Source organism: Gymnodraco acuticeps, unplaced genomic scaffold (genome assembly GCF_902827175.1).
Source record: "Gymnodraco acuticeps unplaced genomic scaffold, fGymAcu1.1, whole genome shotgun sequence".
Taxonomy (NCBI): Eukaryota; Metazoa; Chordata; class Actinopteri; order Perciformes; family Bathydraconidae; genus Gymnodraco; species Gymnodraco acuticeps.
Window position 1 is genome coordinate 3954582 of NW_022991219.1, and position 240684 is coordinate 4195265.

Consider the following 240684-nt stretch of genomic DNA (forward strand, 5'->3'; position numbering starts at 1 on the left):
AGGTTTAGGGGAAACACTCAAATTTAAAACATATAATCAATAAATGGGGGGAAATTTCTTGTGCCCATAATGGGCAGCATTAATATATACCCACATGCCAGCTAAGGTCAGAAGAGCTTTATTTAACAGCTGGTCTTATGTCTGTGACCCCTCCTGTTGTAAATTGATAAGCCTGAAACATGCACTTGTCAAGGTTCAGAGGCAAATTTTGCAAATATGGCAGTAGCCATCGATCATCTTAAGATAAGATATACTTTATTGATCCCAAGTTGGAAACATCAGCATGTGTAACAGTTAAATATGCAGTGGTGTTTATTTGTAAATCATTTAGTATAATCACACAAATTCTGTGTTTTATATTTAATAATTATGTGTTCTTTATTGATTGAATATTCAATACCTGACAAGGTCGGAGATGAACAACTTGGGTCACAGGTTCCTCAACAGTGCATTACAAGACATCTATCAATATGTGTGTATACCTCCACCATTAAACTGTTGTATTCTGCACATTTCTTATACTATCTACATACATCTTATAAGAGTATAATACATATGTATAATATCAGTTAAAATAAGAGCTTAAACATACAGTAGTTAACATTGCAGGAAAGCAATAAATTAGTACTTTGTCAGGCTTAATATGTATACCCCCAAAGCTTTTTTCTTATTCAAAATATTACCTTAAGTATTCTTTAATGTTTAAATAAAGCCTTATTAGTTTGTCTGTCTGTGTCTCCTATTAATATCTAATAATACAAATAATAAATGTCAATAACGTGCTTTAACCACCAGGGGCCTATACTACGAAGCTGGTTCAACCTAACCTGGATATGTTTGAGTTAGCCGGTTGGCCTAATCCAAAACATACGCGCTCTCGCTAAACTGTACTACGACGCTGGTTATCAAGTGGATCGCTCAAGCCAGTCGTTTCCTATCTAGTTAGGTGCGCGTTCACAAGAAAGGGGTGGTATCTGGAGCATTCGACCAATCACAAACATGGAGAAGCGTACTGACAGCGCAGCGTCATACTTCCTGAATGAAAAGTGAACTTTAATACTAGTCAAAAATGAAGAAGTTAAACTTTAAACATCCATGACTTAAACACTTTATCCAGGATCAAAGCCACATAGCTGCACCTGCAAGGTGAATACAGCTGGTAACAGAACAAGTGTTTGAATGCGTACATTAACAGGTTTATGATATCACTGCCACGTCCAAGACACGATCTGACTTTAATTACATTTGACTCGAGTGTTTCGTCAACTTAATGCAGGGGTGCCCAACCAGTCGATCGCGATCGACCGGTCGATCGCGGGGAGATTCCCAGTCGATCGCGAGATGTGTCTAAAAATAGAACAACAATATTCTGTTTTATCGTTAATGTCCTATAACATAATCTTCCTGTGCCAGAATAATGCACTTGAACGCATCAAAGCTTTGTGATTGGCCGCCCTGACCACATGTGTCGGGGCGTGGCTAGTGGACAGTGCACTAATTCGCTAACGTTGTCCGTATCAACAGGAGTGACAGTCCGCACACAAACAAGACCGCAATTATGGCAGAAGCAAAACATATATAATTTTCACTCCGAGTGGGAGGATGATTATTTTTGTATCTATTCCAATTCAAAGTCCATCTGTCTCATCTGCAATGCGAGCGTAGCTTTATCGAAGAAGGGTAATTTAGGAGCGGCATTTCAAAACAGTGCACAAATGTTACGAGACGGAATTCCCTCCTAATTCTGCCCTACGCTCCCAAAAGGGGAGGGGCCTGAGAGCACAGCTAAATGCACAGCAGTCCATTTTCACCAGGCCCAACAACAAGAGCAAGGCTGCTACCAGAGCATCTTATCTTTCCAAGACTGCGAAGTTGTGAAAGAAGCATTCCTGGAGGCTGCCGATGCGCTTTTTGGGGGACAGTAAAAATAACAGTAACATTTCAACAGGTTTTTGATATAATAAAAACTCAAGTTAGATACCGTTATTAATCAGCTGTAAGTTTTAGTTTGTTTGAACTCTTCATTATAATTATTGTACAAAATGGTATAAGAATGCAAACTTAAATTGATTATAGTCTATTATCAATTCAGGTTAAGAAACTAGTGTTGCTTGCATCCTATTTTAAAGGCATTTATTTTTATAATCTACTAAAATGCAACAAAAAAATTGTTTTTATTGCACTTTGGCAGCAGATTCCTGTGTAGCTTCAGATCTGAGTTGTCTTATTAGTAAGCCTAATTTATACTTTTGTAGCAACACTATTTTTATATAATGCCTAATAAAGGGTTCAGAGTATTTTCTTTTTTTCCTGTGGCATGTGGCAGCACTGTTCAATGTTTCTTGAAAACATTACCCACGTGACGTGTGAATAAACACCAACTGTGTATCAACAACACTGTTGTGTAACTTCAGTTAAATACTTGTATGTGTGTAGATTAGAAAGAGGTAAGATAAAGGCATTATTTTATGAAGTATTAATCGTACGAAGGTCAGTTTTATACAAGTAGAAGTGTGTATTTACCTGATAGTAGGCTGTCAGTAATGGCTACGCCTCTCTATTTGGTCTGGTAGATCTCGGCAGGCAGACTGGCAACTTTAAAAGTAGCTCTTGGTTCAAAAAAGGTTGGGCACCCCTGACTTAATGTGTTGCTTAAAATAATACTTCTGCATACAGTATGTGACACTGTGAGTGTTGCACGGCCAGATACGGCTCAGCTGACTCAGATAAGAAAATATATGATATATTATGATGTGATATGCCGCGGACTGTACTTAATGTTACTCTGATCCGGTTACTTATGTTGTGGCAGATATTTAAGTAAGCTTTCTTAACGCTAATGTTATAATAGTCAGATTGCTCTGAAGATGGGAGGTGATATTCTATTAATGTTCACGTTCACACAGTCGGTGATTTTTGCCGGCCGTCTTTCCTGCAACGGCAGCTTTTCTGTATTTCCTTTCTCCTGTAATATGACTTAATCGCTTTAAACTCCGCACACTGAGCTCTGATTGGTCAGCAGGCAGTGCTTTCACTGAGTTGAGCTCTTAGCCTGCAACCTAACCTGGTCCCGACCAGGTTAGCCGCTAAACATAAGTTACCATGGAGATCTAGCCTGCTAAAAACAGAACCAGCTTCTTAGGACCGGAAACTTTAAAACATCGATGAAGACGTGGGGCTTGGCGGACAGTGCGGCATGCGAGTGCGGTGACCCTGAGCAGACCGCTGTCCATATAATCACCATCTGCCCCTTATATAGACCATCCTCGGAAGCCGGCCTCTTCGACCTAGGACCAGAGATGCGGGCATGGCTCCACGACACCGAGTTGGACCTCTAACGTTACACGAAAGAAGGACCGGAAAGCCGGAGTTTTCCCTGAATTTAGCCGGCTAAGCGAAAATCCTGCTTCGTAGTATACCCCCCTGGTGTCCCTTTCTATCAGCTTTGCACCGTTATGGTGTAAATATATACCAATATACCGATTGGATCAAATACAAAAGTCAGCCGAATTAGTATTGATACTGCAAGGAGACTTATATTGTGAAGAGAAATTGAAGATTTTGTTTAATCGCTGATATATTTATGATCCACGTCACATATTCAGTTTAGGCGGCAGTTCTTCCTGTTTGTCTAGAAGTCTTCTCATCAGGGCGCTATAAATAGCGAACTATGGCAGATATGTAATATTTAATGTAGCCGAACCGTGTATTACAATGCCGTTATGTGATGACCTCCAAAGAGAAAAGCAAGCAAACTCGGAATAAAGTATTATTTTATTTTTTTTAAATGTTTTCAAATTTCACCTCAACAGGAAGTCCGGTTAACTAAAATGTCCGTGCGGAACAATACCCATAGATCCGTGGGTGAATAATGTCAATCACCACATTACACACATCCCTTCACATTTTAATTTACATTAAAGTATTTCGTGAGGCCTTCTAAAATGTTTTTAAATATAATTAGGGTTGTAGTAGTGTGTAAAGTGTGTTGCGTTGCCTGGCAACGCAAACGCACAACGGCACGTCCATTAATTCCACAACCACACACATGGATTAACATCGATTTAATACATTAATGTAGCCTTTGTTTCTGCTAAAAGAGGTGTCGACCAGCTGGGGCAACAAGAAAATCGGCGAAATCGAGTGTGACTATTACAAAAATAAATAATTATTATATTAATATTGTAGCGTCTCGCTACAGGGACACAGGGAGGCTTAGTTCGTCCTTTATCCGGGAGTTTATTGCACAGATCACAGGTTACTGTTGGCCATAACCACACCAAAACAATCTACTAACCCTGTCGTATTCCCACACTCCGTCACGTCTCCCGCTAGCTCTCCCCTCGCTTCCCGCGTCCCCCCTCCCAGGAACCCTCTTCCAGCCCCAACCAACCAGACAACACTCTCCCACCCAAACCCACAGCTACAGGTCACAAGAACCGTCCATCAAAACAGTGGCACGTTCACTGACACTCTGTAAAATGCAAACAAACTCTGAACAACAAACACATCAAACATCAACATTATAACCAGTCCGTTACAATATTGACAATAACAACCGACCGTCGGGGAGCGTTCTCATGGCGTCTATTATCAACGCTATGGGAGGTCTATGGAGGTCTATGGGACGCCCTGCCCGTCAACAACTGACGCGCAAGGGGTACCCTGTACGTAATAAAGTGACGGGGAGGGGCCCTGACCGTCCGTCAACATGTGACGGGTTGGGAGTGAGAACGTGTTGTTTTAAAACATAGTCATTGTCCATGCCGGTTTCAGTTGGATTATTTGTCACAGTTGCTCCGATCAGATCGATCTCCTCCATTTAGTAGATTATTTACGATTTTTGAATCCACATAAAGACATCGGCAAAATCCGGCTTACTTTGAGCATGTGTTTTAAACAGTTTAATCCCTTTGTGAATTGTTTCCACTTCCGCGCTGTCCTTTAATTTCTTCATACAGCGGGAATCCAAATTAATTAATCCTGAGTCCAATAACCATCAAAGTCACTCCAATAGTGCTTCTTAACTACGCTTTCATCCTCCTTTAACAACATACTTAATTTCATCAGTTTGTGACAGAAGTTGTAGCATTTTTGAGACTTTTAAACTTTAATTACCGCTGTTGCGCCCCCCCCACCCAAACCCCCCCCCCCCCCCCCCCTTGTGTGTGTGTGTGTGTGGGGGGGGGTGCAACTTCCAACAGGAGTCAGTTGGAGGGGCTCTTGGGAAAAAAGGTTGGGAACCACTGATCTAGAGAATTCGAACGGCACTTATCATGGCTGCCACTGAGGTACTTCCGGGTCACACATTTACCGACACAAACATTTTTATCATCTGTTGTAGACCCAAATAAATTTAATTAAATAAAGGGGACCTATCATGCAAAATGCACTTTGTGATGTCTTTTATACATAAATATGTGTCCCCGGTGCGTCGGGGAACTCACGCAGCGTCAGAAAATAAAACCCTCTCTTTTTTCCTCCGTACCCAAATCTTTTAAAAAACGGGTGTACAGCGAGCGGATAGATATTCCATCCGAACTGACGTCAAAATTGGCGGCGAACCCACAGAAAGTTCCTATCAGAAACAATGCCTGACATGTTTTGGACGTAATCTCGTCTTTGTTTACATTAGCAAGCCTCGCTAACACTCAGAGCTAACCTGTACTGTAAAGTACATGTGTTTAAAAAGCAGGAAATATAAAAAGGAACTCACCTTGTGATAAACCTGCAAGAGAAAAGGCATTTGAGCTCCATACTGTTTCAGAAATAATCCTTGATGTGGTTTAAACGGGATGGCGTTTTATCACAACCAAATGTAACTTTATCTCCGGTAGAATTCTGATCAGGCATTAGCTCCGCCTCCTCTTCTTTCTTTTTGTTCAAGCTAAGGACCCAAAATCTGCGTTTCTCTAACAGGGCTTCAAAAGAGGGGTTTGAGCAGTATGAGGCATGGCTACAATGGGTGAACTGTTTGGTATTTTGAAAAAAAAACTTCACAGACATGTTTTATATAGGTATGGCCCTACAATATATATTTCAAATATAGCATGATAGGTCCACTTTAAATAAGAACTCATTCTCAAAAAAGATAAACGCCATTCTTAAAATGTATAAACGAACAATAGTTTGATTAATATTGATTAGAGTGCACAATATAAATAAAATAATATAGAAAAAGAGATATGTTATCTATCAAAACCCAGTTAGATTAACAGTCATTGGATTGCACACTTTGTTTGTTTGTGTGGATATGTAGCAAATTAACATTTTAATAGCACTTAATGACTGACTGAATGGAAATGACAAAATGTACCGGAGGGTGGTCTGGTGGTTCCTCGATTATCGCTCCTCCGTTATCGCTCCTCGATCCTCGATCCTCGATCCTCGATCCTCGATCCTCGGTCCTCGGTCCTCCGGCACAAATAAGGCCACTGGGACGGACGCTACTCAAGCTGGCGCAGACAAATCAACTTCCGGTGATACAGAGACCGAGGAGCGAGGAAATGAAAAATAACCGAAGTGAGACGCAGCCCTATTGTCTTTTCCTAACCACTATTCCTTAACCTCTGCAAGAAAAGTCACAGGGTTAAAGAAAGATGATAGGAGAATTCAACGGATCTTAGGAAAAGACTGCCGTGCTCTGAGAATCTGACTGCACTTAAACTATCTGATGTAATTATGATGAGCCAGCGGTTGATATTAATGTGCGTCTGCCATGGCAAACAACAATTGTCTATATAGTGGACTACATATGAATTCCAATTGATTTAGAAAATATTTTTAAATAAAAACAATTGTATGCAAGATGTGCATAACTTGTTAGGCCTATACATCTGATCTATCAATGTGTATATCACTATTCAATCATGTTTAGAAAACCCCACACAACTTTATTTTATTTAATATAGTGTTGAACGTTCAAAACAAAGCATCTTGGCAAGTTACGGCATAAGTTGTAACATGCTCAATAAGCACCATAACTCACATGCTACCCATTAGTTGTAATGTGTGTATGTGTCCTTATAATAAATCCAATAGTTTTGATTGTTCAAAAGTGTCATCATGTGATTTATTTGGGTCAGTGGTGGAATTTTGTTAGCCCCATAGGGCCGTCTAAAGGAGGGGCTTAACAATCAAAAGTCAAATTCAACATTGTTAGGCTTGCATACAGTGCAGTCAACTGTACTTAGATGAATAATGTATATATCTATAAAGCGAAGCTAGCAGTGCATGGTCTCAGGGTTAAAAAACAGGAAAAGCTTTTTGGCAATCAACTCTGTTGCATCACTCTACTAAAAACAAGATAACACATTTTCTACTTTACCTAAGCAATAAGGTATCACACTGTATCTTCCGGAAAGTGCAGAACATTTGATAACAGACACTTTACTTTGCATCATCGTAAAGGAAATACAGCAATCTTACCTAGCGCTTTTTGAGCTGTTTCCGACCTCAAGATCTACAGTATAGTACTGACACATTTCCTGTGTCTTTCAAGTCTTGCCCAAAGCCTGCTTTTAGAGCAATGACTTAAACTGAATGTTTTTCGTTTGGATGTTTATGAAACCAGTCATCAGTAAACATAACTTATCTCTTAGATACAAATCTGAAACTTAAGTGTCAGATCTCCATCCTGTTAACTTTTAAACAAGACCTAAATCCTACAATTAGACTTTGTACACAAAGGGGACCTATCATGCAAAATGCACTTTTTGATGTATTTTATACATATGTGTCCCCAGTGTGTCAGGGAACTCACAGTGTCCGAAAATCAACCCAGTCTCACGGCATTTCGTGTTCACCAACACGATTTTTAATCTATTGATTCGTGTTCACCAACACGATTTGCCCCTTTTTTTCGTGTTGCACAGCACGATTTTAAAAGCAATGTATTTCTACTGCCTGCAGCACGTATTTTTCTTCGGTCGGGTCGAGGAACACCGGAAGCTGTGTGGTTCATAAAAACATGTTCTTACTCAATATCAAGCCACAGTTATTGCTTTTATTTGAAATCGTATAATTTCGGACTTTTGTTGCCGTCTGTGAGGAAAATAAATGGGGCTCAGAGCCTCAGAATACTGAAATCTGTATTTTTTAAATCTTTTTTTCCTTCTAATTTGTTATTCTTTTCAAAATAACACACTGTTATTTACTCACCAATAACACACAATTATCCTTGCTTTTATTTATTGGTTTAATTCCATAATCTCGGGCTTTTTTGGCGTCCATCAGGAACTGAATTTCAAAATAAAACTAACCGGAAACAGACGTAGGCATTTCGAGCGATTACCCAAGATCCTCAGCTATGGTTTTAAGCTCGCTTATTGGATGTTTTAGCCGCAATGCATGCTGGTATTTGGTGTTTATATGATATGAAATCCGGAAAACATTTTAAAAGAATAAAATAATACTTAATTCCGAGCGCTCTTGCTTTTCTCTTTGAAAGTCATCACATAACGGCATTGTAATACACGGTTCGGCTGCATTGTATATTACAGATCTGCCGTAGTTCTTTATTTATAGAGCCCTGATGAGAAGACCGTTGGAAAAACTGAGAAAATGCCGCCGAAACTGAATACTTGACGTGGATCATAAATATATTCAACAATTAAACAACATCTTCAATTTCTCTTCACACAATACGTCTCCTTGCAGTATCAACACTAATTCGGCTGACTTTTGCATTTGATCTAATTCACAGATAGGTTATATTTACACCATAACGGTGCACAGCTGATATAAAAGGACTGTAGTTTTTAAAGATATTACTGATTTTCTTTGAATGTAAGAATGTAAATACTGAGTCTGAAATAGTATAGCAATATGCTGTAAAATTATGTGAAAGCATGCATAAAACTACACATTTTCAGATGTTGTACGAAAACAAAAGTGTCCTACACTAATAATACAAAGTTATTATGGCTGTGTGTACCTTGTGTGCACCGCCTAGTGGTTAAAGCACGTTATTTAATTATTGTGTTTTATTTGATTTAAAAAATATTAAGAGTACATACTTTCATAGGGGGAAAGTATAAATATAGAATATAACAAATCAAGAAGATACTACAAGTGATCTCTACAATAAAACAGTTTAGTGCAGAATGTACAAAGATATTAATAGGAGGTGGTGCAAAACAGAAAAACGAATTAACCTTTATTTAAACATTAAATAACAGATTAAGGTCTTCTTTTAAATAAGAAAAAAACTTTGGGGGTATCTATCTACAGATAAATATTAAGCCTGACAAAGTACTTAACGTCTAATATATTGCTTTCCTGCAATGTTAACTATGTTGAAGCACTTATTTTAACTGATATTATACATATGCATTATACTCTTATGTATGTAGATAGAATAAGAAATGTGCAGAATATGACAGTTTAATGGTGGAGGTACACACATATTGATAGATGTTTTGTAATGCACTGTTGAGGAACCTGTGACCCAAGTGTTTCATTCATTGCATAACTACACCGTAGTTGTGTATATGATATGTCAATACACCTTTGAAAATCTTGAAAGGGATGTGCAAAATAGCCATAATATACAGTCTTTAATTAACTATTAGTAGAGAATAACGAGTAATGAATATACTTTATTACCCGTTTCCATTCATGTCAATTGCAGATACATGTTTAGTCTTCTCAAGCACCAACTATCAAATATCTCTCCTGATTGTTGGCACTTGACAATCACCTTACCTGAATTTTACTCAGGTGTAACTAAAGTCTGATTTAAGGGTTGTTTATATTTCACATAATTAATCAGAATCTGCAAAGTAACTCAAATAAATGCAGTGGAGTAAAAATACCAGGTTAACCTCTGAATTGTAGTGGAGTAGAATTACAAAGTAACAATGAGCTGTCATGTGGGTATTAATGCTGCGCATTATGGACACAAGCGATTTTCACCCACTTATTAATTATATGTTTTACATTTGATAACACCAATGTGTTTAATACTGGCAACTTCTAATTGTGGGAAAAACGAAAACGTTCAGTAGAGACGTCCCATAGAACATTTTGCGAAACACAATAGCCAGCATGTGTAGTTCTGGGGGGGCGTTCGATTCCAGTTTTGGATAGTCTGGCGTGGTTTCGTTCCATTTCACACAGCTGTTTGACGCTCTGCGTAACTTTACGGGGACTGTAGTCCTAAACGATAGCTGGGGATTATGGGTAGTGTAGTGTCTTCGGCCATCCTAAACTCAGAAATGTTGACAATCGCAATGATGCTCGAAATGTCCCTTATAGGCCTCCGTCTGTTTCCGGTTATTTTTATTTTGAAATTCAGTTCCTGATGAACGCCAAAAAAGCCCGAGATTATGGAATTAAACCAATAAATAAAAGCAAGGATAATTGTGTGTTATTGGTGAGTAAATAACAGTGTGTTATTTTGAAAATAATATCGAATTAGAAGGAAAAAAATATAAAAAAATACAGATTTCAGTATCCTGAGGCTCTGAGCCCCATTTATTTTCCTCACAGACGGCAACAAAAGTCCGAAATTATACGATTTCAAATAAAAGCAATAACTGTGGCTTGATATTGAATAAGAACATGTTTTTATGAACCACACAGCTTCCGGTCTTCCTCGACCCGACCGGAGAAAAAGACGTGCTGCAGGCAGTAGAAATACATTGCTTTTAAAATCGTGCTGTGCAACACGAAAAAAAGGGGCAAATCGTGTTGGTGAACACGAATCAATAGATTAAAAATCGTGTTGGTGAACACGACATGCCGTGAGACTGGGTTGCCGAAAATACAACCCTCTCTCTTTTCCTCCATGCGCAAATCTCTAAAAACGGGGGTAGAACGGAGCTGATCCATATTTGCTGCCGATATGACGTCATATTGGAAATGTTGGCTGGCTTTACACATACGGCCCTATCAGAAACGTCGCTATCAGAACCAATGCCCGACTGTTTTGGACGTAATATGGTCTTTGTTTACAATAGCAAGCATTGCTAACACTCAGAGCTAACCTGTGCTGGAGAGAGTATGTGTAAAGAAGCAGGATATAAAAAGGTACGCACATTGTGGTAAACCCGCAAGAGAAAAAGCATTTGAGCTCCATACTGTTTCAGAAATAATTCTTGATGTGGTTTTGAACATGATATGGCATTTAATCACGGCAGTGTTTAGCTGACAATCTTTTCTTTTTTTTAAAGCTTTATACCGAGAATCAGCACTTTAGTAACAGGAAGTGAAATAGAGGGATATGAGTTATGGCTAGAATCAAGCCCCCAGGAAGTGCGCCAGACTCTGACGCAAACATTTGTTGTGTCCAAACGGCGGTACTACAATTTCCGTATCAGTCCGTGACGTCACCCGGCCCAGAAAGACTTTTTCCCATTGACTAACATGGGTAAAGAGACGTCTGTTAATCAGCGGATAATTTTTTAAAGGTCCCATGTCATGGCCATTTCTACTGATCATAATTCCATTGTTGAGGTCTACTAGAATAGATTTACATTGTGCAATTTTCCAAACTCACATTGGTTTCTCATACAGCATCTCTGTGTAATATGTGTATTCACTCTCTGTCCTACACGCCTTGTTGGAGCTCCTGCCCCCCCCCCCCCTCCCTGTGTGCCCAGTGTGCTCTGATTGGTCAGCTCGCCCACTCTGTTCTGATGAGTCCACCACCGTTACAGCGGTACATCAGTGATTATGTGTTACAATGGCGTTAGCAACCAGAAAAGGACACCAGTAATGACAAACAGATGAGAATGCTGCATGGGGTCTGGGTGCCGTGTTGGCGGGACGTTGCGCGGCTCGCTGCTGTGAGGAGCGGACAGTGTGAGCTGGGTTACTGGTGTCATTTCCTGGTTGCTGCGTGGGGTCTGCGAGACAGCGAGACATCGCGAATGGACGCGGGAAGGGTGGGTGCTGAGGGGGCTGCAGCACCCCCATCTGCGAGGCTCCACTAGCACCCGCACCCCCAAATGCGGCGCACCTACAGTGTAAGTGCGCCACAGTTTTGCCGCTGCGAGGCTCCACTAGCACCCCCCTGCCCAGCGCATCACAGTTTCGCCGCTGAGAGAGTGTGTGTGTGAGGAGCTCCACGGATTTGTCCATTTGGACCAATGGGTCCATTTGGGTATGGTCACGTCACTGTACCCAGCAAGAAAAAAATGGAAAAAGACAAATCTACAACGAGGCGTTCTGGGGCAGCATAGGCAGGTATTTTCTGTGTTAGAGTTTTACTCGCTACAGGGTGTGCTTTGAGGGTTTGTGACTTTGCAGACGGTTTACATGCATAACAAGCTATAACACACAAGGGGACGGGTAATAACCGGACAAGCATGATATGGGACCTTTAAACTAAATAAACTACCCAGTATGAACTATTGTATAGCTGTATTATTAGAATCATTAGGTCTTTAAAGTTGTAAAATGCACTAAAAGCCGAATCTAGATTTATCTTTTCTCTCCATTCATTCTAGTGAGCCGAGTGGGAGCTCGGGGGGCGGAGCTTAAGGGGCGCATGCTCTGTGAGTGCACATACGGGTTCTTCTGCTCTGACAGCCAGGCATGACGGGTAATCTGTGATGTTTCGCTCTCTCAAAAGTTGGGCCATTTTGCCTTCATGTGCCAATGAGCAGCTCTCATAGGAAAGAACGAGATCCCGCCTCCGACGCTGTATCCAGTTCTTATTATACATCCATGGCTAGAATGGGTGATCTGTTTGGTATTTTGAGCAAAACACTTAATAGACATGTTTTTTATATATTTAAAAAATATCTGAGACCTATGCTATTGCTTAAAAATAGCATGATAGGTGACCTTTAAGTATATCAAAGTTGTGCTGAATCAGACTCTGGATCAATGGTTATTGGCCATTTTAAGTGTAACATGTTGCTATAGTGCCACCTAGTGTGGACATGTCGTATACATTTGCAGGATATTTGAGGGCAACTGTTATCTATTGCCAGTTAAAATTGAACATTGATTGATGTGTATTTCCACCTGATTTTGTCAAATACACCACATAATAATTTGATGTGAGAATATTATGTGTATCGTATATATTATATACATTACAACAACTATTATGTCAGTTGAATACATTATCTAGGCACAAATGTATGTTGAGAATTTCACGGCAATTAGCATTCAAAAATATATAATTGATGGAAGCATTTCAGGACTGAAGTGGTGGATGACTGGCCGACCCTCCTGATGTTGCAATCCCCAGAGCTGCTAGAATGGCAGAAAACGATTATGGCCTTAAAATATTTCATATTCCAACAAATGTGCAGTTAAAAGTTGAAGAATAAATTATGTATTTCTCACTATAGTATTAAGTTGGTAAATGAAAACCACTTGTGCAAAATACATTTCCATTGACAGGGTTTCACGAAAGTGGTAAAAAGAGAGAACAGACCGGTCAAAGCTGGCAACCCAATATTTTTTCTTGAATGATAAAGCATTAATAAATGTTTCAACCACCAAAACATCTATTTAGGTCTGCTTCATTGTGGTAAGTGGTAGCCCTGTAAATGTTTTACATTGCATTCCCTTCTAAATAAGGGATCCCCACCTCATTAACCTTACTGTGTTTTGCTCAAGTCATGCACTCTTGTGGTATAATGAGTTTGCTGTTTAATCAGTAACATTAGGCTGATTTAAATTTACTAATGATCCTTTTTTAAATTACTTTAGACTAGACTGAAAACATAAAATATAGAATTTAATTGTGTGGGGGGCTTGGGCATATATTAGTTGATAAGTCTGTAAAAGTGAGAAAAACAATAATATTCTCCAATGTATCTCTGAATAATCTCAAGGAACCTCTTTGGTTAGGCCGCCTCCCACTTTAAAACCTCTGTTGTAATATCTGATTACTGCAGTTTTAGATATGGCAGTTGTGCTTGCTATTCCATATCCACTAGATGGCAGCATGTCTATTCAACACCACTGTGTCAGTGAACCCCTGTGGGGAAAGACTACTCCCCCCTGAACAGCCGCAGAGAGCTGATGAGGCTCAGCTGATGTCTCTCAGGAGAGCTAGGGCAAGTCACCTGAAGCAAAACTTCAAAAGCCAAGAAAAGTGTGCCAATCTCTGTCCCTTTATACGTTTGACTCTTAGTGTTTTTATCTAGTGGTAAAACACACGTATACAGCAGTTTGTGTGCAGGCATGTATGTGGTACAATTCATGGACGTGCATAGCATGTGAGACATTTCTATGCATGGTGATGGATGGGAGCATTCATATGCAATACTATGTATGCATTATTGAGAATAAAAGGGTGAAGAGAGAAAGAAATGGCAGCCATGAGTGTGTGTGACAGTTGGGATGGACAGTTAAACAGAGACACATTACAAAGGAGCTCTTTGGGACAGACTGAACGTTTAGGCCCTTTGTTAATTATTGAAGCAACATTTGCTGTTGTGCTTCAGTCAGCAATGTGTCACTTTACTTCCCTGCCCCCCTCACGCACATAAACACAAACAAAGCAACAAAGATATGAGGCAATTTGTCAAAATAGATGCTATTGTTTTGTGTATTGTTTGTCTTATTCGGCCACACACACAACTGAACTGGATGAAGGGGTTAGAATACGAATGATTAATGGACAAATTAAGTTTAAAAAGTCACTTTTCACTGAGAAACTTTGATTTACAATAGATGTGTACAGACTATTAATGATGTTCTTTGGCACTGTGGACTGATAAAGCAGATAGATTTCAAAAGAGAGTGAAATGGCTCAGTTTTTGACTTACCTTACATGACATCACGTCATGGACAAGACATACTCTGTCAGATAAGCTGACTTCACACCTATGCATTTTGCTCTTTGCTCGCTGCTAGGACGTGGAGCCTTGCAGCGAAACAGCTAGTTCATTTATTTTCTATGGTTTGCTTCCCTGCTAACCGCTTCCTCCAACCGCCATCTGATTAAACTGAGTAAAGCAGTAAACAAGGTCAAAGTGGAAAAACCTTGAACTTTGAGCACAATGGTCAGTAGTTAATTGAATTATTTTTTTGGCACAGAGCCGTTTTACCGCTGGTTGGTAAATCAGCTACATAGTGTTGTAGATATTTGTATAAGGGATTCTTCTCTTTAATATAATAGAACTACATGGCACTCGGATTGTGAGGCTCAAAACGCCCCCAAAAAGTTGATTTGAAAAACTAATTAGCAATGTACAGAAATCATGACCCGGTCACTAAAGAGAATTTGAAGACCTTGTTGTAAGCAGTTTCATGTAGAGACTACTTTCTGTCTACCAAACTATTCCCTACAACTGTATCCCTTTGCAGAAGGAAGAGTGCATCTTCTCAACTAGCTAATATTACTGTTAAGTGGAGGAGGACACCTCTAATGTTCTTACATCTCACGCTGTCACAAACACAAGCCTCAAGTCCAAGCAACTACTTCCATAATGGAAAACTGGAGAAATGGCAGAAATCTCTTTGCCAATATCTCCAACGGTCTGCACCTTAGTCCAAAGTAATTAGCTCGATACACTGCACTAGAGGTCCATTTAAAGTGTTAAAATCTTTATTCTACCTTGTAAATGTCTCTAAAAGATGATCATTTGTGTAATTGAATTTTTCAAATGATTGCCCTTTAATTGTTTTCATTTTGTTTTTCATTTTGTCTGAGATGTTGCAAATGTATTTAGCCAATATCACCTGTGCAGTGTGTCGTGCTGTGTGAAAAACCTGATACTCATCGTTTCCGTTTATTTTTCTCTGTGGTCAGTTTTTGCATGCTGGTGCAGCATGTTCTATGATCTTTTCTTAGCCCCGCTCTCTGGGCCAGAGGCAGCTTTTATTCAGGTGGAAAATGGAGGTTAGACATAACTGGACATGGAGCGGGATGGGGATGGGGACATTGTGCCTGTTGGTGATTCTCAGTGGAAGTAGGTCAAAGGTAGGTCAGCTACTCCACTCACTGCGAGACCATCCAGTTGGCATTATCAAGAGTTATGATCCCTGTTTGTGAGATATGGCGGGGAGGAGGTCAGTTCATCATCCTTGGGATTTGATTGGATACACAAGATGTATACATTCATCCTCAGACGGGATGCTCGGTCGCAGCAGGGCCTGTTGGATCAGATCATATGTTGGTTTCACCCATCTATCACTTTTCCAAAAGTAGACCAGCAGCAGAAGCTAATTCTCATGTTGACAGGGGCCTGCATGTTGTAAATCAAAAGGCTTTAGAATAATTTATCACAGCATCTGTATTGTATTTACGTGTGTGTGTGTTGCGTGTGTGTGCGTGTGTGTGTGTGTGTGTGTGTGTGTGGTGTGTGTGTGTGTGTGTGTGTGTGTGTGTGTGTGTGTGTGTGTGTGTGTGTGTGTGTGTGTGTGTTTGTTAAGGGGGCATTAAGACAGAAGGAGATCTTATTTATGTGTCTCTCATTTCTGAGCATGGGATGAAGGTTTACTAGTGAACTTATAACTGTAATCACGACAGCAGGCTGTTTCATTTTCTAGGTAGTACTTAGCGTGATGAGTGTTTTCAAGGCAAGATTGTGGGTAACACAATACTAGGTATTATAGTGCCTGTATGGAATCAAAAAGGGCTGTTTGAGTTTCCTCTGTATCATTATCTCCTCTTCCTGTCTCAAAGAAACCTACATGAACAATACCCAGGAAAACAACTGAGAACTTTGAATAATAAATCAAGTGTATTGATCAAAGCATGCATTGTCCTGAGCCCTGAAATCAAATCCAGTTGTTTTCATTTTTGAAATTCATCACAGTATGTTATAACTGGTGCATACTCAGCTTTGAAATATTCACCAGACATGTAATTTATTTACCAAATTAATAATCCTAAAAGGCAGGATCTATTACCAGTGATGATGGCTTTATTATGACATAATGTATGGCTTCTGCCCAAAAACATTTGTGTCATGCAGTTAACACTTTAACAATGTTCAGTTATTCCATTGAGATGGCAGTCAATCGCTTATTCGCTGTCTTTTTCAATGGTTGGAAGAGAGGGTCGATGACACTTACTTGCATATACCATTGTGAAGTATGTATTGTAGGATTTGACTTCATATGCTGAGCAGATACTGTAAACCAGTCATATTTAAATAATAAATAAAGTTAGTTTCTAATAAAACAAGATTATAATCTACAAAATATTTTAGCCACCACGTGAATATCTCTTGCTAGCTTGATGCTACGTTTCCTGGGTCAAGATGTCTACAATTTTTTTATTAAATGGTGCATTTATTCTGATAACAAAGCTCAGAATGAGGTTTAAATAATAAACCAGCAACTATCCTGATATGTTTGTATATACAACACTGCATTTTAGCTATCATATCTTAGCTTAGCTTAACATAAAGACAAGGGGGAAGCAACCAGCCTTAAACCATCAGGAAGTAAAACAATCAAACAATCCTACCAGCACCACTGAAGCTCAGTTAATAATGTTACATCTTGTTTGTTTTATATATAGAAAAAAATCATATACATCCACATCCATTTAGCTATTAAAGGTGGGGTAGGTAAGTTTGAGAAACCGGCTCGAGATACACTTTTTGTTATATTCCATGGAATGTTCTTAACATCCCGATAGCAATGAATATTTTAATACAACATTTCAACTGTGGAAGCCGTAGTACTGTAAAAAGCACGACCAATCATTTTAGCCGGCCCGGCTCTCGTGCCCTCATTGGTCATGTGCGCGTTCGTGTGTGTTGGAGGAGGGGCTCTGTAAGGGAGTGGCAGATTTTTTCCGCTGTGTATTTTCAAATTCTAGCGCACTCGAGCTGGTTTCTCCAAAATGACCTACCCCACCTTTAAAGTTAAATATTAAATATTGTGTCTGCGAGTTATTGAGTTTTTAGAAATACATTTTATACAACTCAGTTAGTATTACAGATGAGAAAAATACTTAAATATGTATTTAAAATAAGTAAAAAATAATAAAGGCAGAGTTTGTGGAACTAACAGTATGGAGTAGACGGATAGGAAGATTTAGACAAAACATCCATATCAACTTACAGTGTGAAACTGATGGAGACAAAAACAGATTCCTTGTCTCCCCAGCTGACCTTGGTGGCAGCCGAGCTGTGACTTGAGGGCAGAAACCCAAATAACCCGGCTATGAAAATAAAAATCAATGCAGGAAGCTGATATGTTGCCAGAAGGTAGTCCTCCAAGGTCAACAGCCCTGGCCGGCTGTATCACATTCAGCTTTCCACCCAGTCGCACAAATGTAGACAAACAAAAGACATTTGAAGAAAAATGCCCACAACAATATTCACTCCACCTCACAACAGCTTGTTCAAGCGAAATAAGTGAAAAAAGGGTGAATCCATTTGGTGCTCATGTTCGGACAAGAATAAAACAGTAGAATGCATATTTTACAGTTTTTTAAAGTGTAATGATGTAAAAAATCAACAAAAAAAATTCAGATATTAAACCAAGGTTTAGAAGCTTAACATTTAAGTCAGTGCTGGTTAGTAAGTCTTTATACAGTAAGTGGTACTGACTCTAATCTTAGATCAATGCTTGCTGGTGAGTGTCTTTTTTGAAAATAGTACAGTGATAAAATGCATTAAATGAGATTAAGCATGTTTGTTTTCATGTATTATCTAAAAAAAATGCATTCAATTAGATATAAACCCAATTAGACGTGATTGGTTTGTGTTGATATTTTTCAGTGTGAAGGTAAGAAATAAATGTAGCCATCAGTTTATTAAATGTCATTATATTTGGAAATACCTCAGTCACTGATGTCCAGAGACAACCACAAATGGTAACTCCCAATCTTCTGTAATTTAATCAACAAGCCACAGGTTAGGGACCTCCAAACACGTCTTTGTCCGAAATCAATCAATAATGTATACAGTGCTATGGGTAATTATTGGAGTGGAAAGAAAAAATACTGTCTTGGCATTACAATACCTTTAACTTGTAATGTGACATGTGCAACTCGTATACTGTTCATGCACAGATGTAACTGATCAAATTAAGGATGGCTCAATGTTGTGTATTGCTGCTTCAGATTCAGGATATATTATTATGCGTGCTTGTCAGTCTAATAGAAAAGAGCCTCTGTTAATGTCATAAATAACCTGTGCTTTTACCTACTAGGCTGTGAAGATGTCTACATGATTTGGCTGCATTCAGGAGGTTTTTTTTTTTTCAAACCACCCTCAGCAGTCAAATTAATTGATCCTACTGAATAGTATAATTGTTCAATACACATATATGTATTATAGTTATTCTTTTTTAAAACCTGTCCATGAAATGGTAATCATTGTTCATTTAACTGCTGACTGTTAAAAATAACAGTGTGTTTACAGGTGTACAGTTTCTCGCAATATTTATGTATTAGTCCCAGTTCATGTTGGTCTGTGCAGTCTGTATACTGTGCGTCTTTCACTTGCTATTTACTTCGGTAGGTAAATAGCCGATGGCTGTGTAACATTCATGAGAGATTTTCCAGACGTAGGTTGACACGCTCAGCTGCACAAATGTAGTGAGTTCATATCAGTGGCAACACCATAGTGTTGTGACATTATTAATTTCTACTAAGGTGTGCAAGGACGGAATGTACTGTATTCTTAAGGTAAATATTACATTGCATAAACAGGCTGCATAGCAGTTGTGCTGAAATGACTATGTTTATAAGTGTGATCTTTATAGTGTACGTACGGTGTCTAACTGTGGGACTGACCAGTATGTGTAAACTTACAAAAATAGACACATGGCTTCCCATCCATCATTTTATCACCCAACAAAGTTCAATGCAGAGATAAAGGACGAACCAGTTTCATGACTGACTGTACTAGCGCACATGTAGCAAAGCTGCTATTAATGGTATTAGCTCCCTTTAAGAGCATTGTTTTCTGTCAAGTCAGAATGCTCACTGATGTCAAGTCTAAATGTACTAACAAGAATAGAATAGAATAGAATAGTTTAATGTCATTATACATGTACAATGAGATAAATGCTTCTCCCTTTCAAGGATGCCATCAAAACAAAAACAAAACATCATAACATAAGACAACAAAATACACGCAGCATACATACTTAGGAATAAGGGATAAAGGAATAAAGAATAAAGTGCAGTAATTATTTCCAGGAGTATAAAAATAAAATCTGTAATGTAATAAATAATAATAGTGTTGTATTTATAATAATAATAGTAATGATATATATGTATATGTACAGAGTCACATTGATTCACATGTCAGGTGTTAAGAGCAATGATGGCTCTTGGGAAAAAACTGAACAAGAACAATTTTACTTCCATAGCTCAGTTGACCAAAGACCCATTACATAAACGAGGCAACGTTACCTGTTTATGTGCAAAAAGGACTTACAGCAGACATTTTGACTCGTCAAAGAAGGAAAAGCAGAGGTGTTCCAAATAACACTAACCAGCAAGTACAATACTTGCAAATTGAAATCGAACCAACTAAATGGAATTAAGCCATAAGCTACCTTATTTACAGCTGTGGTTTTACTAATCAACACTTAAAAATGTCTCTGTAATTAAGGCTTATTCACTGCTAGATGCAACGTTCACAACACAACGTGACATTCACTAGTCCACATAAAAGTAGGCGGGGGCCAGAAGATTGTTGACTATAGTGAAAATCTGCTGTAGAAAGTTTTCAACCTTCCTAAATTCTCCCACACCACTCCGCTCCTCCGCTCCCTTCACTGGCTTCCGGTAACTGCTAGAATCCACTTCAAGACACTGGTACTTGCTTACCGTGCTGCGAATGGATCTGGCCCTTCCTACATCCAGGACATGGTTATAAACCGTACACCCCAGCGCGTGCACTACGCTCTGCATCAGCCAAACGACTCGTTGCGCCCTCGCTGCGAGGGGGACCCAAGTTCCCATCGGCGAAAACACGTGGGTTTGCTATCCTGGCTCCAAGATGGTGGAATGAGCTCCCCATTGACATCAGGACGGCAGATAGCTTGCACATCTTCCGGCGCAAACTGAAAACTCATCTCTTTCGACTCCACTTCGAGCGTTAGAACGATTAACGAAGCACTTTTATACTAATAAAGGACTGGCTTACCTAAAGCCAGTTGAGTAGCACTTGAAATGTTTGGCTCTATGAAACCTGATATACTTATATGATTCTGTTTTCTTCAAGGTTGTGTCTTCCTGGTCGAATGTACTTATTGTAAGTCGCTTTGGACAAAAGCGTCAGCTAAATGCAATGTAATGTAATAATGTAATGTAATGTAATGTAAGCTAACCATTAGTTAAGTCGCAATAGCTCACCACATACTATTCCATTCAATTAAAAATGGGAAAATTAAGCATAATGAGTTATCAAACTTGTGAGCTTAGCTCAGACAAGTAATTCAGCTGCATGTACCACATACTACTGACTCATGACTAATACAAACCATTGCTTTTAGTTGAAAATGTGTTTTACTGTGACAGAGGAGTTCACATAAAAAGGAATGTGCTGCACAGTAAATGTATATTGAATTTTGCAGCTCTACGTCTCCCAAAAGGTCAGAACTGTAGAGACAGCTTGGTCACCAGAGTTTAACTCTTCATGGGACATTCGTGCGATTAATTTCGCTTCCTGAAGCAGTTCGTCTCATCATGCCGACTCCATTCGAAAGGAATTTATTTTACTGCATGATTGCACTGTTTTAAATCATAGCGTGTCCAGGCCTAAGAGTGCCTCAAGCTGATTGAACTCGTTATGGTACATTTGGACCAGCTGGTCTCAACTCATCGCCCAACTAACTGATCAGAGCGTTAAGCTGGTCATACTATCAGGTAAAAAAAAAGCTATACTCGGAGTAAGGTAGAGCAGCATCGTAAAATGAATAAACCTCCAGCAGGAGAGACCCTTCAAAAAAGAGTAACTTACATGAAAATAATGAAAATACTGTCCTGTGGAGTTTTGCGTTCTGTTGGAAAAGGCATGATAGCCAAACAATACAATTGTTTCAGTTTCAGCATGTAGCAATGATAAACATAAGAAAACCATTTGATAAAGATATGCCTGTTGTTCAACAAAACGTATACTTTACATGGCATAGTAATTGTCATTGCTTATCATTTAAATCCTTAGTTGCGAGGATTACAAAAAACGATATCCTCTTACTGTACTTTGTGTGCTTTTTTCCTAGATTGTTTATGGGTTATTTGGTGAGTTTATCTACCGTATTACCGTATTATCCCTCAGAAGGACATGCTAATCTTCTCATGGATGAAAGACTTTAGAAGTTGACTATGTAATGTAAACAATAATGGCGTCCTCCTCTTCAGAGCTTTAACTCTCCTTTGCTTTTTAGAGCCTCTCGTCCATTAGATGCACCCTTACATCAGTGTGTTGGTACGTTGGTGTCATTTGCTACAAAGAGAATACATTAAACGGATCACAACAGCGTCTTAAATAACCGAGATATACATTTTTAAGTAGAGACATTGCTGCATTACAGACCTTTTGGGGCACTTTGGACACAGCAAGCGGAGTTCCGTCTCATTCTACAGAAAAACATGTTTCCCCCTTGTTTTCCTTGTCTTAGATTTCAGTCATCTTGATTAACCATTTTGTTTTATTACTCCATCTTTGACTACTATCCCTTGAGCAGTTCCATTGACGTTGAAAGAGCCTCCTTTCATTTGGTGAATTGGTAGCAATTAGTTCTTAGTCACCCAAAAAATCAATCAGTTTAACAGTATCATGCTCTGTTTTAATAACCTGCTTTGCTTTGCTTTTGCTTTGCCTGTCGTTTCTTCATGTCGGAGAAATTAACTCAACAGCACACTTCCTAAACGTCTAAGAGGAAACTTGTCGCCTTGAAACATAATGAGAGAAATCTTCAATCCCTTATTATTTTTGTAATTACTGGAGGCCAGTTTAAAGGTCCAATGTCATGCTTTTCCGGTTATTACCCGTCCCCTTGTGTGTTATGTAGCTTGTTCTGCATGTAAACGGTCTGCAAAGTCACAAACCCTCAAAGTACACCCTGTAGCGAGTAAAACTCTAACACAGAAAATACCTGTCTATGCTGCCCTTCCGGGGCATACTGACGTAACACTAGACCAAATGGAGTAATTGGTCCAAATGGACCAATCCGCGGAGCTCCGCACACACACACACACACACACACACACACACACACACCCATACCATGTATACATCACTTCAGGGGACATTACATTGACTTACATGCATTTCCTGGAGACTTATCCTAACCTTAACCATAAACAACACATGCCTAACCCTAACCCTTACCCTTAACCTTACCCTAACCCTAATCCTAAACCTAACCAAGTCTTCACCCTAAAATTAATGATTCCCCTCATGGGGTCCTCCAATTTGTCCCCATAAGGGAGGCGAGTCCCCACACGTGACTGTGTAAACAGATGTAGGTCCCCACAAGTATAGTAATGTTAGGCACAAACACACACACACACACACACACACACACACACACACACACACACACACACACACACATATAGCCTTATATTTTCTCAGCCGCGGTGCTCCGCGGAGCTCCGTAAGCACACACACTCAGGCTGTGAGTGTGTGTGTGTGCTCAGGATGAGCTCCGCGGTGTCTCGATGTCTCGCAGACCCCACGCAGCAACCAGGAACGACATCAGTAATCCAGCTCACACTGTCCGCTCCTCACAGCAGCGAGCCCCGCAACGTTCCGCCAACACGGCACCCAGACCACACGCAGCATTCTCATCTGTTTGTCATTACTGGTGTCATTTTCTGGTTGCTAACAAACACCATTGTAACACATAAACACTGATGTTCCGCTGTAACGGTGGTGATCTATTCTAGTAGACCTCAACAATGGACCTTTAAGTTTAAATTAAGTAATTAATTGGGGCAAGGTTTAAGGAACGTGAAGGAAACAGAACATATGGGATTTAGAAGTTGGACCGAGCAATCTGGGTGAAGGGAGTCAATAATTTGTTGCTGCTGGAGTTCCAAGTAGATTTCAGTAAAAACACTTCCATCAGAAACATCCTTGAAAGTTTGCTCTCCCGACAGGCATTTCATACCTTAACATGTTCATATGTAAGGCTGTTTGTTGACATATTTATCATGCCCCAAGAACGTGTGCCAATCATACATGCCCCGCTGAAACTACTGGAATGTTTGGCCAGAGAGCAGGCAAGGAAGAGATTATAAAAGCACTCTACTTGACATTTCTTTGGAGTGGCTTAATAGACAGCAAGTGACAGAGTGCCATTTATATTTTAGAGCACGTACATTGGAGTTTAAGAGACTGTCCCAATTACGTTGCTCAGTTTTTCCGATGTTCTACGTTTAAGGTCAGAGGGAGAGAGTGAGTGATTGTTAAACACACTGATTAAGCCCATGCAGCACTGGAGTGGTCGCAGCTGTCAGAGGAAAATAAGACAAGACATTTTTCTGCAGTCTCATTTCAAAGGAATATTGTATAATCTTTCTGTATTCCTGCTGTGTGTGTCTGTGTCTAGAAGTTTACGATTATGGTGCAATGGCTTCATTTGCATGAGTAATGATCTTAATTTAAACAAGAGAACACTACATCTATGTGTCCCTTTTGTTTGCAAAATGTAAGTGAGAGAGATTGCTATTATGCAACACAACACACACTGAATTCTGGCTGCCAGCTTGACAACTTGCTGAGGTCCAGGACATCAGCACTCAGCTCTTTTCAGCGAGCTCGCTCCCTTAATTACCATACAAAGGTCAAGACAGACAGACCCTGAATACGCTTATCTGCTGGGATCATTGGACGCTGCACAGGTGAGCAGTCCAAGCGGACGATCCATCATAGGCCACATGGGACCCCCTCTGCCCGGAGCATCAACCCGCCTGCCAGCCTGCCACGTCACTGCCATAAACCCTGATTCTACAGAAATGGCTGTTCGGGTTGAGAGAGAGACGTCACTCCTTCAGTCAGCAGTGAGTAACGATTTCTCCCTTAGTGTCCTGATTTATATCAGCGTGTTAGCTTGTCACTTGAAGGGCATTACATTTGCGATCAGTAGACAGCCAGCAGATATATGGTAATGGACCAACATTAGCAGGAGAGTGCCAGCAACTGTGCCATGTAGTCTTAAAACAAATGTGGCTCTGAAATGCACTTGCAGTGTGTTGACGTTCACTGCATTCCAGGAGTTATAGTGTGGTTTAGTGTACATGTAATTTCCAGTGTACCTATCAAACAGATTTCACCTGAAAAAGCTTTGAAATAGCTGAGTGCTGGCTCTGCAGTATTTTGGGACGGACTTCCTATAGGCTGTAGTGACAGTGTGTCGACAGGATCCAAATGCAGACATGCCATTGGCCTATTTAAGGAAACAGAATTGCTTAATTAACTAAATAATAGCTTAAGGGCAGCTAAAGGAGGGTAAACCCCAACTGCGGCATAATTAAAAAGTAAAGACCAAACAATATATTCACCTATAGGATGTCAGTATAGTCACCATGCCAGGAAACAAATTCCTTATTTTGTCCTCCTTTTTCTCTCTTTTAAAACTACTCACTATGGAGTCGCTATGAAATAAGTCCATAAACCCAGAAAACACCAAGCATTTTACCACTTCCGCTTTCCTTGTATTGGAAGTCAATGTTGTTTGAACATGTTTGTGATTAAAAGCCTGAAATAAGACAAACTTACGAGATGTTCATGTTTTTTTCTACAATATGAAATCTGTCACTAAATAGTCCTCTCGTGAAATGGCGTTTGTTAACAAGTGACTGAATTAAACTATTCAACTTCATCACGCCAACACTAGTTCGCCTTTGGCTTGGCGGTGTTTAGTTTATACAGCATCCTGCTGATTTGATTTGATTGTGTTATTAACAAAATGTTAATATGTGGAGAATATCTTGTTGAACAAAAGGTGTTAAATATCATTAAGGTGTGTAGGCCACAAAGCTTTATTTTCTAAAGTATACCGAAATCCAATGGGGAAATCCCATTTAGTTTTGGGGAGGGAACCCTTGCGACGCTAACGTCTGGTTAGGCCAACACAACTCACTTGCATCCCGAACACAATAACTGTCATTTTTCAAATTGGATTGACATGCATTGAGTACATTTTTTTAAGCTAACTCAATAATTCTGCTCCACGAGACAGGGTAAAGCGCTGCAGTTAGCAATTTATGAACAGGACCGGATAACTGGCTAACGTGACCTACAGGCTAGCACAACACGTGAACAGTGTTATTTGGACCAGCACTCATTGAACTTTGCTTATTTTTGTCATGATGTAAGTAAGGTGTTGGGTTGTTTAAATAATTCATGACTGTGAAGAGTATGTGGACCCAATTGTAAAGGTGAATTATAGCCCACTTTAAACAGAAAAGCTGGTTTAAAGCATTCGACTTTGATGCCATTCGTTGTACAACAGTATGTGATGTGTTTACAGACAATAAGATACAAAGGTCAGCATCTTTGTCAGCAGCTAAGGTCACATCCCTTGAGAGATGTTTTTCAACTACACAGAATGAACAAAACGTTGTTATTGTGACTCAGCTCTGCGTTCAGATGCTGTCCCCGCTGCATGTAAATGTGACTGCCTCCGTCACCCTGACTGACATTCTGATTCAGCAAGACCTCTGGACTGCCGCTGGATGATGCAGTCATATCCACACCGGAGAATAACAGATGAGATTTCTGTTTGCTTTAGTTCCAGGGGAAACTACTGCTTTACATACACATATTTTTACCATAGGCACAATTATATGTAAATTATGAGTCATTTAGTGACTAAGTGTGGTGTCACTGTTTAATACATATTGGATCAAGCTTTCAGGTAAAACGGCACACATTTTTTTACATCCCTGGCAGTACATGATACCCAAGGTCAAATAGCTCAAAGTGAAACATTTCTAATGAAGCTGTGTATTAGAAAACCCTGTCAAAATGAAGAACATTTGAACTGCAAATTAGAAATGTCAAAGAAAAAACTGTGTGAAGAATAAGAATGAGGTTCTTAGCCTACTGCAGCTGTTAATTCATGCATTAATGTACATCGTTTGAGCTAAATAAAGTGATGCCACATCTCATCTGCCCTGAACACCCCCCGGACATAAAACCACTATAGAGTGAAGCTGAAACACACAGTCTGTCTGTACGTCTCCATGGATGTACGGGGAGACTCTCAGAGGGTTAACTGACCTGACTGCTGGACTATGATTCACACTCTGCTGGGTCAAGGGCCCACATGCAATGGCGCAGAACTGTCCTCGGGCGAAGCGCCCGCAAAGCACATATTGTGTATGTGTGTGTGTGTTTGTTTCACGAAACATTTGCATGTGTCACATTTGTTATGTTAATGTTTTTTTGATGAGATATACTTCCCATTCTTCTTTATTAAGGTAAAAAGCAATCGTTCAACTGCAACAACATGTGCACACTGTCTCACACACACACTCACGATGATATTCCCAAAGTGGACCATAAACCATAAAGCAAGGATGTAGCTTTATTTTTTTCTGATGAGCACACAATATTGTTCTCCCTGGAGTGATGAGCTCATGTGATTTACCTGTTCATAGACCTGCTTTGGGAGTCAGCCTCTAAAATCTTCCGAGTTCTTGGAGGTTATAATATGATGATTGCATGGCAAAAACTCCTGGGAGACGCACAGAGACAATGGCTTTCCAATTGATGGCTTTGACTTTTTTATTTGATGATCTGTTGCTCACTCTGAGAGAGAATCAGGGACAGCCTGGAGAGCAAATGGAAAAAAAGAGAACACAAAAGGTGAACAGAAGACACAGTAAGGTGATAGAGAAGGAGAGGAAAGGAAAGGGGGGAATAAAGGATAATATATGGTCCCAATGTGGCTCAGATATCCATTATGAGTGCCGTAGCGAATGGCCGGTCCCTGGCTGTGACACTCGGGTGGAGCCGGGCTGATTGAGCTGATCGTCCAGACTGCTGCTGCCAGCAGTGCAACACTAACCTGAGAAAATTACATCTAAACACAGCAGTGTTTCACACCAAGGGTTAGTGCCGCCCTGCCACTCAACTTTATTTGTCTTCTTTCGTGATTCCCTGTCAGAAAATGCTCATTAAGAGTATTTATGACAATACGCCATTTCATTGAAGAGAAAACAAACAGAAACGTTGACTAAAAGATGTGACGTACAGTATTATACTTTTTTGAATTTAATCCCATTGGAAGGCTTATTAAGCATGCCACCTTTAAGCATACTTTGCTTGTAATGTCAGCACAATTGAAGCTTTTTGAATGAAATAAAAACCCAACTCGCAGTTGGACACTTGTATGGGATTAGTTTTGTATCATAAAGATAAAGCAACACTTTCTCAGAATAAAGCAAAACTATGAGTTTAAAAGAATAGAAAACTGAGTCAAGCAAAATAAAATACATTTCAAAAATAAAAATATAAGTTGCAAACAAATCATTTGTGTAATCATGTAAACTATAAGTCTTTTTTCTTTGTTTTAACATAGGTTTTTGTTTGCAGTTCTTGTTTTTTTCTTTTTCAATGATCAGACTTTTGCTCTCGCTGCAGCTCTCTCTTTTGCGCTCCTTCACTTTTTGTTTGAGATTCTGACACAAACCTCCCAGGTGGGCGGGACTTTCAGGGGTGCGTCCCCATTGGCTACTCAATTTTTGAGTGACTGCCCAGTCCTCCAGCGATTGTACAGTGCAGGCAGCTGAGTGTGGATAAAACACCCCCAGAAGAACCAGCATTTCAATTATTACAATACTACAAGTGAACATATATGTAAGTATTGATCATTTGTGTTGTTTGTGCTGTACTTTACGGTCTGTTTCTTTATTGTGTTAAGTGAGAAGTAAAGCTGTGCTATGAAAGTTAGCTTTTGCTAACTTTAGATCAGGGGTGGGCAAACTTTTTGGCTCGGGGGCCACTATGAGTTTTAAATTTGACAGACGGGACGGGCCAGTAGCAGATCGGTAAAAAAATATTTAGCTGTCCACTCCTCATTATACACTCGGCACTCAATGTTGACTTTTCTTTGGTCCACTCATTGTTACAGATGCAGGTTCAAAGGTGAATTATGTTCAAAGGTGAATTATTGCGTCATTGCGTCATCGTTTGCGTCATGACGTAACCGTTTACGTGCCTTCTTATGACCCACACAGCGTTTTACGTCGCTGATTTTCCCCGCAACACCGCTCACAACAACATCAATAGAGGACTGCGTCGGGTAGTTTTTAATTATACGAAGCCAGATTAAATTAAAGAACTACTTCTCCAACCTTGTACCTTTCTCCAGAGTGCCGTGGTGTATTGTTTATTAATGTGGTTCAGCTGCATTACCGCCCGCTGCAGTGCTGCTCGGCTACCGGAGTTTATTCTCCCGTTAACTCGCGGTAGCGGCCGCTGTAAAGTTTTCATTGTCTGACCGTCACACAAGCAGCTGATAAATATCCCCAATCCCCATAAGTGAATGTGTTTTAGTCTGAAAGCTGTTTGGCATCACAACGCTGTTATGAAAGTTTCTCTGGCATTCTACAGGTGATGTTAGCTAATCAGACTATCTTACTTGTTGCTATCATATTGTGGCATAAGACGTTTTCTACACGCATATTTTACTGGCGTAGTTTTCGTTATGATTTTACTTGTGATGGCCACATGTAGCCCATGTATTGATTCCATCCGATAGTTGCAATAATACAAAACAAAAGGAAAACATCTGCCTCTTCACAATGGTCAATAACAGTGAACGGATGGTCATTAAAGTAAGGTAAAATAAACAGAATCACACTAAGCCTGGTTAGTGTTGCCTGACTTTATATAGGCATAAGTGTGTGGTCGCGTTCTAGTCACTTTTCTCAGCGCTACTGCTTGTTACAACTTGTATTCGCCGATCTTGCCGGGTTGCCGAGTGGGGCCAGCTGAGAGAATAGACCAGACTCCAGCAAAGGTAAATTGTGTCTAGAGTGCGCCATCTAGTGGGATCAACTGAAATGCCGGGTATTGCAGGATAAAGGCAAAATTAATGCGGTTTTTACTATAATTTGGAAAATGTTGTACCAATATTCGGCGGGCCGGATTCAAAAGCCCAACGGGCCGTATATGGCCCGCGGGGCCTTAGTTTGCCCATGCCTGCTTTAGATCCATAACAATCAGTATAACAATGCAAGTAAGTAGTAACTAAGTAGCCTAACAGTTAGCTACATAGCTAGCAGTGAGTGAGCGTTCAGACACCGGCGCACACACTCAAACGGACGCGTGTGCCTGACTATCAACAGGCTTTCATGATTCCGTTTAGATATGCAAGTATAAGCCATGATAGCTTATTTTATTAACACACTAATTTGATATGAAAATCAATGGAGGCTGAGTTAACTTTGTAGGAAAACCTACCGTCCATGATGCCCCTGAGCTGTGTTTTATTTGTTAACTTCATATTTGTCATTTCCTAAAACATTTATGTTCCTCTCATATTAACAGTGTGGATCATTGAGACAGCGTGGCGTCCAGAGTCTTATCCCGTTTTCCCACTTCCTCTGAGGGGACAGGACGGAGGGGGGGCATGAAGAAAGAACTGCACCAGCTTCATCCACGCTGGTGTTACTGTTATCACTGGCTCAGTGTCATTTCATTTGACCAAATGTCTTTACATATACATTTAATAGATTGTATTATTATCCACCTTTTTATTTTATGTCCTTTTATTTAAAACATTCTTTGAGACTTCATCTTCTGGTTCAAATTTCAATAAATGTAATTTGTATAATCACTCTTTAGTCTTTATTCTACATGAAAATGTTAGATATTCCATTCAAATCTGTTGATTATTCATATCTTCCTCAGGCTAGGAATAGTATGTAGAGTTGTTAATGCTAAATGTATATATTTTTCTCACAGGATATAGAATGAGACAACACTGTTGTTATCCATTGTGTATGAATGCTTCAGCTCTTCAGACCAACATAGTAAGATGTGAGCATGTTCCTAATTGTCTTGGTATGCAGCCTAGGTCTGGTCTGTTTAATAAACCAAATCTGTCACTTTTATATTGTAGAATTTGTAAAATTAAAGCAGTCTTTAATTGTTTGTCCTAAACCTAGCCATATATGCTTTTGAAATGTAACATGTCTTTGAAAAAATAACAGTATACAGTAGGGCTGAACGATATACCGTGTCATGGCGATAACCGCGATATTCACACCGCAGGGACGTGCGGTTTTATTCATTTAAAAAAAAAAAAATGCTTACGCACTTTAGCACAGAATTCAAAATAAAGATACCCTTATTACTTATCGAAACTGCACATACAATATATCCGATTAAAGCTGAGACTCCACAGATTATTTAAGTATAGTATCTAAGCGATCCGATCTCGCGAAAGGGGAAGCAAACACAGACATCACAACACGTACCTTTTACGGAGCTTTTACGGGAGATTGTCTCACCGTAGCTGTCAATCTGATCAAACGACGTGTTCAATAGCATTAAAACGAGAAAAAACGCGGCTGAATCGGTTGATCCATAGGTTAATAATGTATCTGAGTAGCCAATGGGGACGCACCCCTGAAAGTCCCGCCCACCTGGGATGTTTGTGTCAAAATCGAAAACAAAAAATGAGGGAGCGCAAACGAGAAGAGCTGCAGAGAGAGCAAAAGTCTGATCATTGAGAAACAAGAAACAAGAACTGCAAACAAAAACCTATGTTAAAACAAAGAAAAAATACTTATAGTTGACATGATTACACAAATGATTTGTTTGCAACTTATAGTTTTATTTTTGAAATTTGTTTTTTTTCTTTTAAACTCATAGTTTTGCTTTATTCTGAGAAAGTGTTGCTAAATGAGTCAGATGCTTACATTAAAGGGGACCTATCATGCAAAGTGCACTTTTTGATGTCTTTTATACATAAATATGTGTGTCAGCGTCAGAAAATAAAACCCTCTCTCTTTTCCTCCGTACCCAAATCTCTAAAAACGGGGCTACAACGGAGCTGATACAGATTTGCCATCCGCTATGACATTTTTTATGTCATAGCGGATGGCACCCACGTGGTGGACCCACGGCCCTATCAGAAAGTTGCTATCAGAAACAATGCCCGACGTGTTTTGGACGTAATATGGCCTTTGTTTACATTAGCAAGGATCGCTAACACTCAGAGCTAACCTGTACTGTAGAGCAGGGTTGCCAACTCTCACGCATCTGGCGTGTGACACACGCTTTCACTCTCACGCTCTCACGCTGCCCAAACTATTCTCACGCCAAAAACAAGACGAACCGGCGATCGCTTTTGGTTGGTAATTTACAATGTTGAGTTGACAGCTGCTCAAGCTCTCTATCTGCTCCGTCCCCACCCCCACCACTCTTAACAACGTTAACAGAGACAGACAGCAGAGCAGTGGGAGCCGGTTGGTCAATCCCGACCCGTATTGCGCATGCGCAGATCTAAGATCCAAGATCCAGTAGAAATGATAAAAAGTAAAAGTCTGCTGCTAATTGTTCTACTGGGCCAAAATAGAGTCAAAGAGTATATGAGAGTGAGAGTGCGTTAATTAATATATTTGGCAGTTTGGAGTAAGTCTGTAGATTTGTTTGTGTGTGTTTCATGTATAGGCCTCTCACGATAATTAATTTTGTTGGATACATTTTCCCGGAAATTATTGCGATAAACGATAATATTGTCGGCACCGTTGTATGACCATTTTAGACCACTGACATAATGATAATATATAATAATAATTCAAGTACATCCTTTCAAACTGCTAGTCACATCCTCATGTAAATGGCAATTTATCGAGGTCATAAAAGTTATGGAGTTCATTTTTATTTATCGTACAATGAGTCAATTAATCGCTTATCGCGACAGGCACACAATAAAACAGTGGAAACAAACATGTGTTTGACTTTCATTAGTGAATGAAACGTTGTGCCCTTTATAGTCTGTGTCCAATATTGTGTATTTGTATATATTGTATATATATCATATGCTAAGGTCCCGCTACAGACACAATAGCAGTCATTTAGTGCGCATACAGTATGTGTAATTAAACCCATGATATCAAAATCTCACTCCAGCCAGGTACCCAAAGTTGGCAACCCTGCTGTAGAGCACATGTGTAAAGAAGCAGTAAATAAAAAGGAACTCACCTTGTGGTAAACCAGCAACAGAGAAAGCCTTTGAGCTCCATACTGTTTCAGAAATAATCCTTGATAATCCATGATATGGCGTTTCATCACCGCAGTATTTAGTTTAGACAGTAGCTGCCCGTCCCGCATGAGCTCAGCCCCCTCCTCCTCCTATTTTTATTTTTATTTTTATTTTTTTAAAGCTTTATTCCCCGAATCAGAACTTTTGCAACAGGAACTGAAATAGAGGGATATGAGGCATGGCTAGAATGGGTGATCTGTTAGGTATTTTGAGCAAAAAACTTCATAGACATGTTTTTTATATATTTTTATATATCTGAGACCTATGCTATTGCCTAAAAATAGCATGATAGGTCCACTTTAAGCTTCAGATGGGGCAGCAGTCTCCTGGGTGAAAGTCATGTAATTCTATGAACGTTCTGTCCATTCCCTTGTAAGAACTCTTCTAACACCTGTTTTAAACATCTTGTTTGCCAGGCAAAAAGTGCTCAGTGATGACCAGTAAATGACTTTGAAATCTGGGGAACCCTTTAATTTTCTCTCTGTTTGTCTCTTGCTTGTCTGCCAACACCAGCTTTACAATTTTGGTTTGGATGACTGTTTTCTGTCTACATTCAAAATTATCGCCTTAGCCTGGCTAAGGAGTGGCCCTCTACTGCTCTTACCGAGGATTGCCTCTTTCCTTCTTTTTCCCTATCTTTACATCCCTGGCAGTACATGATACCCAAGGTCAGGTTCCCTCTGCTCCGACTACGTCGATCACACAGCACTGCTATAATTATCAGCTTGCACAGCAGCAGCCAACCTCTGTTCATGCTCATTCTGTCTGGTGCAGTTTAGATAATCCCATGGCAGAGCATTATACAACATAATGTAAGCTTTCTGCTGTGCAACGTTCAGCCATTTATCCATCTTGTGGATTTAACAAATAAAGCCAAAGTCAGTGTTATGTGGTTTATGCTTTGGGCTGTATTTCTGGGACTTACAGTTTTACGACATTAAATATGTCACTAAATATTCCACTTGTGAATGTTCGAAGCTTCATTGTCTCTTTAAAACGGAGGATGCTAACAAGTTCGCTTATAGCCTAACGTTAGCTATTTCCTTTTAGCGAGTGTATATAAACACTTAAAATATCATCAACTCTTATTTAACATAAAGGTGTGTTGGCCACAAAGCTTATTTTCTGCAAAATATCTAAATCCGGTGGGAAAAATCCCATTGCTTTTTGTTGAGGGACCCCTTAGGAAGCTAATTTACGTTTTTGTGCAAAAATATGTTATCACTGCACCACTCTATAAGTTAACCCATTTGATCTTAAAATGTCAATGCAGGAAGTAAGGAATGAAAGGATGGGTGTCCTGTTTTTTACACATATTTTCTAACGAAAATATATCCTCTCCACCAAGTGTTTTTGTTGCCTTAGCTTAGCCATACCTCGGCCTAGTTTATTTTCCTCGCTTTGCGTACCTTAATTGCGACGCACAGATATTGGACAGCTCCTCTCTTGCAAAGAGTGTTGGAATATGTACGGTGGCTTTTGTTGACCTCCAAAAATGATGTGCTGTTATAGTGGTCCTTTCTGAGGTACTGTAGAAACATGGCGGTGCAGCATGGCTTCCGTGATGAAGACCCGCTCCTATGTAAAAGGGCTCATTCTTAGCAAATGAAAACACAACAGCTCTTGGCCTCAGGTGGTTAAAATAAATAGGAAAAACATAGTATTACTTCAGTCAGACAACTCACGTGTTCCTTAATATGTTTATTATAGCAGCATATAGTTTGAGTTTGGCGTCTAGGCTCGGGCCTCATCACACAGACTTACAAAGAACATTGAGTGATGATTTGATAACTATCCCCGAGCCTACAGGTGGAAGCTGGGGTGGAAGCTGGGGTGGAGCTGGGGTGGTGGTGGGTCAGGCAAGTAGCAGCAACATTAAACACAGCAGCAGGAACATAAACATGACCGCAGCAATAGCAAGTGAACACAGCAGTGGCAGCAGCAGCACAGCGAGGCAGAGGCAGGAAGACCTGGCAGCTTAAATAGAGCGGCATGTTTAGGAGAATGTGTTTGGTTGGTTGTAAGAGGGACGAGGTGCGTCACGTGTTAATGTATCATTGGTGCTCGAGTTGACTGCCTGAACTAGCTCGCAGGCTTCGCCCCATATATTGTATTTTATTACTTCCAATAAAACCGCCTAAATCGATAGTTACGGCTTTAACTACGGTTCTATGAGTCCCGGATGACCGCCAGAGGCGGTGCTTTAAGCACTGGATATGTCCATCGCGCGCATGCACAGCTCGAGTACCAATAACAACAAAGTCACCTGTGACCCACGTGACACCGGCTATATCAGCCGGTGTCGTCAGAGGATCTGTTCCCAGAATATTCTCGTGAGCACACAAGAATTCTGAGTGACAGGGAACTCTGGCGGTCATCCGGGACTCATAGAACCGTAGTTACAGCCGTAACTATCGTTCTATTTCGTCCCTACTGACCGCCAGAGGCGGTGCTTTAAGCACTGGATGACTTATACCAACAATGTCATGAAGAATCCAAGCCCTTGCTCACCACTGGAAACAGCGGAGCTCGGCAAAAGGACCACGCCCCAAGAATGGGGAGTGGCGACATTGACCTGATGACAACTGGAGAATGTGCCAGAAGACGCACACGACGCCGCGGCGCAGATGGTCTCCAGGGGCACCACCCTCAGGGCAGCCCAAGATGTTGAGATGCTCCTTGTAGAGTGGCATCTCAGCCTGATCGCAGGGGGCGGCCACTGGCCCCGTAAGCCTGTGAGATGGTATCGACAACCCAGTGGGGCAGCCACTGGTTAGAGGGCATAACCTCCTTTAGTGCCGCCAGGGCAAAATCAAGAGTTGCTCCTACTGCCGTATACAGGCAGTAGCCTTGATATACGCCCTTTGGGCACAGCAACTTCAACGTGCCGTACTCCTGAATGTCAAAGCGTGCCAGCTGGGTAGGCTGATTGAAGTGGGTTTGTGGAAGGACCCCGGGCAGGAATGCCACATTTGCCCAAAGGGCAACGCCTGAGAGTCCCACCTCGGGCATGTATTGTTTATGGAGAGGACATGCAACTCCCCGACTCGCTTCCCTGAGGCTATGGCAAGCAGAAATGCTGCCTTCGTGGGCAGCCACCTAAGCCCCACCTGGGCCAGGGGCTCGAAGGGAGGAGATGATCGGGCATCCGGCAGCAGGGGCAGGTCCCAAGCCGGAGCCCTCGGGGTGCTAGGGGGACGCTGCCGTAAAGCCCCTCTCATAAAGAGGGACACCGACCTGTGGCAACCCACCGTGGCGCCGTCGACCCGAACATGTCGGGCAGAAATCGCAGCCACATAAATTCAGAGTGGAGTGAGAACGTCCACTATCTAGAAGGGACTGTTGTCTAAGCAACAACGTACATGCTGTCCCCAAGGAACACGCACATTCTTGTCCCCCAGTTGGGGTAGAAAGTGCGTGAGTGCAAGCTGCACAGCCCGAAGCTCTAGCACGTTGACCTGGCGCGCACTCTCCTGGGCAGACCGCTGACCCTGAACGGTCCTGCCCTGCCGCACTGCACCCCACCCTGAGAGACATGCACCTATGGTGATGGTCTCCTGGCGGGATGGGATGGCGCCCATGGGCACGCCCACTAGGAGATAGGCCCTGCCCCTCCAGCGTGACAGAGAGTGGAGGCAATGCTGCGACACCCTGACTTCCCTGTGCCTGTGCCACTTGGCGTCCAAGTGAAGGCTGTTCAGCCACATCTGCATGGGGCGCAACGACAGCGGGCCTAAGGGCCCAGCGGCCGAGGCAGCTGCCAGTCTGCCCAAGGGCCGGAGGAACTGAATATAAGGCACCATCTTGCCCGGCCCACGTGGAAGTAGGCATCCCTCAAGTCCACGGTTGAGAACCACTCCACCTGTGCATATGCAGTGGTCAGCATATAGAATGGCAGCACCTTCGGGAATCTGTTGATTCCTCTGAGGTCCAAGATCGGGCGAAATCCGCCGACTTTCGTGCTCACGAGAAAGTACGCCGAGTAGAACCCCCTGGGCTAAGCAGAGGGTCTTACTGGCTTGATTGCGTCCTTGGACAGAAGGACGGCCAACTCTTGGGCCAGAGCTAGGGCCCCTGCCGGATCGCTGACAACTGTCAATTAGACCCAGCCGAAGGCTAGGGGCCGTAGCTGCGGTCCGTACTCCTGGGTTAAGGTGAAAACCACCCAAGGGACGGAAGTACAGACCGCCCAGTAACTGAGCTGCTGCTGGGAAAGCAGCCGACGACCGCCCCCGGGATTTCAGGGCCCAGCCCCCCGGGCCCCTGGAGCCTCTTGGGGGGCGCCGGTAAGGCTCTGGGGCACGAGGCCGCCTGGAAGGCGGGCGACCTGGGGCACGAAAGTCATTGGGTCGCGCCGCTAAGACCTCTGCAGACCACCCCTGTAATCCGGCGGCTGAGTGCGGCTGCTAGAGCGGCCCCTGGGCCTGCTGGGAGTGGGCACATATCTGCGAAGACCCGAGAGCTGCTGCCTGGTCTGCCTAGCTTGGGCGGCACGCTCCAGTGGCTCCAGGGCAGCTGACCTAAACAGCTTCCCTGGCTCGACTGGTACGCTACGGAGGACTCTCCTACATGCCTCCGTTAGTGGTGACTGGGCCAGCGAAACCTGGCGACGAGTCTGTACCAGCGACAAGGCGTCCTCATACAGAGGTGCGTCAACCGAAGGAGGTGCGTCAGCCGAAGGAGGTGCACCAACCGAAGGAGTTGCGCCAACCGAAGGAGGGGCGTCAACCGAAGGGGGGGGGGGGGGGGGGGGGACAGGCGGCCCGCTAGCAGCCCCTACACCGGGCCCAGGCTGAAGAGCTAAGAGGCGACTTCATCATGCCTCTATCGGCAGCTAGCCGATCCACTTTAGAGGACAGCCTGTTTCTAGTCCTATTGGGGGGGAGCACACATAGCCATCGCTCCCTCAAGTCGCCGGAAACGGCCGAATTGATCTGGAGGAGGATGTGACAAGGAGAGGTGTCTGTTGGCTGCTGCCCAGACGTTCCACCTCAGTGATTCTAGCCACTCTGAGCGCCCGAGGCATGCAGCTACAGCTCATGCAGGCGTTTACCGTGAGAACCTCCCTCAGATGCTCACATTTCGTCCCCACTGACCGCCAGAGGCGGCCGAGGCAGGAGGGGCAGCGGTCGTGGCCGTCCTCGGGCTCAAAAGAAGCCACACAGGCGCTACATGAATGAGCCATTCTGTAGGTAGCCAGATGCAGCGTAGCCGGGAGCGGGTGCGGGAACAAAGCCTTCACCAGCTACCTGCTTAATGGAAAGAGTAGAGCGTTGCTGCTACTCGCCGAACAGAAAGAGGGATGTAATTACACCCACGTTACCGGCAGAGGGAGCGGGAGCGAGAGCACTGCCTTCACCTGGCTGGATTAATAAACACGGCAGTTCAGCGTCTACCAGGAGCGGGGGCGAGAACACTGCCGGCTGAGTTAGAGACGAATGCCAGATGCAGCATAACCGGGAGCGGGTGCGGGAACACAGCCTTCACCAGCTACCTGCTTAACTGAAAAACAGGGCAGTTCAGCGCCTACCAGGAGCGGGGGCGAGAAAACTGCCTTCACTGGTTGTTTCAGAGACGAATGCCAGATGCAGCGTAACCGAAGCGGGTGCGGGAACACAGCCTTCACCAGCTACCTGCTTAACGGAGAAACAAGGCAGTTCCGCGTCTACCAGGAGCGGGGGCGAGAACACTGCCTTCACTGGTTGAGTTAGAGACGAATGCCAGATGCAGCGTAACCGGGAGCGGGTGCGGGAACACAGCCTTCACCAGCTACCTGCTTAACAGAAAAACAAGGCAGTTCAGCGCCTACCAGGAGCGGGGGCGAGAACACTGCCTTCACTGGTTGAGTTAGAGACAAATGCCAGATGCAGCATAACCAGGAGCGGGTGCGGAAACACAGCCTTCACCAGCTACCTGCTTAACGGAAAAACGAGGCAGTTCAGCGTCTACCAGGAGCGGGGGCGAGAACACTGCCTTCACTGGTTGAGTTAGAGACGAATGCCAGATGCAGCGTAACCGGGAGCGGGTGCGGGAACACAGCCTTCACCGGCTACCTGCTTAACGGAAAAGCGAGGCAGTTCAGCGTCTACCAGGAGCGGGGGCGAGAACACTGCCTTCACTGTTTGAGTTAGAGACGAATGCCAGATGCAGCGTAACCGGGAGCGGGAACACAGCCTTCACCAGCTACCTGCTGAACGGGAAGAGTAGAGCGGTGCTACTACTCAGCGAACAGAAAAAGGGATGTACTGTAGCTACATCCGCATTACCGGTAGAGGCAGCGGGAGCGAGAGCACTGCCTTCACCTAGTTGGGTAGAATAAAGAAGCTTAACAGTACACGCAAGACGTTAGCCGAGCAGCTGCTGCTAACGATCAAGCGAGATCAAGTCAAATAACACACATGTTTAAGACCAGATAACTAGCTTCTAAAGAAGAGAACAGCACAGAGCCGTAGTTACAGCAGTAACCATGGCCAGTGCTCACACGGCATATAACCATAGTTACATTAGTAACTATGGCCAGTACTTACACGGCTTAGAACCGTAGTTACAGTCGTAACTATGGCCAGAACTTACACAGCATAGAGCCGTAGTTACAGTAGTAACTCTGGCCAGTACTTGCACGGCTTGGAACCGTAGTTACAGTAGTAACTATGGCCAGTACTTACATGGCTTGGAACCGTAGTTACAGTAGTAACTATGACCAGTACTTACACAGCATAGAGCCGTTTACGGTATTGACTATGGCCAGTACTTGCACGGCTTGGAACCGTAGTTACAGTAGTAACAATGGCCAGTACTTACGGCTTAAAACCGTAGTTACAGTAGTAACTATGGCCAGTACTTACACAGCATAGAGCCGTAGTTACGGTATTGACTATGGCCAGTACTTACACGGGTTGGAACCGTAGTTAGTGTAGTAATTATGGCCAGTACTTACGGCTTAGAACCTTAGTTACAGTAGTAACTGTGGCCGGTGCCAAAAAGTGTCAGCCAAACGGCTGCCCACTAGATAATATAATATTGGGAGGATGAAATCCTCCTTAATGGCCACACATGCAGAGCACACAGCACACAGTGAAGATTGTTCTCTGCATATCGTCCGAGTGCTAGGAGTCCAGTACTAGGAGCAGTAAATACAACGATATAGCGCTACTGCAACCATACCATGCGTTTACCGGGAGCGGGAGCGAGTTAAATAATGAAGCTTAACAGTACATGCAAGGTGTTAGCCAAGCGGCTGCTGCTAACAATCAAGCAACCAAGTCAGAACACAATGTTAAGACCAGATAATTAGCTTCTAAGAAAGAGAACAGCCCACATAGAACCGTAGGCCATGGTTACAGTAGTAACCGCACATGCGGAGCACACAGCACCCGCAGTGAAGATGTTCTCTGCATATCATCCGAGTGCTAAGAGTCTAGTACTAGGAGCAGTAATAGTTCATAGTTAAGCTTAACAGCAAGGTGTTAGCCAAGCGGCTGCTGCTAACAATCAAGCGACCAAGTCAGAACACAAATGTTAAGACCAGATAATAGCTTCTAAGAAATAGAAAGTACTTACCTTACTTTCTGCATCTAAACGAAAAACGGGTTTAAAATATGACACTCTGGGCTTTCCATACTAAATTGAATGAGGGACACAGCCAAAGCTGGGACTCAAATGCTAATGATAGCTCGGGCACAACGCCACAAGCAGAACTTTCAAAAGAGCATAAGGGCAACTTTGTGGGAGAGGAAGCGGGAACACTGTCGTCACCAGAAAGTCTAAGCCAACAAAAAATAAGACAGCAATCAGGACAACTTGGCTGGGAGAGGGTGCGGGGACACAGCCATCACCAGCAACAAGCTGACACCAACCTGTCTGTCGAGGCTCTGCACAGCCGGCCACAGCTCCTGGAGGACGCGTTAACGACCCGTAGCTCCGACTGTCAGTCACGAAGCTGCATGCGGCCAGCTGCTTGCAGAGCAATCCCTCAGATCAAACGTTCAAACCTGAACGCTGTAGGCTACAAACATGTAGCCACGGTACCCTCACGCAGCGAGAAGATGAAAGGAACAGATCCTCTGACGACACCGGCTGATATAGCCGGTGTCACGTGGGTCACAGGTGACTTTGTTGTTATTGGTACTCGAGCTGCGCATGCGCGCGATGGACATATCCAGTGCTTAAAGCACCGCCTCTGGCGGTCAGTAGGGACGAAATAGAACCTTCACACTGGGCCTTTAAATTCACTTTTATTTTTTGATCTATGTAAAATACATTGAATTAACAGCTCCCAACAACCGCTACAGCAACCAGTCCAAACAGATCAGATGTCACTTTTATTTGATAAGCGTGAACACAAAGGGCTGCATTAAATCAGCCAAAGAAAAGCGTGAAATATAATATATGTATTTTATCAGCAACTGTAGGGTTTAAACACTTTCTATTTGGGTTATTTTTTGACTTGAATGACATTTCATATATTTCGAACCCATGATGTTGATTTGGCTCCTGCTGGATTTGGACATAAATGTCAAGGACTGTCTTTCATCCTGGTCAGTGGCATTCAATGGCAGAGCTCGGTGAGCGGGGAGCCAGAGGTGGGAGCAGGCCCCTCCGCCCCGCCTCCCCCAGTCTGTCTGTCTCTTGTTTTATTTGTGTAATATGTGTTTTGGCCTTGGTCCAGAGCAGGGAAGTGCAGCAATAATAGGATTATGAGTGAGACCCAAACTTCATCACCTGTCTTCTGCAGTGCCAGGGGAGATAAATTGATGAGGTGATATATGGTTTGATATGACAAGGGGAGCACAGTTGCACGTGAGAAAATGATATTAATCCAGTTTATTAGGGAGATTTAAATAAATTGCGCATAACCGTCCAGGCCTTTGGTGCTGCTACAGGGATATTAACACTGTTTGATGAGTGTGTGTGTGTGTGTGTGTGTGTGTGGTGTGTGTGGTGTGTGTGTGTGTGTGTGTGTGTGTGTGTGTGTGTGTGTGTGTGTGTGTGTGTGTGTGTGTGTGTGTGTGTGTGTGTGTGTGTGTGTGTGTGTGTCAGTCAACCCGGTATCACGGCAAGACGTGAACATGTGACGATTTACCATGCTGGGAGACGTGAAGATGTCACGATTTCGTCCCTTCAAACGTGACAGTTACACGGTATTATTAACATGGCCCAAATACCCGGAAATGCCAAGCAAATGCTGTACCACGACGGTCGGTTGTTATTGTCAATATTAATATAATAATGATTTATTTTTGAATAGTCACACTCGATTTAGCCGATGTTCTTGTTGCCCCAGCTGATCGACATCTCTTTTAGCAGAAACAAAGGCTACATTAATGTATTGAATCGATGTTAATTCATGTGTGTGGTTGTGGAATTAACGGACATGACGTTGTGCGATTGTGTTGCCAGGCAACAACTTGGCTTCATGTTAATTTACAAACTCTTCAACTAGAACCGTAGTTATATTTAAAAACATTTTAGAAGGCCTCACGAAATACTTTAATGTAAATTTAAATGTGAAGGACTCTGTGTATAACAAAATCCTTCATAAACAATACCGGAAACAGACGTAGGCAAGATCCTCAGCTCGGTGATTGGATGGTTTAGTTTACAAATAAAATAATACTTTATTCCAAGTGTGCTTGCTTTTCTCTTTGAAAGTCATCACATAACGGCATTGTAATACACGGTTCGGCTGCATTAAATATTACATATCTGCCGTAGTTCTCTATTTATAGAGCCCTGCTGAGAAGACTTCTAGACAAACAGGAAGAACTGTCGCCAAAACTGAAAACGTGACGTGGATCATAAATATATAACACTTATATATTTGGTCCCAAATTTCAATTCCCACCAGCCAACCACATAAATCTCTAAGAATGGTAACTATACCACAATGGGACCACTGCATTCCCAAAAGTGGACATTGTGTTTATTTGTGAGGACAGCAACATTCTAATTTCACTCAATGTTTAAGCATAATCTTTCTGGCTCGAAAAATACCTTGAAGAAGTACGTCTTCCGGGAGTACATACATACCTAACATGCTCTCTCTCAATAACAAGCGATCATAACATCCGATGTGAAAAGCTTTAGGTTGGTGCAAATGTGGAAGCAAAAATACTTTTTTCGTAGTAAAAACTAGCCGAGTTACTAAAGCCTCCTTTGGGTAAACAAAACATACAAATGACAAATTAAATACAGAGGTAATGAACTATAAGGTGTGTTTTTAGCGAAGCTTTAATTGCCAATTGTTGGAAATGGGTTAAAGGAGGAACAAGACAGCAGTTTTTTTGTTCTTTTAAACTTTGTGAGCAGATACTAGTTTCCAAGCACCTACACATAATGTATGGAGGTGTTAGCGCCACCTGATGATTGCCTTCAAAATCTATTTCTACCTTTGCCTTCTGTGCAACACAAGGTGACACCCCCAGTACATTATTCCTTAGTAGAGGATTTCAACACTTCACCTATTCTCACTGGGGTGGTTTCTTTCTTTTTAAAACCACAGGTTTAAACAATCTAAGAGGGAAGTGAAAACAAAACCACATTGTATGAAAAAAAAATCCCTAGTAATCCATGCTGCATATGCTTGTGTGTATTTGGTTTGCACCTCTCAGTGGTTCATGTAGGCTACAGTAAGCAAATACAACCATCTGCCAAAAACTATTACCTGATTCTAAGATCCCACTCATTCACAGATCTGACATTGCCTTTGAGGAGAAAGGGACCTGACATGCGACTTTGCATCTTAGCGAGGGTTACTGGCTGGTATGGTGGAGGGTACAGCATCTCCGCGTGCCCGTCAGAGGGGCCGTGTTTGTGTGCGTGTCAGAACCGATCGCTGTGTTGCAGCTCTGGAGAATGCACAATGTTTCCTCTATGTAACTGTTAGCACTGCATGGCTGCACTGTATAAGAATAGAGATACATAGGAATGGAATGCTGGGAAAGGGAATCCAAGAAGAAGAAAAATACTGGAAGAACATTAACATTAACAGAGACACAAGACACAACAAGGAGACAACTGGTGAGAAGGACATTCCCTCACCAGAATCTGAAATTCTGGTCCTCTTTTTTCACATGGAAAATATATAAATTCCATTTCCTTATCTTATGCTTTGAAGAACATGATTTCCATGCATGTATGGAATCAGCATGCTCCAACATGATATGTCACTCTTTGATGTTTCCTGGTTACTGCTGGGTATTTTCCTGGGCATTGCTCCTAAAGGACTGATATGCTCATACTGTTTGGCAACAGGATACTTTTAGCCTATTTCTACTTGGGCTGAAGCCATTTCTAACATACTGTAATGTGGAAACATTTTGCAAAATAATGTTAAATGGTTAGTGCTGACACATGTTTTTCAATGACTGTATAACAGGGGGGGAGTGTTGTGGATTAATTTCTAATCGAACTGGACCGTATTCTTTTGGTGGAGCTGCTCTACCACCTCAGGGTTGAGGCCAATCTCTCTTGCCTTTAATCAGCCTTCTACCTCAAAACACCATATTCTTTTCTATTGGTCATTCATTTTGCGCGAATTCACTCTCGTCCACCGGAGCAAAAATCAATACAGTCCGAGCCGAGCTCAGTGGGTGGACAGAAAATGGCTGTTTCTAGCTGTTTCTCTCTTGCACCTTTGTGACCTACAGTATGATGATGTTGGAAAAAGGAACAAGTTCTGCAGTCACAACTGCTCCTTGTTATCAACCTTTTCTACAGATTTCAGTTGCTTTAAACTTTCCAAGACTATAACCCGTCTAATTCATGGCACAATCCTAGAGCAAAGCAAGACAGCAGAGTAAAAATAACCTTTTCTGTAGTGACTGAACACAGCTGTTATTTCATGTACATCCCATTTTAGCTGTAATTAACTGAATATCTCTGGGTTTTGGACTGAAAAATAGATATTTAAACACATCACGTTGGACTGTTACAAACGGATTATTTGATAATGTAATTGTTAGTTGCAGCCTTAACAGTATCTAAAAGGCATTACGTTTAGCTGTAAAATGCTCACTGAAACATGCTCTCATTAAGCGTGACCTCTCTGTCAGTATAAGGCAGTGTTGTGTTGTGTTGTAATGAGAGCTGGCTATGGGCTGAGGATGAGGAGAGGAAGAGATCAGGACACTGTGTCTCAGACACAAAGGGCAGTGGTGGACTGACTCAGTACAACCCACAAAAATGTGACATATTTTCTTATCGGCTAATAGGCAGAGCAACAAAAAAACATTAAAGAACACCATTTTTACATTTGTCTAAACATTTCAGTTTTATTTAGTCATCTACTATAACAGGAGGAGGAATAAACACAAATACAAATTATATTATAAACACATTGTTTATTCCAATAGGCCATTATTCTAACTCTTTAATTAAGAATTCAAAATCCAATCTTGTCCTTTACAATCTTTAGTTATTTTAGTGCAAAACATATCAAAATAACAAGAAATGTTTTGTGGCTTTGTGTGCATCCAGTTGCAATATAACTTACAAGATCAATACAGGTATATGATTACAACACAGATACAATAGATGGCAAGGAAAGGTCCACATTTTGAGGCATGTACTTATTGCTTTTTCTGTCTCTCTCCTGAATGTTGGTGTCTAAAGCGACATTCAGCCGAAAGTTCGCTTTTCTGAGTCACTGCTATAATTCCCTGTTAAACCTCAACAGACTATTGAGCTTTGGAGGAGTTTATACTCAGATTTGTTTACCTATTCTGCACAATAAAGAACATAGGTCTTAATCCTGGCAATATTGTTTCTTTTTAAATTCTGTGTTCAAAGCTGCAACATCTACTATCTACTATATGGTTACAGGAGTTTTTCATCAATCATCTTTGACAGCTCAGCTCTACAAACCTCATGCCTTCTTTTAATGAATACAATTTTTTTTAACATTAAGTTTTACTGAAATTGTGTTTTTTACATTTAACAATGATTGAGCTTTTAGCTAAAATCATTAAAGCTGCAGTTGACAAACTCCCTCTCCCCTTATTATAGGTCCTAATATAGCTGTCATCAGTAAATACCGCTCATAAATGTAACCTGACCGCTGAGTTGACCTTTTTGCTTTCTCAATCTGTTGGCATTCTAATTATCCCAGAATCCCCATTTCAAGCAACGAGACAATTGAGACAGTTTTTGTTTTGCAGTATCACCAAAAACATCCTTCCCCCCCTTCACTCCGCGCTCATCAATTGCTGTTTAGTAGGCTACAGCAGGTAATAGGATGTGATGGTACTGCCTTCAGCAGGTGGTGGAGGATGGGGAGAGTCAAGGTTGCCCGAGAGCAATGTCAGAACCCTGATTGAAGCAGACAGGCTATCTAGATGTGCCCCTCAACACAACCTGATCTATGATTGGTCAAGACTGGCTGGATGGCTTTTGCAGATGGGGGCTTCCTCCTCTAATTGTCACCAAGAGGACAACATCCTCCTCAGTAACTACAAACATCCCATGAGAAGACACACAGTAAGACATTAGAGATCAAAACAAATGTTGTTTTGAGAACAACATTACCCTGAACATCCCCAGATAGAAGGTATCGGTATCATTTTAACTGCATTTAAAATAATATCAACCTGTATTTACAGTGCCTATATACTGTATATATGCTGGGTTTGACAGAGATGTACATACAAACACAAGCAATTTGAGCAAACACAAAATACAAATAATAAAAAATACTCTTTTTCATAAAAAAATTCAAGAGACAGAATATTCATTAGCTCAATCTCTCTCTGGATCAGACACTGGCAACAAAAATACAATCAGTCTGCCTTAATTGAGTCCCAGCCTACACATGTGTAGTACCTTTGCAGATTTTTTAAATAGTATTTAATAAAATAGTATTGATACAGACTATGATGGTTCTGGATGACGTGAACTAGAAAGACAGTTTATAAAAAAAATGAAGAGCACCAAAACTAGATCTGTGAGGAACACCATAATGGTCCCTTCTGGAAATAGTTAACATTTTTATTGAAGTCCATCGATCATTATTTAAGGTTTACTGAATCCTGAATCATTTTTTACAGCCGTGTGTGTATACAGCAGTCCTAATTTATTTCTCTTACACTTCACGTGCTCCACCAGCAGGAACCATGTATTATCAGTGCAGATGTAAAGCTTAAGGTTATATGTAAATGAATGCATTATAAGGTCAAGCATCATCCTCATGAGAGAGAAGCAAGTCTCATGGGTCTTTAATGTTTAGGAGAAATCTTCCAAATTGGATCTGGAGTGTAATTATCAAGCTTTACCATAATTTTTCCAAAGACAGCATCGTACATTAGTTTATATGTTCATGTCATCAGTATATACTGTACAGTGTTTCTAGACTATGGAGTCTGCAACATTTCGCCAATAATTTCTCTGCAGCTCTCAAGCTGCAAAGTGTTCTTATTTTAAAATGCAGTCTCAAATGTGTGCCAAAAGCAGACAGTAGGTGTATATCATTTCAATAAATCTGAGTGAAGGAGACAAATTCACAGCTCTCTATCACGACTCTGATGGATACAGAGGAGGAGGCAGAGAGCACTCAGAGGTCTATCTGCAAGCCCTTTAACTCACCGGCTGTCTGCACTGTAGGTGTGGTGATGCTGCAGGAAGAATACACACACAGCAAAAAAGGCGACTGCAAAACACACATTCACACGCATATTTATGCAGACAGGGTGTGTATATTGTACATCAATGCTTTGTTAAGCCCATAGCTAACACACACACACACACACACACACACACACACACACACACACACACACACACACACACACACACACACACACACACACACACACACACACACACACATATTCTAACACAGTCAGCTTGGAGGCTAGGGCTGAAATGGTTCCCTCTGGATGACAGAGAAAATGATCTGTGGGCTATCAGGGTAGGGAGAAGATAAGACGATGTCAGGAAGTGTTATATATTGTATTATGGGGGAGCCATGCTGACTAAGAAACTTAAAATGTTATCAATGACTTGATACTTTTTACTACTTAAAAAATGAATGCCATTAATTATTTCAAGCAAAAAGTAATTAGTTGTTACATCTCTAACATTTATCAGCAGTGCCGTTAAAGGTGCCTTTAAATAACCATAACCTTCATGTGACAGCCTCTGGGTTTAACAGGTGAGGAAATTATACATTAATGTTTAACAAGCCTATGATTCTGAGGTATTTTCTGATCATCACCAACTAGCGTAGCACCACCAATCTTTAGAGATCAGCTAGAGTTAGCTCAGCTATGATTTCATCCTTGACTAAGACTTACAATGAGACAGAAAAATCCATGAAAGGTTTGTGACGTAATAACTTTTTTGCAAATAGATATAGCTGCTAAACGATGTACCTTATAAACCGGGGGCTGACATGTTCCCGCCGATTAATCAAAATGTCCCCTATGACAAAAGCAATTACCTTCTTACTTTCGTTTGATGGGTTAGCACTCATTACCTTTGTTGGCCTGTTTGGTTGGTTTGTTGCAGGAGGGGTTTGCATATGTATTCCTGCATATTATACAGGGTTCTTACACCTTTTCCAAAGTCAAATTCAAGCACTTTTCAAGCATTTTCAAGGTGCATTTTCCAGCTTTTCAAGCATCTTACAGCTGTTGTAAATTACATATTTATATACACATACTCAAATGATTATTTCCCTACCTCACATTAAATCAGATGTTCTTTATGCTATAAACAAACAAATGTGTGTTTCATAATAGCATTCTACTTGAGGATGAAAAATTAAAGAAAAAAAAACTAAGTTTAATATTTCAAAATGAGTGACCCATCTGTATGTCCCATATAACCTGTCTGAGCCAATATAAAACAATCAGCCAAATAACTTTTCAATACATTATTGATTACTATTTTTGAGGTACTTTTAGGTTGGCAGTAAACACAAGTCAGAGGTACATGGTGTACTTCTACTCCACTACAGTTCAGAGGTACATGGTGTACTTCTACTCCTCTACAGTTTAGAGGTACATGGTGTTCTTCTACTCCACTACAGTTCAGAGGTACATGGTGTACTTCTACTCCTCTACAGTTTAGAGGTACATGGTGTACTTCTACTCCTCTACAGTTCAGAGGTACATGGTGTACTTCTACTCCTCTACAGTTTAGAGGTACATGGTGTTCTTCTACTCCACTACAGTTCAGAGGTACATGGTGTACTTTTCCTCCACTAAATATTTAATACCTTTAGTCAGGGCTCGACATTATAAATGGCCCACTGGCCCGGAAGCATTATTTAGACACCCCGGGCCAGCATAACGTACTTTCCACTTGCCAGCTCGGGCCACTAAAAATATTGTTTAAAAAAAAATGTTTCCTGTGGTATTGGTATTTTAACTAGCAATTTTGTTAAATTGTTTCGTTTATTAACGCCACAACATAGCGTTTCGTGAGTCGCTTGTCGTTGTTGGGTGAAAAGCAAACAGCTGTTTGCTGCGGAGCGCAGCGTGAGCAGGCTCCCGTGAGCGGGAGCGCGCTCCTTCACTACAGACTATCGCGCCACCTAACCATTCGCCAAAATGTTTTTAATACCAGCGGTAACCGGCCAAGCGCCGGGCAAAAAACTATCTTCAAATAAAAGAAAGTCACCGGAGGAGTTAAAGGAGAGTGACAGGGAGCATGAGAAGAAGAGGGAGAGAAAGTTTCAGCTTGATCAATGGATTTGGCTTCTAGTGGTGCAGTGATGCGTCCTAAAACCCTTTTATAATCTATCGTTTAGATTTATGATTAGAAAATTATAAAAGTAGGGTAGACATGTGGAGATTATCCGGCTGAACAAAACGTGCATTTATCAAACAGGTTTGTTTTCCACAGACCTTATTTCCAGCTATTTTCCAAAACCCTGTGGAGAAATCCCATTGCTCTTTTGTCGAGGGAACCAGCAGCTTACTTCCTGGTTTTAGGATGCGTCACTGCACCACTCTATATGATGCCAATACAAACAAGGTCTTCTGTCGGCTCTGTACATCAATGCCGACCTATGCTGACAAGTAAGTGAAGAGTAGACAATATAAAGGTATTGGCTATAGGGAAATGTCCCAGCAGTTTAGGATAATGAAGGATCTAATCTAATATAGCCATTACATTTTCTAACTCCTAATGACAGGAAGGCAGAAAGTGCATTATACAAATAATAATACTCATAATAATAGCACACATTTTTTAACAATGACCACAATATCATTATTTTAATAAACCAAATATGAACAATTGAGGAAAATGAGGAAGAACTGATTGTTCAAATGTTGTAGTACAAGTAGTTGTAAGGGAAACTTCTGTAGCAATGGAAAGTCAGGACTCAGAGAGACACGGGACGAGCAGGAGTTCTGATGTCAAACACTGGCAGTTTATTGCAAGCGTCGGCCGGAGAATTCATATCACAAATCACAGCAGCAGAAAGTTCTGACTGCACCGGTGGGTTGCCATGTCAATTCTGAATCCCTTCTCATCTTGGCAGACCTTTAATTCGCTTCACTCAGTCAATTCACATATTGGGGGAAGGTGTAGTGACCACCTGGAGGTACTGAATTACTTTATGGCTCTTGTGATCGAGAGTTGACCGGTCATAAAACTCATAATGTCAGTAATAGGTGAAACTTCCCATTCCTTAAGACAGATAACAGACATCGGCTTCTTCGTAAACGTCAACAGGCCGAAAGGTCAGATATCTTAAGTAAAGACAAAATTAATCCCTCACAGTAGTAATGTAGTTAGTGCATAAATTACTATTGCAACAAATGTGTTGATTTTCTTCATTATAAGTCGATTTTTTTTTTTGGATTAATGCTCCGGGCCAGTGGTTACAATGGTGGGGCCAGTGACAATACAATTCCACCGGCCCGGAGGGCCAGTGGCTTTTTACCCTTAATGTCTACTCCTGCCTTTAGTTACTTCACAGATGTGGATGAATGATGTGAAATTTAACCAATTATTGAATCAGACTTTAGTTCCACCTGGAGTAAATTCACAAGCTACCCTGCAGTATACAAAGTCATTCAAACTAGCTGCACCTTTACCAGCTTTGAGAACACTTTCATGATCAATCATTAGAAAACATATCATATATATATTATTCTGAAATGGACCAATCTGCACAATGAATACTTTTACTGTCGCTACTTTCACTATATTTTGATGAGAATACTTTCCTACTTTTACTTGAGGAACATTTTGAATGCAGGACTTTTACTGTGACAGAGTATTCCTACACTCTGGTACTTCTACTTTTGCTAAGTACAAGATCTGAGTACTTATAATTTCACTACAAGATCTGAGTACTTGTACTTTTACTCAAGTACAAGATCTGAGTACTTATTCCACCTCTGGTAGTGTATTAGTCTGAATTGTAGCCACAAAATCACGCAGAGCTGCATAAAAATAGCCTCACAATGGTAACAAGTGGAAAATAATATTTACAAATGTGTACAATGATTTGTAGGTAATGCTGACTACTCAAGACACCTGACTTACTGTATACATCTGCAAAGGAAGACTGTGTTCATTCTACAATTACATGGGATTAAAGCCAAATGTAGTTTTACTTGTATAATACTTCAATTTTATATAAAAGACAGTTTGTTTTCATCTGTTTTCAAATAAACAAATTGGCTTTCAGAATATTAAACATGTTTCGGCAAATTCAGATGATAAATACAACTTTGAAGCTTCTGCATAATTACAAGCAGAGAACGGACTAATGTAACATCACAGCAAGCAAGAGATCCTATTAATATCTAATAATAAAATAATACAATTCAATAACGTGCTTTGACCACCAGGTGTCCCTTTCTATCAGCTCTGCACGGTTATGGTGTAAATACAGCCTATCTACCAATTGGATCAAATATAAAAGTCAGCCGAATTAGTGTTGATACTGCAAGGAGACGTATTGTGTGAAAATAAATGTAAGATGCTGTTTAATTGCTTATATATTTATGATCCACGTCACGTTTTCAGTTTTGGCGGCAGTTCTCCTGTTTGTCTAGAAGTCTTCTCAGCAGGGCTCTATAAATAGAGAATTACGGCAGATATGACATATTTAATGCAGCCGAACCGTGTATTACAAAGCCGTTATGTGATGACTTTCAAAGAGAAAAGCAAGCACACTCGGAATAAAGTATTATTGTATTTTTAAAAAAACGTTTTCAGATTTCACATCACATAAACACCAAATCCCAGCATGCATTGCGGATAACCATCCAATCATCGAGCTGAGGATCTGGCCTACGTCTGTTTCCGGTTTCGTTTAATGACCGATGTATTTTGTTATACACACATTCCTTCACATTTACATTTTAATGTGCATTAAAGTATTTCGTGAGGCCTTCTAACATGTTTTTAAATATAACTACAGTTGTAGTTGAATAGTTTGTAAATTAACATGAACCGAAGCTGTTGCTTGGTAACTCAATCGCACAACGTCACGTCCGTTAATTCCACATCCACACGCACGGATTAACATCGATTTAATACATTAATGTAGCCTTTGTTTCTGCTAAAAGAGGTGTCGACCAGCTGGGGCAACAAGAAAATCGCTGTAATTGAGTGTGAATATGAAAAAATAAATCATTACGTCGGGGTAGCATTTGCTTGGTATTTCCGGTTATTTCTCCACTGGTTAACATGGGTTAACAATACCGTGTAGCTGTCACGTTTGAAGGGGACGAAACCGTGACATCTTCACGTCTCCCAGCATGGTAAATCGTCACATGTTCACGTCTTGCTGTGATACCGGGTTGTTCTTGTGAGTGTTTCCCCGGTACACAAACACACACACAAACACACACACACACACACACACACACACACACACGCGAGCTTCCCCCAGACCAGTAATACAAACGAAAATGTGTCTTCGGGTCAATGTGACTGATTTCGAGAGAGCAAGTCACATTTGGTTTAGGCACGAAACATACTACCAGTAGAAATACATTGCTTTCAAAATCGCTCTGTGTCGAATCAATAGATTATATTTCGTGACTATACTGTAACACGAAATGCCGTGAGTGCTTCATCCTCTGAACACCACAGGATGGCGACTGTAACGCACATAACATAGGTTACGCTCCTCTGAAATGATTGTCCCCTGCAATTATTATTATCCCTCAATCGAGTTCGCTATTCAGCTCGCTAACGTTAGCTTAAACAAACATAACATGCAACGTTAGCCTAATCTAAAATGCTCTACTACGGCGTACCTTTCATGTGGCTCGTCAGCGCAGACTCTCGCATCGTTATTTTTGCAAACTTTGCAGGAGGCTACTCGTGGGCTTAACCCTCGTCTTAGCCATGGCTTGTATTTGTCTTCTGCTAGCCAACGCTCGTTGAAACTGCAACCTCCTGGCACACTGTCATCTATCACTCTCATCAGAATGCCCAGGTCACACGTAACACAAACACTTGCAGGTCGCACGCATAGCGCGGGAAGGCCGCAGCGGAGCTGTTTTATGTAGAAGCGAAGCAATTCTTTTCTTTTAATCTAAAAAGCGAACTATTCAGTCAGACAGCAATTTATTGTAAAAGTAAAGCATTTACATTTTCAAGCACTTTATCTCAATTTCAAGCACCATTCCCAAAATTCAAGCACTTTCCCAACCTTGAAAACACCACGTCAAATTTCAAGCATTTTCAAGGATTTCAAGCACCCGTACGAACCCTGATTATACTTCCCACCTGTTCGTGGAGTGAAGAAGTTGTGGATGTGGAATTTTTGATTTCGGAAAGTATGGTTATTTCTGGATACAGGACCCCTGATATGTCTGTAGAAGGTGTGAAAGAGGAGGAGATTCCCGAAAGTATTGGACAGTTCAACACACAGTTCTGATAGTAAGTATTCTCTATACAATTATTTCTCCTGTGTAAAAATCTTAGAATTAGTACATTTGATACGAGAAGGCATGTTTGTGTTTGCAAATGAGGGAACATGCTGAGTACAAAAAACCCTGTGGACGGGAAAGAAGTCTTTGTTTTCAATTTGGTTTCTAATGTATTATAATATGATATCATATCCCCCCATTGCCTATAGCAACACAAACATCATCAGGGGTAATCATGTCAGCCCAATTCATTGACTCTATCAATGATTCACCAATAAGTGGCATGTTATGACCCAGCTTTAGGGCTAAATGGATACCAAGAAAATTAAACCAGGTCCCGGAGGAATCCAGGCCTGTGATAAACTAATGGAAATCAATCGGGGTCTCTCATTAAAGCGATAATCCACTATGCTGGCTGAGGTTGCATTGATTGGAAAACAGTGTGAGTGACAGCCATGCTAACCTCAGGGGCCGTTAGCGATGAGTCATGGACAGTGGGACTGTTGGAGCACCCTCTGTGTCACTTGTCATATCCTGGGTCCTCACTTTGATCCGGCGGGACACTGGGGGCCACATGTCGTGACACTGTTGGAATATCCGCATGATGACTGGATTCACCCTCTTATTTACCTCACTCTGTATTCACTGCAAGTAATTTCATAGTGTGAGCAGGGTAAGGGACTTTTATACATGTATACAGCTCGTAGAAAAACACCTATACTTTTGATCTATTGCCACATCGGCCCCAGTCTCTCTGCCATCTCTTCTCCCTCCATCTGTGTGAAAGCTTGAGGACACCGATCTCTCCACCCACGGTTTACTCTGAGAAAGTTGCTTCCGCCCACCTATGGGAACACTTTCTCTCAGTAAGATATTGAACACAACTCCCCAAAGTCATGACAATATTGGCTCATCACCTGTGTGTGTTGTTTAATTTCCCTTTCATAAAGCTAAATGGAATTCCTTTCGGTGAGGAAAATATTTGTTCACCTTTGGAGCATTTGTGTGTGCATTTGTGTGTGTTTACTGTCATTGCCCACTGGTCATCCATATTGTGCCCTGTGGGTGTATAAACATAGTGATGAGTGGGGGAGGAAAGCCAAGTAAAGGTGCAGCAGGTCAGGTGGAGGCGCCACACTGACATAAAGCTTAGCAGCGGCAAACAAAAACCAAGAAAATATGTAGATTTGCTCTGTCAATGCCAAACTTCTTTCTTGGAACTTTTTTTAATGCAAAAGTTGGCAAAAGTCCAAAACAAAAACACAAGACAAACAACTTCCTATTTTAAGCAGCAGCACATTAACAAGCAGTGAGCTGTGTCAGTGTTCAGGCCTAATCAGTGCACAAAAGCATTTATCGAAGCAGACCTAAATGTTCTCCTCTTAGCCAAATGAAACCAGCCATTGATTTCTCCTCCTGGATAGTGACTAACTACCTGAGGGCCGATGTTATTGCTGAGCCAATGTGTAAAGTTTGCTTTTAACTGTTGCTGTTTGTATTGAGCAGCTTACGATTTACAGTACTTGGCAGGATGTGTGTTTACTGTGTTCACAACAAACTGACCTCAAAATGTTTCCCTCTTACAGTTAGGACGTGACGGATGTGTGGTTACTTTTAACATCAAGGTTCCAAAGATCCATAGTCATTTATATTCCATGCAATTGGTTCTTGAAATGGTAATGGTTGTGAGTTGTTTTTGGTGATTACTACACTGAACAAAAATATAAACGCAACACTTTTGTTTTTGCTCCCATTTTTCATGAGATGAACTCAAAGATCTAAAACATTTTCTATATACACAAAATAACCATTTCTCTCAAATATTGTTCACAAATCTGAAAAAATCTGTGATAGTGAGCACTTCTCCTTTGCCGAGATAATCCGTCCCACCTCACAGGTGTGTGGCATATCAAGATGCTGATTAGACAGCATGATTATTGCACAGGTGTGCCTTAGAATGGCCACAATAAAAGGCCACTCTGAGACGTGCATTTTTGCTTTATTGGGGGTTTCTGGGGGGGTCCGAAAACCAGTCAGTATCTGGTGTGAGGGGTAGGGGTAGGGTTAGGGTTAGGGTAATGTTGTGAATCGAGTGGCCTGTGTTCGTCGTCCATAACATACGCCTGCCCAGACCATAACCCCACCACCACCATGGGCCACTCGATTCACAACATTACCCTAACCCTAACCCTAACCCTACCCCTACCCCTCACACCAGATACTGACTGGTTTTCGGACAAATAATATACAAAGTTACAAAGCTTCCTGTACTGAATATCATAGTCTATTGCCTTAATCAATATAGTCAACTCTAAAATACCACATATATGCATTGGCATGATAATATTATTGTGACAAGTGGGGTATTCACCTGGTGTTTCCAGAAGATAGACGTAGATGCTGCCAAAATCGACCGAAGGCCACTTTCGAGAGTCGTTTTTCCATACATCTGCAGGCAGTCTGTAAGGGCAATCCGACAACCCACACAGCTCTAGTTTACGCTGGTAACGACCTAGAGCACACCCCTCAAGTCCAGAGATGTAATCCGAAGACATGCAGCGATTTCTTCGGTCGTTAATTCAGAAAAAAAACCTACAGGTGATGCTAGCCCTACTGCATACCCTTCTATATGGAAAGAAGAACAATATGAACAGTTCAAACAGAAAAATGAATGGATGTATGCTCACAATGGAAGGCTAGGCTGTACCCCATGCCATGATGTGAAGGATCTGGGTGTCATGGCATCCCGTGGTGTTAATATTGCTATTCAGTGGGCTGATGGAAAGATAATCCCAGCTGGTCAATCAAGGGATGTCCAGCTTTCATCACTGCGCGAAAAAATCTGTGAGCACAAGAACTCTGCAGCACATAATGAAGCAGTCAAGATTCTTCAGACAACAAAGAAAGATATTCTTCTGAACATGAACGCGAGTAGTCAGGAGTCTGTGTTTGAGTCTACTGCCAAGGTATTCATGACAGCCTATTATGTGGCCAAGAACAACAAGCATTTCACAGACTTTGAGAGTCTGATTGACCTGCAGCATGCAAATTCTGCTGATTTAGGGCATGTTTTGCATAGCAAAACTGTCTGTGTTGACATAATTGAGCATGTGTCATGACAGATGAAAAAGGAACTTCTAAAAAAGATAATAGAGACCAAGAGCAAAATCACAGTATTGGCTGATGAGTCAACCAGTGTTGGGCACAAATCAACACTAATTGTGTTCCTGAAGGCTAGTGTTGATGGAGACATGGAGCCCATTGCCTTTCCATTGGAACTGGTTGAGCTGGATAGTATGTCTGCTGCTCATATCAAGGAACAGATTATGGGTTGCTTGCTTAAAAATGGCAATATGAAAGAAAGACTCTTCACAACCACAGCAAACAGAGCACAGGCCAGTGTTGCAGCCAAACGAAAAGAGGCTTATAACAGCCTTATCAATCAAATGGCAGTCCTCAACCCTGACAACTGGGACCATGACAATCCTCGATTTGGAGATAATGAGATGAGGGCTTTGTGTGATGTCCTCATTTCATTTCATTTCAAACATCCTACATGTGAACCAACAAGAGGCCCATCTTGGATTCACAGAATACAAGGCCAGTGGAGGAAGAAACATTCCCAACAAAATGAAGAAGTTGCTCATTGCAGTGGACACACTGTCTCCAAGCAATGCTAACTATGAACGGGGGTTCAGCACAATGAACAACATCATAACTGAGTATAGGAGCAAACTTACAACAACAAATGCAGCAAATCTCCTCTTCATCAGCTCTGTGGGACCACCATGCAGACAGTGGGATCCACTACCTTATGTGAAGACCTGGCTGGGCAAAGGAAGAAGAGCAGCCCACTCAACAAGCTGCATGGCTCGCCGGTACACAAAAGAGGAGAGCTACTTCAGCCCTCTGTGGAAAATGTGGAAAAGTGTGTAGTTTACCTCCCTCAACATGCCTTGCTAATGGTCTGTTAAGTTTTGACACAAGTTGTATGCACAATTGAAAATAAATAATTGACTATACATATTGTCAAGTGTTTCTAATTTCTACCCCATAAAGGCATTAAAAATGTGAAGTTTGTGTTCAGGGATGCATGAAGCTGGTGGCGGGAGGAGAACAATATGAACCAATGAAGGTCGGGGTAGCATTATAGTACCTGCAAGAAATTCAAACCACTTTCACCCCTGGGTAAAACTGACTATGGATAAGCACTTTATACAATCCTGCTTCAAACAAAACAAACTATCCCTTCAATAGAAATCCATTAAGTAAACACATTTAAGAAAAATAAAGTGTCATCCTCAAGGTTACACTCGACGGAAAGTCAGAGGTTTACAAAAGTCAGGAGGATTAATCCTTTAATGAACAGTAAACACAAATGTCTGCACAAAAGGTCCTTGCCATACCCATGATAGTTGATCAGGTATTTCAGTCCAGACCTGTTTTTCCCTGAAGTTTTTTTTGTCTGTAATAGAAATGACAATGACCATAATTATAGTTTACCCTCAGCAGGTACATGCAGAGAATGTGCAGGAGCCAAAATCCACAAAAGTGAACCTGGGCGATTTGTGTTATTAATTAAATGAATAGATGCCTGTAATGACTGCTTTTGTCTCAGTGTTTCTTCAACTTTTTAACTCTAGCAGAGCTAGTGTTATGGCTGTCGAATTGAGCACCCCCTCTGTAACTTTGGCCAGGATTGTCATAATCTCACCAAAATCACACTGGTGTTAGTTATTCCACTTTAGTTTAAGAAGATGTAAGCATTTCACTCTGAGCCTATCAGGCCAAATATGAACCCTTCAGAGAGAACCACCATTGGATTGAAGTGTTGCCATGTCTGCATGCCTGGCTATTTGCGATCCCTTTTAAATAGTTGTACATATTGGTAATACATTCCCACACTTCCAGCCGCCCATAGGTGAGCCTAACAAACCCAAAGAGCTTTACAGTATTTGGAAGAGCTTCTCCATAGACAACATTAAAACTGCTGTGGTGCGTTTTAGAACCATTCTTTCAAGTTCAGTTGATTTCCACATTACTAGCAAAAGGTGTACATTCTAACTAGTTAGTTGGAACATTTTAAGCTTCTAAATAGTTGCATAGACCTTACTTGCCAAATACTTGTCAAGAAATTCCTGATCATTTTATTAATTTAAAATAAATATGAACAGTATATTTATTGTTTGGCCACATACCTATTGTCTTCCCGTAACTAACACATCACTCTGTGTCTGATCCTCAGTTTGCATACTACTGGAACACTGACATTACATAAAATAATCTCTCTGAGCATTGGAGATCCATGTAGAGGCAAAGAGAAAGAGAGATACCGTGTCAGTGGTTTTGTGTCTTCCTTCACCACCAGTAATCACCCTGATCCCAAAGGCCCAGTGGCTCTTAGCGGCTGCCCCGGCAGGTGCCTGTCAGAATAGTCTTATTAAAGGGTTCGGTGTTGTGCATTCCCCAGGTCCCCATGCGAGGGGTGGGGGTTAGCAGGTGAAGAGACACTTATCCTTTAAGCTAAGGTAGGGAGTTGGTTAGGCAGAAAGGGGGTTAGACCATTGGCAAATAAACAATTGTTAAGCCAGCAAGAGTGAAGTGTACCCAACACATCATTGCATTAACTTCTCCTAGCAAGCCAGAATAGTAAGCCAGCCTTCTACAAAATAAGGGGTTGAATATAGTGTAAGGCAGCAATCCAAAAAAGGAAGGAAGCAAAGGAGACAGGCAGGGACCAAAACAAAAATTCTAGAGGCAGGTGTAGAAGAAGGTAAGGCAATGTCGACTGTTTGTCCGTTGACTTGTCATCCTAACTCTGGCGTGTATGTATGTGTGTGTTAGGAGAAAGGGTGGTGGGTGCACTGAGGTGGCAGCTGCATAACAACACATGAGGGAAATCACTGTCAGAAAGCTGGAGATGTGTGTCAGCCCGGACCCCAGAGGATGACCAGTCGGATTAGCGGCGCTGCATCGTGTTGTTTCCTTCTCTGGTGCGTGTGGGTGTGGACATGTGAGTGGCAGCAGTGTTTTAGTGTGTCTCGTCCCAAATTATCCTCAAGTGCATTGGAGATCACGCACATGTGTAAGCTCACGGGGAAAACAGATCTATATTTGTTTGCCGTTTGTTTGTCTTGTGAATAATTGTTCACAAACATCACACATGAGCAGAAGGAGAAATAGGCTTAGTGGCTTCATCCATACCTTCTACTTTGCTGCAGTATGGATGTTTGCTTTCAGTACAGCAATCTTCCCCATCTTTCAGGACATTATGCCTAGTCACTACAGTATGTCTGTCAACACACTGTTTAACCTTGTGCTGACCTTCCTGTTGCTGCTGCTGCTGCAGAGCAACAGGCATCTTTTTGTATTTTACTTGGTGTAAAGTCTGTAAGGAAGGTTTGTTCTTTATACAGTAGGGCAGCAAGTATTTCAATATATTAATAATTAATTAGTTCATGACTACATTTGGAAATAAAAGAGGAAAACATGGGTAAATAAAACATTTGGAATTAGGGAAAAGTAAATGAAAGAAATATACAGACTTCCAATTATTGTAACTTCTATGTTTTCTTTGAAAGGGCCCCTAATATGATTTTATGGCTTTTTTATGTAGAATATTATATAGGTTTCTGTGCATGTACATTGTGAATGCAAAGGCTCCCACCCCAAAAAGTTGGAATTTCCACCATTGAACATTTGGTTTCTATGACGTTATATTCAGCCTTTGTTTGGATGGATAAGCTAAGCTCTTTTGTACCCATGAAAATAATTTCCAGCCAAGTTCCTGCTCTAAAAGAAGCCTAAATTACTCTTGTGACCTGCCTGAGCCCACTTTCATAGATAATTCTCTTTACGTAATCATCTTAACATGATTAATAGACTGTGAGAGCCATCTAAGAGGTGACTTTTGTTAACCTTTTATGGGTATTTCCCTTTAGAGGAGCTATAAGAGGCTTGGCTATTGTCTGTTTCACCATCAGGGCCAACACAGTCTGCCAGAGTTGATATACTTCTGTGACGTATCGCCTCTCTCAAGGGGAGGGAAATGAAGTCCATAAACTCAGACAGATTTCCCAGTAAGCACATGAAGAGAGCATAGATAGTTTATTATCCTCAAGAGGAAGTCATTTTCTGCCACAGGCAGGTTCACGTTACTTCTCCCCCTACTAAAGGGAAATTGTTTACAAAATACAAACATAGTTGATGAAGACACAAACACCATCGGTCATTCAACAGATTTACACCCAAAACACAACAGAGAAATATATTCATGCACATGAAATACACTGTGGTACATCAATACAAGCACACGCAGGTACACAAGAAAGCCCATTCACAATACTGCGCACATGTGCACATGCACACCCCCAGACAGAGCGGCAGGTATCCAGTAACAGAGCAGGACTGGATAGTAAGTACTGCTGCAGAGGCCATTTGACACCTCCTCTATTGAGATTCAGTCGCAGTGCTCTGGCTGCATACTAAATCACTCTCTCAGGCTGCTGAATGCATTTCAACAAAATTCTTCTGAAAAGATCACAAATAGATTTCTTTAGGACTCGCTAACATTATCATTCACCTGTGCTATTTCATATATTCCTCCCTGTAAACTGTTTCTTTTACAACACAGGATCTTCTTAGACTTTACAGGGGAACAAAACCACAACAGTCTGAAAAATGTCTTAATGGACTGAGAGCCTTTTTTTCCAACATACTTTTATCCCAAAACGAGACCCCATTGCACCAAAAATATACACTCTATCTGCAAAAAAGGGAAGCACATGGCTAATTATTATGCGGTATAATGACATTTGATCTTAAAAGTCATGTATAGGCATAAACATATCTTTTTTTATTATATGAATAAACGCTCTGAGATTCCTGGTTCAGATTTTGCAAACAAATCAAGGCTTGCTAGATCTTTATTCAGTGTTGGCTCTGCACTGAAATAAAGTATGGAGAAAGATTTGGCTGTGCGATGTTAGTCAGCGACCAGCAATTTATTTTATTTCTAAGGAGCTGGTTGTTGGCTTGAAGAGGACCAAGGCACATGCAGGAGACTCGTTTCTATCCGAGGGGTCAGTGTAGACATTGTGGAGTAGTATACAATAAGTACTTGGGAGTGTATATTGACAACAAACTTGACTAGTTTAAAAATATTGAAGCCACTGAAGGGTGCCGGACACGCTGACGGTGTCAGAAAAGAGGATGCTGTCCAATTTACGGAACATCTAATATAATGTCTCCCACCCAATCCATGACACCTTTAACCTGTTAAGCCCCCAAGGAGTAGCTTCAGTAAAAGACTCATTCTACCAAGATGCACCATAGAGCAGCACAGGGAGTCCTTCCTGCCTGTGGCCATCAGACTATCTCCTCCCTCGGAGCATCAGGCACTCTGAGTCAGTATGATGGCACTTTTATTGAACATTTCACTTCATTTTTGTGTTAACTCAGATATTGGAATAAAATGATTGATAAAACAACCTAACTAGTGATGATGCAGAGGTTAATAGGTTGGCAAAATGTTTATTTTACCGCAGACTTGCCTTTGTGAGATAAACTTTTTTGTGAGAACGTTTAATTTGTGTACGTGTGTGTGTGTTCCTGCTGCTTCTCTGATGTCATCACCATCCCCCCCCCCCCCCCCACAGTGCGGGGCTGCATGCCTCTTGACATACCCATTCTGCCTGAGGACTGTCAGCGGGACATTGTGTTCCTTTTTCACACAGGAGGGCTGATGAAAAGGGAGACCCCCTACTGTACGTGTGCAGCCAGTCAACAAATATAACATTAAAGTTTAAGTAGAAGTAAGTAACTCTGATATTGTGCATTAATCTCATGGTGTTTATATATCAGGTTAAAAACTAAATTCCATAAAGGATAGAAACCTAATCTATATAGTGAAGTCAATCTGTCTGTATATTGTTCATGTGATGGAGACCATTTAAGGTTTTTAAGTGTTTATTAAAGAGCCTGTGACACGAGTTTCTCCCATCATCCAAACCCATCAATTTGAGTAAATATTGTCCCCTTGAAAACCGTTACTGAACTGATTTTGGATATTTGTACTTTGATAACCATTAATTTGCCCTTCAATGTTGACCATATTCTGGATCTTCTCGGGGATTCTTCAAGTCCCGCCAAATTATGTGTGACGTCATTGCGGGCACAGCGCTCCAGCTGCACCGTTCAGGATCACAGCATCTGCATGTAAACGCACGATGGCGCACACAGCAGCAAGCTCAGACAGCGATGACAGTTTAATTTTGAACGTGTCTGAGAGCTCATATGAGGCTGAAGGATCGGTTTATGTTGTATCTGTTAGAAGTTTAGGAATTAGGTGCGTCAATATGGGCGATCATACGGTCATGTAGCCAGTGGTGGACTGGGACTAAAAATCATCCCGGGACTCTCGACCGGCCCACTTCGGTACCGCTAGTAAATTGTCAACGGGGGGAGTGGGGGATGTGCTAGTGACTTATCCGACCGGCCCACTTTGGTACCGGCCCATCGGGATTCGTCCCGATGGCCAGTCCGCCACTGCACCCAGCCCAGTCCACGTAAACTGTCAACGGGGGGAGCCTCGCTGCGGGGAAACGGTGGACCTAGTGTCCCGATCGGAGTGGGAATAATAATAATAATCCGTGCATTTTATCCATTAATTTCCCCAACATTGTGGTAAAAAAAACACACGTTTAATCCATGTTGGTGTACAACTACAAAAAGCATCGGTTTGTTTTCTCATCAGGAAATGCAGACCGGCTCAAACAAACGATTTTCAAATCATCATCCTCACGATCATTTAATCTATCATATGTTCGCCGAATTGACATGAAAGCACTAATAAATGTAGTTTCATCCACTTGAGTTTACAACTACAAAAATAATCGATTTGTTTTTATATCACATCCTACGGGAGGAAATTCAGCAGCTCTCACTACCAATTTTTAATCCTAATGTAATCATCATCTTCACCACGATCATTTATGTTTATGTTCGCCGAATTGACATGAAAGCACTGACAAATATGAATATACTGTAGTCAACTTCATTACAACGTTATTAACGTGCCTAAACTCAGTAATTCACCATTTCTACGCATGACAACACACTTTGTCCGTGTTTGGCTCTCTCGCCGCACAGTGAAGCGTTCCCGCATTGACGTTACTTCCGGCTTCCCCCAAAACTTCAAAATGAGTCGAAGGAATTTCCCCGCGATGTTCGAAATTATTGATATTTATCGGAACGGTATCGCACCTTCTTTTTTAAACTGACGGTTCGAGATTACTAGTAGCCCAATATTTCATTGCACAACAGTTGTTGGGAGGCTGTCACAGGCTCTTTAAGTGTTGCTATTTATGTACAGTATGTACCTACGGTGGCCAACAGGTGCAAACGCACGTCAGCGGCCTAAAACACTTCCATTAGGAGAAACGCGCTTCAGAAACGATGCAAATATAAAAACTAGCGCTGTCAAGTTAACGCGTTAATAATGCGTTAACGCAAAAAAAAATTAACGCCACAAATTATTTTAACGCGATTAACGCATGTGTATTTTTTTTCCTCGCCCGCTACGTAGTTTCAGAGCGCATCGAGTTTAAAATACATTCTACAAGCTGATGCTGACAGCCCCGCTCCTGCCGTCCGCTTGTGGCAGACCACACTTCCACGCTCACCGGCAGGCACCGACTGGCCATCGGGAGGACCGGGAGGGTGTGTGTATGTGTGGCACGAGCGAGCGAGAGAGAGACCTTACGTGCATTGTTGTTGTTAGCATCTGGCGCTAGCTAGCTGCGCTAACGGATATAAGGAGCTGTTTAAATGAAAACAGAGGAGCGCTCTATCCACACAACTGCGCCGAGCACTTGACTTTATGCAGGAAGCCAGACAGTGGGACATTGTATGAAAAGTCAGCACACTCAGCACGGATAGTGCGCAACATGATTGCAGCGTCCAGGCAGCTCCCGTTCGAGCATATGCCTTGAGTTGCACATAGCTCCAACGATCCATCACACACACACACACACACACACATGCACACACACACACACATGCACACACACACACACACACACACACACACACACACACACTTTGTATTGTATTATTGTATGAGAGGTTCCAGGTTGAATTGAGGCGAATATTTGTAATGTTCAGAGGTTGTTGTGTTTAATATTCATGAGAATATTTGTCATTGTTCAAATGATAATAAACATTAGCATAAAGCATATTTGTCCACTCATATGTTGATAAGAGTATTAAAAACTTGAAAAATATTTCTCTAAGGTACATTTAGAACAGATCAAAAATGTGCGATTAATTTGCGATTAATCGCGATTAACTATGGACAATCATGCGATTAATCGCGATTAAATATTTGAATCGACTGACAGCCCTAATAAAAACACAAAAGCCAAAACACATCCAAATGAAGAAATATCTTGACCAACTTGAGAACACATGCGCAGCATTTAGAAAACCTTCACAAACTTGCACAGGTTTACTCAAAGCTCTGCATTCTTGACGTGTGGGGATTATAAGGCCAACACTGTTAGCATGTTTCATAATTATAAGTGTTTTGTAAGTGTATTTCAAATGACTATAGCTTACACCATGTAACTTACAGCAGATCTGCAATAATATCGTTAGGAATCATACAAACACATTGTTAAAATAAGCCGATTAAACTTGCGTTCAAGGTACATTTCCAGTGAGAGTGATAGTTGGCCAACTTTATAATCCCCGTCCATCAACAAGCGCTCCGGTCCGAGCTATTTGCCCCACTTTTTAATGTCCCTGTTTCCATGTTTTGAGCTTCTTCCGGCGTTTTTTATTCAAGCGTTTTGTTTATACAGTCGAGTATCGAGTTGTTGTTGGTATACTGTACTGTATGTGGATTTTTTTGTTACTTCAGTGTATTTCTCCTAATGGAAATGTTTTGGGCTATTGTAACGCTTTGGCACCTGTTGGCCACCGTATGTCCCTGCCGAGGGACTGTTGATAAAAGCTAATTCTGGCATAAATCATGTCTTCTCTCTTTAGAGATTGATGAATTTGAATGCAGTCCATTTATTTATAGAAAAATGCTATTTAAAATGTTAATCTATATATTAATGTATGCAAACAAATATCTGTTTCACAACATATCATTTGTCAGTAGAATGATAGATTGAAGATTCAACCACAAATTGGGATTACACATTACCATAAATACCAAATAATGTATTTATTTTTAAAACAAGGAAAGAGTTTCATTACCATGATAAGATGTGACTTATTTCCCTGCCTGCTGATTTCAGATAATTGTGTTTGTTCCCTCTCCTCCTCTCCTCCTCTCCTCCTCTCCCCTCTTCCTCTCCAATGGGTTGTTTGCCTGATTGATATAAAATGCATTGCTTTTTAATCTTTAATTCTCATTAAACCAAAGGCCCGTATAACGGCTAGCAAATTCAAAATCGTCATCAATTATCTCTCCAGACCTCTCATTAGAGATTCTGGCCACAGTTTGTTGCTGCTGTCCCCGGCAGGACGCTTGCAGCTCCGCCTCCACTAATAAGCAGAAAAGTGCAAAGTCATAGAGAGGGGGGAGAGGGAGCCACACTATTCCTCTCTTTTTCTCTCTTTTGATCATTTTTATATTTCCCTCAGTTGGTGGTAAAGCTGTTACATTACACAGGCAAAGAGAAGGTCATGAGATGATGGCAGTTATAAGCTATTAAGATTATTCAGTCCCCAAATTGAACTCTTTACTGCGGACATAGCCCCAAACCCATCTGCTGTAGATCTCTCAGATATTTGATTTTAAATCATGTTGTTGCGGCTTCTAAGGATGAATCATTAACAACAGTTGATCATTTAATAAATATTCAATTGTTGCTTCCAAAAAAAAAATGTTTTCTGAGATTAACCGGAAGAAAATAGTCGTCTGAGTGAATTGAATAATCTTTTTAGTTGAATCACAATGATTTCCAGACACTGTGTCCGAAAAACCAACTCCTAAGTGTGAGAGTTTTGTAGAAGGCAGATATGCCAACTAATCATCCATTAACTCACAGTCATTCCGAATGGCAATAAATTATCAGATGAATAGTATACATCAGCTGTCGGCGATTTCCTCTGCAGACATTCACTGACTTTCAAAAGGAGACAAGCGACCAGTGTTGGACCTTTCATCCAAGATGGATTGGGAACGTTTTGCCTTGATTTTTTTATCCCAGTGCTGGAGAGTCCTCTAAGAATGTCGATTAGAGTCGCTACTTTGTGTGTTGAATGAAGGAAACACACACATTTATGCTTTCTCCATCCTTTCCACACACACACACACACACACACACACACACACACACACACACACACACACACACACACACACACACACACACACACACACACACACACACACACACACACACACACACACACACACACACACACACACACACACACACACACACACACACACACACACACACACACACACACACACACACTACATTGCGTTTGCCAAGCCCAGTCAACAGGACCCCAGGGGACCAGGACTGGGAGAACCAGATTCAATCAGGCTATTGATTTAAGGGTGTGTGTGTGTGTCACACTCACCACCATGTCAAGGCCCACTTTTGTCTAAAACAGCCCTACAAGTACTTCTATTTAAAGGACTATCAGCAGCTCCAGTGCGGCTGCAGCTGGAGAGCTCTCTCGTCTTCAGCGGCGCCGCGTCCTCCAGCAAAGTCCTCCAGGATACGGCGTGAGGTAAACTAAGGCTGACACGCTTCATGTCCGGGCTTTGCTGAATATCAGCATAACTGCAAAACATCTCAGCGAGGGCCTCATTTACAAAAGTCCACCGTTGTGTCATTGGCACTAAAGGGGACGTGCGGACAAACGTAAAGAGACAGCTGGGTTTCTGAACCTGAGGTATTGGTATTGTGCAGCCTGTCCTCCTCCAAAAAACGACCAAATAGGTTGATTGTTCAGCAGCTTACTGCAACCTATAGTCACGTTTTAAAGTTTAGCACCTCTAGTGGTCGTGTAAGAAACAACAATTTGCGGCATATGCTCCCGTTGATTGCAAACGCTCCGGAGGGTCGTATATTCACAAATAACCCTCTCTGGAAAATCCTAAATTGTAGAATAGTTTGGCCATTAAAATGCTTTTGATTAGATTTCTAGCGAGAAGTGTATATTGTACTTTTAGAATCCACGTCCAGTGGATGTGTAGGATCTATAGTATGATAGATATTACGAAGATGATTTGAGGTCTTGTCAGGAGAACGTTAATATACTACGTCTTTCCCCACAGCGTGCATGTAAAGTTGGCGTCAACCCTCACGGGGTGAAAACAGTATTTCCGGTCTCGAAGTTTTCATAGTAAAACCGGAAGTATTCCCCTCACTGTCAAATAATTTTACAGTGATATCTGCCTTACTCATCCACTAAAAAACATCAGTTTATCCTTAATAATTACACAACATTGATTGGTTTAAATTGTGTACAATGCTTTTGTGTTTTTAACCTTCGATTCGGAGAAACAAATAGTTTTTCGGGAGTTTGGGATGGCCGAAGACACTACACTACCCATAATCCTCAGCTATCGTTTGGGACTACAACATCCGCTTTGCTTGACAAACCCCGTGATTAGCTCTGTGATTGGATGTTGGAGTGGCAGTGCGCCAAGGTTACGCCGAGCGTCAAACAGCTATATGAAATGGAATGAAACCACGGCAGACTATCCAAAACTGGACTCGAACGGGTCCACCCCAACCCCCCCCCAGAACTACACATGCTGGCTATTGTTCTATGGCACGTCTCTACTGGGAATTGTAGTTTTAAAAGACGTTTTCATATTTCCCATAATTAGAAGTTGCCAGTATTAAACTGTGTCCACTGGTGTTATCAAATTTAAAACATATAATTAATAAATGGGGGAAAATTGCCATAATGAGCCGCATTGATATATACCCACATGACAGCTAAGGTCAGAAGAGCTTTATTTAACAGCTGGTCTTATGTCTGTGACCCCTCCTGTTGTTAATTGATAAGCCTGAAACATGCACTTGCCAAGGTTCAGAGGCAGATTTTGCAAATATGGCAGTAGCCATCGATCATCTTAAGATAAGATAAGATATACTTTATTGATCCCAAGTAGGGAAATGTTTTTGTTACAGCAGCATGTACAACATGCAATTGATATATACTTTGTTCTACTCCACTACAGGTTAACTACTAGGTTAACCTGGTATATTTACGCGAACACTACATTTATTTTAGTTACTTTGCAGATTCTGATTAATGATGTGAAATATAAACAACCCTTAAATCAGACTTTAGTTACACCTGAGTAAAATTCAGGGAAGGTGATTGTCAAGTGCCAAAAATAAACTATGCAATATATTAGACGTTAAGTACTTTGTCAGGCTTAATATTTATCTGTAGATAGCCCCAACGTTTTTTTTTTATTCAAAAGAAGACCTTAACTTAAACTATACTTTAATGTTTAAATAAAGCCTTATTAGTTTGTCTGTTTTGCACATCCTCCTATTAATATCTTCTGACGTCCTGCACTAGCTGTTTTATTGTAGAGATCACTACAGTATCTTCTTGATATTTTCTATTCTATATTTCTATCATTGACCTTCTACTTCCCCCCTATTTTGTATGTAGGCTACTCTTAATATTTAAATGTTTTCATCAAATATAACATGAAAAAATTCAATAACATGCTTTAACCACTAGCACTACTAGAGCTGACGCCGACCATGCAGAGGAATTAAACCACTTCTTTGCCCGATTTGAGGCTAGCAGACTCCCCCACTTTTCTACTCTGCCCCTGTCCCTGCAAACTACCAGCTCCATACCACCTCCACTCTCAAAGAACATCAGGTGAAGCAGACGCTGAGGTCTGTGAATCCTGGAAAAGCCGCAGGACCCGATGGAGTACTCGGCAAAGTACTCAAAGCTTGTTCTGACCAGCTTTCAGGGGCCCTGACCAGGATATTCAACCTGTCCCTGTCACAAGCTTGCATTCCATCCTGTCTGAAGACGGCTACCATCATTCCTGTCCCCAAAAACACACCTGTCAGAGAGCTCAACGACTACAGGCCCATAGCCCTAACATCGGCGGTGATGAAATGTTTCGAAAGACTGATAGCCGACTACATCAAAGCCAGCCTCCCACCCTTCCTCGACCCTCATCAGTTTGCCTACAGAGCTAACAGATCCACGGATGATGCCATCACCACGGTCCTTCACACAGCTGTGAGCCACCTAGAAGTCCCAGGCAACTATATCAGGATGCTGTTTCTCGATTTTAGCTCAGCTTTTAACACCAGCATATCTGACATACTAGTGGAAAAACTGTCAAGCCTAGGTTTCCCCCCCATCATATGCGCCTGGATAAACAATTTCCTTACAGACCGTCCTCAGACAGTGAACATAGGCCCTTATTGCTCCTCCACCCGCACCCTCAGCACTGCCTCCCCGCAGGGCTGCGTGCTGAGACCTCTACTCTACACACACGACTGCTCTCCCATTCACCCCTCCAACTCCATTATAACATTTGCATATGACACCACTGTGGTCGGTCAAATATATAAGGGAGACGACGAGTCGGCATACAGAGACGAGATCCTGAAGCTGTCAGCGTGGTGTTCAGCAAACAACCTATATCTGAACACAAGCAAAACAAAATAAATCATCATAGACTTCAGAAAACACCGTCCAGAACCCGCCCCCCTTCACCTCAATGGAGAGAGAGTGGAGAGGGTCTCCACCTTTAAGTTCCTGGGGGTTCACATTTCGGAGAGCCTCAGCTGGACCGCACACACCACTGCAGCAGTTAAGAAGGCCCAGCAGCGACTACACTTCCCGAGGCTGCTTCGGAGAAACAGACTGAACAAGAAGCTGCTGGTGTCCTTCTACCGGGCGACCATCGAGAGCGTGCTGTCATACTCCATCTCTGTGTGGTATGCTGGATGTTCAGCTGCAGACAAGAAAGCCCTGCAGAAAGTGATTAGGATGGCAGAGAAAACCGTCGACTGCCCCCTGCCCTCTCTGGAACACATCTCCACCTCCCACTGCCTCAGCAGAGCAAACTAAATAACAAAGGACAGCTCTCACCCAGGTCACAGACTGTTCTCTCTCCTGCCTTAGAAGATACAGGAGCTTCAAATCATGGAAAAACAGTTTCTACCCCTCGGCCGTCAGGCTGCTCAACCACCACACGTAATGCAATAACCGTAATCAAAATCAGATGCTGTTGGTACCTGTACTTGTGGTTAAATATGTAAATTGTAATCCCTGTACATTTTGCTGTATGATGTCCTTTTGTTGTTCTGTTGTTTATGTTTTTATGTCTTCTTGTGGAACCTACTGCTGCAGGTCTTCCTTGAAAAAGAGATCATTGATCTCAATGGGATTTTACCTGGATAAATAAAGGTTTTGAATTGAATCATCTCCACACATATACACACTTTGAATGCACTTTAAAAATTACAAACTATTTTTATATCAATATTTAACTATTTATTCCCCTTGTATGATTGCTTATGTTGTCTGTCCTACAGCCGTGTTTTTAATGTTATGTATGTCTAGTTTTTGCACACTGGAACAGAGTTGCACCCTGAATCTCATTGTACTTTTTGTATAATGACAATAAAAGGCTTTAACTTAACTTTAACTAGGCGGTGTGGGTTAAAAAACGGTCAAGTTTACAGTGTTAACACAATCAATTATAGTTTATGAAGATGTTACAAATAACACACATTATAAAACGGACAAGTCAAATCAAGCAATCTGATTGGTTCTTAGACGTGATATAATGAGCGTATATCACGGGTAGAATTGTAGTTACTTTTCACAACAAGTCAGTATCCCTCCGCGTCTGAGAAAAGCTACAACCGTTACAACTGTTACATTACGTCCGTTACGTAACTAACTAACTAACTAACTAACAAAGCTTAAGATGGAAACATGTAAGGGATAATGTGCAGCAAGGACTTATTGACCGTTGAACTTCTTAAGCCCCGAGCCTGTTTTTCAGGTCTCAGGCTTGAAAATGACATTCCCAGAACAAATGACCATATCTTCCCTTCTAAAAGGGTTAAATTAATAATATTTTTTCTCAAAGCAAGGTTACACCTGTGAGTTGGATGTAGTAGTGTCAGAATCAATATAGATGTTTTTATTTTAAAGTAAATTCAGATTGAACACAGTAAAAAAAAATTAATTATTGTGTCCGTCCAAAAAAAAAAAATTACTTATAGTGAAAACCACCCTTGAATGATGGGATGGTAGACTAAAAGCTTTAGGAATCCAAACTAAAACATATAATAAGTACCCTGTATCAAGATTGATGCAAAACAAGTGAAATTTGACCTTTTTAGAGAGATTTAGCAAAAAAAAAACACTTCTGGGGTCATTTGGGTGGATTTTCCATATCTCTGGCCCCCCTTGCTCGATTTTGCTGATTGACATCTCTTTCTAACCGTCAGAGCCAATGGAATCGAGTGGAACTCCCACATACTCCTTATTTGGTAATGTGTGTGTGTGTGTGAGACTGCCGCATAGCCAAGACTGGAAGCTGCGATAACTCTGGTGGCTACCATTAGCAGGTAACTTTTACTCTCCGATGTTTACATAAAAATTGAATTATGGATTATAAATTAAAAACAATATTACCCAGAAACATTATCAACCTATGGATTAACCGATTCAGCCGCGTTTTTTCTCGTTTTAATGCCATTGAACCAGTCTTTTGATCAGATTGACAGCTACGGTGAGACGATCTCCCGTAAAAGCTCCGTAAAGGTACGTGTTGTGATGTCTGTGTTTGCTTCCCCTGTCGCAAGTTCAGATCACTCAGTGATGATACTATACCTAAATAATCTGTGGAACCTCAGCTTTAATCGGATATCTTGTATGTGCAGCTACGATAAGTAATAAGGGTATCTTTTATCTTGAGTTCTGTGCCAAAGTGCGTTAGCATTTTTCGCTCAGGGGTCATTTATATGCTTCTTATGAGACTTGTGTTTTGTTTTGGTAAAAATGGTTTGTATCGTCAGTTAGCTGAGATTATTCCCGTTAATCTGGTATAACACATTAATAGGTTTTAAAGATTAAGATCCCCTGAGACACAGTGTCGTGAAAAAAAAATTAAAAGTACCCGCCGGCTTAGCAGGACGCTCCAACCCAGTCTCATGGCATTTCGTGTTCACCAACACGATTTTCCCCTTTTTTTCGTGTTGCACAGCACGATTTTAAAAGCAATGTATTTCTACTGGTAATGTGTTTCGTGCCTGCAGCACGTCTTTTTCTCCGGTCGGGTCGTGGAAGACCGGAAGCTGTGTCGTTCATAAAAACATGTTCTTACTCAATATCAAGCCACAATTATTGCTTTTATTTTAAATCGTATAATTTCTGACTTTTGTTGCCGTCTGTGAGGAAAATAAATGGGACTCAGAGCCTCAGGATACTGAAATCTGTATTTTTTAAATCTTTTTTTCCTTCTAATTTATTATTCTTTTCTAAATAACACACTGTTATTCACTCATCAATAACACACAATTATCATTGCTTTTATTTATTGGTTTAATTCCATAATCTCGGGCTTTTTTGGCGTCCGTCAGGAACTGAATTTCAAAATGAAAATAACCGGAAACAGACGTAGGCATTTCGAGCGATTACCCAAGATCCTCAGCTATGGTTTAAGCTCGCTGATTGGATGTTTTAGCCGCAATGCATGCTGGGATTTGGTGTTTATATGATATGAAATCCGGAAAACATTTTAAAAGAATAAAATAATACTTAATTCCGAGTGTTCTTGCTTTTCTCTTTGAAAGTCATCCCATAACGGCATTGTAATACACGGTTCGGCTGCATTACATATTACAGATCTGCCGTAGTTCTTTATTTATAGAGCCCTGATGAGAAGACCTTTGGAAAAACTGAAGAAATGCAGCCGAAACTGAATACTTGACGTGGATCATAAATATATCAACAATTAAATAACATCTTCAATTTCTCTTCACACAATACGTCTCCTTGCAGTATCAACACTAATTCGGATGACTTTTACATTTGATCTAATTCATAGATAGGTTATATTTACACCATAACGGTGCACAGCTGATATAAAAGGACTTGTAGTTTTTAAAGATATTACTGATTTTCTTTGAATATAAGAATGTAAATACTGAGTCTGAAATAGTATAGCAATATGCTGTAAAATTATGTGAAAGCATGAAAGCATGTACACATCTTCAGATGTTGTACATACATTAGTGTCCTACACTAATAATACAAAGTTATTATGGCTGTGTGTACCTTGTGTGCACCGCCTAGTGGTTCAAGCACATTATTGAATTGTTGTTTTTATGTGTTATATTTGATTACAAAAATATTAAGAGTACATACTTTCATAGGGGGAAAGTAGAAGGTCAATGATAGAAATATAGAATATAAAAAATCAAGAAGATACTATAAGTGATCTCTACAACAGTTTAGTGCAGGACGTACAAAGATAGTAATAGGAGGAGGTGCAAAACAGAAAAACAAATTAACCTTTATTTAAACATTAAATAATACTTTAGATTAAGGTCTTCTTTTAAATAAGAAAACAACTTTGGGGGTATCTATCTACAGATAAATATTAAGCCTGACAAAGTACTTAACGTCTAATATATTGCTTTCCTGCAATGTTAACTATGTTGAAGCACTTATTTTAACTGATATTATACATATGAATTATACTCTTATGTATGTAGATAGTATAATAAATGTGCAGAATTTGACAGTTTAATGGTGGAGTATACACACATATTGATAGATGTCTTTTAATGCACTGTTGAGGAACCTGTGACCGAAGATTTTCATTCATTGCATACACCGTAGTTGTGTATATGATATGTCAATAAACCTTTGAAAATCTTGAAATCTTGAAAGGGATGTGCAAAATAGCCATAATATACAGTCTTTAATTAACTATTAGTAGAGAATAATGAGTAATGAATATACTTTATTACTCGTTTCCATTCATTTCAATTGCAGATAAATGTTTAGTCTTCTCAAGCACCAACTATCAAATATCTCTCCTGATTGTTGGCACTTGACAATCACCTTACCTGAATTTTACTCAGGTGTAACTAAAGTCTGATTTAAGGGTTGTTTATATTTCACATCATTAATCAGAATCTGCAAAGTAACTCAAATAAATGTAGTGGAGTAAAAATACCAGGTTAACCTCTGAATTGTAGTGGAGTAGAATTACAAAGTAACAATGAGCTGTCATGTGGGTATTAATGCTGCGCATTATGGACACAAGCAATTTTCACCCACTTATTAATTATATGTTTTACATTTGATAACACCAATGTGTTTAATACTGGCAACTTCTAATTGTGGGAAAAACGAAAACGTTCAGTAGAGACGTCCCATAGAACATTTTGCGAAACACAATAGCCAGCATGTGTAGTTCTGGGGGGGCGTTCGATTCCAGTTTTGGATAGTCTGGCGTGGTTTCGTTGCATTTCAAACAGCTGTTTGACGCTCGGCGTAACCTTGGCGCACTGCCACTCCAACATCCAATCCCAGAGCTTGAAGATTAATCACGGGGACTGTAGTCCTAAACGATAGCTGGGGATTATGGGTAGTGTAGTGTCTTCGGCCATCCTAAACTCCTAGAGGCCTACGTCTGTTTCCGGTAAAACACAATATAAACACTAAATCCCAGCATGCATTGCGGCTAAAACTTCCAATCAGCGAGCTTAAACCATAGCTGAGGATCTTGGGTAATCGCTCGAAATGCCTACATCTGTTTCCGGTTATTTTTATTTTTAAATTCAGTTCCTGACGGACGCCAAAAAAGCCCGAGATTATGGAATCAAACCAATAAATAAAAGCAAGAATAATTGTGTGTTATTGGTGAGTAAATAAAAGTGTGTTATTTTGAAAAGAATAACAAATTAGAAGGAAAAAAAGATTGAAAAAATACAGATTTCAGTATCCTGAGGCTCTGAGCCCCATTTATTTTCCTCACAGACGGCAACAAAAGTCAGAAATTATACGATTTAAAATAAAAGCAATAATTGTGGCTTGATATTGAGTAAGAACATGTTTTTATGAACCACACAGCTTCCGGTCTTCCACGACCCGACTGGAGAAAAATACGTGCTGCAGGCACGAAACACATTACCAGTAGAAATACATTGCTTTTAAAATCGTGCTGTGCAACACGAAAAAAAGGGGGAAATCGTGTTGGTGAACACGAATCAATAGATTAAAAATCGTGTTGGTGAACACGAAATGCCATGAGACTGGGTTGGATGCTCACATCTGCAGAAAGAAGTCCGGTCGATTTAACTGTATACAGTTGGGCTGAAAAGCAAACTGCAAGCAGTTTGCTTTTCAAACTGGGACAAGAAAACAGTGGAGAAGTAACGGGGCAGAAACCCTCCTTTTTTTACGCAAAGGTCATAGGCGGCGCGTGAGGCTCAGGTTTGGGAAGACTATAACTTTTTTTACCTGACGCTGCCCGCCTCCGGCGTCTATAGAAAAGAGATCAACTCAGTGTGCGGAGTTTAAATCTCTCAAGTCATATTACAGGATAAAGGAAATACAGTTTAAACTGCCGTATGCAGAGAAGACGCCGACGTGTCGCACTTATCATTCATATCATATCATCGATCATATAATATCATAATATATCATATATTTCCTTATCTGAGTCAGCTTCTCCAGCCGTATCTGGCCGTGCAACACTCACAGTGTCACATACTGTATGCAGAAGTATTATTTTAAGCAACACATTATGTTGACGAAACACTCGAGTCAAATGTAATTAAAGTCAGATCCACTCGTGTCTTAGATGGGGCAGTGATATCATAAAACTATACGCTTTCAAACACTCGGTAGGCCTAGTTATTTTTTAACCAGTTGTTCTGCATTCACCTTGCAGGTGCAACTCTGTGGCTTGTATCCTGGATTATATGTTTAAATCATGGATGTTTAAAGCTCATATTTGTCTAATATTAGTTTACTTTTCATTAATGAAGTATGACGCTGCGCTGTCAGTACACTTGTCCCTGTTTGTGATTGGTCAAATGTAGCTAACCCCGCCCCCGTGAACGCGCTCTCAGCTGGTGAGAGAAACCCTGGCTTGATTTACCGAGTTGATAACCAGCGTCGTAGGACCGCTTAGCGAGATCTTCTGTGTTAGTTTGTTGTTGTTAGTTTTGTTTGTTACTCAAACATATCCAGGGTATGTTGAACTGGCTTCGTAGTACAGGGCACAGGTGGCTAGCAGCGCTAATGTTAAAGACACAGACATTATTATATTTGTATGTTACCAGGATGCAGTGACACAAATATTTGGGAAGGCTTAGCCTTCGCTAGCCTACAGCACCCGCCGCCCCTGGCAAAGGTCCAGACATAGACATCAAACGGCAACACATATTCATTTGCCAGTTACTTTGGCATTAGGGCAGGGATATCTAGATACTTTCCAAGGTTTGACATAATGAATTGTGCTACTTTTAAAGCAAGCAACAATGTTTTCAAATCTGTAATCAAAAAGGTCCGCGAAAATGCTATCGGCCAATCAGATTGCTTGATTTGACTTGTTCGTTTTATAATTAAGCAATAACTCACGACAGGCCGTGGTATATGCTCATTATATCACAGCTAAGGGGCGTGGTTAATAAAGTAACTAGTTACTTTTTTGAGAGCAGTAACTATAACTATTACTAGTTACTTTTTAAAAGTAACTTGCCCAACACTGTCGATCATATAATATCATATATTTCCTTATCTGAGTCAGCTTCTCGAGCCGTATCTGGCTGTGCAACACTTACAGTGTCACATACTGTATGCAGAAGTATTATTTTAAGCAACACATTAGGTTGATGAAACACTCAACTCAAATGTAGCCTAATTAAAGTCAGATCCACTCGTGTCTTAGATGGGGCAGTGATATCATAAAACTGCTCGAGCTTTCAAACACTCGGTAGTTTATTTATTTTTTAACCAGTTGTTCTGTATTCACCTTGCATTATATGTTTAAGTCATGGATGTTTAAAGTTCATATTTGTCTAATATTAGTTTACTTTCCTTAATGAATATGACGCTGCGCTGTCAGTACACTTGTCCCTGTTTTTGATTGGTCAAATGTTGCTAACCCCGCCCCTTTCACGTGAACGCGCTCTCAGCTGGAGAGAGAAACCCTGGCTTGATTTACCGAGTTGATAACCAGCATCGTAGGACCGCTTAGCGAGATCTCGTTTGTTAGTTTGTTGTTGTTAGTTTGTTTGTTACTCAAACATATCCAGGGTCTGTTGAACTGGCTTCGTAGTGCAGGGCACAGGTGGCTAGCAGCGCTAATGTCAAAGACACAGACATTATACATTATATATTTATTTTACCAGGATGTAGTGACACAAATATTTGGGAAGGCTTAGCCTTCCCTAGCCTACAGTACCCGCCGCCCCTGGACGGCATGCAGAGCTACGTGAAGAGCAGGTAGACCAACTGGAAAAGTACCACCATTCAAAAGCTTTCTGATGCGGGTCTTGAAACAAAGCAGAGAAATTATGACCGTTAGTGGCTACTGGAAGCCGTATCTCGGGGACCAGAAAAGTGGAGCAATATTCTCGCCACGCCAAGCAACAGTCTAGTAGCCTACAACCTCAACCTATACAAGTAACCACGTAAACCATTCTACTGATGCTGGACAGTTTTTCAGTGGGTGCACAATAAACGGCAACATACAAATTAATGTAAATAAATAGCCAAATAATGGATCAACGCTCTCTGTCTAATATGTTCGCTAGCTGTTAGTGTTGTTGCATAGCACCTCGCACTATACCACCTCGCACTATGTTTCGTGCAGAAGGCAACGGAGGGACTATTTTATTTTGAACATCATTATTTACTAATAAAAACTATTTAAATTAGAGTGTGTATTTTTCTTTCATATTGCCACACTTGGTAACCGTTTTATAAAAGCAATAGCTCACTTCAGGCCGTGATATACGCTCATTATATCACAGCTAAGGGGGTTGTCTTCAGTGTTGGGTGTAACGCGTTACAAAAGTAACGGAGTTACAGTACTTTTTGCTGTAACAAAGTAATGTAACACATTACTTGTGAAATGTGGGTAATATATTACCCGTTACAATGCTCAGTAACGCAGTTACAACACATTTTAATCCGAAATGAAATGGTGTTTTGTTTTTTAAGAATGTACTAACATAGCGAGACATTCCGACACCAGACAAATTGTGCGGGTAGATTAGTAAACCTGGTGTGTTTACCCTTCAGGCTTCGCGTCGGGATCTTCGGGCCAGTTGAATGTTATGCACCCTCTATTCAAAAAAGAGAACGGAGCGAAAAATACAAACAACAAATTGTGTCAGGTGCGCGTGACCTGCTGCGCTGCGCGTGCATCATTTCCACAGTGCTTCCACAGCAGTGACACACATCTGTGGATAATCATTTATACGAACATGGTTAAAGCAACCATCACTAAACGCCAGCAACACTGCATCTACTGCAGACCGTAGCAACAGGTCAGATGGGGACATCACGTACCCGCCTGTACAGTGGGGTTAGGCGGTCATTTTGCAGCTCGTGGTATACAAATAGACAAGGGCTAGAATATTAATGTAAAAATAGTGCCATATTCTGCCATGCCTGTAAAAATGTTGGGTCAAAAATAATGCATACAATAGCACAGATGCCTTCACCACGAATGGCTACAAAACTATCTGTTACAGCACTTTGGCTCGACCAAAAATCGTTTATAAATGTGCTATATAAATAAAACTTGATTTGATTTGATTTGATCTCATATCCCAAGCTTATCAACGAGCTAATGTTGCAGCTGAAATGTTCTCCAGGTCACAAAGTCAACCTCACATGATGATGTGATACCAGTTTTCAAGCACAGTAAATATTCTCTTCCCAGAGTAGGCCTTTTTCAGTGTTTCTCAAACTTTTTCATACCAAGGACCACTTAACCAATAAAAAAACACTCGCGGACCACCTAACTCCACAAATATCCCAAAACACATCGTTTTTCTAGAACAGATTATAAATCGCCTGGAAATTGTACAAACAAGTGGCAACATGTGTGACGAAGATGTTGCCCTGGGCTTTATCATGCAATAGAAAGTGAAACTTCAGCTCGTTCCATTGAGGATATATTCCCGTGAGTGCGGAAAACTTAAATGTATTTATTTATTTCAAATGTGAAATGTTACCAATATACTCACGGACCACTAGGGGGCGCTCACGGACCACCAGTGGTCCGCGGACCACAGTTTGAGAACTACTGGCTATATGATGGGACCAAGGTGATGATTTAGTAGGCTACATGGTTTTAATAATACTTTTGCTTTTCAATGTTTGCCATTTCAAACCATGAGCTGGTTTAAATAATATTTGCCTTGATTTACAAATATGTTCTCATTTGTTTTATCAGTACAGTTTTGAAGCTTTTGTGCTTTTCTTATCCAGGCGGGGGAGTGCATCTGACGAAGAGATAGGTTGTTGTGCTCTCTATCTCTGTTTCTTATCCTACATTTTCACCCTGGACTAGAGGGAAAGCGTTCTTGGACGCCTTTTCAGCTCTGTTTCTTACTATATTCTTCCTACCCCGTTTACCTTGAACTATTATAGGAGAGTGTGTTGACGTTGACTCGTTGGGCCTTTCCTCCTGTACTTGTTTGTTCCCCAGTTATTTCCTTTAACTGAATCTAGGAGAGGGCATTTAGGCCTCTCTACTTCCTTCTTTTGATTAGTTTAGTTTTTCACCCCCTTTCCCTTGAACTAATTTATACGGGAGAGTGCATTTACGTAGTTACGTTGTGCCTCTCGGCGTATACTTTGACTTTCTGTCTCTTTGGAGAGTGCTAGTAAGTTGGATACGTTGGGCCTTTTCACTGTTGTCCCTCTTAGTATCCCATGTCCCCTTTTTATAATTTGGGTCTTCATAATTTCCACCCCATTCTAAGGGGAAGCATGATGGTTCCTTTTCATTTCAATTTCTGGCTTTGCGTTTCTTCACCTCTTACTCGTTTAATATTTAGGAGAGTGCATTTACGTAGTCACGTTGTGCCTCTCTTCCTCTGTTTCAGGCTGTTCTTTTCATACCCTTGTTTCTCAGAGAAGAGAAGAAATACTATTCTAAAAAGGAGCTGACACATGGTGTCTCTTCACTTGTACACTTGAGGGGTCAGAGTTCATATGATGAGGGATTCCATGAGCGGTATGCGCCAGCCTGTGCCTTGGACTTCTAATATAACTGCTCGGGTCTTGATAGATTGAGTGGGGAAGTTCATGAGATCTTTCTAGAGGGTTATCAAGAATAACTTTTATCCAATGACCTTTCCCCTCTCTGTCTGTGTCTGTGTATTCTCTTGTTCCGATTAACCCAGCCAAATATTTTGCCTTGTTTTGTATCTATATCTACGCCGGGATCCGGAGTCGAGGCTGATCCTCTTGCTGTAGTCCTGTGCCCTGGATCCTCTATCCCGAGTTCTGGATTAAGTCGTGGACTGAACCTGTCTCTGCGGTCCTGCCTTGGGTCTCGTCATGCTGCTTCCCTGATGGCTTCCACAGGATTGTAGCTGACATCCTCGTGGATTCATCTTCTTATTACAGACACATGCATTTCCTAACATTCGGTCTATATGCTGTCAAATGTATTATCTCTTCGATTTACACTCTCTTCTTTGCCATAGTCCACTTTGGACTATAGGAAATATTTCAGGATTACACTTTTAACTTACTTGAAATGTTCTCACTTGCTTGGTTTCAAAACATAACAAATGCCATAATCTGTTCATTGGGGACCATAACATCAATGCTATTTTTCATTGCTGTTGCCGGCCACTATTGCTCATGTACACCTACTACTGCTGCACCCCCTGTAATCTCAGATGCACCTTGAGTCATTTTGTTCTGGAACCGGGCCTGTACATGGCCATATACTAAACAAAATACAGAGCCCATTCCGTGTCCTGTTATTGTTTACTTCCTCTCCGCCTTCTTCTGGTGATTTATCTGACGTCCAGCGCTCCGTCTTTTAACCTATTTTCCTTTCTCTTTCTTGATCCTCCTTAGCAACCTTCATTATAGTACTGTATTAACAACATGTCACATGTTAAGAATTTACAATCAGAATCGAGTATTCAACTAAGCCGTGTAATACAAGTTGTTAGTAGCCGTAATGGCCTACACAGTTGTTATGCTATACCATATTGCCCTTCACTGGATGTATAATGAGCTGCACTAAACTACATTTTAGCATTTAAAATACCTAGCCATTCTTTTGCGGTTATTTTGGTGAAAGTAACTCAAAAGTAACTCAAAAGTAGTGTAACTCATTACATTTCAGAGACAGTAATATTGTAATGTAACTTATTATACTTCCAAAAGAGAGTAATAAGTAATATGTAATATATTACATTTTGGAAGTAACTTGCCCAACACTTGTTGTCTACACGACCACTAGAGGTGCTAAACTTTAAAACGTGACTATAGGTCGTAATAAGCTGCTGAACAATCGACCTATTTGGTCGTATGAGTTGGAGGACTTGTTGGTATTGTGATATGCTCTCTGTTCTTTTAAGACAGCCTGTCTGCTGATATTGTTTCAGAGACAGAACAGTAGCTTGATCCGTTTGTTGTTTTGGAGCCTCCTAACTAAAGCATGTTTTCTGATTAACCCTCACCTCTGTGAGTTTGACCCCAGGCAAGGGCGGTTCTAGGGGGGGGGCAGTGCCCCCCTAACACTGACCTCTGACCCCCCTGTGGCCCCCCTAAAAATGAAAAGTGAAAAAAATGAAAAATGTATGATTTATTACACGATTTATTGAATGACGGAATAGGCGGAACTAACGTTATTCGTCATTCTAGTCGGACCCATTAGAGCGGTGCACTCAGGACCAGTGTTTGGAATAACGCGTTACAAGTAACACGTTACTGTAACGCCGTTATTTTTGACAGTAACTAGTACTCTAACGCATTACTTTTTAAATTCAGTAACTCAGTTACCGTTACTACATGGTGCGTTACTCCGTTACTGCGTTAGTTTTTTTATATAGTCAACAGCCAGGCGAACAGAGATGAGAACTGTACTTAAAGATCAAATGCAAAGCTTTTTGTATAATTGCCAGTACAATCGAAATCATATAGCTACAACACTATCTAAGATATTGCAGTATTAAAATCGGAGATAATATGAGTCTGGCAATGCGCAATATTAATTTTGTTCAACCCCCAACACCAAGTCCGACGATTTATTTTCTCCGCCGCTCCTCCGCAAGATGGCGGCGCGTGACGTCAGATGTGCCAAACATATTTCCACCTGGCTTATCAATCACAGCGGCTTCCGCCGATAGTACAACTAGTTTCGTCTATCATGTCTGATTCTGAGTAGCCTATAGACTAAAAGCTTTAGGAATCCAAACTATAACATATAATAAGTACCCTGTATCAAGATTGATGCAAAACAAGTGAAATTTGACCTTTTTAGAGAGGTTTAGAAAAATGAATTCCAGGCGGACTCACCTCACAAGGACGAGGTGGATGGGAATTTGTTCAATGCCTAACATATTTCCACCCGGCTTATCATGTCTGATTCTGAGTCGGAGGCCACCCAATATCTGGAGTATGTTGTCGACATCCAACCCTATCTCTACGAGCCTCTGATGTCGAAGAGGAAATACAAGGAAACGTCACCTGATATCACCGATGAAAGTGCTGATGGTGATGATTCAAGTTCGCCATCTGAGGAAGAGGCCGAGGGTGCTGAGAATTGGTGTAGATGTGGAAACTGCCAGACCATGCATACAAGCCGAGAAAACAAGTGCTGCCACAACTATGGGAAAGTGAAGGAAGAGATGGGAGAAGAAGTCTGCATCACCGACTGTAGGACGTTCGACATTTTCCGTTATGAGTGGAGGAGCGATGAATGAGCTGCAGATAAACTACAATGCTAACAGTGAATTTGCCCCGAGCGAAAAATGCTAACCTATCACTCCTAGCGCCCTTATTACTTATCCTAGCTCCACATCCAACACATTGTTTATGATCGTAAAGACACAGAATCTAACGGTGCCCACCTCTATAAGCAATAAAACTGCAATTCAGTTATCTGCGTTATCTGCTGTGCTCTGTGCGCTTTGAAATCTAATCAAAAGTTGTTTACCTCAATTATTTGGCGTTTCTGCATCGCCCGGCTCTTTCGTTCTTTCAGTGGTTTCTTGTGCTGAAATATGGAGGGAACGGCTCCGGGTTTCAGCCTCCGACGTGCTATTAATGCTTCTCCACCAACAGACTTCATGATAGCAGGATCAACGTCGTATGCATCACACGCGAAGTGGTCAGAACACAACTTGCTCCATTTTGTCGGTTGCCATCCAACACGATTCACTAACAAAATCCATTTTTTGCGGATGATTTGGTCTTTGGGAAATGCATGTAAAACTCTCCCAGATCCCGCACCGTTCGTACAACAAAAAGCTCAACAATAACCCATGTTAATTCAGTTTTATCTTCGAAAAACATGTGACCGAGACTGCCGAGTCGGGATATTTGGTCCAGAGACTGTTTGGCCACTATTACGTCACGCGCGCGGAGGCTGCTGGGAATTACATGTCAGAAATTCAGACGGCTTTGGGTCGAGTTTTGGATCAATAAAAAGCTTTTTTTTGGGTGTATTATCTCGATTTAATTTTTTTTTAAATACAGGCAGTCTTAAAAACAACATTTCTATAAAAATGTAGCATATTTGGAAGCTTTGCATTTGATCTTTAAGTAAAGTACTTGAGTAAATGTACTTAGATACTTCCTGTGTCACATGCGGAGACGCGCTGTGGGCGTGTTTGTGTTGTTTACTAACAAGACTATCATGGCGGCGGCGGAGCTCAAGTCTAGTTTCTCCACCTGGAGATATTCTCACTATTTCACTTTTGTCGAGCACAAAGAAAAGAACATTTTAGTTAAATGTAAGTTGTGTCTTGGCGGGTCAAAGATCCTATCTACTGCCCAAACCAGTAATTCAAATATCTTAAAACATCTGCAAAAACAACATGCTGGGACGAAGCTAGTAGCTAAGACCACAGAGACTCAGCCGACGCCACTCCACCTCCACCTAAGCAACAGCAGCTGGATTTCAACCAAGGGACTGCTGGCCAGGGAAAAGTCGATAAAGCCATTGCATGGTATGTTGTAGAACACATGCAGGCTATTGCTACAGTGGAGTCACCCGCTTTCATGGAGCTGGTTAGCATGATAGCATGTCCGGACGGCATATGAGACGGACAACTTTTTCCAACTACCTGGAGAAAGAATATACAAAAATGGAAAGCCAGCTAATATCGATGCAATCCAGATTGCATATAATGCATGTCAAGTTGATCAACAGATTGTATTATTCTCCAATGCAATAACAGTACTGAAATGAAGGCTATAAGGGCATTAATGGGAGCCCTTTTTTAAGTAACGAAAACGTTACTTTTCACAGTAACGCATTACTTTTGTGTGTAAATTACTAGTAAAGTAACTGAGTTACTTTTGACATGAAGTAACTAGTAATGGTAACTAGTTACTGGTTTTCAGTAACTAGCACAACACTGCTCAGGACCCATTAGAGCGGTGCACTCACTTTCACTGTCCGGCTGAAGCCACGAAAAACAAACACTTTTCATTTCGGATCATCAGAGGCAGTTGCATCCAAGAAAGACTGATTGAAACCTACGTTTCGAGAGACTACCACGATAATTGAAGGTGAGTTAAACTATTGTATCCGTGTAATTGTAGATGTAAAGTAGAGATGTAACTGTTCATTGCCTTTATTTTTATATAAATATGATATGGTGTTAGTGCAAAAATTGTACTATAACCAGGGCTGCACATAACTGGTGCACAGGTGCGCATGCGCACCTCCGCCAAAAAAAGAGCACCGGGTCATTTGAAACAAAGCGCATTTGCGTACCAACATTGAGAGGGAGAGAGAGAAGAGAAAAGAGAAAATAGATGAGAGAGAGAGAAGAGAGAGAGAGAGAGAAAGATATTTGCGAGTTCCATATGAACCATGATATGAACTCAGGGCCGGCCCGTAGCACTGGCTAGATGTTCGCCTAGGGCGCCAGATCTGGGGCCTCATGTATAACGCCGTGCGTAGGATTCACGTGGGAAGGTTGCTTACGTAGTAGAAATCCGAAAAATAGGTCCATACATTTTCCGCCACTTCCCGATTCACCAAACATTGCGTACCGGCAAGGAAAGTGCGTATGGCACTTCCTACGCCGGTTTCCCTTTATAAATCACAACCGACTCGAAATGCGGTGCAGCTTTTGCGGGCTTCACGTAACGCCCATATTTGCCTATAAATAGTCAAAGAAACGCCCATTCATTCATTATGACTGACTTTATGAAAAAGATCGCAGGAAATGATGACAGAACAGTTAAAAAAGACATCTCACACCGTGTCAGATGTGGGTTATTTTGGGGAGGTGGAGATCAATCATATTGTTTGGTGGATGCAGTTTGAACAGGGGAGCAGCATGGAGGTCGGATCGTTACCAAAATAAATAAATAAATGGCCCGAAAAAGGTTAATGACAAAAACAATACACATAGCCTTCCTCAGGCAGTGTGTTTGTACCGGGGACAGGAGACCCCCCCCTTGATGAGAAACTGTAAGACATGATCGGGGAATCCCTCCGGAGTGGAGTCATGACGACTGGATCTGAATTATGCCTGTGCGTCTCAACCCCCCCCCCCCCCCCCCCCCCCTCAGCAACTCTATATCCACCAGTTAAAGGAAATACAACTAATGTGTTGTGTTATATCAGCTGTACAATTGCCAACATATGGTGTTCTTAGCTTCCATACCTCCTGTGTTTTACGAGCGACTTATCAAGTCTTGGCAAACGGCATAAAACACGATTAAACGTGATAGTATATAAAACCATGCTCGTATCTACAACCTATAGAAATGCAACACGGCGTCAGTTTAAAGTAATGCTGTCCTCCTGCTTACCGCATAATTTATGAGAAAACATTTCATAACATTAACACAACATATTCCAGGTGGTTTTCAATAACATTTCCGTATTTATTTATTTCTCCAAGTTATGTTTTTGTGTGCACTGAGGAGTCTCAAACAGGCGTTTGTTTAATCATTTTAAGATTGGCTTTAATCAATATTTGAAAATGAATTCTTCATGATAAATGAGAGGTAACATTTTATTGATGGTATTATTTCCACATATTTCTCTCCATTCTTCCTTCTGCCAACGGTGTCGCAGTTTCTCGTCTCTCCCGTTTTTTGTGCTTTGTGCGTACGCATGGGTTAGAGTTTGCGTGGAGGACCGCACGTTTTCCCATCAAGTTAGTATTTTATAAATCGCAAACATTGCGTAGAAACTGGCGTACGCCATTTTTTGAGCGTATATCGCTTTATAAATGAGGCCCCTGGGGAGGTGCTGCGCTGGCAGTTCTGGGAGGGAAAAAAACATTTTGACCGTTGGGGCTCATCCTAATTTTCGGCCTTGATATACAAATATTCACAATTAGGCTAAGTAAATGTAACACCCTTTTCACCCCGGTTCCACTTTTCATTTGCCCTGTACGATGGGCGCTGTAAGTGATGAAAATAGGGGATGTTGGCTTATCTGGCGCCCGCAGCTCACAGACAAAATGCGAGGGAGAGAGGGAGGGTGGTACCAGCGCTGTTGTTATTATAATCTGGTGCCGTGCTAGCTGCTCTAACGGAGATAAGAAGAAGATGTTTCTACAATAATGTGGAGGGAGAGTCCTCTCCAGTCAGACTGAGAGGCTGATAAGTTAACTACAGCTCAGTGAGGTAAAGGACTCTTAGTCTAAGTTCAAACGGTTTGGTCACCATTTATGTAAACACATATTTCCAAGGCACTCCTTTGTAATTATTGAGATAAACAGGTTTTAAATCATTCCAATGTATACTATAGGACAGTAACCAAAAATATCCTTTAAAACTGGAGATAAAAAAAAAATGCATAAATAAATAAATGTTAAGGTAAAATAAGATATGAATGAACAACACAAATATAATAAGTTACATTAATTTTGTATTGGCTACGGTAGGCTATTGGTTATGTTCACATACTTATTTGATTACATCCACTTGTCTAAGATGACAACAGAGACTTTCGACCCAAACCCAGCTGTTGACTTGTGGATGCAAGCAGCTAATCGCAGACTCAACCAGAGAGGAAGTAGTAGGCCTACATCATCAGCTACCATGTCTGACAGAGAGGAAGATAATGAGGAGAACAGTCAGGAGGGTAGTGATGACAGCTTGTAGGATTACTGGTCGTGCTAATGTTGTCTTGTGTTCGCCTCTGCATGTGTGTTCTGTGTTCACCTCTGCATGTGTGTTCAGTGCCGTGTGTCTGGCAAATAAAGTCAAGACCCCCTCAAAAGTTACGGTTTATTTCATTTTAAGGATGAGCACCAAGCAACATCTCCAGGTGCTCCTTTGAGAACCAGGGCAAAAAAGTTATGTGCACCCCTGACTATAACTTAAGTTGAAGCTAACAGTAATAACTATAAGATATATCTGAAATAAATAAGTGTACTGAAACAAATACCAATAACTGTATTGCATTGTTTTCTTATGCGCAATTACTTCATACTGTCTAGTTCAGTGGTTCTCAACTGGTGGGTCGCGACCCAAAAGTGGGTCGCGGACCCGTTTCGAGTGGGTCGCGGATGTGTGAGTGAAGAAAAAAAAATTGGGAAAAAAAAAAAAATAGGAATTTTTTTTGGGGAAAAAGTCAAACTTTTATTTTGAAGGCCCGATTTTCTAACGCTGTGCAAGCAGTCGGCGTTGCACTGGAAGTACCGGAGACCATAAACGGTTTTGAAAACTTCTGTCACATACATGTAGTGATCATCTTCCCAATAAAATATCTTTGCTGATGTTTTTTCGAGTCTTCTGGCCAATCAGAATCAAGATTGTTGCCGGAAGTCCCCACGGAGAATAACTTAGCGATAGAACTCTTCTTTATACATCCATGGGTACAACTTCAGATCAAAATGAACACATAATGAAATATGACCCCCGGTTTGATGATTGACAGATCACAGAACAATGGGAGCTATCTACCCTTACCCACAATTTAAAATAAGTCACACAGACTATCTCCTCTTTACTCTTCTCGCAGCAAGATGTCAGAACAAAGTGAAAAACAAACAATGGCATAACATATTATTAATATGTCGGGTAGTAATAGATTTATTTATTTTCTTCTCAGAGTGTACCAGAATGCATAGTTATGTTAGTATTTCTAAAAATCTCCTGGGGGAGAATCCCCCCTGCTGGGGTTGGGTTTTCAGAATGTGTGCCTTTTTATATAGTTCAGCTTTGATTCCATCATCTCATTAAACCTTTTTAAAAAGCATACTTTAGTTCTGTGAAGGGATATATGCACTGTACTTCACTTTTATTAATATTGTATGCTGAAAAGCGTATATATTACAGCACGTTTTTTTTGTTGAATAGATTTGAGTGCTTCAAAATGTTGGGTCGCGATGTATTGACCAAGTAAAAAGTGGGTCCCGAGGCCTGACCAGTTGAGAACCACTGGTCTCGTTCTCTTTTTCGTCCTGCATTTATTGTGCCCCCCTCAGAAAATAACTGGCCCCCCAGGGCCCCCCCCAGTCAAATTGGTCTAGAACCGCCACTGACCCCAGGTAAAGCTAATACTTGACCTGTTAGCATTTATGCAGATGTGACGCTAACTCTAACAGACGTTAGCAAGCGCTATGATTCTTGCCCAACAAGACATCTGTATGGGCGCATAAAACGGAGCGCTACATTTCCTTATTACTACACAACACTGTGTCTGGGTACAAGGGGGTCGGTTGAGTGCCATGATGAATGCTATGCCCCCCAGAATGAGACAGCAATTTATGTATGGAGGAAGGGGAGCAAATGATCTCGTTTTACTAGTGTGCAGGTGGTGTGATAAATCTCAGGCCCCGGTGGCCATTTTAAGAGCAGCTTGGCCTGTTTTGCAGACCCCCCCAGACTATGAAGAGAATCAGGCATCTTTATGAGATTCACATTCCTAGGCACATCTGAGGCTATGTTTATGATGGACCCCACTAATATTCAAAACACAAAAAAAAATGCTCTGACAAATCATTTCCAATGTTCCAACCTTTTAAGGCTGCTTTATTCTCACTACATTTAATGATTTTAAGCCCATAAGGCCCTGCTCTATAATTGTCTAACGTACATGCTGTCATGATATCATAAATAGAGCTGCACAACTCTGCTTATTATCTAAAAAACTCGCCACATCATTCACCACTCTCATTGTCGCAGTGATGGTGCTGTGTTGCTTTCTGAAGCCTGACTGATGTTTAGACAGGATGCCATTTGTACATAAAAACACCTTTACCTGTTCACTCACTAAGCATTCAAGAACCTTAGCCAGAACTGATAATTTAGAGATGGGCCTATAATTATTTAATAAAGTGGCCTCCCCACCTTTTAGTAGAGGCAGGGCATACGCTGACTTCCACAATTTTGGAATTGTGTTTGAGCTGAGGGAGAGGTTAAAAAGAGTAGTGAGAGGTGGAGCAATAAAATCTGCAGCTATCTTTAAAAAGAAAGGCTCTACGTCTACGTTGTCCAGGCCAGCCGGTTTCTTAGGATCTAACTTGGTTAAAGCTTCACGAACAACATCAACAGTAAAAGGAGTAAAACTAAAACGGTTTTCCAAAACACGTTTTTCAGAATCACAGACTGTGGTGTTCACAGAAGCAGAGTTAGTGACAGAATTGGTATTGGTAATCTTTATCAAATATGACCACATCTTCCTTTCATTTATATTCTGTAGGAAGCTGATAAAGATGGTGGCTCAGATTTCCCAATGAAACAGTTGTCAGTTGAAATAAAAATGTCACACACATGAGATACAGCTCAGCCATTTATTTCCAGATGAAGGAACAATGTACTTTGCCCTGCGCACATTGATTCAAAAAGACTAAGGCATGTTACTGTATGTTAGTCCTATTCTCTTGTTTACCTCTTTAGAATGGATACAAAGGGAAATCAATATGCTCTCTGGCAGCTCTGTAAACAGCCTCCATCCGATATTTACTGGTGCTCTTCTCTTGCTACTGTCTCCATCTACCCCACCCGAGTTTAGATTTCTGCCCAGGCCGAGTGACTCTATCACTGAGCCTCCTCTCTGATATATTCCCCCTGTTCATCCCACGGCTATCGCCCATCAGGGTGGCAAGGTCTTTAATCGATGTGGAGCCAAATGGGTCCTGGAAAAGGCCATTTAGCCCGGGCTGTTGGCACTGCTGCTCGGACAAAATGATGAAGCTTCTTGTTGGAGATAAAAGGAGGCAGAGAGGCTAGCAGAGAGTAGGACTAGATAGCAGAAATAATGGTGGATCTGGGAGGGGCCAATGCCTGTATGTATACCATCCGTCTCATATTATTAGAGTTTGGACTATTGCATGCTCAAGATTTCAACTCATGTTTTCACATATTGCTCACATTTAAGTGGTGAGTGCTGTGACACTGTGGTGACACAGCCTCTTCCAAACCAACTCTGAGTTTATCTTGCTCTCTCCTTGATATTTAAATGCTTCTTATTAAGAGAATAATTAGTCTAGTTGCCTCATAGAGTCCTGTTGTGAACCAGGGAATGTTGAATACACCAACGTTTTATATTGGAAATGAACTGTATGCTTCCCCAGCACATAGAAACTACCGGATGCTACTGCAACTTGCATATGTTGGGCAATTTGCACAATAAGCATAAGTTGCGTTTATAAGCATGAATTAGCATTATAGCATATTGTGCTCTCTTTATTCAATGGTCGCATGGTAGTCAAAATCAGTCCACAAGAGTATACAAATATGGCAATTTTCTGGTGAACCACTGTGAATGCACAGGAGTGTAAATCTGAAGGTGAAACAGGATATAGAAGATCGCAATTCTCATCCCACTGTTGTGTTGTAGTTCCTGAAGCCCAAAAGTTATCACCTGAAATAATAGTTGCTAAAGAAGTGAAAAAACGAAGCTAAAATTGAATATATACACCAGTAGTAGAATGTAATCTGGATGAGGAGAGTGATACACTTTCTATTTAGCTTTCACTCATTCTCGTAAAGTCAGACGTCAATAATCTGCAGTTTATTATTGATACCGACGTAGAAACACATTAAAATCACCTATTGTGCAAAATGCACTTTTTGATGTCTTCTATACATACATATACATACATAAAAACACTGAATAAAAGTCAAGCTATATGCTGTATCAGAAACAATGCGTGACGTGTTTTGGAAGAAATATGGTCTGTGTTTACATTAGCAAGCATCGCTAACACTCAAAGTTAACGCTGTACTGGAGTGAATAAGAAGCCGGAGATAAAAGGAACTCACCTTGTTGTAAACCCGCAAGAGAGAACGCGTTTGAGCTCCATACTGTTTCAGAAATAAGCCTACTTCAGAGGCATGTTTTGTATCAACCCAGTCTCACGGCACTTCGTGTTATAGTCACGACATTTAATCTATTGATTCGTGTTCACCAACACGATTTTCCCCTTTTTTTCGTGTCACGCAGAACAATTATTTTAAAAGCAATGTATTTCTATTGGTAGTATGTTTCGTGCCTGCAGCACGTCTTTTTGTCCGTTCGGGTCTTGGAAGACCGGAAGCTGTGGGGTTCATAAAAACATGTTCTTACTCAATATCAAGCCACGATTATTGTTTTTATTTTAAATCGTATAATGTCGGGCTTTTTTTGTCGTCTGTGAGGAAAATAAATGGGGCTCAGAGCCTCAGAATACTGAAATCTGTATTTTTTTCCTTCTAATTTGTTAGTCTTTTCTAAATAACACACTGTTATTTACTCACCAATAACACACAATTATCCTTGTTTTTATTTATTTGTTCAATTCCATAATCTCGGGCTTTTTTGGCGTCCGTCAGGAACTGAATTTCAAAATAAAAATAACCAGAAACAGACGTAGCATCATTGCGATACACAGCCACTGAACTGATTACCCAAGATCCTCAGCTATGGTTTAAGCTCGCTGATTGGATGTTTTAGTTTTTAAAGAAAATAATACTTTATTCAGAGTGTTTTTGCTTTTCTCTTTGAAAGTCATCACATAACGGCATTGTAATACACAGTTCGGCTGCATTACATATTACAGAAATATAGAATATAAAAAATCAAGAAGATACTATAAGATACTACAGTTTAGTGCAGGATGTACCTGTAGATATTAATAGGAGGAGGTGCAAAACAGGAGGTGCAAAACAGAAAAACGAATAACCTTTATTTAAACATTAAATAATACTTTAGATTAAGGTCTTCTTTTAAATAAGAAAAAAGTTTTGGGGGTATCAAAAGATAAATATTAAGCCTGACAAAGTACTTAACGTCTAATATATTGCTTTCCTGCCATGTTAAAGCACTTATTTTAACTGATATACATATGAATTATACTCTTATGTATGTAGATAGTATAAGAAATGTGCAGAATATGACAGTTTAATGGTGGAGGTATACACACATATTGATAGATGTCTTGTAATTCACTGTTGAGGAACATCAGCTGCGACCCAAGTTTTTCATTCATTGCATAACTAAACCATAGTTGTGTATATGATTATGTCAATAAACCTTAGAAAATCTTGAAAGGGATGTGCAAAATAGCCATAATATACAGTCTTTAATTAACTATTAGTAGAGAATAACGAGTAATGAATATACTTTATTACTCGTTTCCATTCATGTCAATTGCAGATAAATGTTTAGTCTTCTCAAGCACCAACTAACTAAAGTCTGATTTAAGGGTTGTTTATATTTCACATAATTAATCAGAATCTGCAAAGTAACTCAAATAAGTGGAGTAAAAATACCAGGTTAACCTCTGAATTGTAGTGGAGTAGAATTACAAAGTAACAATGAGCTGTCATGTGGATTAATGCTGCGCATTATGGACACAAACGATTTTCACCCATTTATTAATTATATGTTTTACATTTGATAACACCAATGTGTTTAATACTGGAAACTTCTAATTGTGGGAAAAACGAAAACGTTCAGTAGACGTCCCATAGAACATTTTGCGAAACACAATAGAGTGGCGAAGTCAAAAAATTATTTCCATGTCAAAAAAGTCAGTTTGTCGTAAAACTGTTGAAATATAAGACTATGAAAAATACGTAACTAGAAAGATCTAATCTATCTATATGGCGCTGGCTAAGATAAGATAACTTTAACAAGATGCCTGTGTGCTTAGTACCAGGTTGGTATCATACCAGCAATGGGTCTTGCTCGTTCTTTCGCTTCCCATCTGATGAAAGGACCAGGAGTGGCTGGATCAAGTTAGCTACCTAGCTAGTAGCTAGCACGTTAGTTAGCATTACAGCCTTGTCGTTTTTATTAGCCTTAATATGAAGTAACATTAAGTAACCCAAATTGTTAAACAGTAAGAGTAGTAGTCATATTTCGTGAACCCTTTGAAGAGTACTGTCACCGGTGTGATCATTCTATAATACACAATTTAAGCCCGGGGGAGAAATGCTAACGCTAGCATCGGCGATCGCCGATCTGTTCTACTTCATGCTATCTGCACAAATGGTTGACATTAAACATTAAAAAGACCAGGCTGTTCAGAGAGAATCAAAGGAAGGCAGGCAGCTTTGCATGACATTCTTCTGGACGTGTTTCAATGTGGTTGTCACTACCCGATCTGCAGCTCTGCCCGATCTGCAGTGCGCATGTGCGAGATGGTCCGCCATATTGGACAACTCCGGACGGCAACCCAAGATGGACACTTGACACAGTGGCTTTTAGCAAAGCTCAAAAATAAAACTCGAGAGAGATGAGTTATTGTTATTACGACGTGACTTCATTATTATTTAACAACTCTTTTTATGGGGTTCTTTTATTTGGGGTTAAGTACATTGTCAGAATAAGTGAGAAATGGATTTAACTTCTGTTAGACAGCTATCATACTGAATACATATTTACTGTGAATGTGTGCAAAAATGTATGGCATATGGCTGTCTAACAGAAGTTACATTCATTTCTCACTTATTCTGACAATGTACTTAACCCCAAATAAAATAACCCAATAAAAAGAGTTGTTAAATAATAGTGAAGTCACGTTGTAATAACAATAACTCATCTCTCTCGAGTTTTCCTTTTGAGCTTTGCCAAAAGCCACTGTGTCAATGTTGTCCTACTTGGGTTGCCGTCCGGAGTTGTCCAATATGGCGGACCATCTCGCACATGCGCACTGCAAATCGGGCAGAGCTGCAGATCGGGTAGTGACAGTGGTGATAGTGAGAGTAGTCAATCGTTTTGTTGACAAGACAGTAGTGACGGCCATCTTGGTGACGTGTGTTGTTCTGCGAGACCAGAGATGTAGTTCATTGAGCGTTTCACACAAACAAATGTGTTACTTCACAGTTTTACGACACATTTTTAATTTTTTACTTGCAAAATTATCTTTTAAATTGACAAACATCTAATGTGTAATTCGTGGCACAATTCAAACGGGATCGAAAGATAATCTTTCTCTCTCCATTGACTTCAATACATAATTTGTTCGAAATAAGGTCCCATGGAGGTCCACCGGAAGGGGAGGGACTTCGCCACTCTATAGCCAGCATGTGTAGTTCTGGGGGGGCGTTTGATTCCAGTTTTGGATAGTCTGGCGTGGTTTTGTTCCATTTCAAACAGCTGTTTGACTTTCGGCGTAACCTTGGCGCACTGCAACTCCAACATCCAATCCCAGAGCTTGAAGATTAATCACGGGGACAGTAGTCCTAAACGATAGCTTGGGATTATGGGTAGTGTAGTGTCTTCGGCCATCCTAAACTCAGAAATGTTTTTCGGATTTCATATCGCATTAACACCATATCCCTACATGCATTGCGGCTAAAACATCCAATCAGCAAGCTTAAACCATAGCTGAGGATCTTGGGTAATCAGTTCAGTGGCTATGTATCGCAATGATGCTCGAAATGTCCCTTATAGGCCTACGTCTGTTTCCGGTACGAAAAAAAGGGGAAAATCGTGTTGGTGAACACGAATCAATAGATTAAATGTCGTGACTATAACACGAAATGCCGTGAGACTGGGTTATTTGTATAGATAAGGCTCTATAATATATTGTTCAAATATAGCATAAAAGGTGAGCTTTAGGGGGGACATTTTCTTTATGTTTATTTGTAGTACAACTGCCAGTGTTAAAACAGATGCGTTACACACATGCATTTCCAAACATTTGGACTACCTATGTTGCAAATGTATTATCTTTTCAATTTACACACGGCATCTATTGCACGTCTGTCCGTCCTGGGAGAGGGATCCCTCCTCTGTTGCTCTCCCTGAGATTTCTCCCATTTTTCCCTTTAAACTGTGGGTTTTCTCCGGAAGTTTTTCCTTGTACGATGTGAGGGTCTAAGGACAGAGGGTGTCGTATTGTCATACTGATATTCTGTACACACTGTGAAGACCACTGAGACAAATGTAACATTTGTGATATTGGGCTATATAAATAAACATTGATTGATTGATTGATTAAGAGGTGTTAGAAATTAAAATCAATGTTGATATGGCATAATTTGAATTAAATACACTATTTAATTTAAATCAGTTTTATTCTGAAAAAACCCGGAAGTTCACACTAACTATTAACTTAACACTTTTATTCTGAAAATTCTTCATTTCCGATTAGCATGTGGCGAAATGCTACGTTTTCAAACCGTGAATTGAAGGTGAAATGACGTGATGTTGTACCCTAAACACACTGGGTTTAACACTCATTTATTGACGCTGAAATCACGTTTATTAGGGAATGTTTAAATAACCACAGACACCAGAATTATGTAATTTAGCAACAGAAAAAGGCAGGAATTGCATTGGACCCGCCCCCCGACGACGACGGCCAATAGGAGAAGACCTCAGATGACAACAGAAAGAGCAAGCCAATAATCTATAGGCTTGTTTGAGGCCCATTCCCAAACCGCCCCCTACACCCTACCCCTCCGTTTGCGCGTTCACGCGGAGGGTCCGCCATATTGAGGGCTGTTCCAAAGCAACGAGTGTGGAGGGGGAGTGGGCTATCAAGCCCTCAAACAGCGAGTCTGCAGCGGTGCTAACTTGAGACCGGTCTCTACCTGACCGGAGTCCCGCTGTGTCTGTCCGTCAGGAAACACGCTGTTTACAAGTAGCCTAGTTCCAGCAAACATCCACTGATAAACTGCGATGTTAACAACCTCATGATGACCTCATATGTTTTTAACTTAGGATCATACCTGTGTTTAGTCTAGAAAAAGGTAAATGTGTGCATTTTATTATAAAGTTGTGTATATTTACAGACCGTTGCAAAAACTAAGAAGCTTATAAACATCAGGTTTAAAACTAAAAGAGCTTTGAAACACAATGAAAGATGTTTGGAGTTTTATTTGAGTTATTCATTTAAACTTTTTGTCTAAGAGATGCTGATTTGAAACCGTTGTTACTGTACCGATCCTGATAGGCTACTCAGGGTGTCACTTAGGCATGGCTGAGGTGCGGGCCTGTGGTTGGTGGAGCGGACGGGGGAGGGCGGGGAGTTGTGACGTAGACAGTGCGATATCTTGTGGTTGGTTTAGGAAATAAGTTAGTGTGCGGTAGAACCCACGAAGTATACTTGACCTGTTATCATCTGTCTTCAACTACTAGTTATTAAAGCCTAATAACTACAAGCCTGTCTCCGACTCATCTTGGGGAACGTTACATTGGTGTCAGAAGTGAACTTTTCGAACAAGGGACGTCTATCCGGACGAGAGTCGTAACTGCGTCACGGAGCTAGCCGGTAAGCTAGCGGGGATGGATAAGTTCAGCAAGATGGGAGTGAAGCAGGAACACAGTAGTGATGAAGAGGAAGATGGAGCATGCGGGTGGTCGAAGGACATGAGAGAGGAGTTCATGAGTGCACGGGAGGTGAGAGAGCGCCTGAGAGAGTCGGCGGTGAGGATGGCTAGAGACGCGGGAATGTCTCCGTCTTCTGCGGCAGTTCGCGCCATTTCCAAGCTGGAGGTAAACAACAATGGCGGCGCCCATCAACCCGCAGCAGCCGCCGCCGGGTCAGTGAAAACACCCAAATTCTCGGGTAAGGCAGACTGGGAGGCTTTCCATGCCCAATTTGAACTGCTTGCTCATGCCGGGGGGTGGTCAGTAGAGACTAAAGCACTACAGCTAGCTTTGTGCCTCACAGAAGAGGCTCTTTCATGTCTGCTACTACTTAGCCCTGTGGACCGACTCAACTATGAAGCGTTAGCGGGGGCTTTGAAGAGGCGGTTTGGACAGTGTTTCCCGCCAGAGCTGCTCCGGAACGAGTTGAGTAACCGCTGTAGAGAGTTTGGAGAGACGCTGCGTGCACTGGCTAACAACGTGGAGAGCCTGACGCGGCGGGCGTATGCACACATGCCACCCGGAGTACAGAGTGAGCTGGCACGTGATCAGTTCATCAGGGCCCTCCGGCCTGCAGACTTGAGGGTCGAGGTACAGCTGCAGCATCCACAGTCCTTACAGGCGGCCTTGGAGATGGCTGTGGAGAGGGAGAACGTGTGGAGTGGAGCTGCTAGGAGCGGCGGAGTGCCGGCGGCGCCGGCGGTGAGGAGCTGCAGGGAGGAGGAGAAGCCTGCATGGGTTACCGAGCTGACAGAGATGATAAGGGCTGTTTCTCTGCAGCCAACACACAGACCAGACACCAGAGTCTGCTGGGAGTATGGTCAGCCAGGACATTTTGCCAGAGACTGCACCAAGGCTCGGCGAACACCAGGGAAACGACGGGGGGCCCGCATAGAGGAGGATATGTGGAACCAAGCCCGAAGACTCCCCAAACAAACCACAGCTTTATTGCCACCGACTCAGACATCCGCGGAGGGAGCCCGACAGCACAGCAGGGGGAGCCAGACTCTACGCCCTCCTGAAAAAGATGACAACACCGGAGTGGAGCCTGTCGTCGCGGTGGGCCGTGCTGTAGGGGACTCCTGCTATGTTCCTGTCGAGGTGGAGGGGGTGCCCTGCGATGCACTGGTGGACACAGGCTCTACAGTAACCCTGGTGAGAGCAGAGGTGTTGCCCAGTGGGACTATGTTCGAGCCGACAGCAGTGCGTCTGCGCACAGTCACCGGAGAGTTGGCGGCTATGAAAGGAAGAGGAGTGCTGTCTGTGTCGGTGGGGGGAGTGGAAGTGCGGCACCCCGTGTGGATAGCGGATGTACAGGACCCGTGCATTCTGGGTTTGGACTTTCTGAAGGCGACGGGCTGCCTCCTGGATCTTCAAGCCGGCACAGTGAGTTTCGGGGGGGGGGGCCTGTAATTACTATGACCCGTGTCCACAACCCTGCTGAGCCTGCGGGGAGACCCCCGACACCCACCGTGAGTACCCTAGACACGGAAGCAAACCCTCCCTCCCTTCCTGTACCCACGGTGACGCCCACTCAGGACAATTCCCCACCTGTCACCCCCGGGCTGCGCCACCCGAGCACAGCCCCCCCCCCCAAGTACCCCAGACGGAGGTAGAAGAGGCTCGGTCTGCAGTATTGGAGGTGTGGAGGAAGAACTGTGGCGGCCTGAATCCCGAGCAGCAGGAGCAATTGGGGCAGCTCCTGCTAGAGTTCCAGAGCAGTTTCGCCATGAAGGAGGAGGAGGTGGGCCGAACGCATCTGGTGGAACACAAGATCGATACGGGGGACTCGCGGCCCATCAGGTGTCGCCCGCGGCGACTCCCCCTGGCTCGTCAGCAGGCTTGCGACGAGGCAGTGCAGAGCATGCTGCAGGCAGACATCATCGAGCCCTCAGACAGCCCCGTGGGCAGCACCGGTAGTCATGGTCCCAAAGAAGACAGGGGGCTGGCGGCTGTGCTCAGACTACAGACTGGTGAACGGGGTCACCAAGAAGGATTCATACCCCCTTCCCCGCATCGATGAGTCCCTGGACCTGGTCGCAGGGTCGTCGTGGTTCTCTTCCTTGGACCTCCGCAGCGGGTATTACCAAGTCCCTCTTGCCCCGGAAGCCAGACCAAAAACGGCTTTCTGCACCGGCCGAGGACTATGGCAGTTCAAGGTCCTCAGTTTTGGGCTGTGTAATGCCCCGGCCACCTTCGTGCGGTTGATGGACAGGGTGCTGTCTGGGATTCCCCGCCAACAGTGTTTGGTTTACCTGGACGACATCTTGGTGCATGGCAGCTCGTTTGAGGCGGCCCTAGGATCGCTAAAAGTGGTGCTGGAGAGGATCAGAGCCGCTGGGTTGAAGCTACATCCAGATAAGTGCCATTTCCTACAGAGAGAGGTCACCTTCCTGGGCCACAAAGTGGGGGGGGAGGGCATCGGCACCCTGCACGAGAAAGTGCAGGCGGTCACAGGCTGGCCAAATCCTCGCAACCAGAAACAGCTGAAGAGTTTCCTGGGCCTGGCCTCGTACTACAGGAAGTTTGTACGGGGTTTTGCCTGCATTGCCGCACCCCTGTTCCAGCTGCTGCAGAAGGACAGGGAGTTCCTGTGGTCTGAACAATGTCAAGCAGCGTTTGATGACCTTCGGCGTGCCCTGAGCGAAGCCCCGGTTCTCGTCCCAGCCAACCCCCGGCTGCCGTTCACCCTGGACACCGACGCTAGCGGCGTTGGGGTAGGCGGAGTGCTATCCCAGACTACACCAGAGGGGGAGCGGGTGGTGGCATACTTCAGCCGGGCGTTCAACAAAGCGGAGCGACGATACTGCGTTACCCGCAGAGAACTTTTGGCAGTGGTGCTGTCCATCAAGCATTTTAAGTACTACCTGTGCGGGCAAGCGTTCACGGTGAGGACGGTTCACTCTGCATTACAGTGGCTCATGACGTTCAAAGAGCCAGAAGGGCAGGTCGCCAGGTGGCTAGAAGAGCTCCAATCGTTCGACTTCAGGGTGGAGCACCGGGCTGGGGTGCGCCACACCAATGCAGACGCCCTCTCCCGGCGGCCGTGTGCCGGCGGCGGATGCCACTACTGCGAGAAGAGAGAGACTCGCGAAAAGGAGCTGCTGGAGGAGGACATCGTCTGTGCGGCAGCGCAGCAAGTGGAGGAGGCTATCTGCAGGGAGCTCCAGACAGTAGATGCGTCAGAGTGGAAGCAACAGCAAGAGCTGGACGCCGTTCTTCATCCTGTACTGCAGTGGGTTGAGTCGCAGCAGCGGCCACCGTGGGAGGAAGTGGCAGCGCTCTCCAAAGCAACAAAGGGGCTGTGGTCTCAGTTTGAGTCTCTACGTCTGTGTCAGGGTGTACTGCAGCGGGCGTGGAAGGAGCCAGCAACGGGGGAGAAGAGGTGGCAAGTGGTGGTTCCTAGGGTCCTGCAAGAGGTCGTACTCAAGGCCATGCATGGCACGGCAGGCTCTGGTCACTTTGGAGTCACTAAGACCCTCCGCCGCCTTCGTCAGGGCTGCTACTGGGGACAGTGCAGGAGGGATGTCGAAGACTTCTGTCGCCGCTGTGATCCGTGTACGGCACGGAAGGGCCCCCCGGGGCGTTCCCATGCTCTGCTGCAACAATCTCCCGTCGGGGACCCGATGGAGAGAGTAGCGGTTGATGTGGTGGGGCCGCTACCCTTGTCAAACAGGGGTAACCGCTACGTTCTCACGGCCATAGACTACTTCACAAAGTGGACAGAGGCGTATGCGCTCCCTGACCAAGAAGCAGAGACAGTCGCGGATGCCTTGGTGTCCGGCATGTTCAGCCGGTTTGGAGTACCGGAGACCCTGCACAGTGACCAGGGGAGGAATTTCGAGTCCCGGGTGTTCGCCTCCGTGTGCTCTCAACTGGGCATTCACAAAACACGCACCTCCCCCCTGCGACCACAGAGCGACGGACTAGTAGAGAGATTTCATCGCACCATGGGACAGCAGCTGGCCATCCTCACGTCGCGGCATCAGCGCGACTGGGACGAGTATCTGCCCCTGGTGCTCATGGCATGTCGGTCTGCAGTCCAGGAGTCATCAGCCTGTTCGCCGGCCCTCCTGTTGCTGGGTAGAGAGCTTCGAACCCCTGCGGTGTTGGCGTTTGGTCGGCCACCAGATTCCCTGGACACGCCTCCTGGTCCTGAGTACGCAAGGAGGCTGCAGGACCGGCTTGAGTCCGCTCATGCCTTTGCCCGCGAGCAGCAGAAAAGTGCTGCGGTGAGACAGAAGCGGAACTACGACATCAGGACCAGAGGGCAGCATTTCCGGGCCGAGGAACTGGTTTGGGTCTACAGCCCACAACGAACGAAAGGCCGGTGCCCAAAGTTGGACAGTCAGTGGGTTGGTCCTTGCCGAGTACTGGAGAGGGTGGGGGAAGTGGTCTACAGGGTGCAGCTGCCACCAAAGGGGAGAAAAGTGGTGCTCCACAGAGACAGGCTGGCTCCGTACAGAGGCGTCGCTTCCCCACAGACCGAAGGAACCTCGGGACACACAGACGTCCCATCGACATCCCTCCGCAGACCCCCCGGCGGACAGAGCAGCAGTCCCCCATCAAGGACTGAGAGTCCCCCCAGTCTTTCGGCGCCTGGGCCAGATCCGGCAACCCCAGCCCCCCTGCCGAGAAGGCAGACACGACCCCCGGGTCGTTTCAGAGACTTTGTGTGGTAGTAAGGTTATAGTGAGACCCCCCAGTTCCTGTAGAGGGCAAGAATGCGCCCTGGTCTCACTGGAAGGGATGGTAGTCCACCCAGCTCTTCCTAGTCAAAGTTCAGTGTGTAGGTGTAGTGTGGGGCTGTGTTTAGTTGTTCCTCGTAGGCGAGGAATTTTGTAGTGGGGGGGTGGACACTATAGAGGGCTGGGATTGTGGTGGGTTTTCTGTGTTTTCAAAGGCTACTGGTTTGGTTGGGGACAGCCAGTGGGGTAGTCCCTGCAGTGAGCTGGAGAGGGTGGGGGGAGTGTTTTGTACTGTGTTTTATATGTTCCTCGTGGGCGAGGAACTTTGTAGTGGGGGGGTAGTGTAGCGATCCTGATAGGCTACTCAGGGTGTCACTTAGGCATCCCCCGTCTCTCTGCCAATCATAGAGCTGCACCGTGATGGTGGCTGAGGTGCGGGCCTGTGGTTGGTGGAGCGGACGGGGGAGGGCGGGGAGTTGTGACGTAGACAGTGCTATATCTTGTGGTTGGTTTAGGAAATAAATTAGTGTGCGGTAGAACCCACGAAGTATACTTGACCTGTTATCATCTGTCTTCAACTACTAGTTATTAAAGCCTAATAACTACAAGCCTGTCTCCGACTCATCTTGGGGAACGTTACATTACATACAGTTACGGCATTTCCTGTTTCTGCCGGAGAGAGGGGAGGCCGTCCCAAAGCTTGCTGCTGTATTTACTCCCTCCATCTGACAGGAGGGAGCCTCGTTGAGCTGCGAGTGTGGCTACAGACGGAGTTCACTCCATCACGGAGGGGTAGGGTCGAGGGAGTGGTTTGGGATTGGGCCTGAGAGACGCGTTGCGGCTCGCCTCGAAAGTAGACGAGAATAGCCGATCGCAGCCGGGGGAGGTCTCAAAAAGCTCGCCTGAAGTCGGACAGCTCGGAGTCGGCTTCGTCTTCTACTTCTCTCGGTTTTTTGGCGGATTGCAAACAGCTTGAAGGTGCATACCGCCACCTCCGGCGTCGGCTTGACTCGGTTTGCATTTATAAAGAATGCACACATGTGTTTAATCGTTAATGTCAGATATGTACTAAGTAAATACATTTGTTCCTGCTCAAGATTAGATTCAACGTTATTGTTATTGCACATATTACAGGTACTGAGACAACGAAATGCAGTTTAGCTTCTAACCAGGAGTGCGACAAGCAGTAAAGTGAAAAGTAATGTACACAATCTACAGAATAAAATATAGAATGAATTGAATGATGAATAAACAGTGAGGGGTATGAATAATAATAATAATAATAATTCATTTATTTTATATAGGCGCCTTTCAAGGCTCTCAAGGTCGCCGTACAAACACATAAAAAACAAGATACACAATACCTAACACCAGCATAAGAAACATAAACAAGACAATGCAACAAATCAAATAAATAAAACAGAGGATACACTAGATATACACAGCAGCCTGAGAGCAGTATGAACAGTGTGTATGAATATGCTAAGATATATAAAGTATGAAAACGGTAAGCAGTGCAAGTATAGTATAAAATATATGGATATTAATTTAATGATGATAAATATTGTGGAACAATGATGAAAAATGGGAATGGATGTGGCGACGTAAAACTGACACAAAACAACAACAAACTTTTGCCGAGCCAATTGGAGAGTTTCATCAACAGCACGGGGTGAAAACCACCAATGAGCGCTCAGCTCGAGATACCAGCGAGTCGTTTCCCATCAAGCATTTCGCTTCCGCAGCCCGTGGAGAGGAACTGCGCCGCCTCGCCGCACCTCGCTCTCAAGGCTGCGGGCGTCTTTGTCCCGCGAGATTTCAACGTCTCATGTAGGCGAGCCTCCAGAGCAAGTCGGACAAAATGACTAACCATGCAACGCACGAGCAAGACGTTGATCGAAATTGCGCAGGTCTGCGCAGGTCTCGCTTGTCTCAAACAAGCCTTATTTCTTCTACCTCCTGACATGGGGAGAGTGTCTCCGCTTGCAATTTCATTTGTACACCACCGCATCTTTTGTGTAATTAAATGCTGTTAACGTTTATAAGCTTCCCTTGACTCTTTTCAGTCTCTCCTGCTCTCAGGGTTCAAGAATTACTTGCAGAGGTTAAAAAAAAACAAGTGTTTGCTGAAAAAAGAAAAAGAAGACCCAAGCTAAAAAGTCTAACTCAGACAGAGATAACACACTATGGTGGGTGAGTGTAAGAATGGAGCATCTGCTGCTGCCCACTGGGCCCCCCAGCTAGAGCGAGCACTCATACAATCAGAACCAGACTGCAGCTGATTCTAATGAGGCTGAGGCCTGCCGGGTAGCAGGACGCCAGTCATGGCTCTCTGATTCTTGTCCCAAAGCTCCTCACACATCCTCCACTGTTTCACACCATCCTTATGGTTTTACACTCTGCAATATTTCCCCCCAGCATTGGTTCTTCAAAGTAGCCACAAATTAACAGACCTGATTAGACTGTCACTGGACAGGAAAATAATTGACATGGATTTATTATTAATACAACTGCAGCATTAATTGCCATTGCCATTAATGATGTCATCCAGTGCTATGTCTCCGTTGCCTCCCTGAGCCACTAGCACGCCTGTAGAATATTAGCATTGTTAAGCTAGTTTTAAAGAAATGTGTTTGTTATCCCGAACCCTAACCGACGGGCAGATTGTTTTGTTTATTGATTGCAGATTTCTCTAGATGGTTTTCAGAAGTGTCCGGCCAGAAGTTAGCAAATGGAGTTAACATCTTGCGGCAATGATGGTAGGTTTAACAAAAGTACAAAATAATGTATTACTTCAACTAAAGTGGCAATCACTGAGTGCAGACTTCTACAAAGGCCAATGGTGCATTTACATTTTCCTCGGATGGTCCCACTTCCTGAGGTGCTAACTCTTTGTTTTTCTACATTGGTGTGTTAATGAGCTTTTAGCCATAATAATAACATGGACACTGCAAAGAACATGTGGGGTTATATATTAAGTGTTAGACAATATGTTATCATCTGTATCTGAGTTCTTCTAACTTGATAGGTGTCATGTGAATGATCATTTTTGCTATTATTCTGACATTACCCGAATGCAGCACAAACGCAATGTTGACGAAAGGGAAACATAATTTGTGTATCGGCCCCCTGATCTACATCTGTCCAAAAATAAACCGTTTTATTTTCTGACCAATGCAGCAGCCTTCTATTCATGTAGATCGGGGCCAGTACGTTTTTTTATCTGTAATCCTGCTGACTGACAGACAGACAGGCTCACTCAAGTGTTGCAATGTATTCCTGACCAGCACCTGCCCTTTTTCCCTTATCCAAACTCCAACTCCTTCAGTCTGTTTGTGTCTCCTTTGTGCCCATTATTCATTCACTCCAACACTTTTTTCTTTTCCGTCTCAGTCTCTCCATCATCAGGAGGGATAAGCCAAAACAAATCTGTTAATAGCCTTTGCCGGGCCGTTGGTCTCATAGGAATGATACCTACTCCCTCTCATTTCAAACGACACTAATGGCATATTGACGTGCGCACAGATTAACAGATTATTGTATTTGTGTGTGGAATGCACACTACTCTCAGTGTATTTTCTAATCCAACTTCAGAGCGTCTTTTATCATTTTGGATCACTCAGAAGAAATCTAAACTTGTCCTTTTGCCCTTAAACTGGTGAAGAATTAGCATGAGCTATACCACCAGCATGCGGGGAGTTTACTATTAAGACCATTTGATTCATTGTGGACTGAATTAGCACATAATCAGCCTGTCCTCCTCCAAAAAACGAACAAATAGGTTTAATAATAGATAGATTATTCAGCAGTTTATTACGACCCATAGTCACGTTTTAAAGTTTAGCACCTCTAGTGGTCGTGTCAGACACAACAATTTGAGGCAATTGCAAATGCTCCGGAGGGTCGTATATTCACAAATAACCCTCTCTGGAAAATCCTAAATTGTAGAATAGTTTGGCCATTAAAATGCTTTTTGATTAGATTTCTAGCGAGAAGTGTATATTGTACTTTTAGAATCAACGTCCAGTGGATGTGTAGGATCTATAGTTTGATAGATATTACGAAGATTATTTGAGGTCTTGCCAGGAGAATGTGTATATACTACGTCTTTCCCCTATTCATTTCAATTGACGGCAACGTCCATGTAAAGTTGGCGTCAACCCTCATGGGGTGAAAACAGTATTTCCGGTCTCGAAATTTTCATAATAAAACCGGAAGTATTCCCCGCACTGTCAAATGATTTCACAGGGATATCTGCACTACTCATCCACGAAAAACATCAGTTTATCCTTGTTAATTACACAACATTGATTGGTTTAAATTGTGTACAATGCTTTTGTGTTTTTAACCTTCAATTCGGAGAAACAAATAGTTGTTTGGGAGTTTAGGATGGCCGAAGACACTACACTACCCATAATCCTCAGCTATCGTTTGGGACTACAACATCCGCTTTGCTTGACAAACCCCGTGATTATTCCTCAAGCTCTGTGATTGGATGTTGGAGTGGCAGTGCGCTAAGGTTACGCCAAGCTTCAGGCAGCTCTTTGAAATGGAATGTAACCACAGCAGACTATCCAAAACTGGATTCGAACTGATTCCATAGATGTGTCTCCCATCACCCAAAACCCCTGACTATTCTCTCAACTCAGTATTTACATTCTTTAATTCAAAGAAAATCAGTAATATCTTTAAAAACTACACGTCCTTTTCTATCCAATCTACCAATTGGATAAAATATAAAAGTCAACCGAATTACTATTGATACTACAAGGAGATGTATTGTGTGAAGAGAAATTGAAGATGTTGTTTAATTGCTGATATATTTATGATCCACGTCACATATTCAGTTTCTGCGGCAGTTCTTCCAGTTTGTCTAGAAGTCTTCTAATCAGGGCTCTATAAATAGAGAACTACGGCAGATGTGTAATACTTAATGCAGCCGATCCGTGTATTACAATGCCGTTATGTGATGACTTTCAAAGAGAAAAGCAAGCACATTCGGAATAAAGTATTATTTTCATTTTTTTTTTTAATGTTTTCGGATTTCACATCGCATGAACACCATATCCCAACGTGCATTGCGGCTAAAACATCCATTCACAGAGCTTCAACCATAGCTGAGGATTATGGGTAGTTCGATGTTTTAGCCTATCAAAACCTCTGAAAAACGAAATGTGTCTCTCAGAATCGAAAGGGAAAAATCTATGGGAAAAACACAAAAGCAGTGTACACAATTTAAACCAATTAATGTTGTGTACTTAACAAGGATAAACTGAGGTTTTAGTGGATGAGTGTGACAACCCCTCCACACCACGTGGGGTGCCGTCTGTTTGTGTGTGTGGTTTGTGGGTGTTTACAGGTTTCGGTGCTGATGAGCTGCACCTGTCGGGGAGGATACCTGCCTGATGGGCTAAACCTGGGGAAAGAATATAGGAGGAGCCCAGCCGGATACGTCTCTCTCACTCCTCTGGGCACTCTCTGCGCCAGTTTCTGGGACCTATTGCTGGTGTCCATTCGGTTGTTTGTGTTTAAGAATAAACTGTTATATTCTTACCTCTCGCCTCGCCTCCCTGCTTTATGTTAAAGCCCAGGAGCCGGGTTGTAACAATGAGTATGGCAGATATCACTGTGAAATCATTTGTCAGTGAGGGGAATACGGTTTTATTATGAAAACTTCAAGACAGGAAATACTGTTTTCACCCGGTGAGGGTTGACGCTAACTTTACATGGACGTGGATTCTAAAAGTACAATATACACTTCCCGCTAGAAATCTAATCAAAAATAATTGTAATTGGCCAAACTATTCTACAATATAGGATTTTCCAGAGAGGGTTATTTGTGAATATACGACCCTCCGGAGCGTTTGCAATTGCCGCAAATTGTTGTTTCTTACACGACCAATAAAGGTGCTAAACTTTCAAAGGTGACTATGGGTCGTAATAAGCTGCTGAACAATCGACCTATTTGGTCGTATGAGTTGGAGGACTTGTTGCACATAATATATTACAAATCTATAAAAACCTAATTCGTAGAGTTTACACGCAGTAATTCAACTATTTAATCTTTTTTTTGTTATGAATGAATACAAATGTATACATTCTATATGTGTAACATTCATGGATGTTAAATCAATTTTCACTTCAATATATCTGCTCTTGCAAACACATCACCTTCGTGAGGGAGCATATTGCAGATGGGTGTTGGGGCTTGGCTATTTTTAAAGCGACAATAAAACCACAGGAAAAAGGGGACTTGTGGGTAATGTCAGTGGTGTAAAGAACAGGAGGGGACAAAGTCATGAAAATATCCCCAAGGAGTCATCTCATCCTTTATTTCAAGCCCCGTAGCTAAACTAATACAGTGAAACGGTCTAAGACGGCCCTTTATTTCTCACCCTCATCTGAGTGTGTGTTTGGGTGTGCTCGTTGTGCATGAGTGCACTCCTGTGCCTGATCATTGTGAGAAGAAGTGCTAAAATGGTGCGCCATTGGTTTAATATTTTGTCCATATATTCCCTCTATGGAGAAGATGAAACTCTGGCACACCACGGAAACAAGATATACTCTGACATCTCATTGAAACATTACATGCACTTTTACGAATGTTTTCTGCCCATTTAATGACTGTTGTCAGTTGTATTTACTACTAATGTAATGTTTCATGAAAGCCAAACTGAACACATTTGTAGGCCATAAGGTGAACATCCAATGTTATGAAAGAGCCACACTTTTGTTGGGTTTCACTGTTAGCTAAGTGAGGTTTAGGTACCAACATATGTGATTATAGGGTTAAGTTTGATACATTTGTGAAGTCACAGAAGTTATGCATTGAACTATCAGGCAATATCCTCCCCTCTACCTCCTTGCTTTAAACACAAAATCTATCATTAAAGGTAAAAATAAAGATTTGGGTAACTAAGAATGCTTACATTTGTTATGTCATGCAACATTCTGCAATTTACGTTAGGGTGGTCCTTAAAATTGAAAGTCGGAAAGTCTAAGCTCCAACCCCCAGAATTCATTCTTGGTCAAGAAAACTCTCCTGGTGAATTTTTTCCTCAATCTGACAACATTTACCCTTCCCTTATTATCAACCTTGAAGTTCAGCCTCAGTTGCAGCACAGTGGCTGATGGTGTGGCAGCCCAGGCCGATGAGGGAGGGGTAAATGTTGTCGGATTGAGAAAAAAATTCACCAGGAGAATTTTCTTGACTAATGGAATGAGGCTAAACTTCAAGGTTGATGAGGGAGTGGTAAATGTTGTTGGAATTTGAATCAAATTCACGAGGAGAGTTTTCCTGACTATCATAACGAATTTTGGTGGTTGGAGCTTAAAATAAATGAATTTGAAAATGTACATGGCACTAAGGACCACCCTAATTTACGTATGTAGTTAACTTAGCTTATGTAGACTACATCAGGTAAAATAACTCAACGTTTACTTTTGGTAACCCACAGGACATGAACTCCATACTCCATGGTTAGAGCTGGCAGCCCTGAAGAGTCCAATGCCCAGTTCATGAGTTTGAATGGTTCACGGAACTGTCAGGCAATGTCCCCCCCTTTTCAAAACTGAATCTATCATTAAAGGCACTCTTTGGCCCAAAACATATCTTAAAAAAAGGCCCCAGGATTTCTTAACCCAGTATTCTTTATTGGTCATTATACCTTCCTACTGTGTTCTCGATATAATTCGTACAGCCACTAGACGTTAACGCCCTCTTCCATTCTTATCGGTGAGAAACCCTTTGAATACATTATAACGTTGTTCTAAACCTACTAATACGCATAGAAGGCTCTTTCTAACTCTTAAATATGACACAGATAGTGACTAATGACGGCTGCCTAATGGGCTGATATCTTTCAAAGCGGTTGTCAAATGCTGAATGTCTGAATTGTATGAGGTAATTCAAACTAATATAAGCCAATCATTAGTCACAGAGACAGTTACCATTATATGAAGCCAACCAAAGCATCTGTCATCTCTTAAGAGTGGAACTTGGACACATTAAGCTGCAGCTTAGCTTTCCAATATTCTTGTAATATTTGGTCAAATGATAATTAAATTGCTTATGTGTGTATGTGCGGCTCGGTTAGAGAGCCTCTTGCTGGCGTCATTGCTCATGTAGAGACAGGCTTCTTTTAATTTGATCTTTGACAAAGATGGATTGGAAGACATAATGTCAGACATTAGAAATTCGCATTTTCTGATGTGTTTTTGCTGCAATATCTGAAAGATCAGCAGGCGATTAAGCAGCAAACTCATCAACTGTAGAGTTATATTTGTATTTATTCATGTTAGCAAACTATGGATAAGCTGAAAATGAGAATAATTTGGGTAAAACTGTGAGCTGGATATGGGGCCTGTTGACATGTGTTTTTGAGGACAAAGGAAGATGGGGGAAGGTGAGAGCATGTCCTGATTTGCATTCAACTTAGAACGAGCTACAGTGGTTGTGATATTAAGGGAGGTCCCTTGGGTTTCTCTGGTGGTTATCAACAGTAGCAGTTAAGTGAATACTGTTCAAACAATACCTGTGTTTGTGTTTTATATTGATTTCTCTGTTTTATCCTTTCATAAATGTAAGGACTACAAATGGCTATAAACATTCTGGGCTGGTTGGAGTAAACAGGGTTTTATTGCTCTGTGGGGGAGGTGTAGGTATGCAGGCCTTGAGACCTTTTGTTGGAAAGTGAGCCTGTTTGGTTTCCTGCTGCGTTGCGTCTCCCAATGAGATGACCTGAAAAGATGACCAGCTGACCTAACACCAAACCCCTCCTTCTTACTCTGGTATATATCCGGTGGATCCCTGGCGTTCGGCCTCTTCTTCACATGCTGCCCTCGGGTGAAAGTAGCTCTGCAGTATGCGGACCAGAGCAGGAGTAAGCCGGCATTACTCCTTAAGCATTGCAATATAACTGTAATATATCATGTTGTATTGTAATGATTGTATTGCATTGTCATATTGCCATTAAAGTAGATTATTGTTAACGGTTACTTTGTAGATATGGATTCCTTCCTGTATTATAACCAGCTTCATAGGAACGCGCGGAGATTTGAAAAGCGGATCAGATATCCCTTCAAATCTCCAACACAACTCAAGGCACTCTTTCCTTTATCAGAGGATATAAATGTGTCCTAGTACAAGGTGCTGTTTGTGCATCCAATACATGTTAAACACCTCCCAGCAGTGCAGTGAATTCAAATCCACTTCTTTCAGTAGCTTTACGTCCAGCTGAGACTCTCTCTGCATGCTCTGTCCTAGTTACAATAGAGTCTGGAAAAAGATGTGGTACCAATAATGATGATGCGGTTTGAATGTGGGTTTTTCTCTGGTGCTCCGGTTGTCTCTTCATTGTAGATATGGAGTGTACACATTCTTACAGGTATGAATATCTGTATGTTGGCACTAGGGATGCACGATAATTATCGGCCCGATAATTATCGGTCCGATATTAGGAATTATGACGTCATCCCGATAAACCCGATACCAGTATTAATAGCCCCGATAATATACAATATATTTTTTGGGTAAAAAAAAAGAAAAAAATACTGCGGTGTGGGTGGATTGGGATGAGGGGCGCTTGTTTTTCACTCGGCTCCTCCCGTTTTGCCAGTACTGTGGTATTAGTGGTTTAGGAAGAGGGGAGTTCTTCACAAATCCAGCGCTCCCTAACTCATGCCTGGCTGTGACGTAAATGGTGTGCGGCCGTGAAGCCAGGACAGTAAACAAACATGTCGTCGGTGGTATGGGCATTCTTTCACACACACATACGGGTTTTGGGCCGAGGGCGACACCGTACTTCCGGTATCAACCATTTCACGCGAGGTGCATACAGAATATCATAGTCGATTGCCTTAATCAATATAGTCAACTCTAAAATACCACATATATGCATTGGCATGATAATATTATTGTGACAAGTGGGGTATTCACCTGGTGTTTCCAGAAGATAAACGTAGATGCAGCCAAAATTGACCGAAGGCCACTTTTGAGGGTCGTAATTCCATACATTGTACATCCAACAACCCACACAGCTCTAGTTTACGCTGGTAACGACCTAGAGCACACCCCTCAAGTCCAGAGATGTAATCCGAAGACATGCAGCGATTTCTTCGGTCGTTAATTCAGAAAAAAAACCTAGTGCGTTCTGCCTTGCTACATAAGCTATCTGTTTATATTAGCATTGCCAGGATTTTTGCACCTCCAGAAAAATGGCGTCTTTATAAAAAAATATATGGCGCGCGTTGCATTGTGGGTAGCTGTGACGTCACTGTGTGTGAAAGAATAGGAGCTATGTGCAACTCAAGGCATATGCTCGAACCGGAGCTGCCTGGACGCTGCAATCATGTTGCGCACTATCCGTGCTGAGTGTGCTGACTTTTCGTACAATGTCCCACTGTCTGGCTTCCTGCATAAAGTCAAGTGTTCGGCGCAGTTTTGGCGAAATGTCGCTCCTCTGTTTTCATTTAAACAGCTCCGTATATCCGTTAGCGCAGCTAGCTAGCACCAGATGCTAACAACAACAATGCACGTAAGGTCTCTCTCTCGCTCGCTCAGGCCACACATACACACACCCTCCCGGTCCTCCAGATGACCAGTCGGTACCTGCCGGTGAGCGTGGAAGTGTGGTCTGCCACAAGCGGGCGGCAGGAGCGGGGCTGTCAGCATCAGCTTGTAGATGGTATTTTAAACTGCTTAAAAATGCGCTCTGAAACTACGGGGCGGCCGAGGAAAAAAAATACACATGCGTTAATCGCGTTAAAATAAATAGTGGCTTACATTTTTTTTTATTATCGGTATCGGTCTTGAGAAGCAGGAAGTTATCGGTATCGGTTTCAAAAAACCAATATCGTGCATCCCTAGTTGGCACACACAATATTGTATTCTGCTCATAGTTATGTTGATTTACACTGCAACACTAGGTAACTATTATCCAGCAGGGGTGGACATTTTACCCAAAGTAATTACGTGTGTGCTCTCTAATCTGCTGTAGTACTGTATATTCTTCTGCATACTTGCCTCTACAAGGTTTTTACTAAATACCATACAATGTGTATGCAATTCTGCTAAATGCAATATGAATCATAATTACATTTCATTATAAAATTATAAAGGAACTTTGCTGCTTTCCAATTTAGCTCTATTGCTGTAAAAAATATATAATTACATTGTAAAAGAACAATGTTGATTTTCCACTGCAACTCCTTTATATTGTTTAGAGAATCTGCTCCTTCCAGGTTATAACTTTGAAAAAAGCATGGCAGAAACAATTATGGGTTGTTGGTCTTTTGAAGCCGCATTGCTGGATTTGTTTGCCCCCTTGAAGGAAACAGCCCATAAACCCAACATTTACATATCATCCCTTTATACTGAGAAACATTATCATTCATTTAGAGTTGTTCTGGGCCCACCTGCTGATGGAAGTCCAAATTACTCCTAGCTCTGTCACTATGTTTTATGAGCAGGAATTAAGGCGGAAGGTAAATAGATGGTCTGCTGTGGAAATGGCTAGCCTTGTTCACAAAATGCTTTTTTGCCAGCTTTAATAAAATGGAAAGATGACATTATTTAACATTGTTCATGTTAGGTCTGCTGCCAATCAACAAATAGAGCATTCAAGTTTAGGTAGAAATAAGTGATCCTGATTTACTGTATTTCAGGTTAAAAAATAAAGAAATCATTGATTTAAAAAAACAAAAAACCTCATTGTTATATAATGAAGTTAATCAGTCTGTATATTGTTATTGTGATATAGATTACATAGTCTATAATATAGATGGACTATGTAATGTTTTAAGTGTTTGTTGGTATTTATGTATTTTTAATCTCTTCTCTTTTGAGAAAAAATATGTTTTTTATGCATAGTCATTGTTTGTTAAAGACTAACAATCACCAACAACCATTAACGGCACTAACAGCAGGAAAAAGGACAAAGCACCACAAAAAGACAATCATTTATTTTGAACACATTCGATGTCGACTATTAACATAGTTACATTAGCTACAACAGAGCAGTCATTAGCTACAGAGTAATTATATCTAAGTGGCTAACACCAAATTACGCTGTTAAAGAAAATGAATGGATAATGATAGACCAAGATATATCACTTCCTTAGAGAAAGACAGTTAGAAATCTTGATTGGTTAGCAAACTCCAAAAAAAAGAAAGAAAATAAAACAGAGAAATACCGCAGTAGAAAAGGAGTCAGACAAGAGGTCACAGAAGCTGGGCAATTCATGTGAGAGGATGGCGTAAGGCTCGATAATCCCAACATTGACATATCGATATATAGAAAATGATTGAGAAATGATAGACCTTTTTGGAAGAAGAGAGTTTGAACACTTGATTGCGTATAGCTCCAAAACAAAATGAAATGAAAACAGCAGTAGAAAGGATTTGGACAAGAGGTCACAGAAGTCGGAGCAGTTTCATGTGGGAGGTTGGCGTCAGGGTCCGGTCTTTTGTTCTCACCCTTGTCTCGATGAGTCAGTCCTGGGTTTCTGTCTCTGAGTTCAGCTCCCACCTCCGCCTGCCTCCGCGGCTGTCACTTCATATCAGCATTGAGTTAATGTTAAAAATCTCACTCCACCATTCCTGACTCTGCTCACCCACTCAGAAGTCAGAGAAAATATAAAAAGAAACAACAAATACAATCAGTGACCGGATCATCATAGATAAGATGAGATCAAAACAAATTAACATGTTGTTTCTAAGGTATAACAGTATAATTATACATCATTGTGTTGTAATGGAGAATCTACAATGGTTCACTGCAGAGAGGATTTTCTGTGGGAAATTCTCCACCTCCAAACAAGCCTGTTTCAGATTGTGCAGTCACATTTGTGTGAAAGGAAAAATCGAATTAACTGTTATACACCAAAATCTCACTGTGAGCCGACAATGTGACAAAACATCTCTGGGGAAATAGGAAGAAAGGAGCCGTTTTTCACTAAACTCTACCACTGATCTGCACCTTTTAAGTTCTCCTTCAGTGGCAGAATGCTCATAGAAAGCAGGCAGTGGCTGATTGCTTAATTAGATGCATTAAATCAGATGGTAATTACACACAGATTGCGACTGCAAATGGAATGAATAGCTTTCTTTGCACATCAATCAACTCATCTGTCCATCAGTTAGCATAATCGAGCCTCTAAAGCCCTTAACACGAGTTAGCGTAGCGCCTCATTGCCTCGGTATGCTTTATTGGTTAGATAGTTTTATTGAACGTCAGACAGTAGTTATACTTCCTGCAGCTTGGCGCCCTACCTAGAAGACAGTAGATGTAACACTTAGTGCAAAAAATACTGTGTGGAAGATCCAGGGCAATTCTTCTCAGGAAGTCTTAATGTGCCAACAACTGGGGGCAGAGCTTTATTACATCTATGGAAATGTTTCCTTTAGGTGCACTGCAAGCTGGATAAACCATACACGGCACCAACACTGCAGAACATTGTAAACATTTTTACTTGTACAGTGAAATATTGATCCAAATTAAACTCAAACTGTGACGGAATTAAGGCCTTTGTACGGTACGAAAATAAATCAAATACAGAGCCAGGAGAAAACACATTGACAGTATTGAGGAGGTGTATGAGAATGGAACTTGGATATATGCTTTATCTCCTCATCCAAGTCACTGTTTTGGTTTCTTGGGAAAAGGTCCAATATAAGGCAATGTCTCTTCAAAGTGTATGCTGCATGTAATGATATTATGATTCTGGGCTTAAATCACAAGTACTTATACTGTATAGCTTCCATATCTGTATATATATAAAATCTGATTAAATATATATTGCATTAGTTAATACACTGCAACACGTGGATATGTAAGTAAAGTTCTGGTTTTGTTTACCCCCAGGCTATGATTTCTTATTTTATTTGACTTACAATGGCCCTAAAACGATGTTGTATATAACCACAAATCACAAATGGAAAAAAAAAGAAAAGAGTATCTCGCAGAGGTGGGAGTAAGTCCTACATGTGCATGTCATGAGCAAGTCTCAAGTCTTGACCTACAAGTATCAAGCAAGTCCCAAGTCACTGTGGTGAGAGTCAAGCAAGTCAAGTCAAGTAATTGATCAGGTCAAGCAAGTCAAGTCAAGTCATACAAAATTCTGATAAATAAGCCCAGTTTCCGCATTTAAATCAGTTAAAAGACAGTGGTTATGAAAATGGATTCAACCCACACTATGATCTTCATTACATACATAGTTAATCATTTGAAATCTAATTTAGACTGATGACAATCATATTAGATTCATATTAAACCTAGAACTGCAGACAATATAGCTAGGACTCAATCAAAAAGTATGTTCAAAAAGGAGGAATTCCAGGTAAGAAAATCATATATCGTATTTGCAATTACACATATTTAATTTAAATGTATGTTAACACTAGAACCGCCAACAGCGTCAGCACCTACATAGATATCATTTTCAAATCATTTGATTTGTTCCTCTTCATAATTTCCTTATAAACTAAGTAGGACGATTTAAAACTCACTTAATTGGGTTAATTTTGAAATTGCTTCAGTTTATCATCATAACAGATCAAAAAGTTCAGATTCATTGTACAATAAATCAAGGAATGATGCACTTCTACAAACAAAAACAACATAATTAAAACATTTAAACAAACTACTAAAAGTAGATGAACTACATTATTCAAAAGTTTACAGTAACTTCTGATAACAACACTGGGAAAATAAACGAGGCATCTCTCTCTCTCTCTCTCTCTCTCTCCTCTCTCTCTCTCTCTCTCTCTCTCTCTCCTCTCTCTCTCTCTCTCTCTCTCTCTCTCTCTCTCTCTCTCTCTCTCTCTCTCTCTCTCGGGGCAGCCCGTCAGTATCAGGGTTAGTCAAAATGAATCCCTTGGCGGTTCTAGTGTTCATTTACCGTTTTGTCTTCTCTTTGCAATGATTAATCGATTTGAAACCAAGTCTAACGTAGCTTAAACTTAACGTTACCTTTCACTGTGGGTTTTGTTGTAGTGACGAATGAAGTTGGATGTTGTGATGGTCGTGTCACTGATCTTTATGCTGCAGACCCTGCATACCGCTGTTCTCTTCTTATTACCGTCATCGACAACATAATCCTTGAATCCAAACTTGACTATTTTTAGAGTAACGCTAGCCGCTGCCATGTTAACTGACACTCCTGCCTACTAGTGGGTTGCCAGGTTTGCGCGCATGGCGCTATAATCACCCAATCACGTTTCGAAAAAACTAAATGTAATTTCTCAATACAAAAACAAACGCAAATATGAGTCTGACTCGAGTCAAATCATGTGACTCGAGTCCCCACCTCTGGTATCTCGTGCGCACAAGAAAGTATCTCATGAGTACGAGAAAGTATCGTGCGCACGAAAAACTAGCCCGTTATCCCGTTTTTTTTTTTTATGTTACCGGTGCGCCATGGAGGAAGTGGAGCACACAGGAGACAACCATTTAATTGCAGACTGTTGTGTTTAAATGGGGAAATGACAGTGCATACATTATTTTAGATATATTTCGAACTCAGACTCCATTTTAAGGACATTTCGGCCAGGGGTGTGTGGTTAAAACGTAGCAGCCTGCGGTCACTCCAGGAGGAAAATTCAAACTAACCTCGCGCACACACTACTGAAAACATCTGGCCTTGCACACACACTACTGAAATACTCTCACATTCACTACTGAACACCTCACACACACACTACTGAAAACATCTGGCCTTGCACACACACTACTGGTAAGACATAGCTTAGTTCTTACAGTGCAGACGCTTTTCTGCTTGCTCTTGCCTCTGCTTACCTTTTTATGCTGTTTTTCTATTTTTCTTTTCTGAAAACTTCGAGCAGCGGCTCCTGGACATTAACCTATCACTGGGACAGTTATTCTTCGTAAATAGACGGAGGGTTTCAGCCATATTTCAATATTTGTATGACGACCTCAGTCTTACAGTAGCGCGGCCTAGCAACAGCTAAAGTCTGGTACTGCATGCTATTTGGCTTAAGCTAGATAGCAGCAAAATGCCTCCGTTCTCTACAGATGACTTCCACAAACTTCTACAGAAGATGGCCGTGTTGGAAATGAAAATGCAACGGTTGGAAGTTAACGTGGAAGTGAATGGACTAGGTTGGAATGACACCACTTTACCAGTGTTGCAAAATAATGGACAAAGGCATGCTAACTCACAGCTAGTTAGCAGCTACAAGGATTCCAAGGAACAGGAGGGCTGTGTACCGGGTAATAAATCTACAAGTGGTAGTCCTCCCTCGAACTCTCTGGGTGCAAGGCCGAAGAGTAAATCATTTCCATGGGATTTGGGAGGACGAACAACAGGCAGAGCCCAGCCATACTTGCCAACCCTCCCGATTTTCGCGGGACACTCCCGATTTCATAGCCCTCTCCCGGTTTCCTCCCGGGGTCATATTTCTCCCGCATTTCTCCCGATTTCTGACAAAATCAGATTTACTCACGACTGTTTCCACTCAGACTTTAATACAGCTACACCATTGTTTGGTGTTTTCTTTGAGAGCTCTATTTCTGTTCACAAAAATGTTCAAAAAGAGGTAACCACAAAGCGATATTTAACTGAAAATACTAGGGAAATGTTTACTCAGAATGTTTCTTCCACACTTGCCCCTGCTAACATCTCAGTAAATGGGCTAGTAGATCATTTTAATTCAAAAATTAAAAATGTTATAGATGCCATTGCTCCAACTAAGATAAAGGAAGTGACTGGGAAGAAAATATCTCCATGGAGAAAGGCCATGACCGTGAGAGCAGAAAAAAGAGAGTGTCGAAAAGCTGAACGTAGGTGGCGAAAAACAAATCTCCAGGTCCACTTTGAAATCTATAAAGAGAGACTTGGCCTTTATAATTTGGAATTGAAAAACGCACGACAGTCTTTCTTCTCTGACATCATTACCAAAAACAAAAACAATGCACGTGCTTTGTTTGCTACCGTCGACAGACTATCTAACCCCCCAGTGTCAGTAGCCTCTGAATTTCTATCCACCAGGGCGTGCAATGATTTTGCCTCCTTCTTCACTGACAAAATTCAGAAAATCAGACAAGCAGTCAGTGCCTCTGCATCAGGTACAGCAAATGTGTTGTCCCTATGTCCACCTAATATCAATTCAAACACCATGACACAATTCCATCAGATTAATGATAAAAACCTAGAGGACATTATTCAACTTCTGAAATCCTCCTCCTGCTGCCTTGATATTATTCCAACAGGATTTTTCAAAGATGTTTTTCGTTGCATGGCCTCAGATCTACTTCATATAGTAAACAAATCTCTTCAATCAGGTATTTTTCCACAGGCCCTGAAAACTGCAGTCATTAAACCACTCTTAAAAAAGAATAATCTAGATGCTTCAGTAATGAACAATTACAGGCCCATATCAAACCTGCCATTTCTAGGTAAAATCATTGAAAAAGTTGTTTTTCAACAGTTGAGTAATTTCTTGCATTTAAATAACTGTTTCGATGTGTTCCAGTCAGGCTTTCGTCCAAACCACAGCACTGAGACTGCTCTTGTAAAGGTCTTCAATGACATCCACTTAAACACAGACAGTGGCAGAACTTCAGTGTTAATATTATTAGATCTCAGTGCTGCGTTTGACACTGTTGACCACAACATATTACTCGACCGACTAGAAAACTGGGTGGGACTTTCAGAAACAGTTCTAAATTGGTTTGAATCCTACTTAAAGGACAGAATAAACGTTGTTTCTATCGGTAAATACACACCTGAGTTGACAAATATGACATGTGGGGTACCTCAAGGCTCCATCTTGGGGCCTCTTCTCTTAGACATCTACATGCTACCACTGGCTCAGATAATGAAAAACAACAAAATAAGTTACCATAGCTATGCAGATGACACACAAATGTACGTAACAATTTCACCAGAACACTATGCTCCAATTCAAACACTGAGTAAGTGCATTGAACAAATCAATGACTGGATGTGTCAGAACTTTCTCCAATTAAACAAAGATAAAACTGAGGTAATGGTTTTTGGAGCCAAGTCAGAACGTATAAAAGTTAGCGCTGAGCTTTAGTCTGCAATGTTCAAAACAACAGATAAAGCCAGAAATCTAGGTGTAGTCGTGGACTCTGACCTGAGTTTCAACAGTCACATTAAAACAGTTACTAAATTAGCCTACTATCACCTAAAGAATATATCTAGGATTAAAAGACTAATGTCACAGCAGGATTTGGAAAAACGTGTCCATGCTTTTATCTTCAGTAGACTCGACTACTAAGACAATGGTGTCTTCACAGGTCTCACTAAAAAATCTATTAGGAAGCTGCAGCTGATTCAGAACGCTGCTGCTCGAGTCCTCACTAACACTAAGAAAGTGGATCACATCACTCCAGTTCTGAAGTCTTTACACTGGCTTCCTGTGTGTCAAAGAATAGATTTCAAAAATACTGCTGCTGGTTTATGAAGCACTGAATGGTTTAGACCCAAAATACATTTCTGACCTCCTGCTAAATTATGCACCATCCAGATCTCTCAGGTCTTCAGGGACTGGTCAGCTTTCTGTCCCCAGAGTCAGAACTAAACATGGTAAAGCAGCGTTCAGTTATTATGCTCCAAATATCTGGAACAAACTCCCAGAAACCTGCAGGTCCGCTGCAACTCTGACTACTTTTAAATCCAGGCTGAAGACTTTTATTTTTGCCGCTGATTTTAATTGAACTATTCATATCTTAGACTGCACTGTAACTTTTATCCATGTACTTTTTCTTTTAATGTTTAATTTAACTATTCATATCTTAGACTGCACTGTAACTTTTATCCATGTATTTTTTCTTTTAATGTTTATTTTATTAGCTTTTCTTTTTAATGACTGATTTTAAATGCCATTTTCTTAATGTCTTTCATTTTTTGTAAAGCACTTTGAATTGCCTTGTGTTGAAAAGTGCTATATAAATCGCCTTGCCTTGCCTTGCCTTGCCTTGCCTTGCCTTGCCTTGCCTTGCCTTGCCTTGCCTTGCCTTGCCTTGCCTTGCCTTGCCTTGCCTGCCTTGCTTGCCTTGCCTTGCCTTGCCTTGCCTTGCCTTGCCTTGCCTTGCCTTGCTTGCCTTGCCTTGCCTTGCCTTGCCTTGCCTTGCCTTGCCTTGCCTTGCCTTGCCTGCCTTGCCTTGCCTTGCCTTGCCTTGCCTTGCCTTGCCTTGCCTGCCTTGCCTTGCCTTGCCTTGCCTTGCCTTGCCTTGCCTTGCCTTGCCTTGCCTTGCCTTGCCTTGCCTGCCTTGCCTTGCCTTGCCTTGCCTTGCTTGCCTTGCCTTGCCTTGCCTTGCCTTGCCTTGCCTTGCCTTGCCTTGCCTTGCCTTGCCTTGCCTTGCCTTGCCTTGCCTTGCCTTGCCTTGCCTTGCCTTGCCTTGCCTTGCCTTGCCTTGCCTTGCCTTGCCTTGCCTTGCCTTGCCTTGCCTTGCCTTGCCTTGCCTTGCCGACTGTGCCTTGCCTTGCCTTGCCTTGCCTGCCTTGCCTTGCCTGCCTTGCCTTGCTTGCCTTGCCTTGGCCTGCCGTGCCTTGCCTTGCCTTGCCTTGCCTTGCCTTGCCTTGCCTTGCCTTGCCTTGCCTTGCCTTGCCTTGCCTTGCCTTTGCCTTGCCTTGCCTTGCCGGGCCTTGCCTTGCCTGCCTTGCCTGCCTTGCCTTGCCTTTGCCCTTGCCTTGCCTTGCCTTGCCATTGCCTTGCCTTGCCTTGCCTTGCCTTGCCCTTGCCTTGCTTTGCCTTGCCTTGCCTTGCTTGCCTTGCCTTGCCTTGCCTTGCCTTGCCTTGCCTTGCCTTGCCTTGCCTTGCCTTGCCTTGCCTTGCCTTGCCTTGCCTTGCCTTGCCTTGCCTTGCCTTGCCTTGCCTTGCCTTGCCTTGCCTTGCCTTGCCTTGCCTTGCCTGCCTTGCCTTGCCTTGCCTTGCCTTGCCTTGCCTTGCCTTGCCTTGCCTTGCCTTGCCTTGCCTTGCCTTGCCTTGCCTTGCCTTGCCTTGCCTTGCCTTGCCTTGCCTTGCCTGCCTTCCCTTGCCTTGCCTTGCCTTGCCTTGCCTTGCCTTGCCTTGCCTTGCCTTGCCTTGCCCTTGCCTTGCCTTGCCTTGCCTTGCCTTGCCTTGCCTTGCCTGCCTTGCCTTGCCTTGCCTTGCCTTGCCTTGCCTTGCCTTGCCTTGCCTTGCCTTGCCTTGCCTTGGCCTTGCCTTGCTGCCTTGCCTTGCCTTGCTTGCCTGCTTGCCTTGCGCTTGCCTTGCCTTGCCTTGCCTTGCCTTGCCTTGCCTTGCCTTGCCTTGCATTGCCTTGCCTTGCCTTGCCTTGCCTTGCCTTGCCTTGCCTGATTTGCCTTGCCTTGCCTTGCCTTCTTGCCTTGCCTTGCCTTGCCTTGCCTGCCTTGCCTTGCCTTGCCTTGCCTTGCCTTGCCTTGCCTTGCCTTGCCTTGCCTTGCCTTGCCTTGCTTGCCTTGCCTTGCCTTGCCTTGCCTTGCCTTGCCTTGCCTTGCCTGCCTTGCCTTGCTTGCCTTGCCTTGCCTTGCCTTGCCTTGCCTTGCCTTGCCTTGCCTGCCTTGCCTTGCCTTGCCTTGCCTTGCCTTGCCTTGCCTTGCCTTGCCTTGCCTTGCCTTGCCTTGCCTTGCCTTGCCTTGCCTTGCCTTGCCTTGCCTTGCCTTGCCTTGCCTTGCCTTGCCTTGCCTTGCCTTGCCTTGCCTTGCCTTGCCTTGCCATGCAATGTTCAAAACAACAGATAAAGCCAGAAATCTAGGTGTAGTCATGGACTCTGACCTGAGTTTCAACAGTCACATTAAAACAGTTACTAAATCAGGCTACTATCACCTAAAGAATATATCTAGGATTAAAAGACTAATGTCACAGCAGGATTTGGAAAAACTTGTCCATGCTTTTATCTTCAGTAGACTGGACTACTGTAATGGTGTCTTTACAGGTCTCACTAAAAAATCTATTAGAAAGCTGCAGCTGATTCAGAACGCCGCTGCTCGAGTCCTCACTAACACTAAGAAAGTGGATCACATCACTCCTGTTCTGAAGTCTTTACACTGGCTTCCTATGTGTCCATCCATCCATCCATCCATCTTCTCCCGCTTATCCGTGGTCGGGTCACGGGGGTAGCAGTTCCAGCAGAGAGCCCCAAACTTTCTTTTCCCTGGTGACATCAACCAGCTCTGACTGGGGGATCACAAGGCGCTCCCAGGCCAGCGAAGAGATATAATCCCTCCACCTGGTCCTAGGTCTACCCCTTGGTCTCTTCCCAGCTGGACGTGCCTGAAACACCTCCCTAGGGAGACGCACAGGTGGCATCCTAACTAGGTGCCCGAACCACCTCAACTGGCTCCTTTCGACGCGAAGGAGGAGCGGCTCAACTCCGAGTCCCTCCCTGATGACCGAACTTCTCACCTTATCCCTAAGGGAGACATCAGCCACCCTGCGGAGAAAACCCATCTCGGCCGCTTGTATCCGCGATCTCGTTCTTTCGGTCATGACCCATCCTTCATGACCATAGGTGAGGGTAGGAACGAAAATGGCCCGGTAGACAGAGAGCTTTGCCTTCTGGCTCAGCTCCCTTTTCGTCACAACGGTGCGGTAAAGCGACTGCAGTACCGCTCCCGCTGCTCCGATTCTCCGGCCCATCTCACGCTCCATTGTTCCCTCACTCGAGAACAAGACCCCGAGATACTTGAACTCCTTCACTTGGGGTAAGGACTCATTCCCTACTTGGAGTGGACAGTCCATCGGTTTCCTGCTGAGAACCATGGCCTCAGATTTGGAGGTGCTGATCCTCATCCCAGCCGCTTCACACTCGGTTGCGAACTGATCCAGTGAGTGCTGAAGGTCGCAGATCGATGAAGCCATTAGAACCACATCATCTGCAAAAAGCAGTGGTGCAATCCTTAGTCCACCAAACTGCAGACCCCCTCCCCCATGACTACGCCTCGAAATCCGATCCATGTATATTACAAACAGGATTGGTGACAAAGCGCAGCCCTGGCGGAGGCCAACCCTCACCGGAAATGGGTCCGACTTACTGCCGAGGACCCGGACACAGCTCTCGCTTTGGGAGTACAGAGATTGGATGGCCCTGAGTAGAGACCCCCTCACCCCATACTCCCGCAGCACCTCCCACAGTAACTCCCTGGGAACTCTGTCATACGCCTTCTCCAAGTCTACAAAACACATGTAGACCGGATAAGCGTACTCCCAGGCCCCCTCCAGGATCCTTGCGAGAGTAAAAAGCTGATCCGTCGTTCCACGACCAGGACGGAATCCGCATTGTTCCTCCTCAATCTGAGGTTCGACAATCGGCCTGACCCTCCTTTCGAGTACCTTAGAGTAAACTTTCCCGGGGAGGCTGAGTAGTGTGATGCCTCTGTAATTGGCACACACCCTCTGATCCCCCTTTTTAAAAAGGGGAACCACCACCCCGGTCTGCCACTCCTTCGGTACTGTTTCCGACTTCCACGCAACGTTGATGAGACGTGTCAACCATGACAGTCCCTCAACACCCAGAGCCTTCAGCATTTCTGGGCGGATCTCATCCACCCCCGGGGCTTTTCCACTGTGGAGTTGTTTGACGACCTCAGTGACCTCCCCCTGGGAGATTGGTGTTGATCCCCCGTCATACTCCAGCTCTGCCTCTAACATAGAGGGCGGAGTTGTCGGGTTCAGGAGTTCCTCAAAGTGTTCCTTCCAACGCCCTAACACTCCATCAGTTGAGGTCAACAACGTCCCATCCTTACTGTACACAGCTTCGATGGTTTCCTGCTTCCGCCTCCTGAGGTGTCGGACAGTTTTCCAGAACAACTTTGGTGCTGCCCGAAAGTCCTTCTCCATGTCTTCTCCGAACTTCTCCCACACCCGCTGCTTTGCCTCGGCCACGGATGAGGCTGCTGCCCTTCGGGCCTGTCGGTACCTTGCAACTGCCTCGGGAGTCCCCCGGGATAACAAATCCCTGAAGGCCTCCTTCTTCAGTCGGACGGCTTCCCTAACCACCGGTGTCCACCAGGAGGTTCGAGGGTTACCGCCCCTTGAGGCACCTAGGACCTTGAGACCACAGCTCCCCGCCGCGGCTTCGGCAATAGAGGCTTTGAACACCGACCACTCTGGTTCAATGTCCCCAACCTCCACAGGAATGCCCGAAAAGCTCCGCCGGAGGTGTGAGTTGAAGGCCTCCTGAACTTGGGCCTCCTCCAGACGTTCCCAGTTCACCCGAACTACACGTTTGGGCTTACCAGGTCTATCCAGAGGCTTCCCCCGCCACTTGACCCAACTCACCACCAGATGGTGATCAGTTGACAACTCCGCCCCTCTCTTTACCCGAGTGTCCAAAACATACGGCCTCAGGTCCGATGATACGATAACGAAATCGATCATGGACCTTCTGCCTAGGGTGCTCTGGTACGACGTACACTTATGAGCATCCTTATGTTCGAACATGGTGTTTGTTATGGCCAATCCATGACTAGCACAGAAGTCCAGTAACAAACCACCACTCCGGTTCAGATCAGGGGGGCCGTTCCTCACAATCACGCCCCTCCATCATTGCCCACATGTGCGTTGAAGTCTCCCAGCAAGATTAAAGAGTCCCCTTCAGGAGCCCCATACAGGACTCTTTCCAGAGTCTCCAAGAAGGCCGTATCCTCTGAACTGCTGTTGGGTGCATAAGCACACACAACAGTCAGAGTTCCCCCCCCCCCATAACCCGCAGGCGTAGGGAGGCGACCCTCTCGTCCACTTGGGTAAACTCCAACAACGAAGCACCCAACCGGGGACTTGTGAGTATCCCCACACCCGCCCGGCGCCTCACACCTTGAGCAACTCCGGAGAAGAATAGAGTCCAACCCCTATCCAGAAGTAAGGTTCCAGAGCCGACGCTGTGCGTAGAGGTGAGCCCAACCTGATCCAACTGGTAACGCTCCACCTCCCGCACAAGCTCCGGCTCCTTCCCCCCCAGAGAGGTCCCCAAAGCCAGCTTCTGTCGCCCGGGTCTGGTCCGTCGAGACCCTCCGCTTTCACTGCCACCCTTCTGGCAGCGCACCCGACCCCATCGCTGTTTCCCGTAGGTGGTGGGCCCGCGGGACGGAGAAGCGGAGGTGTTGCCCACGTTGCCTTTTCGGGCTGGGCCCGGCTGGGCTCCGTGGCAAGCCCGGCCACCAGACGCTCGCCGACGAGTCCTCCTTCTGGGCCTGGCTCCAGAAGGGGACCCCGGGCTTCCTCCGGGCCGGGTATCCTCACTTCTTGTATCGTCTTTCATGAGATCTTTTGAACCAATCTTAGTCTGGCCCCTTGCCTGAGACCAATTTGCCATGGGAGACCCTACCAGGAACACAAGGTTCCAGACAACACAGCCCCCAGGTTCATCAGGGGACACAAACCTCTCTACAACGGTAAGGTGCTGGTTCTTCAGAGAGGTGCTAAAAAGCCCAAGATAATAGAATTAAACGAATAAATAAAAACAAGGATACTTGTGTGTTATTGCTGAGTAAATAACAGTGTGTTATTTAGAAAAGAATAACAAATTAGAAGGAAAAAAATATATTAAAAAATACAGATTTCAGTATTTTGAGGCTCTAAGCCCCATTTATTTTCCTCACAGACGGCAAAAAAAGTCCGACATTATACGATTTCAAATAAAAACAAATAAATAAAAAGATAAAACACTGGCATGTAATTTACGTTAGAATAAATAGAATGGTTTTGAATAATAGATGAGAATAAAATCCACGTCACTTTACAGCCCCACCCACTTTTAGGGAAACCAACGCTGTCATTTGAACGGCGATCATGCCTGAAGCCACAGAGCTCTTCTTTTACTGTCCTTTCTTCTTATAGGAAGTACAGAAATACTAACTGGATTTGTTTTAATGTTTGAGGTGCAATAAACGACACAGCAGCTTTTTGGCATGTTAAAACTATTATTTTCTGCCTCGCTCATGAGAGTAACAGCTGGCGAAATTACAGCCTCGCCTACTGATTTTAATTTAACCATATATCGAGCCCGATTCTTGATTTCAAATGATAAAAATTATATTTATAAATGACTATTATCATTTTATAAGCAAGACAATAAATGGCAAAGATATGTAGAAAATAAACGTATTTCATAACAAACATAACGTGGGAGAAAATACGTTTCTGGCTAAACGTAATTGAGAATGCAGTTTAGTTCTGTGGGAACGTAATTTTTAGGAGACAGCGGCGGGTAGCATTCGCTCGCGATCTCAAGTCGTCTATAACATACGTTTAGCGAGCTATATAGAAGCCTATGGACATCCCGGAAAGTTGAAAATGCACGCTAAGGGCCGCCCCCCCCTTGCGTTGAAAAAACCCGACACAGGGGACCTTGACATAACGTCAACATAGGCCGAATTGGGGGAGAAGATGTGTTGGTGTGTGAGGTTTTCAGTAGTGAATATGAGAGTATTTCAGTAGTATGTGTGTGAGGTTAATTTATAGTTGCATGTGTGAGGTTTTAATTTTCAGTTGTGTATGCGAGGTGTTCACTAGTGAGAGGATTTCAATAGTGTGTGTGTGTGTGAGGTACATTTTTAATGTGTGTGTGAGGTGTTCAGTAGTGAATGTGAGAGTATTTTAGTTGTGTGTGTACAAGGCCAGATGTTTTCAGTAGTGTGTGTGCGAGGTGAGTTTGAATGTTGGCCTACACGGCCCTTCATAGCGGAACGTGTAATTCAGACTCTAAAAGAGCAGCACCAGCGCGCAAAGAGCTTTTACGCACCGCCTACCTTCACAGCTAAAGAGTGACCGCAGGCTGCTACGTTTTAACCACACACACCTACACCAGTGTTGGGTGTAACGTGTTACAAAAGTAACAGAGTTACAGTAATGTATTACTTTTTACTGTAAGTAAATGTAACGCATTACTAATGAAATGTGGGTAATATACTACCCGTTACAATTCTCAGTAACGCAGTTACAACACATTTTAACCCGAAATTAAATGGTGTTTTGTTTTTTAAGAATTCACCAACATCGCGAGACATTCCGACACCAGAGAAACATTGTGCGGGTAGATTAGTAAACCTGCTGTTTACATAAGGGATAATGTGCAGCGAGGCGTCATTATGAGGAAAAGAAGACCCGACAGGCTGATCATGGAGCCCGAGGCGAAGCGGAGGGATCTTCATGAGCCTTAAGGGTGTTCTTTTTGTCAGACCATTTACATGCACACAAATGTATATAATACACTAGATCCCAAAAAGCCTAATAGGGATGTTTGCAGATTTGTCAGGACAAATGCATGGCTGTCTTACAATGCAACCCCAGTGCTGGTTATCAAAAGCCAAATTACATTAACTAGAAAATATTATGTTGTGATGACACCAGCACTACAGTACATGACAGATGAAACACATTAGTGTCCCTGTCTAGAAGGAGCCGTATAAATGTGTCCCCACACACTGAAGTTTGTTTAATAAGCCCCTCCATTCCAGCAAAGATATAGCACGAGTAATGAGAGATCTGTTATCTCTCCGTGGCCATTAGCCTTAGTGTGTGAAGAGGATGTAATTAACTCCTATTGTACTAGAGATGGGTCATTAGCCAAGAGTCTTAGATGCGTGTAGCGTTGACGTTATTTGGTGGTGACCTACATGAGGTGAGACGTTAAACACGCTTTGTTGTGAGACTGCCAGGCTGTGTTGTGACGCAAAGCCTGTGATCACGCTGGAGTTAGGTTTTTTTATGTTCACCTACAGCATGCAGATGAGGCACATTGTTTCTTCATTTCTTATGCGAAATCATTCATCATAAATGTTTTTCTTCTTCCTTCCTGTTCCTTCACTTGGCCTGTCTGACGTGGTTTACATTTCACACCACATGGAGCTTGCTGTGATGCCATACATTTACATAAATGAATGAGGTTATTTCATGTAGGAGACATTTGAGACTTTGCAGTGTTACTGTAAATCATAAAGGGAGGATGTGTTTGTTTGTTTCCGTTATATCTAGATGACCAATCATTGAAAGCCCCATTAAAATCCTTGCTGCTGTGTAAATGTAATAAAACCCCAAACATCCTGGCAGAGCAGCTGAGGCTGAGTATTTTTACAACAAGCCACACGTTGTCAAACAGCTCCCTGAAGCCACATGAGACGTGGTCACAAAGCGATTCAAGCAGCTGTCAAAAGCTGTACCTCGAAAAGGTGCTTTTTGTTTGATTATGGCCAATTGTTATTTTCTTAAATTGTATTGTTTAAAGGTGGGGTAAGTAATTTATTTCAGAAACACTTTTTGTTATATTCCATGGAATGCTCTTAACATCCCGATAGCAATGAATATATGAAATGCTTTGACAATAAATACATAAACAAATTTCATTTGTGGAAGCCGTGGTGCAGTAAAAAGCACGACCAATCATCTGAGCCGGCCCGGCTAAAATAACTGGATGGCCTACCTGCCTGTCAGCTTTCCATCTGTGCACAAACTTATCTCGTGCCCTCATTGGTCATGTGCGCGTTCGTGTGTGTTGGAGGAGGGGCTCTGTGAGGAAGTCTGAAGGAAGAGACAGTTTTTCAAATTATAGCGCACTCGAGCTGGTTTCTCCAAAATGACATACCCCACCTTTAAGTTAATTTAACCAAGAAGTCCCTTGAAATTAAAATGTATTTTCTTTGGAGACTTGTCCAAGACACCACAAAAGTTACAAATTAATGTAAATATAAATACAACAGACAGGGAATTGTTACGACTGGGGCACACACAAAAACGATAGGACCCAAATGCATGACTCCAGACAAAAGATGATTCAAAAAAAGGATTTACTTGTGGTGAAATACAAGGTAATACAAAACTCTCAAATGACTTCACAAAAAGCTAACCTAAATTCACTGTAGCACAGAACACAACTGGCTGACAGGCAACACAAGGGTCGAAACGATCTGGCACTTGGCACAGAGAAAACACAGAATAAATACACACACAAGGGATTCTACAGGTGCAAACAATAAGGGCGGGGCAGGTAATCAGGTCAGTTCACACACTGACAAGGTAGGAGTCGAACTACCTGAAATGAGAGAAGAGATTAACAAAGTAAAACAGGAAATGACAGACAACAAAAAAGGGTTAGCAGACGCGGACTTGACAATATTAACTAAACAGAGAAATAATACTAACAAATCTGACGAGACACAACAACAATCCTCTGAATAGACAAGGAAGAGACTCAATCCAGCTCAAATAAGCAGTTTGATGAAGAACGAAGACATTTTTTTCTGGAAGTAACAGTATACTTTTTAATGATGATAATTTGTGAAGGAGGAATTCAATTGACTTCTGTATTTGTGAACCTATATTGACTTATAGTCTCAGGTTAACTTGACAAACTCAGGACTACCTCTCTCGGTTAAAGGGTAACTCCATTTTATTACAACTTTTAAAGTTTTGCTAGAATTTAGGTCTTTTTTTCTTTCTTATTTGTATTGTTAAGGATGTATTTCTAGTCGGCAATTATAGTATTGCATTCACCAATTACCAAATGCTGAGATCTCTGAACTCAACAACAGTCCGACAAGGTAAGAAACACACAAAATGTAATTCAGTTTCTTTGGGTCAGTTGATGTGTTCGAGAAAAGTAGAGGGGAATTAGCTCAAATGGCTGAACGCTCGCTTAGCATGTGAGAAGCAGCGTGATCAATGCCAGAGGACTTTCAACCCTTTCCTCTCTCAGTCTGAGAAACTGAAACATCTGTGTCTGGTGCGCTCATTTTCAAATCAAGAGGTCAGCAGTTAGGTCCTTGGGCAGTACACTGAACCCCAAATTGTTGGTATAGTCTACACAGTATTGAAGTGTTTGTAGGTTGCTTTGGATAAAAGCTTCAGCTATACATGCAATGTTAAGTAAAAATGTATAGCAGACGGACAGGCGTACTTATCAAAGTCACCTCGCTATTCGAGACGACAGAAGCTGCTTCGGTCTGAAAAATGTACGGAAAGGGTTTCTATTGAAGTTATTATGACATAATTAAAGGTGCCACTAAAGGTTTGCAGCTGGTGTTTGGTGCATATGTCTGCTGGGGGAGTGAAAAAGAGTGATACCTTGACTTTTACCTGAAGGGCACAGATTCCTAGGAAGGCTCCAGGGTGAACACCAAGTACTCTATGAAACTACAATGCCCTGAAGTGCTCTTCACAGAAGGAGGAACACTGAGTTCTGACAAAGCTTTTGTTAAGACTGGTGAGCCACAGGGACTGAGTCAAGTCGAAAAAAACAAGCTTCATTTTTGATGCAGTTGAAGAGAATGCTGTTCCCTTTCAGGCCTTGGAGAAGGGCTCCAGTCTCAAATGTTGAATTTGGATGCTGAAAATGACGACAGCCGATGATAGGATGACAATACATCTCTACTGGGAATGCATCACTCTGGAAGTATAACTCATGTTTATGTTTGTTTGCTTTATATTGCTAAGAATACAAACAGTATGACTGAACCCATGGTTTTCATACTTCCACCAGTACTGACTTTATCCTCGAAGACATTTTTTGGGGGTTTACCTTCACAATATGTGTAATGTTAAGGAGCGGCCAGGGCTTCTATGCTTTCATTTCCCAATTGCTTGTATCCATGGCAGCTGAAATGTTTTCTTCTGCCATTGAACTTTACTTTACTTTTCAGTAAAAGAGTCAATCTGTCAAGGATTGTTGTATTCACTTTGGCCCTTCCATTCATACCCTTAAGTGCCTGTTTCTTTTGTGTTCTTTTTAATGCACTTAATAATATCTATCTCCATTGTCTCTACTCATTATCTCTGTCAGTGACATATGATGTTATAATCTTCTTGTTCAATGATGGATTAATAACATTTTGGTCATAAAACCTTGACAACATATGCCTATTGACGGCTCAAATACAAGTTATTATCTTGAGCAGATTGACAGTAAATACCACCGGAGACCCCACGCTCTGAAGTCGAAGTGTCACTACAGTATATTGGACTTCAGCTGAATGCATTTGCATGTGGAATGTGTGCTGCTGCAGTAGTTCATCTTGTGTTGACAGGTTTTCTCCGGTTGATCGACCGGTCATCTGGGTAGATTACATGTCTGATCTGCACGTTGATAGATTATAGCGACCCTGCAGCCTGAGTATGGTTATCTCCGGCTCTGGTTCTGACTGGTGTCCCGTTGCTCTCGCAGCCGACAGATTTGGTGTGGTGTTTATAGATTTACCCTTGCATCGGCTGGGTATGCAGATGGGGAGAATTGACCTGCTGCGACCTTGGAAGAGTGCCCTGACGGAGGACGACGGCGACCTCGGGATGGGCGGGACGTGCTGCAATGCAGCAGAGCAGATCAGAGGCACTGCATGCTCTCACCCACACACACACACACACACACACACACACACACACACACACACACACACACACACACACACACACACACACACACACACACACACACTCAAACATAAACTGAGGCTGAACAACACAGCACACACTTACTGGACCTTTAAACAGCCAAACGTGTACTGTATAGATGCACACAAATCAATAGTAACACACACACACACACATTGCCTTCTGGATGAGCAGGCGAGGGTGTGTCTTCATCAACCTGCTGCTGTCTGCCTGGCTGAAATACACACACCGCCCACATGACTCCGCATATTTAGCAGCACGTAAACAAGCACGTGCTCCCCCTCATTTACCTCCACACCCCTTAAAAAATTCTCACAACCAGAAAGAAAAGATTCACACACACACAGTTTATAGAGATGTGGAAAGCCTGCTTGTACATAGAAATTATATAAACTGTCCAAATGCAGTTTAACAAAATAGATTATGTATAATAAACACCATCTAATACAGTTAAAAACACTCATAGAGAGTATTACTGCACTATATACAGTAAATGGAATGACACATAGTTTTTTTCTTACTACTGTACATAATCTACCACAACAGCACCAAAAATAACTTTTATTTTCCTCTGCATCTAAGCAACGTCTCCTTATCACACAGGCACACACATATAAATCTTCAATGTTTTTCTTTCTTTCTTTGCACTGCAACAGTCACTGCTTTACAGATAAGGGGATCACTCTTCCCATAGGAGGACAATATACAGCAGTGCCAAGATATCTGATTTAAATAGCAGCACTGCACAGACCCTCATTAAAGAGATTTTCTGAGGAAAAAGAGTAAACCCTAATCACTCTGAGCAATCAGATCAAACCAGATCAGCCTCAGTCAATACTTCAGCCCAGTGGACGACCTAATGCACGTTGGTATTTGCGACGACCTTGTGCTGACATTCATTTATTTCTTGGGGGCGTTCCCATACAGAACCATATCCATAAAAACGACACACGTTACTTCAATACTAACCATGAAAAAGTATGGTGGTGTTGTATATTTCTCCCTTTGTCAACGATCCAATGAAAAGACCAAACCAACAACGTATAGATCCTGCTAACAAGTATTGCCTGCCAAAGCCTGAATCTTACTGCTCTGTGCTGCAGAGCTCTGTTTTTGTGCTTAAACATACAAACAAAAAAGCCACACTTGCACTGCGTTACATGTTCTCTCATTAAAAAGAAACATGGGAACTAGTTCATTTCAAATCAAGCAAATAGACCAAATAAATACCCAATGTGCATTAATCCGCAGCTGGAAATAGTCCCCAATGAATGCGCTAGTTACTCTTGTAGTATTGTTTTCTAAAAACAACAGTGCCCAGCTTTTTACGGAAATGATTCAGTCATTATTTAAAAATAAACACAATATGTATTACCTGTTTGTAAAGATTAACGTATTCATTAGGAATAAATACATTTGGTGCCAGCGAAATGGGTGTGATTGTGGATTTTTAAAGTAAAGAAATTAACTTGCGCATTGATTTTGGTGGAAAATACATTTTCAGCGTTGCCATTTGACCAAATACTAAACACACACACGGTGTGTCGGAAGTCCTTAGTAGCGTAGCAGATGTTGGAGCACAACTGGATTTAGCCTGTTGGTCAGGATGTGAGGGAAGGTGACGGGCGAACAGGAAGTCCCCGTGACTTAACAGGAAATGTTTTCCTGTTTGACTCTATTGTCTCCCAACTGACAGGATGAGACACGGCAACATGTGATGTTTACCATGTGGTGGTCAGGATGTGTTTTTGCTCGAGCTTTAATGTTTAACTTCATCAGAATGTCTTGTTTTTTTAATAGCACTTAGTGAAATTGGTTTATTCTTCAGCACAGATATTGCAACAACTGATAAACAACTTATTCTTCACCTTTTTTTGTCATTGTGGTTGATTTATAGATTTTTTTTATGGGCTTTACACCACTCCAATGAGACCTTTGGCTGCAGGGTCAATGCTGCACGCACTCAAGTCATTTTAGTTCACTGAAATAAAACCTTAAACAAGTGATACACTTTTACATAAAGAAGTCTGTTTATTATTTGATAGATATATCATATGCATTTTCATATAATAGTTCTAATACCAGTAAGTCAAAAAATAATAATCATATTATATTTTATTATATATATAGATATATAGAAAACTAATCCAATAATCTACTTTTTACTTGGACTTTACTTCCTTGTAAAAAACAACATATGTATAATCTTCTCCCCAGCTTCAATATAGCGCTACAAGGGAGTAAAGAAGATAATACAAAAAAGAAAAGTTACACCTGAACATTGCATCTTATAGAACTAGAACATCTGTCAGCAGCTAGTAATGATGACCATCTCGGTTTAAGACACAGGAAGAGGTTTTTTTCTTTTCTTTGCTAGAACATCTTTGACAAATATGCTTTTGTTTTTAAATTCAGTTGAAATGGCTGAAAACGTTAAAGACATTGGCAATCACGTGATCCGCTGTATGTGGAGAGCAAGAGACAGAACATTAGATTACACCAGTCCCATTACACACTCTGAAGATGAAGGAAGGGAGGCAGAGAGCGGATAAACAGGGAGGGGAAATGAATCCGGCAGGGTATAGAAAGTTTCATTTATGTGCTTCTCCACCAATGGTGTAACATTTGTAAACAGAGGGTAGTGGCACATACAGTGCAGTCCTTTACATCTTCTCTCACCCACCCCCAGCGTCTCTCCCCTTTTTTCTGGGTACTGTCCAGGAGGTAGCCACGTCACAGTTGGAAGGGAGAGATATCCACTTTAATCCATTTAGCTGCGGCAGTCTTCGTGAGTTTTACCAACCGTACTAATAGCATTTCCACCAAAACTCCCCCCGTGTCTCTCAAACTCTCGATATGTAGAAATGAAAACATGGAGGCAGTCAGTTTCAGGGCATGGAAGAGGCCATGGAGGACGGACCGTTCTCAGTCCTGGAGGAAGGCGTCCGGCGGTCCTCGTTTCTATCAAGGCCAGAGACGCAGGAGGGCTGGACCACTGTGACCCCCCCTCCGTATGAGGAGCCTAGCTGGTCAGGTGTGGGTCAAGAGGATGCATCAAAGCTGTAGAACAAGAACAAAAATAACATGTGTTTTTAATAATGTGTAACCTTTGTGGGGCCTTATGGAAAGAAGAAGTAGTTAGGTTACCGGTAGAAACAGGATTTCATAGACAGTGAAAATTCATTTTCAATGGCTTGTTATTGATGCTTGGAATAACACAAACATGTCATTACATTTTAGGGTTAGGGTTATCGCGGACTACGAATTGACATAGTCGAATCTGATTGGTTACCTCCTGCCAATAGTTGACTGATTCTAGAATAATGTGCTGCTAGCTTTTCCTCATTGTAATTACAACTTCCTGCTGTTCCCGCCCATTTTCCAACTCAAAGAAGGAAAGCAAAGGGTGAGTCAGTGAGACAAAGGGAACAGCTGGTTATACCCACCTCCCCCTGCTGATTCAAACGAAAAATTGCTCATTAATACAAAATGAATTTAGTGCAATGTGTGTGCTACATTCTTATATGAATAATCTGCTAAAAAATGTATGTTTTGGTTTTACAACGGTAGCCTTTGGGAGTTCCTATCAGGCCTTACTGAGGCTGTCACCAACCTCTCCAACACATATACTGAATTCAACCTTGAAGGCAACATTCAATTCTTACAATAATCCATCAAATGCTAATGGTAATATCTTGTTAAGAAATGGATTTTGCCATTTGCCAAAGGGATCTTTCACAATCTGGCTACCCTATGATACGGTCTTTGATTGTCCCTGAAATATAAAGCATTAGAATATGATTATTTAACCATAAATAAAGCCATCAGTCACAATGTCTCAGACAGATAGATAGATAGATAGATATAGAGCATAAATCATATGAAAGCAAGTGGTTCTAAGTAAATATGATGTACGTCACTGCAGGCTTTTGTGTTGCTTATCAGTGACAGATCCTGGGTCTGTCTCCTCCACAGCAGAGAACCCAGGGACGGCCACGGGCCCCGGCTTTTACTCTGCATTGTTAGCACATCCTTTTTTTGCTTTTCTTCTGAGCTCGCAAATCTACTGACATAAAGTAAACTTTCATCTGCTCCTCACCTGAGTCATTGATATGTTTTTATGAGGCACAGAAGCAACGAGGATGTGAATGAGAAAGAAAAGAAGGAAGACTTCAACCTTAAGGAGAAAGGGTCACCATATATGGGAGAACCACATATATGTGTGTGAATTATGCACATTTGTATGTGCGTGTGTTCTGGCTAGGGGGGGTGCGGCTATGTGCTAGCAGGGAGGTATGTCTTGTCTTGCAGTTATTAAATATTAACACGGCCATCTCGCCCTCCCACTGGGACCTGATTGAAGATGTGGGATGGTGCACGGGGACAGGATTGGGTCACCTCTAGCTCCGTAGTCCCACTGTAGAGCCTCTGTGATTACACTTGGGCCAGAACAAGCTTACGAACACATTACTCATCTGGAGCTGGGACGCTCGGCTAACACAAGGACTGACCCTGCAGTGGCATGGGATCACCACAGAATATAAATCGAGATATTGTGTTGATCACCTAATGATTAGCAGATTATTATTTGTATGGTCCTGACTCAGAGACTTCTTATTGTGATCACAAATACCCTAAAACCCAACTGCTAAATGTAAATATGTTTAAAGATTTTGTATAAAAGAAGAGGTCTGTATGTTAAAATAGAATAATTGGAGCTAATTACAGGATTAGGGCCCCTCGTGGTCATTTTGACAAACACAATGACCTTCAATGGCTGTTCTTCTTCTAAAGACTTTAATTAACGCAAAATTTAAAAAAAGAGACAAAGTCGAGAGAAGTTCTTACCTGTCCCATAGCTTGACATTTCTACAGTTGTTGGTGCAGCAGCCGGCTGATATCAAAGCTGTAACAAAGCAAAACGAAGAGACGAGATGTCAATGTGTTGTTTTGACAGAATAAGAGCGCCTCAATAATCAGAGAACAATGAGAAGATTGATTCTTGATTGAGTAAGAAGCTACAGTCAAGAAGCGATTAGCTAAACTTAGCAAAAAAAAGACTGCAAACACGGGGAAACAGCTAGCATGACTCCGTTTCAAGTTCAGGTACGTGGTATAACTATTTAAACTCTTTATCTTTGTGCCCAGCACTTCTGTAACACAAGCCGGGACCCCCTGATGAATAGCTGAAGAATTTGCCAAATTCTGACATTTCCAAAGACTCAGATGACAGTTTTTAAGGTTTTGCTTGTGAACAGATGAAACGTAAAGTATATATTACGTGTTAATTAGTGAGCTTTAGAGTTACTGTCTGGTGATTTGTTTACTTTGGACAGAGCTGAGATCTGGCTAACTTGGTTTTAGTCTTAATGCTAAGCTAGGCTAATAACAGAGTGGGCTCCATATTTTAATCCAATTGGGTGTTCAATTTGTACCGGGAAGTCCGAATTTCCAATCCGAAATGTCCACTGAAACCCCCCTGAAGTCGGATTTCTGACCCGGACAGTTGGGAGGACCTCACTAAACTATTACATCAATTTAGCTTCTGGCTTATTTGTATGTCATTGGATCAGTTGTACACACAGTACTGTCCAACTTGTATCCATGGATGGGTTGCTACCAATTTTTTACTTGTGTAATGTGTTATCAATTGTTATTGCTAAGAATGAGTGACAAAGCTCAAATCATTTTGTTACAAACTTTACAATTTAGATGCCAGGGAGGAAGAGCTTTTAAAATGCACTGAAAGACAACACTCACTCAGACGGTTCACGGCCTTGTTCTTTAAATGGTGTTGTTTAGAGCAGCATTTACAACTTTTCCACACCCTCGTCTCGTTTGTTTCAATCTCTGCTGCAATGGTGCAAGCGACAGCAACAACCTTCGAAGAAAATGTGAGTCATAATGAACACACACCTACAGGCTGACTGATTTATCTAGACCTTAATCTCAAAGTGTATCAAATTTAAGACGAGGAGATAACATGGAACAATAGCAGGAGACAAATGGGGGCTGAACACGGGAGATCGAATCAGGGCTTTAAAATTGTATTTGCAGTATCAGTGACAAGTGTAAGACATCACACTATCGCTATAAACATTATTATCCTTAAACACAAGACAGGCTATGGACTCTATCTTGACATCTGGACCAAAAACTCTCGTGCTGCTTTAAATCAACTTGCCAAGAAAAATGTCAAAGTAAATGGTGTTAATCTAAAGCTGTTTTAAAGTATAGGATACACAGTATTGGCCCTCAAACTTACTGTGAGGTTCTGTTCAGAGCTTGGTACAGTTAAACGGTCGAAAAATGCCTTTGCCTTAAGCAGTGCAAGCTCTAAAAGGAAAATGTTATCCCTTTATACCTCCTTTGTCCTTCAAAACAATTCTATTATCCCCCCCCCATGCTTGATAATGCTTTCGCTCTTTCTCTCTCCACCAACCATTTCCTCCCCATGAGCCCATAATCATGTTTTCACCACATTTCCTCTCCTTGGCGCGCTTATACTTCTTATTAAAGATTCATAATGCTCGCGTCCGCCGAGTTCTGTTCCAGTAGCCACCATCCTTAAGTCCCCTGCCCTTTTCCTTGCTTTGTTTATCTTTGGAGTGAAGAGGGGGGGTGCAAAACTGCACAGCGAGATATCAAAACTCCTTTAAAGTGTCGGGGGATGCAGAGGTGGGCTGGAGGGTGTTTTCGTATGGAGGTCAGGGTGTGAAGAATATAATTGATTTCACAGCTAAAGTGGAGCTCATAGACTGGTTAGAGAGCGGTTAATACATGATCCCATCTCACTTCCTTCTCAAACACAAACAAAGTCCACAGGAAGTTTAGCGGTTAGCTATTTAAATGGTAAAATTGTTTTTGTTTGGATATGCTCTGCTAGATTTTAAAAAACATAGAAGAGCCGAGCAATGACATCCAAGCAGTTTCTGAATATGTTTTTGGATGGATGCTAAAGTCCTGAAACATGGTTTCATGTTGGTTTTATTGAGGCAAAATAAATATTAGGTACGTGATTAGGTCCAGATGTGTTCCTGAGGATTTTTCACAATAATCACATGTCTGCAAGGCATTGTATTAACTTTGCCGTATGAAGGTTGCCCCCCCCCCTGTTCCTGAGCTCATTATCTTGTGGGGACGTCCAGATCAGTTTCAAACTTGCACAATATGTTCCTGTCATTGCATAATCTTTTATTTACATGTACAACAAAGTAGATACAACTGCAATGTTAGCAATTAGCCTTCGATACAGTCAAAATACAACTCCTAAGAAAACATGGAAATCACTACAACAAACGTATTGAGTAAATAAACGCAAGAAAAATTCCGTTTTTTGTTCCACGTATCAAGCTATCTCCCTTCTGGGTCTGAGATCTCACTCTCAAGCACAATAACAATTAGTCTAAATGGATTTGCTGTCTCAAGGTCTCTAGTCACACACAAACACACAAAGACACACACACAGGTCACAAGATTACTATCTGCTGTCTTGTGATGGAGCATTCCTGTTAACACAACAATCCAAGAGAATCTTTAAAGTGATCAATGTCTGATAAAACTTGTCATGTGACCCCGTCAAGGAGAAACATACAGCACATTTGGCCCGTGTTTGTTGATTTAGTTATGAGAAGGGCGTTAAAACCAAAATTGGATTTAACAGGATGTGAGAGATGTGTAAAAGGGAAGAGGAGTCTGTGTGGGTCAGAGCAAGAGTTGAGGCTATAGATAATGTGATTACTCGAGAATAATGTAGAGCTTAAGCCCCTTTAAATTTCACCTCTGTACATCAGAGCTCGAGTGAAAGGCTCTAAATGTTCCCACAAAGAGATCTGGGAGATTGGCCGGGGAGAAGCTGCTCCCACGCTGCATAAATCACTGCTCCGGGTAGAGGAACAATTCTCCCTCTGGAGCCAGCCACCAATTATTAACTCCATACCACTCATAATCCTGCAAATTCAAGTTCTATGAAGATTGGTGCAATACATTTGATTCAAAAAGAAGCTGTGATCAAAATCAGCTCTGACACATTTTTTTAATGAATGTATCCGTACTCTTTGTCCGAACCAGTAATCGCATTGTTATTGATGTCTGAATCGACCCAATAAACACATAAACTTTCTCTCCTCACAGATATTCATCTCTCAATCCTCTATGATCTGTCAACCCCCCCTCACTCCTTCCTTCTTCTTCTTCTTCTTCTTCTTCTCTCAACTAACAGGATCAATGCAAGGTAATTTCCCTCAAATCTCCTAAAAATCTGCCATATAAATTATTCAGCCGGGCTGCGCAGTGAAGCCTGTGGAGATGCATGGTAGATCAGTGACCTTCCGTTTAGCTAGCAGTCAGTCAGACAATCAGGGAGACAGTCAGTCAGTCAGGGAGGCGGCCATGTAGGAGAGCTACTTGTCTTGACGTCCCTCGGGCGGCTACAGTCAGTGCTGTTACATGCAACTCTTCCAGCATGAGTCTCTGAATGCATAATACAGAGTGCACAGAACACCAAGAGGAAACGACGCAGGATAGTTAAGGATTCAAGTCAATGTTTGGTCAGTCGCACGGAAGGGCCCCAGTCTTGAGAGTCCAGACTTCTAGTCGATAAACCACTTCAGCCCCCGGGGAATTTCATCGCTTTGGTCGTTTCTGCCGCACTAGATTTTAGAACCGATATGCTGAATGGCTACACTGGTAGTCAGTCATGGAGGCATAAGCTGTCAGTCCTTGATGGAGATATACCCTCGTGGCTTGTCTTTCTTTTTTGAATCAATTAAAGGGTGAGTAACTTTGTATAAAGAAATTAAAACTTTAAGTTGGCATTTTCAAGGCTGGCATTTTGAAATTCATGGACATAATGGCTGCCCTGAAGTTGTCGAAAAAACATTTTTGACATTTTCTACGATACATATATAACTGCATGACTTCAACAACAGGTGTACTACTGCAAAGTGGCTTCAAATGGCAGATGTTATTAAAGGGTATATAAATGGGCTTATTTCCAGGTTCATATTTGAATTTTGTGTCTCAAAACGGTCTTTCTTTTTGTCCTACTGCCTGCACTGCAGCACCTCTTTTCACCCTCTGTCTGAAACCAGAGCCGAGTCTGCTCTGATTGGTTAGCTGGCCGGCTCTGTTGTGATTGGTCAACCGCTTAGAGCTGTCCCGCCCCTTCGCATATAAATGTGAAGCGCGAGTGAGAGAAACTCTCTCTGGAGGGAACTTGGGAAATGTAGTATTCACAGACCATTTACATACACAGAAACCTATTTAACACACTAAAGGAAAGGGAAAATCACAAAAAAGCACAATAGGGCCCCTTTAAGACAATTTATGATAATAGAAAATGATGCATTGACTCACTAAAGAACACCAAATGAATATACTGAAGAGGGACAACACAAGTTGGGTCTTTTGTTTTAAAGGAATCGTTCCATATGTTTGGATATACACTGATTTGCTTTTTTTGAGCATCAGTTGGGAGGCCATTAGCTTAGCTCAACGTTAAGAATAAAGGCAGCAAGAAACAGATAGCTTTCTGTCCAAAATTCACAAATCTGTATACTTGAACCTCTATATATCACTAATGATATAATTAATTAATTGCTTTAATCTGTAAAAAAATGTTTTTAAATGTTTTAAGTTAACCTTTTGAAGCTCAACTCTCTGCAACAACAATAATAAAAACCTTTCCCAGGATATGGAAAAAGCTGGACTTTCATTTAGTCTACGGAACATCGCCATTTTGCCCATTTGGTGATTTAGAGGCACATTTCCCCTAAATCAATGGCTGCTCTCCTACTGTTTAATTTTACATTGTTAATATTTAAGCTCACATTAGCTGTCATATAAGACTAAGTAGAGTATGAAAATAAGGGAATAAGAGAAAAGTCATGCTGCTTTATTTTATGGTAAGTGTCTTCTGACTACTGTGTAAGAGCTATGATGAAGTGAGTGATGGCAGCAGGTAGGAACGACCAAGTATTGGAAGCCGGGGCTTCTGCAGTTTGTCTGACTGTGAGGCTGAAGTTCACTGTGGAGAGAGGAGAGCACCAAACCCACTGGAGGAGAGCCGGATAATTGGAGCCCGGTAGGCTGATCAGGGCTTGTGTGCGTGTGTGTGTGTGTGTGTGTGTGTGTGTGTGTGTGTGTGTGTGTGTGTGTGTGCGCGTGTGTGTGTGTGTGTGTGTGTGTGTGTGTGTGTGTGTGTGTGTGTGTGTGTGTGTGTGTGTGTGTGTGTGTGTGTGTGTGTGTGTGTGTGTTTGTTATTTTGCCTTTGTGATCCCAGGGAGAGTCAAATGGATCTACACACATCTATTTTATAAGGGAGAGCTAACTCGTGCAACCACGTGCAAAGTCATGCATGGTGTATAGGCGTCACATTGTGTATATACGCAGGAATTTGAAAGCAACATTGTAAAGTCAACTATTATGGCATTTCATATTTAATCAAAAGAGATCAGCAGATCAGGAAAATACAGAATGCCATCTGAAAGATTTATAGATGTCGTCACAACGTCAGCCTTTAACTCTTCTTTGTTGCTTTTGTCCTCCATGTTCAAACCCCCACATCATGTTTTCCAAAGGCTCATGTTGTCAACCGCATTGATGTTGTACGCATCCTCCTATGACTCTCAAAGGTAAATTAAATATTTAAGCGAACATTTGCAAGATAAACTGATGTTGTCCCATTTTAACATGTAACCACCCATCACTCCTCAGTGCTGTTAAATAATACAACAGGCTGGGATTATGAGAGATTCTGATGTATGTGTGTGGGAGATGGGTGTGGTTAAGATGCATTATTTCCCCAGCTGTGAATGATGTTAAGATTTCAATTATCCCAGGATTCTTTGCTGCTTCCTCCAGCGCAGAGAATCTGCTTTTAATGGCTTCTCTCCCCTCAAATCTCACAAGCCTTCGGACCTCCATGACCCATGTCCTGAGGCCAACATTTGTTTACACTCTCTGACACTGTTTTTGGCTCCCTGGTGAAAACAACTAATCCTTCTCTGGTTGTGTCATGTTAAAAGACCCTTTGTATTAAGACAGAAAATGTAGTGTATCATAGAATAATGCATTGAAATATAAAATGCTGTTAGTATTTCATCCGATTTTCACGCCTCAGGGATGAGCTGACATTAGCGCCTATGTACGGTATATATATATATTTCTGACTTCAAGGTAAATGAACATTTGTAAATTGTCGAATAATTAACTATCGAAATTCACAATTACTAATTCAATCATATCATAAACAGACGAGATGTGGGCGAGTTTCTAAACAGACATTTTTATAATGTTTTGCTGTTGTTCAATGCAGCCTCTATTAACTTCAATTCGTTAAAAAAAAATAAACTTGTTTTACTGTTTTGTTTAAGAATTCAGAGCAGGGTGAGTAATTGTTTCAGAAACAACAGGTGAACTATTTCTTTAAAGAAGTGAGAATAATAGTCTTAGCTCTCATATTAATGCACAGCTAGCTTGTCTATCTGTTGTGCATTTTTATCTCTGATCAAGCAGCGGCGATGAGATGCTTTGCTGCTACCATCGCTCTGATGGTTTTTACAGCCTCGCCATCTGCTACCATTGTTACAACAGGGATAGAACGTGAGATAACATATCGGGAACGTAACGTGTCAAAACCTCTGCAGCTGACAACATTATTATCCCTCCCTTTCACAACACCCAGGATCTAGTTATCCATTTGGGCATAAATCTCCTGCCCATATTGTGCATTATGTGCATTTGATGTAACGTTATTCCTGACAGGAATGACACACAGGAACGTGCGCGGCTCCCATTATCTCGGATGGATGGGCTGATCCCAGGTGGAATGATTGGCACCACCGTCATTATATTTATATCATTATCCCTTCTCTTTCAGACAGATCTTTTGGTCTGTGAGATTTCCTCCCAGAGATATTTAAATCAATTCCATTACCCCCAACTGCTCCAGACAGACTGGCTCGTTTCCTTTACTGTTACGGAAAAAAATTACCTCTTTCATCCGACTTTGCTTTAGCTGCAGGTAAGAAATGTAATTGAAGGATTTCTTGTGTTGCTTTCAACTGCAGTAGACGGTAATTTTCTGAGCTGCTATGTTAATTGTTCTTAATAGTTTCTATAAATGTGGGCTGCTGATTTACTGAATAATATGCCATGAAACTTTGTATTGGTATTTCTTAATAGTCTAGAACTTAAAGCGACATTAATCAGCCTTTTAAAGAAGAAACACACTTTATTTTACAGATTCATAAAAGCACTGTTGCTCAATTTAATGAACTCGTCTGTTTTACCAATATCACCACATCTTGTCTGGCAGCTTCTGGGAGCTAATGTCAGCTAACGTTAGTCCCTTTGTCAGATATGGAACATTGTGGTTTTTATCTGGATACATGTGTTACTGATGGTTTAATAAGACAATGCACGCTTGGTATTTGGCAAAAGCTGATGAAGAACGTCAATGAGTTAAATAGTTTTAATGTGAAGGAAGAAAAGTGTTCCAATTTCTCTTACAAACTGCATGATGGATAATGTTTTTTTGTTTTTTTAAAGTACATGGCCGTTAATGTGTTTGTTAATGACCACCATGTACATAAGGGACACTCGCCTCCATAACAGTAAATCCCCTCATAAAGGTAACAATGTTGATCAGAGTTCTGCCACTTATTTTGTAATGTTAGAGGATTGGGAAGCATTTAATTTAAACATATTTAGCTTGGATGCTGTCCTCTCTTCAAGTTCTCAAAATTGGCTCATTTATGTACAGTGATACGTGTTTCAATATACTGATTCAACTGATTTTGTTTGTGCATAGCAGATTATTAAGTATTAGGGACACATTTGAAGACATCACCCTTGACTTTGCAAATCAATGAATCCAGAAAATACTCTGCAGTTCAATAGATACTGAAAATAATTGGTAATTACAGCCCAACTGGTCCCTGACTGTGGTCATTTTACCCAACAGGTTGGCAGAATGAAGCAGTTTATCAGATATTATCCCAACATTGTGGCCAATATTCTCTTAATGCTCTTTAGCAAACTCACTCTTTTTACACTGTATTTATCATCAGATCTTCCTTGTATCTTGATAGGAGCCAAACATAACTCTGAGCACCTTGTGCACTTAGCTACGTCTGTCTGTCACCCCCCCACCTCCTTCACTCCCACCTGATACCCTCAGACTGCCAGCTCTCTTCATGACGCACAGCTGAAGTAAATGGCACAAAAGCTAAATGTGGTTACTGCTGGTGACTTTTTGACAGAGGTTCCCTGAGGCCCGGCGCTGCCCTCGTGCATGGCAGCCACTCAACTTCCAGTTAATTACCTGGCCTCGCAAGCTAATTTCCTCTTAGCTCAGTGGGCCGTTCCCCGTTGGCACGACCTGAGAGGACAAAGACTGCTCCCCATTCCACTGGGTTTGCTTGTACCGGATGACTGGGGCTTCTGTGGAACATTTGTCACATACCTCTGGGGTTTGGGCCGGAGCGACGCTAGTACACGCCAAGCAGGCTCCTTCATAACTCACACAGCTACTTAGCCGTGGAGCTGCTGGTGCAGGGAAATGTTTGGATGCTTCCTAAAACAGCCAGCTGTTCGACATGTTCATAAATACCGCTTTAATTATCTGTTTAAATTAATTTTAACGACAAATCATAACAGATACATCCACCAGAGTGCCAAAATGCATGACACACATGTTCATCCTGGTTAAATCTGTAGCGTATAATCATTGTCCTTGCTTCCTCCTAATATATAATTTAGCTTGCCAAAAATATGTTTTGTTCTCTTGTTAGAGACATTTCACACTCCATTTCCCGTTGACATTACTGTTGTTAGGAAGATTTAGCTGGTATTGCAGATATAAGACCAAAACGTAGCGCGCATTATTTGAGTATCACACGGCAAACAGGCAAAATAACTCTCTTTGCTCTATCGAGGAGAAGCAAGCTATAAAAGAGACGAAGCTGAGGGCGGCTTGATTAGGAATGACAATGATATGCACGAGAGGTAGATAAACAAAATGCCTAATCATGCACTCCCTGGTTAATGGCTGCACTGATGGCCTATAGGCAAGGGTGTTTGGGATAATTGGTCTCAGGTGTGATTAAAAATTCAAATGCCATGATAGCATTTAAAAGAGATGCGAAAAAGACATCCACCGAGAGAAACAAATGTCTCTGTTGGATTTGAAAGACTGCTGGAGCTTTTAACCTGCTCTCATTCCTTCACTGGTTTAAAGCAGAGAATACCTACTCGAGTGTGAATGAGAGATATTTGTAGAACATTATTAAGGTTTTATATAAAGTCTGCAGTGATAGAAACTAAGGATTATGAGACATGGATGTATAAAGAGAACTGGATACAGCGTTGGAGGCGGGACCCCGTTCATTCCTTTCATTCGCTCAGTGGCGAATGAAAATGGAGCGACTGTAGATTCAAAAAGTACCCGTATCTGCACTTGTTTTTTCTGTAAGCCCCCCCTCCAATTCGCAGCATCACTGCCGTTCTTGGCTCAGTCAGATGAATGGAAAGGGAAAATAAGTTGTAATAGTTTTAGAACATTCGACAACCTTTAGTCACTACAGATTTAAATAACAAATCCTGATGAAAACGGTGGGAGAAGAGCAAGTTAACGTTAGCTGTTTCCTGTTAGCATGCGGGGAGCTTCACAATCCTGCTTAACTAAAAACGGAACTAACAGCTAAAAAGCATTGAGTTACATTATGAAGAACTCAAGCTCTATTCAGTAAGAATGAAAAGACTATTGGGCCAAGGTAAAGTAAAGCTTTATCAAGATGTTCCAATTTGTATTAAAACAATTTTTTTTGCCAAGAAACTTCAATAAATAAAGTTGTATTGACAACTATATTTCTGGTATCCTGACCCTCGTAGTCTGAACAAGTCAACCGACACAACACCACGCTACTTTGGTGAGCTAAACTCATGCAGAAAGGAAAAACTGGGATGGAAGCAATAAAGATGAAGGTTGTCTGGTAATAATACTAATCCATTTGAATTACAGCAGCCTAACTCTCCCTAAATCCTTTCATGCCATGCAGCTGTGACAAACATTTGAGTTTCTTCAAATGTCGCTTAGGCTGTGAGACTTCACAATTTGTCAAGGGGATGCTTTCCATCCATCGCCCTGGCAGACGAACGAGCGAGAAGAGGACCGAAGGGTGGAATCAGAGGAAGAAGAGAAGATGTGTTGCAGAGAGGAAAATGGAGAGGGACCGAGAGGGAGAGAAGAAAACATCCAGTAATCCACTCAAATACTTCCTCAACCCTATTTCCACAGCCAAGCTTGGCAAACAGCACATCCTCCGGACTCCTCCAGAAAGAGGGCTTTGAAATCAGAGTTTTCTCTGTGTCCGACAGCTGTTTGTTCACACTGGCAGCCAATTAGGATGGAAGGAGGGAGAAAGAGAGATATCCTGGCTTTCATAGTGACAGTGGAGAGGGAGAACATTATCTGAGGCCACAGCTTCAGCGATGATTTCCAGCAGCACTTCTTAATAACAGCCAGAGGAGCTGGATCGTGTCAGCTGATGCAATTAATAGAAGGAGAATGAATGAGACAATCGGATGTTCTTTGCTAATTCGATCAGATAAAATAGCAGGAAAAATGCTACTGTGCTGCCAGTGTTTGTCAGTTCTTATTAAGTTAATATGATGCTGGCACAGAAAGCTTGATGCACTCAAAATTAAGAAAGCATATGCAAATAGACACAACACAAGCAAATGAAAATACCTCACCAATTTGATGAAAGCTGCACTGCTTTTCAGAAAAAGGTCAATTGTTTCCAGGGAGGCATAAATAACACTGCTGAGACACTACACGCTTGTCGTTTGTGGAATATCGAGTGTTTGAAGTTGGATTTCCATTAGAAATGTTTCAGTTTTCTTCCATTTAAAAGCTACCATAACATATACATGCTCTATAATGAAGTAAATGTTGATTGCAGAATGGCTACAGAAGTTATAGAAGAATGAAAACGTCGGGTTACGTAGTGTAACCCTTGTTATATTAGCACAGGCGGAGCCCTCTACTGGACTCTATGGGTACTATCTTACCCCGCAAGCATTCTCCCACTGAGACTTCTATAGACGTAGCCGGCTCTGGGCGGGCCTACCTGAATGCGCGCGCATCACACCGTATAAAAGGAGGCCTCGCCTCCTGACTATCATCCTACACCTCTCTTCAGCGAGTGGAATAGGACAGACAGTGCCCCGAGTAGAGGGCTCCGCCTGTGCTAATATAACAAGGGTTACACTACGTAACCCGACGTTATATCTCTCACAGGCTCCGCCCTCTACTGGACTCTATGGGTACAGTGGGTGGAGCCGCGATGTATACGCGCACTGTCGTCCAACAATATTCCACCCTACTGCCCCTGACCGGCTATTATGGTCAGCAGCTGCTGCCCCACCTTCTCCTTTAACCCGGTTGTAACCGAGGAGAAATCAGGGCTGTGGCTGACAGAGCACACCCTGCTGCGCTTACCTCGCAAAAAGTGTGCTCAAAAAACAGTGCCGGGGGACCCCCCCACCCTGGATGGGGAGAGCCCCCTCGGCCCCGAAAGGGCTTACTACACGCCTGCCTCCCTGAATCCCTAAGGATAACAGGGAGAGCGCCAGAGCCCTTGCCCCACACTCAAACACTGACCCCGTGCCGAGTGTGTGGACTAAAGTGTGGAGGGCTCCCCCCCTCCTGCTCTCGGCAAGAGGAAAGCAGCCCTCCAGCCCTGTAAGGGCCCAGTGCGCCCCTCGCCCCTCCCGGGACCCTCAGAGGGCCCGAGAACAGCGAAGGCGCATTACGTCCGGGGAGGAGGTCAGATGCCAACTGACCCACAACCCCCCTCCCCCCTACCAGTCCTGTGTTGCCCCCGCCAGCACAGACGAGGAGAGAGAGCCCGACATGTCCAAGAGATAAAACCTTATGAAGGGGCCTGGCGTCGACCAAGACGCCGCTGTGCATATATCCTCCACACTCACACCGTTGAATAAGGCTGCCGACGCAGCCACAGCCCGTGTGGAGTGCGCACGAACCCCCGTGGGGCAGGCTCTCCCTGCCTGTCCGTAGGCATGTGCAATGCACTCGCAGAGCCAGCCTGCCAGGCGTTTCTTGGATAGAGCTTTCCCGATCACACCGCCCCCCCACACACACAAACAGCTGTTCGGTGCGTCTAAGGGCAGCCGTGCGCTCCACATAATATGCTAGCGCACGCACCGGGCAGAGGAGGTGCAGTCTAGCCTTCCTGGCCCCCCCATGGGGGGGAAGACTAAACCCCCCTAACTGAATAGCCCTCGACCTGAATGCACTCCTTAGGTTTTTGGGCACAAAGGAGGGGTTCGGTCTGAGTGTCGTGCCACTCCGGTCACCCCGAATCAGTAAACAACTTGGGTGTACCGACAGAGCAGTTAACTCGGACACCCTTTTGGCTGACGTTAAGGCAAGAAGCAAAGCTGTTTTCCACGACAATGCTTTCAGAGAGGAGAGCTCCAGAGGCTCAAATGGCCCCGAGGCCAGAGCCTCGAGCACTAGGGGCAGGTCCCACTGTGGGGTGGAGGCGTGCACTACTGGGCGCAGCCTCCTGACCCCCTTTAAAAACCGCGACATCAGTGGTTGACTAAAGGCTGACTTGCCGCCAAATCCCTCATGGCAGGACGAGATGGCTGCTGCATACACCTTCACTATTGAATGCGCAAGCCCTCTGTCCACCAATAACTGTAAGAAGGATAAAATAGAGCCTAACTCACAAGATAGGGGCTCTATTCCCGCTCCTCACACCATCGCTGGAATCCTAGCCACTTTGGCCTGTAACAGGCTGTGGTGGATCCAGCTCTAGCTGCCTGGATAGACTGAATAACGCTGTCAGACAATCCACCCTGTCTCAGCCTGTCCCTCTCAGGAGCCAAGCCTGGAGAGGACGGCCGAGAGTGAGTAACGCCCCGATTGCACCTGCCTTGAGACATCGCCCCCCAGAACTGGGGAACCGCCCAGGGCTGGCCCACCTTCATCTGTGTCATCTCTGAGTACCACGGCGCCCCAACGCGGTCCGGAGCCACTAGGATGACCTGACAGACGTTCTCGCCTCACTCTCCTCAGGAGGGGGAGAATGAGACGCAGCGGTGGAAAGGCGTAGAGCAGCTTCCTTGGCCATGGCTCGTGTGCAAACGCGTCCACCCCCAAGGGTGGGTCGTCGCTCCGAGCCACGGAGAACCACAGGGCACAGTGGCTGTTTCGCCGGCTGGCGAAACAGATCCACTTCCGCTCTCCCGAACTGGTCCCAGATCTGCTTCACCACCTTCGGGTGAAGCACCCCACTCGCCTGGCAGGGGGCCGCCCCTCGACATGAGGTCGGCTCCCCCATTCTCCAGTCCCGGGATATGGAGGGCTCTCAGAGATAACACCACCTCTGAAGCCCATAACCACAGTTCCTCCGCTGTGGTCAACAAGGCGGCGGATCGAACTCCGCCCTGCTTGTTGATATAAGCCACTGTGGTGCTGTTGTCGCTCCTGACCATTACATGTTCCCCCTGAATTAGGGGCCTGAAATGCCGGAGGACTAACACTACCGCCCGTAGCTCTAGGAGGTTGCTGTGTCGAGACTCTGTTAGAGCCCAGCGCCCACCTATAGCCCTCTTCAGGCAGGTCCCTCCCCATCCTGTTCCGGATGCATCCGTGAACACTGTGATGTAGGAGGTCACCCGTCCCAGTGGAGACCCCCTCCGGAGGTGATCCGGGGACCCCCAAAACCGGAGGTTTGCCCCTCACTGAGGGGGGTATGGTCACCAGCCGCCGCTTGTGCCTCTTGGGATCCAAGCGCAGGCTGGAGAACCACCTCTGCAGGCGGCGCATATGTAGTAACCCTAACGGGACCATCATGTGAGCAGCCGCCATGAGACCCAGCGGTCTGCATGACAGTAAAAGCTTGTCACTGTGCCCCCTGTCGCAGTCTGCGTACCCCCAGAAGAAGGGACGCACGTCTGCTCTCTGACAGGGGTGGCGCGCAACGTGCCTGCATCGAGCACCACACCCAAATACAACGCCCGTTGGTGAGGTATGGGGGTGCTCTTTTCCAATTGATCGCAAAACCTAATCTGGTTAGGTGTGTGATCAATTGTGCTGTGCAAAAATTGCCTGTTCCCGTGACTCAGCCATGACTATGAGGTCGTCTATGTAAAATAAAACTCTCTCATACCGTGTGCGCGCAGCGGTTGAAGCGCTGTGGCCACACATTTGCTGAATGTGCGTGGGGATAGGGAATAGCCGAACGGCAGCCTGTTGTACTCGTAGGCTATTCCCTGGAAGGCAAAACGCAGATACTTTCTGTGCTTTGGAACAATTTCTACATGAAAGTAAGCGTCTTTCAGGTCGATGGTGGTGAACCAATCGCCTGGCTGCACCAGCCCCAGTAACTGTTTCATAGTTAGCATGCAGAATTTCCTGCGGGAAATGTGGCGATTCAGGCCGCGGAGATCTAGAATAGGTCTGCATTCCCCTGTCTTCTTGGGACACAGGAAGTATATGGAATAAAGACCCTCTTCCCTGCGCTGAGGATGCACAACAGACACAGCCTGTTTCTGCACCAGAGCCTGAATCTCTGCTGAGAGGAAACTCATCCCCTCTCGAGAGGATAGCTTCACCTCTCCATGCCCATAAAAGGGGGTGGGACGCTGCAGAACTGGAGTGAATAGCGCCGTTTCAGCGTCCTGTCCATCCACTTTGATAGTACACAGCTGAGTTTCCATTCCCCATAACACTGTGTTAAAGGGCATGCCCTCAGCTGTGGGGCCGCAGCTATAAAGCTGTGGTACTCTCTGGCGACCCGTCCCGCCGCAAAACTCCCCGTGAAGGGAAGATTCGCCCATGGAGGGTCGACACAGAAAGGGCCGATTATTTACTGAGGACCCTGAACGCACCGCCGCACGCTCATGTGTGAGCGCGCGCTCCCTCATAATGCCGTTTTCACCCGGCCCCTACACACGGCGGCGTGCGTTGCCGCTTCAACGCTTCTGCCCATTCACTTTGAATGGGGTGACATCACGATTCGCCGAACTGCATTGTGGGAGCAAAGCGTAGCTTCTCTCGTGGTGCTCGCTGCAAAAGTAGAGCAATGTTCTACTTTTGCCGCCTCGACGGAGGCGTCAGCCAATCAAATCCCGCGTATGCAAATCTGACATTACAAGCGCTAGCCAATCAAACCGCGTGTATGTTGGGAGAGCATCCGCAGACCGGGGCGGGACATTCATGTGATTGGTTGTTGGTCGCGTTGCTCGCATTGACTCCCCAAGCTCAAGACGCGCCAAGCGGCAACGCACGCCGCCGTGTGTAGGCTCCGTGGTGAACATCATTAATCGGAGTCCTCATAGGAGTAGTGCGTTCTACTAACGGAGCCTACACACGGCGGCGTGCGTTGCCGCTTGGCGGTGGGCGTGTCTTGAGCTTGGGGAGTCAACGCGAGCAACAACCAATCACATGAATGTCCCGCCCCGGACATACAAAGCAAGCATTCATGCTACATCCATGCTGGCTAAATATACTGTTTATGCTTGCTAGCTGTCCATTCAAACGAAGTACACTGGATATAAACTCCCCAAACAGGTGAAAACCTACCAGTTTCACCCACTGTCTCTGCCACCTCCCCCCATGCCTGGCTCCTCCGGTTTGTATCCCTGTATGTAAAGAGGGACTGGTCATATAGTACCGCCACGATAATTTTCCCCTCCATTTTTTGACATACAGTATGGGAAATAACTGCGGTCTGGCTCTCCCAACATACATGCGGTTTGATTGGCTAGCGCTTGTAATGTCAGATTTGCATACGCGGGATTTGATTGGCTGACGCCTCCGTCGAGGCGGCAAAAGTAGAACATTGCTCTACTTTTGCAGCGAGCACCGCGAGAGAAGCTACGCTTTGCTCCCACAATGCAGTTCGACAAATCGTGACGTCACCTCATTCAAAGTGAATGGGCAGAAGCGTTGAAGCGGCAACGCACGCCGCCGTGTGTAGGGGCCGTAAGATCCCTGAACGCACCGCCACGCGCTCTTCTGTGAGTGCGGGTGCTGCCATAATGCAACTCTGGTAACCTGCATTAATTGGAGTCTTAACCCCAGGCTTAGTGTGTTCCCCAACAGCAATATGCCGGCCATAATGCCTCTGTACCCGTATAGCATTACGATAGCTTTGTTTACGTTTCATCACCTCTCATCTGCGCACTCCCACTAGCCTCCTCCCTTACAGGAGCTATGGCTGGGGCGGCGAGTGGGGAATCTGTACAGACATCATGTGTACGTGTAGCATTGTGGAAACAAAGGACACTTATGGCGCGTTTTCCACTGCAGCGGGTAGCCCCGTTTTAAGCGTCCTTAACCGTCCTCAAGCGGCCAGGCCGGTTTTTTGGTGGCGTTTCCATATAGCCTAGTACCGGCCAGCGGGTACTTTTTCCCTCTTTTTCCGGCCTCATAAAATCGTGGTTCCCTCAGACCAGGGCCAGGGCTGAACTAGTGAAGTCAACACTCTCGACTGCTGATTGGTCAGAGAGAATCGTCACAAGATCGCGCGCGAGTTCATCCCTAGCGTCGCATATATATTTAGAAGCAAGCTTGCAGCATTTTTATAAACAGCATTTTGTAAACGGATGAGCTACAAAAATGGCTACGTCTAATAAGAAAAGCACACCGTGGTCGACCGAGGAGGTGACGACGTTCCTACATCTCATTGGGGATGATCAAATCCAGCGGGAGCTCGACGGAACAACTCGAAATGTGAACAAAAACAAAGCCGATCGCCCCGCCTACACTGCGTTGCTACCCCAGGTCCTAAACTGTAATGGAAATGCGCCACGGCCTGGGCCGGCCAGCGAGGCAGCCCGAGGCCAGAGCGAGGACGCTTAGGGACGCTTAAACGGGGGCTACCCCGCTGCAGTGGAAACGCGCCATTAGACTTGGATACAGATCAACTTTTCTTTATTTTAAAATTTTTTTCAAAGGAATCTGTGCATCGAATAGGGAGGAGGCGGGATTCACCCTCGCGTCCCGGGCGAAGAGATTTCCTCCCCCCACCGAGACGCTACCTCCCCCCGCCAGTCAGCTTCGGGCAGACGGCGCACCCCCACCCGGCCGCTCTCTGCTGCTGAAGAGCCTGCCGAGGTCGGCAAGCCCTTCCCCGTGGCTGCCGATATGCCATACCACGTGACTGGGCCGTAGAGGTGGAGGGCGCCGCAGCCTACGGGGACCCCCGTGCCGGCGCCTCTCCCTCCGCTTCACTGTCGCACTGCGCTCCCTCGCCTGCATGGAAACACGTGGAGGAGCGCGTAGCGGGGGCCGGAGGGGGGCCAGCGGTGGCATCCTGCTAAGCTGGACCCTTTCCTCCTCCAGCCGGCTGAAGCGCTGAGTGACCGAGGAGATTGACCCAAAGAGCCCCTCCGTGGACACGGGGGCTCCGAGGAGATCTTCTCGGTCTTTTCTAGATAGGGCAGTGAGTCCCAACCACACGTGACGAGACGCCACTGTGGGCCAAGGAAATCACCCGCCCCTGCTGCAGCGGCCACGCCATGAATCAGATTATTCATCTGACCTATAGCACGCTCCGGATAATCGCTCCCATCTTGCGACAGGAGGGCGGGGCGGCCTTGCCTGATTGGTGATCAGGGAGGACGCCCAACACGCCGAGATTATTTGCTGCAGCCGCCATCTGCGTTACCGAGCTTGAACATCTTGTCCAGATATTCCAGAGTGTCTCGGGTCCCGGGGGCAGCGGGGCAGGGGTCGACTTACACTCCGCCCAACCCAGCCGCCCGCGGAAGCAGATGGGCCGCCAGGCTCTCATCAAGGGGGGGCACCCCCGCACACGCTGTGTCCGAGCGGCCCTCCACCTTGATGATGCCTGCCATAGCGGCTACTGGGGCCTTCGTCTTGAATGGCTGCTGCCATGTCGCCTCCACACACCGCCATATATCAGGCAGCTGGGGCGAAACGAAGGTCGGTTGCGCTGGATGCACCGGGCCGTAAAACCCCTGTCTCAGGCGGCTTATAGGCCTCGGTGGCAGCGGTGGTGGGAGAGGTAGGCCTACGCGCTCCGCTGCCAGGGTCATCACCGCTGGGAAATCCAAACGTGCAGACCTGAGAGTCGGACCTCCCGACACCGAGGCGTCCTCCTCCTCCGGAATCGGGTTGTCTGGCCCCACGGAAGGGAGAATCGGAACGGCACTTCCTCCTCTCCTGACTCGCCCATCTCAACGACGTCGAGATCCGAATCCTCCACCTCCTCCTGCGGAGCCTCTGCTGACAGGAAATGCTGCCCAAGATGCTCACGCGTGAGCCGAGGAAGCATCTGGCAGGCTGAGCATGCCGGCGTCGGGCCCATACCGCTCACAGCGTGGTTAGGCCCCATACACAAAAAGCAGCAGGGGTGTGGATCCGCTCTCAGGTTTGGACACTTCGGCAGGTCCTGTGGTCAAGAACTGACTCCACTTACTCTTAATTTTTCGTCTTTCTAAGCTCCGTGAAAACACTTCCGCTTGCTGAAGAGAAAAGGATGATAGTCAGGAGGCGAGGCTCCTTTTATACCGTGTGATGCGCGCGCATTCAGGTAGGCCCCGCCCAGGGCCGGCTACGTCTATAGAAGTCTCAGTGGGAGAATGCTTGCGGGGTAAGATAGTACCAATAGAGTCCAGTAGAGGGCGGAGCCTGTGAGAGATTATAACAGATAGTTACATTAGTTCTCTATCCTCACTAGCATTCGTCTTTCAATATTCTGTTAACCACCGAGAAAGGATCGATTTACTGCACTAAAGGAAACGACCATTGCGCAACCAAAACAGGAAGAGGATAGCAAGTTTTCCCTCAGTAGCTATCCCTAGTTATGAAAGAGTGTCAAATAACTCTGCAGTTGCTATCATAAGAGGAATTGGGAAACAATATAACAACCAGAGTTGCTGTTTAAAACCAAATACAGAGTGTCCGGTGTTGTTGGTACTTGCTAGCCTCAGAGGAAACGAAAAGCTTGCAAGGTTGTTTGGCGATAGAAAAAGATGTTTATATATAAGCAGGCATCTAAATCGAGGGATACCATGTAGACACGACCAAACATTTGCTAAAGATAGTTATTTCAGGTGAAAAAGTAAGTTATTGCTGGCTTGAGATGATAAGCCATTGTGGCTTTACCTCAGTGTGAAATTTAGTAACTTTCAGTGTGAGTGGTTAACCTGGAACTGTTTTCATACTGCTTTTCATGTATATAAAGCGTAATACGTCTATGTATCGTAGCAACAGTATCTAAAGGAAACTGAACTTTGACGGTCAATTGCATGTGTGTGTGTGTGTGTGTGTGTGTGTGTTGTGTGTGTGTGTGGGTGTGTGTGTGTGTGGTGTGTGTGTGTGTGTGTGTGTGTTGTGTGTGTGTATGGCAAGGGCAGAGGTCCTCAACCCACTGTAGTATATTTTTTCTCCCATGCAGCCAATTGTTCCTCCCCCCCATCATCTGACTGGCTTAGGCTAATATGCAGAACTTGTGATTGCTAAAGCAGAAAACATGATTAAGTCTCTCGTTTTTGAAAAAGACCCTCTGCAGCGCAGAGATCCTATAGGCTTAGCGAACAGTCTGGGTCAGGAGACTACAGTGTTCATGGCTGATTATCTTTTACCACGGGGAAGTCTATCACATGAAGAGATGGACATATTTGTTCTGGGTCAAAACTGAACTGAAGGTTTAACAGAGTAAACAGGCTTTACTGCCCCATCATTTTACATGACCAGGATAACATTAGTTGTTATTCAGGAACTATTCAGGACCATTCAATTAATATATTCACTTTATACTCCCTGAATAGTCTTAATGCCAGTGTTATTTACTGGTTCATGTATTTTGTTGGATGGAAGGCTTATTTTTTATATTTGTATTATAGTTATTTTGGGGGGGTCATATCCTACTCCCAGTTTTAAACATCACACAATATAGTCCCTTCCCACCAGACAAACAACCACCCACTAACATTGGCCTTTAGTCAGTTGGAAAACGTACAATCAGAATTGATTCCCCGGACAAATTACTCTACAGTTATCACGTAAAGGTCACAAGACGTCCCAGAATTAGATGCAATTTGTCATGATTCACAAATGCTGTCCTGTTTGTCAAGGTTTTGAAGAACTCCTGCAAATTGATAAACATCTACGCATTACATCAATTGCATAGAGTTGTTGATTTTACATTTACTCAGGGGAAAAAAGGGACCTGCTGACACCCAGCCAAATAGTACTATTATTATTATTATTACTTCTGTTTGTGCACAATGAATTAAATGTAATGGAGGCCACAGTTTAGGTAAGCAGTCTATTGCCTATTTTTAGCGGCTTATCATGTGCTTAAAACCCTGCATATAAGCGCTAAGGTAGTGTGAAAGGGGTAAACGTGTGATGAGCTTCCCAAAACATGCAGAAGCAGTGTGTAGTAAAAGGCCGTAGAGGTCAGAGTATTGTTTTGCTTTCATTTTGGATTTTGTCAGAAATGTAAACGGCCTGAGCTGTCGAGTGGCCCGGGAACATGAGACTTTTCTTTGTTTGGATAAAACACTACAGTGACCCTGGATGGGACACTCTGGCACATCCATACAATTCACACACACGTGCGCGCACACACGCAAGTAGATACAAAATGAAATAATACTGTTCAAAGGGCTTAGAGGATAATCCAAGTGAGTAGAGTGTACTACATCGTCACAGGAATTTAATTCCCTCTTCGTCCAAAAATGGACATGGCAGTCAGGATGGGTCAGAGGATGACACATGGACATGGCCACAAAGCTGCTCTCTTTACTTCTCCTACTTTACAATACACTCTATTACAGCCTGTCCTCCTCCAAAAATCGACCAAATAGGTCGATTGTTCAGCAGCTTATTACGAGCTATAGTCACGTTTTAAAGTTTAGCACCTCTAGTGGTCGTGTAATAAACAACAATTTGCGGCAATTGCAAACGCTCCGGAGGGTCGTATATTCACAAATAACCCTCTCTGGAAAATCCTAAATTGTAGAATAGTTTGGCCATTAAAATGCTTTTTGATTAGATTTCTAGCAAGAAGTGTATATTGTACTTTAAGAATATACGTCCAGTGGATGTGTAGGATCTATAGTTTGATAGATATTACGAAGATGATTTGAGGTCTCGCCAGGAGAACGTGTACTACGTCTTTACGCAGCGTCCATGTAAAGTTGGCGTCAACCCTCACGGGGTGAAAACAGTATTTCCGGTCCGGTATTTCCAGTATTTTCATAGTAAAACCGGAAGTATTCCCCTCACTGTCAAATTATTTTACAGTGATATCTGCCTTACTCATCCACTGTACGGAGGCTCAGTCATTGGTACATGTTCATTTACAAAGCCATGTTGGGTAAACTACCTTTTATATCTGCTCTCTGATCTCTCGACGAATTGAAAGTAATATTGCCTGAGATCTCATGATGTTGTTTTATTAAATGTGCCAAGTGCTAGGGACTGTCTTAGGGAAGAAAGCTTTTAGTTGTGCAGCTCCACTAAATTGGAAACAGTCTGCAAACATGTTTAAAACTGAGCACTTTGGTTCCCCTGCATCATTTTAAAACTCGGCTGGGTGACATGCTGTTTTGATACTCATGGTACCTGTCTCTGTAAATAGAGTTGTAAACTGTACCCTGTACATTATGTTGTTTGTCATCCTTATTGTTGTTCTGTTGTTTTTATGTTACATGTGTAACTAATGTCCTGCAGGTCACCCTTGAAAAGAGATCTTTTGATCTCAAGGGGCTTTCACCTGGTTAAATAAAGGCTACAAACAAACAAACTAAAAAACATCAGTTTATCCTTAATAATACACAACATTGATTGGTTTCAATTGTGTACAATGCTTTTGTGTTTTAACCTTCGATCCGGAGAAATAAATAGTTTTTTGGGAGTTTAGGATGGCCGAAGACACCTACACTACCCATAATCCTCAGCTATCGTTTGGGACTACAACATCCACAAACCCTGTGATTAGTTCTCAAGCTCGTGATGGATGTTAGAGTGGCAGTGCGCCAAGGTTACGCCAAGCTTCGAACAGCTCTTTGAAATGGAATGAAAACCACGGCACCGACTATCCAAAACTGGACTGGAACGGGGTCCAGCCCCACCCCCCAGAACTACCAACCTGCTGGCTAATTGTGTTTCGCCAAAATGTTCTATGGCACGTCTCTACTGGGAGTTTTTTTTTTTTACCTTTATTTAGACAGATAGGTCCCTTGAGATCACGGATCTCTTTTACAAGGGAGACCTGCATCAATTTAGTTCCACATGAAACATAAAAACAACATAAAACAAACAAAAGAGGACCTCATATTACCAACACTTACAAACACCCATAGTGTCAGAAAGCATCTCGTGCAGACGTGCCTTAAAACATTCAGAGAAATAAATTGCTCAATTTCATATTTGGGACTGTAGGCTGTTCCAAGCAAGTGGAGCTGCGCACATAAAAGCTGTCTTACCTAAAACAGTCCTTACCCTTGGTACCATCTAACAAGACTACATCCTGCGATCTCAGACACTAGCTGCTTGCAAACTTTTCTGCTTTACCAGAGAACAGATGTAATACGGGAGTTTGCCCAACATAGCTTTATAAATAAAAGTGTACCAGTGACTGAGCCTCCGTACAGAGAGTGATGGTAAACCTGCCTTGGTATACAGGGTACAGTTGGATAGTGTACGCGCTTTACAATTTGTCACAAATCTCAGAGCACTGTGATACGCAGCATCCAATTTGCTCAGGTAATTGGCAGGTGCATTCATGTACAACAAATCACCATAGTCCAGCACAGGTAAAAAGGTGACAGTGACTAGCCTTTTCCTGGCCTCAAGCGAGAAACAGGACTTGTTTCTAAAAAAGAACCCTAGCCTAACTCTTAGTTTTTTAAGCAGGTTATTGACATGAAGTTTAAAAGAGAGACAATCATCAAGCCAGATACCAAGGTATTTGTAACAGGCAACAACTTCAAGTTTTGTTCCTTGCGTAGTTACAATATCTAAAACAGGCTCTGGTGTCTTTTTTGCTTTTGAAAAGAGCATTACCTTGGTTTTATCCACATTTAAAAGAAGCTTTAATTCAGAGAGCTGAGTCTGAATAGTGTTAAAAACAGCCTGTAATTTAACAACAGCCTCTTTAATGGAGGGACCTGCACAATACATCACAGTATCATCCGCATACAAATGTAAAGTAGCTTCATCCACATTATCACCTACGCTGTTAATATATATGGAGAATAAAAGTGGTCCTAAAACAGAACCTTGGGAACACCATTAGAAATGTTTAACCACTCAGAAGACAGTCCATCAAATGAACACATTGGGATCTTTCAGAGAGGTAGTTTACAAACCACCCTACTGCATGGCTGGATATGCCTATACTGGCTAGCCTCTGCTTTAAAATGCGATGATCAACGGTGTCAAACGCTTTGGAAAGGTCAATAAACAGAGCTGCACAACTCTGCTTATTATCTAAAATACTAGTAATGTCATTACCACTTTCATTGTCGCAGTGATGGTGCTGTGTTTCTTTCTGAATCCTGACTGATGTCTAGACAGGATATCATTTATACATAAAAACTCCTTTACTTGTTCACTCACAAGTCGTTCGAGCACCTTAGCCAGAACTGACAATTTTGAGATTGGCCTATAGTTATTTAAAATAGTTGCCTCCCCTCCTTTCAGTAAAGGCAAGACATAAGCAGACTTCCATACTTTTGGAATTGTATTTGTGCTGAGGGAGAGGTTAAAAAGAGTAGTGAGAGGTGGAGCAATAAAATCTGCAGCTAACTTTAAAAAGAAAGGTTCTAAGTTGTCCGGGCCAGCCGGTTTCCTAGGATCTAACTTGGATAATGCTTCATGAACAATACCAATAGTTAAAGGAGTAAAACTGAAAGGGTTTTCCAAACCACATTGTTCAGAGTCAAGGATTGGAGCGTTCACAGAAGCAGAAGTACAGTCAGTGACAGAATCAAACAGAGAGCCACAAGACACAAAATGCGTATTAAAGCAATTTAGCATAGTAGCCCTGTCTGATATAATGCCAGATGCTGTGGTGAGGCACGGAGGTAGCTCATTTGGGATATCACCAGTGGAAACCGATTTTATGGCTTTCCAAAATTTCCTAGGATTATTCAGGTTTTCTGTGGTAACTGACAAATAGTACTTTGATTTAGCACTTTTTATTTGAGATGTGAAGCTATTTCTTAGCTGTCTAAAGCGTAGCCATTCTACCTCTGAGCCTGATTTCCTAGCCTTAGCCCAAGCATTATTTCTCTCATGAAGTAGACTGGACAGCTCAGCAGAAAACCAGGGATTGTTTCGTCCCTTCACTCTAAATTTACGCAGAGGTGCATGTCTATCTATAATTTTCATAAAAACAAAAATAAAAATAAGACCATGCAGTTTCTACATCAGCACACAGATTGATTTTACCCCAATCAAAATCAAACAGATCATGTAAAAAACCCTGCTCCACAAAGTGTTTTTTTCTCTCTTTGTGATGATACGTGGTTTAACCTTTTGGACCTTAGTGTCCCTAATTGTGGCTACAACACAGTGGTCACATCATTAGCAAATACTCCCACAGATGAGGATTTATGTGGAACATTTGTTCAAATTAGATCAATTAAGGAGGATTTATTTGGGGACTTAATATTTGGGCGAGTAGGACTGTCTAGGACAGGTTTTTAAAATCCTCTGACACAGAAGTTAACCAGTCCCAATTAAAATCACCAAGCAGCACTATTTCCTTGTAGGAAAGTTGTGATAACAGTTTTGTCAATGACGATAAAGAGTCCTTGACAGCCGAGGGGGCCCTGTAGCAGCCCACCACCATGACCTGTTGACCCTTTGTTACCTCAATATTCACGGCTAAAAATTCTAGCTGTTTACTAACAGATTTGGAAACCATATTAGTTACACAAAACTTATTTTTCACATAAATGGCAACGCCACCACCTTTTTTAGGCCGGTCAGTACGATATACACTGTAACCATTTATGTAAATGTCAGAGGCCAAAATGGATTTATCTAGCCACGTTTCTGATAATACAATGACATCAGCATCAGTCGAACTCGCCCAAATACGGACAAAATCTAATTTAGGTAACAGACTACGCACATTTAAATGAATTAAACCTAGCCCAGATCTAGATATAAAATCAGCAGGAGTAGCTATTTGACTAATACTGCTAGGTGGACCTGGATTTGGCTGTACATTTCCTGATAGTAACAACAACAAAAATACCAAGCACCTTTTCCTCTTAATCAACACACATACATTGTCAGCTGTTCTAGAGTCACCAGCAAACTTCGCGAAAGTGAGATTAGAGTTTAAAAAACAATTCTGAAGGACCATCGTGGCAGGCATGTGAGAAAGACAAACATTTTCCGAAATGAATGTCCGCGACAGTGCAACCAGCAATTGTTTCTGCAACACCTCCGAAACTGTACAAGGGATGTCCACTGCGGGCGGCAGAACATACCCGAATCCAGTAGATTTTTCAGGATGACTAGCGATCTTCTCCTTGTCCAGCACAGCCAAAAAAAGGCACAGCAGAAACACGACACCCGCCATTCTCCCAGTCCAGCACAACAGTATCCACGCTGTTCCCGGAGCAAGAACCACGCCAGGACAGCAGCAAGAACCAGCAGGGAGGCAGCAGCGTAGCAACCCTCCAGGTTTCTCCGCAGTATCTCAGATCAGGCCTTCGCACCCATAGAAGCAGAAACAGGCAGGAGCAGGCCTTCACACCGGAACCAAGACAGGTGGATGGCACCAGAGCAGGCCTCCGATCCAGCAGAACACGGGCCCTCCTCCGTGACAATCCTCCTCCGCTCCCAGCACACGACAAGCGAACACGAGCCCTCACAACGCCTCCACAAACCGCCTCCACAAACCTCCGGTCGAAGCAGCGACGAGCGAGAGAGAGCAGCGACGAGCGAGCAGGCAGCGACGAGCGAGCAGGCAGCGACGAGCGAGCAGGCAGCGACGAGCGAGCAGGGCAGCGACGAGCGAGCAGGGCAGCGACGAGCGAGCAGGCAGCGACGAGCGATGTGTCTCCCATCACCCAAAACCCCTGACTATTCTCTCAACTCAGTATTTACATTCTTTAATTCAAAGAAAATCAGTAATATATTTAAAAACTACAAGTCCCTTTCTATAAGCTGTGCACTGTTATGGTGTAAATATTACCTATCTACCAATTAGATCAAATATAAAAGTCAGCCGAATTAGTGTTGATACTGCAAGGAGACGAGATCGCGGATACAAGCGGCCGAGATGGGTTTTCTCCGCAGGGTGGCTGGTGTCTCCCTTAGGGATAAGGTGAGAAGTTCGGTCATCAGGGAGGGACTCGGAGTTGAGCCGCTCCTCCTTCGCGTCGAAAGGAGCCAGTTGAGGTGGTTCGGGCACCTAGTTAGGATGCCACCTGGGCGCCTCCCTAGGGAGGTGTTCCAGGCACGTCCAGCTGGGAAGAGACCAAGGGGTAGACCTAGGACCAGGTGGAGGGATTATATCTCTTCGCTGGCCTGGGAGCGCCTTGGGATCCCCCAGTCAGAGCTGGTTGATGTCGCCAGGGAAAAGAAAGTTTGGGGCTCTCTGCTGGAACTGCTACCCCCGCGACCCGACCACGGATAAGCGGGAGAAGATGGACTGCAAGGAGACGTATTGTGCGAAGAGAAATTGAAGATGTTGTTTAATTACTGATATATTTATGATCCACGTCACATATTCAGTTTTGGCGGCATTTCTTCCAGTTTGTCTAGAAGTCTTCTAATCAGGGCTCTATAAATAGAGAACTACGGCAGATGTGTAATACTTAATGCAGCCGAACCGTGTATTACAATGCCGTTATGTGATGACTTCCAAAGAGAAAAGCAAGCACACTCGGAATAAAGTATTGTTATTTTTTTTATTTTGTATGTTTTCGGATTTCACATCGCATAAACACCATATCCCAACGTGCATTGCTGCTAAAACATCCAATCACTGAGCTTCAACGATAGCTGAGGATTATGGGTAGTTCGAAAACCTCTGAAAAAAGAAATGGGTCTCTTGGAATCGAAAGGGAAACATCTATGGGAAAAACACAAAATCAGTGTACACAATTTAAACCAATTAATGTTGTGTAACTAACAAGGATAAACTGATGTGTTTTAGTGGATGAGTACTGCAGATATCACTGTGAAATCATTTGTCAGTGAGGGGAATACGGTTTTATTATGAAAACTTCGAGACTGGAAATACTGTTTTCACCCTGTGAGGGTTGACGCTAACTTTACATAGGGGGAAAGACATACACGTTCTCCTGGCGAGACCTCAAATAATCTTCGTAATATCTATCAAACTATAGATCCTACACATCCACTGGACGTGTATTCTAAAAGTACAATATGCACTTCTCGCTAGAAATCTAATCAAAAAGCATTTTAATGGCCAAAATATTCTACAATTTAGGATTTTCCAGAGAGGGTTATTTGTGAATATACGACCCTGCGGAGCGTTTGCAATTGCCGCAAATTGTTGTTTATTACACGACCACTAGAGGTGCTAAACTTTAAAACGTGACTATAGGTCGTAATAAGCTGCTGAACAATCAACCTATTTGGTCGTATGAGTTGGAGGACTTGTTGCTCTATTAATACTCTTTATTTTCTTCACTGTATTTAGAAGCAATACATTCAGTATGTGCACCGCTTGTCTAATATTGTATGCCTTGTCACTTTTATACTGTGTTGTGACAGTTGAGGTTGGTGGCCTTGTGAGGTCAGTTGAGGAATAAGGGCCCTGTGGGGACATCCGTTATAGTGATCAACAGCCATTCTGACAGATAACTATAATGATACACCAATATTACTCCATAGCAACACACACACTCACTCTTTTCTCACACAAAGGCTCAATTAAGTCTTTGTGAACATGGTTTAAGGCGATTTGTTGCATGCATTTGACTTAGAGTTCACAACACTCATGCTACAGTGGGGCAAACCACTAGACTCGAGGGCCAGTGACTTCCCGTGTGCACTCACAACAATTTCCAATTAAGGATTTGCAAGGCATTACCGTGGTGAGGCCTTTTTGCAGACATCATACGGGTTTCAGGTTACATCAAGATTCAAATCACTTATTGAGCTACAGAGCACACAGATAAAATAGAAACAGAATTATGATCCAAGTCAAAGTTGTGTCTTTGCATTAATCTGGCGCAAACTGTAATTTATAAGGTTGCAATGGCTGTTTTGTACCATAACCCTAATTCTATTCCTTCCTTTCTGCGAAGGAGTTATGCTTCTGCAACAGGACTTCTGGCCCTTTATGAAAAAACAAAAGATAGATAGCTGTTTTAAGTTAATATATATGTGTTACTCTGTAGCTGCCAATATAATCAGGGTCTAATAGCATTGGCGACACTACTTTCGGTTGATGCTCTGTTATTTGGAGTGTGCACCTCGAGTGGTACTGCCATTGTTGTGTGTCATCATAAAACAGCTTTTTATGTAAGATTTTAATAAGAGGTCGAACAAATCTTAAATTTCCAAGTTCCTGTAAAGTAACATTGTTCTCCAGTATGGGTTGAGTCCAAAAACACAAATAATTTCCCATAATTCAGCTCAAAATTGCCCTTTAGACCATTGACGTCTGGCAAATAAAAAAATGTCTTCATTTTCTACAACTTCCTGTTTGATTAGTTCTGTCAATTAATGTATTTTTACTCTTCAAACCAACAAGGGGAAAAAACCCAGATGACATAAAAATTACATCATCATTTGTCAGACTCCGTAAATCAGCCCCAAAGCTACAGGTGACATACAACCGTTTTTACAATAAATACTCCAAGTAACTAGTAAACTGATTTTCATGTGAAAAATATGTAGAATGCCCCTTTAAGGTCATGCTAATGTTAGCAAAGATAGCACGCATTGATTTGTCTTTGCTTTGCAATTGTCTTTTTTACAAGGAGACATAATAATCAATAAGCAAAAATTACTCACTGTTCCATAACAATTGCACATAATATCACATAACTAACTATTGGCCTTACTACATGAGAGGTTATTGAACTTCTTCCAGGAATCACTCTGCTCTGTGTACACTGTTTCTCTTGTATTTTCAGCGTCGTATTGCCAAGGCAGGCAGATATTTCACCTTGAGGAATTTGTCCTTTAGCTTCTGCCAGCTCTGTGCCACTCAGCACTTTTTTCCCCCTAGACTCCAGAAATCATTATCAGCCACTGTGGGGTATTTAAACAGCAGCCAAGTTGGTACTTTGATATTCCTCCTTCTCTCTGACACCCTTAACTCTCCCTGATCTCACTGGGAACAGATCAGCGAGACGGGAAAGATTTGGAGGTAATTCGTCGTCTTAAGGGGTGCACGTGTGTTGCAACGCTACACTGATATCTGAGCATGGTTCATTTGAGTCCAATATGTTCAATTTATAAAACGTTACAAATAATCAAATAATCTGTTCCCTTTACTTTCTCTCTCATCCACCGAGCCAACCCAAATTCCTCTCGAGACGCCAGAAAAAATCAATAATACTGTACATTTTGCAACAGTCAGAACGAGGAAGAGTATCTGTGTTTTCTCAATAAAATAAATGTGTTCTACTGAAATCGCCTTTAACACTTTTGTTGATTTTCCTTATTTAATCATTTTTAACAGTTTTTACAGAGATTGTGTCTTGAGTTCATGTAAGACTTTGACTGTATAAGATTATTCAAAATGTCATCTGGTGAATTTAAAGGTATAACATGTAACATTTCTGCATTCAAATGGCTGAACACAATTAGAAATATCTTTATACCTATACAATTTGGCAAACTTTAGCTAGAAGCTGTTATAAATTGGATCTCATCTAGTTTCAAGCCACATTTTTCCGATAAATGATTTAGATCTGGAATGTTTTCAACTTTACATTTTAAGATCATCTGACTTCTGGATCTAATCATAAAAACAAGCTGACTACGTTTTAGCAATTAGCTCACAGCCCCTGTGTTACTCGGGGAAACACATATGTTGTACTTGAAGGTGCTCTGTTTGTTATGGAAAGGAGGGGAACGCTGTGGATAATTCGGCTCCCCTTTCAAACCTTTCGAACAATGAACACTGAACGAATCTTAACCCCGGAGAAGCTAACTGCAATGACCTTTTGGTGAAGACAACAACTCCCACGAGGCTTCATTACAAAGTAACCAAACTTTGTCGTTGGATATTGTGTAAATCGAGAAACTCCTAGATGCAGTTAAAAAACTAAAATTGTGTGTATAAGGGTATGTGCGCATGAGAACGTTTGTGAATACATTTGAAAATTGAGACATAGATTGACCCCATGCACTCACACACACACTTACCATTCATGCCATTGTAGATGCCCCGATGGTTTGGCGACAGCTCGTCTCCAGCCGGCCTCCTCTGCCCGTCTCTCACCGGGCTGCCGAACTTCACATGGTCGGGGCTCAGACTGTACTGGTGCCTATGAGATTCAGGGCTGCCCCCCTGGACCACGCATCCCTTTTCGTGGTGCTCTGGGGCCCCTAAATGTGCCTGCCTGGGCTCGGGGCTCCCGCAGCCCAAACTGCTGATGCTGCTCCTGTGGTGCCTCTGATAGAGCTCCCCGCTGCCCCCCTGACCCAGGAAGTGCTGCCTCTGGCCCAGGAGCAGGTCAGAGGTGTGGTGCTTGGGGTGCTGCTCCGGACTGCGTCGGCCCACGTTCCGCCCGTATTTTTCCGGGCTGAGGCCCCGCATGACTCGACTGTGGTCAGTCACGGATATGGAGCCGCAGCGGGGGCGACAGAGCTGGGGCAGGGTGTACGGGTACTCCAGGCTGGTACTCCTGTGGCGTCCAACAGGGTGTTCAGGGCTGGACACATCTCTGTCTCCCCCGCCTCCTATTCCACTGATGCTGCTACACCTGGGTTTGTGCACCAGCTCCGGGCTCCCTTTCTCTCCACCGCTCCCAACCCCACCCACCCCTGGAGCCAGGTGAGGCTGCTTGTGGTGAAGGTGATCCGAGCTGTCAGCACTTCCTGCGCTGGAGGTGCTGCTCCCGTCCCCCACGTCTCTCATCAGGAGCCCCTGCCCGGGCACCAGCAGCAGACTACTCTGGCTGTCGATGGAATTGCGGCACCCTCCCATCCCTACACTCCCTCCCCCTATGCTTCCTCCTCCGCCACCGCCACTTCCTCCACCTACCACCCCCTTCTCCTCGTCAAGCAGCAGGCAGAGCTCCTTCAGCTCCAAATTCTCCCGGATGACCTCCTCCTGCCGAAGCTCCAGCTCCTTGAGTTTCTGGAGGTAGAGGGACACCTCTTTGCGCATGATGCTGGCGCTGTAGCGTCCTAAGCGCTGCCACTCCCTGGATACACGCTTGCCTTTCTGGCGGTCATCATCCAGGAAGCAGCACAAGTCCCGCAGCTCGCGGTTGTCCTCCTGCAGCTTCTGGTTAATATCCTGAGGGAATGGGAAGGAAAGCACAATAGACAAATGAGTTTAACTGGCATTAGGGAGCAGATAGAAACCAAATGTGATTTGGATTTGGTATAAAACTAATGAATTTGTTTTCTATTGATTTAACTCTGACTAAATCGCTACAACAATTGTCCAATTTCAATCCATTTCACTGCTCTTTTATAGATTTCAGTACGCTGTATGCAATCATAATGAAATGAAATCCTAATCCACTCTATCTTTTCCCTCAAAAGCACTCCCTCACTATGTGCCATTCAACGTGAAGTAGACTGAGAGATTGGAGAGGGCCTTACATAAAACTGAAAGCAGTGAAATCTCACGGCCCATACATTTCACACCTAGCAACGTTTACTTAAACATCTCCCCTTCACCTCCCCGAGAGCTCCTTCTTTATACCCTTGCTCTCCCGCTCCCTCCCTCTCACACCCTCCAGCTCTTTCCTGTGTAATTAAGCAGCGTGGAAGTGTGGAGAGGTGACGAGGTCTCTGAAAGAAAGGCAAATGATCCCCATGTGTTTCATCTGAGGCTACCTCAGGCTGGGTCTCAGCTTTAACTGCAAATATTGTGGACACTGTTCCACAACCCTCTTATTAGCAGTGCGGAATATTAAGGCAGTACAAAGGTTATGGAAAAGGAGAATGCTTGCATAGACTTTCGAAGCAAATGCCACGTTGTTCTAAAGGCAAATTGTAGTGCGCATGCTGTAGATTTACATGCAGGGATTGTCTGGGAATGTGAGGTGTGTGTAGCCCAGACAGAAAGAAATCTGGACTCCAGATTTGAGCTTTGGCATTATGAACAGAGAGACGTGATCTTCACTTGAGCATAAGAAGGATGGACTTCTATTTCAATGGCCTTTTCAGCACTTTAACTTGCTTTGTTGTTCTATACGCTGAGGGTAAGGCTGTGGTTATATGCATCGTTAAAATTATTTAAAAACTCAATTGTAAAAATATTTGTTATATTACATTTTGTTTTTTTCACTATGATTTCACATAAAACTGTTTATTTTGCACTTAAGTTCCAAAAATGACAAAATACTGAGATTTTTTGAGTATTTAATTAATACAAAAATAGGCTTTACTGTGGTTGTTTCATAGATGGTTTATTTATTGAAATGCTAGAAAAATATATAGTATTCATTTGTGATGTATCGTTGTTGAGATATCATTTTAATAGTATTTTGGCCATATCGTCAAGCCTTTAGTTTAGAGATACATTTTGTAAATAATTTCCCTTTCTTTATTTAACTGTTTTTGATCTTCATGTATTTCCAGGAAGTTAAATATAATCTATAAACTCTCTTTAAGCATACTATAAAGTATGTGTGCACAGAGTGTTCATTCACCCACATCACACTCTCATGCAGGCCTGCACAATGGCACGATGAACTTCAATAATACCATCTATTCTCACACCATGTTCACTAAAAAGCAGAGCATCCGTCCTGCCATGCGCGCTCTCAGGTGTGCTCCAAACCTATGATCTCATCTTTCACCGATGCGCGCCCCCTCCTCACCTTCAGCCCCCTGATCTCGTTCAAGTGCAGCTGGAGGCTGCGATTGACCTCTCGGATGAGATTCCCGTGGTCCAGAATCACGCTCATCTTGTCGGCCTCGGACCGCCTCAGCCGCCGCACCAGATCCTCCTTGCCCCACTTGAGCAGCTCCTCGTCGGTCAGGCCGGAGACGTCCTCCGCCGGACTTTCCGTCTTCGCTATCGACAGCTGGAGCTGGGGCTGGGGCGGCGGCGGAGTTGCTTTCTCCATTGGCACGGCTCCTCCGGCACCGACAAAGAGCAGAAAATAGTCCGAGGCTCGTTGGCAACGTCTGCTCGCATCCGCTCCCTGGTCGACTTGAGGTGTAAAACGGTTACCGGCAGAAAGTCAGTCGCATAGTTTGGCCTTTTTTGTTCAGTTCGCTCGCGACACTTCCACTCTCGGCTAGAGCAACAGCTGACGATGCCGGCTGAGCGCGATACAGTGGGGAAGCTGCTCTGCTGTCTATCACTGCAACATCCTCACAGCCACATTATACAGTGCTTACAGTGTGAGTTATCGTCTCGGTTTTGTATCCAAAATCGGTCCCAAATAAGTGAGAAAAGCTTCCGCGGACAGTGGATGCACACACCTGCCGCCTGTAGGTCCAGCACACTACGAGGGAGAGAGGGGAGAGTCTGCTGTGTGCACGATAGAAACATACAGAGAGAAAGAAGAGAGGGAAGAGCTCTCCCCCTTCTCACTCCCTCTCTCTAGCTCTCTCCCTCCAGGGGTTTATGCTCCACCAAAAGTACAGCTTGGTTACAGCGCCACTTAATGTTCACAGACACTCTAAACAAGCTGTGCGAAATGCTGAGTTCACTTTCACTCTGGCTGTTTTAAGTGCAAGTGGGAAAATGCAGTATTGTTGTAATGTGTTTACCAGGGAAACACTTATAGTATAAACTAAGACTTTAAAAACGTAGGTGCATACAGACTTTAACTTTAATTTCATAGCATATTTCGTTTGTGTGTTTTTTTATAAACTAATACCCATTACCAGATTGTAGGATAAAGTACATTTCAGTTGTTGTCTAACAGTGTTACAATGTTTTATAGTTTTTAAAGTTCAAACTATGGATTTTGCCATAAATATATAATAGGCAAGATATTCTGTTTAAAAAGTGGTGTTGGTGCACACACACCAAAGTCCCAGTTAGTGAGCCAAGCCTTGAACGCAGCACAACCATCAGTTTCCAGCAGTTAACTCCAGCACCATGGACAGCTGTTAATGGGAGCAACAAGGCTTTGGCTTCAGATATATACACACAGTAATTCTGTTAACAACACACAGCAGTGTGTACGTGTAGGTTACCATGTGTTACCTTTTTCTGAAGGGATGTTATTACTGGGAGCAAGGGTGAGCAATAATTGTTAAGGCTGATAGGAGTAGTGATACAACCCCTGTTTAGTGAAAGATTTAAACGTGCCTCAACTGTGTGAAAGAATTATGTGTGAGTTTGTCAAAGTACTGTGTGTTTACTTTTGTTAAGAAACAAATGCACATCACAAAGCGTATCATATTTTTTAAGATGATGATATCGATTAATTAATGAGTTGTGCAGAGTTATGTGGAGTGAAGCTTTATTATTAAGTATGCCACTTAATTAAATCATACACCAAAGAAGGGTTTAGCATGAAGCCTCTTGTAAAATAAAAATACAATTAGTTGTAGTAAAGTGTATTTATGTTCTATTTCAGTAACATTCAAATGATTGCTTTAGAGTAAAACGTATGAGTATGATATTCTCTTCTAAGCGCCTACAGAGTAGAAATAGACAATATAAATTATGCAGCTAAAAAAGGCTACAAGATAGTAGGTCCACTTATGTGAAGCCTATTTACACAGTGAATAATTAACTTCAATCTGTAGCCTTGTGGTCGTTTGGGATTAATCACCTATCTAGTAGCCTACTCCACGTAACCAAGAGGTGAGATAGCAAAAAGTAAAAAAACTATCACAATGGTCTAATCACGTTTTATCAACAATGATAACTTCAACAAGCTCCTTGCAAATGCGATCGTTTCCGTAAGCGAATACTTTAAACTCAATGTCCCACAATTCCCCTCTTCCCATGCGCACACAGAGCACGCCCTAGTCACGTCACGGAGAGAACAGCCAATAGGAATCGCCTGAATTTGGAGTAACACGTCATTCTAGTAAAGTGCAGCAGGAGCCGGCTGACAGGGAGTGATCCCCTCACCATCGTCTTTCTGTCATTTACATCCGTCTGCTTGTATCTCCAAATGTTGTAATTTTCACCGAAAACACCTGTTTGCTTTGCTCGTGTCTAGACCTGAGGCCAACCTAACATAAAAGGTAAGCTTTTGACTTAAATTTGCTCGAAAGTAGGCCACCCGTTTCGGCTGCCATTCATGAAGGGACAGGAAGTGGGCTAATGCTACATTCCGTTAGCTAGCCCAAGCAACGAAACGTTAGCTTGTTTGACTGACAGAGCAACGTAATAATGTTAGACATTAACGGGTACCGTTATATTCATGTGGTTTCGATAACACCACGGTTACAATACTATAAAGTATGTCAGAAACAGCGTAAGAGTGGATATTCTACACGAAAGAGACCAACCTCATTTGTGATTATACGTGGCCTGTAGCCTATGTTATTGCATTAAAGGTAATACTATTTTTTTTAAAACGTTAAAAAAAAATATCAATCATTTCTAAGATGTAATGAAATGTCAAGGTTTGCCTCTACCTATCCCTAGAAAGTGTAATGACAAATTGCCAAATACCCCTTGACAACGTCAACGTGCAACAGATATGGCAGGGCAAAGCTCACATTCTCTAAGAAAAACATTGAATACAGGGAAACTGACTGGTTGTTTATGATCTATTATGATTATATTGTTTTATGTTGAGGGTCTTTTTCTGGCCATAAGTCTAAAATGAACATCAAAACTCTCTCAAATGGAGAACTTGAAACAGTACATTTTTGGCCTTGATTATTATATTACAGGGCTAATACAAAACACTGTGGATGGCAATGGTCTTTAAAGCTTAATGTGACATTAATTCGTCTCTTATCTTAGGTCAGACAACTGTGACCTGCAATAACTTAATGTAACATTATAAATCTTGTGTGACAAGTTGATTACGTAACAGATTATCAAGTTAGATTGCCAAGTCTTATCAAGGGAAAACTGCAAAGTGTCCTAGTTCCGTCTTGTGTGGTCTTACATTCAATGTTATCCGTTGTTGGACTGTTGATTAGACAAAACAAATGCTTTGAAGATGTCACATTGGACATCTATAGAATTAACAATGGGGGAGATAATTGGATCCTTGGATAAATAGATCCTTTTAGAAATATTTTAGAATCAGAATGTGGTTTATTGCCAAGTAGGTTTCACGTATAATATAGTAGCTTATGGTAAAATGTTGCGAACACACTTAGAAAAAATAAGGAGAAATATTATGTAAACATATTTCTAAAATCGAAAACAGGTAAACAAGAAAAATTCATTTACAAAAACGATATACAATTTGAAAAGCATATCTGCATTCACTTTGCAGCCTTGCCTAGTACACAGTTGTGTAACCTACAGAAATATACATCATATTATATGTTCTGAATCTTAAGAGTTCTTTGAGAGACTTAAAAGATTGGAAACTTTTGTTTTGCCCCTTGAAAACTAGCTGAAATGCTCTTGTTTTGCCCAAGGAACACAAAGTTACTCTGACAACAGTGAGAAAGAGGGCGAGTCGACAGCCACTACATCAGCTTCTTGGTGACGCTTCTCTAAAGGCATCATCGATATTTCACTGACACACGCCAACAAATATGTAGCCTAAAAATATCTTTGAGATTCCTCTGCGCTATTTTCCATCTCACGAAAAAACACGCTTGTCAAGTTTGCTGATGTCACACGTCTGCGTCATGCTATCTTGAATCTGCATCTTATTTTAGCATGGGAGGGAAGGAGCACCTGTATAAAGAGTGGCTCACTGTAGCAAGAGGTTAGACTAGCAGAAAGATCACCTGTAAAGAGCTGCTCACACACTGCAGACACTCAAAACAAGTGTCACTGGGACTACTGAGAGTTTCTCTATTGGACTTATACCTGACTGTGATCTATTGGGCTCTTTCCCTGCTGAAGCTCTGCGATGGCGACCTACCAGGAGTTCATCCAACAGAACGAGGACAGGGATGGGGTGAGATTCAGCTGGAACCTGTGGCCCTCCAGCCGCCTGGAGGCCACCAGGCTCGTGGTGCCCGTCTCCTGCCTCTTCACACCGCTAAAGGAGAGGCCCGATTTACCGCCGGTCCAGTACGAGCCGGTGCTGTGCAGCCGGGCCAACTGCAAGGCCGTGCTCAACCCCCTATGGTGAGTGAAATGGAAAACATTGCAACAGATGGGAACTTTTTCAATGTTTGTTTCTGCTGCCAAGCATAAAAAACGGTCTTTATACAAACCGCATTGTGTATAATAAAGATATGTTGCATTCTATTTAATTCTTTATGATTATCAACCTTTCATTTGTAGATGTAGCTTTCTTTAATAAATGAAAATGGTGTTTAACCTGCTGTGCCAATGCCTTTTGTAGCTCTGTAACTATAAGTACATTCATTTATTATTGATCAACAGAAGAAAAAAAAAATTGTAATATTTCTTGCAAAATCAGAGACAGCTATTTTCATTTTCCAACATTTTTTTATTAACCTGAACATGTTTGGGTTTTGGACTTCTAAAACAAAACATTGAAAAACATGAATTTGGATTAGTAGAATTTAGGAATGGATTTTTCATTTTCTGACATTACATAGACCAAGCCAAGCGAACCTGGGAATAAAATAAATTAATAATTGAATCTATAAGAAAGTTGGGCCAAGTATTGGATAATGAAAACAATCTTCAGTCGTAGCCTTAGTCTAGTGAACACTATGTTTTTTTCATTGTAGTATTCCTTAAGTAAAAGAAAATGGCTTGCAGGGATATGAATTATGTGTTTGAAACTTTGAATATATTTGACCACATCAGCGTTTCCAAATGCTGATGTGTTACTAATTCAAGGCGTGGTACTGCAAATACACCTTCAGTATTTACTTAATATCATTCACAGCTGCACTCCTGCCAATTGGATGCAAGCCCTAAACTGTTTTGTTCTCTCCTTCACAGCCAAGTTGACTTCAGAGCCAAAATATGGGCGTGCAACTTCTGCTTTCAAAGGAACCCAGTAAGTGCTGACGTCCACAGCTTACTTTAATTCGATAACAATTGTTTCCATAACTCTGCGTAACATAGTAACATACAGTAATGTGGACTAGCTGCATTCCTTTTATTCATGTGGTTCTGTCTTTGTCTCCGCAGTTTCCTCCCTCTTATGCAGGAATATCAGACGTGAACCAGCCGGCTGAACTCATGCCACAGTTCTCTACCATCGAGTACATAGTGCAGGTAAATATTACACATGTCTGCACTCTGACCCATGCATGCAGATTGTGTGTTCTCCAGGTGTTCCGTGCCAAGGGGAATAATAACGATTTCTGATATTGGCCTCTCTACGTGAAGAGTTTTCTTTTAGTCAACCACCTCCCCCCCCCCCCCCCTTCACGACCGCATCTGCGGTCACCGAAGCCCTGATAAGCACTGTGTGTGTACAAAACGCAGCAAACACTGACTGATATGTGCTGGGTCCAGGCTCAAGGGCGTATGGCACTCTCAACTCTTTCCACGACATGCGGGGCCCTGCCTGCCTGTAGCTTTGCCGATATCTGTGTTGATAGGTATTAGATTAAGAGCGGTGAATCATAGAAACAGGAAGCGCTCAAACGTTTGTGTGAGTTTATCAAATTTAGAAGTGACTCCATGTCAGCCACAGCTTGTTACAAAAAATCTGACTGATAGTGTGTTCAACAAACTTAAACTAGCTTTATTAAATGTCAGGTCTCTGGCACGTAAAACATTTTTAATCAATGATTTAATCACTGAGCACAATCTCGATTTTATGTTTTTAACAGAAACATGGATTGAACAAAATAACAGTGCAGCTGTTCTTATCGAATCAACCCCTCCCAACTTTAGTTTTATGAGTCGGGAAAGAATGCATAAGAAAGGGGGTGGAGTTGCTATTCTGTTCAATGATTCCCTTCAATGCAGGAAGACATCTTATGGGAACTTTGATTCTTTTGAATATGTGGCCCTTCGGCTGAAATGCTCCTCTCGAGCTCTGTTCCTAAATATCTATAGACCACCCAAATACTGTGCAAGCTTTTTTGATGACTTTACTGAACTGCTGTCTATAGTGTGTATTGACTTTGACCGTCTAGTCATTGTTGGTGATTTTAACATCCATGTTGACAACCCCCAGGACAGAGGGGCTAAAGAACTGTTTTCTGTTCTATGGACTGACTCAGCATGTGACGGAGCCCACGCACAATAAGGGGCACACTCTGGACTTAATTATCTCAAAGGGTCTGAATATCTCTAAGGTTGTGGTGACTGATGTTGCACTCTCTGATCACTGTGTTTTCTTTGAGAGCTCTATTTCTGTTCACAAAAATGTTCAAAAAGAGGTAACCACAAAGCGATATTTAACTGAAAATACTAGGGAAATGTTTACTCAGAATTTTTCTTCCACACTTGCCCCTGCTAACATCTCAGTAAATGAGCTAGCAGATCATTTTAATTCAAAATGTTATAGATGCCATTGCTCCAACTAGGGTAAAGGAAGTGACTGGGAAGAAAATATCTCCATGGAGAAAGGCCATGACCGTGAGAGCAGAAAAGAGAGTGTCGAAAAGCTGAACGCAGGTGGCGAAAAACAAATCTCCAAATCATATACCTGGCTATTATAAATATTTGTGATTGTAGTTATACAAACACATCCGTGGCTTTGCAACCAATGAGGGCTGCATTACTATTGTTGTGTGCCTTCATGAATAATGCATATGCTTTTCATCAAGTAATATGATATATCCACTAGTGTAAATATATTCAACAAGCACAAACAATAATTCAGCAGCACTTTTTGTTTTCCAATAAGAAAAAGAAAGATCTAATTTAACAGTGCCATCTCCTCAGTGTGTGGAACTCATGAGTGTCCCTCCTCTCTGCAGCGCGGACCCACGGCCCCTCTGATCTTCCTGTACGTGGTGGACACGTGTTTGGAGGAAGAGGACCTCCAGGCCCTTAAGGAGTCCCTGCAGATGTCCCTGAGCCTGCTGCCCCCCAACGCCCTGGTGGGCCTCATCACATTCGGACGCATGGTTCAGGTCCACGAGCTCAGCTGCGAGGGGATCGCCAAGAGCTACGTGTTCAGGGGCACCAAGGACCTCACCTCCAAACAGATCCAGGTGGGTACAGGGAAACTGAGGCATAAAGAGTTTATTAGCAAACAGAAAATACTTGTTTCCAGATGTAGGGAGAATAAAAACAGAATGCTGCTTCTCCATATTGACTTTTGACTCTGGGGAAAGCATCAAAGAAAAAAGCCAACTTTGTTTGTTTTTTTGCGTGTGTCTTTCAGGAGATGCTTGGTCTAAAGCCCGCCGCTACAGGACAACAAGGGCGCCCACAGGCCGCTCAGGATGCTGAAGCCACTTGCAAGTACGTAGGAGCATCACACCTTCCCCTCTAGTCTGAATCGAGTTAATGGGAGCTGTTTCTAAAGGTTAAATACACACAGTGAGTTTGTCTTTGCCTAAAGCGTGTTTGTGTTCCCTCGCAGGTTCCTTCAGCCCGTGCACAGAGTCGACATGAACCTGACTGACTTGCTCGGTGAGCTTCAGAGAGACCCCTGGCCCGTCCCTCAGGGCAAACGGCCCCTCCGCTCCACTGGGGTCGCACTGTCGGTCGCTGTGGGCCTGTTGGAGGTACGACACACACACACACACACACACACATTCAGATATTATTACATTAAGGTGAAACATGGGGTTATTGTCCCTCCATAACATGTCTACTGTCAGTTTAAAGGAAATACAAGATTCAAAATTCACATTAAGGTGTTCATCTTACAACATTTAAATTATTTTATTAGTATACAAATACCGCTTTCAACAGTCATTTTAGAGTGATACAAAGAGATATCCAAAATTCCCTGCGTACAAATCAATTTAAAATGTCAACAAAATATACAAGAATGTTGAACCTGGCTCTAACTAATGGTCAATGTTCTGTTCGGGAAATGGATGCATATTAGCCAATATTTGCATATTTAAACATAAAAACTCAATAATCTTCAATATAAATAGTTGTCTTGCTAAAGTCAATCGACTACATTTCATCATATCAATTGGGTCAATATGTGTCCCCTTATCACCTGTATTATCCCTCCTTAAGTGCATACAAATAATGCAGGACTATATCTATGCTGTTCTTTACACGTCTACAAAAACAACAACAACAAAACAACTCCAGACCATACCCGATGTGTATGCTTCTGGTCTGGATTCAAATGATAAGTCACTCTGTAAGCTGAACTTTATCCTCTTGGAGACGATCGTGCCACATGCAGTGGTTCAGAAAGGCACACGGTGATGACTATCTGCTGCAGGAACAGTACATGTGCTTTGTGAGTTCAAAGGCTAGTTCCATGTTTGCCTTTTCCCCCTCACCATCATCATCATCATCCTCTCTCCTCCTGCTGCTGCTAATCAGCACGGTTACATAACATTCGTTCTCCCCGCTCCCCTCTCCCTCAGCAGATAGGAGGCCTGATTGGAATACATTTGGTTTTTTCAGATTCACTGATTTGTTCAAGAGGCGTTTTGCTTGATGAATGGGTCTTTAACATGTGAAGCCGAACAAACAAAAAAGCCCAATTTGTTTGCTTATTTGATTGTTCTCCGTGAATGAGTACACTTTGGCCCTGTATAAATGAATCACTGTTTACGTAGAACATGTGGTCAATAAGAGCTTGTTCCGGTGGCTTTGTGGCTTCCTGGCCTCCTTCCAAATGCCTCGACTTTCCCAGACTCCTGGACTTTAGACTTGGTTGAGTATTGGCTGAAAGATCCCCCTTCTGCTGAAACTGATTCCCTCAAAGCGCTAAATGTGACTTTTCACACTCCTTCAACACACTTTAAGTTGACCTGGATTTCTACTTTTGTCATCAAATGTAAAAAAACTGCATTATTTGAATGGAAATTCATTTCCAATAGCTTTATAAAGCAATGAGATTCATTATAATTTAGGTTTATTTTCTCATTTGACACCTACCTAGCAATGCTATTAAAAAAGAAGAGTAACCAACCATATTGAATTTAAGTAACATGTCTTTAAAAGGTTGTTTTCTGGATTACTGTCAATGTACCTGTGATCATAATTCTTTAAATAAGGCTAGATGATTTTCCTCAAACCTTCTCTTTAAACGGCAAATTCGAGAACTAGGTCACTGATGTTCATTATCCACATCCACTGCCCAAGTACATGGATTTGAATGTGGATATAAATGAGTGCAGACTGTGCACTTGAATTGGCAGAAATCTTTCTAACAACTACAGTATTGCGGCTTTCACACCAGCGCTTTTCCCTTTCTAGCTCCGAGCGGGAGCTTTTCTGGTTCAGCTCCGGTTTCCCTTTTCTGCTCCCGCTCTGTTCACACCGCCCAGCACCCGACTGGTGCTGCCGCTGCTGCGTCATGACGTCACCGTTTTCATCGCTGATTTGCTCCCCAACGGCATTACGGCGCTCACAACAACGGGGAACTGCGTCGGGTCGATGATCGTGTTGCTTTTAATCACACGAAGCCAGAATAAATTGAATAACGACTTCTCCTACCTTATGCTTTTCTCCAGAGTGCCGTGGTTCATTGTTTATTAATGTGTTTCTGCAGCATTTACCGACGCAGCAGTGCTGGCTGCTCTTCTACGGGAGTTTATTCTCCTCCGTTAGCTCCCGGTTAGCTCACACTGCAGCGGCCGCTCTAAAGTATTCACTGTCTGACTCACACAAGCAGCTGATACATATCCCCAGTTCCCCTGAATGTGTGTCAGTCTGAATTGACGCTGTTTGGCATCACAACGCTGTCATGAAAGTTTCTCTGGTATAAAATGGGTGATGTTGGCATAGCAACCGAAGCTAAACTGACTACTTGCTATTGCTATCCTATTGTGGCATAAACCGTTTTCTAAGGCACATTTTACCGGCGTATTTTTATTATGATTCTACTTGTGATAGTCGGACACGACAACCTGTGCAGCCCATGTATTGATTCCATCCGATAGCTGCTATAATACAAAACAAAACGTCTGCCTCTCTCCACAATGATCAATAACAGTGAACGGATGGTCAAAGTAAGACAAAAACCCACCATCTCCGTCTAAAAACAGATCAGAGGTACAACAGAATCACACGAAGCCTGGTTAGTTGCCTGACTTTATAAAGTGTGTTATAAGCACTACTGCTTGTAGGCAGGCATGACAGTCGACCCATGTTCAGGGAGGTGGGTTTAGTTTCCTGCACGCCTCGACATAAGAGAGACGTAAGCGACGCCACCTCTTAGCTCCGAAGCTCTTGCCTCTAGACCGACAATATTTTGGAGCTGGAAGTGAACCCGATTCCGGAGCTAAGAGCCGGCGCCGCTGCGGGGTGAACAGGAAAAACCGGCGCTTTTCAGGCTCCAGCTCCGAGCCGGAGCTGAAAAAGCGCTGGTGTGAAAGGGGCATAGGTGACCTAGTCGAGAAACATTGTGGAGTTTAATTGTAACTTAAGCAGAGGGGACTGTAAAACAATAACCCACTTCCTCCTCTCTTTATCTCCAGGGTACGTACCCCAACACCGGGGCTCGCGTGATGCTGTTCATCGGAGGCCCCCCACCCAGGGCCCCGGCATGGTGGTGGGAGACGAGCTGAAACTCCCCATCCGCTCCTGGCACGACATCCAGAAAGACAACGCTCGCCATTTGAAGAAGGCAACCAAGGTGAGCAACTGCATAGGCGTTTTCAACTCTACTTGTATTTGAGTGGAATACTCCTTTTACACATTTAGTTTAATGCAGTTGACAATCTTGCTGCAACATTTGAACGACAACTTTATTGTTTATGGAATTGTTAAAAGGGAATTATCAATTTAGAAAGTTGGCGAAAACAAGACTGGACGTTCCCCAAAAAAGCAATAAAGGCAAAATGCAATTAGCAGGTTCACTGACAACAATCTGTGTGTTCGTTTGTGTCCCACAGTACTATGAAGCCATGGCCAACCGCACAGCAGTCAACGGCCACTGCATCGATATCTACGCCTGCGCCCTGGACCAGTCGGGGCTGCTGGAGATGAAGTGCTTATCTAACCTCACCGGGTACGTCAGCCTCAGTGTCAGGGATGTGTGGTGATTCACGTATTAATGAGATACTTTAGATCCTAACTGATTTATTGTCATTTCTTTGATCAGGGGGCACATTGTGATGGGCGACTCGTTCAACACATCTCTCTTCAAGCAGACCTTCCAGAGGGTCTTCAGCAAAGACTGCAACGGAGACTTCCGCATGGCCTTCGGAGGCGTCTTGGAGGTCAAGGTAAAGGAGTCATTTAGCATTATTAACCAATGAATATCCTCGTTTGATATGTTTTATTCCATTTGATTCAAAGCGTTGATAGATCTACATTCCTATACTCATGTTGTGTGTCTTTCTGTCTTCATAGACGTCAAGGGAAGTGAAGGTTTGCGGCACCATCGGACCGTGTGTTTCACTCAACGCCAAGGGTCCCAGCGTCTCAGAGAATGTGAGTCCCTGCCTCCCCTCCCCCCATTCAGTGTCAGATTCCTTCCTTCCCACAATGCACTTGTAATCCGAGAGTTGCCGCATACTGGCATTCATCACAATGTCTCCTCTGTTCTGTGCAGGAGATGGGTACAGGGGGCACGAGCCAGTGGAAAATATGCGGACTCAACCCCTCCACCACTCTGGCCAATTCTTTGAAGTGGTGAATCAGGTAAATAAACACAATTCCTTGAATTTGATCTCGTTAGCTCTGAAGGGATTACTGTAGACAAGTCTCATCACATCAAAAAGTGATTTCATTGTGATGAAGGCTTTGTTTAGAGAAACTCCTCGAACAATGGTCTTGTTGTTCCTCGTAGAAGAAGCCATTTGTTTAGACTTGTGCAAACAGAGATGTCTTACTGTGTCTTCTGCTTTTTGTGTGTGTAGCACAATGCCCCCGTTCCCCAGGGGGGCCGAGGGGTGGTCCAGTTTGTGACCCAGTACCAGCACTCCAGCACACAGAGGAGGATACGGGTCTCCACCGTCGCCAGGAAGTAAGAAGACCCTAAAACATTACAGTATCACATGTGTACCTGGAACATTAAAAAGGTTTACATTTGGATGTATTGAAGTACATTTTTATGAAGTACTTATCCGTAGTCTTTATTACCTTCAGTAGATGATTGGCTACACACAGTATGGGGTTAGTGGCAAAACATATACGAAAAAATGTTCTCTTGAAAGCCACCAGACTCCATTGGGGGAAAAAACAACACATTTCACCCTCATTCTTCCTCTTCCTTGATCCGTTAGTTAGTTTGTGTTATTGTGTGACTTAGTGACTCCATCGTACCCTTTAAATCTCCAAGGTCACACAATAACACAAACAAAGACATGGATAGAGGCAGCGGTGGATAAGCTACTTGCGTGTTCTGTAAGGTAAAATGAATGTTTGGTGGCTTTGAAAATGGCTCTAGTTCCTCTTTGAAAAGGGCAGCATGGAAAAGAGGTGAAAATATTAAAATATATTATACACTGAAAATGATATTTTTAAAATGTGCTGTGCTGCTGCCACGTCCACAGCAGTATATTGCTTATCTTTAGTGCATTACTACTGTCTCTTGACAATAAAGAAAGAGACTGCTGGATTAAATATAACCTCCTCTAAAAGGATGTTTACATTCCTGTAGATCCTGGCGACTCCTTCAGCGACCTGTTTGCATGTGCGTCTTTAAACAGCACGCCCAAGCTCACCTGCAACACCTTTTTTTCCTTTTTACCCAAGCTGGGCTGACGCACAGACTCAAATCCAGCACATCGAGTCGTCATTCGACCAGGAGGCGGCCGCGGTGATCATGGCCCGCCTGGGCGTGTTCCGGGCCGAGTCGGAGGAGGGGCCCGACGTGCTGCGCTGGCTCGACCGGCAGCTCATCCGCCTGGTGAGTGACGCTCACACACCTCCATACCTGGGCTCTGTGACAACAATGCATATTTGGCATTCTTAGGATTGTGCGCTATAAATACATTCCACAATCTGTCACGTAGGATGTGCCAGGTTATCATAGGTTAAAGTATGTTCAGTAATTGAACCGTGTCTTTTTCTTTTTTTAGTGTCAGAAGTTCGGACAGTTCAACAAAGATGATCCGACCTCATTTAAACTGTCAGAGTCTCTGTCCCTCTACCCACAGGTAAACATGGAAATAAATGACTAAATTGACTTTTCCACCTATTTCTAGCTCGGATTTAAATGTGATTACTCATTATAAATCTGTCCCCACTTTTATTGGTTTAGAATATGCTTTAATATAACGTTTATTTCCTCTCCTCCACCTGCAGTTCATGTTCCACCTGCGGCGGTCGCCCTTCCTGCAGGTGTTCAACAACAGCCCCGATGAGTCCTCCTACTACAGACACCACTTTGTCAGGCAGGACCTGACCCAGTCCCTGATCATGGTGCAGCCCATCCTCTACTCATACTCCTTCCACGGACCACCAGAGGTCAGCCTCACACCCTCCACACCATTAGTATTATCACTGTTGGAGAGGCGTCGGCCTTTCCTTCAGAATGTCTGTGAGAAATGATGTGTTTGGTGCTTGAATGGTTTCCAACTGGATGTGTGTCTCTTCACAGCCCGTCCTCCTGGACAGCAGCAGCATCCTGCAAGACCGGATCCTGCTCATGGACACTTTCTTCCAGCTGGTTATCTACCATGGAGAGGTGAGGCAGCAGATCAAAAACACCTGTCCCCATCTGTCATTTACCTCCTTAAAGGGACAGTTCACCCTAATTAAAGTTGCCAAACGTTTTTATATTGCCTTTACCTTCTCTCAAATATATTAAAACTATATAGCACTCATACAAAAATAAATAACAACTTTATAGTAATTTCTCTTTCCCAATTGAGGAATACATTTTTTTTTAAACAATCTTTTATCCAGGGTTAATCTCCAAAAAATGTTTACCAAACTATACCGTCATATGAGTGAGCTTGAGCCTATCAATAGTATATTGGCGGGTGTAGTTTGGTTGAAATAAAATAGTTCCATCTAAAAATTCTACCACAATCAATACTACAGATATGTGGCAAAATATGTTGTTTTGTTTTTCGGGATAAACCGTCCCTTTTAATGTCTTTCTAGAAAATATCATTAAGTGATGCAGCAGACATTTCTTAATGAAGTCCTTTATCTCTTCACTTCCAGACCATAGCCCAGTGGAGGAAGGCAGGCTACCAGGAGATGGCGGAGTACGAGAACTTCAAGCAGCTGCTGCTGGCCCCCCTGGACGACGCCCAGGAAATCCTGCAGACGCGCTTCCCCATGCCGCGCTACGTCGACACGGAGCACGGCGGCTCGCAGGCCCGCTTCCTGCTCTCCAAGGTCAACCCGTCGCAGACCCACAACAACCTCTACGCCTGGGGACAGGTACGCTGTTACACGCTACAACTGCCTGTGTTTTAAACTTGGGAATAGATGGCTTTCAACTGAGCATATGGAAAGAACTGCATCGTGCCGCTTCAGTCGGCTGAGGTTATTTAACCCTTAAATGGAAACACATATTACTATTTTGGAAATGAGTTGATTACCCATATATACCAACATCACACCCGCATGACCTCCATGTTACACCATTATTACACCTGTAACTAAGCCTTATTATACACACCCATGTAATTAGAATGTCATTACACCCATATTAGAAATGTACACCCTCCATTACACCCGTGTTAGAAATGTACACCCGTATGACACCTGTATTACACCCATATTATACACATTGTTACACTTTTATTTCACCTATATAACTGCTTATTTTTACTGTTATTACACCTATTTGACACTGTTATTCGACCCATATCACACCGTAATTACTTTGTTATTACACCCATTTTACACATGAACACAGCCTGTCAAATGACTGTATTCCCCAGGACACAGAAACAATATAAGGGTTAAAAACAAGTACAGCACCCTTATAACCATCTATCTAAATAAATAAAGACGTTTCAGAAATCTCCTTCTGACGTCCAAATCAAGAAAAAACAATCTGTCAAACCGTCAGGAAACGCAGGCCTTGGATTTGCTAAATTCAGATTTTGAGTGTGGGAGATCGAAAGCTAAAAATAGCGTTAATCTCTTATTTCCCAAGTGAAGGGAGAGCTGAACCCTAACCTGGCATTTCACAAACACTGCGTAAAGTTATACAGCGCAGATTATCAAGAGAACAAGGCCTTACATAAGCTAATTTTAGCCATAAACCTATTTACTTAGTTTAAACAAGCACAGGATCAGAGTTGTCACAAAAAGACCTATCCGGAAAGTGCGTTAATAACTCTTCTTCTTCTTTCTCTATCTGCAGGAGACGGGAGCCCCGATCCTCACCGATGACGTCAGTTTGCAGGTCTTCATGGACCACTTGAAAAAACTGGCAGTTTCCAGCTCAGCATAGACGTCTCTTTTCCACCATTTAAGGGATTTCCTCAGTTTCTGTAAAGTAGACAAACCCACAGTCTACTGTATGTGCTTGCTTTTCCTTTCCGGAGTCACATGTGACATATCCATGCTACAAAACGAACAGAAAAAAATAGCACATTCCTTGAAAGACATTTTTACTCATTTTCATTTCCATGTTATTTATGAGAAACAGCTCCACACTGTCCTCATGCGAGCAATATCACATGCTCCATTTCTCTTTTTATATTTGACAAGCAGAATGATTAGACTGATAATTAATATTTTTGTTTTCTCTTTGTTCGTTCGACCCAAAAATGTGTGTCTGCTGCACCCGGCTGACGGTGCTGTTGTATGTGTTTTTGCTTTGTCTATAGCTAAAGATGATATGCCTAGATTTTTCTTAATAATAAATTATAATGGTACCTTCTGACGCTGGTTAAGAAACGTTCACATTGATGGCTTGTTAATCACTTGACATACTGATAGGAAATCCTTCCCGGATTGAAAGTGTTTCCGAGAAAATTCCTTCTGAATAATGAGGATTAATGTTCCGAGGAATGGGAGTCAATCACACCGACTCTGTTGTCAATGACGAACATCATTTCCATGTATTTTTAACTTTACGGGTGGCTCTATAGTTCATGCCTCTCATCCCCGACTCGACACCATCTGGTATTTTGCACCCAATGATTTCCCAAGTGTCTTTGTAATCAAACTTTAATACACCGTGAGACTGTATAAAAAAGCGACAGTTGTTTGATTTAGACCCTGTCTGGATTTGAAATGCTATCCATTATAAAGCCCCGTCGGCAAAAAACGAATTGTTTGTGTGTGTCTGTCCTTGCACCAGCATGCACATTCACAAAGCATATTCACAGGGTTAGAAACTACCAGTGGTGTGAAGTAACTAAGAATATTTACTCAAGTATTTAAATTTGAGATTAGTTCTTCAGTATTTTAGTTTTTTGCTACTTCATACTTCTACCCCACTACAATTCAGAGTTAAGTCGTGTACTTTTACTCCACTACATTTAGTATATACCTCTAGTTTTCTTTGCAGATTTGGATTCATGATGTGAAATACAATCAACACTTAGATCAGACTTTAGTTACACCTGGAGTAAATGCACAAGCTACACTGAACTATACAAATTCATTAAAATCCACCTTTACCAGCTGTGAGAAAGCCTTTAATGCAACACTAGTTAAAATCTAAATAAGTTATCTATATTATAATCTGCATAATAAGTGCTTTTACTTTTGGTACTTTAAGTATATTTTGATGCTAATACTTTTATAATTGTTCTAAAATAACATGTGCAATGTTGGACTTCCTACACTGGTATTTCTAATTACAAGATACGAGCAGTTCTTCCAATATGGTCTAGCTGCAGCCGCAGCAATACGGTACACGACACGCCCCCTACACGACGGTACACGACACGCCCCCTACACGACGGTACATGACACGCCCCCTACACCACCGTACACGACACGCCCACCTGACACGACACTACGGTGGCTGAGAGACGTTGAGACATGGCAGATTAAAAACGAATTGCAAATGTTTTTGTAGCATTTTAAGCAACTATTAGGCAAATTAATTATATATATATAGTATAGCCTACATATAAAATAGGTAATAATGAGATCATCTATTAATTATGTTTGTCTAACTGCTACACATGTATTTATATTTATTATATTTTAAATGTAGATATTTATGAACATCTAAATATAGTTGTTACAGGTTTTAAGATATAAATAATCACATCATGGGGTCATTAAGGTTTCAAACAGGTTCATGTAAAGTAGGCCTACTATAACATGAAAACATGATTTTTAAAACTAACTGAGCTCAATTATTCACATTTATTATTATTACTTTATAAATTAAGAGTACTAGGCATTGTTGTGGAAAACTGAGACCTAATCAATACCGTGGAGATACAAGTCAGAAATATCAAGCAATAAATGGTGAAAACAGACAGAGTTGTCTTTCCGGTTATTTATTTGAATATATTCAAAGACACAGGTCTCACAGAACACAGAGTATCCTTAGAGAGTGCGCCCAGAGTAGAAAATGCATACAGGTTATATAGGATTTTGGTCAGTTCAACAACATCCCGTCACTCATTAGGAGGGGCCCTGGCAAGAGAGATAAGCTTTCCAAAGGAACTGAAACTGTCAATCACTAATAGATCGAACCAGGGGCCTGTTCAGCAAGAGGGAAGTGAGGAAACTTGTCAGCAACAGATGGAGGGCTAAGAAATGGGGAACTTGATTATAAGACAGGGAAACTAAACAGGAACTTGCCCATTGCCCTGCGCTTGGTACCCAGCCCCCTCATCAAGTTCAGACCTCAGGCGACCTTAAATGTCACTTTCCAGGGAGACAGAGGACATGAACTAAAACACATCACCCAGACCTTACTTCGACATGTTTAAAGGTCATGAGTGTCAATACATCATTACAGACACACTTGCAAAATGCTGACAGAGGTCCTAAGCAGAAATATATTATTATAGAAATTGCTGAAAGTGCTAATAAAGGTTACAAGCAGAACACATCATTCTAGGAACTGCAGTGGATGTGTCCATGTATGGTCTTTATAGAAAGTCTGCACTATAAGAAACCTTAAACTACATATATACAAAGTTTGCCATCACAGCATCTATTTCAAAACATTTGAATTTTTCTGTACTTTAAAAACATCATGGCTCAAGATCCTGTTCTTGTTTAAGATTATTCATACTAATTTGTGAATTTAACATCCATATTCACTCTTCAAAACTGAAACAACACCAAACACTTTTTTAAAGCATTGCAGGCCTAAAGCTCCATGTCAGTGACCTATATTTAATTTCTTCCATCAAACTTTAAAAATGGCAAACAGCATGTTTTTAAAGATTTAATCTTTTAAGAAACAAAATATCAACTTTGAACAGAAGGGTTTAAAATACGTTTTTAATGCAAATAAACTTAAACATAAACCTATTTGTCATTTCAAAATTCTATGAGCGAATACATAACAACATTCAAAAATTATAAAGTCGTACAATATATACCATGGAACTGTCTAGGATTAATGATCAAATCAAATCAAGTTTTATTTATATAGCACATTTATAAATGATTTTTGGTCGAGCCAAAGTGCTGTACATATAATAAAAATAGCCTACAGTAGAGACACTTTACAGCAAATACAACAGCACAGATTGTTCCGAATATCAGTATGAGAAAAACGACACCCTCTATCCTTAGAATGATAGATGAGACTTTTCAGCCCGCGACCCCCAAAATAACAGTACCAGAGACTCGACCCCCGACGGGATAGTGATCTCCAGTGTGCTGGGCAGTGTGGCGGCGGAGGGAGCCGAGGGCACCACCGGAGGAGAGGCAAGCGATGACAGCAGCATCACAATCAAACCACGTGCTTGTGTGTCCGGGGCGGGAGATTCATGTGATTGGTTGTTCGTCGAGCTTCAGACACGCCCACCGGCAAGCTTCAACGCACGCCGCCGTGTGGACGCTGCGTTAGAGATGCTCAGTTCATACGTGAAGAACGTCACGTGTCATTGTTGCTGCCCCATTAGGAGACACTTGTTTCAGATTGGAAACGACTCTCCTTCAACAAATGTCTTTTTTTCCATTGACCCTACTGTACATAAAGCTTGAGTGGCACGCGAACCAAATCATAAAGCACTCCCCAGCAGCGACTGTCACTGTAAACTGAGCTCGAGCACCCAGACAGTATGATTTCAAGGATCAGTGAACGGCAGATTATGAACACTAATCCCTGGGGGCTATCTATTTAGCGGCACTCCACTTTTAGCAGCTTTAAAACGGAAGTTGCAGCTGAAACACAATGAAGTCTGTGTCTATCAAGAGCTTAGGCTGCACTATGTCGCACTCTAAAGCACATATGCTCCAAAGGTATTCAAGTGGGGAAAAAAAGAAGCAATGGCTTTTGAGGCATTTAATCTGTTTTACATGGATATCTGTTGCACAAATCAAAAAGCTCCTTTAGGTGCATGTTTTATATTTTTTTAGATTAGTGCGGCTGCGTGAGATCTGATGCCACACTGTGCTTTGATATAAAATGATCTCGTAAAGTGGAAAATAATCATGCCATCATGCAAAGGCTGCAGCTGTGCATGTTCAGTGACGTCCAGAGGAACAAGAAAATGTGTCTCCGCACACGATTAGATGTTGTCTTTAGTGATCATTCACGATGCTCACATCCATCATCAGCCTGGGAATCATCCCAGGCTTAGGAAAAGCTGGGAGGAAATGTGTTGTCTTATTATCTCCTATCAAATCCTAACGGATGAGTTCTATTCCAGCAGCCACAGAAATCCATTCAGGCTGCTGTCCTTCATAACTTATGTAAAGATTGGTGAATGGAATATGCCATAGCTTTTTTTATATAACTATCATTGACACAATATTGTAGTCCTATGATGCACAATATAGTTCTCTTTCTATCAGCGGTTTGGATTATAGGAGTTTATAACTTAAGTCTGGACGTATATATTATTATTGTGTTTCTGAGTACATCATGTACACTTTTAATCCCCGAGAAAGCTCACAGCCCAGGCAATGAGTTAATCTTCACCCAAGTATGACATAAAACTCCAATTACAATCGTTTTTTAATATTAATCATTATAGTAACACGATACACGATTCATAGATTTCAAAGCAGTACAAAATATACCGTCCAAACAAAACCCAGTTATACATACAAAACCCAGTATAACAGATTTTCCTCAGAAATAATAAAACACGAGGAATAAGAATTACATTTTGAGGAATAGTAGGAAGATTACAAGTACAGTAAGCTTGTGGTAAGAGCAAGATAGAGTTTGAAAGTTCACAGAAAAGATGCTTTCATTTCCAGGGATGGCTTAAATGCAGCATCATAGGGGACCGTATACTAGAGTGAGAACATGTAGAACACAGTGATAGAACACAGGAAGAACACTGCTCAAAAAACAGTTATTTAAACTGTCAGTTATGCGACATGTCTATATGCTTTAATGTTCAAAAGCTGCACACACTATAGGAAAGTTAAATCCCCAAGAACCCCAAAAAACATGACTACCATAATGTATCCTTTTCTAATCATCAGTCACAATGGAACAGCTATTATGTGCTGACAACTTGTGCCATAAAGCTAACTCAATAAGTAATGTCCACAACAATATTTATAAAGTGTACGAACGTATATCTAATATTAATCACCAGAAGCTGGTCATACCAGAGGTAAGGCTGTAGCAACAAAAGCCCTGTGTGCCATAATGATCTGCTGCCAGGGGATCATGAGATAATTTCCATATGTGAGCGTTTGTGTGTATACCGACCTTAGCTTTTATCAAGGGTTAATCTCCATTACCGCCCACATCCTCTGCCTAATATTTTGTGTTCTCATTTATGACTGCCTGCCTCAAGTCCTCTCGTGGCCACACGGACACTTTCTACTGACAAGTTTTCATTTGTAGGTGGCAGATTGTGTATACGCCTGCAAAATCAGGTATTTTTGTCACTTTTGAGGGGGGAAGCAAGGTGCTGATAATATGACACTATAGTGTGAAGCTAACAAGTTCCCCGCGCAAACTTAAGAACCAGCGACATGGTTTTTAGTGCCAGTGAGATTGCAAATTGGAATGTATATTACTCACCCTTTCCTTAACGATTGTTGGTAACTGAACCTACAAAGACCTTCAGGTAATGTAAACACAGAGGCCCTTTTAAGAGCCTGAGTTAGTTTGTCCGTTCTGAGCTACTGCAGAAACAGCCCAACATGGCGGACTTTGTGAAGAGGACCTGCTTCCTATGTATATTTTCTAAGACCAAATAGTCTCAGCTGATTTTAAACTAATGAATATTATACTCTATTTCTGCCAATAAATCCTATACATGCTGGACTTTTAAGTTGACTGCATACAATTGACACAAACTAGCAAGATAGGGAAGAGACAAAATTATGCTAAGCTAAATTGGAAAACATTTGCGCCTAAACCAGGACTTTGCAATAATATGAAAAAAACACGAGGTCCACAAATACCATAAATTAGTAATTGTTTTGCATTTGAGTTTATATTGAATTATCTCTTTGTGTTTCTTAGGATGTTACCTAGTATTCAAAGATTTCAAGAAGTCAGATGTATCCTTGATTCTTCAAATTCAGATCTAGACATTCATATTCAATCCATCCTCATGTGGTGGGGTACATTAGGGAATTATTCTCCTTTAGAATTTAGTGGATGTGTGAACGAAGCAAAGGACTTTAAAATGTGTTAATTTGAGAGCGGGGATTAGCTTCCTGTTATTGCCACACATTATCCAACCCAGTCTCACGGCATTTCGTGTTCACCAACACGATTTTTAATCTATTGATTCGTGTTCACCAACACGATTTGCCCCTTTTTTTCGTGTTGCACAGCACGATTTTAAAAGCAATGTATTTCTACTGCCTGCAGCACGTCTTTTTCTCCGGTCGGGTCGAGGAAGACCGGAAGCTGTGTGGTTCATAAACACATGTTCTTACTAAATATCAAGCCACAGTTATTGCTTTTATTTGAAATCGTATAATTTCGGACTTTTGTTGCCGTCTGTGAGGAAAATAAATGGGGCTCAGAGCCTCAGGATACTGAAATCTGTATTTTTTAAATCTTTTTTTCCTTCTAATTTGTTATTCTTTTCAAAATAAACACACTGTTATTTACTCACCAATAACACACAATTATCCTTGCTTTTATTTATTGGTTTAATTCCATAATCTCTGGCTTTTTTGGCGTCCGTCAGGAAACTGAATTTCAAAATAAAAATAACCGGAAACAGACGTAGGCATTTCGAGGCGATTACCCAAGATCCTCAGCTATGGTTTTTAAGATCGCTTATTGGATGTTTTAGCCGCAATGCATGCTGGGATTTGGTGTTTATATGATATGAATCCGGGAAAAACATTTTAAAAGAATAAAATAATACTTAATTCCGAGCGCCTCTTGCTTTTTCTCTTTGAAAGTCATCACATAACGGCATTGTAATACACGGTTCGGCTGCATTGTATATTACAGATCTGCCGTAGTTCTTTATTTATAGAGCCCTGATGAGAAGACCTTTGGAAAAACTGAGAAAATGCCGCCGAAACTGAATACTTGACGTGGGATCATAAATATATTCAACAATTAAACAACATCTTCAATTTCTCTTCACACAATACGTCTCCTTGCAGTATCAACACTAATTCGGCTAACTTTTACATTTGATCTAATTCACAGATAGGTTATATTTACACCATAACGGTGCACAGCTGATATAAAGGACTGTAGTTTTTAAAGATATTACTGATTTTCTTTGAATGTAAGAATGTAAATACTGAGTCTGAAATAGTATAGCAATATGCTGTAAAATTATGTGAAAGCATGCATAAAACTACACATCTTCAGATGTTGTACGAAAACACAAGTGTCCTACACTAATAATACAAAGTTATTATGGCTGTGTGTACCTTGTGTGCACCTCCTAGTGGTTAAAGCACGTTATTGAATTATTGTGTTTTATTTGATTAAAAAAATATTAAGAGTACATACTTTCATAGGGGGAAAGTATAAATATAGAATGTAAAAAATCAAGAAGATACTATAAGTGATCTCTACAATAAAACAGTTTAGTGCAGAATGTACAAAGATATTAATAGGAGGAGGTGCAAAACAGAAACACGAATTATTTAAACATTAAATAACAGATTAAGGTCTTCTTTTAAATAAGAAAACAACTTTGGGGGTATCTATCTACAGATAAATATTAAGCCTGACAAAGTACTTAACGTCTAATATATTGCTTTCCTGCAATGTTAACTATGTTGAAGCACTTATTTTAACTGATAATATACATATGAATTATACTCTTATGTATGTAGATAGAATAAGAAATGTGCAGAATATGACAGTTTAATGGTGGAGGTACACACATATTGATAGATGTCTTTGTAATGCACTGTTGAGGAACCTGTGACCCAAGTGTTTCATTCATTGCATAACTACACCGTAGTTGTGTATATGATATGTCAATAAACCTTTGAAAATCTTGAAAGGGATGTGCAAAATAGCCATAATATACAGTCTTTAATTAACTATTAGTAGAGAATAACGAGTAATGAATATACTTTATTACTCGTTTCCATTCATGTCAATTGCAGATAAATGTTTAGTCTTCTCAAGCACCAACTATCAAATATCTCTCCTGATTGTTGGCACTTGACAATCACCTTACCTGAATTTTACTCAGGTGTAACTAAAGTCTGATTTAAGGGTTGTTTATATTTCACATAATTAATCAGAATCTGCAAAGTAACTCAAATAAATGCAGTGGAGTAAAGATACCAGGTTAACCTCTGAATTGTAGTGGAGTAGAATTACAAAGTAACAATGAGCTGTCATGTGGGTATTAATGCTGCGCATTATGGACACAAGCGATTTTCACCCATATATTAATTATATGTTTTACATTTGATAACACCAATGTGTTTAATACTGGCAACTTCTAATTGTGGGAAAAACGAAAACGTTCAGTAGAGACGTCCCATAGACAGTGGTGGCGGGTCATTAGGGGCAGGTGGGGCACAGCCCCACCTAGTGTCAGAAGAAAGTATTACAAATAATGATTACAAAAAAATACTAAAAAATAAATAAAAAAACATATAAAATATATTTTAAGGTCATGTTTAATAATCTGATTCGTCTGTACATTTCTGTTTTAGTCTGTGTTCTTCTAATTAGTGTCTAGAGTGCCGTTTTTGAGCTGTTTAGAGCCATGTGGGACAAAACCCGATCCTGCCCCTCCCTCTCACAGTCTAAGTGAACGGTGATTGTAAAAAACTACACTGCGCATGCTCAGAGTATTTTTCTATTTAATGTGTGTGGCAAAAAAATAATGACCGTAGGGGCATAGTGCTCCCATCCCCACCATACGTCATCTCACATAATTCAGAATTGATTGGCTGTAAGTACTCACGTGTTGCAGTGCTGCGAAACGTCACGTGTAGTTTGAAGAGGAGACGAGAGAGCAGCATATAGCTAACATCCACCAGCGATTTAAAAGAAGTAAAAAACTGAAAGAAAATGAATGAAGTTGACCATTTACTGGAGCACACATTTGAGACACTTAGTCTCGGAGAGAAACTGGAGGTAAAAGCGCCTCGGTGCCCACCATCCACCGGATTTCCAAATGGTCCAGACTGCGGGCAAAGTTAAACGTGGGTTTAACGCTGAGTGGTTTGCTAAAAAGAATGGCTAACGGCGAGCATCAGAAGAATTCCCTCTTTTGCTTTCCTTGCCTGCTTTTTGGTGAAGATCCAAGGTACTTGGTCGAGGACAGGTTACAAGGACTTCTTAAAGCATCTTTCGGAGGAGGACAATGAAGCATGAGAGCAGCAACAGTCATTTTGGAAAATGCCGTTAAAATTGGATTACTTGGAAGGGTGAATGTTGCAGCTCAGATTGACAGCGCCTACAGACGCGGCATTGATTCTCATAATAGGAAGGTGAAGAAAACAGGTACGTGCTTAGTCGGATCATCACCTGTATTAAACTGTGTGGGAAATGTGAGACAGCACTGCGGGGCCACAACGAGTCGGCGGACTCTCTGAATCCAGGGATATTCAGGTCAATTTTCGAGACAATGTGTGAGGGGCGATTCCAGGCTCAACGGCACTACGAAGCTCAGCTTGTTTTCAAAGGGACATTCAAGCACCATACAGAATGAACTCTTGGACTGCCATGTATGATGTGTACAGGGAGGAAGAGGAAATAGCCAAGCAAGTGGACAACACATCATTTGTTGCCGTTCAGGCCGACGAGACAACCGATGTCTCCTGTAAATCGCAAATGGTGATTGTTGCTGCGATACATTATGCCTGACCTCACAGTTACAGAGCGTTTTTTGGAGGTTTGTGGAAGTAAAGGCCAAAACTGGTGTAGGTCTCTCTAACAGCATCAAGGCTGTTCTGGAACCCCTGAAGCTGAAAGAAAAGCTAATCGCTCAGACCTATGACGGGGCGGGCCTCATGAGCGGTAACGTGCGCGGTGGTACAGACGGTGATGAAGGAGACGTACCCAAACGCTCAGTTTGTTCACTGCTACGCCACCAACTGAACCTGACCCTGCAGCAACTGTGTTCAGCAAGGATGAGCATCCTGAAGGTGTTTTTTTGCAGATCTAACTGCTTTTTCCACTTTTTTCTCCGGTTGCTCCAAAACGTGTTGCTCAGCTCTTGCAGAGGCAACACAAAGACGCATCCCACGGCCACCGGCTGTGAGATGGAACTTTAAAAGCAGAACTGTGAACGCGGTTTGGGAGACCCGAGATGCACTACTTCAGTGTATGAAGCATATACGCGCACAACCAGGATGGGATGCGGTCACCATAAGTGAGGCATACGGCCTGTCAAAGAAACTGCGGGACCGAGCATTTATGCAGCTCCTGGAGTTTTTTTCGTTGCTTATGCCAGAAGTGGATGTTCTATACAACACTCTGCAAAAACGAAGCATCGATGCACCTGGGATCAACAGCGCGCTCTACCGTTTCAAGGAAAATGTTCAGAAAATGAGGCAGAAAACTGATGCATTGGCCGCCACTGCTCATGATGGAACAGACGAGCCAGGCCGACGAGTCAGCAGCACAGCGCCGGTTGATGAAGGAGGCTTGTGACACAGTCATCTCACAGGTGGAACAGAGGTTCTCACAGAGTGACCATTTGATCGCTGCAAAGCTTGTTGACAGCTCATTCTTCCCCACAGCATGTCCTGTCATTTTCCTACACCTGAGCTTGACTGCGCCGTGAAACTGTGGCCTGCGTTGGGAAACAAGGAGAAGTTGAAGTCTGAGCTGACCACGCTCTACCGCCACAGTGAGCTTCACACTGGAAACACTGCCCTGTCTCTGTTGAAATCCAGTCACGAGAACAACTTGGAGGAAACGTTTGCTGAGACTGTTATTTTGGTCAAAATAATAGTGACAACTCCGATGACGACATCCGAGTCAGAGAGGAACTTTTCCACCCTCAAAAGGATAAAGACTTTCACTCGCAACACCATGGGACAGCCGCGACTTAACGCATTGGCCATGCTTTCAATTGAAAGCCAGTTGATCCAGCAACTACAGGACTTCATCCCCAAAGTGATAGACACATTCTGTCAGAGGAAGGACCGCCGTGCCGCTTTTCTTTTCAAGTGAGCCTTCAGCTTTGGTAAGTTCATTTTATGTCATATATTTTGTTGATCTTCTGTGTTTTGCCTCTGCTGGATCGATTGATATTGTGACCTCGATGATGAGTGTCTGTGTTTTCCTTATATTTACAGTCTATGGTGTTTTAATGCTAAAGCATTACGGTTGTTGTTATTGTTAAGAATTACTTTGTGATGGTGACCTTTACTCCATGTATGAAGGTGCATTACTATGACATCCCCACGCTGTGTACGTAAATGTATGCGCTCACAGTGTTTGCTCCTGTGGTCTTCAGTATGTAATTTTGACACTCCCCCTCTCTCTCTCCCTCCCCCCCCTCTCTCTCTCCCCCCCTCTCTCTCTCCTCCTCCCTCTCTGTCCCCCCCCCCCCCCCCCCCCCCCCTCTCTCTCTCTCTCTCCCCCGACCTCTTTCTGCCCCCCAGTTTTGTACACCTAGAAACGCCACTGCCCATAGAACATTTTGCGAAACACAATAGCCAGCATGTGTAGTTCTGGGGGGGGCGTTCGATTCCAGTTTTGGATAGTCTGGCGTGGTTTCGTTCCATTTCACACAGCTGTTTGACGCTCTGCGTAACCTTACGGGGACTGTAGTCCTAAACGATAGCTGGGGATTATGGGTAGTGTAGTGTCTTCGGCCATCCTAAACTCAGAAATGTTGACAATCGCAATGATGCTCGAAATGTCCCTTATAGTCCTACGTCTGTTTCCGGTTATTTTTATTTTGAAATTCAGTTCCTGACGGACGCCAAAAAAGCCCAAGATTATGGAATTAAACCAATAAATAAAAGCAAGGATAATTGTGTGTTATTGGTGAGTAAATAACAGTGTGTTATTTTGAAAAGAATAACGAATTAGAAGGAAACAAATATTTAAAAATACAGATTTCCGTATTCTGAGGCTCTGAGCCCCATTTATTTTCCTCACAGACGGCAACAAAAGTCCGAATTTATACGATTTAAAATCGTGTTGGTGAACACGAAATGCCGTGAGACTGGGTTGCATTATCACCACCCTCATGGACGTCATAAGCAGTGTACCGTCTGGCCAAGTATTCTGACTCTCACTATGCTGCTGATACTCAATAAGACTCTTTGGCAGCTGTTGGCAGGAACCACTGGGTGATTCCAGGACACGTTTCCAAGCTTTTGGATGTGGGGAAGCGGGGAAGTGATTACTTCCTCACCCCAACAGTGGGTCTTTTCCTGGAACTTTTTCAACTCTCACCAAAGCAGTTCATCAAATGAAATGGGTTTTCCTATGAGCATTCGTAATAAAAGCAAGTGGTATTTACATTGCATGTATTTGAAGTGGGAGGTTTAAATCCTGTTTAATCAGAGCAGCTAATGTCCCTGTCATCCCTTGATCACCTTTACGTGAAACCCCTTGCAAGTTGTTAATTACCCACATTTATAGAAGCAGCTTGTTCAGCAGTATTTGGGGCATTGTGGTGTCCTGATTTGAGTCATAATCTGTATAACAGATGTCAAGCATATCTGGCCTCGTTTACTCTTGGGTTGTAAACAGTGTTTGCACGGAGGCTCAAACGACTGGTATTTTTAGCTCATTCTCAAACAGCAAAATCACATCATTCATGGGAAACATCTTGGAAATGCCAACATCAGTTGCCCTTCAGAAGGCTTTGGCTGAAGTCTTGTGGAGTCATCAGTACTTATATAGCGAATACAGCCGCTGGTTTATTTATGTCTGTATAGGCATCATTTTGATTGTTGGCTGCTCATTTAATAACTATTAATTGTACTAGTTTGTTGTCTGCTCTTGTGCTTAGTGAATACTAAAGACCATTGTCTCTGTGTTAACTGATTAGTTTGTAGACTTATGTTGAGTATTAAACAATTGCGTGAGTGTGAGGGTATTAAAATAAATTGGTCAGTAAGTCAGAGATATGCAACTATATTTAACTTTTTGTTTTTAATTTTTTTTAATAAATGATTATGCAAGTGCCCTTTTTCTCACTTGAGCTCCCGTCCCCCCAAATGTCTGTGCACGTCCCTGTATGGGACCATATACAGTAGTATTTTATTAGTCATCAGGATAAGAAAAATACTAACATTTAGAAGATTGTGGTGAATTTCCAATATCGGGATTATGGTTAATATCTTCATGAGGATCTCAAGAGTTATTGGAAAGAGAGGTCTAGCTCATTTTCAGCCTGTCCTCCTACAAAAAACGACCATATAGGTTGATTGTTCAGCAGCTAAATACTATGAAGGTAGATATGGTGCAAAATGCGAGAGCGTGAAAACCTGATGTGAGCACTTGCAGAAAAAAAATCTGAGTTTGTGTGCATACATTTACACTTGTATAAAATATCCACGGAACTGTGAACCAAATATACACTTGTATAAAATATCCACGTAACTGTGAACCAAATGTATACTTGTAAAAAATATCCACGTAACTGTGAACCAAATTTGAAGTCACAGAAGAAAAAAAAAAGTTTTGTAGCTTGTATAAAAAAAATGAACTTAGTTATGAAATGTTCACTTGCAGAAAGATACATATTTTTTAAATATATTTTCCATTACAACTGCAACTTTATTTATTACAACCTCTCAAATCAGTCATTACAACTTGAAGATTCTGCTCTGTGGCAGTATAAATCGACGAATCTGCGGTCTTGACTTTTGCTACACTTCTTGCGATAAATGTGTCCCAGAAGTAATTTTCACCTGTAGATGTGGGGTTGGAGCGAAGGGGCGGAGCTATCAGAAGGACGAGGCTTGGGTGACTGGAGACTGCGGGGCTAACGGTTCGTGTCGCTACCAGTCCGCTGACATGGCGCATCAATCAACGGTACATTTTGCCCATTACTACTTTTTTGAATATTATTATTGTGATCGAGGATGAAATCCGCTTTGAAGACCACCGTTTTATATCGTGCAGTTTAGCGGCAAAATAACATCAGTCAGCTAACGCTAGCTTTGTTGAGTTTATGCTAGCTAAACAAGTAGTGGTTGTAGTCTACAGCAGTAATTCATATATTATAGCCTATTGCTTTGGCACTAACGGTTGATAACCGTTTATGAAAATAAAACCAATTGAACTGTACTGAAATAATGACACGTTTTATAATTGTCTTGGGCTCCTGCTGTGTTTTTAAAGCCTTTGTAAATTATCCATGCTATTTTCTATTTAGCTAACGTCAAAGTAGTGTATGTGAAATCAGCCTCACAATAAGATGTGTGTATATTACAATTATTAATGTCATATTTCAAGATGATTACTTAGATATTACAATATGGTTGGTTGAGCTGGAGTTCATTATTGAGCTTACACGTTAACGTCACAGTCATCTGAAGAACGAACCCAAACCTTGTTGTTTTTATTAATTGTATTACGAAATTGATATCAAATAAACAGTAAGCATTGGTAACACAATTTCCAAAGTTACAGTAAAATAAAAAGGACCCTGACTCGGACAATACACAATCCAACATGTTCAACAGAAGAGAATCAGTTATATTGTTTGTACACATGGTTCTTTACATATATATATATATATATATATATATATATATATATATATATATATATATATATATATATATATATATATATATGTCTTAGGGAAGAAAGCTTTTAGATGTGCAGCTCCACTAACATGGAACAGTCTGCAAAAAGAATGGAAAATTACCAAGCTAGTACCACTACATGTTTTTAAAGCTCGGTTGGATGCTACAAAATCAGATGCTGTTGGTACCTGTACTTGTGGTTAAATATGTAAATTGTAATCCCTGTACATTTTGCTGTATGATGTCCTTTTGTTGTTCTGTTGTTTATGTCTTCTTGTGGAACCTACTGCTGCAGGTCTCCCTTGAAAAAGAGATCATTGATCTCAATGGGATTTTACCTGGATAAATAAAGGTTTTGAATTGAATTGAATATATATCTGTTTGTTTAAGGTGTCCAGGTGATGCAGACAGGCTGGACCAGAGAGTGAGAGACAGAACTGGACTCCTCACAGCAGTGAACTTCAGCACAGGTACAAAGACTCTATTTTTCATACTGTACAAAGAATCAAGAAAGATATTGGTTTAAATTAATGAAGTATTGACTTGAATACACTGATATACATTCCATTAAACAATACTAAATACTAGATCACCTACACATCAGTGAAGTTGAGGTTTTTTTCCATGCAAAAGGTTACATTTAGATGTTAACAAGCAATATGACTTTGTCAGCTTTCTAATTTAATGTATTGAAGGTAAATATATTTAACACATAGTGAGAACTTCTACTATTTATCTCTCCATATTGTCTGTAAAAAACGTGGTAAAAGTTATTCTTTCAGTGAGACAACAGAGCAAGCTTCTACAGTTGCACTACGTTTTGATAACAGTTCAATATTATTTTGATAATAACATATATTTCAATGTTGATGAATTTCATACTGTTCATTCATAATCTGATTACAATTAAAAAATTATTATATCAACAGCCCCTAAACACATCTCTTTCATAAATAACACACTTGTTCTGCAATAATGTTTTATGTTTCCTATAATTTTTGTTAGGGAAGGACATGCCTGAAAGACACGACATCTTCTCCTTCTCTGAGGGTCAAGAAGAACATTCAAGAGGAACATTAAAAGTTGATGTTATGAGATGTTAAGACCAGTACAGGACATTCACTAAGAAACTACTTTTATTGTGAAAAAAAAGATCTGCACACCGAATATTTTTGTAGTCTATATGGACCATCATTTGTTTGTGACGCTGCCTGCACCTCAGAGAAGTGGTGGTTATAGTCAGGCTTATAAAGTGTGGCGAAAAACATAGTCAGCTGATGGGATGCATCTATTTCCACATCTACACTCCATCAGCTGATTATTTCTATTTGCCTCACTTTATGAGCTTCACATCACCTGTGCCTTGTACCGCAGAGTTTGCAACGTCACAAATAAATGGGGCCAATCTTCAGTCAGATGTGAATGTGTAATCTAACATTTTCAGTAAGAATAATGGACAAAAGGAGTGCAAATACAAATACAATTTATTGAAATGTGAACCAAAAGTTAATCAAATGTTTTAAATAAAAAGCATGTATGGACAGAAGGTGTAAACCTATTAAATGTATAAGTAAACACATTTAGTCAAATAAAGTGACAGACTAGGCCTGTGCAGTTGGTATCAGCTATGCCCAGCATGGGCTCCTCCATCAGGCCTGGTCCTCCTCGCTGAGGAAAGACCCTCAGTCCTCTCCAAACCAACAGACAGGACGTCCATCACACGGAGGTTTCTCCATGAAGTCTCTGCAGCTCTCTGGACACGACGCTGTCTCAATCCGTCCACACTGAATATGAGAGGGGGAACATGAAAATAATAAATGCTTTAGACAATAAGAAATATAAAGTTGACTGTTGAGTTGCTCAGTTTTTTTTAGATTGTCAATACTATTACTGTATAACTAATATCTCAGGTTAAGAGGCACCTTCAAATAAAGATTGGTCTTTAAATACATGTTGTCTTTTGAATTGTTTGTCTAAAGTCAAGGATCTATAACTGGTACTTAGTTTTAATGATACAGTCTGGTTATTATGCTGTTTGGAGGAGGCCTCACAGGTAAGAGCACTAACTAGCTACCATCACATGTACCTTAGCTTGACTTAAATGTATTAAACGTATAGTTCAGTGATGGCAAAATATAAATAACTAATGTCATGCAAACATATTCATATTTGCTTGATTCCAGAGTTGAATTTAGCACAATTGCATACAAACGTTAAGGGATTTTAAGATTCTGAAGTCTTCGTTCTAAATAGAAAATAGCATGGATAATTTACAAAGGCTTTAAAAACACAGCAGGAGACCAAGACAATTATAAAACTTGTCATTATTTCAGTACAGTTCAATTGGTTTTATTTTCATAAACGGTTATCAACCGTTAGTGCCAAAGCAGTAGGCTATAATATATTAATTACTGCTGTAGACTACAACCACTACTTGTTTAGCTAGCATAAACTCAACAAAGCTAGCGTTAGCTGGCTGACTGACGTTATTTTGCCGCTAAACTGCACGATATAAAACGGTGGTCTTCAAAGCGGATTTAATCCTCAATCACAATAATAATATTCAAAGTAATACTGGGCAAGTAATGGGCAACATTTAACGTTGATTGATGCGCCATGTCAGCGGACTGGTAGCGACACGAACCGTTAGCCCCCCGCAGTCATCCGGTTCGACCTGACTGTGGCTGTGACTGTGAGACTGACCCGAGCCTCGTTGTTCTGATAGCTCCGCCCCTTCGCTCCAACCCCCCTCCCTCCCCCCACATCTACAGGTGAAAATTACTTTTGCGACACATTTATCTCAAGAAGTGTAGCAAAAGTCAAGACCGCAGATTCGTCGATTTATACTGCCACAGAGCAGATTCATCAAGTTGTAATGACTGATTTGAGAGGTTGTAATAAATAAAGTTGCAGTTGTAATGGAAAATATATTTAAAAAATACGTATTTTTCTGCAAGTGAACATTTCATCACTAAGTTCATTTTTTTTCTACAAGCTACAAAACTTTTTTTTTCTTCTGTGACTTCAAATTTGGTTCACAGTTACGTGGATATTTTATACAAGTGTACATTTGGTTCACAGTTACGTGGATATTTTATACAAGTGTAAATGTATGCACACAAGCTCAGATTTTTTTTCTCACATCAGGTTTTACACACTTTCGCATTTTGCACCATATCGACCTTCATAAATACGACCCAGAGTCACGTTTTAAAGTGTAGCACCTCTAGTGGTCATGTAAGAAACAACATGCTCCTGTCGATTGCAAACGCTCCGGAGGGTCGTTTATTCACAAATTACCCTCTGGAAAATCCTAAATTGTGGAATAGTTTGGCCATTAAAATGCTTTTTTATTAGATTTCTAGCGAGAAGTGTATACTTTTATAATCTACGTCCAGTGGATGTGTAGGATCTACAGTTTGATAGATATACGAAGATAATTTGAGGTCTCGCCAGGAGAACGTGTACTGTATATGGGGCAGCTTCCATGTAAAGTTAGCATGGGTGAAAACAGTATTTCCGGTCTCGAAGTTTTCATAATAAAACCGGAAGTATTCCCCACACTGTCAAATGATCTCCATTACTCATCCACTAAAAAACATCAGTTTATCCTTGTTAATTACACAATATTGATTGGTTTAAATTGTGTACAATGCTTTTGTGTTTTTAACCTTCGATTTGGATAAACAAATAGTTTTTTCGGAGTTTAGACACTACAGAGTTTCCGAAGACACTACACTACCCAGAATCCCCAGCTATCGTTTGGGACTATAACATCCGCCTTGCTTTACAAACCCCGTGATTAGCCCTCAAGCTCTGTGATTGGATGTTGGAGTGGCAGTGCGACAAGGTTACGCCGAATGTCAAACAGCTCTTTGAAATGGAATGGAACCACGCCAGACTATCCAAAACTGGACTTGGACGGGTCCAGCCCAGCCCTCCCCCCCAGAATTACACATGCTGGCTATTGTGTGTTTCGCAATATGTTCTATGGCACGTCTCTACTGGGAATTGTAGTTTTATAAGACGTTTTCGTATTTCCCCACAATTAGAAGTTGCCAGTATTAAACTGTATACATCCCTGGAGGTTTAAGGGATACGAAACACATTGGTGTTATCAAATTTAAAACATATAATTAATACATGGGTGAAAATTGCTTGTGCCCATAATGGGCAGCATTAATATACCCACATGACAGCTAAGGTCAGAAGAGCTTTATTTAACAGCTGGTCTTATGTCTGTGACCCCTCCTGTTGTTAATTGATAAGCCTGAAACATGCACTTGTCAAGGTTCAGATGCACATTTAGCAAATATGGCAGTAGCCATCGATCATCTTAAGATAAGATACTTTATTGATCCCAAGTTGGGAAATGTTTTTGTTACAGCAGCATGTACTACTTTCTTCTACTCCACTACAATTCAGAGGTCAACCTGGTATTTTTACTCCACTACATTTATTTTTTTTACTTTGCAGATTCTGATTAATGATGTGAAATATAAACAACCCTTAAATCAGACTTTCGTTACACCTGAGTAAAATTCAGCCTTATCAGTTTGTCTGTTTTGCACATCCACCTGTTAATATCTTTGGACGTCCTGCACTAAACTGTTTTATTGTAGAGATCACTACAGTATCTTCTTGATATTTTCAATTCTATATTTCTATCATTGACCCCTATTTTGTATGTAGGCTACTCTTAATATTTAAATGTTTTCATAAAAATTTAACTTATTCAACAACTAAATTCAATAACGTGCTTTAACCACTAGGAGGTACGGTTTAGACCAGTGGTCTAGTTAATAAAACATAATAATATCAAACATAATATGACTATTCACTTTATTGTGAAATTAAAACAGAACGGTAAAGGAAAATACAGTTTCAGTCTCTCAATGTGAAGCGTATGCATTGTACCATACACTTTTATAGACCTGTAACAGTCAACTGCATGAGGAGTTGGAAAGGTAGTTCAGAAAATCAGTAATATCTTTAAAAACAACAACAAAATCCCTTTCTATCAGCTGTGCACCGTTATGGTGTAAATACAGACTATCTACTTATTGGATCAAATATAAAAGTCAGCCGAATTAGTGTTGATACTGCAAGGAGACGTATTGTGTGAAAAGAAATGGAAGATGTTGTTTAATAGTTGATATTTTATGGTCCATGTCACGTATTCAGTTTTGGCGGCATCTCTTCCAGTTTGTCAAAAGGTCTTCTGATCAGGGCTCTATAAATACATATCTACGGCAGATATGTAATATTTGATGCAGCCGAACCGTGTATTACAATGCCGTTATGTGATGACTTTCAAAGAGAAAAGCAAGAACACTCGGAATAAAGTATTATTATTATTTTTTTAAATGTTTTCCGATTTCATATCACATAAACACGTGCATTGCGGCGTGATTTTAGCCTATCAAAACCTCTGAAAAAAGAAATGTGTCTCTCAGAATCGAAAGAGAAAACCCTATCGGAAAAACACAAAAGCATTGTACACAATTTAAACCAATTAATGTCGTATAATTAACTAGGATAAACTGATGTTTTTTAGTGGATGAGTACTGCAGATATCACTGTTAAATCATTTGATCATTGGTTTTATTATGAAAACGTCGAGACCGGAAATACTGTTTTCAACCCGTAACTTTACATGGACGCTTGCCGCATATACACGTTCTCCTGACGAAACCTCAAATCATCTTCGTAATATCTATCAAACTATAGATCCTACATAACGACTGGACGTGGACTCTAAAAGTACAATATATACTTCTCGCTAGAAATCTAATCATAAAGCGTTTTAATGGCCAAACTATCCTACAATTTAGGATTTTACAGAGAGGGTTATTTGTGAATAAAGGACCATCTGTAACGTTTGCATTCAACGGGAGCACTAGAGGCCGACAACTTTAAAACGTAATTATAGGTCGTATTAAGCGCTTGAACAAACGACATATTTGGTCGTAATAAGGGCTTAAACAATCGACCCATTTGGTCGTATGAGTTGGAGGACTTGTTGCTCATTTTCATGGTAGAAAATGGTGGCATTGGGATTTTTTTTTTTTAAATCCTCTGGAGCAGAGAGAGGAGCTGTGGATTATTGTTATTGATTAATGCATCAGTATTTCTTAGGGTCAACAACACTAAACTCACAACTTCAAATGAAAGCGTTTAATTTATTTAATAAAAGAGCACTCAATTTGAAAAGTGACAGTAGATATAGGCCTAGATTAGTTGCAATTTGGTGCTATATATACAACAAAATTAATAAAAAGAAAAATTATAATTCTTAATTGTTTTTTTAAGCACCTTGAATTTCAGGGGGGGCGTGGGGTTCTGTTGGCGGGGCGCAGCGCCCCTCCAAGACAATGGTAAGGGAAACACTGACGTGTATTTATTTACACTGTAGTTGATACTTTTAACTTAAATAATAATTGCACTTCCTCCAGCTCTGGTAATATAATAAGTAAATAAGTAAATACATATAGTAATATGTAATAAGTAAATAAATATACAGTAATATAACGTGGTTTTGTCGTGAATAGGATAATAGCAGTCTGAAGTTGTGAGAATAAGTCACCCACAAGGGAGGAAATGCATCATATTGACAGAGAGACAGTGAGGGGAGAGAAAGTGCATCTGCATCATTAGAAAATCCCACTTGATGCAATGCAGCGTCAAATCCTTTAACAACGTGGATTCCTATGGGCCGGACGCGCGCGGGCCACCCAAAGGAAAACACTTCCTCGAGTGTGACACTTTGACACACAGCTGATTCAGTGTGTGCATGCCTTCGGTCTCCTCAGCATCCATGGAGTTGTTTGCTCACTATAGAGTGCCAATTGGGACCTGTAGGCCTACTTCTCCACCAGGTGTGTTTGGAAACAATTAGCCGTGGCTCGTGCACCTACTCCACCCAGCACCCATGAACTTTTCGGACCTCCGCGCGCCGCCCCATCCCTCTCACGGACAATGAAGACGACTCGCAGGTGCAGGAGCCTCCTGTCGGTCAGCTTGAACTTCTTCGCCCTTTTCTTCTCCATTACCGCGTTTATAACGACGTACTGGTGCGTGGGGACCCAGAGAGTCCCCAAGCCAAAGTGCAGCAAACTGCGGACTCACCAGTGCATAGACTACGGAGTGAACGAGACGGACCCGAACAAGGTGGTGTACAGCTGGGAGACTGGGGACGACCGCTTCCTCTTCAGACAGTTCCACACCGGCATCTGGTACTCCTGCGAGGAGAACATCCACGATGAAAGTAAGAGTAGAAGGTGTGTGTGTGTGTGTGTGTGTGTGTGTGTGTGTGTGTGTGTGTGTGTGTGTGTGTGTGTGTGTGGAATAATTGGGAGGGATGAATTAGTTAGATAAACAAAAAATAAGTTTAAGAGACTTATATCCCTAAGTGCAATAATGTATGTGTTTCAATGACTGTTAATGCACGGGTTAATGCACGGGTCTGGAAAAGGCTCGTTTTTATGAAGAAACCTTTTTTTCCCTTTGAAAGTCCTTAAATACCCTTCTAAAGGTTATATTAACCTAAAAAAAGTATTAAAACATTGCACCCCACCCTCATATTTCACTTGCTCCTTTCCCCTATGTTTTATTTTGATTCTGACAGAGTAGATTATTTTGTCATCATCAGATTATTGTCTGAGCCTACTTAACCTCATTCACATTTTAAAACACAAACCAAAAAATATATATGTTCACCTTTTTTGTTGTTGTTGGAAATCATCATTTCATTTGTCATTTTAACTCCCTTATTTGTAATAATGCAGCTCTAAATTCAGCTCTCTCTTTTACGTATTCCCTTTCATAACAATGTAGGGATAATCGCTTCTTCCATTTATATCAGACTACTTATCTAATGGCAGGGATCTGGTTTAGCCTGATTATCTGTTTATTTGGTAATGCAGAGCAAGAGAGGCACAGAGGAGTTTCAGAATGAAGTTTCTTTTTTTAAGGAGAAAAGGATGATTCTCACTCTTCAGTATTGTACTCAGATCTAGGATTTAAGTGGAACACTTGATCGTGGCGGCATGTGATTGCTTAGCAGCTTAATCCAACGGGGGGAAAACCAGTAAATGATGTGTTCACAAGCCTTATCTCTACTGTTGAAGGAATATGGTGACGTTGGTGTAAAGTAATTTAACTAAGGGCTCAAGGACGTGTCACTGAAGTTAACATACATAACAGCAACACTGCAACTTGTGTAAAATATCTCCCAGCATTCATCTTCAATTCAATATAAAATGTGCTAACAATTCATATGTTGATATTGTTCAAGACTAGAAATAAAGCACCTATTGAGATCATTTAAGAATTCCTAGCACATGTCTATCTCATCAAGTGGCTGTACGATGGAGGGGAGGGGGAGCACCGGCTTGAGTTAATAAGGATTATGTAACAGCAGCCTTGATGAGTTTTTCCTCAAAACAGCTGTTGCCACCATCTTATACCTAATTAAAGTGTTCCACTTAGAACAAATCCAGCTACGCGAAAACGTCACATCTGCAGGAATGGGTCTTTTTTTACATTGTATTTGTTAATTTGAAAAAGGCTGTCATTATATCTAGGTATTTAATTTTTTTAATGGTGTCCAAATAGTAATCGTAATCGATGCATGTTGAGTAAAGGTTGCCAACACACCAGCTGGTGACACAGAATCAAGTGCCCGAAAGCAGCTGCATTTCTGACATATGTCTCTTATTCAACATCCTGTTCATTCATTTTAGAATTTGTGAACTCTGACCTTGCTGTAGCGGTGTGATCATCAGGCGTCATGTTTCATGCTTTGTCTAAGCCGATCCAGAGATACACACCTGGACAGATTAAGAGGACTGAGGCCTGTATCAGTTCAGTACTAAGAGCCTTTATCTTTTGTTTAATCCAGAACATCCTCTGAACTTCCAGAAACAGGTTAATCACAAATATCTGAACTGCCACATAGTGAATTCAATATGAGAAGCTACTGCTATCATGCTGTGCGAAGTCACGACAATATATTTGTTCTGCTTCAGGTGAGATGTGCAGAAGCTTCATCGACTTGGCCCCTGCATCAGAGAAAGGTGAGTCTACTGCTCATCATCATAAATGATCAGAAGTTCTCCAACAATCCCAAGTGTTGTTAAAATGTTGAAACGCAGCCTAAAAGGTTTATTGTATTCTCAAGTCATCCTCACGGCCCGTCTACACAGCGGCTGAGCGGCGTGCGTGTCTGAAGCTTGAACCAATCACATGAATCTCCCGCCCCTGACACACAAGCAGCGGTTTGATTGGCTAGAGCTTGTACTGGCATATGATTCGATTGGCTGACGCTTCTGCAGAGGCTTCAAAAGTTGAACATTGCTCAACTTTTGCAGCGAGCCACGCCAGCAAAGCTCCGCGTCGCTTCCCACAATGCAGTTTGGTGAAAATTGATGTCACCCCATTCAAAGTGAATGGTGAAGCTTTCAACGCACGCCGCTGTGTAGACTAGACGGGCCGTCACTGATCCTTAACAGACATGGCTATGGGCAAAGAAGGAGATTGGTTGACATTTCTTTCCAACTATATGTCTCTTCAGTGACTTTATTAAAATGATCATGTACAATTGAAAATGTGATTGCAATATAGCCCAATTTTCTAAATGTATATCTTTTTTAATTACACATTTTTAAAGTATGGATTATGTAAATTAAATGTGAAATTCCAATGTCATTTTTGAACAGTTATACTATTCAATTGTTTTACTTAAATAAGCTATTGCTTGTATAAATGGAAAATACGGTTACATGTATGGTGATGTAATGCACCTTAGTTTCCAAATTTGAATAAGTATTTTATTAGTATTGTCCAATAAAAGTGGAATAGAACTTTCAAAATTACACATGAATACTGCCGAGAACAAACCTTGCGAAAAAATTATCCAAATTGCTTTATTGCATTTTTATTCAATTAGCATTTCACTCAAACAAAACATACTGTACATGTGTGAAAATAATAAGTTTACATTTTCACACCAATGAAATCCTTTATGGGCTTCTATATGTTTGTGATAATTATCAGATCATTATATATAGATGATTACAGTACACTCCCTGAAGGCAAATCTGGAACTCTAGAGGTGACCTGTATATTTGTTTATCAATTCGACCAATTTGTAAAGGTGTATTATCAAACATTAATAACAATTAAGTTTAGTAAGGATAAGGATTTTCAACTTTGCCATCTGAGAAAATGTCATATCCTGTATTGCAAGTGATTGAATCAGAAGATACTAAAATAATTCAGTTCAATGTGTGTAAATAATAATGTCAACCAGATGAACGTGGCCGTCAAGAAAATGTTGAGTAAATATGTCTCCAAATTTCTTCTAAAGATCTCCACTATGTCTGGTATCTTCCTGATCTGTTCCTTGCTGTTTAAAGCAGATATTTCAAGGGGAAAGAGCAAAAGAAATGTCTGGGAAAAAGTAGATTTTTCAAGCATTCACACTGTGAATAAAGGCATCAACCAATGTTGTGTGCAAAATTAGCGTCACGTCACTCATTGAAATGTAAACTTAAGTAGTGTTACAGAGGCTTATGAGTCGAGGATGCTCGGTAGTCGACAAACACAACCAACTGTAGTACTGCTTTCTGCAGGTCACCCTTGAAAAATAGATCTTTTGATCTCAAGGGGCTTTCACCTGGTTAAATAAAGGCTACAAACAAACAAGCTTGACAGGCCAAATCAACTCCTACTGTTCTTACCTTTCACAATAAAAGCCCAACATATAAACATTGTCTAACTGTTCACCATAGGAAAGCATTTTGGGAAAGAATAACTCAATCAAACAGAGAATAATTCTGAAGAATGAGATGGGGTGAATCAATTCTTTAACATTTTAGAGTATTCTGTGTTTTAATGTCTTCCTTTGATCCACAGCAATACACCTGTTGATTGATTCTTGAGAAAGTCAAAGGACATTCAGACATGTGGTTCCATCACATGAAAGACTTTGGACTTTTTGTGACTTGCTGTAAATAAACTGTACATTACATAACACAATGATTAAAATGTTATCGTAATCAAATGTGTGTCCCCTTTGCAGGGATGCTGTGGCTGTCGCTGGTTTCTGAGATATTGAACATCGTCCTGCTGCTGGTGGGCTTCAGCCTCATGTGTTTAGACCTGGTCCACTCCAGCAACGTCATCGATGGACTCAAGCTCAACGCCTTCGCTGCCATCTTCACTGTGCTCTCAGGTAGTCAGGTTTTATTTTGAATGGACAAAGAGGCTTTCAGCACTTGTTTTTATTGCTTTTTGGAGCTATAGTCAAGAGTTTGACATTCCATTAGCCAAAACTTGATAAAAGATAAGCATTGTGTAGAAAGTAGGGCATGAATTCAATAATTTAAGGCTATCAATGGACATTACATTATCTTGTTTACATATTTGCATATTTCATGAGAAGGTTTTACTCTAGTTCAAAACTTATTGAAGCTTACCATCCTGTTTCTGAAGAATTATTTTTGTATAGTTATATTTCTAGCTAACCACATTTTTTCTTTATTGTTTCAGGTCTTCTGGGCATGGTGGCTCATGTGATGTACACACAGGTGTTCCAGGTCACTGTCAGCCTCGGCCCCCCCGACTGGAGACCCTACAACTGGGTCTACGGCTGGTCCTTTTGGTATGACTCCACACTCAAACTCAAAGATTGTACTCACACCCATCATCATCCATCATATCATATAAAGCTCTGTTTTATAAATAAAGTTGATTTGAATCAGCCGGTAAGAGGCCAGATGAGCGATTCCCTTCTGGACGTAGCAGCCCCAAATAGTTTGTTGTATCTCTGCTGTCACCTCTCCTTAGTATCACTGTTTCTAATGAAAAAAACCCGAAGCTCTCATGTTATGGTAGGATTAGGCTTTGGTGTGCAAAGCTCCAATGCAAGCCTGATTGGAATTGCATCAGGAGATGATATTTCACAATATGCACAGTATGCTGAAAAATCGTTTGCAGAAGCGAAACAATTCTAGACCTTTTGTTGGCATTAACCAATGTGCGTGAAATACATGAGGCAATGATTTGATTGTCTGATCTCTCATGTGGCCCAGCATGCTTGAGGAGAATGAAAAATACTTCAATGTGCTTAACACTAATCTCCGCGAACAAAAAATATTGAGAAAAAAATTATCCAAATGCAATTTAGAATTTTATTTCTACATGGGTGTTCCCCTTTTTTAATCATAACATCCAACACCAGTCACTACTTGTGCTGAATTACTAAGTGATATATATTTATTTTTTTCAGCATGGCCTGGGCGTCCTTTACCTGCTGCATGGGCGCATCAGTCACCACCCTCAACTCCTACACCAAGACAGTCATCGAGTTCAGGCACAAGCGCAAGACCTTTGAGCAAAGCATCCGTGAAGAGAACGCACGGGAAGCTTTTGGATATTACCGCGAACGCTCCATGCAATCTATCTCAAAATCCGTGGAGGTTTATCCCAGCCAGTCTCTGAAAAGCAGCAGGAAAACTCCCATACCTGCGGACTCTCTGGACCTGAGTGACATTGCAGAATCTTTGGGGGAGGAGCAGTGCTGAGCGGGACAGGAAAGATCAGTGGTGACAACTTGATAGATGGAAGAGTTGTTATCGTTCAGGTGGAAAACACTTTGGAGGATTTCAGGCTGTATCATTAGCTCCACTCTTTTTAACACTGCCTTAATTGTGGGTGTGTTGTTGACATTGGAAGTCACCCCTTTTCCTTGAGGCAGTTCCAGGAATGGTTCGGAGCCGATGTCCGTTTGCGAACCATTTTGTTGTGTTTCCACTGCAGAGGTGCTGGCTCTCGGCTGCGTAAATTGGTTGCACTAGGGTACCAACTATTTGCCTGCACAGCACCAAGAGCATAAAGCAGTATACATCGGACCTTTACTTCAGAGTCTGGGGCAAAATGTACGTGAGCAACAGCAGTTCATGGCAAGTACCACGAAGAGTAGAAAGTTGTTGGAAAACGTGTGCTTGCTAGTGAACCTAGCCTTGTAAGTAGGGGTGTAACGGTACACGTACCCGTACCGAAATTATTCGGTACGGGCCCTTCGGTTCGGTACAGGTGTGTACCGAAGTGTACCGAACGAATATAACGTTAAACGTAAAAAATTGAGAACGTGAACAACTTTTTGGAAGTAATCTCAGGTGCTGCGTCGCAGCATTCAGAGTAATTTGCTCAAATTGGGTTCAACGCGTCATAGAGCGAGCAAGTCATTTCATTGGATGAGAGGCATACTATGAGAGCTGGTCAGAGGGATGCGTTCAAATGTAGTCAGTAATTTGAGGTACTGTCAAAAATTAATGGCGAACGCAGATAAAGTTGAGCTCGAAAATCCTCCAGCATCATTGAAGTCTCCGGTTTGGGAACATTTTGGTTTCGCAGTTACGTACAAGGATGACGGACAAAGACAGGTGGACCGAACCAAAGCTGTTTGTCGGCATTGTTCAACTAAAATTGGTTACGCGGCTGGCAATACATCAAACTTGCACACTCTTGAAAAGGCATCACCCGAACGTGAATATCACCGGTACCAAAAGAAAAAAGACTGAAGTACAAACCCAACTCCCACTAGCATTTAAGCCTCCACCACTCGCAGAAAGATCAGACCGAGCCAAAGCTATTACAAACACCAAATATCCTTATGTTGCCATGTTAGCAAAGCGCTACCTGGCTGTATCTGCTACCTCTGTCCCTAGAGAGGGTGTTCTCCACAGCAGGAGACATTGTTAGTGCCAGCAGATCTGCCCTTTCAGCAGCAATGTGGACAAGTTCATTTTTATTTAAAAAAACATGAAAATACAATGACAAGCAAGTCCTAATGTCAAGCTGGCTGCTTAGGTGCTAGTACAGTAGGCTACAGTTCAAATACAGATTATTTCAGTTCATCGAAATGCTGCACCTTAATGTTCATTTTATTATATTTTGTATTTATTTGAGTGAATATTCACAGTTTAATAATAATTAAAAACCCAAAACTAATAGTTTATATTTTGTGAGTACTAGTACAGTAAAGTTCAAATACAGATTATTTCAGTTCATCGAAATGCTGCACCTTAATGTTTATTTTATTATATTTTGTATTTATTTGAGTGAATACATTATTCACAGTTTAATAATAATAATAAAAATATATATATATGTTTTGTTTTGTGAAAAAAAATTCTGCTGAACCGAAAACGTACCGAACCGAACCGTGACCAAAAAACCGAGGTACGTACCGAACCGAAATGTTTGTGAACCGTTACACCCCTACTTGTAAGTGTAAGAACAAAATTAGCTGTCCTCAGCGAGGTCCAGCATTTAGTTTTTTTCCCTGGTGTTGCTGGGAAGAGCAGCAAAGTAAAAGAGGATGTCATGAGGAGGGGCTAATCGCTGGAAAAGCAAAAGGGTTCATTGGAGCTAGCCCCACTAGCCCTGCCACGGAAATTGTCGAGGTGGAATAGGGGTAATGGGAGATTCTAACCAGCTGATACACTGGAAAAAACGGACATGAGCTAATCGCATTAAAGATGATGTTTCTTCTTTCCTCTAAAATGAAAATGTGAAGTATGCTTTTCTAGAGTGAGGTGCCAAAAAACTGCAGTGATGGCCACTTTAGGCTGGCTCCAACAGCACGTCAATCCCCTAAGCCCCAATGTCAAAATGCACAACTTTACAGCAAAAAAAAAAATGTTTACAGCCTGGCACCAAACTGTTTTGTTCCCAGTATGTTTCCCTGTTCATAATAACTGTAAGGGGGAGGGAGTTTGTTTTTGCATCATTAAAGAAACCCTATTATGCTTGTATTCGTTTACCCTTTCCTGTTGTGTGCTATATGTTTTTTCTGCATGTAAATGACAACAGCAAAGGCTACAATCCCTAAGTTCGTTCCAGAAGGAGTTTCTCTCCCCCATACTCCCCCCCTGCCTGAAACGCCTCCATTGGACTTCTTTGTTTACTTCCTAAAAATAGGACCATCACTATGTAACACTTGCACTTCTATTGGCTAACGCTCCAACACATTGTATGTGATAGGGGTCTGCAACCCGCGGCTCCGGAGCCGCATGCGGCTCTTTAAACCCTCTGCTCTGGCTCCCTTGAGTTTAGACAAAAATAAGAAAGAAATTAAATAAAAATATTTGTAGGACTATTATATTTTGTAGCATCGTTGAAAATGTTTCGTATCTTGTATTTTGAGGTGATACTGTGACACATTAATAAAAAAATAACGGTTTTAATTAGGTCAACTAAAATAAGCGTCATATCCTGCTACGGTCCCGCGCCAGCGCCTTTTATTGCGAGTGAATAACCTGACCCCCGGCTCGATGAGCGAACTATGGATACATCAAAGAAAATAAAAGTATCAGAGGAACACAGACAGTGGTGGCTGGCCAATAGAGGGCGCTAGTGCGCCGCCCTCCCTAAACCACACACAAAAACATCACCCTTTCTTATCCCTCCCACCTGACATTAGCAAGAACACACACACACACACACACACACACACACACATACACACACACACACACACACACACACACACGCCTGTGGTCTTTCTGCTGACACAATCTCAAACTCATACCTGGGTTCTGTTGTGTTATCTCATCGACACACACACCTCACTTTATACTCTTACATTAGACTCAAAACAAACCCACAGAAGAACAGAAGCTCAATAGAGAAGTCCCGCCCTTCAAGTTCCGACCCATGGGAGCTTATAGAGAGCCTAAGTCCTGCTCTTCTACTTCCGACCCATGGGACCTTATAGAGCCTAAGTCCTGCCCTTCTACTTCCGACCCATGGGACCTTATAGAGAGCCTAAGTCCCGCCCTTCTACTTCCGACCCATGGGACCTTATAGAGAGCCTAAGTCCCGCCCTTCTACTTCCGACCCATGGGATCTTATAGAGAGCCTAAGTCCCACCCTTCTACTTCCGACCCATGGGACCTTATTTCGGAAAAAATATGTATTGTAGTCAATGGCGAGAGAGAAACATTTTTTCGATCCCGTTTGAATTGTGCCATGAATTACACATATGATGTTTGTCAATTTAAAAGATAATTTTGCAAGTCAAGAAAAAAAAAAGTTTGTCGTAAAACTGTGAAGTAGCACTTAGTTTTGTGAAACCGCTCAATGAACTACATCTCTGGTTTCGCAGAACAACACACGTCACCAACACCAAGATTGCTGTCACCTTGGCACATTTCACCTCTTTCTTTCAGAATGAGGTGAAAAGTATTAAACGAGGTGGAAATCATTACACTTCTGGGCATGTTGAGAGCTGCTATTACACAAAAGGAGAGTTAGTCGATTGCCAGCATGCGGGACCGGCTGTACAAGGTTTCGGTGAGTGTTAAACGAGTTATGACATCACTTACGCGACTCTTGGATTTGTGGTCTTTCTTGTTGCGTATTTTCATAGTCTTATATTTCAACAATTTTACAACAAACTGTGACTTTCTTGACTTGGAAATTACTATTTAAAACTGACAAACATCTCATGTGTAATTCATGGCACAATTCAAACGGGATCAAAAAATAATTTCTCTCTCGCCATATACTACCATATACTAATTTTTCCCGAAACAAGTTCCCATGGTGGTCCACGGGAAAGGGAGGGACTTCGGCACTCTATGTTCCCTGTGTGACTTTAACGTTTACAACGTGACGCAGGAGTTCCTTCCTGTTCTGGTCAGACCGGTCTGACATCAAACTGCTGCTGGTGTAGAAACGACTCACCAGCCTGCAGGCTCCATTATTTATTTCCTGCTATCTTAGCAAGAGATGCCTTCTTCATCTTGTACAAGTAGGGAGAGCGGGGTATTGTGAGACATCGGGTAATGTGAGACACCCCCTGTATCTAGGCAACGGAACACAATTGTGGTCATGTGACCATTATGTTTTCAAGCCCCTCCCATTCCCCCCTTGCCAGGAAGGTGAAGTTGGTGCTGGTGCTGTGGTAAGTATGTTTTTTTCACAAAAATGTGTTTTTTGCATGTAAAAGTACATTTTCTTGCTATGAACTTAATCAACTATTGTGTCAAAGCAAATTGATTCAGGTAGAAAAACTTATATCATACATGTTGATGAACTTCCAACATATACAACCATGTGATTGATGCTAGTTGAAGATTAGCCTGAATTGCTAGAGATGTTGTTTTTTCTAAAATGGTGGCTGTGGGGTTAAGTGAGACAAATGCTGTGGGGTAAAGTGAGACAGTGTCTCACTTTACCCCACCATGAAGCACAAGTTAAGTGTTAATGTTTTATCATCAACATTGTAGAAAAGCCATCATGCCAAGAAACTACACAAGAAAGACAACCTGGGGCCAAACACCCCTCGCAGAGATGGAGAGTGCAGCCGCTGAGGTCATGCAAGGAAAGAAGTCCTTAAGAGAAGCTGGAAGGGATAGAAATATTGACAAGACAACCCTACAAAGATTCATAAAGAAAAAAGAGAAAGGGGAAGTAAATTCAGTAGCCTGGGGTGCAGTAGCTGAGGCAAAGAGAATATTCACAGATGAGATGGAGGAGGAGCTTGCCAAACACTTGAAACAACTAGCTGACCAGTTCCATGGCCTTGCTCCAGTTAAGTGCCGTGAACTGGCATTTGAATACACAGAGAGAAACAATATCCCTGTCCCTGCCAATTGGACAGAGAAACAATGTGCAGGTAGGCTAGGGTGTGCAAGATGTCACATGATTCTGTAGATTAACTTAGAACAAATGATCTTGCCACAAAGCTAAATCTTATAATAATGAATTCTCTACTCTTTAGGAATAGAGTGGTTTGGCAGGTTCCTAGCACGTCGGCATCTCTCTGTCCAAACTCTGGAGGCAACATCCCTGGGAAGGGCTACAGCCTTCAATAAAACTACAGTGGGGGAGTTCTTCGAAAATCTGGCTGTAGTGATGGACAGGTGACATAATTAATGTTTTAGTTGCAAATGTTTTATGGAGGCTTTACCTGTAAGATTTGGTTTTGATTCTGATAAGGTTCTTCCCTTGCCTCTCTTCTTTAACAGGCACACATTCCCTCCACACATGATTTACAATGTGGATGAAACAGGTGTCTTTACAGTTCAAAAGCCACGGCAGGTAAGCTACACATGATACACTAGAGAGCACCAGACTGATACTGAGTGGCTTGTGATAATGACCAGTGAACCTGTGAACTGGATAAAACGAATGGACTGAAATTAAATACAATGTACCTTTAGACCAATAGTAGCCTACTGATTGCACATGCCATTGATTCTAAACTTTCTATTTGATTCAGGTTGTGACAGAGAAAGGAAAAAAGCAAGTTGGTTCTATCACATCAGCTGAGAGATGAGAACTGGTGACTGTGGTGTGTGCAGTGAATGCTGCTGGGAATGCCATACCTCCCATGTTTGTCTTCCCCAGAGTTAGGTTTAAGGATGACTTCATGATAGGAGCACCTCCAGGAGCCAAATGTGTCTCCACCAGAACAGGATGGATGAATGAAGACACCTGGCCTGAGTTCCTTGATCACCTGATACAGCACACTCAGTGCACTCCTGACCGTCCCATGCTGCTAATCCTTGATAATCTTAAAGCTCACATCTCATTCAAGGCAGTAGAAAAAGCAAAGAGCAACAGTATTGTTATGCTCACCCTTCCACCCCACACATCCCATCGCATGCAGCCTCTCGACGTGACCGTGTATGGCCCGTTCAAGACCCTATACAACCGAGCTCTTGATGGGTGGATGAGATCTAACCCTGGCAAAACAGTCTCCATCTACCAGATTGCAGGACTTGTGAATGAGGCCTTCTTGTCAGCAGTGACACCACGGAATATCACTTCTGGATTCAAGTCCACTGGGATTTTCCCATATAACAGAGATATTTTCCCTGAGGAAGCGTTTGCACCATCCATGGTGTCAGACCGGCCAAACCCTGAGCTGCAGCCTGCATCCACTGGTCCATCCACTTCAGATGATCCAGATGGTACACTCCCTGCAGATGAACCACCTGCTGCAGATGCTAATCCATCCACTCCGCGTGGTCCACATGGATGTGCCTCGCCAGCTGACTCAGATGTTCCCAGCCGACCTGGATATGTGTCTCCTCGTGAAATCCTACCACTTCCCAAATGTCCCCCCAGAGCACAAACCAAAAGAAAGCGTGTGAAGACAGCCATCCTAACAGATACTCCTGAGAAGCAGGCAATAGAAAAGGCTTATGAAGAGAGAAAAAAGAAACTGGCAGGGAAAAAACAAAATAGCAAAGAAAAGGGAAAACTGAAAAAGAAAGCACCCAAAAGGAAAATCATAGATAGCAGCTCTGAGGAGAGTGATGTCCCTGTCCCACTTGATGATGAGAGCCCTGAGGATGAGAGAAGTGATCCTGGAAACACAGATCTGAACGTGGGTGACTTTGTCCTAGTTAACTTTGCAACCAAACACAGGAGTCTCCGTTACGTTGGCATGGTTGAGAAAGTTGAGGATGACGAAATACTTACACAATTCCTCAGAAGAATCCAGGGAAACAAGAAACAGTGGGAGAGACCCACGTTTGCTATAAAGGAAAATGATGTGGCATATGTTCCTAAAGGTGATGTGGTGAAGAAGCTGCCTCAACCTAATAGGCCTGGAGGAACCACACAGAGAGAGCAACTCTTCACCTTTCCCTGCAACCTTCAGGGCTGGAATGTAGAGTAGGCCTTGTTATAGAGTATGAGGCTGATGTTCTAATCCAGGTGGGTCTAGCCTGAGTCCCAGGCTGTTCTAGCTGGTTCTGATGGTCCTATGTTCTGAGCCACAGACTGTGTACTAGCTGGTTCTGATTATGGGTCCATGTTCTGAGCCCCAGACTGTGCACTAGCTGGTTCTGATTGTCCTTTGCTCTGACCCCCAGACACTAGCTGGCTCTAAAGGTCCTGTGTTCTGACTCCCACACTGTGAATGTTAATTAAAACATTTTTGAATTATATTATGTTGTATTTGATTTACTTTTTAGTACTTTGGGTTACTTTCAAAATGTGCTTAATTGACCAATGCTCATGATTCTGATACTAGTCCGACATTAGTTTTGGAATGTGTGGTTGTCAATCTAGCTATCAGGTTTCTAATTGTTACAACATGTGTTGTTATGGTATTTTTAAAGTGGTTCACTTTACCCCCTTGATTTATCTGGTCTGTCTAATGGCGCGTTTCCACTGCAGCGGGTAGCCCCGTTTAAGCGTCCTTAACCGTCCTCAAGCGGCCAGGCCGGTTTTTGGTGGCGTTTCCATATAGCCTAGTACCGGCCAGCGGGTACTTTTTCCCTCTTTTTCCGGCCTCATCAAATCGTGGTTCCCTCAGACCAGGGCCAGGGCTGAACTAGTGACGTCAACACTCTCGACTGCTGATTGGTCAGAGAGAATCGTCACAAGATTGCGCGCGAGTTCATCCCTAGCGTCGCATATATATATCTAGAAGCAAGCTTGCAGCATTTTTATAAACAGCATTTTGTAAACGGATGAGCTACAAAAATGGCTACGTCTAATAAGAACACCGTGGTCGACCGAGGAGGTGACGACCGAGGAGGTGACGACGTTCCTACATCTCATTGGGGATGATCAAATCCAGCGGGAGCTCGACGGAACAACTCGAAATGTGAACAAAAACAAAGCCGATCGCCCCGCCTACACTGCGTTGCTACCCCAGGTCCTAAACTGTAATGGAAATGCGCCACGGCCTGGGCCGGCCAGCGAGGCAGCCCGAGACCAGAGCGAGGACGCTTAGGGACGCTTAAACGGGGCTACCCCGCTGCAGTGGAAACGCGCCATAAGTTTACCCCTGAGCTGGGGTGAAGTGAGACACAAGACCACTTTTTTTTAAACAATCATATTTTCATTGCCCTTTGTCCTGAAGACATTCTGATAATTTCCATAGCTAGGAAACATCCTGAATTATTAGGAAATGTGTAAATGTTACTGATATATAATTTTAGCTCGGCTAGAGGAGAGCAAATGTAAAAAATGTCTCACATTACCCCGCTCTCCCCCTACACCTTTTTCAGCTCTGGTTTCAATGTCATCCCGGTTTTACGGTCTAAAAAGTGTTGCAGCAGTTTGTATCACTCTCTGAAGAACAAGAACAAAATGTATTTGACCTTTTATTACTTTAAATTCGATGTTTAAGTTTAAAATGTACAAACTACGGCCCAAACACTTACATTAGGAATAACGTGTATTAATAACATATTGTAGCGACCCTGTATAGGATGCTGAGGGTGTCACTCAGGCTGCAGCCACACGAGGACAAAAACGGCCGTTTGCGTTACTGCAGCCACACGAGGACGACCGCATACGGCACTAAACGACTGAGGAAACGATAACGGGTCCCAAGGTGGATAGAACGGCATACGCAACGCTCTGGGGGGTCAAACAGCTCCGTGTGTGCGCCCTATACGATCATTTTCTGATAATGATTGCGCAATAGCCCCGCCTCTCCCCACCTCTGCTGCTCACCCCCGCGTCAAAGTAAACTGCACACTGAATTCAGATTATTTATCTTTCTCTCGAGTGAAGTCTAATCTGACAGGACGGAGACACCTCTCAAACTACCTAAACTAGTTATAAATATGTTTATTTTTACTGTCGGCCGGGTCACCCATTACTGGATCAGCTGCTGCATGAAACAGACACTGACGCTGTCCGAAGAGAGGGAGGAAAAAGAGAGGCTCCGTGTATTTTTATTATTATATTATATAGAGTCATTATTCATTTGTTTTAAAGCTCAATAAATAACAAAGAAGACCTTTGACCGGCACTTTTATAATTTTGTCGGAAGATTTCAACTTTAATACACGTTGACTGGCGAAAAACTCTGCCCGGTTCCCTCGGCCCCCACCGCGGAGAATAAACAGAAGGGCAACCATGACAACCATGCTTCTTCGCTGCTTTTGTGGAGGAAGTTACAGCGCCACGTACAGGCTCCTGCATATGTACTGCAGCTTCTCCAGCGGTTGGAGCTAAACGGAGCGGTCTCGTGTGGGCAGACACTATCCGGATAACTATTGCGTGTGGACGGAAGCTTGTTTGCGATTGCGTTTGCGTTAATCCTATGCGTTTAGCCGTTTTCGTCGTTTTGCAAGTCCAAGTCAAGTCTCAGGTCAGGATGGGCAAGGTCAAGTCCTAAACTTTGACAAAACGAGTCATAAACAAGTCATTATGTGTTTTTCACCAAATGTAATGACATCGATCAACAGAATAATACTTAATAATCAAATTGCTCTTTATTAGTCACATTCATAATTTAATAATCCATTTTCTCTCTGCTGGTAAAGTAACGTGTGTTTTTCTAATTTAAGAGGGATCAGTAAGGTAAGGCTACCGTGACGGTTTGATTCAGAAGGAGTTTAATGTATAAGATCCCTGATGTTGAGTCAACCAGAATGTTTATTTCCACTGTGTACAACATGTTGTAAGGGACCCACAATCTATCTTTATGCAAGGGATAATGTGTAGCGAGGCGGTCTCTATGGGGAAAAGAACACCTGAATCTAGATCCCTCTGCAGGAGGTACTTTAAGTATATTTTGATGCTAATACTTTTGTACTTTTACTTGTAACATTTTGAATGCAGGACTTTTTATTGTACAGGGTTCCTGCAGGTTTCGCCAACTCAAATTTAAGACTTTTTAACACCTTTTTAAGACCACTTTGAATAGAATTTAAGACCTATTTCACGGCAATAAAGTATGAAGGAAAATGTATATAAAGAAGAAATACGTCCCATAATCACTTACAAAGTAAATGTATTCATGTTCAACATAAGAACAATGACTGAACACAACAGCGTAACAGTACAGAACTGTGTTAGCGTTAGTGCTGGGGGGAAACGATTATTTTGAAAACGATTAATCGGGCCATTATTTGATCGATTAGTCGACTAATCTAACGATTATTTTTCTGTTGTTCAATTCATAAAAAACGTAATGTAAAAAAAACGGAATGTAAACATTTTTTTTTCACGATACTGTGTCTCAGGGGATCTTAATATTTAAGAACCTATTAATGTGTTATACCAGATTAACGGAAATAATCTCAGCTAATTGACGATACAAACCATGTTTACCAAAACAAAACACAAGTCTCATAAGAAGCATCTAAATGACCCCTGAGCGAAAAATGCTAACGGACATTGGCACAGAACTCAAGATAAAAGTACCCTTATTACTTATCGTAGCTGCACATACAATATATCCGATTAAAGCTGAGACTCCACAGATTATGTAGGTATATAGTATCATCACTGAGTGATCCGGACTCGCGACAGGGGAAGCAAATACAGTCATCACAACACGTACCTTCACAGAGCTTCTAGGGAGATCGTCTCACCACCGTAGCTGTCAATCTGATCAAAAGACGTGTTCAATGGCATTACAATGAGAAAAAACGCGGCTGAATCGGTTAATCCATAGGTTTTTAACGTCTATGTATAAAAAAATGATTGAATTTATAATCCATAATTCCATTTTATGTAAAAATCGGAGAGCAAATGCTAGCTGCTAATGGTAGTCACCACAGCTAGCTGCTGCTTCTGCTAGGCTATGCAGCAGTCTCAGTGAGATATAAATATATAAATATCTTTGCGTTTTGGACTAACTTTAAAATATTCCCATGCTTTTGAAGACCTAGGGCGAGATGTTTTTGTTTGGGGGCTTCGTGCGCAATCCTGTGAGGAGGAGTTGGTAGCCGTTTCAGTCTCCATTGTGTTTGAAGTGCGATTGCGAACTGCTTGTTGCTTTGGGTGACGGTGACCCACGTGTGTGTAGCGACGCGTCGACGCGGAAATATGTCGTCGACGATATTTTGAAGTCGACGTGTCGCTACAGCACTAGTTAGCGTGTTAGACAAAAAGTGTGTATGTGTGTGTGTGTGTGTATGTGTTAGGGCTGTGCAATTAATCATATTTTAATCGCAATTACGATTTTGGCCTGCCACAATTACGAAAACAACATAATCGGAAAAAACGATTATTTTGCTTTGCTAAGTTGTGACAGTGCACTACAACATATTTGATCTAATACATTTTTTAGTAATGTATCATTTATTTAATAGTTTGTATTGGTTTTTCAGTTGAATTATACGTTCAGGGTAATCAACAGTTAAAAATATACTGTTCACATTATTATTTGTTTTAAAGTTCAATAAATGGATGTTTTCAAAGTCAATGAACAATCATATTTAATAATCGTGATATTAATTATTGACCAACATAATCTTGATTATTGCCATAATTGAGCTGTGTGTGTGTAGCTATATTCAGAGCTCTGCTGCCTTGGCTACACTATTTCATCGTTGTATGATTGGTGTTTAGCTACGGTATTTAGCGTCTACAGCACCTCCGCTTTTAGGGTTGACGTAGACCCAAACTTCGCCCGGAGGTCCCCCGGTGTTGTTGCGGGAGCTGCTGCATTAGCTGCTGCTGCACTAGCTAACGCTACATTAGCAAAACAAACACTAATTTATTTTGCAAAAGGTGCAGCGGGCTTCAAACACTTTCCCTCCACTGGTTTCAACCAAGCACTAAATTAGATGTTTTCCAACCAAATACGGTTGAACTTACACTTCCCCATATGTATTTGTAAGTAGATTCGAAGATAGGCTACATGAGCTGAAGCTTGGTTGCTAGGTTACTAGCTGGGTGTTCTCCAATAAGGGGCCGGGGGAAACAAAGTTAGTAATTACTGGTTCCATGTTGATTTAATTCAATACAAATTGTTGGGGGGAACTGAAAGGCTATTACCGTACTGGTTACTTTGCAGCCCGGACATTTCCCCCAAAACACATTTAGACGCTATCGCAACATAGAAATACCTTTCAAATCCGATAATTTTTAAGACCTTCTGAATCATATTTAAGACCTTTTTAAGACTTGTTAAGACCCCGCGGGAACCCTGATTGTAACTTGTTTTAATTGTCTGAACTTCTCCCACCTCTGACAATAAATCCTGAGTGGTTACCAAAAAAAACCCTGCTCTGAAGGTTATTTTCATTTTACAAATCCTGCACTCAGCTTTGCGTTCTCCAATATCATTGAAAAGCAGCCAGATGCTGCTTCTTTTTTCGGTTTTCGCTCATTTCTTGACTTTTTCCGACGCGCTTGCATTTAAATCCGTCTCCCCGTCGCTCTGTGCAGCTGGCCTGTACCACTACACATGCTGTGCCCCCACCCTTCTTTCACATAATGGTATGATCCTAGTGTGTCCTCGCATATGATTGGCCGCATGGTGGCCCAGCTAAATAAAGACCCGCCCCTGCCTGCAAGGATTCTCAACAAAAGTAGGAGTGGCTGAAGATTCTGCTTTCCCCGACGGGATTCTGCTCTTCCAACGGCAGCTCGCGATCGGCGTGTTGGAGACCTCTGAATTAAAGTATCAAGTCACCTCAAGTCAGAAGGCTCAAGTCCAAGTCAAGTCCCGAGTCATTGGTGTCCAAGTCGAGTCGCAAGTGTTTTGTGATGTTTTTCTCTCGTGTTAGCTAGCTGGTAAGACTCAAAACTGTTGATGAAATGATACCACCAGCACCAGAAGAGCTGAAACCCCTCCTTCAAGCAGTGAACACTCTGGTCATCTCCACAGCTCAGTGTGAACGTGGGTTTAGTCAGATGAACATTTTAACCACAACTAGAAGCTCCCTAGAGGTAAAAAGCATGTCAGCCTTGCTTTTCATCAAGTGTGTTGGCCCTCCACTGAACAAGTTCAGACCAGAGGTATATGTCAAGACTTGGCTTCAAAGCCATTGCTTAGCTAACAATCCGAAAGCAAGAGCCAGAAAAATTGAGACCAAAAAGCATAATTATGAAAATCTTTGGAAACTTCTATGAGATGGGGGAGAGTGGAGTAGGCAGCCATTGACAACATTGGTCCTATTTTGTATTATCTGTATAATCTTTTAATATATTTTCATATTTTGTAAACAATTTCAATTTGCACTTAATGCCCTGTTAAAAAAAGTAACATTGGGAATGTTAACATAAAATATGTGTATTTGAACTGCAATAAAATGATGACGGATCAATATTTTTCAAAAAAATGTCTTAAAATTTTTCATGAAGTGTTTAATTTACATAATGATTTAATTAATTACGATACAAATGTAACCCTTTAGATACCAGTTTTGATTGTATACCAGTAACTGCTTTTTTGAAAAAATACACTATAATTCAATATTCTAAAAACTATTTTGACTTTATTATTAGTATAATCAGTTGATCCATCTGAATAATAAATGAGGGACTGTTAACCTACAAGATTTGTACCATAGACTTCCATTATAACCACATTTTTTTATCCCCTCCCCCCCTTTAAATTAAAGTGAAAAAAAGATTTTGCACTAATTGTCCTCTGCATTTGACCCTAAATGTTAGTGGTGCCATGGCAGCCCGGGGACCGACTCTAATTCTGAGGTGCCTTGGTCAAGAGCAATGACATGCATGTTGTTTTAGGAGTATAATAATTATCTTTATGCTGGTTGGTCTCCCACCCTCGGCGGGTTATTAGCACAAATTATGTCCCCATGTGATAAAATCCACCATCCCCCCCTGATTTTTTTTGTACAACTTGAGTACTGCATACACGATATATATATCGCCCCCCTTGACAGTGAAACGCCAAGCGTGAGGCTTTTATTAGCTTTTATTAGTCTCCTTTTATCAGCTAAATTAAATCGAGAGCAACAGGTGTGAGTTAAACAATACAATAGCCTATTCTGCTAATTCGACGTTGTTACAACATGCTACAACTTGCTAGAAACAAGAAAAGTTGGCATATAGAATTGACACGGAGAGGGAGAGAGACAGAGAGAGACCAAGAGAGACACATACACAGCTAAACAGAGAGAGACTGACACAGCACACAACAGGTGGCCTTGTGTCTCTATTATCATACAAAACACTTTTTCAAATTACTCTTACAAAATATATTCAAAACTCACTATTCACTCTTCAGGTGGGTCGTGTGACTCTGGCACCTGTTCGACTTGTACCTCAATGCGAGGGCGTTTAAGAACAAATCTATCCATCCGAAATATACAATTCATCCTAGAAGTTCTGCTGTCTGTCTGCAATTTACTCGGCGCGAGTTTTGGGGACTTTTCACTGAACGTGACGTATCGACGTATCAGTAATGCATGACGCAGACCCAGAGCCCTAGAGAGATAAGAGTTACGACACTCTTTGATGTCGCCGCCAGCCGGTCACGTGGTTTATGTATGCCGGGATAGTTCCAAACGCACTTCCGTGGCAATGCTTCTCTATGGCAAAAACAGCACAAACATGGTAAAAATAGTCAATGATTAAACCAACGCTGTTATTTTTTAAAGATTGCTTTCATATTTACATGATGTGGTTACACTTTGTATGGATTGGCACTATTTACAAGTTTCGTTATTTAACGATATTTTGAGGGGAAAGTGTGGTAGCACAAGCAGGCTATGTTGATGTCACGTCCGTAGTATAGTTGCGCTGCGCTGTCATGTTCTTCTATGGGACAGACAGACAGCAGCGATTGCGTTATTGAATGGTAAATATATATTAAAAAAACACACACACCCAAGTACTTTTTCAGCTGTAATTGCATTATTGCATACTTTTTATTGACAGTTTTGCATTTGGAGAGGCAGGGTGACAACGGAAAGCTTGGTAGCCTATTACTTAGATACGTTTTACATTTTTGGAGGGAAACGCTTGTGTTCATGTTAGCATGGGTAGCATGATCATGTTAAGACTATGAATATCATTTTACCGAAACAGTGGATGAACAATTGATATATGTGTTTGAACAAGAACAACAGGAAGAACAAAGTAAAAGGGACGAACAAATGTGTGAACAAGTATTAAGAACAGTGTATGGAAAAATACACGTGTGTTAGAACAAAACAAAGTAAAATGAATGAGAAGGAGAACAAAGAGGGTTAGGGTTCAACAGAAAAAAGATTAATTCAGCCAAAAAACACAATTTTGATTAATCTAAAGTGTAAAACAATCTTCAACACAGACCAAATTAGTGCCCTTGGACAACAAAATATATGGTGGGGCAAAGAAACGATAAATTAAATTGAGAGAGTGGGAGACTGAAAATGATTACTATGATAAATATTCAAACTATTTACAAAACTATTTACAGAAGCTCCTGTTGAACCATGAGCCAACAGAGCAACAAAAACAGGTTTGTCAATGACAAGGCCACTTTGCCAGGGGGAGGTGATCCAGCGACGAGACAATAACACATTTTTTTACAAATATTTACAAACAACTATTTACAAAAAAGCAACTATTTATAAAAAAGCAATACAGAAATCTAGGGCATCCAGGAGCCTAACCATTTTGAAAAAAACAAAAAGGTTGCTTTGTGAAAGGGACATCCTCTTCATCTGTTTCCTGGGCCCTAAAAAGCAGAGCAAGAATAGGAGCAGTGGTGAATAAGGGGGGAGAATACAGTTGGGAGCAGACTGAACAGAGGACATAGCAATATTCATGTTAAAATGTTTGCAAAACAAATATTATGGCGTTTTCGTTTATATTGCATTTGAATAGATCAGTTGTCATACCATGGTTGGATGTGCAGCATTTGGATGCTAGTCTAATCGATCCGAGAAGGGGTTCCGAATGTATGGCTTCCCTAAGGACGTAGAGCGAAGGAAGAGATGGATGGCAATGGTCAACAGACAAAACCTGTGTCTGACAGAGGACAACAACAGCAGAAAACTCTGTCATGTAAGTAATGTTCACAGAGGTGACATGACTTGTTAACATTTTAAAGGGCATCATATTTCCAAATGTAGAGAATTATGACTCTTCAATGACATTTGAAGTGTGCAGTGGAAACTGATCAAACCTACCTACCTACCTACAGGTACACTTTGAAGACGACCAATATATTGGCAACAAATCAGGAGGAAATTTGAGGTTGAGGCCAGATGCTGTTCCAACAGTATTTATACATCGGCCTAAGCCGAAAAGGAGGACATCCACGTCAAGGAGTATGCCTCCAGCTGTTAATGTCAGGAATGATGACCACACCTATTATGGCACATCAAACATTGGTATGATATATGAAGCTAACAATGTTTCCCATGTTATATAATTCAAGGATAGACTACACTCCTAATGCAACCTTCAGATTATACAGCTTCAAAACTACCAGGGTTCAGGGATTCTCTGAAGACTCATATACCACATGTAGATAATCTACAGATTTCTTCATACTTTAACATTGCCAATAGACGAACTTAGATGAATGTCACTATAGGAGTGTAGTGTACCTTTAAATGACAATAGGTGCTGTGACGAAGGTAACTTCGTCACTATGGACTGACGGCTTCAGGCCGGGTAATATTGCACTTTATTAGCGTGATTGCACAGTACAGTTGACATTACATATTTGCACATAATTTACACTAATTATTGAGGTAGTATTTTTTAACTGATTAAACCGTATTTATTGGAATGTCGTCTGGCAGGTGCTGGTCGGGTCCTCGGCTCCGCCTGAAAAGATAGGGGAGTTTGCGAGAGCGCCGAGAGTAGTTATGCTGGTGTAAGGATGACAGCGGTTGAGTAATCAGGGTGCAAATAATATGTTGTCTGTGGCTGACGATTGTGTGCACCTGGTGTCCTGTGTTGTCTCCTCCCCTCTCACCTGTGTCTTGTTAGTATGTGTGTATTTAGGTGCTGTTTCCTTGTAACTGGGTGTGTGTGAGATCCTTGTGGCTGTAGGATGTGTGCAAGGAGAACAGCAGGATTGAGGCTGTGAACTTTGTGCACATGATTTTAATAAATGCCCACGTCGGGTTATATTTTTGGACGTTCTGCCTCTGCCTCCTTGCTTGGTCTGGGCCGCTCAACGGTCAGTCTCACAGGTGCACATGTAAAGGCAGCATACACATATAACGGCAAGATTGCCTTGTTATTGTTACAGAGATTCAGGGAGATATTGAGGTGGAGTTCCAAGGGAATGAAAGGGACATAACAGACAGAGAGAGTGAGACAGATGTCAGCAGACTGCCAGGGGCCAGTATGTCAGGGGCCGACAATCAAGAGGCCACCTTACCAGAGATCAGTGTGCCAGGAGCCAGTCAGTCAGGGGTCAGCTATGAAGAGGCCAGTTTGCCAGGGTCAGGTGCTCCAGGGACCAGACTGCCAAGGGCCAGTTGTGACCGGGCTCACGTGGAGGATCTAATGAGGCAACTGAGAAGGAAGAGATTACTAAGAAAGAGAGCAGAGAGGGCTCTGGTAAACCGGAAAAGGATTAATTCGGCATTAAAAAAAAAACACAATTTGATTAATCTAAAGTTTAAACAAATCTTCAACACAGACCAAATTAGAGCCAGATTACCGTCCATCTGATGAGGTTTTCACCCTTGTTCAGAACGTGGAGCAGCTGTTCCGTGTGAGGACGAGCGATTCCCTCATGGAGTCCTCAAATGCAGTGTCACAGCTGGAACAAGAAGCCATGTTGCTGGACATCAACCTTCCCTCATGCCATGACCTGAAGAAAAAAATCCTCTCAACATACATCAGGCTGAGGTTAAGGATTGCATCAAAGTGCATCAGGGCTGAGAGGAAGGATAAACAAAAAGGGTATCTTGGCAGCAAGAGTCAGAGTAAGAAGGCAAAGAAGACCCAACAGACCTCTGCACCGAAGGTCATAACATCTAGGCCACTGCCAAACACCTTATTCGTTGCCATCGATGTACTTGGCATCTCCATTCCCGGTCCACCGTCAGCAGCCTCCAGCCTCCTCTTCTTTCAGCAGTCATCACCTGCAGCCGTTGCCAGCACCAGCCTCCTTCAGCAGCAGCACCCTCCTCCAGCAGCAGCACCCTCCTCCAGCAGCAGCACCCTCCTCCAGCAGCAGCAGCAGCAACAGCCATGGCTGACATATGAGGCTGAATAAAAAAAAAGTGCTATTTTTTTTTTTTAAAGTGTTTATTTTGTTAAAAATATACATTTTGGATGCATGACCATGTTTTAGACTCAAACTCAAACGGACTATAAACTTTAACAAAAAGTCATGTGCACGGAAATGCTGTTCAACCATTGGTCAGACATTAAGTGAGTAAAAACGCAAATCACGGCAATTTCTACCGGAGCCTCCGCCATGGAGCATCGGCACTTTCGGCAGGCTATTCTCATGCTGCTGTTAATCTGGAGATCAACAGACACTAGCGGCCAGACAACGTCCGTTAAAAAACATTATAACATAATGAGAGACGTTCTGCAGTAAGGAGGAGGTTTCACAGACGGGTGTTCTTACTTTTATGTAGCTGACGGAGAATTTTTACTTTACACAACACTGTTCAACACTTCATTCTGCTTCACTCTTTAACTAAACAACCGCGGATGTCTTGAAAGATTCTTTCGCTGAAGATTTTTGAAGACATCCGCGTTCTTGTGACACGTAAATACTACGCTTCCTATGTTTTGGTGCGGACTGCGTTCACACCAGCAATGAACCGCTCCAGAGTTCGCAAGCAAGCGTTCCGAGACCACCTATTTTAGAGGACCAGAGTCCGGTTGTTTAGTTCACTTAAGAGGTCTCGGCATAGGCGGAGTTTGACATTTGCGCTTGGGAGGGCAAACATTTTTTACTGTCGTCAGTACACAGTCCCAACTATTGCGTGGGGTCACGGATACAGTAGCAATAAAATCAGCGTTCACCGCACTGAGTATGACTTTTCCACATACGAACACAACTCGTCCAGAGCCATATAATAGAAGAGTTATGACATCTCCGTTCACTCCAATGGACCACTTTTTTTACAGCAATGGCGGATCGTGGAGCCTCTCAATCGTTCCCCGGAAGTTAGCGCCAAGGCTAGCAGAGCTGTGGAGTTGCAGCATAATAGACCGTTCGTGACGGACTTTTAAAGGTAAGAAGACGTTTAAAGATTTATATTGCGGATATTATCAGTACATCTGATTCAATTGAACATGTGTATTAAAGGATGTCAGTGGATTATCCCTAAATTAGTAGATTTAGGGAACGTTTACAGATAACAGATCAAGCTAGGATACCGAAGCAAGTTAGCAACACACGTTGAACAGCCTTTTAATTGTAAATTCCGTTCTCTTAATGTCTATTTGGTCCAACGTTGTTGAATTAGAGAAGAGGGGCTTCTAAACGGGATTGTATGCGGGGGTGGAGGGAGTTAAATATTAGATAAATATAACTTTGGTGCGTGTAAGAGTGAGTGTTTTTAGCAGAGCCATATTGTGTCCTTGTGATTATGTTGATTATTACCTGTGTGTATAATGTTGCAGCTCAGCTGATTTTGGATTGATGGCAAAGGGAGAGGAACTTAAGTGAGAGTGAACACACAAGGTAAGTTTAATACTACTGTTTTATATAAGTAAGCATACTAAACATGTATTATATCACTGTATTATATAAGTAATCTTGTTAGTAACCTACTGTATGGCAGGTGGAGGGGCAGTGATGTTACAGGTGGAGGAGCAAGACTGCAAACTCACAAGACAGAGAAATCGAAGTTTGTTCTCCAGAGAAGAGGTTGATTTCACTTCAATTTTTTCATATTTTCTAAAGATGTGGAAATGGCACAAAAAAACACTTGAGAGCTGTAACCAAGACAACTGTAACAACATGAGTAGACAGCCACCAAGGTTTTTCAAGTCCCTCTCTTACTCCATTTTGCCAACCCAAACTTCCAGGTACATGACGGGACACCTTGCTTGTTTTTGTTGTTTGCGCTCCTCTGGCAGGTGGAGGGCAGTGATCCCTTCCCTTCTTCCCTCAATCTTTGAGACTAATGTAAGTAGAAGACATGGCACTGTAAATGTTCGAACATTTAAGATATTATACCACTTAAAAATAAGAAATATTACTTTTGTTACTAAGAGTTCATACTTATTATACCTGTGTCACCTTTCACACTATAGCTGTGATCATGAGCTATGGGCTTTGTAGATACAGGTCCCGGGGTGAATCGTGGTGTCTCTTTTTGACCACAGGGCGATGCACGAAGATGGTGGGTATAGCCTCTGCTCTCAGCCTAGTCTTGCCCTTTTTTGTCTTGACAAACTGGTCTGCATCAAAATGTGCCTGCGGAGTGACTTGAGGTTACTTCACACACAGAACAACTCAGTTTTGTCTGCCCACATACATATCCCATAGTGGTTGAATACACAGTATTAGGAAACACTTTATACTTACTGGACATGTTATACTTATTACATACTGTATATAAAATATGACCAAGAATGTGAGACAACTTTATAGAAATTCATATCACATATGTTACTGATGCCATTTGTCATACTTTGTTAAACTCACAAATAATAAAGTTCCATAACTTCAGTTGGGAACAAAGACCACACCTTATCTCCCCAAGGCAATTTCCCATCCAATAGGTGTGCTATATAGGTGTGTATAACCCTTTCTCCTGTCTGTTTATCCCTCTTTCAGCACAAGAACCAGAGGGGGATTCAATGGAGCCTGAATACCTGCACTGAGACCCTCACCCTGCACCCTGAGTCTCAACTCTCAGTGTTTTTCAAGCCTTTCCCTGTTTTTTGTATTAAACAAAACATTAAGCTTTCCCAATGGTGTGGTTTTCGTTTTGTGAAAAAGTGCAAATGCAGTGTTTGTATATAAATCACATATTTTTTTGCTGTTGGTCGTGAAATTGCTCCTGCTTCCTCCGCTCTGTGTCAGTGGGGAAGCTGTACATTCGTACTCCTTTCTCTGAGCGATTGGAGCATCCCCAGGCAGCACAGCAAACCATGGTGGCGACTAGGAGGCAGCACCGCAAACCAGGACAACACGGAGGAAAAGGCACAGACAAACTGCATGATATGCTATTCAATGTTTATTGAATTCCATGTATTTGCAATGGATGTTCCTAAAACAACACATTTAACATCATCATCATGCTGCTGCTGCTAGTCCTTTGATAGTCACCTGTCGGTCTCCTGTCCTTTCTGAAAGCCATAAAGATGACATTAGTCATTTAGATAACTTGTGTCCTCAATTACCATGGGATTACTGAAACTACCATGAATTTAAGAAAATGGTAGAAATTAATCTAATCTGAATTTTAAAGCATTACTTTAGATCCCCTCCCTCTAAATATATCAATAAACATTAGAAAGTGATGCTCCTGACTACCATACAAGTTTAAGAAGATAATATTGGTTTTAAAGAATTCAAAGCTATAAATAAACAGCAACAGGCTCTTTAACAAGGCACTGTTAGCCTAACATGTAAACTAGTTGTTCATACTAATCCTAATATTATCACTTAATATTAGCTAATTCTATTTTATTTTTAAAAAAATATTGATGTAAATACATACACATATCGATTTGTTGTATAAATATTGCAAATCAAAACCTTTATTCACTAATAATTACCAAAAATCCTAGTTCTATCTCCTGTTATCAATGCATTCACATTGCCCGCCATGAACTTCCGGGGAACGATCCTCTTCTACATGAACCACGTGACGATAACCGTTTTTGGACTTCCGTTGTCGTAACTCTTCTATTATATGGCTCTGAACTCGTCCCGTCATGCCCGCCGTATACACACACTCCTATGGAAGGGGCGGTCTCTCCCCCCAACAACAGTGCATTACATAACTGTAAAACGTATCATAACTGTGCACATCTTATACTTATTTGATAACTACTATATCCCTTGGTTACTTGAACACGCTACAATATTATTAACCAGTGTCCTACTTAGTGCAGAAGTAGACGCCTTAAACGTCCCAGAAATTGGACGTTTTAAAAATCGCCGCATATCTTATTGTAATACAATAGCTGAATCACTTGTATGTAAAAAAAGCAAAGCGAGGGAACTTGTGTCCTTAACCTCATACGTCACACACACACACATCACACACACACACACGTCACAACATGCGACTGCTCAAAAATGAAATTATTTCAAACAAAACATGATATTATTCAGATTTGTATTGTAACAATCATTATATTACATCTATTAAAATATTGATATACGAAATATTTGTAGTGGAACAGTTTTAGAAGTAGTAATGCTGTAACATATTTCAGCCACTAGGGGGGGCAACCCCCCCCCCCCCCCCCCGCAAAATCCGCCTATGGGTCTCGGTCTGTGTTCACACCGACCCAAATGAACCGCACCAAGCGGCTAAACGCACCAGGGTTCGATTCAACCGGACTATACAAGGCTCTCTGAGGTCTAAGCCATTTTTTCACATGTTAGGCTCATCTGGACTTTTTTTTTGTAAAAATGCTATTAAAACATGAACCTTGGTGACCATTGGGCTGGTCTGCATGGTCTGCCTACAAAACAAAAATAAAAAAAGTTTTTGCAGCCCCAACAACAACTTCTGATCAGCAACAGACTTCATTCAATGCTCATTGGATGCATATATTAGATAATAATCTCTATCTAACTCATCTACAATCTACTTCCAGCATGGATAAATGTTCATATCAGACATCCATTGTTTGTTTTATACACTTCTTGAAATCTTAAAGTTGACTTTGACTGATGCTCTCTTCAGGAAAGGGCAAGCTGTTCTTCCTGAGGAGGCTCTGTCCTTCAACGTGTGCACGAGGCTGCTGCAGATGTTTCAACAGTCTGTGGCCAGTGTGCGCTTCTTTGCCGTGGTGTGCTGGGGGGGAAACACCAACACAAGGGATGAGGCTGAACAAGCTGGTGAGGAAGGCTAGCTCTGTAGATGGAGTACAACTGGACAATCTGGAAGAGGGGAGGAGGAGGGGGAAGCTGGACTTTATCCTGGATAACCCCTCCCCCCCTCCATGCAGAGCTAGTGAAGATGAGGAGTTCAGACACAGACTCATCCCTCCTCTCTCTCTCTAGGTCGTCCTCAGACGAGCCCTCCATCGTCGCTTCCAGTCATCCCGGTTCTCCGTATAGGATTTTTGGGATTACTTTGTTTTACATGGTTGGCTTTACTATTCTGATTAAGGACTGGGGGGCGCAACTCCTCTCAGTCCTCCTGGTTTTTAATTCAGAGTGTCCTTCTCCTAGATGGGTTGCCTTCCATGGCTATGAGCCCCATCTGCCTGGGGAGCATTGTAGGGAACGGTGCCTTGCTCAGGGACACCTCGGTAGCACTTGGTCTTGCCGGGACTTGAACTGGTGACCTGCCAGTTTCCTCGGCACAGCACCAAGTCTCAGACAATCCTTTGTGCCTGTAGCCATCAGGCTGCACAACAAGGGGTTAACCATGTAACACATAAGTACTGTACATAAAATGTACACTGTTTTCACAATACCTTTTTACCGGTACACATACATGTAAATAAATTTATTTAATCTGTATATATGACTCAAATATATATGTTCATTTAATTCATTTCTTATTATAACAGTTACTTACCTGTATATCATTGCAATTGTATCTTTAACTGTATTAATCTTTAACGTTGTTTGAATCTGTGCTGTCCTGTTTTTCAATCTCACCCTGTTGCTGTTTAAACACCTGCAATTCCCCACAGGGATTAATAAAGGTCCATCTTATCTTATTTTATCTCATTAACATCAGAGACAGCAGACTGTAGAGGACACCATCATCTTCATGCTCCACAGAGGATTTAATTCTGCGTGGACTGAGTTATCTGCTTTCACAGCAAACAATGCTGGCTTACCGGTATGATTGATATGTGGAGAGAAGTTGTCAAAGGTGCTGCAGCCTTTACGTATTGGAGGAAAAACACTGAAGAGGAAGACAGCTGACGATCTTCAGTCATAATTCAATCAGTTAAAGTGGACCTATCATGCTATATTTGAATAATATATTGTAGGGCCATACCTAAATAAAACATGTCTGTGAAGTTTTTTTTTCAAAATACCAAACAGATCATGCATTTTAGCCATGCCTCATTTTGCTCTATTTGCTCTATTCCATCCCTGTTTCTGCAAGGGCTGATTCTGTGGCAAATGAGCTGCAGCTGACCACGCCCCCCTGCAAAGGAGGGGGGCGTGTTACGAGCGTCATGTTACCATGCTCTTACCATGCCACGGCAACCTCTCATTCCCCTGATAGGTGGGGAGTTGGCCATATCAGATCCGTTGCAGCCCCGTTTTTAGAGATTTGGGTATGGAGGAAAAGAGAGAGGGTTGTGTTTGCTGACACTTGGTGAGTTCCCTGACACACCGGGGAGTCAGGGACACATATTCATATATAAAAGACGTACAAAAGTGCATTTTGCATGATAGGTCCAATGCAGCTATATGTTTTATTTATTTCAAAGTGGGCCCATTTTAATTGTATTTATTTTCTTCAAATGTGCAGAGTGCTCTCCAAATGCTGTGTTTAATTAAGTAGGCCTGTTTATTTATTTTTCAATTCTCCTTATAAGGGTTCTTTGTTTATTATTAGAGGTAAACAGTTTTCTATAATGTAATAAATAATAAATGCAAAACAAATGTAGTTTTTGTCTATGATCTACAGTGTAGGAAATAAGTATTTGATCCCTTGCCGATTTTGTAAGTTTACCCATTACAAATAAATGAACAGTCTATAATTGTAATGGTAGATTTATTTTTACTAGTGAGAGACAGAATATCAACAAAAAAATCCAGAAATTGACATTATATAAAAGATACAAATTGATTTGCATTTAACTATAGGAAATAAGTATTTGATCCCCTTGCAACCAACAGGAATTCTGGCTCCCACAGACCGGTTACATAAGTCCTCTTTTGTATTGAAAGTACTCCTAATATCAACTTCTTACCTGTATAAAAAGGCACTTTAGTTCCGATATAGTTCCGAAATGTTGCGTTCACACCAAAAAGAGCCGGAACTAAAATTAGTTTATGAGAACCTTTTCACCCCCTTTTCCGTCCCTGCTAGAGAGCAGGGACTTTCGTGGGAGAAAAAGGTTCCTATTTCTGATTGGCTGGGCGGATTGCAAACCACGCCCCGTAAAACTCCCAAAAAGTTTTGTGAAGCCGCCATTTTATTATCCTCGCATTAGCATTATTAGCATTAGCATTAGCCCAGCGCAGAAACGCAGAGAGACTAACTTATGGCAACACAAAATAAAACATGGGAGCGGTGGAGATGAGGAGGTGTCGGCGTTCTGGCGATTTACTCGGAAGGCTTCAGTAGAAGCTGCTGGGAGTCCCAGCAGCTTCTACTGAAGCCAGTCCCCAACTCCGGGGACTTCCGGCCGGGGATTTTGGGCGGCAGTATACGCCGTGAAGTGGTTTGCGGCCTGCCAGTAAGCCCAAAGCAGAAGAAGAAGAAGTGACGTCAGCGGCCTCATTTGCCTAATCCTCCCCCAGGGACTTATTCCGATGTGAACGCGATCTGTACTTAGTTCATGAGAATTAAAGAGTTCTCATGAACTAAGTTCTGATGAACCTTTGTGGGAAAAGTACTGCGGTGTGAATGCGCCTATTGACACCTGTCCCCAGAATCAATCAATCAGATCCAACCTCTCCCCCATGGGCAAGACTAAAGAGCTGTCTCAGGACCGTGTTTGAAGGAAGAGAGATGCTGACTACAACCCCCAGAACACCATCCCCACTGTCAAGCATGGAGGTGGAAACATTATGCTTTGGGGTTTTGTCTCTTTGGGACAGGACGACTTCCTGCATCGAGGAGAGGATGTACGGGGCCAAGTACCGTGACAATCTTGTCCGATAGCCTCCTTCCCTCAGCCAGGGCACTGGAAATGGTTCATGGGGGGGTCTTCCAGCAGGACAATAAACCTTAACATACGGCCATGGCAACAAAGGAGTGCTAAAGAAGAAGAAGCACATTTAGGTGATGGAGTGGCCTAGCCAGTCTCCGGACCTTAATCGAATAGAAACTCTGTGGAGGGAGCTGAAGCTTCGAGATGCATCAGCCTCAAAACCTTCAGGATTTGGAGAGGATCTTCAGAGAGGAGTGGACCAAAATCCTTCCTGAGATGTGCACAGACCTGGAGACCAACTACAAGAAGTGTCTGACCTCTGCTGTCCAACAAGGGTTTCTCCACCAAGTACTAACACATGTTTTGCAAGGGGATTAAATACTTATTTCCCACAGTTAAATGCAAATCAATTTGTATCTTTTATATAATGTCATTTTCTTTTTGATATTCTCTCTCTCATTAGTAAAATAAACCTACCATTCAAATGATAGACTGTTTCTTTGTAAGTGGACAAACTAACAAAATATGCAAGGGATCAAATACTTATTTCCTC

The 240684-nt window shown here is 42.2% G+C and overlaps 4 protein-coding genes and 1 long non-coding RNA gene across 8 annotated transcripts; 3 read left to right on the forward strand and 2 right to left on the reverse strand.

Moving 5' to 3' along the window:
• Nucleotides 1–134094: 134094 nt before the first annotated feature.
• On the reverse strand, nucleotides 134095–171743 carry ccdc85al (coiled-coil domain containing 85A, like). Of its 3 annotated transcripts, none has more exons than XM_034239105.1 (4): nucleotides 171058–171743; nucleotides 168422–169520; nucleotides 137872–137929; nucleotides 134095–136083 (listed from the first exon to the last, which is right to left on the reverse strand). In XM_034239105.1, the coding sequence occupies exons 1-4, from the start codon at nucleotides 171304–171306 to the stop codon at nucleotides 136065–136067; spliced, it is 1425 nt and encodes a 474-aa protein (XP_034094996.1). In that variant the 5' UTR covers nucleotides 171307–171743; the 3' UTR covers nucleotides 134095–136064. The 3 variants fall into 3 exon arrangements, with proteins under 3 accessions (XP_034094996.1, XP_034094997.1, XP_034094999.1); XM_034239106.1 differs by having other exon boundaries at nucleotides 168418–169520; XM_034239108.1 differs by lacking the exon at nucleotides 137872–137929.
• Nucleotides 171744–173149: 1406 nt separating this feature from the next.
• sec23b (SEC23 homolog B, coat complex II component) lies at nucleotides 173150–187516 on the forward strand. Its single transcript, XM_034239268.1, is given in 21 exon segments — nucleotides 173150–173395; nucleotides 175194–175421; nucleotides 176214–176271; nucleotides 176406–176492; nucleotides 178154–178390; nucleotides 178564–178643; nucleotides 178765–178909; nucleotides 181802–181850; nucleotides 181853–181959; nucleotides 182219–182334; nucleotides 182428–182551; nucleotides 182679–182759; nucleotides 182881–182944; nucleotides 182947–182969; nucleotides 183188–183294; nucleotides 184026–184179; nucleotides 184352–184429; nucleotides 184578–184739; nucleotides 184873–184959; nucleotides 185445–185666; nucleotides 186601–187516. Coding segments are annotated over 20 exon segments (2292 nt in total). The 5' UTR covers nucleotides 173150–173395; nucleotides 175194–175200; the 3' UTR covers nucleotides 186691–187516.
• Nucleotides 187517–208457: 20941 nt separating this feature from the next.
• Nucleotides 208458–214066, forward strand: LOC117561743 (germ cell-specific gene 1-like protein). The gene is made up of 5 exons (XM_034239325.1): nucleotides 208458–208746; nucleotides 210509–210556; nucleotides 212563–212715; nucleotides 213033–213144; nucleotides 213772–214066. Exons 1-5 carry the CDS (start codon nucleotides 208458–208460, stop codon nucleotides 214064–214066), a joined length of 897 nt encoding a protein of 298 aa, XP_034095216.1.
• Nucleotides 214067–219120: 5054 nt separating this feature from the next.
• LOC117561568 lies at nucleotides 219121–221350 on the forward strand. Its single transcript, XM_034239064.1, has 4 exons — nucleotides 219121–219168; nucleotides 219274–219415; nucleotides 219521–219593; nucleotides 219775–221350. Exon 4 carries the CDS (start codon nucleotides 219886–219888, stop codon nucleotides 221179–221181), a length of 1296 nt encoding a protein of 431 aa, XP_034094955.1. The 5' UTR covers nucleotides 219121–219168; nucleotides 219274–219415; nucleotides 219521–219593; nucleotides 219775–219885; the 3' UTR covers nucleotides 221182–221350.
• Nucleotides 221351–230114: 8764 nt separating this feature from the next.
• LOC117561762 lies at nucleotides 230115–232341 on the reverse strand. Of its 2 annotated transcripts, XR_004571428.1 has the most exons (5): nucleotides 232140–232341; nucleotides 231844–231996; nucleotides 231559–231695; nucleotides 230359–230531; nucleotides 230115–230130 (listed from the first exon to the last, which is right to left on the reverse strand). It is a non-coding gene; the product is annotated as an uncharacterized LOC117561762 (long non-coding RNA). The 2 variants fall into 2 exon arrangements; XR_004571427.1 differs by lacking the exons at nucleotides 230115–230130; nucleotides 230359–230531 and having other exon boundaries at nucleotides 231416–231695.
• Between the last annotated feature and the right edge of the window lie 8343 nt (nucleotides 232342–240684).

Excerpts from the sequence above, each read along its gene's own strand:
- ccdc85al (XM_034239105.1), bottom strand. The coding sequence starts at position 171,306 with ATGGAGAAAGCAACTCCGCCGCCGCCCCAGCCCCAGCTCCAGCTGTCG. Across the intron at positions 169,521-171,057 it reads ACGAGATCAGGGGGCTGAAG|GATATTAACCAGAAGCTGCA; the intron begins GTGAGGAGGGGG and ends CCATTCCCTCAG. Across the intron at positions 137,930-168,421 it reads CATCTACAATGGCATGAATG|CTTTGATATCAGCCGGCTGC; the intron begins GTAAGTGTGTGT and ends GCTTTGTTACAG.
- LOC117561743 (XM_034239325.1), top strand. The coding sequence starts at position 208,458 with ATGAAGACGACTCGCAGGTGCAGGAGCCTCCTGTCGGTCAGCTTGAAC. Across the intron at positions 208,747-210,508 it reads GGAGAACATCCACGATGAAA|GTGAGATGTGCAGAAGCTTC; the intron begins GTAAGAGTAGAA and ends GTTCTGCTTCAG. Across the intron at positions 210,557-212,562 it reads GGCCCCTGCATCAGAGAAAG|GGATGCTGTGGCTGTCGCTG; the intron begins GTGAGTCTACTG and ends TCCCCTTTGCAG.
- LOC117561568 (XM_034239064.1), top strand. The coding sequence starts at position 219,886 with ATGTTTGTCTTCCCCAGAGTTAGGTTTAAGGATGACTTCATGATAGGA.